Source organism: Ochlerotatus camptorhynchus, unplaced genomic scaffold (assembly GCF_037179485.1).
Source record: "Ochlerotatus camptorhynchus isolate MF236.1 unplaced genomic scaffold, CSIRO-AGI_Acam_v1.1 ptg000146l, whole genome shotgun sequence".
NCBI lineage: Eukaryota > Metazoa > Arthropoda > Insecta > Diptera > Culicidae > Ochlerotatus > Ochlerotatus camptorhynchus.
The window spans coordinates 2,229,799-2,453,276 of NW_027040636.1; the positions used below are offsets into that span (position 1 = coordinate 2,229,799).

The 223,478-nt window shown below is 36.9% G+C and overlaps 8 protein-coding genes across 9 annotated transcripts; 2 read left to right on the top strand and 6 right to left on the bottom strand.

Moving 5' to 3' along the window:
* Window positions 1-2,760: 2,760 nt before the first annotated feature.
* Window positions 2,761-49,060, top strand: LOC135700988 (putative fatty acyl-CoA reductase CG5065). The gene is made up of 10 exons (XM_065221682.1): window positions 2,761-3,378; window positions 28,426-28,544; window positions 28,606-28,696; window positions 43,662-43,916; window positions 43,976-44,121; window positions 47,583-47,885; window positions 47,995-48,237; window positions 48,345-48,496; window positions 48,551-48,656; window positions 48,731-49,060. Exons 2-10 carry the CDS (start codon window positions 28,426-28,428, stop codon window positions 48,831-48,833), a joined length of 1,518 nt encoding a protein of 505 aa, XP_065077754.1. The 5' UTR covers window positions 2,761-3,378; the 3' UTR covers window positions 48,834-49,060.
* A 15,736-nt stretch (window positions 49,061-64,796) lies between these two features.
* LOC135700976 (oxysterol-binding protein-related protein 9) lies at window positions 64,797-180,856 on the top strand. The gene is made up of 15 exons (XM_065221665.1): window positions 64,797-65,049; window positions 146,538-146,666; window positions 146,739-146,969; window positions 147,040-147,117; window positions 147,177-147,227; window positions 148,214-148,295; window positions 148,396-148,503; window positions 158,498-158,594; window positions 174,735-175,315; window positions 175,408-175,515; window positions 175,623-175,797; window positions 175,870-176,005; window positions 180,090-180,307; window positions 180,376-180,481; window positions 180,541-180,856. The coding sequence occupies exons 1-15, from the start codon at window positions 64,942-64,944 to the stop codon at window positions 180,625-180,627; spliced, it is 2,295 nt and encodes a 764-aa protein (XP_065077737.1). The 5' UTR covers window positions 64,797-64,941; the 3' UTR covers window positions 180,628-180,856.
* Window positions 76,807-88,906, bottom strand: LOC135700946 (very long chain fatty acid elongase 7-like). Its single transcript, XM_065221613.1, has 5 exons — window positions 88,393-88,906; window positions 78,147-78,243; window positions 77,927-78,020; window positions 77,577-77,823; window positions 76,807-77,504 (listed from the first exon to the last, which is right to left on the bottom strand). Exons 1-5 carry the CDS (start codon window positions 88,460-88,462, stop codon window positions 77,194-77,196), a joined length of 819 nt encoding a protein of 272 aa, XP_065077685.1. The 5' UTR covers window positions 88,463-88,906; the 3' UTR covers window positions 76,807-77,193.
* LOC135700947 (small ribosomal subunit protein uS3-like) lies at window positions 94,767-95,561 on the bottom strand. Its single transcript, XM_065221614.1, has one exon. It carries the CDS (start codon window positions 95,535-95,537, stop codon window positions 94,803-94,805), a length of 735 nt encoding a protein of 244 aa, XP_065077686.1. The 5' UTR covers window positions 95,538-95,561; the 3' UTR covers window positions 94,767-94,802.
* On the bottom strand, window positions 108,134-109,481 carry LOC135700948 (very long chain fatty acid elongase 4-like). Its single transcript, XM_065221615.1, has 4 exons — window positions 109,040-109,481; window positions 108,631-108,968; window positions 108,420-108,559; window positions 108,134-108,355 (listed from the first exon to the last, which is right to left on the bottom strand). The coding sequence occupies exons 1-4, from the start codon at window positions 109,207-109,209 to the stop codon at window positions 108,149-108,151; spliced, it is 855 nt and encodes a 284-aa protein (XP_065077687.1). The 5' UTR covers window positions 109,210-109,481; the 3' UTR covers window positions 108,134-108,148.
* Window positions 129,010-130,387, bottom strand: LOC135700949 (very long chain fatty acid elongase 7-like). The gene is made up of 4 exons (XM_065221617.1): window positions 129,896-130,387; window positions 129,505-129,842; window positions 129,309-129,448; window positions 129,010-129,234 (listed from the first exon to the last, which is right to left on the bottom strand). Exons 1-4 carry the CDS (start codon window positions 130,078-130,080, stop codon window positions 129,010-129,012), a joined length of 888 nt encoding a protein of 295 aa, XP_065077689.1. The 5' UTR covers window positions 130,081-130,387.
* Window positions 144,380-148,278, bottom strand: LOC135701003 (very long chain fatty acid elongase 7-like). Of its 2 annotated transcripts, none has more exons than XM_065221706.1 (7): window positions 148,203-148,278; window positions 145,748-145,790; window positions 145,597-145,693; window positions 145,446-145,539; window positions 145,146-145,389; window positions 144,942-145,084; window positions 144,380-144,869 (listed from the first exon to the last, which is right to left on the bottom strand). In XM_065221706.1, exons 2-7 carry the CDS (start codon window positions 145,782-145,784, stop codon window positions 144,702-144,704), a joined length of 783 nt encoding a protein of 260 aa, XP_065077778.1. In that variant the 5' UTR covers window positions 145,785-145,790; window positions 148,203-148,278; the 3' UTR covers window positions 144,380-144,701. The 2 variants fall into 2 exon arrangements, with proteins under 2 accessions (XP_065077778.1, XP_065077779.1); XM_065221707.1 differs by lacking the exon at window positions 148,203-148,278 and adding an exon at window positions 147,909-148,161.
* A 17,063-nt stretch (window positions 180,857-197,919) lies between the features above and the next one.
* Window positions 197,920-211,173, bottom strand: Ufsp1 (UFM1 specific peptidase 1). Its single transcript, XM_065221636.1, has 3 exons — window positions 210,569-211,173; window positions 198,049-199,316; window positions 197,920-198,017 (listed from the first exon to the last, which is right to left on the bottom strand). Exons 1-2 carry the CDS (start codon window positions 210,695-210,697, stop codon window positions 198,789-198,791), a joined length of 657 nt encoding a protein of 218 aa, XP_065077708.1. The 5' UTR covers window positions 210,698-211,173; the 3' UTR covers window positions 197,920-198,017; window positions 198,049-198,788.
* Window positions 211,174-223,478: the final 12,305 nt, after the last annotated feature.

A 223,478-nucleotide genomic window follows, 5' to 3' on the forward strand; every position in this document is an offset into this window, starting at 1 on the left:
AAGTAAAACCCATTCATGAAGTAATCGCGTGAACAATCAAAATAGACAACGGCATCATATAATTATGTTGATATAGATTTAGTTTCACACAATAAATTTATTTATTTTTCGTCTTTTTCTTAATGACTATTACTTCCTAATTGAAACTTTACGCCAACTTACAACTAATGTTCTTTCAGTACTTTAACAATTGTTGATGGATTGCCGTATTCACTTTTCTAGGGGCCAAAAATTATCCAAAAAGCAACTATTCTAATGAATCCTGATGAATGTGGGCGTCTTAGTGGAATACCTGTATAATGAGAGAGAGGAGGATTAGTATTTTCCATTTAATTCCACTACTTTATTTGCTTATCCTTGACAGATACGCGTATTTCGTCTAGAATGTGCAGACTTCTTCAGTGTCTTGTACTAATACTCGACTCTAGAGTCAGTATTAGTACAAGACACTGAAGAAGTCTGCACATTGTAGACGAAATACGCGTATCTGTCAAGGATAAGCAAATAAAGTAGTGGAATTAAATGGAAAATACTAATCCTTCTCTCTCTCATTAAACTATTCTAAAATTTCATGTACAGAATAAAAATAGAGAAAAAATTAACAAGGCAAGTTTTGTAATCAGAAATGTCATCAAGCCTGCCAAACAAAAAGTAACTAATTATGTTAAAACTTATTTTATCTAGAATTCTACATCTAAATAATATACTTTTTTACTAACGACACCTGCTGTAAAAAGTCTAAGTCAGATTTTAGCAACATACAATTTTAGGCACAAATTTTAATAAATGTTAGCCTGATTATTTCATCACGTTCAAAGCTTCCCAATCATCCAGACAGTATAGGAAAATATTAGATAGTGTTTAAAGCTTTCAAGTGCAAACCACAATCAAATTAATGACAATGGAGACGTGTTGTCAAAATCGGATCCACGTTGAATTCCATAGAGAGTTTTCTGCGGCACCTGGCAGAGTGAATTCGAGTGACCAGGTGGACAAAAGGATCTTATTAATAATTACACTAACAATGTCGATATTTGATTACGCAGCAATTAACAATTGCCTCTCCACTCGTTTTACAGCGAAGTGTTTATCAACATATTTAGAATCTCATCACGGTATTAGTTTTTCAAAATATTTCCCCATTTTGAGATTTGACTTATGTAAATGATGTTTTGATGAAATTAATCAATGTATCGTTTGTGAATTACTACACAATTCGAAAAAGTAGTGCAAATATCTGTTCAACATGATACACGTGAATGGAGCGCCACATATCATCTAAGTTTACAGTCGTGTAAAGCTATAAGATATTTTATGAAATGTTGCAAATATTGTATACAAAAGCCCATCTTTACAAACAACATTGCTTACAAGTTGCTCGTTTCAATTTCCAATTAATGTTTATTCAAGACATTAACAAAGAACACGTTAGGTTCTCCACTTAACCTTCCTAATGCAACAGGAAAAATCTAAAGTTCATGAACTCTCAGACAGCTTCGCAGATTCATACATTTAAAATAGCTGAACCTTAAAATTTATATTTTTTTGAGTTTTCAGGAATATTTATAGAAATTTCACTAAACAATATCTCAATGATAAATTAAAAGACACATAATATCAGCAATCCATCCTTATTTTTCTGTATGCATTTTTTTTAAGCTTAAGAACATAATATTATCTCAGGATCTCAAACGCATATTTTTCGTTTCCTTGCTTCCACCACTTCGATGGAAGCCCAAGGTGATGTTGATTTGTTGAACTTAAAGTGTGTCCATTCTATCTGCTGTAGATGATACCTGCATTCTTCCGTTGTTTTCCTTCCACTTCCTTACTCCATTTAATATATTGAAAATTATCTTAATGTTGACATTGTATAGTCCATGAACTATGTTCCCGTTTTCGAGAACAGCTTCGCGATATCAAGAACAACTCATGAACATAAATCATCGTTTCCCATAACTAGGGCATGACTTCCAGAACAGGGTTCACGATTCTATAAATTTTATTACTTTTGCTGGTGCCCGCTGGACCATAACGCAGGCGTTTCATTTATTTGGTGAAGCAATGTTCACGATTTTATGATTTTTATTTATGCTGTATTTTCGTAAACGAAAAATCAACTTGTTCCGGAATTCATAACTTGAGGTTCACGAATTTCGGACCGAATTTTTTCCCGTGTATGCGTGTAAAAAGAAATCGAATTATGCATGATTAAGTTATTTGATGGATACATCCATCAAAACCAGGGTTGATAATCGATAACCGTTGATAACGTCAGCGTTAACTTTTGCAATAATAAATTTGCATTGCATACGTTAATTCAGACGTTAGCGACGGTTATCGATTAACAACCCTGATCAAAACAAGGAGAAAAGTGTCAAGTTGCTCCTATGTCTCAATTTGAAATTTTGGTATCACCTGTAAGTAATATAACATAACAAGATGACCTTCTAGATACGTTTTGAAAGACTAGTAACTCAAACTGTATGTTCGTGTCCATTCCATTGCAAGTCTCTGTACAACAATTCACGAGACTGGTTGAGCGCCAATGGTGGTAACTCGTTCTCCTCAAATTTCCGCCTGAGCAGTACCAACCAGTACAGAGCTAGTAGACTCACTGAACGGTTCAAGTGAATGAAACAAGCTGATCCACCGCGAGACGCGAAAGACTCACACGTGTGTAAAGCTCAGCTTCGTTTGTAAAGCACTGTAACTAAGCTCGCGCAAACAATTTTCCATCAGGTTCAGTTTCATCGTAAACACCATCGAGTAAAGACGTAGGTACCTGTTCCATTGAGATCACTATCCCCTCCCATCACTCGTGCAGCGATTGATCTTTCAGTTTCGCGTAGAACATACTTGTGGTCGTGGTTCTGCTCCAGACGATTTCTGGCGGTCCAAGACGCAGGCGGTTCAGTGTGCGCATTGCTCAAAACACCTTGAAGGCTTCCAGCGAAAAAGAGAAAAAAAATCTGTGCTCGTTCAACTAGTTTGGCAATTGAAATTGCTCGTTGCAGTTGCAATAAGTGCTTCTCAAGACGGTGAAGTTTTATGAGATACAGTCATATAAGAAGCGAATGCTGCCAAAGCTTAAAGCACGTTTAATCAAATAGTTGTGAGGCGAGTCAATAGTTAGGTTGGTGGTGCACACTAAGTGTGTAAGAAGTTCAAGTCGTTTCTTAGAAAAAAAAAGCGCAATAAGTGAAAGTTATCTAATATCACAAAACGTGTGCTGGACGGTGTGACTTTTACAACTTGATGCATGTGTAGTGTTCGTGTACACGTTTGTTGGTCGTGAATTGAAGCTAATTAGCAACCGTGGTTTTTTGTGTGGTTTCAGGTGAACAGTTCTATTTGAAGAAGCAATAAAATTCAAACGTAAGTGTTCGAAAAATTATTTAAGTCTGCTATATAACCTCTTAATATCTTTACTAAGTTACTACTCTTTAAGGGGAAACAAACTAATTTTATAACTTCTAGATAAAACAAGGTTAAATCTCACAAAAACAGCATGTGAATGATAATTGACCTTATGTCTTTGCGTAATAAACCTCGCAAGTGTAATAAACGACGAAGAACCTACATAAAAGTCTAACCAAGCAACAATCATCGCATGTGAAGGGAAATATTAACTAAGTCTATTTCAACGCTTCGCTGAAACTTCTACCGTCAAGTCAGTCTTAAGAAATACCTGTTTTTCATTATTCTATCACGTTTGGCAAACCATCTAGCACATAAATCACCACTCGCTCTTTGGAAAACTTGCCAAACTATTCAGCAACGGCGAGGTAGCGTGCGTATTCTGACCCGCGACATTTCGTCATCGAAAAAATAATAAGCACACAATGTCATTTGAGGCGATTTTAAAGATTCTTTGGCTGAGATTGCCATCTGTTCTATATATCTGCCAATCCTGTTTGGATACGAAATCATACACTCAAAAGATGAGAAACAAAAATAACTGGTTTTGCAAGCGAGTGGTGACCACGTGATGACGATCTTGCGATTGGAAATTTCATAAGATTGCTAATTTGTATTTCTCCATAATGGTAAACAATATTCCTCTTCCTCCACTTCTGGTTTCTATTGACCCTGAGTAAGATTGGTCAAAATTTATTCAATGTCTCAAGGCACTTCCGCGGGCGAATCATAAAAAATATATGCAAATGTTCAATGCTACGCGAAATTCAATTTGCTTTTGATTTCGGCGGAACTAGTTTATTAGCAAAAAAAAAAATCAAAAAAGCATAAAAACAGTTCTTCCGAAATTTCTGACATTTGTTGCTTCAATCCTTACCTGATATTGTGGCTTGTATTCAATAACATAATAGCGATGGCTTAAATCGATTGAAAAAACTGCTGATGCTGAAGGGGGCTTAAGGTATTTAAGGAAGGATTACCGGACATTTAAGGTGTGAGCATGCTTGGCATGCACAGTTTTCACAGCAAAAAAATAATTTTGATATCACATCAAAGTGGATGCACTACAATCATGTCGAAAATTTCATGTAATTTTTATGACCACATAAATAAACAAATGCAGTAAAAGCAGCGTAATGTCAGTTCATGCATTGTATCAATGATCATTTTGTCCTTTTTAGCAAGTAATATTACACCATATTTTCGACATGATTGTAGTGCATCCACTTTGACGTGATATCAAAATTATTTTTTTGCTGTGTTGGTCACGAACTGCTCATTTGCTAATAACTTTGCACACAGTTGACGAAACATAGTTCTTTTTGAAGCAGTAGATAGAATAGAGTTTAAGCCTGTAATAAATACCTAGAAATATGTAGATATTAATTCTATTAATAAACTGTATTTATTTTTGCGTTGTAAAAATGAAGTGAGAAACGCTCGCTGCACATCTCGGACTTTAAGTGTAAAAATTCATTGTTCTTGATTCAAATGTTAAGATTTACCTACTCTTTGCATATCTATAGTAAACTGTGATTCTTATCTATAAATTACTTTAAAGAAAAGCAAATTTCAACAACTGAGTGAAAAGTTATTAACAAATGAGCAGTTGGTGTGTACAACTGTGCATGCCAAGCATGGGCGTGAGATTTAACGTTTAACTTTTTTTTTACGTTCCATGAAGCTCCAAATTTGTCCCTTGTAGCGGATTTTTGTACATGGTAGCCGTCATTTATGCATCTTTCCTAAGAAAACATGTTTTCTTCGGAATTTTTAACGGTTCCTCCACAGATAAACAAGTAAAATCTGAATTAATTCACACTTTAAAAAAAAATCGTGTAAATTTAGGTGCTTTGAGAGGGACACATACGAGCATCATTTTTAACATAAATTTAAGTCATAACAGACGCGAAATATAGCTCAATCAAACGTACTTTTCGTCGAGCAACGAACTTTTCAGTCTCGGAGCACTTAATTTTACATAACATGTGTTTTTACGTCTCATACTTTGTGTCAAAGATGGATTCCGTCACGTGTAAAATTAGTTATTTCTAAGTGTATACTTACTCTTAGAAATTCCGACAAAAATGATCATATGATATAATGTGATAAATAAAATCTCATATGATTAGAGATATCGCATGATGAATTTTGACCCTAGTCAGAAACTGGCCACTTCCCCTGGGGTACCCGTAACAAGGCCGGCTAGTGTGATCCTGGGCACTCTAAATGACTGAGTTTGAACTGGTTTTTGAATGCTTATATCATTTGATGTGTCGCATGATAACTTTTGAACCTTATCAGAAACTGGCCTGGGGAGACCCGGAACATATCCAGATGTTACCAATGTAGTCCTTGGAACTAGATATGACTAGCATTTACCCTTTTATTGAATTCTCATGTGATTTGAGGTCTCACGTGATGGGTTTTAACCCTAGTCAGTAACTGGCCACTTCCCCGGGGGTAACCGGAACATGTTCTGGCCATATCTACGAAACCAGTAGACCAATTCAAAAAATAAGGAACTATATAACCTTTCATTTGGCGGTTTTTGACTCCAATTCGGATCAGTGATTAGCAAGAAACATGAATCACAATATTTTGTTACACAATATACCCCATCCTAGGGCCATCATGATCATTTTTTTCAATTTTTGTGGTTCCATCTAGGTCCCAAACAACTGTGCAAAATTTGGGCATGATTGGTTGTAGCCCTGCTTTCCGCATTGCGTTTGAAAATTATATGGAAATTAGTAAGGGAAAACCTACTTTTTTGCATCTTTATTTCTAGGGTAACAATTTTTCTTGAACCACGCATCTAATCATGTAAAATTATAGTACAGAAAGTGCCAAACAATTTTTACCATACAAATATGGTGCTAGAAAGCCTCTAAAAAAAGTTATAGCTGTGCAAAAATCAATGTTTCGAATTAAATGCCAAAAATCACTTTTCCTGCCACCACTGCCGGTGTACCAATGATAGTTAGACTCCTGACATTATTTCGAAGTTGATTAACTTATCGGTTTGGTATGTTCAGATGAATTATTCAAAAATAATGGATCTATCTCATATGCGTAGTTGGATAGAGTTAGAGGGGTTTACTACACCCCCCCACGCCCACCTCACTCATATCAATTGAAGTAAAGTTTAAAACTGAAATAACTTCGAAGTTTCTTATCGATTTGGTATGTTCAGATGAATTAGTCAAAAACAATTTTTCAATTTTATAGGCATAGTTAGAGAGAATGAGAGGGGCTTATTATACCGCCACCCCCCTCGCTCATATAAATGGAAGAAAAGCTTCAAACGGAAATAGCTTCTGTGTTTCTGATCTTGTCAAGTTGGTATGTTTAGATGTATTCAAAAACATTTTCTCCATTTAATAGGCGTAGTTAGATATGGGGGTGGGTTAAGTGTACACCCCTCACTTATATCAATGAAAGTAAAGATAAAGACTGAAATAACTTCAGAGTTTCCCATCTCTCGAGTTTTCGGATGGGTTATTCAAAAATATTTGCTCAATCTCATAAGAGCAGTTTGAAAATTTGTATCTCACTCCTCTTTTGGTATAATATACAATGTCAGACGTATTCACACAAATGTCATTGGATTGTAATGATTATATTTCAGTTTAATATATTCTACGATTTCTCAGGGTTCTCTTTTCGATGTTGTTCGATCACCTGAAGCAAATATTGCTGTTGGATTGGGTGTCGGGTGGATTTCTTGATAAATTCAGAAATTAGCTTCACACCTCGTTCAGCCACATCTTTGACAACCATCAAGGAAGCAACTCGTTGTATCGCATTGAAATAATGTGTATAATTACTCCACTCGTTTGCCGGTTTTCGCAAGTCGGTCGAAATTTCGAAAAAGCAATCAACACTGTCAGAAATGACGTTCGACTTGGAAGCCCAACTAGAAAACCCAATAAGCGACATCCGACTGTACCTGTTTAATATTTCAAATTAATGCTTTACATTAAAATAGAAAAGGCATTAAAAACCCGATAAATAGCCGCTTTGCTACACACGCAGTAACTAGGAACAAAAAAAAATAAATGTGTAATTTTCAATGGCAGTGCGTAGTACATCTACCCTAGTAAATAGTGATATTCGACCAGGTATTCTGCGTTAACATCTATTTTTTTTAATAATAACTTATATTTGGCCATTTAATGTTGCTTTTGCTAATTAATACATCCTTTTACACAATACAGTTTATTGGAAAAAAAAATTGTAAAATTGGTTTACTTAACTGTAGTAAACCATCTGACCTGGGCCCAGGTCAAGGCAAAAGCGAGCAGATACCTAATAATGTAGTAATGCAAGGAGAAGATTGATGAAGAGAATCGATCATCACAGTTAGGCCTTATGATTTTGAACGCTAGATTTGTAAGTTTTTGAATGCATCACAAGCGTCCTGTGGTTCTAACAGCTCTCAAGTTAGTGTTATTTAAAGAATTTGTATAATGTGTGGCAAGTACAATGGTGTTCTGTGCCTGAAAATTGCCGACCCAAAAGATTTTCTAAACCACCTCTAGCTTGGTAATACAATAATATGTCTTAACTGTATGGACTAGCTGAGACCTAATACGAGTCATTATCAATAAATAATTTTATTCGATATGGATAGAAAATTTTCAGTCACTTATTGAAATGACAATGGCTAATTAGCTGCAGTCAAATATTGTATTGATTTATCCTGTATTATATATCACGATTCCAGCATCAAGCAGCTACCATTCTACGATTTGTTGCTACTACGTATTGTCATTATCATGGTCAGAAATCACGCCAGACGTGTTCATCCGGGGGGCCTCATAGCCTAGTCAGTAAAGGCACGGTATTACCAAGCCGGAGATGGCGGGTTCGATTCCCGGTCCGGTCGAGGATCTTTCGGGTTGGAAATTTTCTCGACTTCCCTGGGCATAGAGTATCACTGTGCTTGCCATACAATATACAAATTCATGCATTGATATTGGCATCAAAAGCTCTCAATTAATAACTGTGGAAGTGCATTTAGAACACTAAGTTGAGAGCACGCAATAAGCTAATATGCGCTAAGCAATAAGCTTGAAATGCGAATAAGAAGAAGAAGAAGTGTTCATCCGCGAAAGTTGGCTTCTGAGAATTACGGCTTATGCAATGATTTTTTTGCCTTCAAATCAGTATTGGACGTGAGTACCTCCCAAGATCATCTTTTAGAGTAGACATCAAACTAAAACTCCTGTAAGTTTACTAGGTACATGAAGTGCTCAATATGAAACCGAAAACGGTACTAACTTTTATATGCAGGGATGTTTTTCGTTATGTTTTCCACTGCCGCCGGTTTTTGCCGGCGGATGAATTGTAAGACGCTGTTGGTCGGGGCTAAGGCCACTGTGAATATTATAAATGTTGAAAAGCTCACATACCGAGCATAACATCAGCTCAGCTTTTCTTTCGCTGTTATGACCTTGCAGAAAATCGCTGTATTGATGGTTTCTCTATTGGTCAACGAATCAAACCTCTATATCTAGAAACGAACATGTCGATGTTTTCACAGCAATCGGCATTTAGAGCATAAAGGATGATATTTTAAATTATTTTTCTATTCACAGGGGCTCCAACTAATCACCGCTTCTCATATAGGGTAAATTTACCGATACTTAATAAATCACACTGTGTCGATAATAATCTACCGCGATCCTCTAATTACGAAAGACTGGAGAAATTTACAACACTCGGCTATCTTTTTTAATGCTCTCTTTTTATAATGAATTCGTCTACATTGATCGCAGTAGAGAAAAAAAAACTCTTTCCATTCAAGACAATTTTATTGGCATTGTTTTATTGTGCAAAAACTTTCACGAAAAATTTACAGCCGACACTGCTACAAAAAATTACACCTAGGTGTACGAGAAAGGCAAAAAAGGACCCGAATGAAAAACAATAGATAAAATGTATCGGGCCAATCAACGAAGAGACAAAATTGACATAAACGTCTTCCAACTCACCTCATCATCGGTTTTTATTATTATGCAGAAAGATTTTGTTTATACATGCAATATTTTTTAGCCTTTCGGTTACTAATATCAATTAGTAATAAATTTATATTCTACCCAAGAAAAGTATAACTGTCTCATATGAACAGGGAATCAAGTAGAGATGGGGCAGTTATGCATTCATTGGCTGTATTTTCGAGTATGAAAAACCTCTTAATTATTTAAACCGAATTTTATGCGCAGATATTTTTGATTTTGTGATTTGTGATCCAACCAAATTATACTCAGCTTTTGTTTTGCAAAGAACAAATATTATGCCAATTTAAGTGAATAAGATGAAGAAAATCGGGTATGCTTCTTCTTCTTGCATATAAGCTTATTGCTGGTTCTCAACTTAGTGTTTAAGATGTACTTCCACATTTATTAATTGAGAGCTTTCGATGCCTGTACCATTTTTGCATTAGTATAATTGTGTGGCAAGTATAATCATACACAGCACTTCAATCGTGTCGAAAATATAGTGTAATATTACTTGCCAAAAAGGACAAAATTATCAATAATACAGTGCATGAACTGATATTACGTTGCTTTTACTGCATTTGTTTATTGTTGTGGCCATAAAAATTACATGATATTTTCGACATGATTGAAGTGCATCCTCTTGGATGTAATATTAAAATTTATTTTTGCTGTGTACTTTATCAAGGTAATCGAGTCCCTTTAGCTCAGTCAGTAAAGGTGCAGCTACGTAGCAAGACCATGCTGAAAGTGGCTGGGTTCTCGATTCCCGGTCCGATCTAGGAATTTTTCGGGTTGGAGAATTTATCGACCTCCCTGGGCATAGAGTATGATTGTACTTGCCACCAGTGCTGTAAATTCTCAAAATCAATTGAGCATTTTTGATGAAAATGAGGAAAGCAGCTATCGGCTATCAAAGGGGACCTCCTTCGAATGGGTGATGTGATATCAGTTGCTTAGTCATTTGACGAAGGCATGGATCATTCTCATTTGAGAAACGCTTGATATTATTCATCAATTGAGTGTAACCTACACATAAACGGAGCTCTTGTCGACATTCCGGCGAAAAAGCTAAGCCAACCCGACACCAACCTGACTTCTACCAAACCCGATGTTGACCCGACATAAACCCAAAATTGAACCGACAACAACACGACATTGGGTCAACATCGACCTTAAATTTGCTCACGTTGATTCGACATCGGGTCGACTTGTCTGTTCGGGACCATTGAATGATATGAAAATTAACAGCACTGCTTGCCACACAATAATACTAATGCAAAAATATGGTACAGACATCGAAAGCTCTCAATTAATAACGGTGAAAGTGCATCTATAACACTAAGTGGAGAACACGCAATAAGCTAATATGCGATAAGCAATAAGCTTGAAAACCGAAGCAGAATAAGAAGAAGAATAAACCATTTTCCCTGCAAATCAACTTTGAACAAGTCCAAGATTTATCATGCAATTATTATTTTCAAACTTTCACTTTCTGAAATTCTTTTTCTTTCACCTGCTTTTGAAGTTTGCTAGCAATTTTCTTGAAACTTTCATCTAAACACTCCTGAAAATTTCCTCAGAGCTTAGTTATTTTTTTTCTCATAATGTTGCAAGGGTTCTCCTTAAAATTCCCTAATATTTATTAAGAGCCCATTGAAATTATCTCTCGAGCTAAAATTTCTTTAGAATTTTTGCCAAAATTGTCAATCTTTGAAGAGCCAGACTATTGAAAAACAAGCAAATTATAATAACTTTGAAAATATTTCAATATGTCAGATTTTTGGGAAAGTTTGTAGAGTCATTGGAGTTTGATTGAAGAGAAAAATTTCAAAGTTACAAATTTGGTTTAAAGAACAAAATATTTTAAAATTTTAAAATCTGAAAAATAATTCTTAGTCCTTCAACAAAAACCAAGAATCATGAGGATTTTTGTAGTCTGTAATCATAAAGAAAATAATATACTGTTTTTTTTTTTTAGTTTTCTGAAATAATGAATCTAACTTCAATCTGACATGTAAGCTCAAACAAATGTGGAAGATAAACATTAAAAAAAAAGTTGAAAAAAGCAAGCTATGGTTAAATCCATGATTTTCTGCACAGTAAGCAAACACGATCCTTACAGGGTCATCGAGCATCTCACAATCCACTGCGCAGTACGATTAAGTTCTCTTTAGGTATGTTAAGAACGATTAAGACACGCGATATTTTTTTTTTTATTACTACTTTATTAGTGAGATTTTCAGCACTTGGCTTGTTCATCTCATAGATAATTAATGTACCTTCGGCGGTCGATGGCTAACTTAAAATATAAAAATAGTAACGACGACGACGATAATAGCAAATTTGGAGCATCCGTTTTGCCAAGGACAAAAACACCTTGACACCTCCACCTCATGTGCAAATAATCCTTTACATCCTGCCTTTTCATGTTTCAAAATCTTATGAATAAACGCTTCTACTTCCCGGATGGCGGCCCGCTTGATTCACTCCATCACGATGACCTTCAGTTTGCGTTTCAGGTTCTGCCACTTTTCGTCCTTCAGACACATACTCTTCAGCACACTGCTACAGACAAACGCCGTGAAAAATCTTCTATTTCTTCTATGTTTTCACTGATAGGGGACGTTAGAAGCGCAAGACCTCCATACACAACAATAGGCTTCTAACGCTTCTAACGTACCGCAATAATAGGACTGTTTCCCCTAGTATCTTCCGGACACCAAATCCGAAATCAGATCTTTTCACATAATATATTATAGGGGAAACAGCCCTATTGTTGCGGTACGTTAGCAGCCTTAGAAGCCTATTGTTGTGTATGGAATTCTCCATACTGGGCTGTTTCCCCTAGTGCATTGTTAGAAAGATATGAACAAAATGTGTGCTTTTCTCACACTAATCCCTATATAAACTTCAAATAGTTTGTGCACAGTCACTCTCTAACTGAATAAGTTAAAATTATGGGAGGATGATCAGGATTCGATTCGGATCGGTTCGAGCAGTTTATGCGAAACATTCAAGGAAATAACATGATGCATATCACACGCACCCCTTAGCTCAATCGAAAATGGCGCTGCTGTTAATCAAGACCATACTGGAGGCGGCTGGGTTCGATTCCCGGTCCGGTCTAGGAATTTACGGGTTGGAAAATTTCTCTACTTTATTGTGCATAGAGTATGATTGTACTTGCCGCACAATAATACTAATGTAAAACTGGTACAGGCTTAGACAGCTCTCAATTAACAACTGTGAGAATGTTAAATGAACACCAAGTTCAGAGCTAACGTACAATCCCAGTGGGGACGTAATAAAGCCAAATAAGAAGATTTCACACTAATGCAATCCATCAAGCGGACCGACTCGTATTCAACATTTTTTTTCCATCGTGCTGCCACAAAGCAATCTCTTCTGGTTACCCTTTCCGGCATGTGCCTACACTAAAGTTGACCCGTTCACGAAATTATTTGTCACAAAGCATAGGCATGCGAAACCGTTGAACCAACATTGACCGTCAAATTCACAAGACTGTCCGTAGTTGACCATCAACAAGGTCGCCAATCTGAATCACTTTAAAACGCACAATCTAACCAAAAGCAACATCAATAACACAAATAAAGCTAACCGGACAGACAGGCGACTTTGAGCTCAAACCCATGACGAGGTGGAGTGCGGAAAGTCTACATTGGTCTTACAGCTTAAAAGTTGATCTCCAAAATTAGTGGCTGCATTTGGCTGAATGGAACAGTGAAGCATCATCTATCACGAGAATAGGGCACAAGCAAGTTTTACGCAAGCCCGGAAGCACGCTCTCACTTACATAATCGTATCTCACGAACACAATCAGCATTATAATTAAGTACACAAATCTACGCTTCGTTTCGACGAACTAGTTACAAAATAGCAAGAGAATTCACACCACACAATGGCTCTTTGTGACGATTGAGACGATTAAGACGTATATATATATACCGCTATATACAATATTAAAAATCAACTGAACTGAACATGTCCTTCAGATTATACTACTTATCTTTACGATGGAGCTTTTAACTATTAATCCAAAAAAATCAGATGTAGAGGAAATGGATGTAATGTCGGCCTAAATGCCCCGAATATGGGCCTATACATAAATTCAGCAATCGACTATATTTTCAATACCGACCAAAATATCCATTAGTACCGTCCCAATGACGCATTCATCTAGATAAAATTGATAAATAGCAGATTTTTAGCAATAGGCCCAATCTTCGATCCATAGGCCAACATTAGAGCCATTTCCGCTATCAAAAGTAACTAACAAATGTTGCTCGAACAAACAACTTACTTACGCTAACAATAATTTATTTTTTGAGTAAATGTGTGAAAGTAATATTTTCATATTTGAACGTCTCGTACATCCGCTTATGAAGGTTACATTGTGCAATATCCTGTTATATGTGTATAGGAGGTGGAATTTGAATCTGTGACCTTCAGAATAAGACATATGCATGTTCGAAAAAGCAGTAAAAACTAGTGTTAAATACACAACAAAAATAAAAAAAGACTATCACATCAAAGCTTTCAACTACGGCTTAAATGTGTTGTACTTTTAATAGTCACTAGTGGAAAAATTAGACATTCGGACAGTGAATGTATTAAAAATATAGAACTTGAGCGCATCGATGTAAATTTTCTTTTCATGTACAATTGCGTGATTTCCGTTGGTTTAATTAAATATTACATTTGGAGGCGAACCAGCCCAAGGCTGAAAGCCTCCTTAATAAAGCTAAATAATAATAATAATAATAATAAATATTACATTCTTATGTGTGGTGCGTTCTATGATATTTAATTTGCGCTGTTGAAATATGTTCTGCTGTGTATGATGCATATAAATGAAGCTTCATATATTACACACTTTAACACTAGCGATTATATTATAGATAGGTTAGGTTATGAGACATGTCATGAAATATTGCAAATATTATAATAAATCGACCATATCGCTAATCAACGTTTAAGCAATATTTTTCTCAAGTAGGGAATTAATGTTGGCCAAAGTGACGCAAAAGAATGAAAATCTGATATCGGAAACGTTAATATTTATTTTAAATCATGCAACTATAGTAAATGATAATTAGAGCATTGGTTATCCCATGTGCAAAGATTTAATTAACAGCGGCGCCGGAAAAAAGATCGACGGAAAACAAATCAAGGAAAAAAAAATAGAAAAGGGCTTATCAGATATTGTAAACAAAATTTATGATGCCATTTTCGTGCGAACCGAAGCTCACCTACGCAAACCAGGAACAGTATCGGGAAAGGAAGAACTTCCCGATTGGCTTCGGTTCGCACAAATCAATGATAATAACAGTTAAGCTAATCATTTGATAACGCTTTCTATTACCTTTTGCTCACTGTTGTTTGTTAAAAATAATCATATTAAAATAGATGACAAGTTTTGAAAGCAAAAGCTAGCAGGCCTTGTTCAATCTAGAAATATCAATTATTTTACCCCTTTGTGCAAATTGCATTAGTGTCCTTTTATTATTCTATGGAAAAAAATGTCATCCCAAACTGAGGTCCCACGCTTCATTTTATGATTGACATAACATTTGTGTGAGCTCGGATAAAATACGGGTGCTCAATGTTTTTGACCAATTTTTGATATGTACATTCTTTACACGCTTTTTAGCATTATATCAGCCCTATTTGAGCATATAACAAAACCACATGTGAAAAGGTCATACAAGCTTTTTGTCAGTCCCTCCCCATATCAGACTATTTTAGTTTACATATTTTATAAATTTTTGATATTTTTTTGAATACACTTTCGTCATCAAGATGCATGTTGCAAGGAGCCTGCTTTAGCTCAGTCCGAAAAGGCGCAGCCATAAAGTAAAACCATGGTGGAGGCGGCTGAGATTGATTCCCGGTTTGCTCTAGGAATTTTCCGGGTTAGAAAATTTCTTGATTTTTCTGGGCATAGAGTATGATTGTACTTGCCATTTCATGCGTTCAGATTCTAAGTGGACCATGCTTTATATCCAATAAAAAAAAATCTTGAAACTACGAGCCGGTGGTTTGATTACGTCTCACCCCATCAGGCCTGGGTTCAATCCCAGTCAGCGTCGCTGGGATGCTATGAGGCATAACATCTCTGATCACGCCTTCCTTCGGGCCGATGGGCCCCGGTTCATGATTTAATGGGTCAATAAGTAGGTTCGAGGTGTGGGAGCTGTCTCCCTGGCGTCGGTAGCATTGATGCTCAGCATGGAAAACAAGATCGACGGAAAACAAATCAAGGAAACAAAACTACAGCCTATTTCCCAAAATATAGTGATTTTTTTCTCACCTGGTCGAAAGGAACTTAAACAGAACAAAACTGAAACATTTTTGGCTTACCAGAACAACTGAATGCATGATTATCAAAGTTAGTATTTATTATGTAGAAGAATATCTTCAAACAAATCGTATTTAAAGCATAAAATGGCTTATACCTACAAAACTGTAAGAACGTATAATACATGTAAGCATAATTTGGTTCCCTCCCACTCAGGTATGGCTTTAGCTTGTTTGTAATCAACTCGCCATAAAACTTAAAAATACTTATAAGGAAAATAATCATTTGTACTATCCAATCAATTCGTCTTGTTAGCAAGGGATTTTTTAGACGTACAAAGCTTCCGTAAACTCTATGAATTCAGATCCTAACCTTGATAAGCCAAACCCTCAACCACTGTTCCATCCCGACGAGGTTGTTTTACTAGACCAGAATCTTCCTAAACCAAAACCCATGAGAATTTTCCTAAAATTGTTGGAATTTTTCTAGAGCTCCCAAAATCTTCCAAATTCATTGAACTTAAAGATCCCGTATTTTTTTCTGAAATTCTCGGAACTTCCCGAACTTATTTCAACTTCAGGAAAGTGTTTTAAGCTTTGATGATTTTTTAACGACTACTTAATGCTCCCTGGACTTCCCTAAAATTCTTGTAAGTTCCCTGGAGTTCTCTGGACTACCCAGATATTTTTTGGACTTCCAAGAAATACCCAGGACTTAATGGACTGAATTCCAACGAGCTTCTTAAAAGTTCCCACAATTTTCTTGAGGTTAATAAAACTGTCGTGAAGTTCTTTGATCTTCCCTGAAATATGCTTACGGAATATACCTTTAAATCTTCAAACTTTTTTGAATTTCTTTTGATTATCCTGAAGTTTCCCAAATTTACTAGGGGAGCTTCTCTAAAGTTGCTGTGATTTTACTAACATTTATGAATGTTCTTTGGTGCTCCCGTTATTTTTGTGGGTTTCTTGGAATTTTTCTGAAGATCCCATAATTTCACTAAAATTCTCGGAACTTCTGTTGTGAAGTTCTGTAAGCTTTTCAAAAGCTTTCTTAACTTATTCGGACTTCTCTGAGGTTAATTCCCCTAAAATTTCTAATACAAATAATTTACGTGGTTCCAATATTGTCACTGAAGTTCTAGAAACTGAGTGAAAAACTAGTGACATTCATGAAACAGTCCTGAATTTAGAAGAACTAATTCCTCAAGATGATTAAACTACCCTGAAATAATTGACTGTTAAAAAAGTCCAGAGCTTCCCTGAAGTTATTGTAACTACACTAAAGATCAAAACTTTCCTTTCTTTATTCATGAAAATCTTTGAACTTCCCTGAATTTCTCTGTAGTTCATGGAACTTTCCTTAAGATCATGTTATTTTCCAGATTTCAGAACATCTCTGATTTTATCGGGATTTTCCATAGTTCCTAGAAACATCATGCAAGTTTCTGCAACTTCTTGAAATTAATGTAGTGCTTTAAAGCTATCTGATCATCCAAAAAGTACTCTAAACATCTCTAAAGTTTATAAAAATTGCCCTTAATTCCTCTAAACTTCTCAGGAGTTGTGTGAATTATCCTGAAGGTCTCGAAAAAGCTTAAAAGATTTTAAAGTTGTCTGAATCCTAGGTTGTTGATCTACCTGAACTTAAATCGTCACTCACTATATTCCTCCATCGCTGTAGAAGAGCTGCAGCACGGCGTATACGGTTTATTCTTCATGTGTGATCGCTCTCACCGACGAAGCAATTCGTTGTATTTCGCCTCTCCTACACACTAAGATTATTTTACCGAAATCTGTGAAATTTTACCGAAATCTCAACAGCTGAACGTTCGGAGTTCACAGTTTTCCTATAATTTTTCAACGAATATCTGTGAAAAATCACCGAACTGTTTACCAAACGTTCAGTTGTTGAGATTTCGGTAAAATTTCACAGATTTCGGTAAAATAACCTAAGTGTGTACCTTCTCTTCATTCACTGAGTTACCGCATGCACTAATTCATGTATGCATCACTCAATCACAAGTTGGTAGCAACACGATTCCAATAATCATTATTTGCAAGCGATGCCACTCAATACCTAGATTGTTATTCATTCTTCATGAAAGAATTTCTAGAACGAACATAATCTTGTGTGATGAATCTTTCATTTGCATAATTAGAAGCATTTCAAATTTCGCTTCTTTCACTCTAAATCCTAGACACTAAACAAAATGTGAAAATGGCCAACTCTTGTTTTATGGTAAGTTTGGTAGCAATTCAAGAAAAATGAAATGAAAAAAAAAACAAATTAGGATAAATTGATAGTTGAATGATTGATGAGCAAGGAAACAACCCATAATTTAATCACAGTAACATGCTTGTCAATCGTTGTCTCATATTAAATATTATCAACGTTTGGACAACTAGAACCAAAGTAATAGCGATATAAATGAAATTCTAAAATCTTCAATATTAATTTGATTGAATATCCACACAAACTTCTAATAATTTTCGTGACCTCTAATATTTCATCAATCTTTAAACACAGACTCATGATAACATTTACGCAAATTTGAGTATAGAAATCACATGTTTTAAAGTGTCCGGATTTGTAGGCTAAGTGATGAATTTTAATGTTTTAATGTATACTTGTAAATAGCGCCTATAGTGGTCAGATTTGAAATGTTTAGACAGCGATTTGTTTTGAAAGTACCCGTGTTTCAGAGGTGAAAGTTTCGTCTCGAGACGTGCAGTATTAAACAAGTTGTACTAGATGGAACACAAGAAAGGTAAATTGATCCTACACACCGTTTTGTTGGTATGAAAAGCTTGGTTTTGAGTCCTCAGCTGCAAATTCCTTGCCAGATTATCAGTTTCTGAGCGAATTTATCGGCGAAAACAAGCTTGAATTTTAAGGAGACATCACATGTTTGTGTTCTTGAACTTGGCTTTTAATGTTAAATTTGATTGATTTATCAAAATTTAATTAGTGTCGTTCAACAGTATGAAGACAGGGTATTGGAAGGTTTCTAAATGATTATAAAATGGCTCTTTTTCATACCGAGCAGGTGTTGTTGTTTTTCAAGATTTTGACCTGAAATTCCCTCCACATATTAGAAAAGCTATATATGTACTAGATGTGTTCCGAAAAAATCTATCTGTTGATTGAACAGCTCTGAAATTCTCGCAATTGATTTCAATGCCCATAACATCTATTAAGCTCCTACAAAGTTCGAAAAGTTAATGAGACCTTCCCTGAAGTTTTTGGAACCTCGCATAAGTTTTTACAATTCTCCTGATGATGTTCTTGACTCTGTCCAGAAATAATGGAAGCGTAATAAAGATCCCAGAAGTTCTCTGGACTTTCGTGAATTTCTTGGAACTACTTGTATGTGACATAGGGGAATTTACGTATTCTCGGCAACCTAAGCCGTTTTGAAACGCTTTTACAAAGCTCCAATCTTCTCTAGTGAGAGCGAGTATTGTCGGCAACCAGTTTTCTTCGGCAACCGTTCCATTTGAACTGCATTTAAATCTGCTGTTCTATTATCGGCAACTCGAAATCAGCTACAATTTGTAGTACGTGTGTTGCATTTCAAGAAAACCTTGCTAGATTGCTTTTTCTCAGTGGTAAAAATATAGTCAAATTGAAGCTGAAAGCATAAAGAATCGTTTGCATGCATTCAGCGAAGTGGTTTCGTAAGAAAATCCAGTGAAAATAGTGTTTCAATTTGGGTTGCCGAAAATAGTATGTCATGCCGAAGCCGTCATTTCCCCTATTTCAGTCACAATCAAGTTGCTGCAACTTTTTGCCACAGATTTGTGCTGCTTGGTATGGAGTAACCACGAGTAACCACCATGATAGGATCTTGAGATCTTGATATTTCTGTTCTGTTTTGAGCAAAGAAGGCATTGAAAATCAGCTTTTAATAGTGTCCGGATTAGTGAACTAAAATAGTGTTAAAATTCTGCTAAAATTTTTGATGGTTATTTGGAATCTTTGCAGTATGTGCTAAACAAAAGAAGAAAAAAACTGGCGCGGATGGATTTTTTTTAATATTGGAAAAAGATATAAAAAATCCAAGAACATCGGAATTTTCCTTATATTTCAATATAAAATACACGTAAAAATATTTATTCTACCTCACCATGAAAAAAAAACGATAGGTCGATTTTTGTGGTTTTTTAAGTCGAGCTTTGTGCCAGATGACATTGAAAACACGTAATTTTTTGTTTTAGAAAAAAAGAAAATTCTGATATTTTTGGGGGGTAAACTTACTCATAAATTCCATTGCTTTTCTAATTATGAAAAAAATATAGCCTTATGAAAGACCAATCAAATACATTTCGTGTGACAAAAATCATGAAGCAATCCTATGAATTTCGTTAGGCTATTCCGCTGAGTATATTATGAATCCTTTGTCTCGCATCCTTTGAAATTGTGCTCAATTTGAAATGTAAATTGTCAAATCAACAAATGAAGTTAATTTTTCATGTTTCAAAATTGCATTTGTTGCAAGTGCAGCAACTTGCAGCTAGCTTATTTATAAAGTTTTGAAAAAGGGTTATTTTCTGTTTAAAATCGGTATATCTCTCACAAATAACGGTTTAGCAACTTGGTGTCTTGGAAAAGTTCTGTATAAAAGGTAGAAGAGTTCAAAAAATTGTTTTTAAGGTGAAACTGTCAAACTACATACTTTATCTCGATATACTGAAGTCATATGCCAACTTGATGTCTCGAACAAAGTGGTTTGAAATAATATTTTCTGGGAAAACCTACTCCATCTATTGAAATAAAAAAGTTAATTTTCTGAAACGTTGTGCAACATAAGAAAACATAAGGTGCATATTCTAAAAGATGCAAAAGATAAAATAATGACTATCTTCTGAAGAAAATAAATAAGTTCACAAATTTTCACTTTCAATCCACTGTACAATAGTCTGATAAAGATGAGCTGGGAAAAAGCATTCAATATTCCAATAAACTTACATCGTTCCGTAGGTGGTTCAATTTTAATAATTCAAGTTTGCAATTCAACTACGGAAAGGAATAATGGCATTACGTTAGGTAAAATCAACTAACTAACTCACGCACGACATCCCCGGTGAAAAGCCCTTCAAGGTAGTCATCAGGGGTCTACCGGATGTTGATCCCAAGGCGATCGAAGAAGAACTCAAGGACCGGTACAAGCTGGCCCCAATCGCTGTCTTTCGGATGACGAGGCGAGACGAAAACGTGAAGACGTACCCGGATTGTCTTTTCCTGGTGCACTTCCAGAAGGGAACGGTGACGCTGAATGCGCTGCAGGCTATCCGCTCAATCTACTCCATAATCGTACGATGGGAGCCATACCGTGGAGGCCATCGCGATGTGACCCAGTGCCAACGATGTCTAAACTTTGGACACGGCACTCGCAACTGCAACATCAAGCCACGCTGTAGCAACTGCGCTCAAGAACACGCCACTTCCAACTGCCCTGCGGATGGAGCCGTGGCGTTAAAATGCGCCAACTGTGGTGGTGCTCATCAAGGTTCCGACAGACAGTGCTCCAAACGCGAGGACTTCAAACGCATCCGAAAACAGGCGGCAACTAACAACCAACCAGGACGCAAGAAGGACAAAGTCCCGGCATTTCGGACGGAGGATTTCCCGCCCCTTCGTGCTCCTCAGCAAAGGCAAGTGAATTCACGGGTGCATTCCGCTCAAGCAACTTCCGGTGATTCTGCTGGCCAAAGCTCTCCATCCCCCCCTGGATTCTGGAGACAACCAACAGCGCAAAACAACAACCCCGATCTGTTCTCAGCGGATGAACTGATGGAAATCTTCGTCAACATGTCCGGTGCTCTTCGTAAGTGCCGCAATAAGCCCGAACAGATCCAAGTGCTTGGTAAGTTCATCATCCAGTATGGCGTCTAAACCGCTAAGTATCGTCACCTGGAATGCTTGCTCTGTAAGAGCAAAAGAGATTGAGCTTGCCGACTTCCTCCGCAAGCACAGCATCGACGTGGGCCTTCTAACCGAGACCCATCTAAAGTCCGGTGACAGCTTCTGGTTGCCTGACCACAACATTATCCGGCTTGATCGCACCAGCTCCAGGGGGGGTGGTGTTGCGGTCGTCGTCAAGAAAGGAATAAAATACCACACTCTGTCCCATATCCGCACCACTATCATCGAGGCCCTTGGTGTGGAGGTGGAGTCGTCGACTGGATACGTCCAGTTCATCGCCGTCTACTGCCCTCGACGGCTAAATTCAAGAAGGACCTGTCCACCATCACCCGTACCGGTTCCCGCTTCGTAGTTGGAGGAGATCTGAATGCTCGCCATGAGGCCTGGCGGAACTACCAGCAGAACCAGAACGGTCGTCTCCTGTTCGACCACTCACAGCATGGGCTGTACTCCGTTTGGTTTTCGGATGAGCCAACATTTATCTCACCGGCGGGCAACCCATCGACACTAGACCTGTTCCTGACAAATATCGGCTTGTCCAAGCCGGTAGCCTTGAACGAACTCAGTTCCGACCACCAACCGGTGGTGTCTGAGCTGGGCTGCAACGTGGCTCCTGCTTCAAGCCTGCGCAAGGACTATCATCGCGTAAACTGGGCCCAGTTTGGACGCGTGGTAGACAGGCACATCATCGACAACCCGCCGCTTGACACCGTGGAGGACATCGACCGAGCGTTGGAGGGACTCCACCAAGCCATAACCGTGGCTGACGAGGCGTGCGTCCGACGAGTTCCTGTGAGGGGTAAGTTTATTGCTATTGATTCCCACACCCAACTCTTAATTCGCCTGAGAAATGTTCGTAGACGCCAGTTTCAGAGGACTGGAGATCAAGCGATGAAACGTGAAATGGCCGATCTGAACAAGGAGATTGCTTCCAGAATGGTCTCACTCCGGAACGAAAGCTTCGGGCGGCTTGTCCAGAATCTGGACGACCGCTCCAGACCATTCTGGAAAGTTGCCAAGGTCTTAAAGACGCACCCTAAACCCATTCCGCCACTAAAAGATGAAAATGATGACGATCGGCTCATAATCACCCCTCAGGAGAAAGCAAATGCGATTGGTGAGCATATTGCCAAATCGCACTTGCTTGGCTCCAACATCCAAAGTCCGCTCGAAGTTCAGGTTGAGCAATGCGTACTCAACTTTGATTCCTCCCCTTGTGCCATCCCTCCGGAGGATAGAATCACAGTGGAACAGATTTGCTCAGCGCTGAAATGCACCAAAAACATGAAGGCCCCCGGGTTTGACGGAATATTCAACCTAGTGTTGAAAAATCTCAGCATGAAGGTTCACTCTCTGCTGGCTGCTGTCTTCAACAGATGCTTGGAACTGCACTACTTTCCAAGCATCTGGAAGACAGCGAAAATCATACCTATCCGCAAACCCGGGAAGGACCCAACGCTAGCTTCAAGCTACAGACCAATCAGCCTCCTTTCAGCGCTGAGCAAATTGTTCGAGAAACTCATTCTCAATCGTTTGCTCAAGTTTGTTGAGGAAAATAACATTCTCCTTCCGGAACAGTTTGGGTTCAGAAAGGGGCACTCCACCAATCACCAGCTAGTGCGGGTGATGAATAACATCCGAAGTAACAAAGCTGTATCCAAGTCCACAGCCATGGCCTTGTTAGACGTTGAGAAAGCGTTTGATAATGTCTGGCACAATGGGCTTGTATACAAGCTCTGTAACTTCAACTTTCCATTACATCTGGTTAAAATCACCCGTAGCTACCTCCAGCAAAGGTCGTTTAAGGTATCGTTGAATGGTTGTCTTTCAGACACGTTTTCCATCCCTGCAGGAGTCCCGCAAGGCAGTCTGCTGGGCCCCTTGCTCTACAGCATTTACACTTCCGACATTCCTCCCCTTGGAGACGGTTGCGTGTTTTTCCTGTTCGCAGATGATACCGCAATAGCCGTCAAAGGAAGGATGCCTCGCGAAATAACGAACAAACTTCAACGATGCCTTAACGCCTTTGCTGATTATGCCACCACGTGGAAAATCAAAATCAATGCTTCCAAAACACAAACAATCATGTTCCTCCATCGACAATCACCCAAACTAAAACCGGCTCCCTCTTGTACTGTAATCATGGATGGCACAAGGGTTGAGTGGTCCGCCGAAGTAACCTATCTCGGGATGTTGTTTGACGAAAAGCTTCTATTCCGCTCGCATGTGGAGAAAACCGTAGTCAAGTGTTCCGCCTTGGTTAGGTGTCTGTATCCGCTGATTTGCCGCAGATCCCGCCTCTCAAGGGTGAACAAACTGGCCGTCTACAAACAAATCGTAGCACCTGCGATCCTCTACGCAGCTCCGGTGTGGGAATCATGTGCACAGACTCACAGGAACAAAATTCAGGTCGCTCAGAATAGAGTGCTGAGGATGGTTCTTGATCGTCCTTTTGACACTAGAATAACAAATTTACACGAAGAGGCAGGCATTGCCAAAATAGATTCCAAAATTAACGAAATTAAGACTAAATTTACACAAAAATGTAATTTATCAGAACATGCTTTGATAAGCAATTTGTATATAGTAGGTTAGGTGTACATAGTAGTTGTAGGTTAGTTGTAGTTGTAAATAGTAGTTATAAGTAGTCTCCCTTTTCCAATTCAAATCAAACCAATCCCACCAAGGTGGTCATACTTTAAAATAGGCCTGATAGGACTAGGAACTGTAAATAATAATTAAAATCTCAAATGTACCAAAGTTGAAAAGACGCATCTGTGTCACTTAACAAATTCATACATGTAAACCACACAATCACAAGAAATAAAGATCATTTAAATGGCAAATGGCACAGGCTATCTTTGATAATGCGGGTAGCGTTGATAGTAGAATCAAATGATTTAATTTAATCTCTGCCCTTTTTCCAAATTGGAAACATTGGTTCCATATTGTAGCTTAGGATATATCCTTTGACATCGTATATAGTTTTTTTTAAATAGTATGTGTTACATGTTTTCCAAACATATTAAAAAACAATTTTCTGTCTGAAAAAGCACTCAAACCATCACTTATGAAATGTATTTCCGATATATCCATCACAAATTTAATGATGTGTTCTTATTGCGTATTACGTTTTCTGGTTGTATACTCATTCAAAGTGTCATATTTGTTAAACTTAATTGTTTAAGTTGTCGTGTTTTTCTACCTTCATCGAGCATTATCAAAGTAACCCCAAATCAAAATACTGATGTTCGGTCACAAGACTTAAAAAATGTGCAAATGCAATAATTTCCGTTAAACATATTACTAATTTACTCTAGCATCCTTAGTACCTGTTTAAAAAAATTAATTTGAAAAGCATTCTTTGATGTAGAAAATATTTAGAATATACTTCAATATACCATCAATGTTAACCCTGTTTTACGATACATTTCAATTAGAGCCAATTTCTTCCGATGAAGGCAAGAATGACAACTGTATCAAAGCCGAATACTTTATCATTTCTCAATAGTGATGGAGTAATACGACATGCACTAAACTAAGGACATGGGATATACTACAATAGATCAAATTAATGGTCGCAGTGAAAAAGGCATGAATGGATCATATTGTCAATATATGGTGTATTTTTTTCTTTTAAAATAGATAATTTTCCAAAAGTCTATAATTTTATATCTCAATCGTAGAACAAATAATTAGAATTTATTTGCATAATTTTCAACGCTGCAAAAGAATAAACTTATACATTTTTTATGAATTTCATCACATTTCTGGTAGCAAAATTTTGAATCATGGCATTATTCCATTGATATTTGGCCTAATTTTATTATAATAAATTATTAATGAATGCTGTTTTTTTTTTGTTGGAGATAAATGTTGCTTTATTTCCATTGATTAATTTGTTTTGCCTTTGTTTCGTTATTGATTGTTTTAAGCTTTTCCTTTCGGTATTGAATTTGGTCTAATTCAGTTAAGATCGGGAACCTCAGTTAACTTTAAAGCAGTGTTCCTAATGGTCGGTTCTAGAATTTCATCCCGATTTGTGAAGTTTTCGAAAAGTTTTACCTGGTGGAAGAGAAGAGAATAAATTTTATTTTATCAACATTTGAAACTCTCGACCATTGGGCTTACTTCTCTTCCGAAGGAAGGCGTGATCAGAGATATTATGCCTCAGAGATGTTATCCCGGCGGCGCCGACTGAGATTGAACCCAGGCCTGCTGGGTGAGAGGTAATCACGCTTACCACTACACCATCGGCGCCGCTATGCTATCATGATTGACATCAAAAACCCGAAGCCTACTCAGCATTTTTCTTGCATCAAACAAATCCCGAGATAGCGCTAATTTCTTACTTCCGGATTCTAACCGAAGCATACTTTATGCTAAAATTGATATTTTGATGAAAATGTAATTAAAATTGGTCAAGTGTTCAGTTTACTCACTGTGTTTAATAGGGTGGCCCAAAATAACACTTTACCTGGGGCTCATCCTCCAAATGATAGCTAGGGGTGTTACAAAAAAACTTTTACGTAGCGGCAACTCATAAAAACGCGATGAGATTTTTGAAAAAAGTCAAATTTTCATAGTCATTTCTGAAAACATATTTCTAATGCATCGATATTTAATGTAAGCCACCCATTTTTATATTTTTAGACATTCGTTAGGGTTTATACTACATGAACACAAATTTGAACAGCCCGCTAGATGCTTGATTTATTCAAATGTACCAACGGAGTCAACAATCAAGCATTTCGTCGTAGCTCAAATCAATGTGATGAATATAGAGGTTAGGATAACTGCAACAGACTACTCATTCTAGCATCCAGCATTACAATGCAAGTGTGAAAGAGTAAGCAGTGTTGTTCTGTCATATCTCCATCATTTTTACCGCTGTCAGTTTGCCCAAAAGTGTCAGACTGTCCAAAAATGACAAAATCATGTGAACTATGGTGCATCTATATGTGGTTGACAGGGATAGAGTCCCCTGAATGTATCTTTTTGCATTGCAAACTGGACGCACTTGATTCCCATGTTATAGTGACACTCCCTGAAACAGTTGATCTGATTTTCTATCAGCGATGTATCAGATGATCAGAAATGTTATGTATCAGAACATCCCGGCGGCGCCGACTGGGATTGAACTCAGGCCTGCTGGGGTGAGAGGCAATCATGCTACCACTACACCACCGACGCCGCTCAAACTGTTGATCTTTTGTTCAGTATGATTTGAAGTTGTAAGCTCAGTGAGAGGATACTTGATCCCCCAAGGATTGGACACGCTTAAACCTGGGATATGAGTGAAAATTAAAATTCAAATACATTCAATAAAAAGAGGATCAAGTATCCCATAATTTTTAAAACTATGTTTCTGAGCAAATTACAGAAACCGTACTTTTAGGCATGTATGGGCATGTATGGGCATGTATGTCGAAGGCTCGAGAGTATTTGGAAAATTTTGTATGAAAGATTCCTGATTCCACTTTCCATTACAAAAATGCATGTCATCAAAAGGGAATCAAGTCTCCCCTAATTTTCCAAAATGAATGTTTGAAAAAAAAACGAACTTTTAAGAGTGTCATTCATAAAATGATATAAGATATTTCCATGTGAGCCTGTGCGAAAACCGCATCAAATTTTGATTTTTCCGCTTAGATGTATCCAAAATAAACACAGGCAATCAAGTGTGTCCACTCTCCCCTATGCTATCAACATTTTTGACGAGATCAATGTTATCTTTCAAAATACATCCGAGTATATTTGGTCATAACAGTGTTCCTTCGAATTGGATTGCTCAAAACTAAAGGTAAATTTAAGGTACACATTGTGTTTAGCTCTATTTGACATTCATATTTTTCTAGCTTTAATCTACCTCCCAACGCAAATATAGCAACAGAAAACACGGAAATGAGCTGAATATTTCTGAGCCTTTTTTGTCAATCAAGTTAAGCAAATCCTTTATTGCATCCAACTCGAGTAAAGACAAAATGCCTAGATGAGATAAGCTGTATTATGAAACAAACTAGAGTGCAAACTTAAGTACTTCAACTAGGGAGGTTAATGTAAATTTTAAAAGCAAACCTTGAGAAATAAACATTTACAGCATACCTAAGATATTGCGTCCCGTACCTTGCCAAAACTAACGACTCCAAGTTTAATAGACTCGTTGCATGCGCTGATGACAAGCATAGCCTCTAACCTGAGCAATAAAATAGTTCTGTATTTTTCTGTTAGTAGTATCGTGCGACAACAGTTAATGCCACTCAGATTCTTTCAGAGCCTCGTCTTGCGAAGGACACTAGCGGTAGTAACCTAATGTTGGAGTGGTACGTTTTAAGCTACAGCCGATCACAGAATGATCGTTGCTGTCGACACACATAAAAACGAGTTTCTGTTCAAATGATTTTCTATTCTAACACATGTGTTCTGCTCATACCTGCGTTGACTATTCTGAAATGACTTGCACATAGTACCTACTTATTTGCGTAGGGTTATTTTCACTGCCATACGAATGAGTTGTTATTAATCAACTTTCGACGTTGCATAAAACAAATACAATCATAATGTCTAGTCACTAAGAATCGGATGAACCGAGTAAGAAAAATGTAAAATCACCATGGTTCAATTACAACCTATACGAATCTTATTGTTTTGACTCAGCATTGCATAGAACATTATTAATCGAGTTGAGCAAATTGTTAACATTAGATTATGATTAACGTAAACTCTCTATGATTATTTTTAATTTTGCAGATGGATGTCGACATCAACGACGGAAAGGACCGCATCGGACCACTGTTCCGAGATCGCCATGTATTGATCACTGGTGGAACTGGATTTATGGGAAAAGCACTCGTTGAAAAGCTGCTAAGGTAGACATCAATAACGGAAATTATTATATATGCCGATCAAAGATACATCGTTCATTTACAGAAACACAGAAATAGCCAAAATTTATCTACTAGTACGTACCAAGAAAGGAAAGTCACCAAAGCAGCGTTTAGAAGACGTTTTTTCTAATCCGGTAAGTGTATTTCATAAGCGTTGATTAATTAAATTATTTACTTAAGTAAGTAACAGCCGCATCATAAAAAAACAGAAACAACCCAAACCATGACCTGCTGTGGGTTTGTCTCGCAAAAGCAGGACAAGGTCAAAAACGCGCCGCAGCATAATGAAATCTACAGTACCTACTCCATGCTAAACACAAATAGCGATGAACCATCCGAGTAACCTTGAATTGCACAAGAAATGAAGAGAAAAAGCAAACTCAATCGATGGATGAAGTAACCATGGTGCTGTAAATGTCTGCCTCTACCATGTGCGCTGATCACACCGATCGAGCGTGCTAAAAGGCGGTGCATACAAGTGCAAAGATCTCTCGCAGCACGATCTGCCTAGCAGTGCCAGTGTCTTGCATAGCGTGGAAAACACAAACATGTAATCTCAGTTTATATAGGTTGCAAAGTTTCACATTTTATTTGTCCTGAAAACTTTCAATTTAAGCTTTAAAACAACCCTGAGGAATTCATCGGTAACATATAAATTTCTTGTTTAAAATGAATATATCAAGAATATTGATATGTGATTCATGGCAGTGGTAGGCAAATGTGGTCCATATAATTGTCCAAAAGCGTCATTGTCAAATTGAAATTGTTTTTGTTTTTCAAAGTTGAACTTTGAGGCTCTCTGAAAAAATAATACCATAACATAAACTAGATGACTTTCCATCAAAAGTTTTGTGAAAGCGTCTTCTATCATGAAAAAATATTTAATTATAATTAAGACCGCAGAAACTTACATTTTTATTAGGATACAATTATGGTATGTATCATTTCATTTTCCCCCATACAGTGGGGTAAGTTGAAACAAATATATTACAGCAGTTTTATGATGAAAAAGTTCATATGTGTTCTCCTCAAATATGCATGGTCTGGTATTAAATAACATTACGTGAACTTTATCAACTAGGTAATTCTCGCGTCACTTTTCAAATAGACTAATCCACATTGGTTGATTCTCTTCATCGACACTCTCTTTCGTTAGCTCGGCTCCAAAAACATGTTCAGCTGTCAATATGCTTAATAATACTTTCTTTTAACAGAATATGTAGAAACATTAGCCCGAAATATCAACGAAAGAGAGAATCTATTAAGAGAATCGATCAATGTACATTGGACCAATTGAAAAGTGATACCAAAATTGCCAAGATTTGGAAGAAGGAGATACTTACTACTGGAGGAGTGGATGGAAGATGTCGTATGCCCAATAGACTGATGCAAAATTTGATATTTTCGCTCCACAGTGCTTAAATGGTTTCAAATCGGGTCCTGATTAGCCTACCAAAGTTACAACTCATTTGGTTAGAAACAGACTTCGCACAAGCCATTTGAAGTTTACATGTAAATTAACATGTAAACATCTATGGGAAATCTCAACTTTTTGTTCATTGCCTTGTAGTCTTTTTCCATATTGAGCTACGAAGCAGTTCGATAACCATTATTATAGAAAAGTTTCTCAGCTACAACTTTGCTCAAGATCGTTTCTATGTAAAACGAGACAGGAAAAAGTTATTAATTATTTAAGAGATTGATAAACTTATGACATGATCAAGCGGCTGCTCTGTAAGCAACACTGACATGACATAGTAGCCATGATTTTTGTGTCCTATTCAACGCCCCAGAAACACCAATGTTGCCTGCTGAGCAGTTGATTGAGCATGATCATAAGACATCAGCGCATTGAACCATTGACAACTTTTGATCCTTGCATTTAATCAAAAAGTGGTCTTCAGCAAAGTTGTAGCTGGTAAAATTTCTTACAAGCACAGCTTGAAGCTTTTGAAGCAGACCGATATGGTGAATTATTAGATAGACATGAACAAAAATCTTGGTTTTACCATAGTAATTCCCATACAAACTTCAAATGGTTTGTGCCATCTCAGTTTCTCACCAAATAGGTTCAAATTTTGAGAGGTTAGTCAGGATCCGATTTTGAATCGTTTAAGTATTGTGGAGCGAAAATTTCAAATTTTGCATCACTCCAATGCCCAATTTATTAAAAGGGCGACGAATTGGATTTCTGCAACTACCGCGCGATCACATTGCTGAGCGCCGCCTACAAAGTACCCTCCCAAGTTATATGCCAACGCCAATCAACATTTGCAAAGGAGTTCGTTGGGCAATACCAACGCATCATTTGTTCATCGATCGATTTCAAATCAGCATACATTATGCATTAGCATAGATTATGCACGAATGTGGATTTCCGGATAAGATGGCGCGACTGACCAAGGCAACGATGGATAGAGTTGTGTGCGTTGTTTAAGTAGCGGGATCACTCTCGAGTCACTTTGAATCTCGAAGGGGGCTACGGCAAGGTGATAGACTTTCGTGTTTGCTATTTAATATCGCGTTGAAAGGTGTGATAAGAAGAGCGATAGGATGTACAGAAAGTCCATCCAGCTTCTTGACTTCGCAGATTACATCGGTATCATAGCACGAAACTTAGAAACGATAACGAAAACGTGCATCAGACTGAAGTCAGGTACATCGATGACGAAATACATGAGAGGAAGAGGTTCTAGGAAAGACAATGTTAGACTTCCAACGCAAGTTCAGATTGACGGTAACGAAATTGAAGTGTTCAACGATTTCGTGTATTTGGGCTCACTGGTGACCGCCAAAAATGATACCAGCAAAGAAATTCAAAGATGTATTATAGCAAGGAATCGTGCCTACTTTGAACTCCCGAGGACGCTCCGAATCGAATCCGAAACAACATGCGTACATTGTAGCAGAATAGTACAAATGCACACGAATATATTGTAGAAAAATAAAATCATCTCTCGAAAACATTTCGAATAATACGAATTATTCGTTTGAAAAATATCTATTGATTGAAAATAGTACGAAAAATTCGTAAATCTTTAAACCAACATGCGTATATGGTACGAAAAATATACAGGGGCACAAACATTTCGTAGAAAAATAAAATCGTCTTTCTGACTATCCTTAGATGCACGAAAACATTTTGTACGGTCTCGCGTTTAAAAATTCATACCTCAAAAGAATTCATGAGCCTTCAGCGCGTTTAATGAGATTTGCCACGTTTATCACAATGGTCCTTAGGAACAATTCTACTTCGAAGGTAACCAGTCTTCATTAACATCAACTACCGGTCAAACCATCTTCATACCCATCAACATTCTCATCAGCATCTGCTATAAACAAAACAACAAAAACAGCAGCAACAAAACTATGAATGGGCTGCTAAGAAGCAGCAAAATGCAGCTGGTAGGCCTATTACAAATATAAATCATCTCTTGAATCCAGTTGACAGATAGCGAATCATTTCAGTACCGGTCGATACACACTCTCTGGCGTTGATGTTATTGGCTTTTAACTTGCAGTTTGCCTAGTTATGTAGGTTCCAGTCGGCCAATTTTTCGGCTGTTGTTCTGCTGATGAGCTGCGCTGAGGCTGAACCGGCGGCTGCAAATCACGTTTTCATCCCAACCAATACTCAACCTCTCCCATCGGTGCTGCTTTTCGCTGCTATTATCTGGAGCTGTATTTTCAGTCAGCTAACTTTTCCACTGACGCTGCTGCAGCTATTATGTTCCGCTGATAATGAACACCGCCAATGGTTTACAACTGTCGAAATGTGAATCGAACTCTTATGAACGAATTGTTTTGTAGTGTTGCTGTGTGTTATATGAAATATTAGAATTTATCGGATAGAGCTTCCCAACATTTAATGTTAACTGCAGAACAGCTTAAACATCTTATTGGTTAGCGCATATTAGCTTATTGCGTGCTATCAACATAGTGTTCTACTAAATGCACTTCCACAGTTATTAATTGAGAGCTTTCGATGCCAATACCAATGCATGAACATTAGGATATTGTGTGGCAAGCACAATGAAACTCTATGCCGAAGGAAGTCGAGAAAATTGCCAACCCTAAAGATTCCCTCGACCAGACCGGGAATCGAACCTACCGCCTCCGGCTTGGTAATACCGTGCCTTTACTTACTAGGCTATGAGGCCCCTCAACAGCTTATACATACTGGCCAATAATACCTTATACCTAAATTGTTTGATAGGCTAGTATCTTCATGAAAAAAAGAATCTCTAGTTGGGATAACTAACGCTTCCTTTTCTTTTGTAAAAAAGTAGGTTCTATTGTTTTTAATATTGTAGATTTTTTAAAAGGGAACTCATCGCTATTACCCGACTGACCTTGAACAAATTGAATTGAGTTTATGTATTGAGAATGTGATGCTCAAAATTTCTACTTGCCCCTCTGTACTCGTTTCGATTTACCCCATGGGGTTTACAAATGAGGGGCCAGTTTAAATGCTTTAAATGTTGCGGAAAAACTCATCTAAGACCGGGTTTTTCTACATCATTACTCTAACTAGCCACCAAATACTTCCTTAGTGCATAAAACTGGCTAGAAATTAGATAATTCTACTTTTTGGAAACATTAAAGCACTGCGAGAAAAATATTTGTTATAAATTTCATAACATTGTCGTCGTTGTTGGTGCCGGTGCCGGGTTTGAATGGTTACAACAAATCGGGTAACGGTATGATCTGATATGAGGGGCTTGGTGGGCTTAGCGTGACTGCTTACTGAGCAGAACATCATGAGTCAATCGTTTTATTTGTTAATATGACTACATGGTAATAACAGCAACACGATAATTAAAAATTCAGCTTATCTTTTACCAAAACGAACCCTGTTGCAAACCCAACCCTCTTACCCAACATCCCAGAGATTCCTCGTGGAAGTGCAGAGGACTCCTCAGCTTCCATCAAACCTAGTGTCTCGTCAACACATTTCTACCCATTCCTTTCTTGACCTGCGTTCGGGCGGGGCCGGCGCTGGTATTGCCTAGTTTGAGATCATCTGTTTTTATACATTGAGGATGAATTCTAGTCCCAAGCATCGTCTATTGGTTCTCTGTGTATAATTACAGCTGTTATGACAATAACAGAATAGCAACCGTGGGTGGTCAATCATGCTCATGCTCAATAGCATTCAATGTCAGCATTCAAAGAGTGTTGCAGTGATTGTTTTCATTAACATGAAAGGGGTATTTTTCATTAAACTAATTGTCAATAAATGTGAATTAAAAAATCTCGGTATAGTCCATTTTACACTATTAATGGTTTTCTGTGAAGTTTACAGTTATTTTTAATGAAATTGTCTACATTTAGGAGCAACTATGCATTCTGGCATTTCTTTGGAAACACACTTCGCACAAGGATTTAAGCAACTAGTTTGGACTCAGGGAACCCAAATTTAATAGGCTCTTTTGAAGCACCATCAATGTAGAGTGCGCTAGGCAATTTTGAGAGGAAATGACATCCAATCCGTTTGTTTACATCAAAACTCTAAATAATGATAACCTCTGGGGCAATTTTATAAATCATAATTTTTTTTCATTAATAATAGATGGATGCACCAGCCGGATCACTGCACAATCGATACAGAAAACAAAATATTACACGTGGATAACGATTTCAAGCACCTGCGGTGGATAAATTAATCAGAAAAGGTGAACATATTTTCCTCTTCCTATGCTTCACGTTGAAAATTTCCGCCTTTATCACTCTTTTGAGGGTTCCCCTATTCACCGCTAGAGGCTGAAACGACCACTTAGTTTCCATTGGATTCGCCGTCAGCTACTAGAAATTAACTCGAAAGTCATTGGCGGGTTAATCAATTTCACCCCAAATCGATATGTATTTTGATATCTGAGATTTAAAAATGTCGTAAAAATAAACAAAACAATCCATATCATAAGTAATTATGCAGAACGATAGAGACCTCATAGCTAATGATTTTAATGCCAATATTATTGCAATTGTAATTGTTATTGTAGTATACAGGGTGACAGGGTCAATCCGAAACAGGGTGACCTCAAACCACGCAAAAAATGTAATACTCAATTCGTGCTTATAACGGAGATGATTAGGTTTTAATGTTGTTGGCTACTCTACCTTTGAACCATTTACCGATCTAGAACAAAATGTTAAATTCAACTAGAAGCATGCGCTATCCTCTGAACAGTAGGTTGTTTCATTTTGCAAAATATGTTGAATTTTTTATAGGCCACCCTCCAGTTAGATTCATAATCCCAAAATATGAGTCTGTGCAAAGAAATTATAAAGATTAGTGAAAGTTTAGAGGTCAGATGGTTTGATATTTGTATGAAAATTATTATGGAAGGATTATAAATTTTAAAAAAAGTATGTGTTGATAATATTTTTACGGTTCGTTTGACAGCAAGCAATTCAAGAATGATAGAAATGAGGAAACATTGCAAAACAGGGTAAATTGATAGTTGAATATGTGCCGGACAACAACACCAATTTCATCACATGAACAACAAACTGGTTGGTCCTTGTCATGGTAAAAACATATTATGTTTTTTCTACGATTGGAAAACTAGAGCCAAAGTTAGAGCGATGTAAGTAAAATTGAATAATTTCCCAAATTAATTCGCCAAAATCTAAAACTTCGTCCCCGTAACGTGGGTAGATCACCTTTTCGTGGTACGTTACGGTATGTAAGATCTACCACCAATTCCTAGTCCTGACTACTTCAACCAAGCGGAATATGATTTTTCAGTAATCAAAGGAACACATCTTAGTCCTCGATAAGTTTTATGCCTTATTAATAATAATGGTCATTGGAATGCCTGGACCGAGGATGATCTTGAAACAAGGAAAAAAATAGTTAGTTAATTTTCATCTAGGTGATTCCAAATCTTCTATTCCCTGTTCCCTAGTTTGAAGTAGTTAAGACTAGGGTTCTGATGCATGGTCATTATCGGTGTCATTGCTTAATTTTGTTGCTAAGGAATCCAATTTTGACTGACAAAGGGGCGCGCCTTTGGAAGGTGCTTTCACTCTTCGAAGGGTATAAATAGCGGGACCTTTCAATTAAAATCGATTCGTTGCGATGAAGGCAAGAATGACAACTGTATCAAAAACGAATACTTCATCATTTCTCAATAGTGATGGAGTAATACGAGATGCACTAAACTAAGGACACGGGATGTACTACAATAGATCAAAGTACTGGTCGCAGTGGTGTTATGTCCCGAACAGAAAAAAAAACCTTCGTCAATCTTTGCCATTTTTGCACAGACTCATATTTTGGTGTTATGAATCAAACTGGTGGGTGGCCTATGATAAATTTAACAATTTTTCAAAGTAAAGCTTCTACTGAGCAGCTCAAAATAAGCGCATAACATTGGCAGTTTTGATCGATTCGCATTGGAGAAAAGATTATGCGTATCGCTTCTTCAGGAGAAACATGAAAAACTGCATATGATCATGCGCTTATAACTTGGTGAAGTAAGCAGATAGCAAAAAATGTGACTCTACAATTTGTGTTGCCTAATAACTGGACTGTATAATTATGCAGAAATGTTTTTTTATGTTTTTCAATATGATGCCAAAGTTATGCATAAAAAATATTAAAGATTAAATGTTTTACCGATTCAGTTGATAGTTTTTGCTGCTCAGCTGATAGCGCATGCTTTTAGCTGAATTTGACATTTTGTTCTAGATTGCCAGTACGTTTACGGTTGTGTTTAACTTTTCATCCATATCATTTTTAGCTTTTGCACTCCCGTTCATTTACGCCAATCAGCCAAGTCCTGTTGCACGTTATATATATATATATATATATTTTTACAAATTTTATTTTTATTTAAACAAGTACTGAGGATCCTAGAGTCAATTCGTTAGTTATATGTTTAACGGAAATTATTGCATTTGCACTATTTTTATAGTGGATTGAAATTGTGATGGCTATATCGAGAATATATTTCATAAGTGATTGCTTGAGTGCCTTTTCAAACAGGCGAAAAACAAGAAAGTTGATCTTTTTATATGTTTGGAAAATATGTAACACATACTATATAAAAGCTCTATACGATATCAAAGGCAATACCCTAAGCTACAATATGGAACCAATGTTTCCCATTCCGAAAGTGCAGAGAGTAAATTTAATCATCACATTCCAATATCAAAGTTACCCGCTTTATCAAAGATATGCCGTTTTACGGTATTGCAGTTTTATTAAAATTCGCATTTTGAGATATTGCTCGATGCATGTAATTGTATATTTAATACATACATATAATATATGTTATAATATGCATTAGAATAATTTTCACCGCTAAGTATACGTTTTTTATATCTTGCATATTTACGACGATGGAAACGTTTTCGAAGTAGAAATTCCTCAAGAAACATTTGAAAGCAATTCGCGAAGCTCATTAGCAATTCATAACGTTAAAACTTTCCTAATAATAAATCTTTTGAGTCAAAAGAGTCCAATTTTTGCACGCATCGTTTGCATTAATATTCTATTATTGCTCACTTTGTATCTTGCACACCTACAAAATATGGCTGAATGCATTTTAGAATGCAATTTATCCGCAATAAGAATCCTTCAGTCATTCTGTTAGACGATTGAATAAAATTTTCGGAATATTGTACTTACCCAAAATCCATGAAAGAATCACTGTGCCCTAAGGGGCCAATCCATTAAATATTCCTCACTCTAAGAAGGGGTTAACCTTTATGACAAGCAATGCATGAGATATAAAAAAAAACGTGTCGAAAGGGGACGGGGGTGGAAGAGGGGTGGTGATCCTCAGTTTAACGTGATCTACTTAATGGGTGCTTCCTTGTCAGAACAGCTACCTTGACTGCAACAACAGCAGCAGCAGCAGTTATCCATAAATGGGGTCCATAATTTCAACAGATTATCCGCCTCTTCGATAGCAGCAACTTACAATCTTTGAAATCTCAGATGATCATTAGGTCAAAGGGAACAGGCTTTGCATAGCTCATACACATAACTCCTTATGTCATATCATCAAATGGATAAAAATGAGCTTATTGTCAATTGGATGTAGTAAAACATGCAATCGTTTATGTGCAACGCATGACATGCATTGTAGCAACATTTACGTATTAATCTTATTGCAACTGGTAAAAATGTAGGTCACATTGCAATTATTGCTCCGTTCTAAGCATGTTCGGAAAGGAAAAACTGCTTTTATAAACGCATACTTGAGCTGCGCCTTAATGATCAGACGAGTTTGGTTCAACTGTTTCCTCTCGTCTGTATGTATGTCTTGATTGGTTTCGTGTCAGTAGCACACGCAGATAGTCAATCTGCCAAGTGGCAATTATGAATAATTATCCTAATAGATGGCTGGGTCAAGCTGTTTACAAATATACAAATAACTACAAACATAAGGTGCTAGAATTAGAAGGAACGACATCTTCGTAGAAAACGAAAGCTGCTATGACGCAATAATAATTAACGCAATTATCGACATAATGCTTCGCAATACCTGCTTCACTGCATCTAGTTCACAGTAAAGAGACTGAATTGGAATAAATAGGTGACATCTCATCCATTTGACTGGTTTCTGCTCGAATTACATTTTCCTAGACATTGACAGATAACGTAGAGCTACAAATAAAAAAAATATTTTTTCAAGTGACCTTTGAAATAGGTCCCAAAATTTAAATTTATTGTTAAAAACCAAATATGGATGAGTGATCACATACTTTAAAGAGTAGCTCAATTATTTCTCAACCATTTTTTTTTTTTGATTTTAAACGGTTTTTACAGAGATTTGGAAATATATACACAAATATTATTGTTTCACTGAAATTTGTTGAGATATTTTTTAAATAAATTTGATTTTGAACGCCATTAAGGTGCCTAAAACTTAAGCTATCGCCTTTTTATAATAACCTTTATGCAATCTTAAGAGTTTTTTTTTTCAAAATTTGAGTCAATTCGGTCAAAATTTACTCATTTGAAGCTATTTTTCCGAGTTAAAGTTTAAAATGCATAAGCAAACACCATTTTCAAATATTTGGCGCTAGGTGGCGTTGCAAACCCAATATCATAATATGCAAATCACTTCCGTTGAGAATAGAAGGACTATGAAAGTGATGCATGTTTTAAAATTTTGCACGGTGAGATATACGAGTGCAATCTTAAAATGCATTTATTTGCGAACGAATTATTTTAATAAAATCTAAGAATAGGAAATTATATGCTAAACAATTTTATTGAAAACCGGAAGACGATACGAGTTGATCCTGAAATTTTTTCTCTCGTTCGTTTATTTGTAATCTCAATCGCGTTAACTTTACGGAGCCGATATTTCAAAAAAAATGATTTTTTTTTGGTCTTAAATGATAGTTTAGAGTCTAAAGAATAGGGGGCAATTGGTTTTATACCCAGGGATAAGGATGTCATACAAAAATGTATGGGAAATTGGTCTTTCGAATTTTGATTTAGCATGTATTAAATTATTGTGGCACCAAAATAATCAAAGAGTTAGTTCAAAAATTTTCCAAAATGTATTTTTGAAAAGTTTTACGGAAATCCTATTTGTAGGATTTCTCAAAATACACGAAAATCATTGGATGATCATCGATGAAGATACATACCGTATGCGTGATAATGTTTACACCATCGTACAAATAAGGTTTACGTTTCACCTGTGCATACAATGCCTTGGTTTTCTTTGCATGCACGTAACCTATAGCTCATACCGTAGTAGGCTGTGTATAAAAGAAAATGATTTACTTAGTTTGACAGTTGCACCATGACGAAGTGGCAGCGTATTTGTCCCACGCGCAAATGTCGCCAAAAAGACATTTCAATCGTTATGGGAGTGTCCCGATGGACCGTAAAAAGGGTTTTAGACCGAGAAAAGAAAGGGTGGCCACAGGTCGTCTGAGGTCAACTCGGGTTCCGAGGGTTATCGCTGCTATCAAAAGGAAGATTCGGGTGAATCCAGTGCGTTCAATAAGGAAAATGGCAAAGGAACACGGGATCAGTGACTTTACGGCACGGAAGATCGTAAAGGAAGATTGCGGTGCGAAGTCGAGGGCACGGAAAAAAAATTAACATGATTACCAACCGCATCCGGGAGCTACGAGTCGAACGATACATGAAAATCTTGAACTTCCTTAAGCGAAAAAATCCGGTAATCCTGTTCACCGACAAGAGCATGTTTACCGTCGATCCCGTATCAAATTCCAGAACTGACCGGAATATTAGTTCTCTTCCGGTAAAAGACGTGGCCGACGAGCACAAGAACGTGTATTTGACTAAGCATCCTGCTAGCGTTATGGTGTTTGGATTGGTGGCTTCCGATGGCAAAAAATGGACCCGGTGTTTATTCCAGAAGGCGACAAGGTCAACACGGAAGTCTACATCGGGATTTTAAGCAAGTATGTTCTTTCGTGGATCAAAGAAAAGTACGGTCCGAAGCCAAATGTTGCATTTCAACAAGATGGGGCTCCGTACCACACCTCGAACCGCACTCAGAAGTGGTTGCAGAAACATCTTCCGTTCTGGGTGAAGGATATGTGGCCGCCATTCAGCCCCGATCTTAATCCACTGGATTACTCAATATGGCGCGTCATGAAGGTCAAGGCCTGTTCTAAACGCCACCCGAGTACAGCAAGTCTCAGACAAACATTGACCCGACAAACATTGACATTGGAGAGAAATGGATCCAGACTACATTATTAGAACCTGTTGTGCATTCTTGAAGCGTGTGGAGGCCCCAAATGCAGCAAGTGGAAACTCGATCGATGATTAACATAGTTTAAGACTCCGAAGAACATCCTCTTTTTGAATAAATAAAAAAAACTCGAAAACGAAATTTTTGAGAATTTTTTTAATTTTGACATTGCTCAATGGTGCAAACATTATCACGCATACGGTATATTTAGGAGTTTTCCAAGCTGGTTTCTTTTATCCATGTCGACTACAATAAATTATTATATAAATTCTACCAATTGGATTTCCACAAAACTTTGCAAAAGCCATGTTCAATGATTATTTGAACTAACTCAATGGGTATTTTGGTGCAGCAATAAATATTTCTATTGTATAACAGTCTAGGGTAATCCAAACGGTCAGTTTTGCATTGCTCGACGTTTAAACCGTTTATTGTGGCCTTTGTTCAAGGGTAAAAGAGTCTGTAAACCTCATATATGTCCATAATATATTCACCGGTACAGCTAATGATCTTTTTCTTGAATGCTAATGTGATTTGATGTGTTCCATTATGAATTTTGGCACATACTAAAGGGTGTCCACTATGAAATTGCCACACTATGAAATTGCTCTAACTTTTTAACCGTTGGGTAGAATTTAATGAAAATTTGGGTGGATTTAGTTCATAGTGCATTATTTACATCCTGCAAGTTTTAAAGTCCTGTGATCAAAACTCGCGGAAATGGAGTCGAAAGAACAGCTCGTGCGTGATAAAATCTTGCGCATTCATCACGAGAACAAGGATCTCTCGCATCGTTCCATCGCTAAAACGTTGGGAATCGCGAATTCCACGGTGTCGCGAGTGATTAAGCGGTTCGAGGAACGGTTGACCACCGATCGGAAGCCCAGAAGTGAAGGAAAAAGTATTCCGTACAACACCAAAAATCACAACCGCGTAGTTGGGGCCTTCAACCGAAATCCGAACGCCTCCGTTAGGGATGTGGCTAAGAAGCTGCACCTAAGCCGAAGTTTTGTCCAGAAGGCCAAAACTAAGGCTGGGCTTCGAACGTTCAAGGTACAAAAGGCCCCTAATCGCGACGAGAAGCAGAACAAGTCCGCCAAAACCCGTGCCAGGAAGTTGTACCTCAACATGCTGACGAAAGTTGAATGCTGCATCATGGACGACGAAACATATGTGAAGGCCGACTTCAAACAGATCCCCGGCAACCTGTTAGATAATAGGATAAGTTCAGCGTTCCGGAGCATGTTCGCACTCAGAAGATGTCCAAATTTGCGAAGAAATTCCTGGTTTGGCAAGCCATCTGCACGTGCGGGAAGCGGAGTTCACCTTTCGTGACCCAGGACACGATGAACGGACAGGTGTACATAAAAGAGTGCCTCCAGAAGCGGCTGCTTCCTCTCCTGAAGGCCCACAACGTCCCAACAATCTTCTGGCCGGATTTGGCCTCATGCCACTACTCCAAGGACGTGCTGAAGTGGTATGCGGACAATAAGGTCAATTTCGTGCCGAAAATGTTCAACCCTCCCAACACTCCGGAGCTCCGCCCCATCGAGAAGTACTGGGCGATTATGAAGCAGCACCTTCTTAAACGACCTAAGGTAGTGAAGACAGTCGAGGAACTGAAGAAAGTATGGGTTTACATGCAAAAAACGGTTGATTCACAGGTTGTGCAGAATCTTATGGCCGGGGTTAAGGCCAAGGTGCGGGCATTTGCGTATGGACTGTAAATAAAATACGAGTAAAATGGTAAAATGAAGTTTAATAGTTATTTCTCAATCCCTGAAAATTTGATGGCAATCGGATGAAAACTCGAATTTTGCGAATCAATTTTGTGTGTGGCAATTTCATCGTGGACACCCTTTAGTTCTGCCCACTTCTCTTAGGATACTAAGACCAAACCAATTTCCAAGAATGTTCGTCATACCATGTAGGAAGACGGAGGGAAAGGTGAAGGGTAATTTCGCCCGAAATCCCAACATTTCAACAAGTGATGTTGCCAAAAAGGTCGGTGTTTTGCAAAGTTACGTGGTCAAGGCAAGAGATGGATTACATGCATTCAAGGTTCGAAACTTCCCAACCGCGATGAACGCCAGCAAACTGTTTCCAAAACCCGCGCAAGGAAGCTCTACACGGAAATGTTGACCAGATACAGTTGCTGTGTGATAGATGATGAAACATACGTCAAAGTTGACTTCCAACAAATACCAGATAAATTTCAAGTGATCGTTTGAAAAATTTGCATCAAAATACCTTATTTGGCTGGCTATCTGCACCTGTGAAAAAAAAAGTAAAATATTCTTCACAAAGGGCACCATAAGTGGTGAAATTTAGAAAAATGAATGTCTCCAAAAACGTCTACTGCCATTTTTGAGCCAGCACAGTAAAAAACCATTGTTTTGGCTGGACTTAGCTTCATGTCACTATTCTTAAAGCGTGCTGGAATGATATGAAGCTAATTCGGTGCATTTTGTCCACTAGGACATAAATCCACGGATCTGTCCAGAAATACGCCTAATCAAAGCCCATTGGGCTATGATGAAGCGGGAACCTAGAAAGACCAAGAAGAAAATGAAGGGTGCAAATGACATGCGGAGGAAATGGATAAAAATGAGAAAAAGGTACCGGATACGACTGTAAAGCTCTTATAGTAGGCGTGAAGCAAAAGTGTCGGGCATTTTATCAAACACCCCCTATAAATTGATCCAATATATGTATACTGAGCTATATGCATGTATCACCCAACCGGAGGATGTAAGATTCGCTTACAATTATGTGTGATTCATCATCAGAGGATGTTAGTGGAGACCGCATGAACCGAGGATGCGATATACCTAGCTGCGGTCCTATGTAAGAAAATTGGAGACCGAAAAATGTGGAGTGTATTAGTGAGTGAAATTAATTATGTCGAAAAAAAAAGAAAAAAGGTTGCCGACAGGACTCGTACCACGGACGTTGTGACTATCACACCTGTGCTTTCTCCACTGCTCTTTCCATGCTTCTGAATATGGTTAGGCTAAAAGCAAACATGAAGCGCTCATTTTCTCGCATGCTCGACTTCGTATGCTTTTTCTGCTGGAGAGATTCGAGACAAGTGTGTGCGTCGTTCTACAATGTTCTACAATGTGCGTCGTTCTACAAGCTTACTGGTATAGTCGAAAGCGTAGATGGAACACGAAATAAAAAAAGACAAAAAACCATTACATCGCCTGCATGGTCAATTTCTAACATTTGTTGCGATGTTTATGAACAGAGGATGATAGGAAACGGAACTAACATTCATTGTAATAGATTTTTGGTTTGCGTGTACCTTATTTGTGCATGGCCGCTTATAATTATGTTGTATAGGCACATACTAGTTGAATTCTTTGATTTTCTCAATGGTCTGCTTTATTTTCAGCTCTTCAGTCAAGTAATCGAACTCCGTGGGCTCAACACATTGCTGGCACAATGCGTGGTGATAGCGGGTGATGTCACCGAACCCGAGCTCGGCATATCGGAGAATGACAGAAAGTTGATCACCGAGAATGTATCCATTATCTACCACTGTGCCGCAACGATTCGCTTCGATGAAGCGCTAAGGAAGGCGGTTCTGCTCAACACTCGAGGAACGAAGTTAATGATCAATCTAGCAAAACAGTGTAAAAAGCTAGATGTAAGTAAATGCAGTTGCCGTTTTGAGTTCAAGGTGAATTTAATTTTTTCAACTCGTAGATGTTTGGATACATTTCAACGTCGTACTGCCATCTTAATGAAAAACTGCTGCTGGAGAAACCCTACCCACCTCCCGCAGATCCACATAAAGTCATTAAAGCTGTGGAATGGCTGGACGATGATGTTGTAGATGGAATCACAAGCAAGTAAGCATTGATTAAAATGTTGTTTTGATAAATTTACAGGATCTCAAAGCAAACAGGAAGTATTTTATCATGGTAAAAACCTCAATAGAAAATTGATCCACAATGTACAAAGATCATAGTTAGGAATATTATGTTGTAGATAACACTTATGTTCAATAATATCGTGCTCAGCGAATCCAAGCACATAAAGCAACGAACGATACAGACAAAACGGTTGCTACGACTACCATGACAAACTCGCTCTGTACCATAGCTCGATCCGAGTGGTAGAAGGATAATGATATATTGCTTGCCTGCTTTGTTGCAATATACATGATGATACATGAGGATGAGGACATAGCTTGATCTGAATCGAGAAGAGACATAACAAAAAAAATCCCATTAACACACGTGTATCATCTTCGGCTTTACTTCGGGAAGCAGCTTGCCAACAATTTGCTCGTTTCCTTCTACCGCCCCGAGTGAGTTGTGTCGCACAGGCAGCTTGTCATGAAAAAGAAGGAAGAAGATTATATCATTATTGCTTTCCACTTCTGACATAGCGTTATCATTTGGTTCGTTGATCGCTTGTCATTTTGTCATTTGGAGATATTTTTGATTCCTTGATTATGCTTAATATCGTTAAATCTACCATGATTTCAGTATAGTTAACAATTACTAGACAAATTTCAGTGGTTCAAAAATACGTTTTTTTGAAAAAAAAAATGCATTTTTGAAAAAAGGTGATTTATGAAAAAATCGATTGTTTTAACCACTTTAAAATGGAAATGGTCACCCTAATGACAAAAAAAAATACGAGTCTAATATTTTGCGATAAAGAACAAAACTACTAATTTTTACGAAATTCTGAGAACCACTATATCGTTTTGCTATGGAATGGCTATACATATTATGGAGCTAACAGTAATATTTAATACCATTACATATTTCATCTGCTCAATACCGCAATACCGTAAAAATCGCCAGATCTATGTTCACCCCTACCCGTAACGCGTAAAAACGCAATTTTCGCAAAGAAGATAGATGCATATTTTATTTTTATTTGATGCCGGAATATCATGTTTTATGTAAAACAATTTGCAAATTCTGGTTTTGTATCTAGTCTTTAAAATTGGATACGTTTGCGATACACACAATTTGGGTGATTGGCGGATTGCTGTTTTTTTTTTTTGTTTTAATTTTATCACATGGAATTTTTATGTTTCTATCCAGTTTCTATCTGGAAAATTAAACATTTCTACTGAAGAATACTTATTTGTCAGTGGAGTAGCAAATGGGGGTGATTTTTCTAAAGAATTACTCTTCGTCCGCTCTTTCAAAACCAAGATAAGAAAATTCTATTTTAGAGCACACAAGTTTGAAAACTCTTTGGTATCATTTATTGCCATTTGGATTTTACTTGATATATTGCAAATTGCACAATAGCATGGAATTTCTAGTCATCATGGCCTGCGATTTAATATTTTTAAGTGATTCAAATTTTTCAAGAACAGATCTAAAAAATTCCAAAACATTCGAATATTATTTTTTAAATAACTTTCAACAAATGTCAACCTTTCGCAATGTGTGCATTTGAAAACGATTCTTATAAAATCTATGATGAATAAAATACTAGGCAACACTTTTACATGAAAGGTATCTAAAACCCCTTCTTTGTCAGGAAATAGATATACTTCATATTACATTTAAATGAATCCATTTAGGTAAATGCAGGTATCTATCAAAATTCAAACATTACAGGGTGATTCGAAGTAACTGTCACCGATTTCACATGTATGTAATTCTCAATGGGTATAATGAATATAGTAGTATATTTAGTAGGATTACAAGTTTCATTCATTTTCGATTTCAAGCAGCCATGGATGTTTTAAATCTGTCGAAATTCGTGTATTATCTTTTAGAAGCTGAAATCTCTTCGAGTAAATGAAACATTAATTTTTCGCAACATAGTGGTACAAAGGCACCATGTATGGAAAATCCATTCAATGTAAGAGATTAAGCGCATCGCCAGAGCTCCATAAGTGCTGGAACTAAAACGTGCGTGCCAGCTGTGATTCAGTATCGTGACAAATGTGGGTGGTAAATATGGTAAAAAGAGAGAGAGATTTGAATTTAAGTATGCTAAGTTGAAGGTTATACATTAGACCTGTTTATTTTAACAGAAATGTTCGGGATGCACCGGCTCAACCGTGATTACTGTTCGTCATGTTAATTTGAACTTCTGTGAAAATTTTCAGCAGAATCGGTGATGATTTAGAGGTGCTTCAAGTTAATTTTATATTTTTAAGGTAATTTTAATAATTCACTACTATACTAGATGATTTTTTTAGAAATATGAATCCTCAGTAGACATATTTTTTTTATGAAAGGCAAGTGTCACTCGAGCCTAACAGCAATTTATAAAACAACGAACATTTTGGATGGCTCGAGTGACACTTGCCTATGATAAAAAAAACACGTCTACTGAGGATTCATATTTCTAAAAAAAATCATCTATCAATGAAACAGTCATGGGTCGTCATTGAAAAGCAATGCAACTATGTTCTGTCAATCTAATTTTAACTTTTATTGGCTCTGTTGTCTTGAGAATTTTAGCTATAACGGCCTCTTTTCTAATTGTTATCTCTCAGTCTATGAAACCTACACGAAAACTATGTTTGAACGAAATTTCTAGAACAGTATAAGAAACATTATGCCGTAGACTACACATTTGTATATCATATGGGTGGAAAGTTCGGGCAACAAATATTTTAAAATTCTTCACTTTTTAAGATATCTTCGAGCATGAAACTAAGTCAAACTTCAATAAAATCACTTTGAATAGTCAACCTTTGGTCACAAAGTTGGTAGAAAACACATTAAAATTTGCTATGAAAGTTGTTACAGCAGTTTTCGTTGTTTCCGTCTCGAGATATAAACATTATAAGCCGTGAATTACCTTAAAGACATAAAATTAACTTGAACCATTTCTAAATAATCACCGGTTTTGCTGAAAATTTGCACAGAAGTTCATATTAACATGACGAACAGTAATCACGGTTGACCCGGTGCATTCCGAACATTTCTGTTAAAATGAGCAGGTCTTTGATACATGTTGTATATTTGATATATACTGTTATCAAAAATGTATGCATGCATTCAATCATTATGACCATTTTTTAGTGACAGTTACTAGTAATCACCCTGTATTGTGGAATTGAATAAAAACATTGACCTTTTTTTTTGCTCTCAACTGAGTGGATGTATTCATAAAACACAATATTAAGAAAATCGTCAAGTTTAAATTGAGACGTATTGAAAAAAAAATGCTACATGGAAAATAAACATAAAATAAATGTAAATAAATGGTAATAGTTGTATGTAGTTTAAATATGAATACATTTTTCATACATGATATAATCCTGAGTTTTCAGCAATACAATACAATAGCAATACTAATGAGCTCAACTTTTTTTTTAAAGAATTCTCGGAGAATGTCCCAACACATACGCTTATACCAAAGCTCTCGCCGAAGCTTTAGTAGTAGAATCGATGAAGGATATACCTGCCGTAATTTTCCGCCCATCAATCGTGATACCAACCTGGCGAGAACCGCTCGCCGGATGGACGGATAACATCAACGGTCCTGTCGGTCTATTGATTGGTGCAGGAAAGGGCGTCATCCGTACGATGTATTGCAACTCAACCGGCTATGGCGACTACCTACCCGTCGACTTTGGCGTAAGCGCCATCTGTGTCGGCACCTGGAACTACATCGGGAGAAAGTACGTGGTTTCACTTTCATTTTACCGTGGACTCTTAGTGGCATGATTTAATGCACAGTAATGAAAATTTAATTTAATTAATGCTTATTATCTCACACGATTCTCGCAGGGATTTCGCGCGAAACATTTTTCATTTAGTGAGCTCAGCAGAGATTAAAATATCGTGGGAAGGCATCATTGATCTAGGCAAGTCCATTGTGGCCAACAAGGTACCTTTAAATGGAGTCTTTTGGTACCCAGGTGGAACGATGAAGAAATACAGATGGCAACAGAATCTGGCGGCTTTCTTCTTCCACTGGGTTCCGGCGGTGCTAATAGACTGCCTTCTGTACGTTCTAGGATACAAGCCAGTGTAAGTTATGAAACGATGAGCCACACGGTTTTTAGCCATCTACACCTCCTACGAACAGACGGCTTCCATGCGGTTGACTGCAAGCTCATTATTATAAATTGTTTCAGACTTTGTCGTGTGCACCGAAGGATCGCCAAGGGATTTGAAGTGTTTGAATACTACGCCAACAATCAGTGGGACTTCGACAATGCTGGTATAAATCACCTGAGAGACCAAATTAACGACGCAGAGAAGGTCAAATTTAAAATTGACGCTGGAGGTAAATATTACAACAATGATTGTTTATCGTGTATGACAATGGATTATGTTTTAGGTGTTGAAATCAACGACTATTTCGAAAACTGCATCTGGGGTGCAAGAAGATTTATTCTTAAAGAAACAGATGACACATTACCATCTGCAAGAAGGCACATGAAAGTGTAAGTTTAATGAAAGCCACATGGAAAATATGATAAAATAATTGTTTGTTTTTTCTTCTCAATAATCACTACAGGATGTGGTTCGTGGACAAAATTTGCAAGGCAATCATCTATGGCGCTTTCTTCTACTACGTTGGTATGTGGATTTACAATAGAGTGTTCGCATCTGCATATTAGCATTAATCAATTATAGGAAATATTGATTTAAGGTAGCTATAAATTGTTTGTATAGTCTAGAAATTATACCAATTAGTTTCACCTACAATCGCTAAATGACAATTTTTTCCATAAAGGTGAATGTAAACCTCTATGCTCTTTCAAACGGTAAATGTTTTTTTTTTGACTCAAAGTAACGAAAATGTTAAAATATTAATGTGCACGCACATCGATTAGCGTATCTCGTATCATCCAATTAATATTTTATTACCATGAATATCACACTCCTCAAGGGTATCGAGTTGTTTATTATATCGTCAAGTCAGTTTAGTCAAGAAACAGCCAGTGCAACGTAATGGCAAAGTTGACGTCAAAAGTTGGTTTTGACGATAGTTCACCAAGCTATTATAATTTGATTACACCTCTCTACTATATGGCCAAAGCAGCAGGTCTATGGCCCCAAACTTTAAAACGGTCATCTCCAGGGTTTACAGTTTGGAGCATTGTTTATATCATATGTGTGTACGTCGTCGTGGGATACTGCATCTACGTGAACAGTAGTTTTTCTTTATGGAGCCAGGCGGATTCTCAGATTCTACAATACGCACTACAAACGCATATCATAAATGGATTAATGATGGGTAAAGTATATAGCACGTGAGCTTCAATCGTTCATATTGATTTGAGAGAGAAGCAATTTTTGATACGTGCTTACGGCTAAAAACCACGGTAATAAAAAAAAGGCAATTTTAGACGCTGGTTGAATATAGAATACACTGAATATAAAATCATCATATTATTTACTATATTGTATTTAAGTTAAGTTCCAGTTGGCTTTCACCAGTTAGGTACCTGTATTGTTTTTGAACTACTAAACTGAATCGAGATGGGCCACCATTCAAAATTCGATCAGTCGACCGGGAAGTAATCTGTATAGTCATTCAGCAGCCTAAGAAACGCTAACGAAAAGAAAACAACATTTACCATGAAAAACAGCAACAATAAATTAGAAAGTTTGCAGCAATGATTAACAAATACTTTGCTTGTAAAAATTTTAAAAGGTTAAAAGAATAAATGAAGAACTTACTTTTAAAAATATAAAAATTACAACAACAAAAATCAAAATCGGCAATTAAATATTAGAAAAATCAACTACAAAAATTTATTTATTGTTAATAAAACATTTCGACTTTCATATTATTTTTAAATAAGTGATTTTCTATTGCAACTATTTTAATTTTTCATTTGCCTTTTGATTTTCTTTTGCGACGTAAATGATAATGTTTCCACCCGTAAAAAGGGTGATAGGCTATCGCAACTCCTTATAAAATTAGTATCGCATCTCATAAACAATACACAAGCCCAAACCCGAGCAGAGTCTGCGATCAAATCTAGAACTAAATTTGATGTTGTGATCTTCATATATTTTATTACTCTGGCTGCTCCGACTTATTTACTATTGAGCTTTGTATCAAATTAGTTAATTTAAAGAACGTATCATTTCAAGATTTCGCGACCGCACCGAACAAATTCTATAAGCTCAAAAGCGTTTGACAAGCTCTACCGAATTGCGTATCACTTCTGCGCAAGCTCCGTAGACGTAGACGCGTTGAATCCGACAGTCGGCAAAGGTTTAAGCTGTACCAACACCGCTTAAGGAACGACCTCGAGTCAGTAAAACCGTTTAGAGCTAAACATCTAAATTACGTAAGATACGAAAATCGCGCAAATTGTGAACGCCACGCGAAACAACCGTAAAAAAAAAACAGTTTATTATCACTTAAAGAGTGCCACCAAAATAAATGTGATAGCCTATGTTGGCAAGTTGATTAATTTTGGTTTCCTCCCTAAATATTCTACTTATTTTACTGTTGAGCTTTGTTTCAATTTAGTTATTTTACCGCACGTATCAATCATTTCAAGATTTCGCGATCGTACCGAACAAATTCTATACTACAAAAGCTCAAAAAAAAACTTTTGGTGAACTCTACCGCATTGCGAATCACTTCTGCGTAAGCTCCGTAGACGTAGGCGCGTTGATTCCGACAGCCGGGAAAAGTTAAACATGCATCAATACCACATAAGGAAAGACCGATTTTACGTATGGTTTAGTTCATAGATTAACATTGACTGCTGTTTAAAAATGTAAGTACTTGAACACTAAGAAATAAGTTAACTCAGATGCTTTAACCGCATATATAAGAGATTTCGCGTATTGAGAGAATAATATAGTAATCGAGTACAACAAACTCAGGGGAATACAATACCTCCAAAAGTTTAAAAGCAATTAATTGTCACATTCCTTTCCTTTTCTTATTTCCTAAACTATTCCTCTCCTTGTATATCTGCTTAATGCTATTGGTCTGCCTGCGTTTTCTTTTAAAGTTCAAGACTAAATAAGAAGATTTATTCTACAACTTTAAAGGTTAATTGCCTCCCTAAGCGGACCCCCCGCATCCTAATTCTTTTGTTAATCTACTTAATGTCATTAGACTTTCTGAAGTTTCTTATTTAAGTTCATTTGATGATTATGATATTTCATTAGTCTAATTTAATAAATTATTAAAAGCTCTAATTCACCTAATCAATAATAACTCATGCTTTATTAAATACCTGCACTTGTGCTTGTAATCTAAAATTAAACAAGTACTTTTGATTTAAGCCTATACCTATTTATTATATCTTAGTTCGACCCAGGTAACACCTTCAAGTGACTAAAATGCTTCATTTTGAAGTTAGTTTCCTAGCTGATTTTTAAATTATATAGGGTATATTTTCCAATTATGCTCTCACGTTTCCACTATAACGCACCACAAAAATACATATGGGTATGTCACAATAGAAGCACACCACAGTGGAAATCCCGAGCCATAGTTCAAACACTTATCCCAAATCAAAAATTAGGAGGGCTCTCTCCGACACTATGTTTTTCTCCCACAGAACCTTCAACCGCAGCTTTCACAGCAAATCCCAGCTCAATATTGGCTGCCGGCAAGAAAGAATCATCAGAAAGTTTGACACTTATGAGCGATTTGAGATTCACTTTCAAAAGCGCCGGTTTGACCGATTTTTCCATAACTGGTTTAATTAGATTTGTTAATTCGGTGAAAAGAAAAGGCATCATAGGTTCATCGTTTGAAAACTTTTCAAGAATAGTTCAACTGCAGCAGCAGATGTCATGAAAAAACTTAGCAAACCGACAGACATCTGAAAATTATTATTTTTCCTGGTTTTGCTTAAAACTTCCCGGTTTTTTCCCGGTTTTTCCTGGTTAACATATTTCCCGACATATTCCTGGTTTTCCCGGTTTTCCTGATTAACTTGCCACCCTGGGTAATGTCTCCAATTTTTAACATGATAAATTTAGTGAGTAATGCCTTGCAAGCCAAAGACATAAGTTTTTGCACAGCGTTGGAAGCTGTTGAATTCTTGACGTGCAATAGGGTTCTTTAATTTTGAAAAATAAATCGGTTTTTATATCATCACCATAGAAGTTCTTCACTGAGATTCAGCAAAATAAAATGCCGAGCTGCTCGGTGGTGCCCATCTCGGCAAAAAAAATCTAAGTGTGCACTTTCATGAAAAATTAAGAGGTTGACGTAGGCTTAAATGCTCGGTATCAATATTCGGCGACTGTGTTAGAGAAAACTATTTTTCTCATCACGGAAACGCCTTGTTTTCTGATGACAAATACACGCATTTTCTGGCTAATTGACAAGGTCATGTGGTATTCGGTCCTTGCGAGAATTTGTATATACCAATTCAATACTGTTACTCATATGACCACACACATTTGGTTGCTGGGTACATTATCAAAGGGCTTTGGGGGTGATGTGGCTGTCAGCAAGGCGAGCGAACGTGCAATGAAAATTAACTCTTAAACAATAATAGTTTATGGTGGTCCTAAAAAGAACCGTTTTGTCGTGATGGTCGTAATGCTGAGCTGTTAGCTGTATGTTGTTTGGCACGAGCGTGAGGCGCTTGGCATAGATGGCCCACAGTGGCTCACGTCGAGCAATTGAATCCGATCCGGTGCGGCTTCTTCCTCCTTCTTCGGTGAATCGAGAGCTCTTTAGGGTAGCCTTGATAGCTAGGTGCTTGCAGGGAGACTTTCGTCGTGTGCTGGAAAAAAATGTACAACGCACGCGCCGAAAGCATTGCTGCTACTACTGATGATAACGACAGGACACCACCACTCATCACACGCGTTAATTAAATAAGTATCGTTTGGCGAGACCGGATCGAATTCTATTTTGAAATCTGTGTTAGGGAAAGCACTTTTTGCAGGCAATCGGTGATAATTTTGATCACCAAGGCAACAGCTGGACATTTGTGTAATTTTCAATAGTGACCTATTGTAAATTGATGGTATTTATTTTAGCAGATTTTTAGAAAAATTTCCAAACGATTGACATTTTTAAAATTAAAATCCATCCGCTATTGACAGAGTTATAACAACAATCAATACGAAACTCACGATTTTAAATTAGCTCACTACTTGACTAGGTCCCAAGCAAACGATTAACGTACCCCATTCTAGTCGAAATTCTAGTACTACACAATGTTTGTTTTGATTCGCTATGCAAGTTTGACAGATAAAATTGTGGGAATCCCAGCGCAAGCAGATGTACACAGGTTTATCCAAACCGAACTACCGGACAATAAACACCCGTCTCGGGAGTCGCGTGATACCAAAAAAAAAAATAACCGCGGACTACGTTCTACGTGCGTCTTTATTTACAAGTTACAATGGACTAGTCAACAAACATAAATTGTACACACATCAGCAATTTATGCTTCGTCAGTCTCTCACTCTCACGCACTCATACACACTCATACGGCAGCTGTCATTCTCGATCTTGGGAGCCACTATAGAGACTCACATGATAGATGCGCGTATCCAGGGGCTTTCACTACTTACTTCCAACACTCCTCCTTAGTGAAGCCCACTACTGCATCTACTTACAACACTCCTCCTGTTCCGTAGCACTCCTCCTGCTTTACGTCACTACCGGCTGCCTTAGGTAGTACAGCCCTCCGATCCGGTCACCTATAGCAACAACCTTTTTGCCTTTCTGGATTCTGCAATCCTTCACACCAAACAGCACATCATAGCCATTGCTTGTGATTTGGCTCACTGACAGCACACTTCCGGACAATCCAGGCACATACAGCAATCCCTTCAGTTGCATGTCAACGGACTCGCCTTCCAAGCCGACTCCAACGATCCTTCCATGTCCGGTTCCTCTGGAAGTTACATTTCTCCCGTCCGCCAACGACACCTTCTCTTCGCAAAACGTCATGCTGTCGAAGCTCGCCGTCGAACCAGCCATGTGCTTCGTACAGCCAGTGTCGATGATCCAACGACCGTCAATCGACACATCACTTGCAGTCGTCGTCGTGAAGCACACTCCTCGACTACTGCCAATGCTACCGGCATCCGATTGCTTAACCACCATCGACTTCGCTTGGTTCTGCTGCCTCTCCGCCATCAACACAGGACAATTTCGCCGCAAGTGCCCTTCTTGCTTGCAATGGTAACAAACCCGTACAAAACTTCTCCGTTCTTCCGATCGCATTGTGGTTTTCATCGCCATTTCACTGGCCTTTTCATGCACTTTGTTCTCGCATCTTCTCCGCCACTCATCTAGAAGCTTACCTTTCACGTACTCCAGCTTCAGGTCTTCTTCTGGACGGCCTTCAAGAGCAGTAACGAGCGGGTTGTACGTCTCCGGCAAACTTGACAACAAAATCGCCACAACAAGATGTTCCTTCAACGGCTCTCCCTTGCTGGCTAGTCGGTGAACCAACTCTGACGCTTGGACTAGATGCTCCGACATACTGCCATCTTCTTTCAGCCGCATCGAGCACAATCTCCGCAGTATATGGATCTTGTTCGACAGAGACCCTCGCTCGTGGTAGCCTTTGAGCTTGTCCCACATCTCATTTGCACTAGCAGCTCCCATAACATGGCACAGCTGACCATCTTCTAGCGCCAAACCGATCGTCGCTCGAGCCTTTTCGTTGTTCCTCGTCCAAGCTGCTGTAACCACCTCCGGCTTCGCGTCAATCACCGTTGTCCACAGATTTTCTTTGAGCAGCAACAACTCCATCCGGAACTTCCAAGTTGCCCAATTAAAATCGTTCAACCGGTCTAATGTTATCTTCGTCTCGGCCATTTTCCACGAAACAAAAAACACTACGCGCACGGTCGGGCAAAGAAAAACAGCTTCACAATCGAGCGAACAATGTTCACAATTCGATACTTTCCACAAAGTGTTCTTTCTTATTCCACTATAAGCTTTTTCCGAACGAAGCGTACTTCTTCAGTTCAAACAATCGCACTTTTAGAGACCGGACCAGCAAACAATAAGTTTGCACTTCAGCCCGTACAGGAGAGAAAAAAACAAAATTTCTCCTCCTCGAACAAAACTTTTTCCGTTTCGTATTCCGTTCCGTGCTACACACTTGGCCGATACTCCACTGCCAACAGCACAATTTCACCCGACAAAAACGTTCAGCTGCGGACAACAGCACATACACCCGCCGGGGGAAATCTTCTCGTAAACAAAGCACAAACGCAACGCAATCCACACAAAATGTCTCCTCCACCGGAGAACACTTTTCCACTATTACTTTCTTCACGGATCTGGGCCCATAACCTGTGGGAATCCCAGCGCAAGCAGATGTACACAGGTTTATCCAAACCGAACTACCGGACAATAAACACCCGTCTCGGGAGTCGCGTGATACCAAAGAAAAAATAACCGCGGACTACGTTCTACGTGCGTCTTTATTTACAAGTTACAATGGACTAGTCAACAAACATAAATTGTACACACATCAGCAATTTATGCTTCGTCAGTCTCTCACTCTCACGCACTCATACACACTCATACGGCAGCTGTCATTCTCGATCTTGGGAGCCACTATAGAGACTCACATGATAGATGCGCGTATCCAGGGGCTTTCACTACTTACTTCCAACAAAAATGAGGGGTTAGTGGATTTTCCTATGTTTCGAGGGGTGAATCGTTTAGCTTGGGACCGAAGACAGTACCAGAGCTGAGCCAAAAAGTTGAGCACGTTTCTTCGGGACCTACTAGTCTTAGAGTTGCCTCTATGGTTATAAGTGGTCAAAATCTGACCACTTTTCGTAGCGCGTCGATTTTGGTTTTTTGAAATTGCGCCCCCAATATGTTGCCCAAAGACGTAATCCTACGTCAAAATGTATAAATGTAATTTTAAAATTACGCAACTTTAACAATTCAGAATAATATTGCTTGTTACATCGTATGCGAGGGGCACGCACTAGTCTTTCAATACTACACAGCCTGCTGATCAAATATTTAAAATCTTGCCATTACTGTATTAAATACATTCAATACACTCTTATTTTTAATAAATACCTTAATTACTCACAAAATTTTATATTTCAATTATTTTCAATGTAGTTAAATTTTTTGTCATTACATAAATTATCGTTAAAAATTTGCTAATTACTTTCAATACCACTTAAAGTATTTAAATTCAAATTATTAATGTCTTCAAAGTATTTAAATTACAACGATGTATTTTAAATATCACGCACTTATATCTGGAAGGGCGCGCCCCTCGATCGTATATGTATCCAAAATATTATTAATTATTTTCCAATCAATGCAACCGCCCTCTTAGTGCGCGAGGTCACTTGTCTAGAAGACGTTGGCGTTTTGAAATAAGGCAGCTTTGAAAATTCAGAATAATTATGCTGGATATTGATATATCATGTACCCTAAATTTTATAAATTATTTTCCAATCAATGCAACTGCCCTCCTAGTGCGTGAGCTCGGTTGTCTAGAAGACGTTGGTTAGCCTGAAAGATAATTGTAGTTTTAAAATACGACAGCTTTGAAAATTCAGAATAATATTGCTGGATATTGATTTATTATGTATCCAAAATTTAAGTAGTTTTTTCCAATTAATGCATCCGCTCTCCTAGAGTGCGAGCTTGCTTCTCTAGACAACTATTTTGGATTGCCATTTTCTTATTCCTTGCGAGCTCAGACGCGGAAAGTTTTATTATGTATTAATTTCTCTTGACATAGAGAAATTTTAAAATTTATGGAATATGTAAAGTCTTTATGATGGTATTAACATAGAGGTAACTCCAAGACTAGAAGGTCCCGAAATAACGTGCTCAACTTTTTGGCTCAGCATCTCTTCGGTCCCGAGCTAATCGATTCACCCCTCGACACATAAGAACATCCATGAACCCCTCATTTTATCTGTCAAACTTTCATAGCGAATCAAAACAAACATAGTGTAGTAATAGAATTTCAACTAGAATAGGGTACGTTAATCGTTTGCTTGGGACCAATAGGCTACTAAAGTGGTGAGCCAATTTAAAATCGTTAGTTTCGTATTGATTGTTGATAAAACCTCTTTTTATATTTCATCTGTTTCCTTAAGAAGAGCAAATTTCCTCATGATCATTTGATGTGTATTGTAAAGGTTTCAGCACTCAAATGGTAGGCATAGTTTAATAATTGGTGGGAGGTAAGCTTATGAAAAACTCACTTTTTTAAATCTATTATGGCTGCCAAAAATTTTAACATACCGAATAAAAGCCCTAACGTTTCCCTTTCCAATGGTATGCAAACTATAATATTTTTCATGTTTATTTTTATAGATACAGTAATCGTGATATCGAGAAGTTATAGAACCATAGTAAAAAATAATTTTATGGCTTCTGTGACAGTAATTTCCTATGGGATTGTTATTTTATAACTCGATAGTTCTATAACTCGATGGTCCCTTCAATAAATATCGTGTTCTAGAGAGTTCACTCTACATCAATATATTGAATTAAATTATCCAAGCATTGACTTAAACTATACATATTTACGATACTGTCTGAACTGAACATTATTATAAGACTTCTGGTTGTCTGTGCGTGCCTTTAACAAGGCTATCTGTGCTCCCATGATAGCGCACTTACTTCGCTTTTTTTTAGGGTGGCTAATTTAAAATGGGAACTGATTTATGAATTAATTGTGATGATTGCTCGGATTATGACGATTCCATGCAATCGTTTACCATTAAATGAGCCCTGTTGTATATATTGCCAACTTGGGTTTTAATGTGTTTCGCTGTGAGATCCTTTTTCTCGTAACCTCTTAGAAATTTTAAGGTTCAAGACACCGTCACTCAATTCGGATTCTTCTTATTTTTGAAATATTCTTCAATCATCATCATTAGTATACACATACATTCACACCCAAGCCATCCGATAATTTAAAGCAAGTATTTCATGGTGTTACATCTTTTTTTTTTTTCTGGGTGGAACACCATCACTGCATTTACTTACTTGTGTTTTTCGTAGCATTCCAATATTTCACGTAATCAAATACACAAAATTAATATAAACTGCTGACAGTGGTGCCAGGGGGGGGGGGGGGGAACGGGGTTAGGGGGAATACTCCTCACCATCCCTCTCCAACGGGGGAGTTTGGTAAAGAGAGATGATCAAACCGATGTGTACCTTCCTAAAAGCTGTCCTTGCTCGCTTTCTACTCTCTATATACTATTTTCACACTGCCGTACCATAGAGGTAACTCGAAGACTAGTAGGTCCCGAAGAAACGTGCTCAACTTTTTGGCTCAGCTCTGGTACTATCTTCGGTCCCACACTAATCGATTCACCCCTCGAAACATAGGAAAATCGATTAACCCCTCATTTTATCTGTCAAACTTTCATAGCGAATCAAAACAAACATTGTGTAGTACTAGAATTTTGACTAGATTGGGCTACACTAATCGATTTGCGTGGGACCAATAGGCTAGTCAAGTAGTGAGCCAATTTGAAATCGTTAGTTTCGTGTTGATTGTTGGTGGTAGTTAGTACATTTGTTTCCTATAATAGTGGAACGCATTGGTTTCTAATCACTAGGTTAGAGAACTTCTCGTCTTCCCTGGGCATAGAGTATGATTATACTTGCCACACAACCCAAGTAGCATTGTATACTTTATAGAGACTTTCTAGCAGGCCTGCCCAACGTTTTTGAACCGCGGGCCAAATATTAGAATCCATATCAGATGGAGGGTCAGAAATTTTCATTATGCACTGGAGCCGGTGTTTACGTGTTTTTTTACGCGGTTTTGGGACAAAAGTAATAAAATTTCGCACTTAAAAAAATTACAATTTTTGTATTTACACATCCACAACACATTAAAAAATGTGTTTATTGACCCTAGCATGCTAAAATTATGTGAGCTGCAGAAACCAAAAATTTGAAAATGTTAAGGTATGTGAATTTAAAATTCTCGGTTGGTCGGTTTTTACGCAATCAGAAGCTGTTGTGTCATTTAATAAGCATTAAAAATTGCTAAACTAAATAAAGAAAACAAATGGAGAATCTTTCCAAGTAGCTCACTGTCATCACGACAAATTTCAGCAACTGTTTATGATTAAAAGTGATTAAAATAAGTCGCATAGAAGTTTCCAAAACTGTTTTATGACCGAAATCCGCAAAAAAAAATGATTCTAAGATTTCGTCTGACTAATATATACGAGGAATAGAAGAACCCGCGGGACGGGTGCGAAGGCTTTTCTAAACTTGTTGCGGGCCGCACATAATGAGGCGTACGTTAGGCAGGCTTGTTTTATAGCATTCTACATGTCTAAATCGTGGTCTACAGAACAGAACCCTCATAAAACCAAAATTTTAACTTTTGAATACTACTAATGCATAAATGGTACAGGCTTAGAAACCTCTCAACTGTGGTCAACTGATCAAAGAACATTAAGTTGAGAACTGATGTCAAGTTCCAGTGGGGCCGTAATAAAGCCAAAAAAGAAGAAGGAACACTACCGTAGTCATAAGTGCAAAGGAGTCTTAAAGAAAATTAATTGTTTTCCGTCCTTTTTGTGCTAATTTAAAGTTTGAAATATGCAAATTCACTTTATTTTAGCTACCGATGAAAAACTCAATTGACTGATTTTCCAATATAGGTACACTACTGGAACAAATAGTCACATTAAATTTTTCGTGGGAATTTAAATTAGTAATTCACATCTAACAATTGGTGGATAAGATCAGGTTTTTATTATTGATTACTCTTGATTATAGCAAAGAGAAATTAATTTAACTTTGGATAAACGCTCCTACAGTTGCGATACGTTAGAACCGTTTGGTTCCTATAGTTGAACTATAGCACTATAGAAATCAAACGCTTCTAACGTACCGCAACTATAGAAGCGTTTACTCTATAACATAGCGTGGTAGATATTATTTCTGTTCAAATAAAAAAACACTATGCTAAAATAATGAAGGTGCTTTTACCATAGAGGTAACTCTAAGACTAGTAGCATAGAGGTAACTCTAAGACTAGAAGGTCCCGAAATAACGTGCTCAACGTTTTGGCTCAGCTCTGGTACCATAGAGGTAACTCTAAGACTAGAAGGTCCCGAAATAACGTGCTCAACTTTTTGGCTCAGCTCTGGTACTCTCTTCGGTCCCAAGCTAATCGATTCACCCCTCGAAACATAGGAAAAACCAATAACCCCTCATTTTATCTGTCAAACTTTCATAGCGAATCAAAACAAACATTGTGTAGTACTAGAATTTCGACTAGAATAGGGTACTCTAATCGTTTGCTTGGGACCAATAGGCTACTAAAGTGGTGAGCCAATTTTTAATCGTTACTTTCGTATTGATTGTTGCTGGTACTCTCTTCGGTTCCAAGCTAATCGATTCACCCCTCGAAACATAAGAAAAACCAATAACCCCTCATTTTATCTGTCAAACTTTCATAGCGAATCTAAACAAACATTGCGTAGTACTAGAATTTCGACTAGAATGGGGTACGTTAATCGTTTGCTTGGGACCAATAGGCTAGTCAAGAAGTGAGCCAATTTAAAATCGTTACTTTCGTATTGATTGTTGCTAGTAGGTCCCGAAGAAACGTGCTCAACTTTTTGGTTCAGCTCTGGTACTATCTTCGGTCCCAAGCTAATCGATTCACCCCTCGAAACATAGGAAAATTCACTAACCCCTCATTTTATCTGTCAAACTTTCATAGCGAATCAAAACAAACATAGTGTAGTACTAGAATTTTGACTAGAATTTGGTACGTAATCGATTTGCTTGGGACCAATAGGCTAGTCAAGTAGTGAGCCAATTTCAAATCGTTAGTTTTCTTATTGATTGTTGATTATACTATTTCATGATTTCATAATTCCGAAAAACATCTTTTTATAGCAAGTGAGTGGAAGCAACCCTGGTTCGAATGATATCCCAAATCAGTGGTTAGGCGCTTCTTATGGTTATTGTTTATGCGGGTAAGGAAAAGTCGTTCCAATCGAGCAGACGACCTGTCAAATGGATGACATCTCAAGCAACATTGCTACAAATCTAAATCATGACAGAGCAACATGTGCTAAAGTCTAAATCATCACAGAACGACACTAGCACACGCTCAGAGTTTTTGGCGGTATTCAAATGAAGATGTTTGAAAAATCTGTACTTTCGATTCGTTGGTTGGAAATGCTATATTAATATCAATATGAAGCTTTAGTATGATAATTTATTAACTAGAGAAAGTTCGGAAGAGGATAGGTTGACAGTTTTGAAATATCAGGAAAGACACGACAGAGTACAGAATAGAAGTTGAAATTGAGCGAAGGGGATAGATGGGTAAAGAAGAATTGCATTATAACACGCCATCGCCAGGAAATGCTTTCGGCAACTTGGGGCTTTAGGTAGTGATAAATGTCACTAGAACTATTCCACAGCTACAGACAGTATATGAGCAAGTCAAACGCACACTCTTTTGCCCGTGGATTTGAAGAAAAACTTCAAGTCCCCAAATCCATTAATGTATGAGTTAGGTAGAGGAGTGTGCGTTTGACTAGTGCTGTCGCATTAATGGCCCTTCGCTCAATTTCAACTTCTATAGAGATTGCTGACGTTTAACGTACGCACACTACGTCACGTATACGTATACGCAAAATGTTTTCATCGGGAAAAAAAACTTCACAGCGGAAAATTTTCCCGATGAAAACAAATCACTGACACAGTCATACTTTAGCAATCTCTATACAATTTTTACACTGCCGTACTCTAGCCGAACTATCAACCTATCCTCTTCATAAATTTATCTAGATAATAAATTATTACATTGAAGCTTGATGTAGATATTAGTATAGCATTTCCAATCAACTCTGAAAATCGTAAAAATATCGTATGACAACAACAAAACATAACGGTGCCGGTGGTGTAGTGGTAAGCGTGACAGGCCTGGGTTCAATACCAGTCGGCGCCGCCGGGATGTTCTGAGGCATAACATCTCTGATCACGCCTTCCTTCGGATGGGAAGTAAAGCCGTTGGTCCCCGGTTCATGAGTTGATAGGTCGATAGGTAGGGTCCAGGTGTGGGAGCTGCCTTCCTGGCACGTCGGTAGCATTGGTGCTCAGCACGGAAAACAAGATCGACGGAAAAAACAAAACCAAAAGGAAAAAAAAAAACTAAACACATTGAATGTCGATACTTGGAAAAATGTTCAAGCAGTTTTCCATTTGCTTGCAAAATAAAACCGATTGAGTCCTCAGAACCCACGTATGAATAAAAGCGTTTACTTTAATTTTCCCGTAAGAAAAGCACGGGAAAGTACAGTAAACTCTTTTTATTCATACGGCCCAATATATCCGTTTGTCTTTGCTAGGTCTATAGCTGGGTACTGCGGAGTCGACCAATTTTATTTTGCAAGCCAATGGAAAACTGCTTGACAATTTTCTCAAGTTTAAAACTGGTTTGCTCTTTCTCAGTTGATTCCCGCCAAAAGCTCTGAGCCAGGATTGCTTGAGACCCCATGACCATATCAAAGTTTGTTTACATACATGTTTCGCAAAAGATTGTTTTACTGTAATTGAAAACTCAGCTGCCTCATAAAAATTATGCTGGTTTTTATACTTTCATCACTGAGCCTGCTGGTTTTTATCTTTGAGCTTAAAATTAAGAATGTGTTATGAAAAAGTATAGATCATTTTATGAGATTACAATGCTTGACGGTAGATAAGAACAGTAACTGCATTTGCTGCTTCTGAATGTTTGGCTCCCGCTTGACAGTTCACACTGGCTCCCAAGTGACAAGCACCTTGAGCGAGTGTACACAGCAAAAAAAGTTGTTGAATATTACATCGAAACTGCTGCAACTAGGCCAATCCATCGGTTGTGTAATATCACATTGTACAATGTACATCGATTTTGCGAACAAAATTACATCCATTGATGTAATATTGTATCTGCATTTTGCTATTACATCATTATTTCATACATCAGCTTGAATTACGTTGATCGATATTACATTTTTTTGCTGTGTATGCTTATTTTTTTAAATAATAACCACACTTTTTTAAGTGCAGCAATTTTAAATCGCCTATAAAAATTAAACATCTGGAGAAAAAAATTGCACTCAAAGTTAATCTTTCAAGGGGTACACATCAGGCTAGGTACGTCTCCGAATTTAAAAAGGCATTTTCTAAATCAAGTCTCATTTTAGACGGTTTTACATTATATTTATTGCTGAGAATATATTACTGCTCGTTGTGATCCTCGCATATTATTACCTAGTGGCAATTAAGTTACAAATCAAGACAACATTGTTCTACACGTCTTACTACATCGTGAACATAACGTCATTGATATTCACAACGGAGTATGTATGTTTCGTATACACCGTAAAACATCGAATTTTGATATTGAACCATATTATGAAGCAACTGCTTCTCGACAGTACTAAAAATAAGTCAAATGAACCTGACGTAAAGACTCCAACGATTGCTTATAATGAAATTTACAGTATCCATGGACAAGCAATGGATGAAAAGAAACAAATTAGAACCGTACATTATCCTACTAAAACTGTTATTAATGATACTAATCTCTTTCAACAATTACGCTTGATATGCCGTCCAATGAGTGACATGTAAGTTAACTACACTATATATTTCAATTTCGATCAAGTTTGATAAGTTTATTTCAGGAATCTAGTGAAGCAACAAAAAATAGGCCATCATTCGCTTTCTTCTGAAGTTATACTGTTTATTGAACAGATATCAAGTCTGCACTACATGGCTTGTGAATGTATAGTGCTGATCAATCGAACATACTCTTTTCAACTAATGCTTCACTTCGCAGCCATGTTTTTGTTTTTAGTTTTTGGTCTATTTGCTTTCTACAAGTACATGTGTTGAACAAGTTTTATATGAAATTATATTGATCATCAGAGTTCACATTTTCAGAGCATTCAACGTAACATCAATTCGTTTTCAACTGATTGCGGCCGCTAATGGATTTTGGATAATATATTATGTTATATCAATTTTGGTAATCATTCACTCAACGTCCAGCACCACTGAGGTGATGCACGCTTCCGGAGATATTGTACATGAGATTATTAGAAGCAAACAGAAGTCATTCAGCAATGCAATAATTGAAAAGGTTATATTTTCATCAAATTAGTGTTATAGAAATAATTTGTATTTGTATTTGTCTTCCTTCAGCTATCAACACTTGGATTACAAATCAAAATGCGTGACGTATCATTTTCCTGTGGTTTGTTCCGTTTCGATTGGCCATTATTTGCTTCTGTACGTAATAGATTAATATTATATCATACAGTCAGTTGAAGTTGACATGATTGATTTATATTTCAGATACTTGCTGCTATCGCAATGTATCTAGTGTTCCTTATTCAATTTGATGTTTCACCCACGCAAATATCAACGAACTCTACAGTAACTGTTAAATAAAAGCATCACTACTTCTAACAGTCCATTTAAACATGTCATAGCACATTGCACCGTAAATGTCACTTGTTCTCATGTATGTAAGCTACACTCCAAGCACTATGTGGAAACCCTTCCGTAATGCACGCCTTTGTATATTTGTACACAAACAACAACAAATGCTTGATATTTCTCGCCGCAACTGTCAGTTTATTCTCCAGTGACAAGTTTTTGTGTAATTTTTGTCCAAGTGAATCGCGTAGTATTTTGCTGCGAAAATTCTGTGAGTTTTCAGTGATTTTGTCGGGTATATTTTGTGTATCATTGAGAAAGAACAAATATTATTAAGTCTAGTAACAATGGCAATGCTAGAAGGAACACTCTCCAAGTGGACAAACGTTATGAAAGGATGGCAGTATCGCTGGTTCGTGCTAGATGAGTATGCTGGGCTTCTGTCTTACTACACGGTATGTACAATTTACTCCCTTATCATTGCCTGTTATCGGCCATTTTTGCCCGTGGGGCTGTTGATTTGCGAATACTACCGATGATCCAACGAATGTATTGATAACATGTAGAAAATATGCCTAAAAGTATGTCTCCTAGCATTACACATATTTCCCTAAAATAAGAAACAGTCGGCGAAAGCTCTTATGTCGTGAGATCATTCTGCTGCTACTTGCTCAAGGATGTCCACAAACGAACATGACTGAATTCAAACGTCACGGCAGTTCGATTGAACATTGCGTTTTATATATTAATCAAGGATACGAGATACGAGAAAACAGAATAGTTTTTTTTTTTATTAAAATTTGTTCAGAATTCAAATCATATTACATTCATGTTTTAAGCTAGTTGCGCCTGCTACTACTGTAAACTACCAACTAATTTTTTTTTAATATATATTCTACATTGGCCCTCAATGTGACATTTAAAATTTAATTTTTGATCCAGTACTAGTTCCAGATATTTTACTTGACTTGATCAAGAAATTTTAACTTCTTTCATAGTGACTATACCACTCAGTGTTGGAAAAGTTCGCGATATTTCACCACTAATACTAGGTTTCAAAAAGGAACCTCCAGGCTTATGTGGGAATATTATAAGTTGAGTTTTTGGAACCGTTGGGAGAAATCTTCCATTTGTGTAAATAAGAAAAGAAAATATCTAAACATTTTGCAGTCTGCTGCAAATAATACTTCTTCCTTTAGCAGAAATGCCTGTGTTATCGGCAAACAAAGACTTGTGGCAACACAGGGAGGTCCGAAGGTATTCTTTGGGAAGCGGACGCATTGTTGGATTCAGTGGTCGAAAATCTAACGGTGGTCTATGGTGGGATCTGGGCTTGGAATCTGAACTGTGGAATGGGGATTTGTGTTTAACAGCAAAACTATTGTTCGGGGTAGGATGATTTTCTAACGAAACAGGTCTTTGATTTCGATTGTAAAAATCAAAATCTGCATGAACTGAATATTGAAGATGAGGTATGAGGTGGCCAAGAAGATGGTAAGGAATTAGGAAAGGGATTTTGGTAAACTTCTCGATGCTGAGCATTCTCGGACTAGGTTTGGGTTCCTATATCCTTTCCTTGTTTGGGTTGAAGTTCACCTTATAGGTCCATTATCCTGTTTTGCAGCGAATGAATCCAATCAAGGTCCTCCTGACTCAAGTTGGTGGTTCTGGGTCTGGGATTTGATAGTGGCTCGTCGTTACTACATCCCCTGCTTCATCGTTATTTTCTTCTCAATTTCCGAATCATGTGGGTTGAATTATTCTACCAAAGCATTTTATAAATGAGATTGCGGGTTTTGTTAATCTTTTGACGAAGTCATTATCAAAACAATACAAGCGCCGACATGTAGCAGACGAGCGATATAAATTTTATTTTCTCTTCCCAATCGAGTTCAACTGCATCGAGCAATTCTACTTGCATGTCATAATCAGTGCTGAGATTTGTCATTGTCATTGACAGACTTTCGCGCGATATTGACAAAATAGTTCTTCACATAGTCACTGATAGACTTGCTGAATTTATGTATGGGTCCAAATTAGGGACATTTAGGCCGACATTACATCCATTTCCCCTATATGAATAAATTCTAAAATAAAGTGTGGATAATTATAATAAATAAATAATTCTGTAAATAAATAAATATTTCTGTAAATAAAGAAAAAAATTAAATTAATTACGTGATTATTGCACAACTTACATTTGAGGCATTCCACAAAGGTTCGCAAATCGATCCTGACCGATCATTTCCAATTACGCTGAAACTTTGCACGGTTGTTCCTTTTTAGTAAAGATGCCAATTTGTGTTATCAGTTCTTCAAATTGAATCACGACTACTTTTTGAAAAGGGCCTGTGTAAAAATAGTACTAATGAGTTTAAAAATATAAATTGCCAAAACGCTTTGTTCGATTGATTTGGTGTTCTGAGCAAAGTTGTAGATATTATTTTGGCAATTGTGTAAAAAATAAACACTGTAAAAAAATTCGTTTGTTTCAATGAAAAAAATTATATTTATTATTAAAAAAGTTAATTTCTCAAAAAGTACATTTTTGAAAATTTTCGTTTTAAGCCTCATTGAATCTCATAATGTTTGCTACTAACTGGCAAAGTTTGGTAATGGTAAACTCAACTTGAAAATTTCACGATTTTTACATTTTCATTAATAACACATGTTTTTTAATCGTGTATATTTTTTCAAGAATCGCATTTTAACTTTGCACAACTTTCCCGAAGACACCATAGCAATCAAGCAAGCCGTTTTTGCAATGTATTAAAAGGTTTATTTTATAAGCGCTTTTCTACACAGGCCCTATTGGAAAAGTAGTCGGGGTTCGGTATTACAATTTGTAATAGCGAATCCCGACTACTTTTTTATTTTAAAATTTCAACTTAAATCCACAAAATACATTTTTCTGCTCTTTTTTACTTTTTTTTAGATGATACATAATTTATTATCACTTACTTTCTATTTTTATTTACATCACTTCTTAAATACATCGAATATTTTGGCATCATTATCATTACAGTTTGAGTAACGTTTGGCTTTAATTTTATTTTCTGAAACAGGAAACAGGAAAGAAGGAAACTTTTGAGTTCCTTGAATTATTTTTGCATTATTATATTGCTCGTTGAGGTGTGAAGCCATACATTCGTATTCCTCTGTTGTGGCAAAACTAAATGATAATTTTGTTAATTCTTCTTCTTTTCGATTATTTGCCCAATTATAAAGCTCTCTTGCATTTTTTTATTGGATGTTCACGTTCTTTGGCCAAACTTGCTCTAGTAGCTATGCGTTTTATTGTACCTCCAATAGCGTCACAAGGACCTTTCCCTTGTGATGTTGCAAAGAAATGCCATTCGGCTTCAATTCCATACTTTGATTTAAATTTACAAAGGCTAGCAAAATTTTTCCGGTTCTTGTACTGTGACGCGGCTCCATCGGACATAAAATAAATCTTGTTGATATTTTTACTTTGGTTAATGCGTAAAAAACTTATCATTTTAGAAATAAATAAGTTAACAGCCACTGAGTCATGCCTTAACTCTTCAGAAATTATAATAAAACTTAAATGTTTAACTTGCATATTTTCTCTAAAATATACAACAAATGGATGAATGGTAGCTTGTTAGACATTCCAGTGATGAGACTGAACTTCATCCTGTAACACAAAGCTGTAGTTTTCGGAAAAATCGCAAGTAACTAAAAATTCACCTTCTTGCAAATTATTTCGTGCAGTTTTCAAAAAATTAGATTGCTGTGTTTTTATGAAATCATGTGGTATCAAACTTGTCAATTTCAAGCAGAAAAATGAAACAAACTCGTCTGCAGGCTTTACAATAGCTTCTAAATCACATCTATCCGTTGTAACCCACTGTTCAAATGAAAGCTGATCAATGCATGTTTCCTCTAATTGTTTTAATAAAATGTTTTCTAATGCGGAAGAGTCTGGACAATCTTCACAACACCGTAGATAGCAATATGTTGTCTTGTTTTCACAAAGTAGGCTGTCAGTGAACGTTTTTACATCATTTTAATGGTTAAGTTTTTCCAAACTGTGTAAAATTAGATTGATGTTTTCATGCGTTGTGCAGACGCAAACATTGTGGGTTCCAGAGCTGGTTAAAAGTTTACATTGCTTAGGGCGGAGTTTTGCAAATGAAGAGAATCCAATTTTTACATTGCAGTGAATTTCATTGAATCGTTTATAAGCTTCTCTCAAAGTCATCATTAGTAATCTTTTTTGAATGGCTTGTCGTTTTCCTTCTTTCTGCACAGACACATAATCTTTTTGACCAGGCATTGCCCGGCTTATATCATCATCTTCAAAAAAAATTATGACTGCCAATTTTGTTTCATCACTTAAGGCTGTGCCATATTTTGCGGTTTTTGACGAATGACCTTCCTTTATCAACTTAGCCTCGGTTGCAATATATCTACTAGCATCAAATTGATCCATAACTTTTTGTGTTGACCATGACTAAGGCAATAACGATAAAATTAATAATGTTTCACTTCTTGCAGTGGATGCATTGGCAAACTTTTCCTTCATGTTTTCTAAAACTTCTTTGAGTTCATTCACTTCGTCAGCCTCAGGCTCGAAGTTGAAAAGATTCTGTCTAATACCTTCGTTGATTTCACGGTGCTTCTTTTTGGGGTAGCGAACCCCGACTACTTTTCCAATAGGGCCTGTGTAGAAAATCGCTTATAAAATAAACATTTTAATACATTGCAAAAACGGCTTGCTTGATTACTATGGTGTCTTCAAAAAAGTTGTGCAAAATTAAAATACGATTCTTGAAAAAATATACACGGTTGAAAAACATGTATTTTTAATGAAAATGTAAAAATCGTGAAATTTTCAAGAAATCCTAACTTTTTTACCATTCAGTTTACCATCACCAAACTTTGCCAGTTTGTAGCAAACATTATGAGCTTCAATAAGGTTTAAAACGAAAATTTTCAAAAATGCACTTTTTGAGAAATTAACTTTTTTAATAACAAATATAATTTTTTTCATTGAAACAAACGAAATTTTTTAAAGTGTATATTTTTAACATTATTGCCAAAATAATATCTACAACTTTGCTGAAGACACCAAATCAATCCAACAAACCGTTTAAGCAATATATATTTTTAAACTCATTAGTACTATTTTTACACAGGCCCTGTTAGAAAAGTAGTCGTGATTCAATTAGAAGAACTGATTACACAAATTGGCATCTTTACTAAAAAAGAACAACTGTGCAAATTTTTATCAAAATCTGAGCCGACAAATTAAAAAAAAATTAAAAAATTCGTCAATCTGTAGAGAATTGCTCATTTGCTCATAACTCATCCTGCATACGATGATAAATTACAAAAAATTGTCGAAATATACTTTAACGTGTATTGTTTACATCCTGTAAATTTGGTGCGATTCTGTTGTGAAGATTTCAAAATGGAACCGAAACACGACTCAGGATAATAGTGTAATGGATGACGAGACATACGTCAAAGCCGACCTACAACAATTACAAGGCCTGCTATTTTCCACTGTCCGCCACATCAAATTAGGCAGATAAATTTTTGCAGAAACAAATTTCGAAGTAGGGGAAATGACGGCTTCGGCATGACAGACTATTTTCGGCAACCCAAATTGAAACACTATTTTCACTGGATTTTCTTACGAAAACACTTCGCTGAATGCATGCAAACGATTCTTTATGCTTTCAGCTTCAATTTGACTATATTTTTACCACTGAGAAAAAGCAATCTAGCAAGGTTTTCTTGAAATGCAACACACGCACTTCAAATTGTAGCTGATTTCGAGTTGCCGATAATAGAACAGCAGATTTACATGCAGTTCAAATGGAACGGTTGCCGAAGAAAAACTGGTTGCCGACAATACTCGCTCTCACTAGAGAAGATTGGAGCTTTGTAAATGCGTTTCAAAACAGTTTTTGACAATTCTTTCAACTGAAATTGTTAGAGCAGCTGGCAGCAAAAGATTGTAAACAAACCAATACTGCATATGTGTGCGTTCCTTAGAGAAAAATGCTATAGAAAGAAGGTCGCTGCTTAGGTTGCTGAGAATACGTAAATTCCCCTATGTCAATTTTTTTTTTTTTTTGGCAACAATCTGTAGTTGCGGTAAATGAAGTGAGATTTTCGTCACAACCGGAACTGTGAATCAAGAAATGTATCTAAATGAGTGCCTCCAAAATCGTCTATCAAAGGAGAGCGGGACATTTCGCCGAAGGTCATTTCGCCGAATGAGTCATTTCACCGAATGAGTCATTTTACCGAAGAGCAAGCTATTTTCTACGGTTTTGAACTTTTCTCAAAGCTCAGTAAATTTTTAAATCATTCTCGAAAAAAGATTAAGAAGGTTAGTTTATTTAACCTAGCAAGTAATTCAAATGTAATGCTTCCTACTTTCGAACATGAGCAGTTCTTTTGAGTTGTACTGATTTCAGAAATTTATCAATAATAAATATTTTTGATTTATAGGAATGCTTCATTCTTTTAAACATGAGCAGTTCATTCGAGTTGTACTGATTTCGTTATTTTCTAAATAATGCTTTCTTCTTTTAAACTCACGTAAACTGCTCATTCTTTCGAGTTGTAATGATTTCAGAAATTTGTAAACAATCAATGTATTACATTAAATGGGTTCCAAATACATTTTAATTGTATTGATTAATAGTCGGCGAAATGTTCCATTCGGCAAAATGTTCTTCGGCAAAATTACACAGCCTTATATCAAAGATCACACAGAATTTTTTTTTTTTGATTCTGTTAAATGGCTTTTGTTTGGTGATACTTTTTTGTGTGGTGCTATAATTTCGCGAACAGGCTTTCTAAATAAATATAATAAATAGCATTTGAATATCACAGGAAACAAAAATAAATTATCTTATTTATCACAGAGTAAATTTCCTTGCTACAAAAATGTAGAAAACAAATATACCATAACTTGTTTAAAAAAAATAGAAAAATAATAGATTGTTGTTTATTGATACAATATACCAATAGAGTTTTTAAAAACTACAAAAGGCTAGAATGTGCTCCAATTTAATAAACTGGATCAAATCTCTGATTTGCAATTTAACTCAACAATCATGAAAGGAGCAGTTTGTTATCATCATCCACAACAATCCGCAAATCAATTTATCAAAATCTTCACAATGGCTTATTTTGAGACAAAAAAAATCATGTAATTTTATAATAATTGCCTACATTTAGGCGCAACCGTGTATTTTAAGAAATCTGATTTTTTATTTCTGCTGAAAATACACTTCGCACAATGATTTTAGCACCTGATTTGGAATTAGGGAACCCCAAATCATAAAGCTTAATTATCATAAATGCACTGGAAAGTTATTTAAGGGGTCGATCAACATTTCCAAATTCGAATTGGAATGGTTTCTATTTTGGCATAGTCGTTCAGATGAATAATACCGATTGGATGATAAACAATACATTATAATATTATCTCATCAGGCAGCACTAGTGTAAAATTTCACTCCAAATTGCTTGTTCTAGCTGGGCAGCTAAACTATCAGGTTGTGTTTCATAGGTAAGCTGTTCAGATACAGTGACAATTATTTGGAGAATTCTACCACCACATGGTGCTAGTTTTCCATTTGACTTCAAGTGGCTTGCTTTAAGTTGACAGCTCGAATAGATAGAATACACACTTAGATTTTTTCACCGAGATGGGCACCACCGAGCAGCTCGGCATTTTATTTTGCTGGATCTCAGTGAAAAACTTGCAGATATTCAGCTAACAAACGGGAATTTTGCCGAGATCTCAGCTAACAAACATATTTTTTGTTGAATTTCCAGCAAAATAAAATGCCGATCTGCTCGGTGGTGCCCATCTCGGCTAAAAAAAATCTAAGTGTGTACGTTTTGAATGCCGCCATACGATTCTTTGGTAAATCTTTATTTGTTCTTCTTCATGGCTATTTTGTCTCTAATGCAACGTTTACCTACAGCCTGCCTACAACTTTAATATTGTTAAGTAGTTTAGGTCAGCTGTGACTTGCAACGATCAATTCCCTTTATAATGGATCATATCATTCGATCAGTTTGAAAATTATGGAACTTTATGTTTTAGAGCTTTTATATCATTTATCATGTAAAAGTAATGTTGATATATTAGCAAAGTATGTTCGATGTACTTACAGAGATAAATAGAATATATTCTTTAAATTATGAGGTATTCCAGAAACTGTTACAGGTTGACTTGTATCGATTTAAGACGGCCACTTTCGGATGGGATGTGTTAAACCTCAAGGTTGGAACTAAATGCAGTAAATAACAATATCTCGTTTCGTGTTGTGTTATCATTATGAATTCGGAATACGGGGGCCTCGGGGGGTCCACCAGTAGATCCGGAATAGCAGTAAAAGTGGCCAATTCATGAATCTTGGTTCTGGCTTTCTACGAAGTTTCTGTTTCCTGCAATGTTGGTTAATTTTCAAGGCCAAATTGTGATGGTGAACAGGTAAATTTAGAATTACCTTACTACGCGGCGCTAGTGTACATCTGAACTTCCTGTACCTATAAGCTAAATCTTGATATCCTGACCATCTAGGAAGTTGCTGTTTACGGAAAACTTGTTCAAATTATCAACGCTTTTTGGATGGAAAATTAGTTAGTTCACATTTTTCCCACTACTCGGTACGCAAGTATGAATATGAACTTTCAGTGTGTACTACTTCTCGAAAACATGACCATCCAGTTGCCATCTTCGGCTTTTCTGATGATAGACAGACAAGTGACGTATAGTAAGAAAATTTTAAACTACTCTGTCCCCATCCGGAAGGTTTCATTCACCTGAACCAATTTCTTTTCTCTTTTTTTTTATTAAAAATATTTTCAGCCTCGGGTAACTTCTTAGAAGATCAGGACATCAACGTAAAGTCCACATGCACAGTAAGAGAAGTCTAAACTAATCTGCCCACAATTTAGAAGACCTTGGTCAGTTGAACAAGTTTCCCGAAGACGGAAACTTCCTATATTGTCAAGATCTTAATATATATGTGACATTGGAAATTGAAAATTAGCGTTGCATAGTGAAAAATTTTGAACTATTGTTCTCTAACCAACCATATTTGACCGACTGCATTACAGTAGCCTTCTATATGACCAGGATCATGATGTTCCCCGCATGATGTTTTTCTTGCATTATTTAGACTTTTTGTGGTTCGTGATAAAACATCTTCTAATGAAAAGCACATTTCCTGAAAATCGATGTAATTAGGGAAAGTACTCTAAAGATCAATATTCATTTAATTTATCGCGAAATTGTTGTACAGTTTTGGCTAAATTTTACTTTAAATTTAGGGGGCCATCTTACCCCATCGACCCCTAACAGTACCGCGTTCTACTCAGACAACTTTAATGGAAAAATATTGTCTTTCCAAAAAGTACCATCAAGATAGCCTAACATTCATAACCCTTTTGTAACCAACCCACACAACTGTGTTAGTCATATTTTCAAATCATTTTCTGCGAACTTTTTGTTTAAATTTCAAACAAGTACAAAGAAGGCAATAAATTCAGTGCCAACATTTCAAAGGGGTGTAATTGCATTTGTAAACAATGACTTTCGTCTTCGATTTCTCGCGAATGAAAGCTCACTCATGAAAATGAATGACACCAGCAGGTAGAGGAGTGTTTCCTGTCCCAGCTAGCATTGGTTATTTGGAAGGGTGGGCTTTTATTTGCGAGAAATCGACGGCTAAAGCCATTGTTTACAAAATCAATTACGCCCCTTTGAAATGTTGGCACTGAATTATTATAATTGTAAATAGTAAAACTTGTCAATTGAATTTACATGTAAAATAAGGCTTGCCTTTAAAATCATTTGAACATTTTCCCCGTCATGAAAGGGATAGACAAAGTCATTCGTATCATATTTGGTTGGAACTTAACATTTCCCGTCTAAACGTGGATGTTTAAAGAAGATCGTCAAAATAAGTTTTTTTTTCCTTTCATTGACAAGTAGCTATGAGACCTTTAAGCAACCGTTAAGACCACGAGCATTTCATGCATGGGTATATTATTATTATTAAGTGTGTTCAGTTTACGCACTCGTACAAACATCACGTGCGCGGCACAAAAATGGCAAACAATGAATGGAGGTCATCGAGTTAACCCATTTCCGACTAAAATCTAGGGACATCAGAATAAAACCCATTGTCGGGATGATTAAACCTTTCTTTCCCATAATTATTTTCGTAATTTAAAAATAGAAATCTTGGTTTCTAATTAAACCGCTAGAACAAAGATGTTAATTTTTATTTAGATTTATAGACTATGCTAAAAAAAATGTTTTTAGGTGGTGTGATCCATTGAGTAGATTACTACACTGGCGGTAATACATGTCAAAAATATTAACGTTTAATCATCACTTTATTTGCTTTAAATTGAACATCGTATCATGTATGTGTACCACCTATAAAAACTTAATGTCTAGCAATATTTATATAGTAAACCGATTGCCAAAAGCACTGAGTCTATTAGATTTGATCTATTGGATACAAATTTTGCCATTTATTTAAGTTTAAGAGTTGGTGCATAGGGTAGGTTAAGGTGACACCGCTGAACGCAAAAAAACTTTCCTCGTTCCTTGCATTGCCGCACAGTTCGATCTTCAACAGGTCAATGCTCCACTCCGTCGTATCGCCATTCCAGTAGTCGACCACTAGAGGACATGATTCATCACCTGTCATCCACATTTTTTCTTTAAAAATAATAGTTTTTTTTATGAATAATATCATAAAATTGTTATTGCTTCTGCTCTTTAGAATACTCTCAAGCATGTAAGTAATTTTCGTGTAAAAATGTTGTTTATTTGGTTATACATTGAATATCAAAAAATCGTTGCATTTATATTGTTTTTTAATTCCCGACTTTAGCACGGTTTTCGAGCTGTAGCATGAAAACAAGTTGATCAATACTTCATGACAACTTTGCATCAGGGTTACTTCCAATCATTTTGCATAAAAATAATGTTTTATGTGATTATGGAATCAATCTTTACATTACAATCTGTTCTTGTAACTAACAAATAAAAATAAAAACAAATAAAAATTAATGGATGTAACCCTGCTTTGCACAATATTTAATGAAAAAAATATTAATATGTGGTAAAAAAATAGAAATGTTGAAAGTTTTCCTGTTTTTATACGAATTGCGCAAAATTTTGGATCACCATTGCTATCATGAGAAAGGGTTAAGGTCGCTTCAATGGTTAATCTGAAAGGGTAGAACCATGTGCCAACAACCTTGAACATGTAAAGTAAGGAGCTCAAATAAATTATTGCCGCTTAGCTTCAGCTTCTGCCTAGCTACGGAACTTATGTCTGCTCTCAACTCAATGTACCTTCGAGCACTTCTACAATTATTTAGAACATTCTGGGCCTGTCACTGTCAACTGGATACCTTTGTAAATTATGTCGTGGGGATGATTATGCCGTGGGAACTGGAAATCAAATACTCATACTGTCCATAAAAGCATAACAATCCCATATGGATTTTTGTCAGAAATGAGTTGTTCATTAGAATTTATTGTAAACTACCGGCATTTTACACTGTTCACTAAAAGTAACATGTTCTGTTCAGAAAATATAATGATAAATACCAAAACTAGGTTGTTCCATTCATAAGAGTCTAGGGACAAATAAATGTTCCACAGCCTTTTTCTCGGCTTGCTGTTTTTTTTTTTGAACTTATGGGCAGTATATTTAGTTGGCGCAACGTCGTGGTTAAATCTTGAAGGACGTTGTACCAGCAAAAGTAAAGTAAGTAATTTTTGGAAACCCCGTTAGTGGTTTGCATACCCTTCTTTTTTTATTGAAGATGTCCTACTTTGAGGTGAACTTTCAAATAAATTATCCTCCTCACTTTTCATCTGGTGAGCCCATCTTTATCAATAACCGATGAGTAAAACACCGCAATTTAACAACACATTGAGCTTGTATGAACAGTTGCCTAACGTTACGCTTCTTCTGCAATAACAAGCACACGCGTATTTCCAAAATGGGTAAACATGCCGATTATCTCATCGCTCCATACCCCTCCCAAATACGACCTTGATCCCAACCCTCGACGTTGCCCGAAACATTGGGATAATGTATGAACAGATATTTGAAAGTATCCAATGGCGTAATGTGTACAAATAGCATGGTGGTGTGATATATTCAATGAATATCAAGCTGTTCATAGTTTATTGTTTCACTGCATTATCCTTACCACTGAATATGGCAGCAACTATATTAACAACTAGAAACCTTAAGTACTATTTAATTTTTTGATTGTTACACATGGTATCACACTTTGTTATTCTTGACGTTGGGAAGCGTTTTCCTTGAAACGAACAAGTCACGACTGCAACCATTATATTATCTCCTTGTACGATGATGCACGGCAATTGCATCAGTGGAGCGATGGTTAATGTTTAAATATTGACTTGTAAGTTTCACTTTTTTCTCATATTGGGTCATTCATGAGGGAAAACAGAATGACCAATAGATAAACAAATCCAATGTAACTGCTATGTACGTGGACAAAGTGGTACAACAACGCATTAAGTGAGCATTTACTCGTTAGCTTTGTTTAACTTTGCGGCTCTTCTTGATGTAGGTCTGTATATAGAAGTTGCTGAATAGACTGATCAGGATGACGAGGTTGACGGCGTGTAGCTTATAGATAAACTTGTTAGCAGCACAGGTTGGCTGCAATGCGGCATACACGTGGACCAGCATCGTCACCAGCTGAGCCAACTGGATGATGGTGATGGCGGGTTTCACACGATTCGTCAACGGATGGAACACTTTGTACGAGGACAGCAAATAGTACGAGTACATGATGATGTGAACGATCGAATTGAGTACCATTATAGACATTTCCTGATAGGCTATACGAGTAAGGAAGTGAGAAAAGTGATAAATTAGTATATGCTTCATTTGTCATTCCGGATCCATCTTACACAAACTGAGCTTAAGACTCCACCACACAATCAAGAAAGTGCTGATATGATGATAGACATGTAACGCCGACACCTGATTCTGCTTCTTTCGGAGAACAAAGAATATGGTCTCGGCAAACTCCACCATCCGCAGACACATTGCCAACCAGCCGTAATACACCGCGTCGTAGCCATATTCGTACTCTTCCACTGGCAGTTTTGGCGTGCATCTTCCGATGAAGCTAAATTTAAATCCTACTTTAATGTACTGCAAAGTGCGTCAACGAAGGGGATAGAGAAGAAAAAAAGAACCGAATAGAAATTATTTTGTGATTGGAACCAGCTACTTAGTATTCCAATGGCAAACTTACGCTCATCACCAAATAAGAACACGCTATGACTTGAAAGATATTATAGGCAGCTATAATCAACTTCAAATTGAACGGTTTGCGATTCTCCATATAGCTGAAAAAGATAATAATAAAAAGATGACAAACTGTTGAACTGCCTACCTGTAGGCTAGCCGGTTAGCTATATAGCGAACGATCATGCGTCATATTTTTGGCATATTTTTCGCCATCAGGCACTTACTTTGGACCCCATTTGTAGATAACATACAGATAGATAGCAATTAGTATGGAGCTCGGTACTGGGGATGCCATCAGTGGGTACTTGTCAATAGTGTCCTCTGCAAACGAAATTGAGAATAAGAGAGGATGGTTTTGAATTCGAATGGCATTTATGTGAAATTTCCATCAACACGGATATGGCACTAAAGAAAATGCCTGTTGCTAACGAAAAACAGAATACGCATTAATTTATTCAGCATTGTCTGGCTTAGTGGGACACCTGTCGCGAATATTCGGTGCTCAAAAGCTTGCGTTTGCTTAAAATATTTATCACATTCATTTTTTTCTAGATTAATGACCAAAACTCTCGGATTGATGTTAGGTTTGAAACATTCGAAAGCTTTATTATTCCCGGTGGATTTGATTTTAATCTTGTTATGCTCAATATGGAGTCTTCCGATAGTCTAGTAAAGGCGCGGTCCGAACAAGGAATTTGATCTTGTCTGCTGCTCTTTAATGGTCCGCTGCTTTGAATTTAATAGTACCATAAAAATGCGAAAATGTACTACGTAACACCAACAAAAGTGATTCTATCAGGACTATTGATATAAAACACATGTTTTGTGCTATAACATGTTTATTTGACGAGTTTTGAATAGATTATCAAACATTAGATTCTTGGTGTTATTTGAGATTTCTTCCAAATTAATCAAATTACAATAGAGTTGCGAAGTTGTGATTGCTCAAATTAATGATCTTGATAACTTGATTGAAGTTGGAAATTGCATGTAGAGCAAGAAGTTATTCAAATATAGAATATATTGAGCGTAGAGCCTAGAGTGGTTTTCCGTCTTTCGTCAATGATGACCAACTTCGAACATTCTTTAAGCTTCTATATAATAAAAAGAACTTTCAAGGGCCGAAAACTGGAACACTAGTGTCAAAACTGGCACACTTATCCTCTATGCAGGTAATTGATACGATTATAAGATATGAAAAAATGCGTTTTTTAAATGTCTTATACAACATAAAATTATCGAATAAATTCAAAAAAGTTATTAATTTAAATCAAGCTTAGCAAGTTCCCATGCAAGCTTAAATCAATGTTGATTATTTTATGCTGTATTGAAGAACTTAAGACGGACCGAAAAATTGTAGATCACTTGTACTATCATGGGATGGAAAGGGTTAAACAAAATTGAAGTAATATTTTATTGCCAATGGGTCTTTAGAATGAATTTCGGGAATAAAATTGAGATCTCGAAGTTCAGTGTACTAGAGTTTGGTTCTGAAACTTAGAAACATTTTCAAGATCTTGGACTTTAAATTAGAAAATAAAAAAAAATTAAAATTTGAGATTTCTTAAATTTTATTTCGTTTAATTTTAGTTCCTCTAATTCCGCGGAGCAACTAATACCGTGGGTTTGACAGTTAATTTGAAAATTTTGCTAGTTATATTGATTTTTTTCCAATATTATAACCGCAAGTGTTAGACTATGGCAATATCTTTACTAAGGCAAAACTTTAGGGGTAGTTTTCGGCTCTCGCATTCTTTATTAAGCAGCTACAACAATGTTTGCGTCTACTATCCGTTTCGATGATATACTACATCTTCATCTGGGATTTTGAGACATAACAAATATGACAACTGGTTACACTTACGTACAAAATACAAACTATTGATAGAATAATAATCACGGACTTAGGACTTCGCCGTACTTTTTAGTTCCACCGTGGTTTGAATGCAGTAGCGAAATGGCTTAATAAAACGTATGAAGTAACATAAAACACTTTGAATGTAACAACTCAAGGCGGGAGTAGCCGCCAACAATGCTGATGATGGTACAGCACGCAACAACCACCCTACTGCCTTCTATCTCAGATGCCCAAGTTGGTCATGGCGAGAGGAGCAACACAATAGTTGGGTAAAGAAGAATTGCATTATAACACACCATCGACTGGAAATGCTCTCGCAACGTGGGGCTTTAGGTAGTGATGAAAAAGAACTATTCTATAGCCGCAGTCAGTTTATGAGCAAAAGAAGGACGCACATTTTTTGCCTGTAGACTTGGAGACATACTTCAAGTCTCCGCGTACATCGTACGGGTTAGGCAAAAGATGTGCGTCTAACTTTAAAAACTTTCGCATTAATGGCCCTTCGCTCATTTTCAACTTCTATTCAATTTTCATACTGCCGTACTTTAACGGAACTATCCACCTACTCTCTTCTAAAGATCATTCTCTAGCTAATAAATTATCACACTAAAGCTTCATGTTAGCATTTCCAACCAACTCTTATTTACTTGCTCGTTTTTTTCTCACACTAATGATTGCCAACTAATGGTTACCATAGGAGATTGCCGATCAGCTAGCTTCTGCACCATATCAGCTATACCGCAGGAAAGCTACCTAGGACCATTGATATTTCTACTCTACTTTAATGACGTACATCTGGTTATCGAAGGACCTCGATTGTCGTATGCAGATGACCTCAAAATCTTCCAACATATCCGCTCGATGGCTGACTGTCACCTTCTTTTCAACGACAGCCTAATGTTTCCGTCAGTAGAAGTACTCTAAACCGAATGGTTGGGAATCCAGCCAAGTGCTCTGCCATAACGTTCTCACGAAAAATCTATAATATTCAACTACGTACTGCTTGGCGCTACACTAGAACGTGAGTATTGGGTGAAAGACCTTGGTGTGGTCTTAGATTCACATCTATCATTCAGACCACACATTTCGTTTGTTGTCAATAAGGCGTCTAGGACTCTAGGATTCATGTTCAAAGAATTTCACCGATGTTTACTGCTTAAAATCTCTCTACTGTTCCCTCGTACGATCGACACAGAAATATTGTCTTACGGTTTGGAATCCGAACTACAATAACGGTGCCGAGAGAATCGAATCTATTCAACGTCACTTTCTTTGGAGAGATCCGCTTCGGCTACCCAGCTTAGAGAGCCGTTGCCAACTGATAAATCTAGAACCTGTTCGGGTTAGAAGGGACACTAATCGAGCTTTGACTATCACCGATAATCTAGAGGGAAGAACCAATTGTGAGGCTCCCGAGTCAAATCGATCTATATGTTCAACCCCGACCGCTTCGTAACAACCTCATGATAAGACTGCCACTGCATCGAACGAACTACGAGCCATACAGAGCGATTCACGGGCTACAGCGAGCGTTCATCAGCGTCGCATCTGTCTTCGACTTCCATCTCACACGCGATGCGCTTCGCCAGAGATTTTCATTCGTTTTCGCTTGAAAACTAATGTACACTCAATTCTGATTTTATGCGTTTCTTTTTTCGATTTTGCAGGAATGGTACAGTATTTTTAATACCACCTGATAGGGTAAATGATGGCTTCGACACCCATTGACTGTTTTTGGCAACCAACATTTAAACGTAAATTTCGCTGTATTTTCTCACCAAAACACTTCGCTGAATGTATTTAAACGGTTTCTTAGTCTTTTAGCTTCAATCTGATTACATTTTTACGACTGAGGAAACCCATTAATTGTGTCAGGAATTTCTTCAATTGAAATATACGCACTACAATATACGACTCATTTTGAGTTGCTGAAAATTGCTAACAGAAGTGCGGACGCTGCTTAGATTGACGAGTATACGTAAACTTCGCTATTTGTTTTTTTTTTTAAACAAGTTGCTTTAAATTTGGTTGAAAAATAAAATCATACGATCATACAAAAAAAAATATCGCCGTAAAATATAATTGAGTATATTTACCATGTTGCTTTGTTTTTACTTTTTACGGTTTATTTGAGATGTAACTCGTTTACTATTAGTATTATCAACATAATTAGGGCTACAACCATCCTTTTAACAACAACGACATTCGACTCAGTGACCATTCGGCCTAATGACGCAGCATCTGTAAGATTGCTTGTATTTACTTTTTATAATCTGAAATGATGCGTCGAAAAATAACTGGATTTGATTTTTCGAAAAGCGCACCAATGTAAATTGCACTATAAAATATTGAAAAAAAAGCAAAGTTTATAATAAAATAAAGTGAATTTCTGAAGATTTGGCGAGCAATAAATGCTTAAGTATGACTCTTTGTTTAGTTCAATGGAAAACTATCAAAATGATTCATGAAATTCTTTTCTAAGGTTCAACTTTTAACGTTATAAGTACATTAAACTTATGAATTTAGAATAATAAGGATGGTTTTCTGCATCTGAAAAAATTTCTGGACAACGTCTGGCGTCATGTTTATGCACCATTGAGTCGAAAATCTTGTATGGTGGATGGACTCAAGTTTTTTAAATGTTTTTTTGCTGAAATAAAAGTTACCACAGATTGTCAGGAAGAATTCTCACAATTTCATCCTAATAAGCAAAATATTTTTATTAGCTTATCCTATCCAAAGCATGAACTCGTAAAAAATATTCGTAAAACTCAACCGGAATCGCTAATCGAATATGTCGCTCTATTTTGCATAAATCCTATACCAATGACACATTTCCATTTCTGCGATCAACTCAATATATTTTTTGTTTAAGTCTCGTGACTAACTTATCAAACCTGAAATACACACGTGTTTCTAATCGGCCGAGGCGGCTTCATTATAACCATGCATAAATTAGACATTACTACCCAGACTGCAGAAATGTTAAAATATCGAAAGAATATTTATGACCATAAAACTATCCCATTTACTACTTATATTTGCATGCTCGTGTGGTTAAAGTTTGTGCGATTTATTATGTCTAAGATTTTCAAAGTCAGTGGCATGTGGATTGACATTCTTTTTATTGTTTTTTTTTTATTGCTAACAATAATAATCATCCAGGAAGTTACATTCAAGGGTAAAATATGTTGTGGTTATTACTTATTATGCAAATAATAATGTTATGGCTAAGTTTTACATTTCGCAACAGGTTTTCATCTAATTTTCTTACGCTCATTTTGTTTGCTATCATTTAAAAGCTATGCTAAATGAACTTTCACGCACCTGCAAACCTCAGGGCATAAAATTAGAAGGGTCAAAACCCATTACTTCCAAACGTTCATAGTTTCTTTCTATACCTGCGGCCTGTTCTGTTGAATATTAATTTACAACGCTATACTCAGTCATGTAACGAATACTTAATCTGACAAGGGGAAGTTGACCCATCAGGTAGTTGCAGCAATGTACATTTTGGCTTAACTACTTCGAGCGAACCGTTATTAGCAGAGAAGAGAAGGAGGTTCGTAATGCATGACCTCGCGGTGTGGCATTGAACCAGTTTCCAAATAATGAGTGGTCTGCAAAATGACGAATGATGAAAGACAGCCCGAAATTTTCAGTAACGTGACGTCTCCAGCCAATCAGACTATGACTTCATGGTGGATTTACAATCTTTTACTTTACAACATGCTTCTGCTTCGATACACATTTCTTACATGATATCATCAGTGGCAAAGGGTTAGATAATTTTGCGCTCTCCAATAAGCTTCTTTAAGACATATCTTAGTATACGTACAAGGTGTAAACCAAATTGATAATCTGCATTTTTCGTATGCGTGTGTGCAATTAACAACTACTGTTGTTAATTAGATACTAATATATTGTCAGCCACGTGTGAACATTATTTCTCAATAGTATTATCGACATTTTTTTTTATTTGAACGCCATCGTACCTTAATTATTTATCCTTTGAAATTGTGAACATATTATTTTAGAAATGTGACTGGTTTATGTATTGTTTGATTCTTACAGCATCCGTTGTATAAGTGTACTTTTTTGTAAAAATTTAAGATCTACATAATTATTGCATTGCACTTTCTTCTACCTGTGTTTCATGTTAATGACGCCATTTCTTGAAAGTACGCAATAGTAATATTTCGTCCTTCAGCTCAGCCACCACCAAGCCGGGTCAATTTCTGATAGTATGTGACTAAATTATACTACTATTCCGCTCATATTAGTCATTCGCGTATGAATCACTATGAATCACTACATACCGCAGCAAACCGGGTTACGAATAAATGACTGACATGCTTCGCTTCTCGCTATATTATGTCAATTTTTACTTGAGCAGCAATTATCCTCCTAAACTACAGTAAAAATGCTGACTTTCCGTGTGATTTTCTGTATGGCCTAGGTGAAAAACCGGACAAATTACCCCCCTGATGAGCTTGCATGACTATCATTTTGTGATTATTCTTATAAAGTAGGAAGCAGCCCTGTGTTTAAATTGAAATGTCTTCCGTAATATTTATCACTGGAATTAAATATAAACTTAAGAATTAGCAACTAATTCAAATTTTAAACGGTTAAATAAAAGGATATTGATTCATTTATGTACGGTATATCTTCAAAATCTTATTTTTAATAGATCAATATTTCAATACGTTTATTTACAAAATTTGTCCATTGATTTTTTTTTTGAATCACAATCGAATAGTTTCATCACTCTCTACGCGCTAAACCAGTAATCCTTACCACATTTTTTTTAAATACGGAACTTTTCAGTATTTTTTTGATTATAAAAAATAAAACAAATACAATAAAGGCAACAATACAGGATACTGCTCGTATTGCACAGATACTAAATTCAGCACACCTGAGCCAAGTTGGGCCTTGGCTTATTGTAAGCAAACGTGCAATGTTTCATTCGAATTCGTTGGCGTACCATAATGAAGCCAATACCATTGTGTAGTGCAGAAATCGACCTTTACTAGCAAAAGAATCTTCCACTATGTATCGCTAGAATGATGAACATATAAACTGTTGCCTGGGATGTTATATCTGTAGAGGAACGAATCTCCATCGCTGATCAACCTACTTAAACGGTTGAAGGCGTGTGTGACAGCCAAATGTGGACATTAAAAGAGGTATATTTGTAGTACAATTAATTAAATTACGACTACTTAGGTTGATAATTTCTCCTCATCCTATAGAGTAGTACCCGTTAACACCAATTAAATAATATCCAATAACATAATCCAATGTTGTTGATTTCTGTACACGTATCGATTTTTTTTAATATTCAACCGACTTTTTCAGCAATTAAAAAATCATAATAGGGAAATATGACCCTTGTTACTTGATTAAATTCTGATAAAATTGCTCAAGTCCGCATTCAGGGAAGAAAAGTTAAATAATGCCTGTTTGTACTGAATTTTCATGCAAATTTTTAGCCAAGGAAAACATGTCCGGGTTCAAGATACTGATGAAATCTTCGGGATTTTATTGTATTTACCATCAAGTTTTAGGTGCATGTTTTCTTATCTGCCGCTTTTCGAGGAATGTAGGCTCAAAAATGGACTATTTTGATCAAAAAATCACTACACTTTTGTTTTTTGCATGGGGGATACGTATCGTGTAAAAACAAAGCTTGGTTAAGTACACATTCTAAAATATGTTCAAATGTTTGCCAAATACACTTTTTTTTAAATTTCTGGGTTTTCACAAAAAAAAATTAAAATAAAAAAAAACGGATAATGTGATTGAAATTAGTTTGATAAGTTTTGCCGTTTTCAAGAGGCTTTTGAAAACGTACCGCGTTATTTCGTGAGAATCGTGTTAAATAAACTAGGATGAGTTTCGACTCAAGTCAGATACTGGTCTCTTCCCCGGGGGCTTGCAAATCATATCCTGATGTGGCCAAAGTAATCACGGGCCACAATTGACCGCTATTGAACTTATTTTCGAACTCTCATGTATTTTAAGGAGTCACATGATGGGTATGGTACGCTTCAATCCACTTCTAGTCTCCAGAGTCGTCCTCACCGGAACATGTTGATCAGTTGACCGATTTCAAAAATATTCAATTGCGTTCAATGAGACCACCGTACCTCCCAATTGGCGCTTGTTGCGTTCAATTTGGTGCAACACAACCTTACTGTATTTCGTCAAGGACACACACACATATACACACAGACATTTTCCCGACGGATTGAACTCATCAAGACGAGTTCTTCTCATTCTTCCTAGGTGGCGATCTATTGTGTTGTCCTGCTTTTTCTCATAACTATTTCCTTTCTTCCATTCTCTTCTATTTTTCCAATTACCGTTGCCATAATCCCAAACTTGATGTATACAACTCGTCATTCGGTTATCTGAACACAAGTGGCTGCTGTTTCTGGGCTTCGTGTTCGCTTGTTCTCTCCTCACTATTTTTCACTCTCTGTGATCGTCACATATTCCATTTATATCGCATTTCCTCGAGCACTTTTTGCACTATGCATCTCCAGCCATCATGTGCGTTATGTGCCTGATGATTTGTTAAATGGGAGTTGGGTACCAGGGTATCCCGTCACGCACATAACGGTTAACTACAGGTTTTCGAACGTTCTTTTCCCTGGTGCTGTTTTTCTTCATCAAGTTTTTGTTCTCCGTTCTATTGTTGCTGTTCTGGCTGTTTCCTGGTCTTCAGTTTGAGGCTGGAATCCATCAGGTTGCCCTCAATCTTGCATACGAAGCACTTGTTATTAATCCTTTCATAATATATGTTCTCCTTTCGATTGAAAACATGAAGCGTAGGTGGAATCTCCTGTTCAAATTTCTCTCGGATGACACGTTAAATTCCGCAATCTGATACCTCCAGTAAGAGATCGTACAATCAAACGTATTTAACAATGCTCCTTAGACAACATGGTTACTTCCAATGGCTGTGCATCCACATAATGTAAAATTAGGTGCTCATAACTATGTACTAGGGTGTACTAAATTCTGTGTTTATGCGGTTTTCAGTTCTTCAATGTTGACCTCATTTAGGATGAGTACAGATAATAATATTATCTAGGTCCAAGTGGGCCTATCGTTCTCGTTGGGGAAATGAAGCAAAGCGTAATCGTCACTCATCGCCAAATTTTAATTTTCAACAGCCAAAGTTGTGAAGTTCCGATACTGTAAATCACATAAATCGATATGTCTAAATTTTACCGATCATTTCTGTTATAAAAAATTTTGTTAAACAAAACTATCGAATTCAGTAATATTTTCTAAGTATGTGTCTGTTATCATTCATTTTCCAACTTTTTATTTAGGCCGATTTTAACTCTTAACTTTGAAGCACTTCCACAGTTATAGATTGTGAGCTTTCTATGCAAACCAACGTATGAATTTGCATAATGTGTGGCAAGATACTCAAAAACTCAAATCTCATGCTTGAGATTACTTTTTATTTGTCTTGTTATTGCAGTATTCGATTGGGCGGTTCTTATGAGTTTTAAGTGGTATAAATGTTGGGCATTGTGAGTATGAGTTGTGAAAATGCACGAGAATCTCAAACGTGAGATTTGTTTTGCATATTCACACGCCAGTTGATTCTCTCACTAGGTCAAATAATTAGTTTAAGGAATGATTTTCCGAACACTGGGCAAAAACAACGATACTCTATGCCCAGGGAAGTTAAGCAAATATTCAATGCGAAATATTTTCTAGACCGGGCCGTTAATAGAACCCGCCATCTCCGGTTTGATAACACCGGGCCATAACTAACTAAGCTATCTGATTTATCTGCATTTTATGCACTGCTCGATACCGCGAATTAGTTTTAAATGAACAGATTCCCCAAGTATTGAATGCTTAGCACTATAATAATTTTCTACATTTTTATATTTTAAATATTTACATCAGAAATACAACTAAATAGGCTTTAAACTTAACTTTGCAATGCCAGCCATAAGTAAATGCAAACATTGTCTCATTTTTCAATAGAATAGATTGAAAAACAAAACAATTCTAAAAACCCGATTAATTCCCGTAGAGGATGCTCCTGCATTTTTCAAACAAGATATATTCATATACTTTTTGGTCATATCTCAGAAACCAAATCCCGATTTAAATAAAATTTATTAAAGCTCCCTCTCTCACACTCTCTCTCTCTTTCTCTATTCCACTCTCTCACACGCACACATGTATTGATTTCGTCGAGCTGAGTCTATACAAATGCACACTGACACTATGATGCTTTTCAAGCGATATTATAAGCATTCGGTACACCTAAATGTTCGAAAAGACAAATATATAATTGATGCTCAGCGTAGATTTTCCATTTCAAGGAAATTTTTAAACTGTTCTAAAGTTAAGATATCTAGGGCACTGGTATAGTTGGGATTAGGCTGTCGACACTGTTGATAATTCCACAAAACACATTCAGCCATATTGTTCTTGGTGCATTGAAATTGGATTCATCTCATTAACATTAAATGACACTTTTTCACTGGGTCTAATATTGATCACTCGTCAAAACTTTTCTCCAAATGCACTGTTTAGTATTTATACTTTATATCAAAAACGATACTCACCTACGCCTTTTACATTTATGAGGTCGTACAACGTAAAGTCGGTTAGATTCATTTGCTGCAGGTAATCCATTTTGGACCGATTAAAGTTCCTAGTAGCACTATCAGCAAAATTAACACCTGGCTCTTCTTTGGCAACGCGTGATCACGAATTGAAACCTGTGCTGCGGTTGTAGATTCGTTTTATAACACTTGGTTCTACTTAATGCACTCTTACAGTACTAAGTACACAAAACATAGATTCTAATGGAGAGCCGTAAAACACTTTACACTCGTAAGCCAACGTGCGTCAAGAACTACAAAAAAGTGTGTCTAAAATTATGGCGCGGATCGCACGCGACTTCTTTCACCAATTGCGCCTATCCAAATAAAGCTCCGCACTGTTTCTACCAAACGGCGAACCCCGAGCTCAGTGGCGAACGATTCATGAAACGGTTCGACCTCCAAGCTTTGTCAATGTAAGTGGAGATACTGCGGCGCGCATGTGGACCCGGCTCTCTTTTGATAAATACTAAAGACATAAGCGCGGTTGGAAAGCAGCCATGGTGAGTGCTGTGAAAAATTCAAGACGCTCTGTCGAATGGTCAAACCTTTTGTTGGTCGCTGATTTAATCTTGGTACATGGTAAGCTCCATATGTGCATACCAAAACCATGAGACTAAAATTTGGCAACAAATTAACTGTACCGAACGCGTTTTCGTGCTCCCTTTGCTTCGACAGAGATGAGCAACGTCTCTGTTTCGATGTGTTTCCATAGACTTTTGTTGATTCAGTTGTCCTAATCGGCAACCTTTAACACAGTTGAGTTTTGTACCTACTTCTTAAATTGAATGCACATTTAGTTTCATTTTCAAAACAGTCAACACAGCCCATATTACGTTTATTTGTTTTCTTCCATCCGTCTTGACTTTGGACATAATCGAGTTTCTGTTTTCATCATGGCGAGACGGTGGTTTACATCAATTTCGCACTAAAGGTGAAATTTCTCGCCTGTGCAGAAGGATAAACAACTTACATTATTATCGGACACGGACGTAAGGACGGCCAAGGGTTGACCTTATTTTCACTTTCTTTTGGAAAATTTCTCCGATTGCGTTACTGTGCTCAACATGAGTACCGGTTCTTCATCGGTAGGTGCTTTGCTTTGGTAAAGTAGCCTTGAAACCTGTTTTGAAGAATCACAACCAGCTGAACTAATTTGATTCTCTACAATGGATAATGTCTTGAAATCCTTAGTAACTTCAATGCTAACTAATATAGATATAAATAATAAACTGTTCAACGGTGTAATATTTAAACACAGTTTTTTTTTGCTTTCCGTTATATCTAACAGGAATCTTCCAGTTTATAAAAAAAATATTTTTGGCCTCTTTGCAAAATGCTGACTTATTTTATTACAATCTGAATAGTGCCTGGTATGGTAATGTATATTGTGAGTCATCGATTATAATCACATTCAACTAGAAAACACAATCTGTACATTTTTCTTCTCGGCCTTTACGTCCTAGGTGAAACTTTACACCTACCCTAATCTTTGAGCACTTCCCCAGTTGTTAATTTAGCCTATACTTTTTTATGTGAAACTAACTTACTGACTATTTTTAAAATGTACGGTTTTAACGAAAATAACTGAAACACCATCCTAATTTTTAACGAAAGGAATATAAAAAAATATTGTCAGATTCAAACTTCGAAAAACATAATTTTTTATAAAGTAATAGTGTAAAATTTCAGAAAAGCATTTTTCAGTTTGATCATTGAAGATAAACCGATAACATGTTTAACGAAATCGTGTGAAAAAGTTAATTCGCCGAGCATAACTAAAATTTGAGAAATAATTTAAACCAGAACAAAAATTCATTCAGATTCTACCCAAACCAAAAATACCCAATGATCATATAGGATCGCTTATTACGTAATGTACACCGCAAACATTGATCGACCCCGCGTACATACAGCTTTTTCGATCATCGAAATATAAAGTTAAATGCGAACACCCTTGAAAAATACTGCTTTCTGTCTTTCGTGTGCAACAACGAATGTACGAGTAAATTTAGCTGGATTCATCGTGCAATGGCATTCAACAAATATTGGATGTCGGTAACCCACTGCAATCAACTTTCATCAGCGTCTACCTATTACATCAAAGTAAAAATTTGCGGCCAAACTTTCGTGACAACCGGTTGTACAAACTTCAAAATTTATTTCGAAAAGTGTCTGAATCAAACTGGTTTTCCCGTTCATTCATGCAAGGATGCTTGGTCGGGTGCTATTCCTTCATAGCCCATCGTCTTACTACTACACCACAATTATTAAAGACGTGAACTCTTCTTGCCTAAATTTTTGGGGACGGTTTCGGCGTAGTGGTTAACAATCATACCTCTCACGCCAAAGCCACGAATGACCCAAGAGTAAATTTGCAAGGAGAACTCCAAGGTACTTGTGAGTAGATTTCCAAGAGAAGAAGGAGAATCCAAAGAGAATTCTGAAAAGATGCAAAAAATTTCAAGCAAATTTCCAACAAAGTTTCGATGTTAAAGGAGAGTTCTAAAGCGATTCTTGTTATCATTTACAGATTGCCCTTTGATTGCTAGGGAATTCTGCGGAGCATTTCCAAGAATTTACGGAATAGCTCCTAGAGAATTCTGAGTGGAATTTAGAGGGTAATACAGGGAACCCTATTTAAAATTTTAAGGGAATTGCAGAGTGAATCAAAGATCCTTCTATTATTTACAGAAATTTTTGAGAAGATTCCAAAGAAAAATTAAAAATTATTATTTACAGAAATTCTTGAAAAGATTCTAAAAAAAATCTAAATTTTAAGTCTTTGACATGATTTTTAATTTGATTTCTCTTGCTTAAAAAAGTTCTCTTGATTAAGAAAAATCTTCAAGATTATAGAAGTTTTTTTTTCATTCAGGGCTTATAAAATTTGAGAAGATTCTGGACCATGAGAAGCTTTCAATATTTATAACTAACAGAAATATTCCAATAGCATATTTTTAACGTATTTTCAATAAAGGTTTCTTTGAAAACCTGAACATTTTCCGTTGAAGTCCTGGAAAACCCTGGCTAACTAAAGGAATTTGAATTAGCATAATGAGTAAGACGCCCTGAGCTACGAAATTTTGAATTGCGTATTGTTTAGGAATGTTTGCATGAACCTTCGAAATCTCTAAAGATTCATTCGAAAATGTATGTAGCAGAACTTTCAAACCTTAGTAAAGTTTGAATATAAATCTTTTCAATATTTTGCAATCGTTCTTGAAACACCTTAGTAATTTTTATATGATTTGCCTACGAATTTTCAATAACATTTCAAATTTCTAATCTTTAAACTTCTAAATTATTATGTGTAACGTTCAGACGCTACTTTGTTTTACCCGGTGATAAGTATTTATTTTTACAAATAACAAGAACATATGTTTGCACTTAGTCACGTTTCTTTGAAAAAAATAATCATTAAATACTGTCATTTGTTGTTGATAACAGGAATAATTTTGAGATTTGAACCGGTAGAACCGAGAATTTTAAAATGGCCACCTTGCAACGCAGATTCATATCTTGTATGAAAAACCACCCCAATGAAGAAAAAAATTGTTGTAGTTCAATAATTAATAATAAAAGCCTCTGCTTTCAACTGGTGACGGTTTTATAAATGCCGAATTATTCTAGCAACCCTCCATTTCACAACATATAAATTTTCTGTTAATTGATTAATTTTTAAGATTCCTAGAATTTAGATGTCAATAATTGAATATTGCTTGTTAAATTGGTACAGCATACAGACATATTAATATATGTAACGAAGAGTCCCAATCACGGCTCATGTCATAGTGGAAATATTGATATTTTGAAAATAAAATACATTTTTTTTGTCTATGCATACAGTTTTGACTCCAAATATAGATAATATTGTCATTTTTTGTTTCACAGTGTTGTTTGAAAAATATATTCACTCGGAATACGTTAATTAATCGACACTTCACAGTTTTTTTTTTTTTTTTTTTTCGTTATTAATGGTACAATACAGATGTACACCCTACTAGGAAATGTAAAATTCTATTACAAATTTGCATAGAAAGTTGCAGAATTTGTAATTTTTCACCACATTAACAGATTCTGTAATATGATAGACGGATGATTTTTAAAATAATAGTGTAATTTTTCTGTTATTTAATTTCTAATTAATTTAATTAAAATCTAATTTTCAAACCAAGTTTGTTTCGTAAAAACCACTGCTGCTAGAAAATTTCCTCGTGAATTTTTTTTACGAAAATATTCATTCTGGAAAAACTTGTTTGTACGTTCATTGTAAGAACTGCATGCATTAAGTACGTCACGTGATATTTGATTTATCTTATACATTGCTTATGACATAATTCTAAGCTCCTCATCCTGTATGAAATCGACACTTACATTTGATGATGTCATTTGTTTTGGTGTGTTGTTACTTAGAATTTAAACCTATTCCTGTTTCCAATTAATTGTTTCGCACCTCTATGCCAGAGCTGTCTAAACACAAGAAATTTAGTAATACACCCATTCATCCTCAATTTTCATCAACTCCACTTTATTTTAACCTCATTCTCAAGTGATAATTATTGTTCATTTCGTATGCTCATCATTTTCAAAACGATTGGATCATTTATCAGAAGCAAAATAATTCGATAGAAGTGCAGCGAAATTGTGTGTGAAGTGAAAAGGAAAATAAATGAATGATCGATTCGATTGCTCACAGAACCCGTACACGTAAGGTATGATGTTGAATCATGGATCATCAAGACAGAAATTAGTTGAAGAGCAACATAGATGATCATTCCACAGATCACATATTTGACCGTCGAATCACAGTCGGCTGCAATACTGCTGCGGTTCAGTAAATAGTTACGTAAAATTTACCAAGGCCAAAGCGAAGGCGTCTTCAAAGCTATCGATGCAAAAAAATTCCAAATAATTATGAAAAAAGTTTAAACGATCATTGCAGATGTGGCCGACCGTGGTTCGTGAAAACAAAAACGATAGGTGCATGCAATCTGTTGTCTTTGATGTTTTGATTTCGAGTCTGTGAAAGGTCAATCACATGGAACATTTCTATAAAACAATGTTTGGTGTCAAGGTTGCACTTTTGTCTCTTTCTTCTTTCTGGTTTATTATAATGTCATTGCTGGTGCAAGCTACCACTTTCATGTCACTTGGAGCATTTCATTATATTGGGAACATTTCTGGTTGTTTATCTGAAGAAATCATAGTGGGTAAGAGATACCCAACAAACTATTGGAACTGATTAAGAGTTGAAGTTTTAAGCTCTTATTCAGCTTTGAATGTTTGTTGGGTACAGTAGAATAAGTACAGTGATACGATACCTTAAATCTACTCTGGGAAGCAAACAATCTCCGACTAGGCCAGAAACGAAAATAAATGTTCAGGTGATGTTTGAATAATCAATTTTATTATTTTAGTGGAAAATGTCTGAATTCACAAAGGAAACGAACGAAGCAACATTCCTAACCGGTATGATAAAAACCTAAGTAAAAATCACGGAAATGTTAAAACGGTAAATCATCGTAGTGGAAGAATCATCATGGTTTTTATTCAGTGATTAAAATGGAACATTCACCTGTTCTTAGCATAGTGTTTGTCGAGCCGAGCACTTCTATAATTGTTAGTTCAGTATTTTCCCAGGGTTTCTGATGCGTTGAAACAAAAAAACACTGAAAAATCGGAAAGCCTCATGAAATTTTATTATTCCCGGAAGAAAAAAAAAAACAGGAATTTTTATAATTCTAATCATGGACATTGGATCAAAAGTAACAAAATAATATTTTAAAATCCAAATCATAGAAAATGCTGAGAGTTTTATTTTATTTTACACGTCCCAAGTTTCTCCATTTCTCGATATTTTCCGATCGTCCCCTTTGATTTGTTTTTTTTTTTCCTAGTAAAATTAATAATTCTAATAATTATTTTGAATTAATTTTGCATTTCTTACTGTGAAGAAAATACAAGGAAAATTTTATCATAATTTCAGATGCCTGATATCTAAAATGTTGAAGTCACAATAAAGCCAAATCTTATCTCGGACATCGAATGACAATATTGTTAAAGTGACTATATAATAAACATAAAAATCGGGAAATGACGGCTTCGGCACTTCTTTATCGTCAGGGGTGTTAGAGTGCTATTTTTTTACAAAACGATACTCTGGAATATGGTGTGGCCATAAAAATTACGTGAGATTTTCGACATAATTGAAGTGCATCCTCTAGGATGTAATAATATTTTGTTGTTTTGCTGTGCACTACCTATAGACAAACCCAGCTTTCTGGTGACGTATTTTTTTTTTTGGCTCACATTTCCAATATATTTCCTCCCCCTTCTTCAGTTACATTGTAAACATTACAATTAAGAGCTTAGCTAGTGGCCACAGGCTCCACGACTTCCCCCAGTTCCAACGTTGGTTTGTTCTTGGGTTCGCTACGCGGGGTGCTGTACATAATTTCGTCCTTAGGCTCCACCACGGACACATTATCCGGCAGGGGCTTCTTCGGTCCGATCTTGCCATTTGGATCCCAAGACAACATGATCTTGACCTTAATACCCAAGACACCCTGACGCATCAGGACGTGACGGGTGGCCGTGTCAACGTACTCGTTGCACGGATCTCCGGAATGGATCATGAGACCATCGACGAACTTCATCGACTTGGCACGCTGACCACGCAGCTTGCCGGACCCGACAACCTCGCAACCCTTGGCGCCGGACTCCATGATGAAACGGAGCACACCATAGCAGGCACGACGGACGGCCAGACCTCCGATCAGCTTGTAGCGGAGCGATTCAGCTTGGGCGATGGCGCACATACCACGGGTGGCGACCTTCTCGGCGTACAGCTCAACGGTTCCTGTGGCGAATCCGAATCTCTTCTGGACAACAGCGGTCAGCTCACGGATGCGGCGACCCTTCTCTCCAAGTACGTTCTGGGTGCGAGTGGCCATGATGATGATTTCCGTACGGGTCGGAGTGACGCGGACCTCCACACCGGAGTAGCCATCCTCGGCCAGCTCACGAGTCAGGAACTCGTTCAATTCAGCACGGAACATGCCATTGGCAACGAATCGGCGTTTCTTCGACACAGAGTTATACATTTTGGTAGAACCACAACTTTAGCAAAAAAGCTTTCTGGTGACATATGAAAAGTCTAATACTCCTAAAAAAATCTTCAAGAAAAACGCAATCATGCCCTGAAATAAAATTACCCTTTCAATATGAATTTATCTTGACACACTTTTGCGTTTAATTCTTCGAAAACACCAGGAATTTTCTGTGATTTTTTGCTGGAAAGTTTGGCTCTAAAAGACCTCTCAAACAAGTACCAAAATAATAAGTTTTATTTTGCACAGGCGTCGAAAACCTCAAAACGAACTTTTGCTTCACTCGTACTTTTGGGCCAGTCTAATGTGTATGTTTAATTAGTTTTGGAATTGTCTCTACCTATCGATTCCAATAGATAAAACTATTGATGTTTAACAACATACTTTTGAAAAATTGGTTAACGTCAAGCATTGTCTAGAACATCGTGTAAATCAAAGATGCAATGAATCACGAGCATGCATTCCTAGCCCAAGACCTCAATATAGTGTACCAACCATTTTTTGGCATGACTGCAGTCAACCAGCAACCACTATATACGAGAGCGGTGTGGGTATTGGAACGCGCGGCGAACGGTTCACCTCAATTCTACTGAACAACAACTACCCACCCACAGGAGAGATTTTATTCAGCGACCCCGGCGTAGTGGTTAACATCCATACCTCACACGCCAAAGTCACGAGATCAAATCTCACCCCCGGACAAGTCACGAATGACCCAAGAGTGTTAAAGTGACTATAATACATAAAAAATTACCACTAATGAATTTATTTTGATAATATTGCTTCTCTAGTTGGCAAAACTCTAGCGAAGCAAAACCCACTTTAAAAATTCTAGAAATCACTCGCCACGTGACGCAACCTGATTGGATCATGCAATTAACCAATCACACTGTTGAACTGGGTTAGACCAAAAATCTTTTGTCATTGGATCAAGATTTAATGTGGAACTACGCCGCTAGAGGCGCTTCACTTTCATGTTACTTATGACGGGCGCTATAATATATGAAATTTAGGTCCAACATAAAATATTTTGTGATAATAGCCATATATAAAGTTGTCGTCTTGAGCAAAGTTATTCACACCAAGTACTTTCGGATGGTGCTCATACTAATTCAGAACTCTCTCACTACGCAGCGCTAGTGTGCACATGAACTTCCTATATAACCTGTATTTCGAGATCCTGACCATATAGTTTTTTTTTCATTGATTACAAAATGATCTTGGATTCCAAAATGGCGGCGAACATCGAATTTTGACTTCCACACGTCGTCCTTGTTCCAAAAGTACCCATATTGTAGAGATATTTTGTTTTTAAAACAGATGGCCGCCATCTTGGATTCCAAAATGGCATCCAGCATCGGTTTTGTGGCCTCTACACATCAACCCTGTTCCGAAAATAGTCACATTGCACAGCCTGGACAACCTGGACAGACTTTCGAGGCATAGTGTATTCAGTAAAGTAGCGCCACGTAGTGAGAGAATTCTGAGCTAATGTGACCACGACATATATAGCGCCGTCAAGAGTAATATGGAAGCGACACGCCTCTAGCGGTGTAGTTCCCAATTAAACTTGGTACCTATCTATTTTTTAATATTAGCTGCATTATACATTATGCATTATGTATTGATCAAAATTTTCTCGCCTTTTCCACAGCGTCTGTAAAGCGGAAATATGAACACCAACATGTCTGCTGCTCCTTTTTCCGCGCACTACTATTTCTGCAATCAAAACATGAATTGGCTGTTTTTAGTTGAATTTGATATGAAAATGGCAGAGAACATTGTTTTTACACCTTTCCTATTATGACGTGTTCCAATTGTGGCATATGAGAATCCCATACGCCATAATTGGAACACACCATAATAGGAACATATAACCAAGAATGGGAGACCTACCCTAAGGGAACATAATAATACATATTTACACGTTAGTTTTAACCATTTACATGAACAATATCAAATTGATTGTCAAGTGCACGGAATTAAAAGTTGCGCGGAATAACCCACGTTCACAATACGTATCAAACAATCAAAATCTAAAGATTCTATGGAAATCATTATTTTTATGTTCGACACTATGAGACCCCGCGCACATTCCGTAAGGCTAATCAAATAATTTTGTCTGTATAAATTACAAGTCGTGTCATTAACCAGCCACACAACTACTGATTGTGATTACCACACGTGACTTGAATGGGTTTATCAACTATTTAACTAATTGTGAAATCATTCACCATCCATTGGCATCGAACAAAAAAGAAATTAAATTTTCGACTATAAACAGATCCGGATATGATCAGTTCATAGTAGACGACACTTTAACATAATAGAATTTCTATTTGAAACATTATTGAAAATCATAATAGAATTTAGATTTAAAACATAATTTAAAATGTAGGCAGAAATCATAAGAAGCTTGATATGCAACTATCGGTAAGTGGCACGCTGGATCAAGAACTATTTTCCACTTAACTCGCCCATTAAAATAAGCTTTAAAAAATGACACAAACATCACTGCACAGTGGGCCAGGAATGCAATATTGCAGGGGGAAAATAATAACTCCAAAACGAAGCATTTCGGTGACTTCATGTCTTATGTAAAGTTTCTCGTGACAAGTTCAATACTTAGCTGGATAGATGGTGCCAATATCCAGCTTTCTATTCTAACATTTTGAAGATTTAATGACTTCGGCGTAACTCTAGTAACATCCCCGGTCTTCAAATCTATGCTAAGCCTTATAAACCGCTTCAAATCCATGACAAAACCAAAATTGTTACTTTTGAAGTCTTTTCAAGACGTCAAAATTTTACAGCCTGTTGTTTGCGAGTATCCTAGAAGTTGGATTTTTGTTTTCAAGATTCAGGATTTTTGAAGGAAATATTAAAATCGAAAAACAAAAATTCGATAACATTCATATTATTTTTCCAATTTTTTTTCAAGACCTATTCCAAAAATCAAATAGAATCCCGAAATTAGTCCTCATTTTAAGATCGCCGTCATAGAAAGTTTGCAAGATTTTTTTGAGATCTTGGGAATATACCAATTTTTAGAATCTGATATACAAGAAAATTATCAGTTATATCCACAGATTTTTCCGTTTTTGTAAAATGATTTTTTTTTCGGGGTACATTATAGCAAAGATTTTTGACAGTTTTAAACAACATAATAGTACTTTCTTTTTTTATGCTCATGCTATTCTTAAACAGGAACAGATGCCGTAAGATGAAAGAGAATAACTACCTATTACAATTTACCTAATGGCCCATTCGATCTAATGGCGTTCGGTATGATATAAAATAATAGTAATATAAAACAATAAAAGCTACAATAAATTTCTGTTTGGTAGATGTCGTGCTGGGCCACAGATAGCCGCCAAGTCAGTAAAGGCTCGAATTTCAAAGCTAAAAGCGGTGGTTTTGTGTTCGATATGATCTCGATTACCCTGGGCATAGAGTATCATGGTGCTTACCACACAATACACAAAGTCATGCATTGGTTGACATAGAAAGCTCTCAATTAATAACTGTGTAAGTACATCTTAGAACAATAAACTGAGAGCCGGCAAAGCACTCGCTACAGAAGCGTAAAAAGCATGGAAGACGAAGAAGACATAATTTTTCATCAAAATTGGTTAACAACTGACAAAATGGGAACAGCATACATTTTGGAGAGGGGTACGTAACAGTTAAATTGTCCTGCTTAATTAATTGAATTCATGCAAATAGAAATCTTGAAGACTCATGCAACTTCATCATTCAATGCAACTTTGTGATAGCATTTCAAAGCAATTTGTTACGCTAAAAAGTTATCGCATATTTCTCAATTATATGAGTCAACTGCAAGTGAAAGTTCCATCTTACTGATCATTCACTCCTCCAGCTGATGGAAATTCGCTTGGAAATGACTGCATTGATAAGCAAGCAAAAGGGAGAAAAATAACTCATAAATCTTACTTCCACAGTAAATAAGCTGCTGATTGAACTCAACTGTGGCGCTACTGTCATCCATGCAGAGAATTGATTTGTAACGGCTTAGTCAGCAGATAATCAAGTCAAGTTACGTTTCTTGACAAACCTATCGCTTCACTAATAGCTAACACTTTAAAGTTAGGCTCACTCTCGTCATCGCATACGGATATATGGACTAAACCGGTTGAATACTGAACCACGATTTTACCATATTACTAACCGTAGTACAATAACCTCATCAGAGAGCAGGTGATACGGTGCGTATCCCGTATATTCTGCGCCATTGATCTCAAAAGAATAGTCACGTAGGCTTTTGTTCCTGGTGTTATCTGGGTTAGTCTGCAGCAATAATTTATGGAATACAAAATTGTGAGATTTTGATTCCACAGAACAGAATCATCCAATTCTTCACTATTCATTGTACCCTTTTATAATTTTGTTTGCATGTTTCTCATGTTGTCCGTGATGGTGTCTATTTAATTCACTTAATGTTGCTGATAGAATTTTCTCGGAACAATTCTTACTTAGTTGCGAAATTATCCATAATAGACCTTGCAATTGACTATTTCCTTCTATTCTCGCTGATGATAAAGATGATGTTTCTAATGGCCTCCATGATTTTATCGCATTAAGTTACATGGAATCAACTTTTCATCTATCGTCAGTAAACAATTTGAGGCGACATTCCAAGTCTTGTTTATTTTCATTCATCAAGATTGACCTTTGCTTCGGGTTTTGATGCAAACAATGGCAAGGGGTAAACAATGGTTCATTTACGCTATCATTAAAGACCACTCAATTGCCAATAATAACAAATCCACGATTTCATAAATAAGTTCTTCTGCGATCGATATTTATGCTATCGATGCCTGCCAAAAGGTGCCGACTATGCAAATATCTATTGAACATTGAATCGATCTTAAGTAAAAGTAATAAGTTATCGATTAAGAAGCTTCATCGCCGTCAATCAATATGTCTACGTCAATATGGGGCATATTGGCAAACGAATCAGAAGATCATTAGATATGCAAAAGATGTATACTTTTTGTGACGTGCCAGCGACGTCGACTTTTTCAAGCTATCGGAAGCAATTGTTGCTTCATTTGGCATTCCGTGTATTCTTTGGAACCCTATCACGACTAGCTGATGACGTTAGTAACTAGTGCCATCTTTGTATGGAGTGAGCCCATTGTGTTCAAATTTAAAGAAAAGTCCACTGCCAAGATTATTTTAGGATAACAATTTTTGAAAGCAGTACAGTAAACGACTCCTATTTTTGCAATATTTTAAAAGTCAGATAGCAATACGTTCGTAAACTACTCAAATTTTAAATGCAAATGCATACCTATAAACTCTGAATGCCAGGCTGTCACAATGAAGCGGCACCAGTAGAAGTTTAGACCGTTAACGAACGGTGTTGAAGAATCAACGATATGTACGTGTATCGTTAAAATTACTTGAGCGATTACCGCAGTTGAGCATTAGCAACTGTCCGAGAGAACTATGCTAAACAAAAAGATGATAGATAAGAAAATAGACAGTTGATAGACCAACATTTAAAAAATGTTCACAGTGTTTTCCAACATGCCTAAAAAAAATCCAACCAGCAGCACAATAACTCAAACTCGTCATATGGAAAGTTTATGACCTACGAGAATGGACCTCCGAGTGACCCTAGTAAATAACTTCTCAATAGAGTGCTCCTGCTTAAATTTTTTCCGATTGCTCTATATTTCCGAATGGATATAATGAGATAACTTTGGGTTTGTATTCAATTAATGTGGAACACATAAGTAAAATAAATTTAATGATTTAACTGCTCTTTTTCTTGAACTGAAAATATAAAATATGTAGATAGAAATGAATAACTTGAAGTGCAACTCAAACATTCCAATACCGAATTTTGTTTCCAAATTATCCTTACACCTTTTATACAACCATAAGTATTTTTTTACTAACCAAAAACTCCATAAACATCGTAGAGGTAGGACAAATTTCAATTGTCAGCACTTTTGTGTTAATTATTGGAAATTCCAGGCAAAAAAAAAACAAATTTCGCAGTCGAGAAACTTGAAATTTCGTGGCAATATTTAATATTTTTTCTTAATAATGATAACATTTTCTTCTCCTAAACCACAATTTACCAAGAAGAACAACAATTTAACCAAAATCACATGATTTGTCAAATTTAGGTGTCACAAATAATGATTTTATTTCAAAGTTCTAGTTGGTCATAATTTTTAAACTGCTCGAATAACGTAATCGGCTGTGTCAAGTATTATTTATGTGACCTAATACCATCCACATATAATCAAATAAACCATCAACATTACGGTTTGGTTTCAATGACCAAAACTTGTCTTGTTGTTCTAGATAAAAATATTTTTTATTGTTTTATTGTATATCATGAATCTCCACTGTCCCTAATTATTAGATAATGTGCTAACCTTTCATTAGAGTTCCAATTAATTCGTATGGTGGGGCATAGGAGCTACTGTTCGTAAGTGGTCATATTATTTTAGAATGCTCTATTTTCAAACACTACTCAAATCCGTCGAATTGAACTTATGATTGCTTTACCTTCTTATTTGATTTTTAAACATACGTCATCACTATATTTAACGATGGTTACAATGTTATGAAACGGTCCCTATCAACCAACAATTTGGCTTTGAGTTGGACATAAAATGCAATTGAAAATGTAGTACATCCAACCAACTAGCTCGAGTATCCTCTGCAATAATGCCAAAGCTTGATATATCATTTTATAAGCAGCTGTGCATTACGCACTAGTGATAAATACAAAAGTGCATTATTACAGCATTTTTCGTTGATTCATCAACCATTTTTGCCGCTCTCAACCATTGGCATTGAAAGCATACGTGCCCCCAATCGAATCACTCGGTATTGTTAACCGTTTGATAGGCTCTCTACGCATATAGTGCCAAATTTATTATCTTCTAATAAACGCAGCTCAACTTTTGCGAACGAAGATGTAGAAACCCCAAAAGTGGCTAAACTTGAGGTGTTGTTACGTGGTCAACATTTAAGCTACGTTTGATCTGTTCCGCATCGAACGGATTAATATATTAAATTAAAATGAACTTGCTACAATTGCATAAGCATAACTTGCAGTTTTGAGATAAGTAAGCTACTATGTTCGTATAAACATGTAATTGTACTTTCATTGGCAATCGACAAAAGACAGCAATTTTGTCGTTTAGAAAGCATTTGCGAAGTGTATCGATCAACAAACATTATTTACATTACAGATAATAGCTACTCGAGTAATTCCCTGTTGAAACACCATTTCTCTTTGATCAAATTTGTGATTTGTACGCACGCAACACCTTCTTGGTGATGCCTTTAATAGCACACAAAAAAACCAAAATCACACTCATTACTCAATACTGCAGCGGATAGCCTTGAATGCTTCACTACTTTCGCTATCGTAAAACGAAAACTGAAAGTAAACAAAAATATGATGCATGGTTTGTTTGATTTGTAAATGATTTTTACTACTACTGTCAACCCCAAATGTGCAATATCTTTAGGTCCGTATATTAAACTGTATTCATGCTGCAAGAAGTAATTTGATGCTCAAAATCTTTTATTTTGATAAATGAGGCTTATGCTGCAGAAATCATTGTCAAATAAATATTCTTTTCAACACGTCCAGAGTTATGTTGAGTCTGCACTAACCATTGAACGACTTAACATTCCTAACGTATTATGTAGCAAGCACAATAATCCCCTACCGAGAAAATGTTCAATTAGAGAAAAAAACCTTGACCGGGAATCCCCAGAAAAACGCTTTATGACCAAGTTGCTTGTCGTACGACCCCTAGAAACCATTTACGTTCAGATAAAGAAACCAGACTATTCCACCTACCGGTGACATTTACCTTTCTCGGATACAGTAAATAGGAAGGATTTCTCTATTTTGATAAATATCTCCGAAACCAAATGTCTAATTAGGTAAAAATCGATTCTTTAACATTCTAAAAATCTGTTGGAATAAAATCAGCTCAGCCATTTCCGACGACATTTAGTTAGATATCGAAGCTAGCTAATTGTTTTCACAAGATATTATAGCCTTTCGGTATAATAACGTATCAAATGAGCCCCTTTTATTATGCAGTTTCTTATTAGTCAAATCTCGACAAAAATATGTACAATCGTGACCCGAGTGAATACCCCCATTCCCTTTAACAAAAAATCATATCAGCTGATGTTAGCTTCATGGACGTAAGGTTAACGGTGTTTTGTTGTTAAAATGTACACACTTATCCAGTCAGTAAAGTTTTACTGGGTTTTGAATTGCGGAACTGTTCGTTAAAAGTTTAAAAATATGTGGAAAATTAAATAATGAGAACATTTGTTCCGAACTTGTACAAGCTCAGTTCTATTAACCCCATTTAATGATAGAAAATATAATTTGTCGATACCATTGATTCCTTACGGATAACGGTCATTTGAATGTTTACCGACTTTTTCAGCAATTCAAAAACCCAGTAAAAAATACTGACTCCTGTAAAATAATCTAAGTGTGTCTGGTGGGTGTATTTGTGTGTGTGGCAGAATAAACTTCTCTGAAGTTTGCTCATTTGGGTAAATAGGTACGCGCACTCGGTTTTTTTGGACTCATAATTTTAATTTATTCAAAGTTCTGCACTAATGCTTGGACATATAGACTTCTCTGATGTTTGCTGAATGCTTAAGTAGGAGTGTAATAATTAGGTGAGTGCGCGTATATGTACACGGTTTCTTGCACGTGTAGTTTGAATCAGCTTAAATTAAAAGCACTTGCGTATTCAGAGAAGTCCAGAAGTCTGCCTATGGATTAGTGCTGCAGTGCCACTATGAAAACGTATGACATTTTTTCCTCTTATAACTTCTATGGTGTTGTAAATCCTCTGGTGCTGATCATTGAGGTTAATTCAAATTATAAGTGCAAGAAAACCATGTACATATACGTTTACCTATACTTATGAAAATCCCAAATGAGCAAACGTCCGAGAAGTCCATAAGGGTTGTAGTCCGGTCTACATAGTCGATCAGACCGACTCAAAATTGATTCGAGCCTACTTAATTTCGTCAAAACTGGATTTACTTAGAAGTGAATTTTTCGGGCAAAAGCCGTGGAGAACAAGGAAGGATGAGGAAAATACATGAAAATTTTACTCAGTCTAGAAGTATTTCAATTGACTGAGGAAAACCTCTAGTAATTTTCCCCATAGTCTAGTAGTTTTTCCTGTAAAAGCCCGGAAAATTCAACTCACTTCTACACAGCAAACAATTAATTTTAATATCGCATCAAAGTGGATGCACTTTTGACGAAATTGAGTAGACTCGAGTCGAAAATTGAAATCAAAATGGGCTCTTTTAACCACACCGAGACCCAAAAGATATATTTATTCATATTGTTTGTGCCTAAACCATTAATTCTAGGTAAATAGTGTCTTCGGAAAAGCTTTTTTTTTCATTTATTTTAGTCAATCTTTTGATAAGAGTGAAGTTAGCGTTGTTCAACAGTCTACTTCATAACGGTTGAAAAAGTTATAGAACAATGTATTTGAAGCAACTTTGCTGAAAAAAAGAGTTATTGATCTGTACATACTTAAACTAGCCCGGTAAAATCTCCAACAGCCGATTACCTCGGCATTTACTTTTGCTGATAACTCTGCAAAATTTCTGTTTATTAGCTGATATCTCAGCAAAATGTTATTTGTTAGCTGAGTCTAGGCAATTTTTTTTACTGAATCTCAGGTAAATAAATTGCAGAAATGCTCGGCTCTTGGAATCTCGGCGAAAAAATTAAGTGTGTAATGGTTCACGATTTAAACAGTTTTTAATAAGTAACTTAGGATGACTCCTCAAAACACTGATTGCATAAATTAACGGTGCCGGTGGTTGAGTGGTAAGTGTGATTGCTTTCACACCCAGTGTGTGGGTTCAATTAACGTTGAGGATTTTTCTGATGCGAAAAAATCTCTGGTAACGTCTTCCTTCGGAATTGAAAAAAGTCCGTTGGTCCCGGTCCATGTATTGATGGATTCGATAGGTTCTAGGTGGAAGTCGTTTCTTTTTCATTCGATTGTCGTTAGTCATTAATCACCCTTGAATTCTATTATTTTGAAAAATATATCGGGTACTATACATCATCTGAAAAAGGCTCGTTTTCTGAGCACAACTATTTGTTTAAACCGAATACTATCATCTTGATTTTTAAATCAAGAATCAAACCAAAATGATATATTGTGCTTTCTGACACTAAACTAAGATGGTTATTTTTGTTATTGTAGCCACAGTTGGAAAAATTCGTACTTTTTTTTCTGAGTCTGACATAAACGAGCGGCAATTTTTACATAAAAATGGGTCATAACAGCCTCAACATTCAGCTCAATCAAACGTACTTTTCATCCAGTAACGAACGTGAATAGCGTGTACTTAAAAAAATATATATATAAAACATTTGAGATAGAAAATTTGTTTCTTCGGAAAAGTTGCTACAACTTTGATGAACATTATGACATTATGCGAGTGCTAGAGCGAAAATAGTACACTTACCCTTTTATACCAGGAAAAAAGTTGGTTAGTCGCTAACATCTATTGTATGTTCTAACACTACGTTTATTGTAGAGGAATTAAGAAACCAATACTTTCTTTTGCGTTTTTTTTCGTTTTTTTGCGTGTAAGGTTCACTAAATTACAATTAAAACGTTTTTTTTTTTTTTCGTTTTCTTTAGCAAAGGACAATTTTAATGTAGAGGGCTTTTCATAAACTACGTAGACAGTTTGCGGGGGGGTTGACAACTATCCACGGTCCATACAAATTAAAAAAAATATGGACAATTGTCTACGCAGGGGGAGGGGGCCCGTAGTTAATGAACAGGCCGTAGGTACGAATAAAGGTAGTCATCCCCTTTACACAACTAATATATCGTATAAAATGTTCACTTTAAGTCTGATATTTGATGTTAAGCATCTTCAACTATGTAATTCGTTTATTTCACGCATGAAACAATAAAAACATGATAAGTTAAAGTAATCAATTCTATCTTGACTGTTTCTACCGTTATTTTAAAAGTTATGCGTATCATGCATTATTCAAATTTCATATCTCGATCGAGAAAGATTAATAAAAAAAAGCTTGAGATGGCATCTGGAAGGTCACACATAACATAAAATTTGAACTGGGAACAACAACAGGTTTTTGTGAGTACATACTTTAAAAATCCATAAAAGAAGTCTATAATTCCATATAACTCATGAAAACAAAAACATAACACCTTACTGTCTTGACTGTCTGATTGCAGGCTTTAACTAGCTCTGTAACTAGACTAAGAATTATCCCCTGGCATCATACAATTTGTCAAAACATCATGTCGATGTAGTGTGAGGCGAAGCTGACATGATTTTCTGGCATATCAGCAGATGTCACACCGCCGCCTTTTCAGCTGGCGCTTAGTCTTACATTACTGTTTTGAGAATTATCCATTATTTTTCAATGTAAAGGTATATCAACACAGTTTGATCAGCAACAATGTGCGTCATTATTTTATTTACAATCTTCTCAAGACCACTTTCTAAAAAAAAAACTAAGCAAAATCGTAAGAAAAAAAAATTTGGAGCGCCCTAATTGAAACCTGTAGAATTGCTCCTCGACGGTCAATTAAAAAACTAGGTAAATTGTGTAGTCAGCAAAGTTGCTTGAAATCATATGTTCAAGAATATTACCAACATCAAATAATAAGGTTAGATTCCGGATTTAAATTTGAATTGTGATCACCTTTATCAAATTCTCCATAAAAAGAGAGCCCATTTACTTAATTCCTTCCTTAAACTTCTAGGAAATCATCAACCGTTAAAAAACGAATAAAAACTTTGTAAATATTTTGTTCTCGTTTTCCGTTTAGGACATTAGTGCAATGTTAAGAATATTTATTGGAGATACATATATCAATAAATGCATGATTATGTTGTATTTATTTAATCATAGGTTTCAGAAATATAGATGCACTTGAGAACTAAATACGCACCTGCTTGTCATAAAATCTATTCCCAAAATGGTAATCTCCTAAATAGAGAAAATTAATTCTATTCCTAAAAGATTGTTTCATGACCCACGCATAATGCACACAATGGAATTAATACGTTGCGAAAACTAACAGACAATAATTTTAGCTATCATTTTCCGCAACGTATTAAATCCGGGTGCATTGTGAGCCGGTCTTGAGTTCATGACAATTTTACGATGATTTTTCGTGGCTAATAATGAATTGATCAAATTTCTGTAGATTCTTTGCTCGCTGCATAGAAAAAATGTCCATGAGCAATAATGATAATAATGAATGAATTTCTTTACCTCTAATGAACACTCATTGCTTATACAATACACATAAATGTATGTAGTATATTAAGCCATAGCTTATGAATAAATGAAATAAAAACACCGGTCCTCCCGAAACCGAATAAAAGTTTGATTGAATTTTCAATTCTACTGAAAAAAAAAACCTTTATTGATATTGCCATCGATACATTGTATTGATCCATTTGCGTTCAATTTGCCACATAACAAAATATACAAAGAAATTTCTTTCTCATTCCACCAAGCCAAATGCATATTGTCTCATTTATAGCTCTTTTCGTACTAACATTTCACTAGGACTAGTTGCTTTAGCACTGGTTAATCGTTTTCTGTAGGTACTAAAGTAAAATTTGAAGAACATCGACAGTAGCACCACCATGTAGGGCAGATAGATGAATACCAATACCATAGGAATTGAACAGCTACTGCGCATAGCAAATCCGACGTTCACCAAAATGCTCATTAACTGAACCTAAAGAAAAAAATCCAAAAGTTATTTCGGTATTTAGGCCATGAATGATTCAGAATACACTTACTATTTGGAAAACTGTGATGAATTTCTTAACGATAGTCAACTTGAAAGGCAATTGTTTCGAAAAAATCGCCACCAAGTAATAGGAATACATGAACATATGCACCGTTGAGTTGACGATGATCGTGTACGTCAACATGCTACCTGTGAAGGTGAAAAGAAAATAAACAATACGCTATGTAAATGAGTTTTCAACATTTCACACTGTGACTTACCTCCGACATATTTTGCAAATATCCATGCAATGGAAAATGTGCAAGCATGGTGATAAACGTGCAGTACACTGATCTGGTTTTGCTTCTTCCTCAGCGCGAACATTACCGTCTCTATGAGTTCGATTGCCTTGATCACATAATTGAAGTAAGATCCATACATGAAACCTATTGCACTGGAATCGTCGGAATAATCTGGTAACTTGCACGAATACAGGTAGTCAAACGTCCAGCCGTGTTTGAAAAAATGCCGAATTAATAAATAGCACGCTATCACTTGGAAAAGATTATAACCAATCATAACGTTCTTCAGCTCGAATGATTTCCGATTCTTCATGTAACTGTAGAAATAAATTAAACGAAGATAAATATTACTAAGCTCTGCTTCACATTTATCACATGTTGCACCTACTTTGGTACCCAGATGTAAACCGCTCCAAAGTATAGAAGGAGAATTGAAATGGGCCACATAGGACTATAAAGTAAAGGCAGGTCATCTGTCCGTTTGTCTGCCAAATCATCCACCAGGAATGTGTACCAATTCTCTAGTCCACTAAACGAACTTGTCGTGTTATACTCCATTTTTGCTGGCTTAGTATCAATCACCAATTTCACCACGAAAAACTTATGTCACTTTAAATTACATATACTATCACTTTTGTTTGTACAGGTTGCAACAATCGCACGAAATATACTAAACACCCATCTGTCGGTTTGGCGGTCCTTTTCGAAATGATGAAAATTTTCGTCGTCTCTGCCCCTTTTAGGTATTGTTGCTGTTGCGACCGTTCGTCAGCCCGGTCATACAGCAACTGAAGAGAAGATGTTAAGTTCGCGACGCACTCGGTCACACTGAACGACTGGACGGAGTGATGCTACTAGGATATTCGGTTTGATTTTTTTTTTGCAAATTAGTGATCTGTCTTAACGTTTTGGACTTCCCCTACTTACTGTATGAGATTGACGATTCGTTTACAATCTATCAGCAGTTTTTCTGTGAAAAAAGTCTGTCCGAGAAAAAATTGATGAAAATTGTTATCACATTACACAAACCAATTCACTTATAAACTTCTTTAATTCGGTCTATTATGTTTCAATTATAAACGTCTCGTTTCCTATTAAACGTTGAACGGGGAAGTAATTCACGTTACTTAGTTTGTATGGGTTAACAAGGAACTATTAAACTTGATTTTAATAGGTAACATGTTCAGAATACATGTGATTAAGTTTTTGCATTTGTTTAGAAACCATGATGCATCAAGCTGTTTAATTTTTTTCCTAGTTCACTTTCTTGCTAAGTTAACACAGATAGTGGATCCGAAAAAAAAAAATTTTACTAACGCGTGTATATTTTTTTTAACAATGATAAACATTTCCTCACTTTCAAAGAAGAACTAACCTGTGGCTAAAAATCTCCTTAAGGTTATTCCTGGTAGAGTTCACAAATTGCCACCACGTAGGCTACATACATTTCCACTTCGAATTTTCACTTACACACATCTCGGAAATTAATGCCCCATTTCACCTGAAATTGCTACTTCATTATGATGCTTGTTACACAATCGACGATAAACGAGTGGTCGATGGATGGACTCCAAAATCTCAGCGTCCATGGTTAAATTCCAGTTTGATCAATTTTATTCCGTTTTTATCGACATTATTTGTTATGGCAAATTAATGAAATTTATATTAATTTCTTGAGGCTAAAAACATATGAAGTCTTATGAATATCGAAAGTTTATTTTGCTGAGTGTTCAGTACCGGATTAATTAACATATATTAATTAACATTTTATGGAAAATAGCGATAAAATTTAATAATTCAAATCTTTCCCTAAATAATATTTTAAAACCAATCAATTTAGAAATGTTGACGCCCAAATTTACTTTTAACAAAGTAAAAAAGAAGTAAATGCAAGTTGATTATTCCGCCGTTTCGAACAAGGCGTGCGCATGTGAAGTAAACAGCTCAGATAAATAGTGTAATGATTGATACTTGAACCTAGTAGACTGTAGTCCACAATGGATAGAATTTCTCTGCAATTTGATTTCCCAAAAGGACCCAACGCAACTTCTTTGCGAGGTTATAAAGACGATTACTCATTGATGCATAAAAAAAATAACACTGCATTAGTAAAAGCATCATACTTGGTATTTTCCCAGACTATTGAACACCATACAGCCGATCGAAGAAAAATATTCCTGCCGTCAAATTTTTGGATTTTGCATTGTTCCGTACAGTAACAGTAAAGTGACAAACAGATACTTAAATTTCCTGAATCGAATTCCACAGAATGCGGATTGTATCAGACGGCCAAGAGGTACTTCAAGACTACATTCAGGACATTCCGTGCAAGCTCTACCACAAACCGGATTACCCCGTGTAGCGAACCGTCTACAATGACGACTTCCCCTCTAACACATCAAGCCACACAGCAAAAAATTAATTTTGATATCACATCAAAGTGGATGCACTTCAATCGTGTCAAAAATATGGTGTAATATAACTTGCCAAAAAGTACAAAACAAAAGAGTACAAAAGAGAACGGAGGATTCACTTGCTGCGCGAGCAAAATTTGGACACGCTGCTCCTCTTGGTTGGACGTCATTTTGGAAACTGGAGAGCAAACGGTGAATTCTCATCATAGCAACCATTGTATATACATACACTCAACTTCCAAATGCAGCATTTCAGGTTTTTTAATGCATTTTTAACAGAAATACACCAATTTGAAGTTGACCAATTTTTGGACGTTCCAGACTTTATTCGAAGACCTACTCTTCTTCTTTCTAGTAGTGTAGACACATTCTGAAAAACACGACAGAAAACAAGATGAAAATACCTTCTTTCAATAGCGCGGGTTTGCGCGTGTACTCAGTACACCTTATGTAACGGTCCGAGAATAAAAAAGTTACGATGCAGTCTTCAGCAAAGATGTTCAATTGGATGAGACCCGTTCAGTAATGATTATTTTAGTTGAGAATTGACGCACTGGCGGCGCTTGATCAATTTGACGAGATCCGTTTAGTTGTAGCTAGTGCAGTTGGGAATTAACTCACTAGGTGGCGTCCGAGTGTAAATACACCCACTAGGCAGCATCAGAGTACAAATAAAGTTCTGCTTTTGATAAACTTCTATGTGGCCTCCATCCTGTCCTGATATATCTATAGAAGAAGTTTATTTGTACTCTGGCGCCGCCTAGTGAGTTTATTTACACTCGGGTGCGAGTGCGTGAAAAACCTACCATTTAACGAAATTTCAAAGAAGAATGTAAATCTCGCATACTTTTATAGAATGGGAGCATTTTGGTGCAGCTATTGAGCAACCGGTGGAATTTGGTAGGACTATTCCATTTGAATGTCTATATAATTTATGGAACAAATCGATTCGACTGAAAACGAATAAAAGGATTAGAATTACACCTGAAAAATTACCTTACGTAGTTGGAGGAGCTTTAAATAAGTGTACACTGTGTTCAATATGTGCGTCTCGTAACGCAAGTGGATCATCTCATGAGACACTTTCCACTGTGTAAAATCAACCGATGTCCAGTTTTAATCTCTTTTTGTTGATTATACCCAGTTTTTCTGTTTTTTTTTTTTCAAATATTGGAAATGTATGTAATGTCGGCCTAAGTGTCCCTAATTTGGGCCCATACATAAATTGAGCAATCGACTAAATTTTCAATAGCAATCAAAAATATTCATTAGTACCGTCCCAATAACGCATCCATCTAGATAAAATTGATCAATAGCAGATTTTTGGGCCCAATGTTAGATCCATAGGCCAACATTAGAGCCATTTCCCCTACTAGTGGCGGTTAAAACTAACGACACTCGCTTCGTTGTCATGCGCGACAGTCTGTTTTTACTCGTACTCTCATGCTCTACCGTCGTCTCTCTTACACAACACAAACGGCAGAACAACATTCGAGCAAAGAGAAAATTTTCAAATGACTATCATATGAGATGTGTGATTTCGTTCTAATTCCTCAATTTGGTGTAAATTAAACCATATCTAATCAGAAATGTTATTACTAGGACATCGTTGCTTGCTATTTTAAGAATTCACACAAGCACAACATCAGCAGCATTTATTATGAGAAAAACTAAAATACATACATTCGTGACGGTCTTCGGCAACAGTGTCGTATGACAGAGCCTGTCATATGACATTTTAATTTGGTACTGATAGCTTGTTTTGCAAGTGTCGGAAGCAAAGGCAGTCAATTATCACAGAAAATATGTCGACTACGGTGACCACTTACAAGACTGGTTCCAATGTTTTCCTTTTTTGTTTTACCTTATAGGGTAGATCGCTACTTCGTCGTAATGACCCATTTTCGTTCTATCGAGCAGAAAACATCAATCATACCAATGATTTCACCGTGCACAAATCAATAATACGTTTCTCGATGAACATTTCAAAAGGTCCTATCTGCTTTGTTCGATTCTCTTTATAAACTTTCTATTTGCATAACTACTGCTATGCAAACAGATTTCGCGCTATTTTTACCACATGGTTTGATGAAGCAGGTTCTTATCTAAGTGACTAACGAAAGAGAAAGTCGACGAAGAGAATCGTTCAATGCAGATAGGACCCTTTGAAATGTTTATCTAGGTTTGTTTGTTTCTATGCGTTTACTTATAAACTACAAAACAAAGCCTATGTATACATACGATCGCGTGTGAATATTTACACCCATTGTTCTCAGAACAAAAGAAGCGCTCCTAAAAATCCATTTTTCTGCCTTAGTTCGTAGAATGGAGGAAAACCTAGAAAAACCAAGGTCGTTTCAATGCGTTAGAACTGAACTGAAACTCGTAGAACGAATTTGGAACCAAGAAGCAGTGTTAGATTTCTAACAATATCTAAATAATTTGTAACATTTTATCAAATCCAACGGTACCTATAGAAAGGTAAATAAATTTGGAACATTCGAAAAAGAGAGGTTAAGCGTAGGTTGTTCTTAGTAGCCTTAATAAAATTTGTATGATTATTTTGCTTAACGACGTTTTCAGAGTATCATCCAAACCATTTGTGGAATAGTTCATTAATTTGGATTATCGTTCGGGCATGGTGTTTTTTTTTTAGGAACACCCCTCTTTTTCCTGTTAGCTATTTCTTTTCCATTCCTTCATTTCTTTACAGAAAGCGACTAATGGCGATATAACCGTAGACAAACAGACACAACACATTGAATATTTCTCACTGTAAAACATCGTCGCTAAAACACTATCGACATCTGTTGAGTAAAAAGTGATGGCGGTACGCTCAACAGATGGTGGTAGTGTGTAAACGTCAAACGCAAGGGAATTGACAATGCGTGCCACAAGTGGTGGTACTACCAATTATGAAACATTTAAATTGTCGTTAAATGCGTGATCGATGGTCAAGCTTATGTCTGGACATAGGACATGAGTTAGTAGTCTTTTATCGACCGCCAACACACACACACACACACACACACACACACACACACACACACACACACACACACACACACAATTGAACACCATACAGTAATTGCAACATGTTTTACATGAGTGTCAGTATATTTATTAGGTATGCGCGCACCGTTTGCAATCATTCCTGTAAATCTTCCATGTTAGAACAGAAATGAAACTTCAGATCCAAAAGTGACTCACATACACAATTTAAAAAAATAGTGTGAATTTGCGTTACTATCATGCACATAAAAGGAGCGTCATACATCACACAAGTTTACATTACAGATCGTGTAAATTGATGACACATGTCATGCATATATTGTATGCAACTGTCCTTCTTTGTAAGCAACATTTCTTGCAAGCTGCTAGTTTACGTGAAAAGGAAGTTTACATGCATACATTTTTGCATGCATGGATGTTTACATCACCAGTAAAATTCGGAATTTTTAACTGTGTAGCCTATTGCACCTGCCTGCAGTTTATGTGGGCACTTCCACTTCTGTTCTGTGATGTCTCCCTCGATTGAAAAGTGCTATTCCCGTCAAACTGCACAACTCCAGGTATGAAACCTCTCTCTCCGTTGTCACTTTCTCCTTCCAAATATCAGAGACGCGCTCCCGTATTTGAGAACAGCACCAGTATTATTTGTACCACTCTGAGTGTTTAGCCCATCCCTGGACTCATTTCGGCACTATAGTGCAGGAAGCCAAAAGTAGGTAAAGCGGGTCAAAGTAGTTTTCATTTACTTGTGTGCAATTCGTATGGCATTTTCCACTTGTTTTCTACCCAAAAGTAAGTTAGATGTACCCAAAAGTAGGTAAATATGATTATATTCAACGTTGGGTTTTCACACTTTAATACCCTTGTTGGGTGGTTTTGCTCCTCCGTTTTTGATAACATTAAAAGGGGAAAAGGAGACAAACTAGTAAAAGTTAACCGGCCGCTGGGTAATTTTTTCTTACCGTGTACTCAAGCTCTCTGAAAAATAGAAATCGCTGGAAATGACCAAGTTCTAATCATTTTTAATTATCAAACTTGATGTCAAATAAATTGTTTGTGTTTTCAGAAAAGTTGTGTATTTTAATATTGTATAATTACAGTACTGTACATTAGAATGTTGCAAAATATGTCAATCCTGGAATTTCAGATGCCCCTGTAATGGTAGTTTAGGGGCTTTGTTTATGCACCTCTCTTTAGCTCAGCTAGCCGGTGTTGCTAGTTCGCTGATCGTCTATATACTTTCTGTGCAGCTCCGACAGTATTAGAGCGACTACCCTGTTGATGGCAGGTCCTCTCGACACATTTCATCGACAACATTATCTGCATCAGCGGCGCCGGTGGTGTAGAGGTAAGCGTGATTGCCTCTCACCCCAAAAGGCCTGGGTTCAAGCTCAGTCTGCGCCGCCGGGATGTTGTGAGGCATATCACGCCTTCCTAATAATGCCGTTGGTCCCCGGTTCATGAGTCAGTCATCCACCAGGGTGATTCCGATAGAGATACTGCTTCCGACGAGATGGTTCTGTACGCACTCACGACTCGCATGGCCATGAGCCTGAACGTACTTAGATTCTGTTTGGTGTCCAACGCTGCAACCCAGGCTGGATCACCATATCTTAGTATCGACGATGATACACTAGCCAGAAGACGCCTCCTGCTACTACTCTGTCCAGAGTTGTTCGGCATGATTCTAGCTACCGTGTTGATGGTTTTCGCCGCCTTTCACAGGCATAGCCGGACATCGATCATCACTCTCAGGTATTGGTGGGCCTCGTGGTCGTGCGGTTAGCGGCGTCATCCGCCGTTCAGGCGTAGATTTACTGGGTGTTGTGTGCTAACTGTTCAGTCTCTGCAACCTCTGATTGAAAATTGTCTTTTATTTCAGCATGTGCTTCGAAGTTATGGCGATCTCCCCGACGATGATTTCGGCCCGCTGCACCGTTTTGTAGTTATTGAACAATAGCACTTCCGTTTTGTGGTGGGCTATCTGCAGCTTCGCTCCTTGCATCCAATTTCAAATTTTGTCGATCGCAGCCATGTTTGTTTACGTTCCATGATTTACGTTAAAGCTGAATTACGTCTCGTGTAAAAATAATAATTTCTAAGTGTGTAGAAGGATAAGAATAGTTTATTGGTAACCTGGATTGTTGCAGTTCTGTTAGAACTAGCGTCTTAACTCAACAACCATCTTCGATTTCCCGCAGAAAGCATCACAAAGCCCCTTTTCATATGAGGTGGTAAAGAATTTTCATCATTACACTGAAGTTTTTTTACACGGTTTTTTACGACGATTCTTGAAATCAGTGAGCCAAATTCTAAGCATTTTCGGAGGGAAAGACCTTAGTCAAAAAAAGGAGAAGGGTCTGTGCCTAGGGGCACGAACGGAAGCTTGACGTAGGACCGCTAGTGGACGGAATAAATGTGAAGAGCAGTAAGTTCTTTTAATTGATCAAATCAGGCATAACATTTGATAACGGCACAAAAGCATTTGTAAACAAACATTCTAAGGCCCTTTACACGCGAATGATGTTGTTGGTTTGCGTGGGCGTACTTTGGTTCGCGTGTAAAGGGTCTTAGAAGGATTGTTTACAAATGCTTTTGTGCCGTTATCAAATGTTATGCCTGAAATATCTATTATCTCAACTCTTTCCGTTTTTGAATTGTAGGCGATCCAAATTTGTAGTAATCTTTTTCAAAAAGAAAGTTGATTACGAGAATCAATCCAACTCAATTGCACCCCTGCTTCCAAGTTTGTGTGGTCGTTGGGGGCTTGTGGTTCTGAATATGGACAAACAACCACCGATAAATTCTATTCCAACTCTTTACTGATGTAAGCTTGATGGCCCTGAAAAGGGCCGTTTTATTGAAGAGAACATCCATGGCCACTTACGCTTGGCGTGTTTAGAGTAGGTGACAGCATCACGGACCTCATTTTCCACGAACACCTTCAGCACACCTCGTAGATCAGACCGGAGATACGTCAGACACTGCCACGGCGAGCCAGACGACGGATGGTGGTTATCTCGAAGAATTTGCGATGACGATTGGCACCTCCTTTGCCACGACCAGCCACGACCTACTGCTGCTATTGCTGACCACGCCGTCCGAAGCGAAAATGAGCTGATACCAGACAGCAGCGTTGCTTTATATTTTTTTAGGTTAAAGCAGAATAATGTGCAACCAAGTGGTATAAAAGCTACAAAGACTCCTCCCATTATGAGTAGTTTGCTATCAAGTAGCGACACCGGCTATTTTCTTTTTGCGTACACTGCGAATGAGAACGACCCAAATTTGAGTTTAGTTCACTCATAATCGCCAAAAGTGTAGGAACTCAGCGATGATTAAATTTGTCTCATGGTTTCCTGTGGAAAACCTAAAAAATCTGCCAGAAAATGAGGAAATTGACGAAAATTTTATTCACTCTCGGAGTAGTACCAAAAGACTGAGTGAATCCAATCTTTATTTTTCTCAAATTCGGGAATTTTTCCCTGGAAAATCCTGGAAAAACCTGGGAAAAAAATAAGGCAAACTTACTCATCGCTGAGTTCCTGCACTTTATTTCTTATTTCTGAGATAACTAAACTCAAATTTGGGTCGTTCTCATTCGCCGTGATAGATATCAGCGCAGGTGGTTAGCGTGATTACCTCTCACCCCAGCAGGCCTGGGTCCAATCTCAGTCGGCGCCATCGGCATGTTCTAAGGCATAACATCTCTGGGAGCTGCCTCCCTGGCGTCGGTAGCATTGGAGCTCAGTACGGAAAACAAATCTCGCGTCACTTTTCAATAGGTCCTATCTACATTGATCGATTCTCTTCATCGACACTCTCTTTCGTAAATATTCGGCTTCACAAATGTGGATCAACAATAGAAAAGAGCCCATCAGCATTTGTAAACAAACCGTTCCAAAACCCTTTACTCACAAAGCGAAGGCCACCCACACAAACCAACACCATCATCGGATAGGGGAAACTTCTACCTACAAGATGTTGGTGTTGGTTTGTGTGAGCGGCCTTCGATTTGTGAGGCTTTGGAACGGTTTGTTTACAAATGCTGATGGGCCCTATTCTATTGTTGATCCAGAAATGTTTCCTGCCGTCTTCGTCGAATTAGATGCTAGAGATTGTTGCTTCTTCCATCGAAAATATCCGGCCGTGGCGATTCAAAGTAGATCAAGGTTGATCAAAATAATTTGTATCCCTGCTTCCAGTTTGATAACATGAGCATTTTGTGTGGTCGGTGGTTCTGAATATGGACAAACAGGCAGATGAATTTTATTCCTACTCTTTTCTGTAATAAGATTGGTGGCCCTGAAAAGAGCCGTTTTGTTTCCAATGTTGGTGATGATTTACCTCCGAAACCAAACAGAGTGCGTCTCTGTCACTTCAAAAACGTAGATGACATCCATGGCCGCTTACGCTTGGCGTGTTTAGAGTAGGTGACAGCATCACGGATCTCATTTTTCAGGAACACCTTCAGCACACCTCGTAAATCAAACCATAGATACGTCAGACACCGCCACGGCGAGCTGACGACGGATGGTGGGTATCTCGAAGAATTTGCGTTTTGTTCTGAACATGGCTCCCTATTCGCACGCGCCCGAGGATTGGAGGCGAATGCCACTTCGACTTGTTTCGTCTACTTACTACTCTCTGTCGACTGTGCTGGGGAAGCAGCATATGCATGTAGGTAATTGGTGGATTTGTTAGTTAATTCGACGCTTTTGGACAATGCTGAACATTTACCAGTTTTTCAATAGTTTCTTGTTGAAAATCAACATTTGAAAGCATTTTTATCAATGCGTAGCCATATTTCTGATCGATTGGTGATAAAATTATTGAAATTGGACCAGGGGCAGCTGAGCTATTAACGTTCAAAATCTTTCTTAATTTGTTACATGTTCCATTTTCGGTTTTCACAAAGTGTACCCCCATATAGAAATCAAAGACGTAGTCCTACGTCAAAATAAATATCTGCATAGATAGATTGAGCGGACATCTTCAGGACTCTTTTCGGCAAATTTATTCGAGAAGTTAATACCTTGCAGTTGGTGGACAATAAAGTTCAAATTTTCGTTAACGAAGATTTTTCAAAAAACGTGACGACAATTTTGCAAATAACGTGGTTTTTTACAAAAAAAAAATGAAATAACGTGGTTTTTTACGATATTTTTTTAAATAACGTGATTTTCTTACACGGTACGTATCTCTCGTGTAAAAAAAACTTAAATGTACATGTGGTTGCACTACTTGATAAATATTACTTAAGGGAAATGGCTCTAATGTTGGCCTATGGATCTAAGATTGGGCCCATCGTTAAAAATCTGCTATTTATCAATTTTATCTAGATGAACTCATTGGGACGGTACTAATGGATATTTTTGGTCGCCATTAAAAATTTAGTCGATAACTGAATTTATGTATGGGCCCAAATAAGGGGCATTTAGGCCGACATCACATCCATTTCCCCTATTTACCGTATTTATAAAATTAATAGTTTTTTTTTAACAAATTATTTTGAAATCTTCTAAAGTTACCTACGAGTTTAATAAATCTTACATTTTGCTCCACAAAAACCTTTCAAAATTCATCGAACAATTTCTAAAGACTTCATATCAGAATAATTCTGGAATTCTGCTCAGAACTTCTCCTTCTAAAATTATGTGGGAATCATCCTCAATATTTTTTTTGAAATCAACACTTCGAATACGTTTAAATTTTACTAAAAATTCCAGGGCTTGTCCGCAAGATTCTATTGATTGTTCTGTAATTTGTTATAACCCTCAAAATGCTTCCAAGCCTCAGAGCCTTGACATTTATGACTCCACAACCGATAAGTATGATATATTTTTTTCAAATCTATGATCATATTATTTTCAATATCTCACCTTTAATTATTTTTTCTCCAAATCTTCCTTCACGAAGATTGTTATTAATCGCAAATTTTGAAGAAAAGTTCTAGTTCCAGGCTCTACTTAAATGTCAAAGCCCCAGAAACTTTGAATTTTCTTAGTTCATTTGTTTTATCCTTTCAGTAAATTCCTTACAGTAAATAACCTTTCAGTAATATAGGTTTTGACCTAGTGACCTTAATCTCTGTTACTGAATAAAAAAATATAGAAATTGATATTTCAAAGTATCTCGAAAGATCAACGATTTGTTTTAAATACATGAAGTGACTCATAAAGTTTAATATATAGGGGAAATGGATTTAATGTCTAAATGCCCCTAATTTGGGCCCATACATAAATACAGTAATCGACTAAATTTTCAATGATAATCAAAAATATCCATTAGTACCGTCTCAATTACGCGTTCATCTAGATACAATTGATAAATAGCAGATATTTGGCGATGTGCCCAATCTAAGATCCATAGGCCAACATTAGAGCCATTTCCCCTACTTTCAGCTTTAAAAAGTACTTTCTGTAATTTTGCTTTTTTTCCACAAATAACCTCCAAAAATTTACAGTTGGCCGCGTTTTTAAAAATGCGTACAATTTCGTATTTTATTCAATAATAAAAACCGATTTGAACCGGGAACATCGGGAATTTCAAAATCAAAATTCACTGGCCACCCTATCTATGGAACCATGATCGTATAAGTGGCTCAATAATGGAGCAAATGACTTGTTTTATTTATATAAAATATAACGGCGCCGGTGGTGTAGTGGTAAGCGTGATTACCTCTCACCCCAGCAGGCCTGGTTCAATCCCAGTCGGCGCCGTCGGGATGTTCTGAGGCATAACATCTCTGATCACGCCTTCCTTCGGATGGGAAGTAAAGCCGTTGGTTCAGCCCCGGTTCATGAGTTGATGGGTCGATAGGTAGGGTCCAGGTGTGGGAGCTGCCTTCCTGGCACGTCGGTAGCATTGGTGCTCAGCACGGAAAACAAGATCAACGGAAAAAAAAACAAACCAAAGAAATAAAAAAAAAATTATATAAAATGAATTAAACATTCCTTCCTACATCTCAGCTATCCAAATTGTCGCTCCCCTTTTCTATTGTAGGGGAAATATTTTCATTTTGTAGTTGAGCTTTTCATTTTATTGATAACCTCTCCTCCATCATTATTTTACTTCAATCAAATGTAGACTAGGGGAAACACTGCTATTGTTGCGATACGTTTGAAGCGTTAGGAGCCTGGAGACTCCATACACAACAATAGGTTCCTAACGCTTCTAACGTATCGCAACAATAGGAGTGTTTCCCTTACATAAAATGGTTAAAATGTTTTACTTACATGCTATGCATTATTTCTATGATTTTTTAATCAGATTTTGATTTGTTCTTTTGACATAGTGATGCTAATGACTTCACAGTGTAGATTATACTGTGGCATCATTCTAACGATTGATGGGGCAATTTTTTGCGTAATTTGTTGTGTTGATTTTTCTGAGACTAATTTCCATGTTCTGAGATGCCGAGGGTGCTTAAACTTTTAATTGTGAGAGTAATTGTGATGATTCTATGCGATGTGAAATAATGTCATTGATGAAGAAAAGCATTGCAAGTTCCCGGTGTTCTTTGAGTACTTGTAAGTTGATGAGCATGCAGCGTGCTTCATATGTAAGTGTGTGGACAGTTAGAACCAAAGTTAGCGTGGTATAACTAAAATTTAAAATGCTTCCATAGTATTAATTCCCATACACACTTCAAACCATTTGCGCGATCTCTAAACCTTCATCAATCTCTATCATTTTTTACACATAGGGTAAACGCTCCTATAGTTGCGGTACGTTAGAAGCGTTAGGTTCCTATAGTTGTGTATTGAGTCTCCATGCACAACTATAGGAACCTAACGCTTCTAACGCACCGCAACTATAGGAGCGTTTCCCCTACTCATTTTTGTTCTGAATCAAACTGGAGGGAAATAAGTTTTTTTTTCAAAATGAAGCCCCCTACTACACAGTGGTTCATGATGGGAATTTAGCAGGAAAGAAGACCAACTGTTTTACCTGACTCATAACGAATAAACGTTGTGTCCGCGGGCCTCGAATAAAACGCATAGGTACGTCGTCTAATTTATCATATCATAATTAATTAAATTTTAGACTAGTTAATGTCCCCCCTTATATACCGTCTATTCGTGATGAATCAGGTAGCAAAGTAGTTTTTTTTATATTCTAGAAGTTCGGCGTCTTCCGTGAGGATTTTTCACTTAAAATCTCGTTCTGTGTGTTTTCAAAATTAATTTTTAAATTGTCGGAAAAATCAGAAATCAATTATGATATATTGCTTAGGAATGGGATGGAAAAAAAGTCGTCAACAAAATAGCTTTAAATCATCTCAGCTATAACTTTACCAAAGATCATGTGTTCTTATTATCAAAAATAAGAAAATTAGCACCCTCAAATATTTAAACAAAACATGTTGATAAAACAAATTCAAAAGGTGAAGCAATCTCAAAGATATAAACCAGTAACCCAATGTCATGAATCCTGAGATGAGCTAGCCTACTGTTAAAAATCTCATTGATAAAGAATAAAAAATAAAGTAACCCAATATACATATATCGTGCCGATTCAAATTTCGGACACTTAAACTCGAATTTCGGACACTTTTAAAAGTTGATTATCTCGGTCGAATATGATCCACATGTCTTGTAAATTTTAAATTTTTTTGACTAGTGCCCTCCACGATCATCTAACATTATTACTTTGTTTCTAACTGGATGTAATATTTAATTAAAAATGAAAGTGTCCGAAATTTGAATCGGAACGGTATGTAGTCTACACTGATTGCCGAAATAAATTAATAAACCGCATCTCTGAAGCGAACCAACGTAATTCATTTCAAATTTGGAATGCTACACATCCTTAAAAATATGCTTCAAGAATAAAAACTTATGCTTTTATTTTAATATAGCATTCCACCACAAATCAATTAATTAATATTTTCTGCTTTCCTCCAGTCGAATACCTTTTAGGCTTCGTGCACAAATTACGTAACACATAGAAGAGGGAGGGGGTCGAGCTTGCGTTACTTATTGTTACCACCCTTTATGCGACCAGAGATTTTATGCCTCAGAAAATCCTGACGGTGTCGAGTTGGATTGATAACCCTTGTATCTATAACATAATAAAAACTTCTCAACTGTTAATTGAGATTTTTTATTCAATCTTGAAAAAAGGGAGCTAGTGAATTAGCGTAACGTAATTTTAAAGGGTGAGGTGAGCCTTGTCAAGCGTTACTTATTGTTGCATAAGGAAGGAGGGGTCCAAAATCCGGATGATTTACGTTAAGTAATTTGTGTACCGCGCCTTACTGTCCATTTCTAATCGTCAGATAATATCTCGACATCATCGATGAATCAAACTTGTATATAAAAACTCAATTAATTTTTAATGCACTCACTCCATCACCCTTTTTGTCACTCATATGATGCGAATATTGTGAGATAGGCAAATGCAACAACAATACCCCTTTCGCTTCTTCAAACCAACAAAAAATACTTTCACACCTATATGTTGCATGTAACTGTAATATTGTGCAACATAGCTTGAGTATTTTTCATCCAACAGCGATAATGATCGCCTTACTTCCTAAATGTTATAATTTTCAATCATAATTCAGCTTCCTACGGGTATGGTTTATTACCCTTCTTACACCCAAGAAAGGTATACATACCGATTTTGTTTTTTCTTTATTTCGACACATTTTTATTCATTTCGACCAAAGCAATCAGTGCGCAAATAGTAGGCTGCACCGCATTAACAGATCCATAGATTTGTACACCACCACCACCGGTACGAATTATGGTATCCCAATCCCATCCATCGCTTAATACCTACTGTATAGTTACGTTAGGGTATTGTCTGTTTTTTTTTTTTTTTTTTCATTTTACTGCTTACTCTTGTGATTGAATTAACTTTCCAACAGCTATACGACCACTGTTCGTTCTATTACTACACTGCTTTTGAACAACCATAATGTAACGTTGCTGCTGTGTCATAAAGCACGAACTACATGAGCTTTAATATTCAGCAAAGCGTCAAACTGGAAACGGTTTTATACTGCTGAAAAGCTTCGAGTGTCGTTACTGTTCTCCTCATTCTCCTCAACTGAACACTACACACTCAATCACAGTTTCGCTGTTCAGTTTTTTTTTTATAGTTTTTGAACCGTAAAATATAAAATCTAGCTAGTATTTAGTTTTTCTACATGAAATTACTGATGTTCAGCAACTCTTTCTACTAACTACTGAATACGGTAATGGCAAGTGCTGAAATGAGCATTCCGGTACTGGATAATAATTCAGTGAAATAAAATACTGAGTTTTCTGTATATAATACGCTTTACTGATCTGTCATTAACCGAAATTTTGAAATTACCGATCATACCAGTAAATCGGATTTCTTGTGTCAGTTTATTCCTCGCTTTTGTTTTCGTAGGTATGAGTATGAAATGAAGACGGTTTTAAAAGAAGGCAATCAAGGAGAGCAGAGTTTGTTTTGTAAGATGAAATTTGCATTAAAAATGTTTTTTTCGTAGATGTACAAGATGGAAGAGTCTGCCTGAATTCTGTATCCGAATTTTCAAATCAGTTTGTTGAAGCACCATGAAGGATATCATCCAAACCATTAGTGGAATAGTTCTGTCATTTGAGTAATCGTTCGTTTATGGTATTTTTGTTATTAGGGAAATGAATTTTGTTTGTTTTTGTTTTCGCAATAAACCCCAAATAATTCCATGAATTTCAGAGTTGGTTGGAAATGCTAACATGAAGCAAGGTTGCAAAGACTCATTTCAGCTAAAATAATGTTTTTTGGAATAATAAAACCAAAAGATGGTATCATGGCATGTTTTACTAGTAACTTACAAGAAGAGGTTACAAAGTATGCGTTGGAAACATAAAACCTGTAAATTTTGCTTTCTATGAGTCACAATCAGCGATTTGCTGATCGCTGAGTGAGTGAGTGAGTGAGTGAGTGAGTTTGTGAAAAACCGCTGATTGTGACTCTCATGAAGTGAAATAAACAAGTTTAATATGTCAAACACATTCTTTGCAACCTCTTCTTGTATCCTACCAATTCAAAATTTGATCATGGCATCTAATTATTTCATAATTTAGAAAAACATTGTTTTAGCTGAAATGAGTCTTTGCAACCTTGACATGAAGCTTTAGTGTGATAATTTATTAGCTAGATAATGGCCTTTAGAAGAAAGTAGGTGGATAGTTCCGTTAGAGTACGGTAGTATGAAAATTGAATAGAAGTTGAAAATGAGCGAGGGCCATTAATGCGACAGTTTTTTTTTAAGTCAGACGCACATCTTTTGTCTAACCCGTACGATGTACGCGGAGACTTGAAGTATGTCTTCAAGTCTACAGGCAAAAGATGTGCGTTCTCCTTTTGCTCATAACTGACTGCGGCTGTGGAATAGTTCTAGCGACGTTTCATCACTACCTAAAGCCCCACGTTTGCGATAGCATTTCAAGTCGATGGTGGGTTATAATGCAATTCTTCTTTACCCAACTATTGTGTTGCTCCTCTCGTCATGACCAACGTGGTCATCCCAACTCTGAAAATCGCTAACTTCGCGTATGAAGTAACATAAAAACACTTTGAATCCATGAATTTGCTGAATTTTTCGCCAAATTACCGTAAAAAAAAATACCAATTAAAACTAGTAAACAATCAAACAAATCACTTAGAAAGCCAGCTACGATACTTTTTGACAGTTAATAATTTCGACGATTTACTGAGCTTTCAGTAAAGGCGAGGTTTTGAGGTGTGATTGATAACTAAAAACTCAGCTGATTAAAAATAAAGTAAAATTTTACTAACTTCGGTAATCTAAACTCTGTGTGTAACTTTGAAACTAACTCAAAATTAAGAAGATATCTCCGAACACGGTGGGTAAAAAACTTTACGCCGAATACGAAGCCTCCGAAAAACGTGTAACGGCATTTCATATGTGATAAGAGTGCTTTTTTCAAACAGGCGAAAACACGAAAATTGTTTTTTAATATGTTTGTAAAATATGTACCGCATACTATATAAAAACTGTATAACGGGAATACCCTAAGCTACAATATCGAGCCAATGTTTCTAGTTTGGAAAAAGCGCAGCGACTAAATTTAATCTTTACATTATACCATCAAAGCTACCCGCATTATCAAAGATACCCCGTTTTACGGTACCACTAAGAGTTCCTAGGGGTAAGCGTGGTTGCCTTACCCCAAAGGGCCTATAATTTCATTCTTAAATCACAGTTCCAATGTTTTCGAAAAACTGAGGGGCTCTAGGATAAATTTCTAAGATTTATCACCTTTACGGATGTTTTGGATCTTCCGGAGGACCGTTCCGTTGTCTCCAGTGTCCATATATAGGAACCATGACTGTATTCTGGCTAGTTATGAACATTTGTGCTCATTAATCAACATTATTGATATTGCCGTTTTTCGGAGACATCGTCTTCGGAGTGTTAATAGTTCTCAAAATTGAGAAAACGATTACTAAAAAAAATTGAAACTAAGTAAGGTAATTCAATTTTGAGACCTCAGTAACCGCATTTCTCATGAAAATAAGTGAAATCCTCTAAATTTTGAGTAATTTTAAACAACCGTGAGAGTAAAAAACGACTCAGAAATCTGAGTAAAAATCATTCCCAAACATGTTGCTTGAATATAGGTTCTGTTTACTCAGTTTCATGCAGATTTTTACTCATTACTTACTTTACACACTTTACTACTGCCGTAGAATTTCATTAACATTTGAATTTCGTTTATTCAAATTTGCAAAAACTGCTCATAGACTCAATAAAATTTTTTCTCGATTTTCCTCATATTCGAATATAAGTTATAGGGGAAATGAATATAATGTCGGCCTAAATGCCTCTAATTTGGGCCCATACATAAATTCAGCAACCGACTAAATTTTCAATAGCGACCAAAAGTATCCATTAGTACCGTCACAATGACGCGTTCATCTAGATAAAATGGATAAATAGTAGATTTTTAGCTATAGGCCCAATCTTAGATCGATAAGCCAACATTAGAGCCATTTCCCCTATTTACTCATTTTCGAGGAAATTTTTAGTCAGTTTATGAGTAATCGATGTTTTTGCGAATTTAAGAAAATTGAAGTGAGATTCAACGGCCGTGTATGAGTAACCACCGTGTAGTAGCACAGCAAACAAGGAGTAGCAATTTCAAATTTGTATGTTTTATGGAAGCTGACATTTGTGCCTTTAAAGTTTCACACTAAGGCTTCCTTAGAGTATCACCTTAAGCGAAACTGACTAAATGAAACACAAATTTACTTACAGCAAACGCAAATATTCAAGTACGAAAGCAGACCGCCACATGGATTTATTATGGAAATCATAAGTTTGACTTATAAAACATAATTTTAAAATAATGGAATACATTAGTTAGCTTATGAAACTTAAAATGTTATTATAAAATAGAGCAGAACAAAGAACCACCTCGTTATGAAACTTAAACTGTCCAGGTTCATAAATCAACGTTGGACAAAGAATAGAACAAATTAGTAAACATTAACTGCACAACATTTTAAAAACAACCTTTTATTTTCCTGATTTGACAACAGGTATAAGCTTATCTTTGAACCTTGACATATTATGTTCATGTTTAAAACTCGCTTGAGAATTATCACTGAAATTTTCAAATTAAGATTATAAAACTATAAAGTGTGAGAGAAATTACTGTTTTTGTTTGGTTTGATAAAGTTGGTTGGCTATTTACTTAGGTATGGGGATTTAGATTGCGCCAAAATAAGCCGAACTGCACAATATGTTGAGATGTTATATTCGCCTAAAAATAGGTAAGGTGCATGAATCCATTGAATGGTATAAAAATTTCCTTACTTAACCACTGAATTCAAATTAGAGACTGTACCAATTTGTTTAGAGAGCAGCTTATTCGCTCGGATGTAACTCGGGATAAAAATCCTCCTTGACCGTCATAAAAATTACACGTGTGCAATACGAACTAAAGAATCTTCACTAACAACTTCAAGTCATTTGGTATCGTGATTAAATGTTATCTGCTTTTAGAAGAAAAAAAAATGACATAGGGTAGATGTACCAGTTATGGTTATGCGTTCCTATTATGGTGTGTTCCAATTATGGCCTATGGGAATTCCATAGGCCATAATTGGAACACACCATAATAGAAACGTATGACCATAACTGGTACACTCACCCTATAAATTTTCTAAAAAATCTGTGGAAAAACAGATTTTTTTTTCGATTTTTGATAACTTTTAACAATATTTAAACAAGTAAACAAAGCAAATCCCTTATAACCTTCAAAGGACCAGTATAGTATGAGGTCGCAATCAAACGAACTCAAATGTGTGAAATCGATTGACCGACGCACATAATTGAGACTGCTTTAGAACAGGTGCAATCGTGTCATCTTTCGCTTAAATGCAAATGCTCTGAACGTGCTACTACTGTATCTGTCACTTGTATATGTGCCTCTTTGATTCTGACAATGATGCAAGTCTTCTTGATACAATGTCTTCGATAATATCACTGAAGACAGCAAGTCTTTATTTCATGTAGAATATAAATTATTGAATAATATTATCCTGGATTGATATCTACTGCCCATAAACGCATAACATTCCCATCTTTACTTGATTTCCTATTCACATGGGCCACCTATGCTTTTATGGGTAGTATTATATTATAAATGTCCCATATTATATGCAATCGTTACGCACCGTGGGACTCTTATGCGTATAACGGCAGCCCTGTGACAACCGATGAAGGAAAAGAACACTCTGAAAACATTTTCAAAAATACTTTTATATTTATCATGGTTTTACAATATAGTTTTATATATAGTAGACTTACTTTAATGATGCATTTTTAGTGTTAGATCGAGAACCTAAGAAAAGCTGCCCATTTGAACACTGTTTCTAAATAAAACATAGGTACTGGATTGTTAACACATATGCTTCTTTATTTTCTTTTGTACATTATGTTGGATTCATTCACAACTATTTCGTTAGAGGCTTTATTTTCATTAGTCGCCTTCCTCTTTGTATATGCTCTTATGTAAAAGTCATAAAATAGTTTTATTTGAAGAGCCATGTTGGGAGCATGGAACAAGCAATGTCCCACCGGAACGGGACAGCCTGGAAGCATTGCGAACATCAAATTTATCAACACTGTTGCCAGTTGAGACTGTGGTGAAGCAAAAATTTGTGATAATTTAGTTTATTATCCATCACAGGTACCTACAATGCGAATTTACTTACCATCTGAAGTATGGTGACAAATTTTTTGACAGGAATTAAACTGAAGGGAATCTGGTTCGCAAATATCGAACACAGATAATATGAGTACATGAATATGTGAACTATGCTGTTCACGATGATTGTATAGCTGAGCATGCTACCTAAATGTGTAAGTTTACATTAGAAAAAAAAATCATCATTATTAAAACCAACGTACCTCCACCATACTTCGCAAAGCCCCACGATGTCACTAACGCATAGCAATGATGGTACACGTGGAAGAAACTGATTTGTGTATTTTTCTTTCTCAAGGCGTACATTACTGTTTCTACAAGTTCAGACATCTTCAGTAGATAAGTAAAGTATGCAGCATAAATGAACCCTACAGAATCCTTCTCGTCTGAAAAATCAGGCGCTTTGCATTTATAGAAATAGTCGAACGTCCAACCGTGATTATAAAACAGGTAAATGGAATAACCACTGCCAAACATTTGGAATATGTTATAAATGATTATGGGTAGCTTTAACTGCATTGGCTTCCTGTTTTGCATCACACTATAAAAAAAATAATGTTACGAATAGTCAGATGGAAATGATTTGAAACTTACTGTGGCACTATCCGGCACACTAGCAATAAGTAAAATCCAATGCATGATATGAACCATAGCGGATTATGCACTAATAGTAAATCCTTTGTTCTACCGTCAGCTATATCTTCTACAAGAAACTTGTATAATCCTTTCAAACTAGTCACATTTCGTAGTAAGTAGTGCATTGCACCTTCACCTTCCATTAGTTCTGAGCATAAAGCAATTCTATACTAACAACACTGTACCAAACTTTGTTCGACCTAAACAATCTGTTGTGTAACTGGAAACGCTTCATAGGCTTGATGCCCTTTTAATAACTTATTTATCAAAAGCGAGACGCCTCCTACATGTTAAAAGGCGTAAACAAATCTACAGTGTGTGTTTATCTTGAAAGGCGTGTGATGCATACCTGTGCGAATGGATTTATGTCACCGAAAATATTATACACGTTCTTTCTGTTGGCCTTTAGGATATGACGAATAGAGTACTTTTGAAAACCTCAGCGTCGCAAATATAGTTAAAACAATAATTGTCCTTTCAGAACACCCGTTTGATAACCGTTGTTCCGCGTCAAACACTAAACACACGTGTGAACTTCTCGAAATGCTATGGCATATTCTGAGGTTAGCGTGTAAAAAGTTCAGCACAGCTAGTACACATCGGCTAATGCTATTCAACGGACGTATTATTCCCAGCGTTCCGTGCTGGTGGATAAACTAACATTTCTATTTGATCATCATTCATATAAGCCCCAGTGTAGTCCCATCGAAATTTAACGGAAATGGTGAATAACTAACATCAACGTTGACTTGTATGTATATATTTATTAGTGTGGACTATGTAACTCTACAACCACCAACTCTGGTAACAGGGAGGAACCATCCCAGGGCTGAAAGTCTCCTTAATAAAGATATAAAAAACTACCAACTCCCCACTGCTCTATAAATTTGTATTAAGGGCCTAAACAAATTTGAATATTTAATTTCCGTTTTGAGACGTCAATACAAATTAATAGATCTATCTTAACCCACCCTAATTTTTATGTTGTTTTCATAATTATACCATGCCAATTCCGTTCAACATTTGATGGTGTTCATATAAACTGTAATCACTACTATTGTGTTGCATATCAATGTGTGTAAAAACGTAATTTAAAGCTTACATGTGTAAAAATAGTCACAGAATATCTACGATATGGTTGCATGGGCATGGTGGCATGGTACCTGGTTATGGCATTGTGCTTTGATGGTTCATTCAGTAAATTGGTTGATTTGGAAACATTATCTAAATAAGTCTATCTGTCAATTGAAGCGCGAACTACATTATCTGTATATTATATACGTTTTGAATTCAAATGTTGTCGTTGCAATTCGGTTTTAACCCTGCCTTTAGCTTAGTGTTGTTTTAGGCACTGTAGCAGTTGTAATTATAGAGCTGGAAGCCTGTATCGTTTTAGATGCGTACATATATTGTGTATCAAGCTTCATAATAAATAATTAAAAACTGCAACTATCATCAGCTCTCAACCTAAATAGTTTTTTTTTCAGTACTTGCACAGTTGTCAATTGAGTGTTTTCTAAGTCTGTACCATTTTTACATTGGTATTCGGTGTGGCACAATGATACTATATTCCAAAACAATATCAGAATTAAGGACAGAATCTGAAATGATCAATTATGACTGGCAGTGTGTCATTAAATTGTATACTGTTTCTCGAGGATTTTTCATCTTAAGGGGGTATTCCCAATCTTTTGCCTTTTTTCGGCCTGTTTTTCAATTAATTTTTTTTCAAGGAAAATGAATAGTAATGCGCCTAACTCTTTGGGATTCTTGTTTATTGAACATTAAAGTTTACAAATAAATTTTTTTCGACATAAAAAAAGACATTATTGACGTCACAAAATGGCGGCAAACAGACCCCTGTTCGCCGCAAACGCCTGGACGGGCGAAGACTTTTCTCTGGAACGGCTTCATCTGAAACAGATTTCGTGATGAAATTATAATCTGCATAAGATTCTCTGGAGCTTCTCCCGTTGGCAGCAAAAAATCTTGCAAATTAACAAAATGGCGGCCATATGAAAAAACAGGTGATTTTTAGCCCGCTTTTTTGCAGCTTTAAGGTGCTTCAAACAATGTTAAATGTTAATATTTTTGGCTGAAAGTGGGAGAAGCTCCAAAAAATTTAATAAGGAACAAAATGCGCAAAGATTCAAGTCAATATCTCTTATAGTTTCTGAGAAAAATCTTCGCCCGATAAAAAAAATGTGGTTTCGAGAAAAACGCGTTTAAAGTTTTGACTTTAGTTAAAACCATTTGGGGGTTCTTACCATTAGTCAGCTATGCCTGGACACCGAATTCGCTGATCGGAAAACGGCTTGGGGGGATGAAAGTATATAGTCTAAAGTACAAAAAAACGTGAAAAAAAAAAATTTGATTTTTTGAAAAAAAAGATCGGGAATACCCCCTTAAATAAAATGTTTTATTGAGTAAACATTAATTTTCTAACATATAAAACTACATTTGGTATTTATTGTAAAAATCTCTTACGTTCCTTACCAATCAGGCTAAGGCATGGTTGTCATTTGGGGTATATTCCACGTGAACAGTTTTTAGTTATTTTAGACCGAGGGGGAGGATGGATAATAGACTGATGCAAAATTTGAAATTTTCGCTCCACAGTGCTCAAACGGTTCCAAATTGGGCCCTGATTAGCCTTCCAAAATTTGAACTCATTTAGTGAGAAACTGACTTGGCACAAACCATTTGAACTTTATATGGAAATTACTATGGAGAAACCATAATTTCGGTTCATATCTATCTCAAAATTCACCAGTTCACTCTGCTTTAGAAAATGATAGCTGAGCTTGTTGAAAACTTTCTCAGCTACAACTTTGTTCAAGACCACTTTTCGATCAAATGTAAGGAACAAAAATTATTAATGATTCAAGTCACTGATGTCTTATGATTATGCTCAATCAACTAGTTCAGCAGGCAACATTGGTGTTTATGGCGCGTAGAATAGAGGACAAAAATCATGGCTACTATGTCACACTGCAGAATACAGTGTTGCCCACAATACAGTTGCTTAATCTTGCTATAAGATTATCAATCTCTTAAACAATTAATAACTATTTAATTTGACGTTTGGCTGAAAAACGATTTTCTGCAAAGTTGTAGCTGATGAAAATTCCCATAAGAATAGCAATTGAGTTTGTTAACAGCACAATATGTAAAAAGACTAGAAGACAATGAACAAAAAGTTTTGTTTTCCCATAGTAATTTCCATATGAACTTCAAATGGTTTGTGCCAAGTCAGTTTCTCACTAAATGAGTTCAAGCTTTAGGAGGCTAATCAGGGCCCAATTTGGAACCGTTTGAGCACTGTGGAGCGAAAATTTCAAATTTTGCATCAGTAGGGTTTTTGATCTAATTTCCGTCCTACTAAGCACAACCCGCGCTTTACCTCTCTTTTCTGAACGAATTTAAACAAAAAATTGAATATTTTTGTCAAAGATGACTTGCTAATTTATTCACCTTTCCATAGGTACCGTTGGATTTGATAAAGAGTCACAAATTGATGAGATATTGTCTCAAATCTAGCACTGCTTCTTGCTTCTAAATTCGTTCTATGAGTTTCAATTCCGTCCTAACGCATTGAAACGCCATTAGATTTTCTTCGTCCTACGGATAAACGTACAAAAAGGGGATTCGCTAGGAACGCTTCTTTTGTTTTGAGAACAATGAGCGTAAATATTCATACAATGCGCTCTAACAGGGTTTGTGTTGTAGCTAATGAACTAGCGCATCGGAACAAACCTATTATTGATTTGTGCACGGTGAAATCATTGATATTATTGATCTTTTCTGATCGATAGAACGGAAATGGGCGATTACGACGAAGTAGCGCTCTACCCTATAATAGATAATCATCCATAAATTCACAAAAAAAAATTATGGACCGTGGACATTTGCCAACCCCTCTCCACTTTTTAAAATGTTCACGTGGTATATGGACAGCTTCTGTTCCGCCGAGCAAGCTATAGGCCCTTTCGTTTTAATAAAAGCCTACGCCTCGACTGACGCGACGCAGCCAAGAATGCTACTTTTTTACTGTCATGCAAAATCAAAACAAAAGCAAAAAGTTAAAAGCGTGCAATCGATTGATAAGTTCTAATAAAATTTAACTATATTTCATTTATTATTACTTTCACAACAAAGATAAGTTGATCCATTTCCTAGTTCATATATTACTCAACGTTTAAATTCATAAGAACAGGTAAATTTGTTATTCTAAACTGAAGTTTGATTTTATAACCTAAAATTTGATACAATCTAGCTAGGTGCACAGTAGGAGAACCCTGTGACAAGAAATATGTAGCGGAAAGAGAAAGTTGTAAGTTATATGCCATTTATAAAATGAATTTGCCTAAAATACTTATCCAAACACATAATAAAGCAAAAACACGATGAAATTAGAAACGTTAGGGCGTTAATTCTTTGGCAAGCATAATGACATCGTCATAGGATGCGATCGATTCGATCATTACAACAATATGGTTCCTTGTGACCAATGCAACAATTGGTGGCACTTTGAGTGTGCCGGAGTGCCGGCTTCTATCAATGAAAGATCATGGGTCTGCAGAAGTTGCAACGAGTGTTGCACATCTGTCAGATTGTGTAGATCAGCTGACTCTAACGTTCGACTACGTCTCAGACAACTAGAGGAAGCAAAATCATTGGAAGATCGCATTCAGATGGCGCAAGCAGAGAGAGAGAGCGTGCATACCTGGCTCTGAAACACAAACTCGAAGCAGAAATTGATTCGGAGAGGGCAGAAACATCCACCGTCGTGAGTTATGGGAGCTGTTCTAGTCGACAAACCTCACTGCAGGACTGGATTGATTTGCAGAATCAGTCATTGGAAGTCGCTGCTCGAGGAGCGAATGTGGAACATATTAGAACCTCCACACCCATACCGTCACAAGCAACTCACAAGCAACAATTGAACACTTTGATCAGATTCAAGAACAACAGGAACAAAAGAAATCCGGCCTGTCGCATTTGGCTAATCCACCGTCAATTCACCCCCCATTAATGGTCAATCTAACTCGTTGTTTTCCCGCATATGGAAACCAACTAGGACTATTCTCGACCGCTGATTCCACCATCAAGCCATGGAGCAGGTTATCAGCACCACGATGATTCTCCACCATTAGTGGGGCCTCATAGCCTAGTCAGTAAAAGCACGGTATTATCAAACCGGAGGCGGCGGGTTCGATTCCCAGTCCGGTCGAGGGAATCTTTCGGATTGCAAATTTTCTCGACTTTCCTGGGCATAGAGTATCATTGTGCTTGCCACACAATATACAAATTCATGCATTGGTATTGGCATCGAAAGCTCTCAATTAATAACTGTGGAAGTGCATTTAGAACACTAAGTTGAGAGCACGCAATAAGCTAATATGCACTAAACAATAAGCTTGAAATGCGAATAAGAAGAAGAAGAAGATTCTCCACCAGTACTGCATCGACAAATTTACGACCAACAACAAGCAATCAAACAACCATGGAATGTTTCCCGATCGACTGTTTCACCACGGGTCAGCTTCGAGTCACGAACGAACAACCAAAAACAAAACGTCAAACCTCCAATATATAATCAGCCACCGCATCCACCTCAAGCACAGAAACAAACCAATCCCACCAAGGTGGTCATTCTCTAAAGCAGGCCTGATAGGACTAGGAACTGTAATTAATAATAATTGAAATTTCACAAGAACTAAAGTTGAAAAGACGCATCTGTGTCACTTGATAAGTTATACATGTAAACCACACAAATTCAAGAAATATAGATCATTTAAAGTCAAAGTCACCTCAAGCACAGTACGGACTAAGCCCTTGGCAGCAACCAGTTGCTCAACAGTTCTACCCAATGCAACAACGGTCTACGTACGAGTAGGAGTAATCAGTGCACTACAACTCGCCCCACGACAGGTGATGCCTAGAGAACAGTCAACATTTTCCGGCGATCCACTCGAATGGCCGATTTTTGTGCAAGCCTTTGAGACGACGACGACCTGTGTGGGATCCAGCCAGATGAGAACCTGGCTAGGCTGCAAAAATGTCTGGTCGGAAATGCTAGAGAGAAGGTGCAAAGCATCCTCACTTTGTCAGCAGCAGTTCCAAATATTATCGAAACATTACGTGACGAGTGTGGTCGCCTCGAACAGTTGGTTAAAAGTAAGGAAGACCCCCATACCCAAAAATAAACAAACTGGAAATCTTAGTCACATTTGGACGTGAGGTCTGTAACCTTGTTACGTATGTGGAAGCCGCGCAGGTGAAAAGCCATATATCTAAAACGCTGTCCAGACTGGAGAGTTATAACATGTTATAACGGTTGTCAAATAATTGCAACACAGAAACCACCATCAAGATAGCGCTATAACATGTTATAACTCTGTAGTCTGAACGTACTATAACCCAATGTTATACGCTAATGTTGCTATCAGAACTGGTAGCCAAACTTCCACCGAACCTCTGACTCGAATGGGGACTCCACACCCAACGAACCGGTGACGTTTCATTATAGTAAAAGCATTCAGCAAGTATACGTGTCTTTGTGTTCACGTGTTCACGGGACGATTTTTTGGATGAATTTGTGAAAGATTATTTCGCTGTAGACAATCTTGGAGTAGAGGGCCTTCCTGCTTTAGAGTCAGTAGATGACGGTCGCGCTACTAAGCGCACACCATTCGGAAGATTTGAGACTGGCTTACTCAGGAAAAGTGATGACATTGAATTCCAGATATTTATAAAATGGCGGAAAAGTGGCTCATATATCTCAAGAAGAAATTGTTGAATGGAGTATCACTAAACTCACTTCTTTTGGCTGGTCCTGACCTACTGAAACCAGTTCTAGCAGTTCTATGCCAATTCCGCCAGTGGCAGTACGCGGTGTCTGGTGATATTCGTCAGATTTTTCACCAGTTTCTGATCATGCTGGCCGATCGTCAAGTGCAACGATTCTTATATCGTTTTGATCCTCACTCAGCTCCCACTGTGTACATACTAGACGTGCCACTTTCGGGGCTGAATGCTTCCGAGTTCAAAAACACTCATCCAGAAGCAGCTGAGGCTATCATCAACAATGTGTATGTAGATGATTACCTGGATAGCAAAGATACCATCGACGAAGCAGTGGATTTGGCGTTGGACGTTCGCACGGTTAACCTGAAAGCTGGTTTCGAACTCAAATTCTGAAGAAATTTTGCGAAGAGCAGGCGAAGAATGGCATGACGGTGTGAAGACCTTTACTGCAGAGAAGTCAACACCTACGGAACGAGTTTGCCATTTTGTTGCCGAGCTATGAATCGATCTGAAACCAACGGGTATTCCCCAAAAAACTTGTTTTGAACTTAATAAGCTTAACCTTGATTACAGTAAACCCTCAAAAAATGCGGATGATAGGGAAAATGTTAATAGAAACCACGTAAACAGTGTCCATGATACGTACGATTTGACTTCATTGGTTAAGACGTTGAATATCTCGAGATCCTGAACAGATATAAAATCACTGTCTTCGGCACAAAGTTGTTCAGGAGGTCAAGGCTTTTTGGCTGATGGACAGTAGTTCAGAATGTTCTCACTAAGTGGCGCTACTATGCATGTGAAATTCTCGCATATAAAGTATCTCTAGATCCTGACCAGATACAAAGTAAATGTCTTCGGCAAAGTTGTTCAGGAAGTCAAGATCTTTTCGTTGGTGAACAGTAGTTCATAATTTCCTCACTACTCGGCGCTAGTATATACATGAAATTCTCGCATATACAATAGCTCGAGATCTTGACCAGCTAGAAAGTTACTGTCTTTGGCAAACTTATTCAGGGGTCACGACTTTTGGCTAGTTCAGAATGTTCTCACCGCGTGGCGCTAGTATACATGTACAATTCTCGCATAGGTCGAGATCCTGAACAGGTCGAGATCCTGAACAGGTATAAATTTACTGACATCAACAAAGTTGTTCAGGAGGTCAAACCTTATTGCTTGGTGTAAAATAGTTCAAAATTTTCTCACTACGCGACGTTAGTATACACGCGAAATTCTCGCATATAATATATCTCGAGATCATGACAAGATTGAAAGTTATTGTCGTCGGCAAAGTTGTTCAGGAGATCTTAACCGTTTTGATAGTGGACAGTAGTTCTGAATTTTCTCGCTACATAGCGCTAGTATACATGAGAAATTCTCGCATGTGATATATCTCGAGATCCTGAACAGATAGAATGTTACTGGATTGGACAAAATTGTTCGAGAGGTCAAAGTCTATTGCTTGGTGCACAATAGTTCAGAATTTTCTCACTTTGCGGCGCTAGTATATACGTGAAATTCTTACATATAAAGTATCGAGAGCTCCATACCAGATACAAAGTTACAGTCTTCGGCAAACTTGTTCAGAGGGTCAAGGCCTTTTGACTGATGGACAGTAATTCAGATTTTTTTTTTCACTTCATGGCGCCAGTATACCCGTGCATTTCTTGCATATGATGTATCTCGAGACATACTAAAAAGTTACTGTCATCGGCAAAGTTGTCCAGGAGATCAAAACCTTTTCGTTGGTGGACAGTACAGAATTTTCTCACTACGTGGCGCTAGGATACACGTGAGAACCTCGCATACATAATATTTCTGCTAGAAATTTACTGTATTCGGTTAAGCTATTAAGGAGATGAAAACCTTTTGGCTGGTGAACAGTAGTTCTGATAGTAGTATTTCGTATATATATATTCGCATATTTCGAATAGTAGTATTTCGCATATACAATATCTAGAGATATTGACCAGCTAGAAAGTTACTGTTTTTGGCAAAAAATTAATAACATGTAACATGTTGTGGTCAACCCTAAACTAGTCACCCACCGCACTTTTCGGGGGAAGGTACTCACTTAATATACTAGCAAGCTGAAGTAATGAAATTGGGTTCTTAGCGGAATGCTTGAATAAAACAGCAAAAACGGTTATCTTCCATTTAATTCCACTTAATTAATTTTGTCATAGATACAACATTAATTAAGTGGAATTACATGGAAGATAACCATTTTTGCTGTTTTATTTAAGCATTCCACTAACAACCCAATTTCATTACTTCATTATGATGGCTACCAAGCCTTTGGGAATGTTTCCTTATTAGAGTTTTTTACATTTTTCTCCTTTACTTTACTTAAATCTTTGATTTTTTTAGTTATGTCCCATTCTACACATTGTAGTTTCATCGAGATGTGATCTTGATATTTTTACCTAGGGAATGAGTACTTAAGGGGGTCAGATTTGGATACGTCTTTAGTGGGATTTACACTGATGAATACATACCTCCAGATACCAAAATGTATTCAGTAGAATTAAATGGAAGATAACCTTTTTTGCTGTTTTATACTAGCAAGGTTTAGGTTTTACGGAAATATCAGTTTGCTACCAGCCAATGACGATGAAACTCTCTTATTTCTCTGAATACAGACGTATTAGTGCAGATTCGTGGGTTCGCATATGTTTCATCCATTTATATGCTTGCAAGCCTAAAAATCTGTACTAATACTTCTAGATAGAGCTGGAATTAGGGCCTAACGGCTTTTGTAAACAATGATTTCTTTGATGATTTCTTGAAATTCAAGGCTCGCCCACGCAAAACAACATCCACATCGGGTAGGTAAAGACTTTCCCTATGCGATGGTTATGTTGGTCTGCGTGGGCGTGCCTTGAATTCCTAGAAATCATCGATAGAAGTCATTGTTTACAAAAGCTGTTACGCCCTAATTCCAGCTCTATCTAGACTTAGCCATTCAGATAAGTATTTAAATGTTTCCTGTGCGTTATGGTTATGTGCAAAATATGCTGTAAAATCATTTGACTTGTTCTATAAATGTGCATAACAAATATTTCTATCTCGTAATTTAAAAAAAAAATATCGCGCTTCTAGCAGCTGCCATCAACACCTGAAATTTTATATGCAAGCTAATCTATCTGAATTCATCATGTGTACTTCTAAAGCTGAACGTTTTGGCTTACTCTCATTAGAACGTATTTTTCACTTTTAGGACCACAATTAAATTCATGTAACTAAATTAGCAAACCTAAAAAGCGAAAAACCTAATGAAATAAAATTGGGCAGTCGGTGTGAAGGAAAAAATACAAAAAAAAAATAACAGTCATTTTCCACTAGAAAAGCTCAAATCTACCGGTCACTTATCAGGTAATATCTTAAAAACTATTTGTTCAAATCATTTGCCCTTGAAAACACATCCAGTTGAATGGTTTTCCAAAGTGTGGAGAAAATTTGAACCCAAAATATTAAATGTGTATTGTAGTTACTGTAATAAAAATAAATACATTTAAATATTTTCAGAATGGCGTGCCAAGATCAAAATTAGCTTGCTTGGTTGTGGAGTAATCTCTTCTTAAAGATAAAATTTTCAAATATCTCGAAAATCCAGGGTTGTAGTCAAGACGGATCTATTCACTTAAGAGCAAATCCAAAAAAAGTCGTTTGTTCAGAATGCCAAAATAAACGTTTTGGTAAAGTTTGATTCAAATCAGTGACATCAACCTCAGGAAATGACCCATATGTATACTAGCGCCGCGTAGTGATAAAGTTCTGAACTATTGTACATCAGCCAAAAAGTCTTGACCCCCTAAACAAGTTTGTCCAAAACAGTAACCTCGGGCTATTGTATATGCTAGAATTTCATGTGTATACTAGCGCCGCGACGTGAGAAAACCAAGGTTGCAAAGACTCATTTCAGCTAAAATAATGTTTTTCGGAATAATAAAACCAAAAGATGGTATGATGGCATGTTTAACTTGTAACTTACAAGAAGAGGTTACAAAGTATGCGTTGGAAACATAACACCTGTAAATTTTGCTTTCTATGAGTCACAATCAGCGATTTGCTGATCGCTGAGTGAGTGAGTGAGTGAGTGAGTGAGTTTGTGAAAAATCGCTGATTGTGACTCTCAAGAAGTGAAATAAACAGGTTTAATATGTCAAACACATTCTTTGCAACCTCTTCTTGTATCCTACCAATTCAAAATTTGATCATGGCATCTAATTATTTCATAATTTAGAAAAACATTGTTTTAGCTGAAATGAGTCTTTGCAACCTTGGAGAAAACTACCAAAACCGGAAGATGAGTGTTAGTTGTACAGAAAAGAAGAGAAAAACTGAAAATATTACGCATATCTTGATTATTCCGCTACTCTATTGTTATATTTTTTTTGACGTTGGACTACGTCTGTGATTTCTATATAGGGGTACACATTGTGGAAACCGAAATTGGAACATGTAACAAAATTATGAAAGATTTTGATCGTTAATAACTCAGCTGCCCCTGGACCAATTTCAATAATTTTATCACTAATCGATCAAAAATATTTCTACGCATCTGTTAGATTAAATACTTTATCATTTTCCAAAATGTCACTTTTGAAAATTGCACGAATGTGCAACTGTTGCTATGATAGTTAAAAATATCACCGATTGTCTGCGAAAAGCGATTTCTCTAACATAGATTTCAAACCTGAATTCCAACCGGTCTCACCAAACGATGATTATTCAATCACCGCGTGGTGAGTGGTGGTGTTCTCCAGTGCACAACGAAAGGCTGCCTGCAAGTAGTGAGCTGCAGCCCACATGAGCATCCATAGAAGGAGAAAGAAACCGCACTGCTATTGAACGGAATCAGTAGCTCTTCGTGAGTCGCTGTGGACCATATATGTCAATTGCGTCATACTAAAATGTATAAACAGAGATAACCCGGCTCAATTTCCTATTCATACACAAGCACAAGCTCCTGCTGTAGTTAACAAATAAGATTTATTATATAAGAACACGTAGTCCTACGTCCCCATTGCGAACAACCCCATAGGGCTGTCCCTTGTAGTTTTTTCTGCAAGATCTTAACCCACTTCTGCCAGAATTGTGATTTAAGTTCATTCGATATTGCTAAATATTTTCTTTCAAAAGGCATAAGGCAAATATGGAAAAACTTTTGATATTATTTTCATGTTAAGCTTGTTTAGAGTGAATTAATTTTTTTTCTCACTAAATGTGAGCAAAATCGCAATTTCGTCAGACGCAGTGATGTCAAAAAATCGCTTCAAGCGATCAATGAATACGTACACACCTGCTATAAGATTTATTGGCATCATCATAAGCTAGCGATGCAATCTGACTCTTAACACTAATACGCATAGAGCATTTCAACCAGTGAGCTACCAAGATCTCAAGAGAGCAAGACGATAACAACATCATTGCTGTGTGCACTCACGATACATTACTTATACTACGCAAGAGTTGTTATGAGTGCACGCTACGCTGTTGGTGCATTCGAAACCGGGAGAACGAAAGAGTTGGCTTGTTTGCATCCTCCTCAACTATAGAAACCGCACATCGCCCCGTTTCAGCCTTCATGTTAAAAGTTAGGGTAGGATGGTTCAAAACGCACCCCTGGGGTAAAATGGCCCAAAGTTAGGGGTAAAAGTTAGGGTCTGCTTGCTCAATTTCTAGCAAACGTTTGATCGTTTGTTTTTATAACCTGGTACGGATTGACTTTCGCACTGACAAAAAGTTCGGGTTTGCACTGGGTTGGAACTGGTTCCAACCTGGGAATAAACAACTATTGCTCTGTAACCCCAAACTGCCAAAGAATGCTACTCACAGAGAGACACTCACTCTCGTCTCGTAAAATAAGCACATAGACTTCTCTGACGTTTGTGAATTGCACAGGTATTATTGCAGAACTTTGGGTAAATTCAAAAGTTTTCTTGCACTAATACTTATAATTTACCCCGAGTTCTGCACTAATACTTGTGCATTTCACAAACATCAGAGAAGTCTATGTTGCGATTTGTTGATATAATGAGCGAAAAGGGTAACTCACTTCTCTGAGCTTGACTCAGTCTAACAATGTATTTGTTATCTGTGAGTTGCCTATGCAATAACGTATTTTCATGGTGGAAGAGGACTAATCGTTGGTCGTAGTTTGTACAAATCACGATCTGTACAGTTTACGACAAACTGGAAATCAGATCATGCTCGCTTGATTTCCATCACTGGTCAGACGAATCATATATTCAAATGCAAATTATAGGCACATTTCAGCTCAAAATCCACTTTCCTTCCCAGAATATTTTTCGTTGTTTTGAGATGCAAATATGTGTTTTCTTAGAGCTAGAACAAAAGATGTTCCACGCAGTCAATAATTGCTCAGTTTAAGTTTCAAGAACACATATTGATGAGAAAGCACACGATTAAGTTTAAATAAGTATTCACACATGACCCTGGGAAATCTATAATATTTCCAAACCCGAAAAATGTGTATACCAGACCGGGGATGGGTCCCATCCTCCTCCAGCATGGTCTTGCTTTGTAGCTGCGCCTTTGTCGACTGAGCTATGGAAAGCCTCCGAACCGAACCCGAACCCGAAGTCATATTTTTTCAAATACCCTGAACCCGGAAATTTACCTTTTTGAATACCCGTACCCGACCCATACCCGTCGAGCTCGGGTAAACAAACCCGTTTTCGATCATCTACAATTTATGGAACACATATATTTTTTGCAAGGCTTTAGTTTATAAGTTGGCACATGAATAGTATGTGTTATTTGCAGTAGAAATGTGTCAAAAAGTATGTTTTGATGTTCAAAAACATTATTTTATTATGTCTATAAGATGTTACGAATTCTCATACCCGATATCCGATACCCGACCCGAACCCGATTTTTTTTTTTTTTTTTTGTCGTGCATGTACCCGACCGGAACCCGTCAGGTACGGGTACGGATGGGATTTCGGGTAAAAATACCCGCACCAGACGTTCTCTAGTGTGCTTCGTTAAGGGGTAATTACAGAACTTGAGCGTCTACTTTTTTCCATGAGGATACATCATGTTTTAGAGCATCTTTTTGCCAAAATTGAGCAGTAAAGCATTTTATTTAAACCCTGACCATAATTGGTAGAGGGTTTTCCGAAGCTATAATTTACCTTATTTTATTTAGCAATTTTCCCTAAACTTCAGCTTTGCTGTATTCCAAATCTTGATATACCAAAAGCTCCACGTTACTTTGCCGTATGTAGCCCATTTCCATCGTCAAAAGCGCTGAAAACAAAACGCTTGTGACTATTTTCTTTTTTGCTTACATTTTTAGTTATGATTAATGTAAACAACATTTACACTAGAGATCGAACGATGGGTACGACGAAGCAAAGTGGTGTAAAACTCTATTTAAAAAAAAATCCTTTTTTTTATTTCGGAACTTGGCACTACAAAGTTTATTCGATTGAGCTTGTACAAATAAGTTAATTCACAAAAAAAAATGTATTTTAGTTTTGTACAAAGTGTCCAATATTCAAACGTAAACCTCATTCTTCTATACGTCATATGTACAAGAAGAAAAAAATCAACTAGACATGTGGAATTCGATTTTTAACATTGATAAATCGGATAAATAACACATTTATAGATATAGAAATCTTTGCTGAACTATTTATTCTTCGTTGTTTTGATTATCACTTTTATGAACCACTAGACTCTATTTGTTACCGGAGAAAATAGTTTTCCTATTGCTCAATTAGTAAGGCAATTCAAGCGTGCTGTTTTAATTATAGTGCCAAAGTTCTAGTACCTTACGCGACCAATTACGCGCTTAATCATCTAAACATAACATTCTCATTAACACTGACATTTATCACAGTTTCACCTTTGTTGAAACCTCCAGCATTACTGGATCAACTAAATCCTCGGTCCTGATCTTTTAATTTAATTGCATACTGATCTACTTAACCTTAGATTGTTTCTTATCATAGGATTTCTTATAAAAGTCATTGAAAAGATAGATTAAAATAAACACATTCGGGATATACATGGCAAGAAACGGTTTGCAAGTGTTGCAACCTGGTTGAAGACCAAACACGTTGTTTGTCGTTAGCAGTGCGAATTGAATCTGAAAAAAAAATATGGTGAGCGCTCTCTTGCATCAAACAGGGTTATGGGCAACTAGTAACGAGTCACTTACCAGCTGAATACTGGTTATGTACTTTTTTACTTTGCCCGCTATGAACTTGAAAATTGCGACATCATACGCTGATATGAAATAGTACGAGTACATTATGATGTGTACGATTGAATTGGCTACTATTGAAAACACTAGCATGCTGCCTGCAATGAAAGATTATCGAAAAGTAAGATAATTCTTAGAATAAAAAGTCCCTCCTCTTACCTCCAACATATTTACAGAATATATAGGCAATGAAAAAGGTACTAATGTGATGATACACGTGAAGAAAAGAGACCTGGTTCTGTTTCTTACGCAAAACGAAAAGAATCGTCTCCAGAAGTTCCATGAACTTAATGAACAGGATGTACCACGTAACCTCAGCCATCTTCACAGCTTTCGGATCATTGGAATAATCTGTTTCATAGCATCGGTAGAAATAATCGAATGTCCATCCAGCTTGCAAACACTGAAAATTTGCTTACATTAACGTTGGCTAATTAATGTTTATTTAAAAAAAATTACCTTCACTACAACCATGATGCAATATACCACTTGAAATAAGTTATAAAATCCTAGAAATGTCTTGAGTTTGTATGGTTCACGATTTTCCATGAATCTGAAAACAGCATTATTTAAATCAAGGGTATTTTTAGTTTAGTCGTCCGACACTCACTTAGGAACTATGAAGTATACAAGAGCGAGATATGTGCATATAACTCCCAGCATAGGAAACGGAGACCCAGCTAAGAACCAGTTATGGGTCCGTGGATCTGCAGAAAAAATACTTGATTATCTTGGCAATAGAATGTGCAGCATCAACTTACCTGCATTCTCCCATATGTAGTAATTGTACAAATCCATTTTGACCTGCAATGAACATACGAAAATATTCATGATATTAATATTGAAATCCATTTGCAAGGGTCCCACCTCAAGCGTTCCGTCGTCACAAAGATGTTGGTCTTTAAATGTAAATTATATGAATGAGATTAATGAACTAAGCTCTACCACCTCCGTCGTGACATAGTTTTCATTACCACGAAAGCAATAACATTTTTTTTTGTGGAAAAGGAAGTTTAGTCAGGTTCATTTCACGTTTTCTTGTCAATAAACGAGAAACTCATCAGTGTCTGTGGAACATGACTCAAAATTTAAGTGGAATGCTTTACAGGTGTGTATTTTGGCTTCTCAGGTATCTAATAATTCTCAAACGAATTTTAAAATCTGGAGAACGAATGTTATTATAATCAATGCATAAACGAGTAAAAGCAGTTGAATTGAAAAAAAAAATCTTGGGCTTATTTTGAGAAACGTACATCAGCTATTTGTATTTTCTAAATTCGACTCTAATAACATGTAAGTCTTTTTTAAGTCCCACAACAGGATCCTCTTTCTGAATGGCTAGATGATGTTCATACAACAGACCAGAAAAATAAATTAATTCAAGAGATTATTCACAAAAATATTATAATCATATCTTAAACAGTATATCTTCCTAAATTAAGAGGCAACTGCACACATAAGATCATCGGTAGTTGCGATACCGTATGTGTTATTATACCTTCAACTGTATTAAAAGTTATTAGTTACCTATTCTCTATAATCTTTTAACAGTCAAAAGAGAAAATGATGAAAGGTGTCCGCCGGGGCTGTGTTCGATTAAAAGGAGCCGTGATTGGCATAGACGATCAAGACGTAAACACATTCACCATTACCGTAGATCACAAGACGTTCCATTTTCAGGTAAATTCATTCCTATAAGCTCTCAAATACAGACCAGCAATTAAATATATAGTTTACGTTTAAATTTTCCAGGCACGGGACGCAGATGAGCGGGAAAAATGGGTTCGCCGGCTTGAGGACACCATCCTACGACATGCAAATCGGAGCCGGGCTCTGTGGGAGCAACATTACAGTGGAGGCAGTACCAGTAATTGCCAAGGTACGCCTGGATCCAGTTCAATGCGAACAAATAATCTTGCATTGTTCGATAGGAAAGTTAGCGAGGCAGACGCTTATCTACAGCTTATGATCGAACAGACAACGGTAGGGTGTTAATTAATGGCGATAAAGTTTCGATGACATTTGCAATTCCATTTTCATTATTTCTTTTTAGAAAATAGATAACAGGATACAATCGTTAGGGGAATGCGAAGAAGCAGAAAAGCTTAGAACCATTTACGAACATGCTGATGTAGGTGACATTTTGCTTTGTGGGAATACAAATTTATCTTAAAACAATTTTTTTTTCAGGCGATGCTGGACAATATTAAGCATTCGATTGTTCTTCTACAGATAACTAAGGTAATTGTAATATGTCATATTTTATAACAAAAGAAAAGTGTACATTATTTTCAAAGTGAATTTAACTTTGTCAAATTCTCCCTGTAAAGCTCACTATAGCCACTACAATTTAAAATTAAAAACACATTTTTTTTATGGCTGTAAGGTAACAACCAAATATAAATATTTTCTACGATATCTTCATTGCAAGAATAACAAGAATCGAGGATAATACACCTAAAAACGATACAGTATTACCTGCCATTATACGCATAAGAGTCCCATGGTGCATAAGGATTGCATAGAACATTTATGCGTATAACGGCAGTTTATGGGTTATGAAACACACGAATCACTCCGAGGAGGCTCCCTAAATAAAGCAATTATCTTTATTAAAATAACATTTCTAATAGATTTGGCCGTGCTTATTTTATGTTCTCGATTTGCACAGTCACGGTATAAATATTGTGAATGTATGTATCAGTATTTTATTAATGTCGAATTAACTAATCACACTGAGAAAATAAATCACCTACACTGGGATGACTCAAATCTTTCTGTTCTCACGGTTTCACTGAATTTTCACCATCAGACTAGACCGTCTCGACTTACTATTTCAAACTGAATGACTGGAAACGGAAAAGTCACCTCGTGTTCTAACCAAAAGTTGTATCGTAATCCGCATATATACTAAATAATTACCGAGTTGACTGCCCTATGCGTTGGGTTGCAAATAAATATCTACACTCGCCCCTTCTAGTGACCGCCAAGCCAACACGAAACTAAACTTCTACCGATACACAGAACATATCGCTTGAAGCGACAGAGAAGTCAACTGAAGACACAACACCACAGAGAGCAAGAGAGAAACAAGTGTACCACTTTTTCGAAACCTCGCCAATGTTTGAATTGATTTTTCCACCTTCTTGTACGCAAACTAATCGCAATGCAAACATTTATAATTAAACACATGATTATATTGGTTTCTTTTCCCACCTGGCTTCCAGAACACAGCAAATCCGATATACGGTATCTATCAGGGTCCGATGGTTAGTAAATCGGAAACGGAGACCGAAGCAAGCGACAGCGGTAAGTATTGTTCCAGGAACTTCTTTATCCTATGCACGATTAAATCATTTGAATATTTCCATATTTCTGCCTTTTCCGGAAATCTTCCTTATCCAAACAGATTTGGTGGCCGTCCCGATGCCGGGTTTGGTGCAGACTGGAATAGAAGTAGGCTCCGAATGCAGAGAAAACCGGCGACGCAGCAATATAGCACATTCTTCAATCGCTGGTACGTTTCATTTCGTTTTCTCTTTTCACTGCCAGTTTTCCCAGAACACTGCTGGTGCCTATGAAAATCATACAATTTTCATAGTGTGCGTGATGACGTGTGGTTGTGCAAAATTTCCCATCGCGCTTATCCCATTCTATCATGTCGCGAAATACTAGCAGAAACAAGTTTTCCTTTAGCTCTCAGCTGGTATTTGCGTGCCATACACATGGGCGCTTTTCCTACAGTGTGCTGTAATATTATTGAGTCAGTCAATTATACTTAAATTTTTAAATTAAATTTTACCCTAAAATGACCTAGAGTATGAATGTGTATTTGTTTGTTTGCTTGGTTTTTATTTATTTATTATTATGCTGCATGCATGCAAATGTAGTTGCTCTGTGGACCGTGAATGGGTTTTTATCCGGCAAAACTCTTTACTCTTTGCCGCTTCTAATCGAAATGACGTCTGAGTTGTTAAAGTTGTATGGGAAAATAAAGTATGTCAAGGAAAAATATATACGCTTAGTTTACTTTAGTAATTTAGTAATGTCCTTGTTAATTTTTTTGATTATTGTTTCAAATGGCTTAACTTTTGAAATATTAAATCCATGGACACTCAAAAATTAACAAATATTGTAGAAAAACGAATTTTGGTCAAATTTATTAACTTTTTGTTGGTATGCTTTTTTGTAATTTTTGCACTGAAATCAATATTTGGTAGTAGGGAAATGGCTCTAATGTTGGCCTATGGATCTAATATTGGGCCCATCGCTAAAAATCTGCTATTTATAAATTTTATCTAACTGGTCTACTAGGCCTTAAACATCATTAACATTTGGATAAGAGTGAGTAGGAGTGATAGATAAAGTAAGCTACAGAGGGGTTCGTTGTTTTTGCATGTAGTATTAGCCAAAATATGTTTTTTAGATTCCTTAATATCTGACTTTGATAAATAGCAGATTTTTAGCGATGAGCCCAATCTTCGATCCATAGGCCAACATTAGAGTCATTTCTCCTACTTACGTTGTCTGTACCCTAGGGTCCCAAATTCAAATTACCGTATCTTGACGAAATTTCAATGGAATTCTGAAATTTCAAATACTTTGCAAAGTAAATTTAGTGGAATTTCTGTTTAAATTATCAGACTTGTTTTGGAAAGGTGGATCTCTCGGGAGGAGGGGTCATTGTAAAACTAAAACCATGAAGTGGCATATTGTGATGTTAGTGATGTTTATATCATTATGTAGAATGTTGCTTCCTTCTGCAAAGATATTCATGAATACAAGGTCTTCAAAATCATGGATAGTGTATGATAGAATTGATTCAGTAGATGGTGATACACATGATATAACGCTGTCTAAAGATCCTGCTTATGTATGGTTCCCGTCTTGGGCAAAGTTGTTCAAATAAGCAGCAGCTATCTTAAGGAACAGAGATTAGTTCAGAATTCATCACCAAATGGCGCTAATGTGACATACACTTTTCATTGTTTGCCCTAATTTAATATCTTGACTTTCTCCCGTCTTCGACAAAATTGTTTAGATGGACAAGACCTATTTTATGGTAAAGAGCTTAGTTTAGATTGCACTTACCAGGTGACACTAGTGTGACATTAATTTTCCATTGTTTGCCCTAACTTAACATCTTGAATAGATAGAAGGTTCCCGTCTTCGCCAAAGTTGTTCAGATGAACAAAACCTATTTTATGGTAAAGAGTTCAGCTCACAATTCACTCGCCAGGCAGCACTAGTGTGACATTCATGTTTAATTGATTGCCATAACTTAATGTATGCACTAGATAAAAGGTTTCCGTCTTCGGCAAAGTTGTTCAGATGGACAAGACCTATCCTATGGTAAAGAGTTCAGCTCAGAGTTCACTAACCAGGCAGCGCTAGTGTGACATTCATTTTGAATTATTTGCCATCAGATGGACAAGATAGATGGTTTTCGTTTTCAGCAAAGCTGTTCAGATGGATAAGACCTATTTTGTGGTAAACAGTTCAGCAAAGAATTCACTCACCAGCTGGTGCTCGTGTAACATTCATTTTTAATTGTTTGCCCTAACTTAACATTTTAACTAAATATTGGGCCAAGTTGTTCAAATAACTAGACCTATTCTCTGGTAAACAGTTAAGCTAAGAATTTACTCATCAGTTCTCACTGTTGCTTCACGTTGTTTCGATTTTTTGGTTTCACTTGCCTAGATAGAAGGTTTGTGTTTTAGGCAAAGTTTTTTAGATGAACTAAAACAATTATATGGCAATGAGCATAGTTTAGAATTCACTCCCCATAGATCGATGGAGCTTAGCTTTGTTTATATTGTTTGCTTTTATTTGACATTTTAACTAATTAGAATATCACTCTCTTCAGCAACCTAGGTCATTAGTTGCCCACTCTGTTCAAGAAATTCCGGTCATCCACATTTAGAAAGAAATACGCAATTCAATTTGAGCTTTGGTTTATTTAAAAATGTTTTCTCAAAATTACATAAAATTATTCTACTAAAACGCTCATCAATCAATTTATAATACGGTTCATATCAGTCACTTTTGTCGGGGATTTGATCACTGTTCTACAGTGGAATTGTCGAAGTCTTATTCCTAAATTAGACTCTTTTAAGTTTTTAGTTCAAAATAATAATTGTGATGCATTTGCTCTTTGTGAAACTTGACTCTCTTCAGATATTGATCTTCTTTTTTATGATTTTAACATTATTCGACTGGATCGTGTGGATTCGCATGGAGGAGGGGTACTTTTGGGGATCAAAAAGTGCCATTCCTTCTATAGAGTGAATCTTCCTCAATTTCCAGGTACTGAAAACTGTCGCATGTCAGGCTATTTTTAAAGGTAAGAGCCTTTGTATTGCTTCTTTTTATATTCCTCCTAGAGCCGTTGTTAATCGAAAACAACTTTCAGATATATGTTCGGTACTTCCTGCTCCACGGTTGATTATGGGAGATTTTAATTCCCACGGTACAGGCTGGGGGGAACTGTATGATGACAACCGTTCTACTTTCATATATGACCTCCTCAAATGGAAGTAAATTAGACCTCAAAATTTTGCTCTAACTCATTATCGTTGGATTGCACGTGGAATGTGATCCAGGATTCCCACAGTAGTGATCACTTGCCGATCAAAATTTCGATTGTCAGTGGGTTCAATCCGTCGGAACCCGTAATATCGATTGGACAACGTTCAAGACCGCGATAGAGGAAGCCGTGTCGTCGGTAGAAGGGCTTCCACCGTTGGAGGAATATAACTTCCTCTCCAATCTGATCTTGGACACCGCGCTTCGAGCTCAAACTCGGCTGGTTCCTGGAACGTCTTTCCGTAGGAAACCTCCTTCCCCTTAGTGGGACCAGCAATGCACTGAGGTTTATCGAAAAAAGTCCGACGCGTTTAAGCTTTTCCGGAAACGGGGAACACCCATGCATTTCGAAGCGTACTCGGCTCTTGAACGCGAACTCAAGAGCCTCATAAAAGCTAAGAAACGCGGATACTGACGGCAATTCGTGGACGGATTATCGCGCGAAACGTCGATGAATACGCTTTGGAACGCGGCGCAAAGGATGCATAACCGGTCTTCGAACAACGAGAGCGAGGAGTACTCAGATCGTTGGATTCTCAAGTTCGCGCGAAAAGTATGCCCTGATTCCGTGCCGGCACAGATGATTCCTCGCGAAGCGACGAATTCGGGAGACGAGATCAGCTAGCCTTTTTCAATGCTGGAACTCTCACTCGCGCTCCTTTCGTGTGGCAATTCGGCTCCGGGGGCTCATAGAATCAAGTTCAACTTGTTGAAGAACCTCCCAGACGTCGCTAAAAAACGCATGTTGAACTTGTTTTGTCAGTTCCTGGAGCTCAATATTGTTCCGAATGATTGGAGGCAAGTGAGAGTAATAGCCATTAAAAAGCCTGGAAAACGCTCGTCAGATCATAACTCGTGTCGTCCCATCGCGATGTTATCGTGCATTCGAAAATTGTTGGAGAAAATGACATATGAGCTTTTCTCATGGAAACTCTACAGCTTCACGATTTAGCTACATGGGTCTCCCCCAGGGCTCATGTTTAAGCCCCCTTTTGTATAATTTCTACGTCAGAGAAATTGATAATTGTCTAAGTGATAACTGCACGTTGAGACAACTTGCAGATGATGACATAGAGTCTATGACAGGGCCCAAAGGGGTCGACCTGCAAGGACCCTTACAGGATACCTCTACTTGGGCTATGCAGCTAGGTATCGAATTCTCCACGGAGAAAACTGAGTTGGTCGTTTTTTCTAGGAAGCATAGCCCAGCACAACCGAAGATTCAACTTTTGGGTAAGCCGATCACTCATTCCATGTCTTTCAAATATCTTGGGGTCTGGTTCAATACCAAATGCACCTGGAGATCCCACATTGAGTATCTGAGACGAAAATGCCAACAAAGGATCAATTTTCTTCGAACAATTACCGGAACGTGGTGGGGAGCCCATCCGCAAGATCTTCTAACGTTGTACCGGACAACGATTTTATCGGTTTTAGAGTACGGTAGTTTTTACTTCCAGTCGCTGTCGCTGTCTTCGTATTGCGTTAGGATGCATGCACTCGACTCATACGATGGCGGGCATGTTGCCACTATCGGATCGGTTTTCGGAATTGTCCCTCAGGCTCCTCACCCGTTGTGAAATTATGAACCCACTGGTGATTGCAAACTTTGAGAACCTTCTTGAGCTAAACCCTCAAACTCGTTTTATGTCATTGTACTACGTGTACATAACACAGGATGTCAGCCCTTCACAGCATAATCCTCATCGTGTATGCTTCTCCGACTTCGGCAATTCAGTCAGTTTTGATTTATCTATGACGCAAGAGATTCGGAAAATCCCAGAACATCATCGTTCCATGATTGTTCCGTCAATTTTCGCTGCAAAGTTTGGCCAAGTTGATTCCGCAAGATAGTTCTTCACAGATGGATCACTAATAGAGTCGTCCGCTGGTTTTGGTATTTTTAACGAATTTCATAGTGCCTCTCGAATGCTTCAAGCTCCTTGTTCCGTATATGTTGCTGAGCTGGCGGCAATACATTATACGCTAGAAACTATCGCCTCACTTGAACAAGATCATTATTTTATTTTTACGGATAGCCTCAGTTCTGTCGAGGCTATTCGCTCCATGAGGCCGGTAAAGCACTCCTCGTATTTTCTCATGAAAATACGAGAGCTTTTAAGTGCTTTATCTTTAAGATCTTTTGTCATCACCTTTGCATGGGTCCCATCTCATTGCTCGATTCCGGGCAATGAGATGGCGGACTCACTTGCTAAGGAAGGCGATATTCACGATCGACAAATCGCCTACGATGATTTTTTCTTCATTTATCGTCAACAGTCGCTCGCCAGCTGGCAGAATAAATGGAGTGAAGGGAGTTTGGGACGATGGCTATATTCGATCATCCCTAAGGTGTCGAAGAGTCCTTGGTTCAAAGGGTTGGATGTGGGTCGAGACTTCATTCGTATGATGTCTCGCCTCATGTCCAATCACTATTCGTTAAACGCTCACTTGTTCCGCGTTGGGCTGGGGGTCAGCAATCTCTGTGAATGTGGACAAGGTTACCAAGACGCCGATCATATTATTTGGTCTTGTGCTGAGCATCGTGGAGTCAGATCTGAGTTGTACGATTCCCTTCGGGCTCGAGGTAGACAACCTAATGTTCCAGTTCGGGATATTTTGGCTAGACGCGATCTGGAGTTTATGAAACTCATATATGTTTACTTTAAGAATATTAACCTTAGATTGTAAGTTTGATTAACCTTGTGTTTAGTTTATATTTTGTACGTGTGAGTTTTTTCATGTTTGTTTTCAAGATGAATAAAAATAAGTTCATGTTTTAGGATTAATTAAATATTTGTATCGTAAACCACATTTCAAACCTCCTTTTCCCTTTTCCCATCCAAAAAAAAATGTAAATCTCCACTAACCTCGAGACAACCGCGAGTATCCGATCCAGTTCCTTTAACTTTTAATAGAAGACATTAATAATGTATAACGAAAATGATAACTTGGCTCAGTAAAGTTTATTCGATTGAGCCTGTACAAATAAAGTAATTGATACAAAAAAAAGTCACTTTTGTTCATCAATAGTCTATGATAGGTCTTGTCCATCTGAACGAAGACGAAAACTTTCTATTTCAATAGTGCTTTCCATCTGATAATAGTTTCTAGGGAATTTTAAGGTGGATTCCAATTCGGACGATAGTATCTTGCGAGTCATGAAGAAGATTAAGGAGAATATCAAAGAACTTCTCCAAGCATTCCAAGCAAACTTTCGAAATGAAGTCCATTGAAATGATTAAAATTTTCAATGAAAGTTATAAAGAGCACCGAATTTACTAAAGTGAGTTCCTGGGAAATAATCAAGAAGGTCTTTATACAATTCAAAGTTAATTCTGGGCATAATGACTATTATGATATCACAAAACACATGAACAATCTTTGAAGAGTTTAGTCAGTCAGTGTTCATCTGAACACTAGCGCCGCCTGGTGGGTTAATTCTGAGCTGAATTCTTTACCATAATATAGGTCTTGTCCATCTGAACAACTTTGCCCAAGACGGGATTCTTCTATCTAGTCAAGATGTTAAGTTAGGGCAAACAATTCAAAATGAATGTCACACTAGTGCAGCCTGGTGAGTTAGTTCTGAACTAATCCCTTTACCTTAGGATAAATCTTGTCCATCTGAACAACTTTGCTAAAGACGGCAAACATGAATATAAGCAGGAGCTGTAGATAGCGCAACTTGATCATTTTCGTTTTAGTGCCATCTACTGAATCAATTCAAGACGAAGGGTTAAGGAGACTTTCAGCCTGAGGTTGGTTCTTCTCCGGCTTCCATGTTATAGAGCTTGAGAATTGGTGGAGAACCCAGAAGGAGCCCTCCCAAAAGATGAAAGCTCCAGAGTGGAGTCTCCTTAGAGTACGATAACTATGTTTAATATTATATACAAACACCGGATGCTCTCTCCTCTCACCTGGATCTCTTTTTGCTGGTCGAAAATCAAAAGAAAATTTCCATTTTTAAGACACAATTTTCTACTTATAGGGTAATCTGGTCAGTCCTATGGGACATAAAGAGCATCAGTATAATCGTAGGCATAAATAGCCTTTTAGCAGATTTAGCAACCCATTTCAGAATGTTTGGATAGTATTCGCATTCCGAGGTCATTTTCACTCACAATAAGCCCAGCATTAGGGTGTTTCATTTCGAAAAAGGTGATGAATTTCTAATTAGCCACTCGCCACCCCAAAATATGAGCCTATGTTAAAAATGGTAAAGATTGATGATGGTTTATGGATGTAATGTCGGCCTAAATGCCCCTAATTTGGGCCCATACATAAATTCAGCCATCGACTAAATTTTCAATAGCGACCAAAAATATCCATTAGTACCGTCCCAATGAGGCGTTCATCTAGATAAAATTGATAAATAGCAGATTTTTAGCGATGGGCCCAATCTTAGATCCATAGGCCAATATTAGAGCCATTTCCCTTAAATACATTATTAGCAATGCTGTTATATAATCGCAATGAGATGGCCGTTCAGAATGGTTCACCGGATGTGAAAAGAGGGAACATTTAAATTTAACACGTTTTAAAATATAATCCCACAAAAAACTCTGAGCCATGAGTGCTCGAGCCCCCATTACTCTCAAAAAGTTTGTTTACATTCTTCTTTCGCAAAAGTATGTTTTATTAAAATATTAACCCACCTGGAACATCAAAACTGTGCTGGTTTTTATGCTTTCGTTACTGAGCCTTCTGGTTTCTGCCTTTGAGCTTACCATCAACTATAAGTTATGAAAAAGTACGGTTAATTTCTATGAGATGACAATATTTAACGATAAATAGGAAGAGTTCCAACATTTGTGGCTTCTGAATGTTTTGACAGATCACACTGGCTCTCAGTTGACAAGCATATTGAGTGATTCCGCAGTACCCAGTTATCAATGTTCCGTCATATCGTATCTTCAAGTGATCTTCACAAGCGTCACATTTCATTCATTCATAAAGTTAGGCACCCTACTATGAAATCTGTGAAAGGGAATCTAGTATCATGTAGAACAAAACGTTCAATGTAACACTCATTTATTATGTCATTGAGAAAAATCGTCCAATGTAACATGTCCGATGTTCAACTTGGGTAATCAAAACGTCCTATGTGTGTGTGTTTTTTTTTTCTATATTGTAGCATGAAATTCAAAGTAAAATTGGGGCTTACCCTTTTTTACTGGATTTTCAACGTTATTATTCACTAGCCACATTAAAAATAGTATTGCAAGATGTATTGTTTCTAAACAGTTAAAATAATAATCTGTCGAACTTCAACTTCGATTTTCTCAAAATGGTAGATATGTTACATTGTTCTATTTGAAAAATGACGCGAGAATTGCACATTACAATTGGCCTTGACGGCACCGTCAAAAAATTGTCTCTTTTAGAAAAGATTGACAGTTTCTTATGGGATTTTTCGGTGGAGTGAAAGGATAGTACGAAGTCCGCCATATTTCACGCACAGTCTGACGTTTGCTTATGGATTTTACCATAGGAGTAAAGAGCTACAGAGTCGTCATAAACGCCAATGACCAGTGTCATCACTTACTCACACAAGAATTCTGCCTCGACCAAGCTGGCAGAACGCGCCATAATCAAAGTGCAGGGGTAAAATAGTCTTAACTGTGCTTTATGATAAACTATACTGACAAACTTGACCAATTTCGTGGCATTGTTTGGTACAGTGTTGGAAAAATCATCAATCGCTCTCATACGCTTTCAATATCACGCGTGATTTTACAACAAAATATCATGCTTGATATAGATTTTACAAGCTCTTTCGACATTTCGAGACTACCTCGGTTTGGTTGGAATTGTAGCTGGTAAGTTTTGTTAGCTTGATATTCATAGCTACAATTTCACGGCTTGTAATATCAGTTGTTTGCTTGTTGATTTTTGTCTACGAAAATCAAGCGTGATCTTGGGATTTGGTGAGATTTGATTTTTTTGATATTTTCCCAACACTGGTTGGGTATGGAATGAATTTTAGACATTTTGACCCTTATAAATTAATGGTGCCATTCAGAATCAGATTTTTGAATCTTTATAATATAATTTATTTAAAGCAAATTTGAATATCGCACCTCCACACAATATTGAACAGGGCTATTGTTTAGGTAACCAATGCTCGAATCAGAAAATTTAACATCAAAATATTATAATTTGCTAGTTTTACCGACACTACTACCCACTGTGTCTACCAAATTAACAGTCAAAAGTTGTGGTTTAGAGGCGATGCTCGTCTTGCCCATATGGTCAACCTACCCCACTTTCCCCTACATGTTATCACATCACTAATCACCGATGGAGGTCAGGAAAATATCATCAATTTTATACAGCGAATTAAGTTTTTAAGTTTTCCGCACTTTTTGTCTCTCAAATATTCAGAAAAATTCAAACAACCACACACTTTTTGAAGAGTAAACCAAATTTATATTGATGATCATGATGCATCCAAATATGCACCACAATAATGTGGCCTCCTGTTCTATGGAGTTATATCGCACGTTTTCCCCAATCTCTCATCGCACGCTAGACGTTTTTCTCTCGTTCAGACCTTCAACAGAATCACGTGCTCAGTAGCGCGCAAGTATGCCTTTGTATGTGTGCACACTGGTGTTTGGTGAGAAGTGTATACACACTTTGTACACTTTTGCTCTCCAGTACCTTCTTCTCCACTGCGGAAAGAACCAGTCATTATCCTTAGGTGGTCGTACGTTTTCCTCCGACCAACAAAAAGTCAAAAACACGCTTTCCGAAACTGAAAATCTTCTTCCCCGGTCCGCAAAACCCGTAAATATTGGAGTGTGCATGTGTTCTGTTTTGCGGCGCCCTCGCAACATTGTGGATTTTGCTGCTCGCCCGAAATGTTCTGACCAAGTGCCGAAAATCCATGCTAATCAAGGGTTCAATGTTTTCCACAGTTCCGGAAACTTCTTACTCCAGCTCGGAGGGAGAGGACGATTTCTTCGACGCAAACGATGATCCATTCACCTCTAGTCAAGTGAACACACCGACAAGGTAAGTACTATCCACATTGCATCTTTTAAACAACCGCTGAAACGGTTTCGGAGACCATACTAATCATCATAATTAAATCAATTTCTGACTGTCAACATTTACGCTGACAAACGAACCGTCTCGCTAGATACAAAAAGTAATGTCACAAGAAAAGCGTCTATAACCACTTCCGCGGTGTCAGTTTGTGTATGACAACATTGGTAACATTTTGTATTGTGCGCATCGAGTTCGCGTTCATGACTACATGCGATTTTTCTCTATCTTTAGAGTTACCCCTATGCCTTTTAGCTGCCATGCATGCAGTTGATTTTATTCGAACGTCACTGTTTCACTGGCAAGAGGCATGTGTGGATGTGCAGTCGAATATATATGTTTATGCCGGTTAGGCTATGCTAAGATATAAACATGCTAAATGTGTCAAAAGATCACAAACCAAATCACATTTCGTGCAACGAAATATTTGTGTTCTTTACTATACATGTTTATCTTGCTATTTTTTTAGTACGTTATGCGAGCGCTCATGATCCACTTTTAAGTGATGCTTGACCTTAAAACGCGCACATAATTGGTTATTACAACGCTTCAATTAAAAATGTTTACTTTTTACATGCTGTACTGCCTATAATCGCAAATCAGTCCAATATCACACATTCTACAGTGGCGTTGCAATGCTGGTACCTGTTTTTATTCAGTTGTTGTAATGTAACTTAAAACAATGCATAGAAACCCCTAATTTTGATTGCAGATTTCGAAAGTATGTTAATTTTCTTGTATGAGTTTATCATAAGTTTCTGTCTGATTTGAGTAGTTCGAAACGTTTTGGTGAGCATTTAGTGTACGTACCATAATATTTGATAAAAAGTAACAAATTGCCTATTTTATGTTTTCTGCTCAATAGGTCCAAACTTAGCTGCGCCGGTGGTGTAGTGGTAAGCGTGATTACCTCTCACCCCAGCAGGCCTGAATAGTTCTCTACCCTACCAATTGGCTTGGCCGCCTCACCTCGCGGTTTTGTGCGTTTGTAATGTTCTGTAAACTTCAATGCATTGATTGCTTGTCGCAGCAATTTAAAAAAAAATCAATGTAATAAATCAACCGGGATAATTTATGTAGAGGTTTTGGTATTGAATGAGCAATTTAGTTTTAATTCACATAAATAAAATAACAAGTGTTTCAAAATAATTGAAAATTTTTAATCCCTTTTCTGCGATTTGCAGCCTGCTTTGATGTTTCTAAGAAAATGTTTTGGCGGTTTAAAGGCTCTTATCATTTAATTATTGGGATATTTTTGCATTTTCAAGAGCCATTCTTACAGTTTTTTTTTAACTTTTTTGTTATTCTTAAGGTAATTTATCCGTTTTTAAAGCGATCTTCGGTGTTCTATCTCATTTAAAACATTCAAAGGCCATTTTTGGCTCCTTAGAAAAATTATGGCGATTGTAAGTCATGTGTCGTTTATCAAACCATTGTTGACGTCTTCAAGATCAGTTTGTTATTTCAAAGCTATTCTAAGTCATTTTAACGTTTCTGAAAGTATCTTCGGCGTGGTTTTATAAATCTTCTTGGACGATTCTAGGTAATTTAGGCGATTCGAGGTCTTTATGGCATGTTCACGTTTTCAACATTAGCTCTTTATTTCGTAGCGATTTTGCCATGATTCTAAGAATGTGTGGTATATCAATTTTGGTGATTTTACGACATTTTGGCGTTTTAAGCTTTTTATATTGTTTATTTGGTAACTTTCGGTGGCTTAGGTCTCTTTTGACGATTAGTTTCATGGTGCTTTGGAGCTTCTTAGATAATTCTAGCTTATTTCTGGGGATTATAAGTATTTTTTGAGTGAAGTGACGATCCAGCTGCTGGCTGAAAGTCACTCTAATCGAGTTTCAGGGCTTTTAGACGTTTTAAGTCATGGTGTTTTTAAACTTATTTAAAGATTTTCAAAACGCTTTGACATGTTGAGGGAAATTTGGCGTACTTATGCGCTTTTTGGCGTTCGATCGGCGTTTGATGATGACCCAATTTTTTATTTTAATTATATTTCTAGACGAACATGTGAAGGGCCAATGAGGCATTTGAAAACAACTACTATAAACATCGACAACACATTCACGCTAACGTACTACACCATCTGAGCGAACTTCCTCTACTAGATGCTGTTGTTGGTTTGCCTGCATGAGTCTTAATCCACGATAAATCGACGTTCAAAGACATTTTTGCGTATGGCTCATAGGCCCTTTTCAAATTTTCCTCTAGATTTTATCATTTCAAGCCACTCAAGCCTTCTGACAAATTCTTTCGTGTTGTCAGAGCATTTTTACCAGTTTTTTTCTGACGTTTTTGGCGATTTTAAGCTATTTTGAACTTCTAAGTCATTATGGTTTTTAAAGGCTTTTTGGCAGGCATTTTTGGCTAATTTGGCATTTTAAAGATAATTTTGGCCACACGCTATGTGACGACTTTTATGAAAAGTTAACGCACTTACAATATTTTTCCGTAGAATCTTAGTTTGGGATTTCCACTTTTATAATCTGGTTGAAAATAATACTTTGCCATGAAAACTGAAAACTCATCTTCAACTTGTTAGTTAAGAGTTTTACAAAAAAAAACTTTTGTATGATGGAAACTCTGAGAAACGTGATTAAGAGGTACCGTTGAAATTTTTGGAAAAAAAAAGTCCCAGCTATGAACCAAATGAATACTGCATTGATATTTAATAAAACCTATCTCTAAAATATGTTTTACACATTCCTTCGAAACCCAGCATTATTAGAAAAATTTGTCACGGTAGATGCTAATGCTAGATATCATATTTTTTCAATTACTAGAAATGATAACTTTTTGTTGCATAATGACATTTATTCAACTAAACTGAGTATCAAATCATGACCAATAATCTATTTAATACCGCAGTCAAATAGAATATTCTATGATGCACAACATTGCTAAAAAGAGTGCGCTTCTATTTTTATTTGTGTGGAATACTGAGCAATTAACTGAACACATGACGGAAACGAATTTCGACTACATTGTGCAATATTCATAAGGTCTTTAGTGGGAATGACAGTGGTGAAGACTGCACATTGTTGGCGTATCAGTTATGGGTACAAATTACTAAGTGGAATTAAATGGAAAATAGTGGAACTAGAAGCAAGGAGGTCACCCGGAGCAAAAGTACCATCCTCCTCAATATATTTTGAAAATGAGGTTGTTACAGGTGTTACACGGCAAAAAAACTTTTCATCTGACCTATTGTTGGTTGTTATTCAAATCGAGTACACCATAAAACCACATTAGAATTTGTTCTAACACTCTCAAAATTCAAAGTTGTTGTTTAAAAACCGATTTTGGATAATTGACCACGTACTATCATCAGTAACTCAATCATTTTTCAATCGATTTTTGGTTTGTATACGAGTTTGGAAAGCAAAACGTCAAAGCTTTTCAATGTTTTGTCGCAAGGTGGCGTTGCAAATGTCCAAATGGGCAAATGAAAGTATATGCTCAACAAATTTGTGCAAGACCGGAAGATGATCCGAGTTGATCTTGAAAATGTATTAGCATTTTATTGACATGTAATATTGCAAAACAAACTGTATAAAATAGTATCAAAAAAAGTCCATTTAAATTCTTTGATGTACATGCTTTATGTATATGTTTTGTTCTCAGTAACGTTACAGGCGTGCTGTGTCACAGCATCGACACGCATTTTGATATTATCACTAACAGTTCAGGGCGCACACATCAGAAGAATCGTCACTTCTGAGGATGTATTTTAATTTAAAAAAGATTTGACACTTCTGCGAAGACATGCATGCGAAATTAAATTATGGATAGAAGAGATAACAGGATTTCAGTAGATTTTTTGATACCCTCAAAACAAATTAAAGTTGGGATCTGTATAACACATTTCTGAATAAATAATTGTCTAAACATATATACTGGTAGCGCTACTGAACAGAGCTCATATGCAAACTCCTACGAAAAACGTTAACGTAACGTAAGATGTGTCCACGGTCGAATAGGTAGAGTTAGTGAAGATTATTTGACATTATAATCAATATAGGCACCACATCGGTTTGTAGATGTAGGGCACCACATCGGTGATTACGCATTGAGTGTTTCTGCTCTAAAATCGATAAAGGATTGAAGTGTAACGACTGGAGAAAATCCTCTAGTGGAAATTTAACAAAAGTATTGCAAGCCCGCTGGGGTGATGCACATATTATGTCACACTCTTAGGGAGGAGGGGGTGTAAGATTTTGTGACAAGCAATGTATTAGGTATAGGAAAACATGACGAAAGGGGAAATCTTAATTTTGCGGAACATAATTAATGCATTGCCCCTTTGATCAGAACGCAAATTTAGATTTTTTTATTCCATATTCTAAAATTCGAACAACTCTTAGAACTCCCAAAAAAGTTAAATTTATCATCTAGGTATTGTCCATTACGAAATAACACGAGGAGCGCATTCAAACACATAAAACAATCAACGATACAAAGAAAACGCTTGCTACGACTACCACGACAAACTCTCTCTGCAACACAGCTCGATCGGAGTGGTAGAAGGATAATGATATATTGCTTGCCTGCTTTGTTGCAATATAGGGGAACCCGAGCAAAGCTGAACATCAAATTGAAATCAAAATTTACTGTTATGATGTAACTTATTTTGAATACTCCAGTTGATCTCATTTTGGTTGACTTAACGGTTAACACAGCAAAAATGAGAGCAAAATTTTACACTGTTGAAGCAAACGGAAAACTAATCCTGCTTTCAATGAAATCAATAAGATTACTGATTTTGCATTCATAATGTTTAACTGAATACGGGCCTAGAGTAAATGGTTACCATTCATGTTTCTCAAGCTGAAAGACTTAGGCTCCAATCTCACCGCGGGCAAGTCACGAATGACCTAAAATGTGTTAAACAAATCAGATAAACGATAATCATTAGTTCAACGACAGATGAATTTCAATTAAATTTTAAACAAGACGTAAACAGCAGAACTTCAAGTTAAGTTGCTTTCATTTAAAACGTCTTGACTGCATAATGAAAGCATAATATGATATCAGACTTATGTCGCAACATTTGAAATCAAAATGAGTTTTCATTATGATAGGAACTGCACACTTTAATATCGATTTGCTTTCATTTTGTTAACCGACTTTGCTCGGGAAATGGCTCTAATGGTGGCCTATGGATCTAAGATTGGGCCCATCGCTAAAAATCTGCTATTTATCAATTTTATCTAGATGAACGCGACATTGGAACGGTACTAATGGATATTTTTGGTCGCTATTGAAAATTTAGTCGATTGCTGAATTTATGTATGGTTGAGGAAATAGCTTGATCGGAATCTAGAAAAGACTTTTTTTTTTTTTTTTTTTTAATTATAGTCACTTTAACACTCTTGGGTCATTCGTGACTTGTCCGGGGGTGAGATTTGAACTCGTGACTTTGGCGTGAGAGGTATGGATGTTAACCACTACGCCGGGGTCGCCCCATCTAGAAAAGACATAAAAAATCCCATTAATACACGTGTATAATCTTCGGCTTTACTTCGTGAAGCAGTTTGTTAACAATGTAGTCGTTTCCTTCTACCGGCTCGAGCGAGCTGTGTTGCAGGAGCTGTTTGTCATGAAAATAAAGGGAGAAGATTATATGATTGTTGCTTTCCATTTCTGACAAAGCGTTATCGTTCGGCTCGTTGATCGCTTGTCATTTGGAGTTATTTTTGATTCATTGACCTGTTATTATTGATTGATCAGAAGCGTTTCGGTAACTGAATAAACTAGTATGTGTGGTAAATTATTATTTTTCCGCCGCCTAGTTTTTCAGCCATTTATAGAAGGGTAGGGTTGACGAAAAGTAAAATAATAATTTCTATCGACCTAAAAGGTATCTAATTTTAATATTAAACATAACAAACTTGTTCATTATAATCTTATCTATCTTGTTGTGGAATTAAATCGGTTATACGTCACTTTTGATGAATAAATACTATAATTTCCAGTAATTTCAAAAAGAGTATCGAATAAATGTAGCATGACGTGACAAGTTTTTCTAATTTAGACCTCTGAAATATGGTAAAATATGTATGAATTTGAAGTATTATTTCGCTGATGGCTATGGAAACCGGCCTTTCAAAGATTCCATCGTACGATAGTTTTTTTAGACACCCGTAGCTACCAAATGGAGGGTGACTTTCCAGGTTTACAGGCAAAATATTATTTCGCACCATCCATACCAAGTATATTTTAAAACACCCAGATTAATAAATCAGAGGTCCCAAACTATAATTCTACGGGAAAACCAATTTAGGTATATTTACTTTTCATAAAACTCGCCTTTAAACATAGCGTGTGTCATTCAACATTGGTGGGTCGCGAGTGTATGGGTCACAGTCAACGAAAGTTTATAGGGAAATATATAGCCTTTCTAGGAAAAATATACATAGTTTAAAAAACCAATACACTGTTACCAAGGCACTTTTAATGTAATTGAAAATGTCGAGCTCTTTTAGAGCAACAAATAGAGAAAATAGAGAATCATATCTAGCATGAATAATAGTAATAAATTAATTAATCAATGTAGCGGTTCTTATTTGAGAGAATCCAGGCTAAATAGTGAAAAACAAATTTCAGACTTTATCTTCTCCGATTTTCATGAAACTTTGCATAATTATCTCTATGGGCAATCACTGTATAACATTAGGTATATTAAAAGGACGATTGATCCAACGATGAAATTAGTACTGAGTTCGTACACGGCCAATGAGATCGACTCAAATTTGAGTTTAGTTTACTCATAAATCGCAAAAAGTGCATGAACTCAGCGATCAGTGTCTCATGTTTTTCAAGGTTTTTCCCCAGTGTTCACTCGGCTGTCGACAAAAGCAGGCCACTCTCGATGTGTGCTACGCGATCGTCTGTTTTCTCGGCAGCAACCATTGTGTGGTCCTCCCCATTGCTGCAATGGACGCGCTCTGACCCTCGTTGGCGTACAACAATTTGCCATACAATGAAACTATTGGAAGCGGCTCCAGTTCTGATGGAGGAGGCTTTTTGGATAGCGGAAGATAAAGTGTTTATTGTGTTGTACCTTTTGACTATAGTTTTAAGATGTATTGTATAGTGACCAAGAATCCTCGGCTCTGTAAAGTTAATTCGGTTGAGCCTTATCAAATAAATTAATAAACGAGAAGGTTTTTCCAGGAAAAAATCCCGATTATAAGAAAAGTATAGATTGGATTATCTCAGTCTGACTGAGTAAAATTTTCGGCAATTTTTCTCATTTTCCGGCAGATTTTAGAGATTTTCCAGAGGAAAATTTGTGGCTAATTTACTCATCGCTAAGTTTCTGCTCTTTTGGCGATTATGAGTAAGTTGAACTCAAATTTGGATTGATCTTTTTGGCCATGCCTTTTTCACACGTTTATTTAATTGGCATGGTTTTTGGAATGTACGCGGGTATTTTTATATGGTTTTCGGAATTCGGTGTCTTTATTTGCTTAGGTTGGTCAGATTTAGCTTAGATTTGGTTTTTTAGGTTTCGGATTTCAGAATTAATGTGGTTTTCGGGATTTACCGGCTCCAGTGTATTTGTAGTGTAAGGTGGGGTAAGATGGGTCAGCTAGTACATTTCCCAAGCAACATTGCAAGTTTTATCGTGGTTTTATAGCATTCTACAAGTGTAAACCATGGTCTACGGAACCCGCATAAAACCTAAATTGTTACTTGGATTATTCATTTATTTGTTTGTCAATATCGACAGGTTCAATGCAACCCCAATGATGGTTTGTTTTTCCAAAAATACAATTAAATCAAGTAGAAGACCTATCTTCCCCCACCTTACCTTATAATTCATGATCGATTTCTTATATTTGGCTTACAATAATGTAAGAGAGTCTTTATGTGCCCCATTTGGGAGTATAAACCCTAGTTACTTACCATAGATGCATATTAAAAAGGACCTTCTCTACAAAAGAGCCCCAAATCGTAGTGGGTTAGAAAAATGCTCCCAATTCAAAAAGAAAACCAAATAATTGCCATGATTGCTGTACCGCTCCGTCCACATTCATCTGTCGAATCCTTCATTGTTCATGAACAAAATATTTCGCAATATACGGCGAACGTGCTGGGTAGTCGTCGTCATTGAAAAACGGTCATCATCAACATTATCATCATCACATTTTCCTTCAGTATCATCAATTTTTCGCTGGTGTAGTATATGTGACGATGGTCTCTAAAGGTTCTCTGTTTCCACGGACATCCTGCCGCCGTCAGTCAGATACGCGAGCTCTTGGCGAAAGAGACATGAATTTGTTCTACCGGGTAGCCCAAAACGTTCCGCACAGTTCGCCATTCATGGTCTCAACCTGGTTTTGTTGGCTTTCGTAACACCCTCATCGTTTGAGTGAATAAAATTTTTTAACGAAAATGAAATCGCGCAATCAATTGTAAATTCTGAGTGATGTGACGGGAGTTATCATTGTAGTGAAAATATGCCTGTTGTGCAAATTGTATAGTATCATTTGCGGTTGATTTATAACAGTGTATTAAAGAGGAAAAAATAAATCAATCATGATGTCTTCCATATAAAATTAGTGCAAAACAAGAAAAGGATAAAATTTGATAGTGCTCAATATAATTCCAAAATTGCTCTTCGTTCTCACTCTCTGCGCTTCCGAAATTTCGTGCTGTTGTGAACGTGGTGCGTTATTTTTGTTATTTAATCCTGTTTATGTGGTGCGGTGTTTTCTCAATGCATGCTGCTGAGCGTGCACGATTTTTGTGTATACAGACGGCTACATGATATTTTCCCTTTTTTTTCGAATATACGAATATACATGCTTTGTGACACATGTGAATGTGAGAAAACCCATCAGCAGGTCTAGAGCGATGTTGCACAAAGTATAACTATATGTATATTTATCGATTAGTTTATATTATTACAGTTTTCACTAGCCCGCGGCACGGCCACACTTGCTAAAGCGAATATTATACAGTGCGGGTCCAGATCCAATGAGATTTATTTAGTTGGATTGTCATCAAAAACCCTACATTCGACAAGCTATGTGATTTCATCGTGAGCCTTGACGCTTCCATTGTACATTGAAACCCGGAATCAACGATGTCGTAAAAGTGTGTGTATGCAAATTGTGTGTGACGAATTTTCACGAAGCAAAAGTCATGTTCCGTTCGTTGGCAGAGAAATTTTCATTCCGCAGGAGTAGCTCAGTGGCTATTGATAGGTAAATTCAATCTATCTGCTTGCTTTTTCCGACCCTGTTTCCCGTGATCCGTGTGATATTGAACTAGAAATTTGTTTCTGTATGCTTAAATTCTATGCTGTGTATGGTTGGTGTTTGTGCGGGATGAAATCTTGCATTATTTATTTATATTGTGCCTATCCCTCCGAGAGAGCTCGACTGCATTGCTTGGTGTGACGTCATAGCACACGTGAGATATTATATTATAGTTAGGGCTTCATAGCAGCGGTCGTAGATCTCGGTGACTGTCACGAGAAGTCTTTCTCTTCTCGTTTTTGGAATCCATCCCTATAATCTACATATTAGCTTAATTTAAACATTACTGCAGCAATTTTCAGCTATGTTCAATCACTTAGGTTAAAATGGGGATTTGCGGAAAAAAAAACTTCATTATAGAGACTTTTAGCCATTGGCTGCTGCAAACGAGATGAACTAGCCAACAAGCTAAAAATCTATCAAATAAAGCTTTTAAAAAATAATGCTGCTAAAAATAACAGAGAATGTTGAATCCCGCTTGTTTTACGTCAGTTTTTATATTTTATCTTTTATATTTGTAACGATTAAATGCTCCATAAACCTAGTAAAAAAATGCTTGCGTAGCTACTCACATTTACTGTCCTGCCCACGTTTGTTTAGTCAGAGGAGCAGAGCGACTGGCAAGCATTAAAATTAATTTAAAATCTAAAATTCAGATAAAATGTTTATGGATTACCTATACATTGAACTTTGAAATTAACCTCGTGAAAGCTTTTTGTACCCTACAGCCTATGTATTGATTGATTTGTAAATTATAAAAAATATCTTCTTATGCACTATGATTTCGTGTGGTGTGGAATTACAACCCTGTTTCAATTTATGCCGAGACACTGTAAATGGTTGATTGTAAAAGGTCAACATCTGATGTTCCTACCAAAATATAGCATAATTTGTGTGATGACGATTTCGGAGTTGCCGAATAATATAATGTTGATAATCAATGCTCTGTTGAGTCAATGGGGTGGGGTGGCAAATAATATCTTCTACAAGTGAAACCATTGCTTATTCACGATCATATGCTATTTCAATGTTTTATATGCATGCTTAAGATGTATGAGAAAATTATGTCCAAACAAAGAGCATGAAATAGATTCGAATTTTTCTTTGTATCTGTAGAAAATGCCGTTTACATACAGAATAAAAAGAAGAGGTCCTAAATTAAAGCCTCGGGGAGCTCCTGAAGTAACTTGAAATGGATTTGATTTATTTCCGTTAAATTCTACTATTTTAATGGATTAGTTAAACATGATTCAAGGCATTTGAATAGTCCTGAATCAATTTTTTTTTTAAGTAACATTGTACATTGGTCCAGGATGGAAGTTTTGCAGGAAAGTAGACCTAGTACTTTTGTTTCAAGTTTTAGACAATTTGTGTCTTTGGTGCAGTTTTTGAGCTCAAATATTTCCTTCTTTTGGGGATTATAAACATTAGGGTGATCCCAAAACTCAATGATACTCAAAAGCATAACTTTCTTGATTTTTTTTTAGAGCAGATGGTTTGCACCTATATTTTTAAAATATATTTAGAATAAGATAGTAAATAGTAAACGTATTGGATGTAGGAAATTATGTAGAATCGTTGTACCTAAAATTTTAATAAAGCATTTGACGGAGTTGATATACCACTGTTGCTTTTTAAGTTATCCAAGTTAGGTTTCAATCCTGGGCTGCTGAATTGGATCGACAGAAAAACACCTTGTAAGATTTGGAGGAGCTTTGTCTACGATAGTTAATGTCACATCTGGTGTGCTAAAAATTTCACATCAGATAGATTTGAGTTTGAAATAATAATTAGTATTTCACACTACACTTTGTCTATCATACCCACAACTTCTAAAACTGTTTCGAGAGCTGCTAGGGGTTTTCTGGTGTATCTGAAATTGGCGTAAATTTCACAAGCTGATATTCCGGAAAATCCGTAATAATTACCAAGCTATGCAGCTGACCCTAGAGCTCCTAGATTGGTTCGACGAAAACACTTGTAGTTGTGATATTAGAATTGATTTGAGGTTGTGATATGAATACACTGAAGTCTTTTTTTACACGGTTTTTTTTTACACGCTTTTCCGCGATTTACACGGTACGTTTTTAACGATTTCTCGACAACGATACAACTTATCGACTTGATTCCAATCACGTTTCAAATCGAATGGCATACTTAAAAAAAATCACAATTTTTGGTGTAAATACCGAACATTTTGAAATATGTCGATATGGACCATAGCATGCTATAATTACAAATGGCATCAAAATCCGATTTTTTAAAAAAAATTTAAACATGTAAAAAATCAAAATCTCGTAGGTTTTTTTTTACACGGTACGTATCCCCCGTGTAAAAAAAGATCTGAGTGTATACAATTAATAGAAATTCCTCATCAACATTAAAAGTAGTCATAGCCATTTTTTTTTATATTTGTAGTTGAGAATGGTTTGGAGACAAACTAAACCAACCTGATATAGATATTTAGTTTAGTTTAGTAATATTTTAAGTTATGATTTCTGGGGTAGTTTTTGAAAATATTGGATTTCAAATATTGTTTGAGATTCCAAAGCGTTAAAAAGGGATTTTTTTTTTTTTTAAGTTAAAGCTAGAACAAATTTAAAGGCCAACATTCTAAAATTTTGTTTTGTTCTAGGAAAACATTTAAACAAGACAGACTTGTAAATATGTTCACGTCTCAGATCGTGATGTATTTCATAATTTTTTGTGGACATTATTTTTTTATTGTATTTCTAGAACTTGCAAAAATCTCAATTTCCTCTCAGACTCTGAAAACTGCTAAGAATTTAAGGCTGAAGGCCGCTCACAGTTTAAGGCTAAAGGGTCTTTTAGTGGGTTGAGTAATTTAATTTTAATTCCGTTCTGATTGCCTATCTTTTGACGTTTTCGCGTATTTTGCCCGCTGCATGTAGACTTCCTCAGTGCCAAGTACGAAAACAACATTTCTTAGATTGAGTCTTAGAGGATCGATATAATTGAAGGCTAACGCTGTTTTTAAAATTGTTAAGTGTTTTTTTTTCTAATTTGCTGTGGATATTCGAGTTGAAAATGGGTCATTCCAGCTCAAGTGAGTACAGAATTTTAAAAAGTTGTGGTCGATGTCACCGATTTGAGCCAAACTTGGCCAAAACGCTTATTTTGGAGACATGATTTACTTTGTTTTATACTACTAGAAGCAAAACACTTTCGACTTTAACCTTGTTATAATAAAATTGTTACGAAAAATAAAAATGTTTTGATATTTCTAAAATAATTTCAAACATGTTTTTCAAGCTATGTCTGAACAAAACTTCAATTCAAGTAATAACAACTAAAAAAATAAGAAATGAAATTGAAAAGTCACAATGAAGAATTTCATGGAATGAGTCAATAACTTGTTCTAAAAAAGAGATACATAAGGCTAATGTCGGCCTAAGTGTCCCTAATATTGGGCCCATACATATATTTCAAAAGCCACATGTGAAAAGGGCATACAAGCTTTTTGTAAACAAACCTTTGTATGCCCTTTTCTCGCCAACCGAGGGTCGCCCACGCAAACCAACAACATCATCGGGAAGGGGAAAGCTTCCCCTATCCGCTAATATAAATGGTTTACGTTGATGTCATATGGGTGGCGAGAAAAGGGCATAAGTAGGTTTGTTTACAAAAAGCTTGTATGCCCTTTTCTCGTGTTGTTCTTGATTTCGAAGGAAAACATTTTTCAAAAAAGCAACAAGCACTAGCAACCAAAAATATCCATTTGTATTGTCCGTTTTGTTCTAAGAAAAAATGAAGAACAGTAGATTTTTATACATGGACCAAATGTTAGATCCATAGGCCATCATTAGAGCCATTTCCCCTGCGTACTTTTTATAGCAAAAAAAAAAATGGTTGCAACACTAATAGTACGTTCAGACTACAGAGTTATAACATGTTATAGCGCTGTCTTGATGGTGGTTTCTGTGTTAAAATTATTTGACAACCGTTATAACATGTTATAACTCTCCACACTGGACAGCGTATTACTTGATCATACTTGGTGTGTTGTTATATGAAAGGCTCGATGGCCTTAGAGCGACCGTTTTTTATTACTGAGCAGAAAATCGTGGGTTCAAAATAAATCTTTGTTTGGAATGATAGATGTTTCAAAAATTGTATGGCGGCAACTCTGGAAAATGTGATTTAAATGTGCCACCGATGAGTTTTTCTGAAATTTTTTCGTAGTCGTTGTTGAAAAAATATGTCTAATACATCGAAATTTATTGTAACTTTTTTTAAATTTTTACACGTTTCTTGGAGTCCATACTGAACAGAAAAAATGTCACAGCCTGCTAGATGCTCAATTTTTTCATGACAGGTCATGAATTGGAAATTATATGACGAACAACTTTGCCTATGGGTCCCGGGTTACCATCAGGTGGGTCGCTGAAATTCAGATAGCTTTGTTATATTTTTTTATAACTTCATGCTAAATTTATTCAGATTACAATAACAATTTGTCTCAAAATCATTTAGATATTCACGACTGCTCTATCATTTAATTTCAAGACCGTTGTGGCGTTTTCATGCCTTTTTTTCAATTCTATGGTCATTTTGACTATCTTTGACCAATTGTGGCATATCAAAAAAGATATAAAACGTTTTAGTGATATGTTTAAAGACGCCTTTTTTAAAAAGTATTTTATAAAAGTATAGGGTTAGGTTACACTAAATTACAATGCATTAGAAGTATTTCTTCGATTACGAAATCAAAAAAAAAATCAGATTAACCGCCCACGGTTGCTGCTCTGTTATTACCAGATCAGCTGCAATTACACAGAGAACCAACAGATGATGTTTGGGACTAACATTCATCCTCAATGTGTAAGAACTGGAGATCTAATATTTAGCAATACCAGCGCCGGCCGTGTCCGAATGCAGGTCAACTAGGGAATGGGAAGGAATGTGTTGACGTGATACTCGCTGTGAAGGAAACCGAGAAATCCTCTGCGCTTCCACGAGAAATCACTGGGATGTTGGATGTGGGGAAAGGTTGCACATGCACACGCAGGGATCGTTTTTGGTAGAGCGATTATAATACACAAACACACACACACACACACACACACACGCGCGCGCACTCATCCAATTTCTATTTTTAGATCAGGACCCACACTGTGGTAAGTGATGCGATCGGTGTTAAAGAAGAATTTGTTTTCATTAAAATCTAGTGGGTATAGAATAAGGCAAAGTGAAAAATTGCAAGGAAGGGGACGGGGACGGGCCTGGGATTGAACTCCCGACCTTCTGCTCAGTAAGCAGAAACGGTAACCACTGAGCTACCGAGCCTTGTCACATTAGAAGTATTTCTTCGATTACGGCTATGAAAATAAAAAAAAAATCGAATATCTCAACAGTTCTAGGACTACTAAATCACAAACAAAAACATATTTAATATGCCAATTTAAAAAATTAAGCCCGTGTCATAAAAAGGTCGAATTTCTGCACAAACTTGACTTATTTATAAAGAACAATTATGCAAAGTTTCATAGAATTCGGAGAGGGCATGGTTTGATCGATCCTTCAGTTCGCGTAGAAATGCTCTCTAGCACACACTTAGTTTCCACCGGTAATAGCCTCGGATTAAATCCCGATCGCGAATGTCGGGCTGCTCTGATGTCAACGTCGGTGTTAATCAATATGGTTACTTTGTTAAAGAAACTTTCAGTCATTGGCTGATTCGTCTCTATTAATATTAATCAATACGATCTTAAGCAAGTGGACGCATGAAAAAAACTAATCAATCATCTTTTACTATGTCCTGTGTTTGTGTTTGTGAAAATGTTCGATAGATACAACCCGAGCAGTATCAAAATGACAGCAAATTGAAATCCAGTTTTGATATCAACATCAAACTGAAATCATAATTTGATTTCAGTTTACGCAATTGACAAATTTCATACCTAATTTTGTTTTCATTTTGCTGTACATTTGCTCTTCAGAAATATGTTGTTGCGGGTTTGTTTTCATTGCCTTAGCATAACATCAAATTGAATACTTGTTTTGCTATCAACAGGAAAAATGGATATCAAATTAAGTTTTTAGTTTGCTCTCACTGATAGCAGAAATAGTTTTCAATGTTATGTCACAGGAAGATTTGTTTGCTCTCAATTGTGATATTTTAACCGTTAAAACGACAAACCTGAGTAATCATTATCAGCGAAATCACAACATCAAATTCAGATTTCAATTTGATCTCAGACTTTGCTCGGGAACTCACTACAATACACAAATACTGAACAAGTGGTTTTCCTTTTAAAATATTAACAAAACCCTTACGGTGCTCATATATTGCTGATTAAAAGCATGAATAAAGGCTGTTAACATTAGCAATTCTAATTATGCTAATGTTAGCATGTTAGTTGATGAGCTTATAAGCATTAGCAGTGTTAACTAAAGGCATTTTAGCACTAGTAGTACTGAAATAAAGTCGATTCAAGGCTTTGGATTAAAATGCTTATGGTTACTTTGACAGTTTACTGCCATATATCAATTAAAAGTGAATGTGATTCAATTAGCAGTAGATGAACCATAAACCATTTCTCTTCAATTGATAGAGGTGAAAAAATACGATGAACAGAATTGTTTGAATATATCACGTTAAAGTGAATTATTTGAAAATGAACAGCATTCCCAACAAACAATGTGTGCTAATTAAAGGCTCACTAAACCTTTTTTAGCTAAAGAAGCCAATGTTTGCCTGAATATCCCATGATCCTGTTTGTTGGGTTCTAGTCCCAACTAGATCTCTAAAAAAATAATTCAATCATCTTTTGTTTTATTATTCTCTTCTATTATTCTCTTACAGCAATACCAGAACACTTTCCGATCCAACCGCTCGTTTGTCCACCGAAGATCACTTTGCTACCGCCGACGATAACACAAGCAATAGCGTTTCGCTCAAAAAGCAGGACAGTCTCGACACATCCACCGCTTCTGCTATCCCGAATGACCTTGGGTACGGTGCGCACGCGGGTTCGCGGAAATCATACGACTCCAAATCGCTGCCAATACGAAACGATGGAAGTCTGGACTACGATGCCTTATACGAAGACGAATCGGACAACGATCTGTCGATGGAATCCCATGGTTCCGTGGTCACACATCTGCTCTCGCAGGTAAAGATCGGCATGGATCTGACAAAGGTGGTACTGCCGACATTTATCCTCGAACGACGGTCACTACTGGAAATGTATGCCGACTACTTTGCACATCCAGATCTATTCCTACGGATTGCCGACCTCGATGATCCTCGCGAAAGAATGATTCAAGTCGTTCGCTGGTACCTCAGTGCATACCATGCTGGCCGGAAGAGTTCAGTAGCCAAGAAGCCATACAACCCCATTCTCGGCGAAATATTTCAATGTCACTGGGACACACCCGAAATGCGTGAGTACTCCTCCAAAATCCAACATTTATTGTTGCGGAACAATAATTTACATTAGGTTAATTAATTACTTTCCATCTTTCCTTTTGTGTAGCAACTGGGGACGACAGCTCCAACATTGAAGTAAAAAATGGTCCAGTGCCGTGGTGTCGGAAAGACCAATTAACGTTTATGGCCGAACAAGTCTCACACCATCCTCCAAGTAATTAAAGGATTTATTCATTACTTCTCCTGACCCGTTTGGCAAAAAAAAAATCAAACCTTCAATCAATCTTATTTTTTCGCATTTTCTTTTTCAACCATTTTCAGTTTCAGCGTTTTATGCTGAGCATTACAACAAGAAGATTAGTTTTTCGGCGCACGTTTGGACGAAATCGAAATTTCTCGGACTATCGATTGGTGTACACAACATAGGCCAAGGTACCGTAACGCTATGCGATCTAAACGAGGAATACATCGTCACCTTTCCGAACGGTTACGGCAGGTTAGTGCGTTGAGAATAAATAATGCACCGGTTATAACTTACATATGAACATCTGTTCTCTATTTATATTAGATCTATTTTGACGGTACCATGGATAGAGCTTGGTGGTACCGTAAATATCACATGTCCGCAGACGGGTTATCATGCCGATATTGATTTCCTCACCAAGCCCTTCTACGGTGGGAAACGAAACAAGATCCAGGGCGAGGTAAGTGTTTTGGGATAATTTGATTCAATTACAAAACATGAAATACCATTGCCGTGACAGCAAGGTCGTACAATTCGTGGAAATGTTGCATTGGCAAGGTGGGCAAGATGGGTCAGCTAGTACATTTATTAATCTGTTTGTTTGTCAAAATCAACAGGTTCAATGCATCCACAATGGTTCTTTTGCTTTTTCATATCAGCATTGATGGGATAATAAAAAAAATCGAGTAGATGACCCATCTTACCCTGTGACCCATCTTGTCCCACTTTCGTTTCCCGTCATTAAATGCAAAATTTTGCAAAAAAAAACAATCAGAGTACGGTAGACAGTAGTTCCAATGTGATTTACTCAGCATGTAAGGGACCATCCATAAATGATAGCATATTTTTACAAATTTTAGACCCCCCCCCCCCTCGTTGCGTATTTTGCTATACCTAATACATGGCGGGTCACAACTTCTGAAACTCCCTCCCTCTCCTCTTCAAATGCTACGTCATTTATGCATGTTCCCTAATAGATATTGCCAATCCAGAGAAAAAAAAGAATCATCCATCAGATTAATTGACAACTATAGCCTTAGAAGCATGCATACAATACTGTTTTCTCTGAATTGGCAATATTTACGGAGTGATATTCAGAAGTTTAGAATTTGGTTGTGTAATACTAGTATGTATGTATGTATGTAAGTAGCCACCATCCTAGCTTGGGTCTTGCCCTGCATGCGGCTCCACTGAACAGCAAGATCAAATTCCGTCATCATTCTGAATTCAACATACTGCTGTATGAAGGGCCAAAAAGGGTTGGACGGGCCCGTAAGCAAAGGCACTTACGCGAAACCCGCGGGAATAAGAGAATCTACTTCCAACAATATGATCCAACAAAATGAATAACGAAATTCGCAATACATGTTAAGCTTTCCACGGGATGATTTGTTTAAGAAGAGCGCGTCAAATTCATTGCAACTGTTGGAGTGGAATGTAACTATCTAAAATGACAGTACACATTCCCTCCTAGACTCCGGTTGGCACTCCACTCCATTGTCCAGTTACTACTTCAATGATGCTCTGATGCTCCCTCCCGTCCCAGTATTTATTGTAATTTACATTATGAATTTATATATAATCATGTAATATATAATGTGTGTGTGTGTCATCCTCTATCCCTCACCCAGCCGGGGGCGTTGGACAAGTAGAACTGCGAATAATTTGATCAAATCTCATGCTCCGTAATGGTGCCCTTTATGTTGTGAAGACTAGTACTTCAAAAAGGGTAACTTTTGAGGCAAGACAGGGTGTCCTCAACAAGTTAAGGGAACAGGATGCACTAGATGTCCACAACAGGTACAGCAAAACATCACATAGACGCCCTTATTCACACTAACTACTCAGGGGATAGAAGGTCAAGAAGAGCCACCGCCGCCAACTAAAGCTTGAACCGGGTACCTGGGACTCCCACGATATACCCGCGGCAATGGTCAGCAGACGATGCCCTGTGCGTATTTAGTATGTAATATGTTTTATTTGGATACACAAAATGTTTGAAGCCATGCGTCATCTAAACCATAATTTGCATCACCACAAATACACTTGTCAACAATCTTCAACTGGAACGTACTCACCAAATCACTTCACCCGGGAGCGCATTCCCGATGCTTCCACGCATATTTTTTTTTCCCTCCACTCCAACCACACAACAACCAAATATCACTTTTCTTCACTTTTCTTTTTCAAGTCACTCCGTGCACAAAAGCAATGCACATCTCAAAACCCTTCCAATAGATCAGCGCACTTCTCATCACCGCGTAAATAAACAGAAATTAAAATTTTCACTCGCGATGCCACAAATTTCTGGTCCGGGAGAAACAATCAAACCACGCCAATTTTGCAAACATCAGAAGTTGAGGTTACTAGTGTATTAAATAATCTAGGTCCTATTTAGGATTATATCTGAAAAATCCAAATCTGGCCAACGCCCACCCTAAACCTAAACCTGTTCTAATCCACCTGAAATGACTAACGTATGGAAGACTTTGACTACCCAGCCATGCAATAGTCTCATTCCGTGCCTTATGGCAACTTGATGATTCTATTGCGCTCATCTTCTTGCACCACCCAGGGGAGACTTGGTCCTGTACCCAATGCTTAACTTATCTCCTTTCCACTCAGCTACTCGCAATTTCTTGTGATATAGTGGGCGGAATATTATTATATGAGACAATTCAATGCAGACGTCTTTCCAAATTTGGCAGATCGACAGGTAATCGGTGAGTTACCACGTTAGTTGCTATTCAACAACTCGACAACGTCCCATCGTCAACGCCTGCTATGAGAATTTCCCATTGCAGACGCCAACGAAATGACGTCATCGAGCTATAGATCAACTACCCTGGTTATCGCCTGGTACCTTATAGCACGATGCTAGGAGGCGAACCGGAAGAATCGATGAGCTACCTCCCCCATATAATCATGTAATATATAATGTATATAAAATAAAAAATAAAGATGTTTTACAAAATACAAATGACCTAGATTATTGGGTCCTATACACACACTTTTTATTGTATGTGCCATGAAATGACATAATGCATCATTGTATGTTTTGAAAATATAATACTAAAGTATTGAATCAATAGACCGAAAATCGAGGTTATTTGGACATGAGACATTATATTCAAAAGGATACTACCAAACCGACCATCAAACGCACTGCCCACAAAAGCAGACACGTCCCCTCGAAAATGCAATCGAGAAATGTTCAAGAACAATCCTCAACTGGAACGTACTCACCAAATCAATATATCCGGGAGCGCATTCCCGATATCGTCGAACGGCAAAAAAAGGGAACTCGGTGAGCAAATTTGTGATACGGAATTTTCACTGAAAACAACCGCGAATTTCACCACACCCAACAGCGAAACACGTTCAGAAGCACTTTTGGTACACTTTCGATATCAATTTCATTCGAAAAAACTTACTTTTTTTTTCAAAAATAGTTGCAAGTGTACCAACATTAACACCGATCGTGCCAAGCTCTTTCACGCACCTTGCAGAGCATAAACTGAAATTAAAATTTTCACTCACGATGCCACAAATTTCTGGTCCGGGAGAAACAATCAAACCACGCAGCGCCAAATCTTCTGATGCTTGCAATTTTGCAAACATGATGAAACATGTTTTCTTTCACGATTCTAAAACTTCTCGGAAAGCGAGAAAACCACCACTCACACACGTATAACCGTCCGGGAGGCAGAGTGCCAGCGCTAATCCGGCAAATGCAGCCGAAAACTATGAAAGCGAACGCACGCACAAAACAGAGAACAAACACAACCGTATCCAAAGGGGTTCCGTGCGCGACTGTGGTTGTGTAATACTAGTGAAGACAAATTCTAGTGACTGCGGAGTAACAAGACACCTATCCTCTAAAACGTCAAAAAAGGTGAGGAAAGGGTCTACTTACTCAGTTCAATCCTCAAGAATACATATGGTCAGGTGGTGTTTAACTAAGTACTGACTATTTAATGGTAGATTGACAAACATGAGACGGACCGAAAAGTTGTGGATCATCTCCCACCAAGGTGGGAACTCTCTAAACAGACTTGAAAGGACTAGAAACATAAATAATAATTTTAAAAAATCAAATGAACTGAAGTTGAAAAGACACTTGAAAATTCATACGTGTAACCACACAAATTCAAGAAATAAATATCATTTAAGGTCAAAATTGTGGATCATCTGTGCTGCCATGGGAAGCAGAGAGTTAAGAAATGCCAATCTCCTTGTCTTCGAATGAATATGTTGCGTTCGCATTTATTGTTTATTGTTTATTGTTTATTGAAAAATTCAACTGACAATTACTGTCTAAATAAAAACAAACTTTTATTTATGACAATTAAACCAATAGAACTATCAATTGTTAGCGGCGACGGTGGTGTAGTGGTAAGCGTGATTACCTCTCACCCCAGCAGGCCTGGGTTCAATAGAACTAACAATCGTTGAATAATAGTAAATTTTGATTGTCAATATTTTCTGCCCGACTTAACAATATTGAGCAACTAGGTAATATGATGATCTATACTCTGTTTCAGATTTACAGCCCCAACGAAAAGAAGTCTTTCATCTCGATCGTTGGTGAATGGAGCGGCCTAATGGAGTACAAATTCAACGATGGCAAACAACCATCCAAGTTTGAAACGTTTGTCGACGTAAATAGTATACCGATCTTCAAAAAGAAGGTACGCCCAGTCGCCGAACAAACGGACAACGAGTCGCGGAATGTGTGGAAAGAGGTCACTGCCGGATTGAAGTGAGCACCTATACCGTAACCGTTTGCTTTTTAACAGTTTGCTGAAAGGGTTGAAATTGTCTTTTCAGAATGAACGATATCGACAAAGCAACGAATGCAAAATTCCAGGTAGAGCAAAAACAGCGTAATGAAGCACGCGAACGGAAGGAAGCCAGTGGCGAATGGGAAAATAGGGTAATCAATGTGAACCATCCTTATTTCAACTTCATTAATTATCGATGTATCCTTTCCAGTATTTCAAACCAGTTGGTGATTCGTGGATCTACCATAATCCACTGCTACATAGATTAACACTAGAGCGACGTGATAACAAGAGATAGCAATCTAACGACGGTATATGTACAAGTACTAGCAGGAGTAGACAGTAAAGGTAAAATAGTAGTGCTACAGTTGTTATAAAATTGTGACGAGGAAAACATCACGAACATACTAAAACAAATCAGCAGGATGTTTAAGAAGTCCTTTACTATCTTCAATTTGATGTTTTGAAGCATGCGACATACAACAGTTCACGAAGCAAATGATGAAATAGACTGTTATTATTTGAAACTCGAGTTTATCATTATCCTTAAACATCTTCTATACAGCCCCGCTCAGGCTGTTTATAGACCACACAATCGCACCTAGGTTCAGTACTAGTGAGAAATGTATATTGTAGCTTTCAGCTATTCTGCTATGCAGTAGAATAACTTCGAATACACCACCTACGTATTTGCAAGTAACAATCTTCGAAACCAGTTCCTTTTTGTTATCCAAAAATAGATCGATTTTCAGTACAGCAAACAACTACCTTATTACCGTGCGATATTCTAAGTTTCTAAGCGTAATTTCAGTAGTCCTGTTGATTTCCGCAAACTGACCGTTGATCTCTTTGGCAATCGATTTGCAGTGATTCGTCAAAGCATTTAGCCACATTTTCTAAGACCATTAACTCTTCCACTAGTTCTGTAATATAAACACACTACAAAACGTTTGTCCATATTTTTATTGATAACGAAGGGGAGATCTTTGTGATATGCACAAATTAAATGAAAAAAAAACTCTGTTTTATATGCAACAATAACGTTACAAGCTACTAACACTTTGAATATACAAGTAAAAAACTAAACAGAACGCTTATTACCCACACACTAGCTCCTTTTTACCCGAAACTAAAACACCTGAACAGCCATGTGCTGGCTCCAAATTGATGAAAATACGCTTCATAGCGAACTAACAGGCGAACAGGTTAACAGAAGTTTGCTACAATGAAAAGCAACTGAAAATTACGTTTTGTTTAGATGACGAAACGGTATCTACTGTGAGTCATTATTATCAGTATCTACGTCGTGCGCCTAAACCAAAAGGTGGAACGAATTGCTATATTCACAAGATAAATGCACCGTAACTATAGTAAAACGACAACACGACAACAGATTTACACTATGAAACCTATATACAAGATCGCAACCAGCTGATCGAACACGTTGCACCAAACAGAAACCTACGGAACTACACAATTCCTTGTTGAGCAGTTGCATATTAAATACGGTTGAGAGGAAAAGTCAAAATAAACATATATTTGACTAGACCGATTATTTCAAATTAAAAATTAGTGATCATATTACTGATGAAAGCAGCAAAAATCCTTAGCAACATATTTTAGGACATTGTCCAACAGGAGAGAAAAAAATGAAAATTGGAAATAAAAACTATGCAATAAAAATTTCGAACATTAATATCTAGAACTTACTTTAATTAAATCATATCACAATACTCTACTATGTTCCTAACCGAAAATCTGATAATGGTTGCGATGTCACATCATCGCAAATTGGCTCTTCTGGATTTTTTTTTTTCTTCTTAGATTTGTTTTCCGTCGATCTTGTTTTCCGTGCTGAGCACAAATGCTACCGACGCCAGGGAAACAGCTCCCACACCTGAACCCTACCTACCGACCCATCAACTCATGAACCGGGGACATACGGCTTTACTTCCCTACCGAAGGAAGACATGATCAGAGATGTTATGCCTCAGAACATCCCGCCGGTGCCGACTGGGATTGAACCCAGGCCTGCTGGGGTGAGAGGTAATCACGCTTGCCACTACACCACCGGCGCCGTTTGGCTCTTCTGGATGATTTGTAATATATAAAGTAAAGGAGAAAAATCTATACAACTCTCTTATAAGGAAAATCCCCAAAGGCTTGGTAGCCATCATAGTTTAACATAAAAAATAAACAGGCCTCCCTTGGCCCCCTTCCACAAAAGTGTTCTAGCTACGTCAATGATTATACAAAATTGTTAAACATAGAAAAACGAAAACTTTAAATTTTCTTTTTTATTCCTTGATTTGTTTTCCCGTCGATTTTGTTTTCCGTACCAATGCTACCGACGCCAGGGAGGCAGCTCCCACACCTGGACCCTACATATCGACCCATCAACTCATGAACCGGGGACCAACGGCTTTAATTCCCTTCCGAAGGAAGACATGATCAGAGATGTTATGCCTCAGAACATCCCAGCGGCGCCGACTCCCTCCCCTTGGCTAGTTTTTGCACCTTGCTGCTGGTGGGCGGGCTTAATTTCATGCTTTATAGTGGAGTGTTGGAGACGGTAGGTTTATGGCCAGCGTTGCTGGCTCATGCCGCGATAGAATGGCGCCATGGGCAGGCGATGGGGATTACTAAGCTTCCCCTCTCTGATGAACCACTGCATGAGAAAACCAAAGATCTAGTCTAGCAGTGATAGCAAAGAAGAATACTAAGATGAAACTGTCGGAAGAAAAACTTTCGATTTTAGGCTCTGAACCATTTGGCGATTTTTTTTAACTTTTGGTTAAAATTTGACAGATGGAAAGTTATCGATTAACCCTGCTATCCGAGCATGGTTATTTCTGTCAGACAAAAAGTTAAATTTTGACGACCGTGGCTCGAAAACCGGTCGATCGACAGCACGGGGATTTTCGAACATAAGAAATAACTTTCGAAATGTCATTTTTAACCACGAGTTAAATTTAACTCGGCAAATAGTTCACAGCCTTAGTGTCCTCTTTCACGATCCCTTTCATCCAATGAATACCCCCCGTATGCAAGGTAATTTTGTGGTTTTGCTGCCCCCTCGGTAGAGATGAAATTTTGCGCACTTTTTTTATCAAAACAATCACGCCAAAATCAGAGATGTCCCATTTTTTTAATTACTCGATTAACAACTAATCGATTATTTTTTGTTCGCTGTGCTGTCATTTTTCCACCAATGAGAGTGCAGCACATTTTTGAAACGATGGGTGATGATCCTCTGGAGAAGTTATTGCTTATATCGGCATGATATAACCGATTACAAATATTTTACTTTTCGGTTCGTTAATCGATTAATCGATTATTTGAATGAACATCAGCCATCACTAGATGAATGTGAAACGTCATTCCAAATATAAGGACCGTACATAAATCTTCTTGTTTCATCTTTCTTTCATTTAACGTCGGTCTTTGTTCCACAATCTAGTGCCAATCACCGACGGACATCGATTTCCATCCATTGACGGCAATCGAATGTGCAAGAAGGCAGCTTCCACACCTGCGTAGGATATCGCACCCATTCAACACACATGAGCCGGGACCAACGGCTTTACTTCCCTTCCGAAGGAAGACGTGACCAGAGATTTGTATGCCTCAGAAAAATGGACGCCTGTTTTCCGATGTGCTTGAAATCCTCGCTTTTAGGGCTTTGCTTGTTGGATCCTTGGTGAGCTCCACCACAGTTGACGCATTTGGACGCCACAACTTCATCCGTAGCACATTCGGAGGTAGCATGTTGGCACTGTGTAACAGCGATGGCCGCCACGGTATAGCTCCCAGCGGACGATGATGGAATTGATGAAGCGCATGGCTTTCAGTGCGTTGAGCGTCACCGTTCCCTTTTGGAAGTGTGCCAGGAAAAGACAATCCGGATACGCCTTTACATTTTCGTCATTCCTTGTCATCCGATACACGGCACTTGGGGCCAACTTGTACCGGTTCCTGATTTCAGCTTCGATAAACTTCGGGTCGAAGTTCGGTAGGCCCCTGATTCTCACCGGAAATGTCGTGGGTGAAGAATAATACCCAAAGGCTTGGTAGCCATCATAATGAAGTAATGAAGTTGAGATATAATGGCAATCAAGCCTTTGGGGATTTTCCTTATTAGAGAGTTTTATAAAGATTTTTTCCTTTAGTTTACTTAAATCTTTGGTTTTTATTAGTTAGGCAGGTTCCGATTCTACACGTTTTAGTTTCATTTTTATACCTGTGATCTTGACATTTTTACCTAGGGGATGAGTACTGAGGGGGTTAGATTTGAACTGCATGAGAAACGTTTCTGAAAATTTTCAGCCAAATAAAAAAGATACGAAAATTAATGGATTTGCGAATTCGTCTGCAATCGCTCTACGGGAAAAATGTAAATTAAGATAAAATTGTAATATTGTGCCACAATTTTGGCGAAATGCGTGGAATTAGGCGCTGCGCAGAATTATGGCTCATTGCGGTATATTCTCTTACTGTAAATCTGTCATTTTTAGCCTATGTGCACTATTTAATGAATGGAAACCATAACATGAGTTCCCGCATAAACAATAACCATAAGAAGCACCTAACCACCAATTCGGGATATCATCCCAACTCTTTATGGTATAGTATCTCCAGGGCTGTTACAACAGGCGCGGATTTCGCGAATTTCGTGGATTTCGCGATTTTCGCGGATTTGAACTTTCAGTCGCGAAAATCGCGGAAACATTAAATCATGTCGCGAAAATCGCGAAGGGACTGATGTGCTGTCACAAAAATTGTGGAATTCCTTGTATCCGTCCCGGACAATTTGGCTGTCATTAATTTTGTTGTTCATTTGGCTCTCAATTTTTTACCGGTTCAAACCATTTTCACGGAAATTCCCTGAGGTCTGTCCAATGTGAGACATTTTCCTTTTTTCCAACATGAACATAGCATTTTTCGTTGTCAAATCATAAACGAATCGTATATATGCTAGTAATTGTCATGTATACCGGATATTCTAAGGTTCTAAAAATCGTCCTGGAGTTCAGTTGATTTGTTCTACTATATCAACCAAGGCTGCAATAATGTCTGTAGTATCGAAATATGTCCAAACAGATTCAAAGTGTCTATGTGGATTGTACCCGACCTATTGCTAGGTATACATGATGTTATAGGTTCGGAAATCATTCTGGAGATCAGATTATTTTTCTACTAGACTATATATGCCCAAACAAATTTGCCTTGTCTATGTGGATCATGGCAACCTATTTCCGTGTATGCGAAATGTTCTAAGATTTCCAAATCGATATTTCGATACTACAGATATTATCCAGGCTTTGTTGATCTAGTAAAACAAATTATCTGAACTGCAGGACGATTTGGAGAACCTAGATCATCTGGTATACGTGGAAATAATTAAACATTATCCATATAGACACTATGAATCTATTTGGATATATTTTGATACTACAGACTTTATCCCAGTCATGGTTGATCTAGTAGAATAAATCATCTGAACTCCAGAAAGATTTCTTCTTCTTCTTCTTCTTCTTATTCACATTTCAAGCTGATTGATTATTGCATATTAGCTTATTGCGTGCTCTCAACTTAGTGTTCTACTAAATGTACTTCCACAGATAATATTAATTGAGAGCTTTCCATGCCAATACCAATGCATGAATTCGTATATTGTGTGGCAAACACAATGATACTCTACACCCAGGGAAGTCGAGAAAAGATTCCCTCGACCGGACCGGGAATCAAACCTGCCGCCTCCGGCTTGGTAATATCGTACCTTTACTGACTAGACTATGAGGCCCAGAACGATTTGGAGAACTTAAAACATCTGGTATACATTACAATATTTAATGCATGATCCACATAGTGTCATGCTGTGTCAGTGCATCTGTATGGAAATATTTCGATACTAAAGACATTGTCCCAATTCCCAATATCGGTTGATCGGTTGGACGATTTGAAGAACCTTGAACATCTGGATTACTCGGAAACAGATCATGCATGATCCACATAAACACATTGAATCTGATTGAATATCGATACTACAGACATTATTGCAGTCTTGTTTGATATAGTAGAACAAATCAACTGATGTTCTGGAGGATTTGGAAACCCTATAATTTCCGGTATACATAGTAATAAGTCGTGCATGATCCACAAAGTCACATATATTCGATTCGGTTATGATTTGACAACGAAAAGTGCTAGGTTCATATTCACGCAGAAAAATGGATTTTTGTTTCAGGGCCTAATGTATTTTGTTATTGATTCAAACATATTGTATCACTATTTCAACGAAACATATTTTTGAATCAACAAAATGGTTTTTAGAATCAACAAACAGATTATTGACTCTACAACCGGTTTGCTGATTCAAAAATATTTTTCTTTGAACTAACCGAATAATATATTTGAATCAATACCAAAAATATATTAGGCCCTGAGCCAAAAATATATCCATTTGAATTTAAAAATCATTTCTCTGTGTGTTAGAAATAAAAAAATATCATGAAAATGTCTCACCATTGGACAGACCCCAAGAATATCCGTGTAAATACACAATCGCGACGTGACCAACAAGCGTGACTTATGCAGTTCAGCTGTTCAAATTTCGGTAAAAATTACCGAAGTCGGCAGTAATTTCTAAGTGTGTAAGCGGGCTCTTCGCAAACTATATCTGCCTTAGCACAAATACCAAATGGCAACTGTTCAAATGTATCAATATAGGGGAAATGGCTCTAATGTTGGCTTATGGATCTAAGATTGGGCCCATCGCTAAAAATCTTCTATTTATCAATTTTATCTATATGAACGCGTCATTTGAACGGTACTAATGGCTATTTTGGTCGCTATTGAAAATTTAGTCGTTTGCTGAATTTATGGATGGGCCCAAATTACGGGCATTTACGCCGACATTACATCCATTTCCCTTATAACTTGCCTCATCAAATGTATATGCAAATTTCCAAAAAAATACTTGCACACATTAATTTAATTCAAGTAATTAGAATTTTGCAATTATTTCAATATGCTCTATATCAGCCATATATTTTTTTTCGAGAAATGACGTACAATTAAATAAGCCCATATCCCACTCACTTGGCAGGCTTCAGAATCATTCAGTGAGCAGTGCGCTCTACACCCTAAACTTTATACTTTAGCCATTGAGTGTTCATTAATCACAATAAAATACTGTGACAGAGCGTGGACTTGAAGTTAATAGAGTATTAAATAATCTAGGTCCTATTTAGGATTATATCTGAAAAATCCAAATTTGACCAACACCCACCAATTCAGGGAACATTAATATTAACAAAATCAAACTTAATCCAGACACAAATAATTAAACCGTCAGGATGGTAAAACGGGGGGTGATCGTGGATCGAAACACAAAAGATCGATTCTTTTGATTTTTTAATCGATCCCAACACCACAAAAATCGACTGGATCGACCCTTTTCATTCGATTTTTGTTTTGATCCAAAAAGAAAATTTCAGTTCATTTGCATTTGCAATTTAATATGGATTTTTGTTTTGTCTTCACCTTTGCATATCATTTACCTTGAACATGGATTCTGCCAAACATGGGCTCCATTGTTGATTCTAGACCTTTTTTAGTCTTCAGCTCATGCTCGGGCAGTTAAAATTGTGCCTGAGCAGATCTATAGTACCGAAAGAGTATACGATAATATGAACACATCTGTCCCCTCACCAAAACCAACCGGAGGCAAAATGTTAAGGAAAGTTATTAAGCTACATAAGTACAAACATTCACTTCGTATGACATATTTCAGGTTCATCAGTCCTCTGCTATATCAGAACTGGATCACCATGGGGGCATATCGACAGAATTTAAAAATTGCTTGTATTTGACTGTTTTCCCACGTTCTGTCAATCCTTTTCAAGCATAAGAGAAAATCCGCAGTGAATATCCCCATGTATACCCCATTGCTCAAGACTTTTTATCAAGAATGGTAACAAATGTTCCCTCAGAGCGGCTATTCTCTAAAACTGGTGGAACCACACTGAATCGATATCGGCTCAATGCAAAACGCATGGCTCAATTAGCTTTCTTGAGGTCCTTTTCGAATGAGTTTTGGGATATCTGAATTAAGTACTTTCCGTACTTACCTGCTTTTACACTCCGACTATCTAATCGTTTTGTTTCATATGTTTTTTAAATCGTTAATTTAATACAAATAAAACGAATATTATAACCTGTTAAATCACTCACCTAATCAAGTATCCTGAGCAAAAACTTCCACATGTCAAATGAAATCCAGATAGTCATTTACTATATTCTCATGATGTATGTATGTTACACTCACAATTTTTACTGCATACGTACACTAATAAAAATTCAATGATTATTTTTTGACGTAGGACTGCGTCTTCCATTTCTATATGGGGGTACACTTTGTGAAAACTGAAAATGGAACATGTAACAAATTAAGAAATATTTTGAACGTTAATAACTCAGCTGCCCCTGGTCCAATTTCAATAATTTTATCACCAATCGATCAGAAATATGGCTACGCATCGCCACAATGCTTCCGAATGTTGATTTTCAACAAGAAACTATTGAAAAACTGGTAAATGTCCAGCATTGTCCAAAAGCGTCGAATTAACTAACAAATTAACCATTTACCTACATGCATATGCTGCTTCCCCAGCACAGTCGTCAGAGAGGGGCTGTCCATAAACTACGTAGACAGTTTAGGGGGGGGGGGGGGTTGACAATTATCCACGGCCCATACAAATTTTAAATTTTTTGTATGGACAATTGTCTACGCAGGGGGAGGGGGGGGTCAAGAATCCCAAAAAAAATGTCTACGTAGTTTATGAACAGCCCCAGAGTAGTAAGTAGACGAAACAAGTCGAAGTGGCATTCGCCTCCGATCCTCGGGCGCGTGCGAATAGGTAGGATGGAATTGCGTAATATTTTGCACACTCATCGCCATACTCAGAACCACACGCTCCCAACGACAACACCACTGTGTGGTGGTGTTCGGTCGTCGAAATTAGTAGCAGCAGTAGCAGTGCTTTCGGCGTGTGGCGTTGAAAATTGTTCTCCAGTAACAAAAGGCTGCCTGCAAGCAGCGATCTGCAGAGCCCACATAAGCAACCATCAAAGAAGGAAGAAGCTGCACCGCTATGCTATGGATCGGAATCAGTAGCTCTTCGTGATTCGCTGCGGGTCTGTCATCAATGCCAAGCGTGTCACCCTCGCTCCAAACAACATACAGCTCGACAGCCTCAGCCGTGTTGAACACCCAGCTCAGAATTACTCAACCATCACTACAAAACGGTCCTTTTCAGAGCCACCAAAAATTTGTTAAAGAGTATTATTTGGACATTGGTCAAGGTCATCAGTTCCCGCAAGCAGCTAGCTATCAAGGCTCAACCTGTCTATAGAAGGTGTGGAATTGTAGGCCTGAATATATTGGTGCAATTAGATTTTCCTCGGCTTTCATTCCGCACGATTCGTTTCTTTCGTTTAATCAATCATCGCTGTAGTGACGTGGAAAAGATTGTTTCAATCGGCGCTTACATATGAAATTTAATGTGAATTATAGAATTTTTTGTATGTTACCAAAATGTATGAATGGTTTGCCACTAAATGGTGAGATAATTTATTGATTATTGAATTATCACACTGTATACCATGAAAAAGCAGCCTGTTTGTGAGTTTTTGCCTGTTTTCAAGTAAGGAGTTATCATAAAAAACAAATCGCCAGCTGGTATTTCCCGGCGACTTTACAAATAAATAAAATCAAACAAAATCATCATGCAGAACTAGCTAGGATTGGTTTTACTTCATATTTCACAAAATTGCTTTCGAGTGTTAAGACATCGTCTCCTGCAAAGTTTACATTCAGGCTTGCTTCCACTCACTTGCTATAAAAACACGATTTTCTGAATTTTGGAATCATTAGATGTTATAATGATATGTTGTACTTGTGAGATACAAGAAGAGGTTGAAATGCAAGTGTTTGACATATGAAACCTTTGACTATATGTTTTTAGTATTACTTCTACGTGAAGTCAACGATTTACATAGTTGAAGATGCTAATTTCAAATAACAGACTGTAGTGGTAATTTTTATACGATAGATGGAGTAGATGAAAGCATAGAGTTGATAGTTCCGTTAGAGTACGGCAGTGTGAAGATTGTATATAGATATTAGAATAGCGAACTAGGACAACTTTTAAGGAAGGTACAAATCGGTTTTTTCATCTCTCTTTACCAAACTCCCCCTTTGGAGAGGGATGGTGAGGGGTGTCCCCCCCCCGCCACCACTGGCAAAAAGAGATGAAAACCGACCCGTTCAAGTACCAACTGTGTGTTTGAAACAGTTCTACCGATTTTTACCGCACTTCAATTGTTATTTGAAGGAAGGCATCCAGTCGTAGGTTTGGAAATTGCAACTATTGTTTACCCCTACCACGATATGTGCTCCTGTCATCGTCGACTTGACGATCTCGAGGGGACACGGGTGGGGTAGGGTTGCTACTGTACCTTTCGACCATTGACAGTAATTGATGGTATGCTCCCATCCAGAGTTATGTACTTTGACTATATGTTTTTAGTATTACTTCTACGTGAAGTCAACGATTTACATAGTTGAAGATGCTAATTTCAAATAACAGACTGTAGTACTCTAACGGAACTATCAACTCTATGCTTTCATCTACTCCATCTATCGTATAAAAATTACCACTACAGTCTGTTATTTGAAATTAGCATCTTCAAATATGAAACCTGTCAAATTTGCTTTCAGATAGGCACAATCAGCGATTTTACGTCTCGCGAGCGCTCACTCTGAGTGAACGCTCACGAATCATAAAATCGCTTATTGTAACACTGTGGTAGCGAAATTGACAGGTTTTATGAGTCAAACACTTGCCTTTGATCCTCTTCTTGTATCTAACAAGTACAAAATATCATTATAACATCGAATGATTTCAAAATTCAGAAAATCATTTTTTTATAGCAACTGAGTGGAAGCAACCCTGTTTACATTTTTCCCTCTTCCAACACATACATCAGGGCTAGATAGATCTCCACAGGATCTATAGAATCCACGCAATTTCAAAAAACCAAAATGCACAGCATTACAAAAAGAGGTCAGGTTTCGACCAATAGCACATAGATTTTAATTCTAAACAAGCCAAACGATTGGAAATTTATCAACCAATCTGCTAAAATGATCACTTAATTAGTTTTCAATAGATCACTATTGAAAAATACCAAATGCCCAACTGTTGCAATGGTGATCAAAGTTCTCACCGAATGTCTGAAAACAGCGCATTCCCTAACACAGACTTAAAAATCGAATTCGATGCGGTCCCACTGAACGGTGCTCATTCAATCACCGTAAGTGGTGGTGTCCAATCCAGCAGCAGCAGGAGTTCTTTCAACAACAACAATAACAACAACAACAACAACGAAAGGCTGCCTGCAAGCAGTGAGCTGCAGAGCTCATATGAGCAACCATAGAGAAGGAGGAAGAAGTCCCACCGCTAGGCTAGGATCGGAATCAGTAGCTCGTCGTGCTCAGCTCAGCATTACTCAACCATCACTACAAAACGGTCCTTTTCAGGACCACCATAAATTCAGTGCCAACATTTCAAAGGGGCGTAATTGCTTTTGTAAACAATGACTTTAGTCGTCAATTTCTCGCGAATGAAATCTTACCTCTCCAAAATTACAATGCTAGCTGTTAGAAGAAACATTCCTCTACCTGCTGGTGTGATTATTTTTCATGAGTGAGCTTTTATTCGCGATAAATCGACGGCTAAAGCCATTGTTTACAAATGCAATTACGCCCCTTTGAAATGTTGGCACTGAATTAGTTAAAAGTATTATTTGGACATTTGTCAAGGTCATCAGTTCCCGCAAGCAGCTATCTATCAAGGCTCAACCTGGTCTCTATAGAAGGTGTGGAATTGTAGGCCCGAATGTATTGGTGAGATTAATCATCGTCCGACCATTTTCCAGAACACGCTGGTAGGAAGTGTTAATCAGTGTTGGCAAAATCATCAATCAAATGATATTTTTCCGCTTTCATACGGTCTCAATATCACGCGTGATATTGGAACAAAATATTATGCTTGATATTGATTTTACAAGCTCCTTTGATATTGCGAGACTATTCACAATGTGCAAAAATCAAGCGGAGAGTTGACTAGACACAAACATGATTCCGTTGCACATCGTTTTCTTAGAAAGAGAAAGTATAGTTTGCTACCTCTTTTTACTGTTCACCGATGGCAGACACGAAGTGACTGCTGCCAGCCGTTATTGAAGTTTCGGTTGCGTTCGGGTGTAAAGCAAAAACCATTAAACTCAATCTCACCACAGTTTGTTGAGATTTGCAGCTGGTGAGTTTTGTTTTGTTAGCTTGATATTCCGAGCTGCGATATCACAGCTTGCAAAATCAACCGTAGCTGTATGTTTGTTTTTTTTTGTCTACGAAAATCAAGTGTGATCTTGGGAATTGGTGAGATTTGATTTTTTGATATTTTCCCAACACTGGTGTTAATAATCCATATAGAATTTGAGAGAAGTGGGAATAATTCGCTTTGGGTGTAAATTCAGTCCCCAGAAAGCCAATAAAATCAAATTTGTGAGAAAATTAGCTCTCACGAGTTCAATCTCTCGAAGTCCCTCCATTTTTTACATATTCTGCACAAACGATACTTTCCGCCCCGCCCCATTCATATAATTCGAAAGGAAATCCTGTGAGGGGTGAATACACTTTAATACCAAAATGCACAAAACTTAAAAATTCATAAATAACAAAAAATCAAAATACACCTTTTAAAGTCGGGTAGATGAATCGAAAATACTCAAGTTGACAGTCCCTTGGATTCTCTTCATAAACTTCCTTTTGAAATTAATACTACAAATTTGATACGCTTACAAATAAAAAACGGAAAGAGTTAAGATAATTGATGATTGATCAATTAAAAGAACTAAATCAGGCATAACATTTGATAACGGCACAAAAGCATTTGTAAACAAACTGTCTAAGGCCCTTTACACATGAACCAAAGTACGCCCACGCAAACCAATACCACTTTCGGTAAGGTGATAGAAGCCAGAAAGGCCGAAAACCACAAAGGCCGAAAGCAGAAAGGTCGAAAACCAAAAAGGCCGAAAATTTATCAAAAACTGAATTTGTTGAAAACCACATCGAAACAATATGTTAGCCATCCCTAATAAAACAATACCATAAACGAATGATAACCCAAATCATAAAACTATTCCACAAAAGGTTTAGATGATACCATGAACACGTCATTAAGCAAAATAAGGCGTAACATTTGATAACGGCACAAAAGCTTTTGTAAACAAACTTTTTAAGGCCCTTTACACGCTAACCAAAGTACGCTCACGCAAACCAACAACATCATCGGATAGGGGCAACTCTCACTGTTCCGAAAGTGGTATTGGTTTGCGTGGGCGTACTTTGGTTAGCGTGTAAAGGGCCTTAGAAAGTTTGTTTACAAATGCTTTTGTGTCGTTATCAAATGTTACGCCTGAAATAACCATAACACTTTTATTAGGGTTTCTGCTCGCACAACTGACTCGGCTCGTTGGTACAAACTGGAACTTTAGTTCAATACAAGCTTGCAAATACTCATTACAGCTAAAATGCTATTTTTCGGATTTATGATGTTATGAGATATTTTAATGATAATTGTTATTTACAAGATGCAAGAAAAGAAGGTAAAGTGTGTGTATGACACATAAAACCTGTCAATTTTGCTTTCAGAGGGTCAGAATAGCGATTAGCTGTAACGATGAGCAACGCGATGAGCGAGCAATCAGCGATCATAAAATCGCTAGTTGTGACCTTCTGCTAGCAAAATTGACAAATTTTATAAGTCATACACAAACTTTTCCACCTCTTCTTGCTTCTTACAAATTAAAATTATCATTATAGTATCTCGTAGTTTCATAATTACGAAAAATAGCATTTTAGCTGTAATGCGCAATTACAAGCCTTGGAGACGAACCAGCCCAGGGCTGAAAGTCTCCTTAACAAAGATATAAAAAAAATAAAAAATTACAAGCCTGCTTCAATAATGTAATTTAATTAATTAAATTGCTTTTTCGGCCTTTTGTGATTCGGCCTTTCATGATTCGGCCTTTTGTGTATTTCGGCCTTTCGTAGTACTCCCGGTAAAACATTATAAAATAGATAGGGTTAACTACCCCATTTCCGGTCTATTAAGCACAACCCGCTCTTAGTCTTTAATAATCTAGCGCAGTTTAGCACCAAACGGAATGTTATTATCACTGATGGCTTCCAAATTTATTTACCTTTCCGTACGCGTAAGATTTGATAAAGAGAAACCAATCGTTGAGATATTGTCAAAAGTCTAACACTGCTTCTTGACGCCAAACTCGGCCTGCGGATTCTAAACTCGGCCTAACGCATTGAAACGCCAATGAATTCACTTCGGCCTATCGGATGAAGCTAAAAATTGATTCGGTCGGAGCGCTTCTTTTGTTTTTGGGAATAACGGGTGCAAACCTTCATATCATGCGTTCTCGTTGACTTCGTTCCGTAGCTTATTAACTAAAGTATCGCACCAAACGCATAATTGACTTGTTAACTCTGAAATCATGGATTTATTTGAAGTTTTCTGCTCGATAGGCCCAAAAAGGGCGATTAGGCCGAAGTAGTTCTCTACCCTACTTGATGCTAAAAAGTAACAACATCTGTTAAAAACTTGACACGTGCTAGTCATTGGTTCATTTGCATCATAGTTTGTGCGAGAAGCCGGGATAATGAAGAAAGAGTGGGTTCGCAAATTTACTCGTCATATGTTAATGTTCATCTGATGTTGTAGACTTACACAGCCGGCACCGGTGGTGTAGTGGTAAGCGTGACTGCTTTCTAACACCCCAATGGGTCTGGGTTCAATCCCAGCCGAGGTCGGTGGGATTTTTCTGAGGCATAAAAATCTCTGGTCACGTCTTCCTTCGGAAGGGAAGTAAAGTCCCGGCCCATGTGTGTTAAATGGGTGCGATATCCTACGCAGGTGTGGAAAAAAGCTGCCTTCCTGCACATTCGGTTGCCGCCAATGGATGGCAATCGATGTCCGTCGGTGATTGGCACTAGATTGCGGAACAGAGACCGACGTTAAATAAAGGAAAAATCTGTTGTAGACTTGGACCGCAGTTAATGTCCGGTCAATACAGCCCTAGAAACGTCACGGCGAATACATGTAAGTTGTAAGTTGGAAATTATCATTATTATAACGTGAAAATTTTGACGGTGGTTGAATGGTAATTGTGACTGCTTTCTCAACCAAGTGTGTGTGAGTTCAATCCCAGCCGTAAGTCGTTTGGAATTTTCTGAGGTAAAAAATCTAATGCATGGTAATGCTTGGTCCCAAATCTGTATTTAGAAAGACAAAAATGTTTGCGCTCAAACCATTTCTTTTCGGTAAACGGTGTCTCCGGGAAAGTTTTTAGATATTTTTTGGCCCATCTTTTAATGTAAGTGAAATTAGAGTGGTCCCTATGGTTCTTGTGTTCAAAATATAAACTTTTTAGTTATATAAGATAGACCACCTTTATGCTTCGACAAAGTTGAAGAACAATTTATAATGGATTTAAAAAGGTAACTTAGGGTGTCCCCTAAAGAACAGATTTTTCGCATTTACTTTTTATGCATTGCAATCTGCAATGCTGCGACAACACCTGACAGACTGACCGGGGTACCTACTGGTAACGGTTTCAGGAAATTATTATTATCACATCGAAAAACAGTTCATTTCGGATAGTTCACAATAAAACGAATCAAAAGCACACAGCTAGAGATATATGAAAAATTTATATTTCCTCTTCTATATGACACATAATCAACAATAAAATAAATACACAGTAAATAACGAATACTTTTCAGCGGCTAAAATAAATTTTATCGAATAACAAGTTCAATCAGGTTCTAAACGTCATCAGGACGATACAATCGCAATAAGGTAATTACTGCCGGTGCAAATTATTGGTCCATTTTTGATTTGTAAAACAACAACCGAGGAGTATTGATCGGATCACTTCCATGCCTACATCGGTGAACATTTAACGGCAGTGTACGATCCAGCCGCAGACTATAATAGCATAGCAGACTAGAGAGACGGTCTCGGTGTGTCTTGTTTGTTGCTTGTGCAGTAATTTATGGCGTTTCCGTTATGATGAAGAATCGTTTGCTACATTATCCATGATGACTTCTGAAATCCAATTTCATGCTACATGGAGTACGATAGTTCGACTTGTTCGTATTTCAACACTACATCGATTTTAGGTTTCCCAATTCACACTTTTGGTTCCATTGAGAATAGAAATGAAACTCGGTATTTTTTATCATCGATAGTATTCTGCACGGGAATCGTTTGCCGAACAAAGTAAACCAGATTTTGGTACGATTTCCATTAGATCAAAATACACTTCAGCTATGTTTGTCTATTTATAAATCAATAAGTTCTACATCAACGAACCCGATGCTAAATTTTGCTATATGTATACGTTGATTCTATATGTTTTTACATCGATTTTTATTTCCATTCGATGGATTACGATATTTTCGATTCACAAACATGGTTGTGCTACAATGATGGATCAAACATTTGACTACTACCGACTTGTAAAAATTTGGTCAATTCCATATGCGTTACATTGAGCATCTTACAATTCATAGAGCTATGCCTTCGCTTGAGTTTATTTTCTTGCGAATTTGCTATTGATCAGATATCGTTTGCTTGCTTTGAATCACCACAGCACAAAAATAAAAAAAAAAATGTATATTCATTCGAAACCGATGCAGATCAACCATGTCGAATATAGGCAGCTGCACTATTGTACATACCTTAGAAGCGCTTAATTTTCTCCTAAGTAATTGAAAAACGCTAAATTAATCGAAGTGCGTGTACCATTTTATACAGCAATAGATCTGTTAGTATTCGGGTATTTAGATTTTTAATTTTCTACTTGCCCGATACAACGCTTCTCTAACTAAAGCCAAACACGCAGGTAGGGTAACAAACCAGAGTACATACGCACCCGGACACAGCTTGAATAGTTTAGGCTGCGTTCCATTTGGTGAATTTGAGAAATGGAATTTATTTAAATAACCCTGCGCTGCCCATAAAAACATAACAGCCCCAAATGGATTTTTTTTTGTCAGAAATGTCCAATGTCCATTAGAATCAATTGTAAACTACCGGCATCTTACACTGTGCACTAAAAGTTACATGCTTTGTGCAGAAAATATCATGAGAAATACTAAAACTAGGTTGTCCCATCCAGCCTATGGGAAAATAAATGTTCAACAGCGTTTTTCTCGGCTTGCTGTTTTTCCAGATGGGACTGATATTCTTTTATGTGCAGTGCACACCAACTCGAAAATCGGTCGGCCAACAGCAGAAGGATTTTAATTTATTTTCAAAGTGTCAATTTTAAGTGAAAATTCACCAAATGGTACACAGTCTTAGCATTTTTCAAGATTTACAGAGTATTTCCTGCAAAAAGGTGTGTTTATCTTTTTTTTCCGTCGAAAATATTATGCACTTTTATTTTTTTCTGTTTTCCAGTCGTGTATGTAGGTACCGTGACATGCCCTATTACCATAGGTTTGCCATAAAAACATGACTTGCAATATTTATTAACCTAAAAAAAATAATGTCTAATACTGCGACACATAGAATCATCACTATATCCAAAAAACGGCGTGCATTGTGTATAGAAGTACCTCTATTTCTAACGATGCGCAGAGCCTTGTTCAATTGATTCAGAATGTAAAACATACGTTTTATTAAGCTATTTTGCTGCTGGTATCAAACCACGGTATTAGGTACGTACGTATTTGAACGTGTTTGTAGCCAGCTGTCAAATTTGTTATGTATTAGATGACTCGATATGCTAACATTTGCAATAGTTATTTAGAAGAAAAAAACATCAATATACCGTAATGTTGCAACCCACCGCTCATGTAGTCTAGCTTCACGACAAATGTATAATTATTTTTATCATTTTTTATCTTAACTTGCACTTTATAGCAAATGATGATCAATTATACTACTGGTATTAATTGTAATTATGCTATTGGTATTTGTAGTAATTGTATGTAAATAATGATAATGCGTATGCAATGAGCGATTAAGGAAGCATGAGCTGTGAATGGCCACCTTACGCAAAATATTCAAGTTTATTGTCAAACCCACAGTATTAGGTGCTGCGCGGGATTAGGGCAGGTCCACTCTGGTCTGTTAGAGGATATTGTGTCGATGCTTTTCAGTATATTTTTTTCTTGCTGTGATGAAGCAACCATTTCCTGTGAATATGTGCGATCGTTTCGGTATGTGATGCGATATTCTAAGTTTAATAACATTTCTGCGTGAATGTTTCACTTACAACTACTTTGGAGAATGCATGCAAGTTTTACAGAGCATCTTTAATCTTCATCATAGGAAGACAAAGATTGTAGAACGAACTATCTACAAATTCATCAATTTTCTGCCATTTCACGTAGGTTTTAGTGTAGAGCTCTTCTTTGGTTTCAATTTTTCCGACAAAATGGGGATCAATGACCAGCAGGTAAATATCCTGGTCATCACTAACATGTATTCCAGCAATTCCCTTCGAAGCAGCATCCATATCGCCACCCATCATGATCAAACCGCCATATGTTTCGAAATAATCCTTGAGCGTATCGCTATGCTTTGCAATACTATCTTTTTTCGATATGTGAATAACCTTGCAGGACACGTCGAACAGTGTATCGATTACGTAGATAGCTTCTAGTGTACCAATCCACTCACGAGAACCGAAGAAACGTTCCGGCTTGTCCTTTATTTCCACTAACGTTTGCTGAATTGTTGGAATGTTTGGGACTTCGTTTTCTAGTTCTTTGTTCAGAATGATCCACGAGCAAATCGATTGTAGTGTTCGGTACCCGCAGCCCCAACCCTGAAAAAGATATAAAACATGATGTTTTTAATTTATGAACAATAAAATTGAGCTATTATGCAACTGCTATTTAAATCTAGTAATTCCTATAGAAAACTTAGTATCTTTTGTAGGAAAATCGATTACACCGCACAGTGGGACGAAATCAAAAAAAGTAGGACATGGCTATTTGCGACGAAACTATGTTCATGCCTTCTTGGATGTTTCTTCATTTCTTGAGAACTTTATTTGAGCATTGAAAAATTTCGCTTAAGAGGAGTATACACTCAGATAAAAAATTAACTTTTTTATGTCTTTTAAAAACTCATGAACATCTATGAAAACATTGTAGATGATGTAAGTTTAAGAAACTTTGTTGAGGACGACAATTTTCCATCTCTCAAGTGGGCAAAGTTATAGGGTGAAAGTGGAGTACAAACGGTAGTTTGAACTTTTTCATTTTTTTTTTTTCAATATTCTTCAAAGTTGTAAATGCTTTAAAAATGCACAATTCTACCGATGGAAGTAAATCGTTATCTCTTCGTTTTAAGAATTTACATTCGTTTTTTATTATTTTATAACATATATTTAAGGGGGTGTATCTTGTGCTAACCTGGCTAGCAGATAGGTATTAGCATCTAATCTCAACGTAATTTCGTTCAGCAACTTATACTCTACTGTAACATATACAATTCATACAGGGATCCTAAGGAATGCTTAATAAATTTTCAAATAAAGTACCTCAATGTTTTGTTTTGTTTTGTTGTTTTTATGACCATTTTCCAAGTATGTACATTAGGGTGTGGGGAACGAATTTGGTTATAATCTCGATTTGCGGGAGAATCGCTCAAATTTTACCAAATCTCGGACTTAGATTAAGAATACTAAACAAAACAAAGTACTGTATGAAGTAATGAAATTGGGTTGTTAGCGGAATGCTAAATAAAACAGCAAAAGGGTTTATCTTCCATTTAATTCCACTTAATTAATTTTTGTATCCATGCCAGATACGTATTTCGACTACAATGTGCAGTCTTCATCAGTGTCATTCCCACTAAAGAACTTATCAAAATCTAACCCCCTTAAGTACTCATCCCCTAGGTAAAAAAGTCAAGATCATAGGTATAAAAATGAAACTACAATGTGTTGAATCGGAACCTACCTAACTAATAAAAACCAAAGATTTAAGTAAGCTAAAGGAGAAAAATCTATACAAATCTCTAATAAGGAAAATCCCCAAAGGCTTGGTAGCCATCATAATGAAGTAATGAAATTGGGTTGTTAGCGGAATGCTAAATAAAACAGCAAAAGGGTTTATCTTCCATTTAATTCCACTTAATTAATTTTTGTATCCATGCCAGATACGTATTTCGACTACAATGTGCAGTCTTCATCAGTGTCATTCCCACTAAAGAACTTATCAAAATCTAACCCCCTTAAGTACTCATCCCCTAGGTAAAAAAGTCAAGATCATAGGTATAAAAATGAAACTACAATGTGTTGAATCGGAACCTACCTAACTAATAAAAACCAAAGATTTAAGTAAGCTAAAGGAGAAAAATCTTTTGCTGTTTTATTTAGCATTCCGCTAACAACCCAATTTCATTACTTCATTATGATGGCTACCAAGCCTTTGGGGATTTTCCTTATTAGAGATTTGTATAGATTTTTCTCCTTTAGCTTACTTAAATCTTTGGTATTTATTAGTTAGGTAGGTTCCGATTCAACACATTGTAGTTTCATTTTTATACCTATGATCTTGACTTTTTTTACCTAGGGGATGAGTACTTAAGGGGGTTAGATTTTGATAAGTTCTTTAGTGGGAATGACACTGATGAAGACTGCACATTGTAGTCGAAATACGTATCTGTCATGGATACCAAAATTAATTAAGTGGAATTAAATGGAAGATAACCTTTTTTGCTGTTTTATTTAGCATTCCGCTAACAACCCAATTTCATTACTTCATTATAAAAAATTGTTTTTCGGAATTATAAAATCATTAGGTCGTATGAATAAAAGCGTTTACTTTACTTTTCCCATAAGAAAAGCACGGGAAAGTAAAGTAAACTCTTTTTATTCATACGGCCCATTAGATGATGTAACGATATGTTGTTCTTGTAAGTAACAAGAAGAGGGTGTAAAGTATGTGTTTGACTCATAAAACCTGTCAATTTCGCTTACAGAGCGTCACAATCAGCGATCTTATGATTCGTGAGCGTTCACTCAGAGTGAGTGCTCACGAGTCGTAAAATCACTGATTGCGACGCACTGAAAGCAATATTGGCAGGTTTTATGAATCAAACACATACCTAACGATCTCTTCTTGTAACTTACTAGTACTAATTATCATTATAACATCTAATGATTTCATAATCCTTTTTATAGCAAGTAGAGTGGAAGTAACCCTGCTTAAAACGAATAGCGATTTGCTTCCTTCGGAAAAAAGCCCTTACAACTTTGTAGAACATTGAAAAAACTAAAAATTCAAACAAAAACGTTATGGTCAAAAAACGTTTTTTAATATATTTGTTTATTTATTTATTTATTTATTTATTTATTTATTTATTTACTTTTTATTTATTTTTTTTTTGTTCTCCAGGTAATCCAGTTTCCTAAAACTTTATCGCAGACGTTATTTCGATTAGATGAGCCATTTTCGAGCTATGATTTATTGGAAGATATCCAATACGCCATTTTGATATGTTGCCCATAGCCAACAATGAAGCAAAGATTCATGGAATTCTTAGAGGTAAAAACTGAAATTCGTTCATTTTCCGCTATTTGGTAAGGATGTGGTCCAGGCCGTTAGAAATACGGACTTTTGGCTTATCATGGCGTGGACTCAATTTTATTTATCATTTTAATACTTCTGAATATTTAAAATTTGTTCAAATCTTAGATCTTATTTTTCAAACCAACCTCCCGCCCACCCCCCTTGGCTAGTTTTTGCACCTTGCTGTTGGTGGGTGGGCTTAATTTCATGCTTTATAGTGGAGTGTTGGAGATGGTAGGTTTGGGGCCGGCGTTGCTGGCTCATGCCGCGATAGAATGGCGTCATGGGCAGGCAATGGGGATTACTAAGCTTCCCCTCTCTGATAAACCACTGCATGAGAGAACCAAAGATCTAGTCTAGCAGTGATAGTATCACACTTGTTACTTCTTTTGATTGAGAGCCGCGTCGTAGTACGCTTACGTATAGGCACTGACGTTGGGTGCGATACTGGTGGGTTTTGCCGCAAATCACTCTTATTTTATTTATTTTTACGCAAATAGATTTATTTGGGTTTGCAAGGGAATTATACTATTGAAATATTTCAGGAAATGCCCAACGGTGCTCTTTCTATTTGCGTGACAAGCTTTCAATGTCGTTTTCATTGAAGTATTACTCAGGAAACAATGTTAAACATCATTTTTGTACATGGTATTGTAACTAATCTTATTCGTGCTTCATTTTGATTTGGGATAAGTGTTTGAACTATGGCTCGGGATTTCCACTGTGGCGTGCTTTTATTGTGACATACTCACTCATACGTATTTTTGTGGTGCGACATAGTGGAAGTGTGTGAGCATAGTTGGAACATATACCCTATATAATTTAAAAATCAGCTAGGAAACTAACTTCAAAATGAAGCATTTTAGTCACATGAAGGTGTTACCTTATATATGCAGTTAAAGCATTTGAGTTAACTTATTTCTTAGTGTTCAAGTACTTACATTTGTAAACAGCAGTCAATGTTAATCTATGAACTAAACCCTACGTAAAATCGATCTTTCCTTATGTGGTATTGATGCATGTTTAACTTTTCCCGGCTGTCGGAATCAACGCGCCTACATCTACGGAGCTTACACAGAAGTGATTCGCAATGCGGTAGAGCTCACCAAAAGTTTTTTTGAGCTTCTGTAGTATAGAATTTGTTCGGTGCGGTTTTGAAATTTTGAAATGATTGATACGTGCGGTAAAATGACTAAATTGAAACAAAGCTCAATGGTAAAATAAGTAGAATATCTAGGGAGGAAACCAAAATTAATCAACTTGCCAACATAGGCTATCACATTTATTTTGGTGGCACTCTTTAAATGATAATAAGCCTTTTTTCTCGCTTCGGTGGTCTCGCACGGCTTTCGGAATTCGCGCGGTTTTCGTAACTTACATAATTTAGATATTTCGTTCGAAACGGATTTACTTATTCAATCGGTTTACTACGCGGATGTATCTACGCGCACACGTCACAGCATTTTTTTTCTATAACTATCTTGAAACAATACATACGGAATCCAGTGTTTAAGCGGCCAACATAGGCTAGTCCTTCTGCTGTATTGTCAAAGATAGAAGCGAAATTTATTCAAACGGGTCAAGTCTTGAAAACTAAGCTGTCACGCAGGTCCAGCTTGATACCCAATAAAAAAAATCTTAGATCTTATTTTTCAAACCCTACAACTTAAATGTTGATTTGGGTTTTAGAAGCTGATCATAAGCCTGGATTTTTTTTCAATTCCAGGATTTCGACTTATTATATTTTAAGTAATTTTTCAAAATCTCAGCATACCAAAAGCCACATCATAATTGTCTTAGTTAAGAAAGTTTGAAAATGTTTCGTAGTCTAGAGCCATTGGGATCATGGTATTTTTTTGGGATATTAAACATGTTTTTTTTTTTAATTTGAGATATTGAAATTTGAATCGAATCGAATGTTTGTTTTACTCTGGGCCTTGATTTTTTTCCTCTATATGGGTCATTCCAGCTCAAGTGGATACAGAATTTAAAAATATTGTGGTCGATGTCACCGATTTGAGCCAAACTTGGCCAAAACGCTTATTTTGGCTTTCTGAACAAACACCTTTTTTGATTTTACTCTAAAGTGCCTAGATCCCTGGATTTTTGAGATTTTTCGAAAGATTATTCCACAACCAAATAAGCTATTCGTGATATTTGAACATCAATTTGAAGGTTTTTAAATGTAGATTCACATAGGTGTACTCACATTTTGTTTTTGTTATGGAAACTACAGTAAACAGACTGATTACCAGCAGGTATCCAAATTGTCAAAAAATGGCCTATTTTCACCATGGGCGGAAGTTTTTATTTATTTTAATTATTTTAATTTTTTATTTTTTATTTTTTTATTTTTTTAATTGTATCCCATAGGAATGTATTTTCATTTAAAGGACCACAATTAAATTATGGGCAGAAGTAATTAAACGAGCTAGTTATGATTTCATATAATGAGAATCCTGCCATAAAAATATTATTGTTCCATCACGCCGAAGGAATTCAAGAAAAAATAAAAATAAATTAAATAGCATTGATTTTCCACCAGAAAAGCTCAAAACTATCACTCACTCATCTGGTCATATCTCAAAAACTATTTGTCTAAATCATTTGCTCTTGGAAAAAACATCAAGTTTTTCAAAGTGTGGAGAAAATTTGAGCCCAAAATATCATGAAATTAAAAATCCCGCCCATGGTGAAAATAGGCCATTTTTTGACAATTTGGATACCTGCCGGTAATCAGCCTGTTTACTGTAGTTACTATAACAAAAGTAAAATTTGAATACACCTACAAGAATCTACATTAAAAAAACTTCAAATTGACGTTCTAAGACACCGAATAGCTTATTTGGTTGTGGAGTAATCTCTTCTGAAAGATGAAATTTTAAAAAAATCTCGAAAATCCAGGGTTGTAGCCGAGGGAGATCTACGCACTTCAGAGCAAAATCAAAAAAGGCGTTTGTTCAGAATGCCAAAATAAGCGTGTTGGTCAATTTTGGCTCAAATCGGTGACATCGAGCACAGGTGGTGTACCCACTTGAGCTGGAATGACCCATAAACAAAAAGTTAAAAAAAATGACCAAAAGTTCATTTGTTTATTAAATAAATAGAAAAAATACATAAAATAAGTAAATAAAATTTAATCAATTTAAATTGATTCGTACAATTTTTTTAAATGTTGGGGTCATTGAAGTTTAAAAAAAAAAATCAGGATTTTTTTACCCAAAATCACTTTAATTTTTTTCCGTGTGTATTTTCCCAGAAAACGTATTATTTTTTCCTACAACTTTGTAATTTTGTTTGGAAGTGACATTTTTGTGTTATGATTTGTTCAAAAACTTCGAAGACACCATTTTGATTTTTTTTTTGCCAGATTCAAAATGGCCGAATGAGCTTTAATATAAATGATTGACCATAATAAACAATTATGAAAAATTTCATGCTTATCAAAGAAGATCGAGTCAATTTTGTTTTCGCTGTTGGCCTTGAAATGCTCTTTAGCTTTTTTTTTACTTTTAAATCCTCAACCCTATTCGAATCAGAAATTTTTCTCAGATTTTGGTTACAATTTTGGTACTAATGCTCCAGTTTCAGGCTCCAGGCTCAAATCTAATTTGAAATATTGTTTCATGATTTCATTTGCATAGAATGTGGCACAATTTATGTTCTAACCTTATGACTACGAAATAAATTTTAGTAAATAATTAAATAGGACCAATTAGAGGACCGCTTGAGCCAAAAACTTATTAACAATTATTGAAATTGGTGGAAAGCTAAAGTGCTATGTTTATTCGGAAATAAGTTTTAAATCAAGGTCTAGCCCACACTTGTTTCAAAATTCCGCCCGATTGAAGATTTCGACTTAACGGATACCTACTATAGTAAGCAACATCCGTAATGTGTTACAAATTGAGCATATTGCTTGCAAACAACCACTTATTGCAAACATCTGTATGTCATTTAACGCTTTGATTTTCCCACTACCGCTAAACTCTCTCGTAAGCTTTGAGATTGAAAAGATCCAGTCGATCGCCGCGAAATGAGTAACAGCAGCGAGCGCAAAGTGAATGCCACCGTGCGTGCAAAGATCGACAGACAACGAGACATAACAATCTAATTGCACGATCATTTGAATTGCATATGTGCGGCATTTCGCAGCTTTTGTGATGCGCGCCGATCGACGCAAAACAGTCGGTAGCTATAGATACTAACTATATGTACCTATGTGGTTGCTAGCTGGATTAGCAATGCCGCCAGTTGGTTGCACTTTCAGTCTGCTTTGTCTCGGTTGTGACCACTTGCCGTTAATTACTGGTGATCACGTAGAATTGTTTAATTTCCTTTTCATCTTCTTTGTTTGGGTTGATTCCATCTGGCCGGTGCGGTTTTGATTGTGTATCGGCGCGATCTGTTGCTTCCGCCCAAAGGGTAGCATTTATCTCACCATCAAATCCGATCACAATGATTCACGGTCGGCGCAATGTAACGTATGGAAGATGTGATTAATTGTTAACTATAAACTGCAAGATAACTTAGATGACGTTCAGCATGATACATCTTTAGCTAATTATTCGGCTGAAATTTTAAGAATTGTGATTCATCGAAATGGCTATAATTTTCTGAATTCCTTTATGTAAAATCACTCAGTGGAACTTGCAGTTCAGTAGATAAGGTAAACTCAATTCTGTTGTAAATTGTAAGTATGGATAGTATACAAAATATCTAATTTATATTTCATACGATTTATAACAAATTTATATACTATTCTACATGATAGGCTATCTATAGTGACCTTCAAGGCAGATTTTTTTTTTCCTTTGGTTTGTTTTTTTCCGTCGATCTTGTTTTCCGTGCTGAGCACCAATGCTACCGACGTGCCAGGAAGGCAGCTCCCACACCTGGACCCTACCTACGACTTTACTTCCCATCCGAAGGAAGGCGTGATCAGAGATGTTATGCCTCAGAACATCCCGGCGGCGCCGACTGAGATTGAACCCAGGCCTGCTGGGGTGAGAGGTAATCACGCTTAACACTACACCATCGGCGCCGTTTCCAAGGCAGGAATGTTAGACGTTTCAATGAATATTTTACAGAAAATCTAGGAATCATAATTTTGACTTCAGAAAAGTTTCTCATTCATATTTAAATGGGAATGGTATTGCGAATAGCACCAGTAAGGAAGGAAGAAAAAATGTGTTTACTTTAGTTTTAAGCATTAAATTAATTAATAAAAAACTACAAGAGACAGCCCAATGGGGCTGTACGAACAGTTCACATAGAACTACGTTCACATATGTTAACTATTTTGATCGAAAGTTATTTAAAATTCCCGATATTTTATGACATCCGTTGATTTCTTACGAATTGTAATAATTGGTCTGTCCATTTACCGTTTATTACTAATAAGATTCTTTTTTCAGTTCATGTGTAATTATTCTTGTGTTAGAAAACATTCCAAACTAACTCTTTCTTTGAAAATTGTGGTGGCCCTGAAAAGGGCCGTTTTGATGTTTTATGGTCCTCAAAAGGCCCGTTTTGGTGATTTGGTTGGTTTAAGGGGAATTATTTTTGTCGCCCTGAAAAGGACGGTTTTCGTTTGATCGTGCGGTCATCTGTCGAGCGGCAAGCAAATTACCCGGCTGTTTGCCCTAGGCAAAAGTGTAGCCTTGATATTAGACGGATCTCCAGTTTACGATGAACAACACGCACTATATCGTGACGCCACTTATTACAGGTTCGTATTCTTCTGGCAGCGGTGGGTTTGATGCACGGTACCGGGTTGTTCGATCTTTGTCGTGGTTGGGGAATTCTGAGATCTGTAAGAACTTTCGCTACTGATATGGTGAGCTAGTTTGATGATCTTCGGTATGAGGATGACGAGCTTGATGAAGATGGCCCACAGTGGTGTTTCTCACGATGAGCAACTGTACCCGAACAGTGGCGGTGTGGCTTCTTCACTACTTCTCTGGCTAGAGCGCTCTTGCAGACAGCCTTGGTAGCAAGCTGCTTGCGGGGAGCCTCATGTCGTGTGTTAGCCGATCGATTTGAACACGTCCGAAGTTCCAAAGGAAATGCGGCTTCGGCTTGTTTCGTTTGGGACCAACTATGTGATGGCTTGTGGTCTAAGCATATGTATGGGAAATTTTGATGCTACCAATTTTAGTTAAATTTAGTAATGCTTTGGATAAATATGCGTTCAAAACCTGACCCTTTTCGTTACATGTTCATTTTTTGAACTCGCAAAATGTACCCCCATATAGAAAACAAAAACGTAGTCCTACGTCAAAAATCAAAATAGCTGAAACACCCACCACTTATGAAGTACTTCTCGTCCATTTGAGGCCAGTTTCGAAATGTTCTACCTTTTAGACGTAATTAACACCCTCCTTTAGCTCAGTCGGTATAGGCGCAGCTATAAAGCAAGACCATGCTGGAGGCGACTGAGTTCGATTCCCGCTCCAGTCTAGGAATTTTTGGGGTTGAACAATTTCTCGACTTCCCTCGGCATAGAGCATGATTGTACCAATAATACTACAGAATTTCATATTGATATTTTTTCTGAGAGTTTACCAACTGCAGTATTATATTGGTTGGCCTCTAACACACAATACTGATAGACGACTCGAGCTATGATGCTCACTAGGTCTTTGTAGCTTAACTGCTTGTATTGCGATTACAAAATCGAGACATTAGCTGTCATGAAGAAGTATTGACCGTAAAGAAGTTACATTGAAAGTAATTGTATTTGATCGCGCCGCGCATGTGTTCATAAGCGGACCCCCAATGTCCTAGTTTCAATATCTAGTAATTTGGTAAAGCCTTGTGCCCTGAGATGTAGAATACATGCTTAAAAAGAAAAATATATTATAGTTAAATTTTAATTTATATTCCAAATTCTCCTACAAATCGTTTTTTTGTTTGGGTCATTGTCATGTGTTAGCTTTGAAACTTGTTGAAAAGTTCTGACAACAGTTTTGTTTGAATGACATAAAAATTAATTCGAATATTACTAATTTGAAAAGTACTTTTTTGTTGGTTAGAAATTTCTATTAAGCCCGCCCGGTTCCTCTGTTTACCGAACAAATCTGATAAATACATATTAGAATCACTCAGTCTGCGTGAAGCAGCCGATTTAATCAAGGAAGTTCTATTAAAATCCATGAACTAATCGTCTGAGGTGTACTGAAGTGTCATACACGTGCTATTTTCCACTAAGGAAGATTATAATTATAAACCTTCACTTTAGTAATGTCAAAACCCATGTCCAGCGAAAGGGGGTTTCGTAGAATACTACCCAACCACCAAGCCCGTTAATAGCTCGATAACGGTCCTTTTTTATTAGCCTAATCAGCATTATATTGCATTTTTTGCATATCGGGATTGATGGTTACTTGGATAAAAAACAAAACAACTTTCAAAGGGGGCTGATAAAATAAAATAAAAATTGTTCCACTATAGAACATTTTGGTACAGCCTCTTATGAAAGGGGCTGATACTGATTTTTTTTTATTTGATTTTCTTTCACTACGGACGCGGTTTTTAAGGGAAGCTCAGATGTCTTTATCTATGAACCCACTATACATTGTGTAATCCGATACAACGATTATTGTTTGCTGAATAAAAAGGTAAAGGCTGTATTGCATATTAAATTCATTGCAAGCGTACGCTAAAGTTCACATTCTACACATAGTTCAGAATATTTCATTACCAAAAGTGTGACAAAACAATGCAATATTCTTGACATATTAAAATCGTTTTGGATCTATTTATGATAAGTTAAGCCATTGCTTGGAAGTTAAATTTAACTCTCAAGCTCTTATGAATTAATATTGATAGTATCTAAATTAATGAAACCGTTGAATTTGAAGGATTTGCTTCCATCAAAACACATCCGTTTCTCTACATTAATTTTTCATCCTCCGGATAAAAACCACAAGAGAAGGTTGATTACCTATATGATCATATTTCACAGTGCTTAAACTAGCGTTCTCAATACTGCTTTTGATTATCAATTCAAGCTCAAAAGACACATAAGTAGATTCTACACCGTGACGAGCAAGCAGTGATACTCTGCAAAATGTTTTTATTTCTACTACTATTCTTACATCCAACTTCATACTCGGTCTGGTACAGATGAAATCGATGCGGCATTGGAACTGACTGGCGCTTGCTACCGAATGACGTAGACTAAAGTCAAGAAACAGTTCCATCACAGCACTACCAGCATATTGAGCGTAAAGAAGGTAGGCGTGTGGCAAAAATATAAGCGAATATATGAACAATAACCCATATAAATATAGAACTTCAACATGCGCTTCTGGTGTAACATTGTTTTTTTTTCGATACATTCAGCCTCTGGTTAAATTCTGTTTTCGAAGGGAGGAAAATCAAAATGCTCTATTTTTAGATCTCCAAGTAGGTATGAGCACAAAAATTATAATTGAACAACAAGCATTTTCCATCTGACATACAGCATTCCGAAACATTATTAATATCTTACCACATCTTGAAATCCATCACATCCATAGTGATAATAATGGTAGTTGCCTCGCATCAAATATGTACTGCCGTCAGGTTTAGGTGGTTCCAGGTTACTATGCACATTTAGCAGTAAATCTAGCTTATCCATTTCAATTGCTGGAAATTAAATCGCTTTTTGGCACTTTTTTTTCCGAAAAAAATCGGAATTACGACAAAATTATTGCGAACCGATGCACCCAACTCGAGGTTAGCTAGCCTAGCTAAAAGTGACAGTTCAATTTCACTGCAAAACCGGAACTAAACTTTCCACAACAACTTCCACCATCGATCCGTTCTCTTCCAAGATTCTGACAAAACTGCTTCAGCGATTTTTTTTTCTCTACAATGCAGGATTCGCATAAAAACAAGTTGTTTACACAACACACTTTCTTCTCTCTTTCGCAAGCTCTGACTGTCTCTGTCTGTTAGCTGCTTTTCTCCTATGCGTTTCGCTGCCTTGCTTTCATTGGGTGTTTCATAGCACGACTAAAAATAAAATTTACCTAATGAAAAACCCCATCGTCAATGATTTCCATCCATGCACAAATTTTCTTCGCGGTAGTTCTTTTTCCTTACTATTTGCTAAGAAAAATAGAATCAAAACAAAAGCAGAAATAAGCTGACGAAATGCGCAAATGAACTCTGTACCCGATCGACACTCCGAAATAACTGTAACTGTACTACTCTAACCAACACATTTGCGTTTCCCTGCTGCGATGCGTTTGATAGATAACGGTTCTATGTGTGAGAATGAACGTTGAATGAACTGGTTGTACGAATTGGTGTTGACGGCGACTCTGTAGCTCTTACTCCTATGAGAAAATTCATAAGCAAACGTCAGACTGTGCGTAAAACATGGAGGACTTTGTACTATCCTTTCACTCCACCGAAAATTTCCATAAGAAACTGTCTATATTTGCTGGAAGAGCAAATTTTTCGACGGTGCCGTCAATGGATTACCAGCAACAGTCGTATTTTCACAACAGATGTCACCAGTAGGTTGATGGCTGTCAAATACTGAAAACGAATCTACTCAGGCTCTGAACCATTTGGCGATTTTTTTTTAACTTTTGGTTAAAATTTGACAGATGGAAAGTTATCGATGAACCCTGCTATCCGAGCATGGTTATTTCTTTTAGACAAGAAGTTAACTTTTTACAACCGTGGGTCGAAAATCGGTCGATCGACAGCACGGGGATTTTCGAACATAGAAAATAACTTTCGAAATGTCACTTTTAACCACGAGTTAAATTTAACTCGGCAAATGGTTCACAGCCTCAAAGGCAGGGTTGCTTGCACTCGTTGCACTCACTTGCTATAAAAAATTGTTATTCGAATCTTGAAACCATTAGATAATGTAAACGATATTTTAAAACTAACCAAATTTGGGTACAATCCACCATGATCGGCCAAAACTGAACCTACCCAAAAATGGGTAAACTGTGTTTGAAGTGACAAGTTGACAAAGACGAAGAACTTCGACATGAATCCGATCGACGTTGTTCATTCGTCAACTTGTCACTCCCAACACAGTTTACCCATTTTTGGGTAGTTTTGAAATAGCGAGTAATGATACGTTTTACTACTTGTAATTGGAAGATTGCCGTAAAAGCTCAACGCAGATGTCGCCACTGCATGATGATGATAATGTTGACAGACTGCATATAAAATTCGGGAAAATTAGCGTTAAATCATAATTTTCATCAAGCCTGTGTAAAATCCTTCCAATATAACATTCGAATTGAAGAAGAAAACGTTATTACGATCAGACTGATGTGCATTTTTGACTTTTCCAGTTGAACTTTCATAAGATATATTCATTTCATTTCGCGGCTCCATCAATGCTGCATCGTAAATATGATGTATAAACAGAAATAAATTGCTCAATTACTCAAAATAAAGATGATTTGTCATCTTGTTATCACTTTGAAAACCATCTAGCACCATTTTATAGTATGGTGCGTGTTGAGTAAAGCAAGTTCCGTTGCGTTTTCCGTCGAAAATTGTGAGTATCAATATGTTTGCTTAGAAAAGGCCAAAATGAACATTTATTGAATATTGGCGTCCTATACAACCAATTCTCCATTACCACCAGCATGATACAACCTTTCCTAAGTAAATTCACTTAATTTCCACTCTCATCTTAGTGGAAATCGCACATATTCACAATTTTCCGAAAAATGCAGCTGCGCAGGAGGTAACCTCTCGCTGTGGGTGCAAACTTGTTATGCATTATTTTCCATGAAAACATCTCCGATCCATACCGAAATAATAACAATTAGTTTTCAAACACGTTTTCTTACACGATTCAAGCAAAAGTTTCCACGGGAAATTATTAGTTTTTCTTTATGGACCGATTTGCCCCAAAAATCGTCTGTTTTACTTGGAAAATTTGGAAACTATCCTCCTTCTAGTAGTTCTCACTTCGAAATGTAGGAGGCGAAAGCTTGGAAAAGTTTCACTGCAAGACGCCAATACCCTGGACAGACTATGGCTTATATCATGTAATGATATGAGTACTCATACATAGGATTTCCAGTGAAAACTAGATGTATGAGTGCTCATTGCAAGACAGCCTATATTACATGATATAAGCCATAGTCTGTCCGGGGTATAAGGCTCTGAACCATTTGGTGGATTATTTTAACTTTTGGTTAAAATTTGACGGATGGACATTAAGGCCCAAACGCAATGTGGACGGAAGCGGAACGGAAACGGAAAGTTTGACAGTTGTCACAAATGACATCAAGAAGCTTAACCGATGTCGATTTGGATTTAACAAGTTTTCAATCCGATAAGTAGGCTTACTCAGATCGGGCTTTTTCGCTGCCGCTGCCGTTCCGCTTCCGCTGTCATTGCGCTTGGGCCTTTATCGATGAACCCTGCTATCCGAGCATGGTTATTTCTGACAGACAAGAAGTTAAATTTTGACAACCGTGGGTCGAAAACCGGTCGATCGAAAGCAACGGGGGTTTTCGAACATAGAAAATAACTTTCGAAATGTCACTTTTAATCAAGAGTTAAATCGAAGACATCGTATCAAGAAGACTGGCAACATTACCAGAATCCGCGCGACATCTACAGTAGCGCTGCGCTTGAGTGAAGGTGGAAACAACGCATTTGTACCTGTCTCATAGCGTTCATATGAGAAAATGGAAGAGTTGCCAGTCTTCTTTATAAGTTGTCTTCGGTTAAATTCAACTCGGCAAATGGTGCACAGTCTAAGGCTGTGAACCATTTGCCGAGTTAAATTCAACTCGTGGTTAAAAGTGACATTTCGAAAGTTATTTCTTATGTTCGAAAATCCCCGTGCTGTCGATCGACCGGTTTTCGAGCCACAGTTGTCAAAATTTAACTTCTTGTCTGTCAGAAGTAACCACGCTCGGATAGCAGGGTTATTCGATAACTTTCCATCTGTCAAATTTTAACCAAAAGTTAAAATAATTCGCCAAATGGTTCAGAGCCTAAGTAACAAGACGAGGGTATGTATAATATGTGACTCACCGTCAATGCGGCATCAACATTTCAAAAGGGCGAAACTAACAATGATGTCAAGCTGTAAAAAACGCTGTCAAAATTGGATTTATTTTAAATTAGTAAGCAGTGCAGGTCTAATATTTGCAACGTTCAGCTTGAGTTGACCCTTGTTAATCAGTTCATAGAACACGGAGAAGAATGAGTCTAATTTGAAGCAACCAAAAATATGGTAGAAGTTCAAACTAATATTCTTGATGAATCAAAGTCAATATTTGTTTGTTGCAAACCAGTGAGTTAATTTGAAATAAACGACTTTATCACCTGGTTTCTACCCATATAATCATACTGCCTCAACATAATTTTTGGTTGATTCAAACTAAGGGTATAGTTAATTTCAAACCTAAACAGATTTGTATGAACCAAAACTTATACCCCGTTCACATTACAACGTATATCACGTGATATACGCTGTCTTGCAATGAGCACTCATACATCTAGTTTTCACTGGAAATCCTATGTATGAGTGCTCATTGCAAGACAGCCTATATTACGTGATATAGGCTGTAATGTGAACGCGGTATTAGGTTGTTAGATACGTATTATTCTTAACTGTTTCATTTTAACATCAACGTAGATGTTAGGTATAAACAAACTAAATTTTAGGTTGGGTAAATACCAACCTAAAAGATATTTGGAAATGAACCAACATATTAGTTTCCCGCATAAACGCGAACCATCACATGACCTTACCGATAATGGTTATAAATTGTTTATAATCCCTGCTAAACTTCAACTGAAATGGTTATGGAACTTTACATGAACGTTTAATGATAAAGTTTTAACCTTAAGTATTATAGTTTTTTGGAAGTGGACCTTACAAATAATGGGTTGTTAAGAACCATTACCATTCAAAATTCTTGTTTTCTCCATACATTTTCGGAAAGAGAACTATATTAGAACGTTTTTACTTATGGTTTGAGAACATTAATGGTTATGGTTATGGTAGTCAGTAAGGTCCATTAATGGTTTTGTATTATCGCTCAACTTTACGTGAAATATATCGTGAATTGGTAATCAGTAATTTACAGGCAACCAATTCGCGATATATTCCACATAAAGTTGATCGATGTTACAAAACCATTCATGGACCTTACTGGTTACCATAACCATTACCATTAATGTTCTCAAACCATAAATTAAAAGGTTTTAGTATAGTTTTCTTTCCGAAAATGTATGGAGAAAACAAGAATTTTGAATGGTAATGGTTCTTAACAACCCATTATTTGTAAGGTCCACTTCCAAAAAACTATAATACTTAAGGTTAAAACTTTATCATTAAACGTTCATGTAAAGTTCCATAACCATTTCAGTTGAAGTTTAGCAGGGATTATAAACAATTTATAACCATTATCGGTAAGGTCAATTTATGGTTCGCGCTTATGCGGGTTGTAACTTCTGATGTCATCGCTCTTTTTTATCTTCGATTTGTTTTGCTTGAAATTGTTTGTTTGCTGGCTGCATCTAAATCGTTTTCAATCGCAAGTCGCATTTACACACGGTAATATATTTAAATTTCAGTGAAATAAGTGAATACTCGCCTGAATAATCATTGATTTCAATTCTTACAGTATTGATAAAACATCCGTTAAATTAAAAAGTTTTTTTTTAAATGTGAAGCACTATACAAAAGAGGATTAACATTCAGTAACCTCTTAAAGGAAACAATTAGCATTTTCGAAATAATAGACATTTTTCTAAGCAACGATAGTGAATTGTTGATCATTTGTGAGAAATTTGAGGTTATTAAGTTTAACGAACATTATCAATCCTAGATCACCTTTTCGCGGAACGTTACGGGATGCACGACGGGATGTAAGATCTACCATCGATTCCTAGTCTTGACTACTTCAAACTAGGGGAACAGGATTTTTCAGTAATCAAAGGAACACCTCCTAGTCCTTATTACTTTTTATGCCTTGAACGAATTCAGCAAAAAAAGTACCGAACAATATTTAAGAATTTTTGTGTGTACATCGTACAACGTAATAATATATAGACGCATAAATTTCTATCATTAAATGCTGACCAGCCCTACACACTAAGATTATTTTACAGAAATCTCAACAGCTGAATGTTCGGTAAACAGTTCGGCGATTTTTCACAGATTTTCTGTGATTTTTTACAGATACTTACAGAACTTACAGAACTTATTATTTACAGAACTTACAGGAAATCTGTGAAAAATCACCGAACTGTTTACCGAACGTTCAGCTGCTGAGATTTCGGTAAAATTTCACAGATTTCGGTAAAATAATCTTAAAACTAACGATTTTAAATTGGCTCACCACTTTAGTAGCCTATTGGTCCCAAGCAAACGATTAACGTACCCTATTCTAGTCGAAATTCTAGTACTACGAAATGTTTGTTTTGATTCGCTATGAAAGTTTGACAGATAAAATGAGGGGTTATTGGTTTTTCCTATGTTTCGAGGGGTGATTCGACAAGCTTGGGACCGAAGATAGTACCAGAGGTGAGCCAAAAAGTTGAGCACGTTTCTTTGGGACCTACTTGTCTTAGAGTTACCTCTATGGTATTAGCACAAACGAAGTGACAGACGGAGCGGCTCGAAAACTTTGGTGACTAACCTGCTATTTCAATTTTTCAGTGTACCACATGGCAACACCAAGGTTGCTAAAATAATTTCAGCTAAAATAATGTTTTTCGGAATAATAAAACCAAAAGATGGTATGATGGCATATTTTACTTGTAACTTACAAGAAGAGGTTACAAAGTATGCGTTAGAAACATAAAACCTGTAAATTTTGCTTTCTATGAGTCACAATCAGCGATTTTCTGATCGCTGAGTGAGTGAGTGAGTGAGTGAGTGAGTTTGTGAAAAATCGCTGATTGTGACTCTCATGAAGTGGAATAAACAGGTTTAATATGTCAAACACATTCTTTGCAACCTCTTCTTGTATCCTACCAATTCAAAATTTGATCATGGCATCTAATTATTTCATAATTTAGAAAAACATTGTTTTAGCTGAAATGAGTATTTGCAACCTTGGGCAACACCACTACTACTGGATTGTACCACATGGCAACACTACTACTAGATTGAACTAGCATTTTCACCGAATGTACTAGAATGTTTTGGTCCTATCTCTTTCACTCTACTCAAAACTGAAATGCATAAAAATATGACAAAATTATACGCACTCTTTGCACACTGTCAAAGAATCATTGTACACAAAATCAACTTTGTTCAAATCAAAACAAAAAACTAGCCCATCTGGTCAATGATGGCACAAGCTTCCAAGAAAATTCTATTACAGTGAACCACATTATTTAAATGGATTTCTTCGCCAGTTAGTCGTCTGTCACTTCGTTTGTGCTACTACCAACAATCAATACGAAACTAACGATTTTAAATTGGCTCACCACTTTAGTAGCCTATTGGTCCCAAGCAAACGATTAACGTACCCTATTCTAGTTGAAATTCTATTACTACACTATGTTTTGATTCGCTATGAAAGTTTGACAGATAACATCAGGGGTGTGTGGATTGATGCAGAACATGCAGGGGTGAGTGAAATAGCTTGGGACTGCTTGGGACCGTTGTTCTGGTACTGAGTGAGCCAAAAATAATAATGATTTTCTTCGGGACCCAGTGGTCTTAGAGTTACCTCTATGCTACTACTAGATTGAACTAGCATTTTCACCAAATGTACTGGAATGTTTTGGTTCTATCTCTTTCACTCTACTCAAAACTGAAATGCATAAAAAAATGACAAAATGATACGCACTCTTTGCACACTGTCAAAGAATCATTGTACACAAAATCAACTTTGTTCAAATCAAAACAAAAAAACTAACCCATCTGGTGGATGATGGCACAAGCTTCCAATAAAATTCTATTACAGTGAACCACATTATTTAAATGGATTTCTTCGCCAGTTAGTCGTCTGTCACTTCGTTTGTGCTACTACCAACAATCAATACGAAACTAACGATTTTAAATTGGCTCACCACTTTAGTAGCCTATTGGTCCCAAGCAAACGATTAACGTACCCTATTCTAGTTGAAATTCTATTACTACACTATGTTTTGATTCGCTATGAAAGTTTGACAGATAACATCAGGGGTGTGTGGATTGATGCAGAACATGCAGGGGTGAGTGAAATAGCTTGGGACTGCTTGGGACCGTTGTTCTGGTACTGAGTGAGCCAAAAATAATAATGATTTTCTTCGGGACCCAGTGGTCTTAGAGTTACCTCTATGCTACTACTAGATTGAACTAGCATTTTCACCAAATGTACTGGAATGTTTTGGTTCTATCTCTTTCACTCTACTCAAAACTGAAATGCATAAAAAAATGACAAAATGATACGCACTCTTTGCACACTGTCAAAGAATCATTGTACACAAAATCAACTTTGTTCAAATCAAAACAAAAAAACTAACCCATCTGGTGGATGATGGCACAAGCTTCCAATAAAATTCTATTACAGTGAACCACATTATTTTAATGGATTTCTTCGCCAGTTAGTCGTCTGTCACTTCGTTTGTGGTATTAGTGTGTATAGATCTCTCACATGCTGATGTGATGTAAGAACGAAAAAGGCGAAATAATCGGCCAGTGTAATGCTTGAGTTGAGTCTCCAAAGAGCTTTTACGAGTGCTTACATTAGACCTACACGAAACGGAAATCAATTATTTAATTCATGTGTTTCACTTATACATTTTTGCCAAAGCATCAGCCTTATACCACAAACGAAGTGACAGACGACTTACTGGCGAAGAAATCCATTTAAATAATGTGGTTCACTGTAATAGAATTTTCTTGGAAGCTTGTGCCATCATCCACCAGATGGGTTAGTTTTTTTGTTTTGATTTGAACAAAGTTGATTTTGTGTACAATGATTCTTTGACAGTGTGCAAAGAGTGTGTATCATTTTGTCATTTTTTTATGCATTTCAGTTTTGAGTAGAGTGAAAGAGATAGAACCAAAATATTCTAGTACATTTGGTGAAAATGCTAGTTCAATCCAATAGTAGTGTTGCCATGTGGTACAATCCAGTAGTAGTGGTGTTGCCATGTGGTACACTGAAAAATTGCAATAGCAGGTTAGTCACCAAAGTTTTCGAGCCGCTCCGTCTGTCACTTCGTTTGTGCTTATACATTCCATAAGACAAACCACATAGGTCATATTAGAATGCATAAAAGGTATGTGTGACCGCTTGTACATTTCATTTGACACATGATCTTTATTAACTTTTTGCAAGGCGTCTGCTTATTAGTTGACTTATACATTTTATGAATAATCAGTAATGAAAATTTGCCAAAAGGTATAAGGAGATTTCTATCCGTGTACAGAGAAATGTCAAACCGAGTAAAAGTAATTGCATGTTCTACTTTATCGACATTGAAAGGATCAAATTTAAACAAAAATATTGATGAATATTTCATCTCTTTCACTCTTACACACTTGCTTCCGGCTTCGCCTAGATTTTTTTATGTGATTGATTTAGCGACTCGAACCGAGGGTCAAGATTTAATAATTTATTCTGTGCGCCTTAACAGAACAACCTATATAAGGCCGCTGGAAAATATCAATCTAAGAAAGCGTAAAGAGGAATTACCAACTATCGATTTTAAATTGGCTCACTACTTGACTAGCCTATTGGTCCCAAGCAAATCGATTAACGTGCCCCATTCTAGTATAAATTCCAGAACTACACTATGTTTGTTTTGATTCACTATGAAAGTTTGACAGACAAAATGAGGGGTTAGTAGATTTTCCTATGTTTCGAGGGGTGAATCGATTAGCTTGGGACCGAAGATAGTACCAGCACAGACAAACAGACGTAACTCTTCATTGTGTATCTTCGTTCATGCATTTAACGGTTGATTTGAATATTATCAGTTCCGCGAACTACTCGCCGCAGCGCTGGCATCGGATCACTTTGACGTTTCTATATATTCTATAGAAATTTTATGCAATATTGTTTACGAGTTAGCGAGCAAGCTTGTTTTCCGCGAGAAGCCAGATAGATGTCGTTACTGAGGTTATATGTTTTGAGATACTATGTTTTCAAGAACAAGAACAAGAGCTTTTACGAGTGCTTACATTAGACCTACACGAAACGGAAATCAATTATTTAATTCATGTGTTTCACTTATACATTTTTGCCAAAGCATCAGCCTTATACATTCCATAAGACAAACCACATAGGTCATATTAGAATGCATAAAAGGTATGTGTGACCGCTTATACATTTCATTTGACACATGATCTTTATTAACTTTTTGCAAGGCGTCTGCTTATTAGTTGACTTATACATTTTATGAATAATCAGTAATGGAAATTTGCCAAAAGGTATAAGGAGATTTCTATCCGTGTACAGAGAAATGTCAAACCGAGTAAAAGTAATTGCATGTTCTACTTTATCGACATTGAAAGGATCAAATTTAAACAAAAATATTGATGAATATTTCATCTCTTTCACTCTTACACACTTGCTTCCGGCTTCGCCTAGATTTTTTTATGTGATTGATTTAGCGACTCGAACCGAGGGTCAAGATTTAATAATTTATTCTGTGCGCCTTAACAGAACAACCTATATAAGGCCGCTGGAAAATATCAATCTAAGAAAGCGTAAAGAGGAATTACCAACTATCGATTTTAAATTGGCTCACTACTTGACTAGCCTATTGGTCCCAAGCAAATCGATTAACGTGCCCCATTCTAGTATAAATTCCAGAACTACACTATGTTTGTTTTGATTCACTATGAAAGTTTGACCGACAAAATGAGGGGTTAGTAGATTTTCCTATGTTTCGAGGGGTGAATCGATTAGCTTGGGACCGAAGATAGTACCAGCACAGACAAACAGACGTAACTCTTCATTGTGTATCTTCGTTCATGCATTTAACGGTTGATTTGAATATTATCAGTTCCGCGAACTACTCGCCGCAGCGCTGGCATCGGATCACTTTGACGTTTCTATATATTCTATAGAAATTTTATGCAATATTGTTTACGAGTTAGCGAGCAAGCTTGTTTTCCGCGAGAAGCCAGATAGATGTCGTTACTGAGGTTATGTGTTTTGAGATACTATGTTTTCAAGAACAAGTTTTTCAAAGAGTTACGTCTGTTTGTCTGTGGTACCAGAGCTGAGCCAAAAAGTTGAACACGTTTTTTCGGGACCTACTAGTCTTAGAGTTACCTCTATGGAATTACCCTGATGGTAAATTGTTAGCTTTTTTGTACTTTTAGCTACTTGAGAAGGGATGAAATATTGAAACAAACATGAGGCGCTTGCAATGGCGCAATTTTACTCAAATTATATCATGAAGGATAGTAACAAACATTCGGTTCCGTCTGATGTTATTGATTTCCTCTTCCATCCAATCGCAGAGCTTCTACAGTGATGGCTATTGTACTGCAACTTCTTATCACCCTTTAAATAGCTACTATCGATGTTAAACGTTATCGTATCGTTCAAATCCTGGTTCAAATCCTTCTGTAACACCACCTGCATCTTTTTCTTCCGAGGGGATGGTCCTAGGCACGTGTAGGCAACTGTTCTCCTCTTTGCCTCCATCTCGGCCTCCATGTATCCGCTCAATAGACATTCTGAATGATTGAAGATTTGCATTCGCTATTGTTTTTATAATAAACTCACAGTACCACCCAACTTGAAATGACAGATCACTGCATCAATTTGGCATAATAGAAAGCTTACAAGCATTACAAGCTCACTGGCTTTCAAGACTTAATTAGTTGCGTTATATGTGATTATAGGGCCCGACAAACTGCTTGCCAGCACTTTATGAGTTAAATGCTTGTTGGCATCATGCTGTGCTTTATCATGCTGTCAAATTATTTGTAAACCAGTTTATTGCTGATCTGTAGTTTCCGGGTATAACGAATTCTGAATTAAAGTAGATATACAGTTTATTATTAATGCTTGTGGTTACTTGGGTAATGTCCACGTTCGTTTTTGTTCGAAAAAAAATTCTAAGTGTAAACAGTACCACTGAACTATCAAAAAGTTCATCCGACAAACGCTGAGTTTATTCGTGACGTCACGTTACAGAACCTTATATTAATAATTTATTTGTGTAATATTTTTTGTTGGTTTTTCAGTATTTTTATTTATGAATAAGTCAGTAAATTCTGTAAATTCATTATAAGTCAGTAAAAAAGTTACCAAACAGGGAAGCCGTGCTTAAGAGTGTAATGGCTGTTAGAAGTAACATCAATATCATCAAATTCTGACAGGCAAACCAGCTCCTTTCATTTCGTAAAGTTAACTACCGAGCAAAGCATATGATGGGTATAGATGGTGATGCTTTGTCACTATGTCACGGGTGAGGAGATCGCGTGGGGTGGAATATGGCTTTAGAGCAAATTGTAAACAAACTCGATGCCTCCTCCATACAAAAATCCAACATGGCTGAATCATGAATTTGACACATAGAGCTGGAATTAGGGTGTAACAGCTTTTGTTAACATCGACTTTTTTCTATCATTTCTAGAAAGTCAAGGCTCACTAACGCAAATCAACATCATCGGGTAAGGGAAGACTTCCCCTTCCCGACGGTTATTTTGGTTTGCGTGGGCGTGCCCAAGGGCGTGTCTTGAATTCATAGAAATCATCTAGAGACGTCATTGCTGTTCTGCCCTTATTCCAGCTATATCTAGATGTAATCACCAGCAGTGCATTTTGACAGTTCGATCGCTCTCAAAAATATTACTAAGCAAAGAAAGATTTAAATTTCATCGCTATACACTCAAAAAATATTCAAATCTAAATAGTATGAAAAGTTGTTCCAAAATGTCTAGCAACATTTTCAAAGTGCATAGAATACCAGTTGCCATCCGCGATTAGTGTATAAAAATAAAGAAAAATTGTGTGAATTCTATCGACAACTTTAAAAAATGCCGGTCCATCTAGAGCCGTTCAAGAGCGACATCATTGGAGTACGGAAGGAAGTTGGTGATGCTTCCGCTCCAGAAGGAAATCTCGTTTGATGAGATTGAGTTGCAGAATATGTCATCAAAAAGCCGATGATTGCCATACGTATAATAAGTACGCCATAAATGATACACGGATCGGAAGAGTTTATTCATAACGTGATCGGAATTCAGTTTCGGAATGTCCGGAGAACTTTGAGATTAGGGCGTAATTGCTTCTGTAAACAAACACGTCAATCGCCGATTTCTCGCAAATTAAGACTCAATCCAAAAAATTAATGGCACAAACAGGTAGATAAAGGATTCCTCTATCATTCAGTATGGTTTATTCGCGAGATTGAGTTTCAATTCACGAGAAATCAGTGATAGACGTGATTGTTTACAAAGCAATTACGCCCAAATCTCAAAGTTCTCCGGATGTGTACTACGA

Coding starts and splice junctions, on each gene's coding strand:
- LOC135700947 (XM_065221614.1), bottom strand. CDS start 95,537: ATGTATAACTCTGTGTCGAAGAAACGCCGATTCGTTGCCAATGGCATG.
- LOC135700948 (XM_065221615.1), bottom strand. CDS start 109,209: ATGGAGTATAACACGACAAGTTCGTTTAGTGGACTAGAGAATTGGTAC. Junction 108,969..109,039: donor GTTTACATCTGGGTACCAAA/GTAGGTGCAACA, acceptor TTATTTCTACAG/TTACATGAAGAATCGGAAAT. Junction 108,356..108,419: donor TCATCACAGTTTTCCAAATA/GTAAGTGTATTC, acceptor TTTTTTCTTTAG/GTTCAGTTAATGAGCATTTT.
- LOC135701003 (XM_065221706.1), bottom strand. CDS start 145,784: ATGGATTTGTACAATTACTACATATGGGAGAATGCAG. Junction 145,390..145,445: donor GCATCATGGTTGTAGTGAAG/GTAATTTTTTTT, acceptor GCAAATTTTCAG/TGTTTGCAAGCTGGATGGAC. Junction 145,085..145,145: donor ATTCTGTAAATATGTTGGAG/GTAAGAGGAGGG, acceptor CTTTCATTGCAG/GCAGCATGCTAGTGTTTTCA.
- LOC135700988 (XM_065221682.1), top strand. CDS start 28,426: ATGGATGTCGACATCAACGACGGAAAGGACCGCATCGGACCACTGTTC. Junction 44,122..47,582: donor GTAGATGGAATCACAAGCAA/GTAAGCATTGAT, acceptor TTTTTTTTAAAG/AATTCTCGGAGAATGTCCCA. Junction 48,657..48,730: donor GCAAGAAGGCACATGAAAGT/GTAAGTTTAATG, acceptor TAATCACTACAG/GATGTGGTTCGTGGACAAAA.
- LOC135700949 (XM_065221617.1), bottom strand. CDS start 130,080: ATGGAAGGTGAAGGTGCAATGCACTACTTACTACGAAATGTGACTAGT. Junction 129,843..129,895: donor GTGTGCCGGATAGTGCCACA/GTAAGTTTCAAA, acceptor TTTTTTTTATAG/TGTGATGCAAAACAGGAAGC. Junction 129,235..129,308: donor TTGTCACCATACTTCAGATG/GTAAGTAAATTC, acceptor GCTTCACCACAG/TCTCAACTGGCAACAGTGTT.
- LOC135700976 (XM_065221665.1), top strand. CDS start 64,942: ATGGCAATGCTAGAAGGAACACTCTCCAAGTGGACAAACGTTATGAAA. Junction 65,050..146,537: donor GGCTTCTGTCTTACTACACG/GTATGTACAATT, acceptor ATCTTTTAACAG/TCAAAAGAGAAAATGATGAA. Junction 148,296..148,395: donor GACCGAAGCAAGCGACAGCG/GTAAGTATTGTT, acceptor TTATCCAAACAG/ATTTGGTGGCCGTCCCGATG.
- LOC135700946 (XM_065221613.1), bottom strand. CDS start 88,462: ATGGATTACCTGCAGCAAATGAATCTAACCGACTTTACGTTGTACGAC. Junction 77,824..77,926: donor GTTCTTATTTGGTGATGAGC/GTAAGTTTGCCA, acceptor CGCACTTTGCAG/TACATTAAAGTAGGATTTAA. Junction 77,505..77,576: donor GAGTCTTAAGCTCAGTTTGT/GTAAGATGGATC, acceptor TTACTCGTATAG/CCTATCAGGAAATGTCTATA.
- Ufsp1 (XM_065221636.1), bottom strand. CDS start 210,697: ATGGATAAGCTAGATTTACTGCTAAATGTGCATAGTAACCTGGAACCA. Junction 199,317..210,568: donor GTGATGGATTTCAAGATGTG/GTAAGATATTAA, acceptor TATCTTTTTCAG/GGTTGGGGCTGCGGGTACCG.